The following is a 254,253-nucleotide window of genomic DNA, read 5'->3' as shown; positions in this document are numbered from 1 at the left end:
AAACACAGAGTCTGTGGTATTGTGGAGGCTCAGGAACAGAAATGTAATCCTCACTGACGGGAGACGTGCTCCAGTTCCCCAAAATTACATATGCAGTTGCATTTCTGTGTCTGAACAGGTGATGCTGAAGAGCCTGTGTTTACACTGTGGAAGTGCTCCAGCTGACAGTTTTCAAAGTAATTGCATTTTTGGATGTGCAAATTATGCAGTGTCAACCTGCAAAAGTATCAAATGACCAATTTTAGAGTGAAGAGAAGGGTGGGAGGATGGTCACCACATCCCCACATCCTGAAAAACCTTAGGCTCCTTGAAGGTGCCTGTAATAAAGTATTTGAAAACCAGGGCAACCAAAATCACTAGTCAGATCAAAACGAGTTGAGGACTTGTCTTCTGCTGGGATGCCCTAAAGCAGACAGGAAAAAACATCACTAGCTGCCTCATGAGACATGCACCTACTCACTTGCCTCTTCCACGTGCTCGAAGGTGGCTGTGATTCATACAAAGACAAGAAGGCTGGAGGAGGCACGCAGCCAGACCCCCAGGACAGAGAGGCTCCCCTTCGACCTGCCTCATCCATCATGTGTCTCAAGCATGAGAAGGAAACAAAACTTTGGCTTTCCCCACCAAGTGTGGACCCGTGTGGCCCAAGACACTGTTCTTTGTAGCTGTGGCAGTGCCCAAAGGGGAGAGAAGCACTGGGTCTCTTTCCAGCCTCCCTGTAAAATTGGGATGAACCTCAACCTCTGCCAGAGGTTCTGGGGGAGGGTTTCAAGCTGACCGTGCTGCTTGTGCTTAGTGGACCACGCGCCTAGCAAAGAGGCAGGGAAATGCAGGGGCCTTGTCTTCATTTCCTGCAGACACCAGACAGCCCACCTCCAAAAACAGGGTCCCCAAAAATAAATAAATATATAAATAAATGAAAGCATTCAGCTGGGACCTAACCATCTACGTGCATCACATGATCCACCTGCATAGTTAATGTTTACTGACTTTGTGGCTAATTAAGAGGAGCCAAACAATCCAGGTTTATAGCAGTGCAATTCTTCTCCTGGCAACACCTGAATGACTTATGAGGGCTTTCTGAGAAATGTGACATTTATTAACAAGCCCTGGGCACCCCAACCTGACGCAAGATGCTTCTGGCTGAGGGCAAGAGGGCTGGGCACTGCCACCAGGGTTCAGGTGACCTTCTCCAAGGTCTTGTGTCCTGGGATGGTGTCAGGGTTCCTGCAGGGGTTCACCTGAGTGATGCCTTGGACTGGTGAGCAGCTTTTCTGAGACCTAAGAAGCCCTGCATGGCCACGGACTGTGGAAGGTCCTGCCTGGATCCCAGCTGCTTTGAGATGTTCTTCAGGCCAACTGCACCTTGGGGTGCCTCAGGTCCAGCACTGCCACTGGTCGAGGGAAGTGACTGTCCTGCTCTGCTCTGGTGCAGCCTCACCTCAAGCACTGTGAGCAGTTTTGGGTGCCACAATATAAAAAAGACATAAAACTATTAGAGAGCTTCCTAAGGAGGGCTACAAAGATGGTGAAGGGTCTTGAAGGGAAGACGTATGAGGAACGGCTGAGGTCCCTGGGTTTGTTCAGCCCAGAGCAGAGCAGGCCGAGGGGAGGCCTCATGGCGGCCTGCAGCTCCCTCACGAGGGGAGCGGAGGGGCAGGCGCTGAGCTCTGCTCTCTGGGGACAGCGACAGGACCCGAGGGAACGGCATGGAGCTGGGACAGGGGAGGGTCAGGCTGGGTGTGAGGGAAAGGTTCTGCACCCAGAGGGTGGTCAGGCACTGGGACAAGCTCCCCAGGGCCGTGGACAAGGCACCGAGCTGCCAGAGTTCTGGAGGCATTTGGACAACGCTGTCAGAGATAGGGTCTGTGTTTTGGGTGGTCCTGTGTGGAGCTAGGAGTTGGACTCAAGGACCCTTGCATCTTGGCTTATTTTGACGTTCTATAACTCAGACTCATCCCAAAACCAAGGTGGAAATGTGGACCTAGTGGCAGAGGTCCTGGGGCCCACCTCCAGCGCTGTCTTTATGCTTTTCTCCTGGCATGGTCACATCCCTGCCTTCCTCCCATTTGCTGCAGGGCACAGGGATCCTGTAGGGCCAAAACAGGTGGAGATGCAAAAGGAGAGAAGAAAAAAATGCAGAAAGGAAATAACGAGAGCTGGTGATGCAACATAGAGAAAGGAAATTCTGAGTTTGAAAAAACATGCTCTGATTTCGACATTTCTGAGAGAGGCTACAACAACAGAGGAGAAGCAGCACCCAGACACTGTGCTGGTCTAGACAGGCAAATTAGTTCTTGAGTCCTTCAAGCTCTTAATGAAGTTAAGGGCTCTCTTGACTCACTGCTCCTTTCAGTGCTGGAATAAAGGCCCAGTTTCCATCAGCATTCTCAGACAGCAAGGATGCTTGTTGCTGTGGCAAGGTAGGTTATTTTTGGAAAAGGAAAGGAAAAGCATGGGACCGTAAGGAACTCCTCACTGGAGAGCCTGTCCCCTTTCTCTGGTTGCTCCCCAGCTTTGCTCACCACCTCCCAGCAAAAACTATTTCCGGCGCCATGGGACCACATGCTGGTTTCCACCAGTGTGGCTGCTGAGACACACGATGGTGCAGGGGCAGTGTTTGGGATGCTGGTTTTGGGCCACAGTTTGGCAGAGCATCAACACTCGCATGCCTTTGCAGATGCACCTTGCTTGCTGCTGTTGTGTTTTGTGATCCCTGAACCCAGAGACTTGCTCCTCTTAACAGCGAGGCCAGTGGGCAGCTAGCTGAGGGGTTCTGGGGAAATTTGGTAAAGGAGCTAAAATGGAGAGATCAAGGTGCTGAGGGCACCTGGCTCTGGGCTGTCCCCCATGGCATGGACTCAGCACAAAGCTGGTGGCTCCAGCAAGACCTCTGGCCTTCATCCACGCTGACTGGTCACCAGTATGGACAGGGCAGGAGGCAAACACTGTTGAGAAAAGAAGGGGAAAGCAGGTGTTTTGTAGTGGGTGTGTTAGTATTGCCTGCTTAAGTTGCTGTATGCTCTGTTACCACTAAGTGAAGGGGAAAACAATTGGCAAAAATATTACAGGTGCACGCTGAGAATCCCCTCTTATGTATATCCGTAACAGAAATAATCTCTGCCAAGTAGGACCTAAACCTCCAGGTTGGTGAAACAAGAACTGCATGAAATCCCCAGAACACATTTCCATCTGGAATGATTCGGGATATTCGGTGCTCAGTGCTCATCCCAATGTATCTGAGGTCTTGGTCTTACCACTATCAAACCCAGGAGCAACTTGACCCCTGCTTTGTTTTATTCTAGTCGCTGGAGGACAGACTTCAGGAAGGGGAAGGTGCCCATGGAAATCCCTCACTCTTCATCCCTCTCAAATCCACTTTATGCCCCAAGTTGTTAAATGTTACATGTAGAAATGAGTTTGCTTGTTGGCCTGGCCCTTGAAATGGCAGGCTCTTTGCAGCTGATGGGGCTGCTTTACTTGGGAGAGCTGGCGATATTTCACATTCCTGCAGTCTGGAGGGGGGGGTATTTTTTTTTTTTTCATGTTTGAGACCCAATTTTGTCCAACGTTATAAATAAAGATGACTCAGCCACTGTTTTCCTCCACTTAACCACTGCCAAACCGACTTTGGAATTGCAGGCCATTGCACCGCCCGGTCCTCCTGGAGTAAATGGAATAAATGGGTTTCCCGCAGCCAGCAGCAACAAGCTGGCACTTGTCAGCTCTCTGCCTGCCATGCAGGAGCCGCTCTCAGAGCTGTCTGAGCACTGTGTCCCCCCTCTGCAGCCCCACAGGCTCAGTGGGAATGTGTTGGAGGCAGTGGGTGTGCGTGGATGGGACGTTCTGCCCCAGGTCAGCCACTGCCCCTCCGAATCTGCTGCTCTGGGGCAAAGCCTGCCCACTGTGGGCTGCAAGCCCCTCTCCTGAGCCTTTTCCAGGGGTGGGAACTGCTGGTGGTCTTCCCAACACAAGGCAGGGTGGTGGGTGGTGAGAGGAAAAAGTATTTGCCCACTGAACTTCCTTCCCTGCTGCCCTTTGGTGAAGAGTAAAAGCACCAGTGGGTATTTTTCTGAAAATCATGCTCTCCCCCATCCCCTTTTCACCAAATTTAAAAGCCCTTTTTACATCCTTTGCTCTTTAAGCACAAACATGGTTTGGAACTGAGCCTCCCAGAGGGACGTGGCTCACATAAGACGTTTCCTCTCTGGGTACTGCTGTAAGAGCTCTGCTGAGAGTCCATTGCTATACTCTGGAGTGGGGGCAGAAGAACACCCATTAGTGACACTGAGCCATTAGAGACACATGTTTGCTTCAGTCTTTCTTCTTGGAGATCTTCAAAAGCCACTTGGACTTGATCCTGGGCAGCCTGCTCTGGGTGTCCCTGCCTGAGCAGGGGTTGGACCAGGCCATCTCCAGAGGTCCCTTCCAACCTCAGCCGTTCTGTGATCCTACGATTCTGTGATTTATTCTTTCTTAACGTCAGTTGTCTTTATTAGAGGCTGCAGCCTGGCGGTGAGGTGTGCAGGAGTTCACCCTGTGCCTGCGTACTGCGCAGGGCACATGACAAAGCAGGGGACGTGCGAACAAAGTGCATTACGAGGAAAGATCAGCACGGCTACTGAGGATTCTGCTCATTGAAGCCATTTTCTATCAGCAGAGTGAAGAGATAGTCAAGGTACATGATTTTATCAGGTGACTCAAAAGCCAGTGTTTGTTCCTCCCGAGCACCCTTGCATCATTCTGACTCAGCAAAACAAGCTCAGCGTTACGTTTTCTTCCTCTTTAGCAAATTTCCTGGGGACTTTCTCTTTAATGAGAAGCCATGCTGCAAACCTCCGTGCTCACGCTCAAGAAACTTCATCCAGGAGCAGCACCATGCAACGAAGTTTGGTTTTCTCAGCAGTCACAGCTTGTCGTTTAGCATCAGACAACGTTTCTCCTCTACAGTGAGATGTTTCTTTTTCCTTTAAAGCCGCCTCGATCACAATCTGTAAGTTATTTGCTTCCTCCCCTGCTGAGTCAATATTAAATTATTCAGAGCTTTCTGTGTTACGCTCCACCCAGCGAGGAGGTCACGGCCAGTAAATGTGGCACGGTGAGATACAAGAGGAGCCTGCATCCCCCACAGGAGAGTGCAGGCCTGTCGGGAGATAAGGCTGGCCTTTCTTTCCCACATCCTTGTTTTGGTTGCTTCGAAACCACCAAAGACTCCTTTGACTGGCAGCCCAGGAAGCCAACCTCATGTACCTGGGCATTAATAAAATGCTTTTCTTCCCTGAGTGCAGTCCTTGCGCCCCTCTGTCTGTTTGAAGTTTAGATGTCTCTGAAGCAAAACACAGTGTGCATAACGCACAGTGCTAGGCTCGCTTTCCCCTTTTGAGTCCTCTCCGAATACAGAGGTGAGACTGTCTGCAGAAAACAATCTGCTCTCCCGCTGGTGTCAGTGGGGGTGTGCACAGACCACGGGCGAGCAGGATGGGAACCACGAGGAGGACTCTTGAAGCGCAGCTACCCCAAAATGGGGAAGTTACGAGTGAAAGGAGATGAAGAATGGAGAAACTGCTAACTGACTCAGAAAAGGCCAGTGTTTTTGCTTGTTGTTGGCTCTTCAATGTGTTCTTCAGCAGGAATTTTCCATTCCATGGGGCACTAGGGGTGTTGAAAAGGGAATAGGGAGCAGGAGAGCTTGCTAGAAAGCTGTTTCTGGCTCCTCCGTCTCTGGGAGCTCCTAGGAAGATGCTGAAAAACTGGGAGAGGCTTCAAAAGGAAGCCGTAGGAGTGATGTGAAGCCGGCAGCAGCCCTGTACCCAAGGTGCAGGCACTGAAATGGCCAGGCTGGGCTAGCCAAGAGGCCCAGAGATCTCGATATCTTGATGCCAGCAGTGGCCAGGAGAGGCTGCAGACAGGGACGGGGGATTTCAGCTGGGTCCCCAAGTTACACCCCCAGTGGCGAGTATTTCTCACCTGCCTCCTGTTGTCCACGCTCATCTGTAGTTCTTGCTGTTTTGCTACCTAAAAAATAATTTAAAGAAAAGGCCAGCCCCTTCCTCTTTTGTACAAAGCTTGTTTTCTTCTAGCTCTAAAGAAACTTGATGGTGCAAGACAGGGCACCGTCACCCACAGCCACATCACCACTGTGTTTTCCTGCAGTTATCTGAATATTTCTGGCTGGTGCAGTAATACCACTTCAGCCCTCAGTGCCAAATTCCTTTGTAAGCCTGGGTCACCTTACCCTGCTTTGTAGGAGCACAAGACAACAAGGCAGTGCCTTTGTATGAGGAAAAACAACTTCTGTGAATCCCCGAGTCTGTTATTTTATAGCTGAGCAGGTTTTTATATAAGTGTGCGTGCTCCTTCTGTGCACACTCTGAGCAAGGCCTTCCTCTGGCAGAGGGGTTCACAAGAAGCCTGAGTCCTGCTGATGAGTTTCTGGGGAAACGGCCAGCCAGGGCTGTGCAGTCACTTATTAAATCCTCGTTGATGGGTTTAAACAAGACCAAGGGGTTTATCTGGGTGCTGGTCAGCGTCTGTCAAACGCTGTCCGGCTGGTGCCCACGGCAGGCTTCCCCTACCTATCCAGAGTCCTCTGCTGAGGCTTGCTGTGCACCGAGGGGGTTGCTGACTGTCAGTTAAAGCAGCCAGCTCCATACACGCTGCACGGCCTGGCTTTGGGAAGCCCCATCCTCATCGAGGATGCTCGCTCAGCGCCGCGGTGGCACTGCCAGCAGCCCCAGGCGCAGGCGAGCCGGCTGCCGAGAGCGGAGCCCCAGGTGGCGCAGGAGGTGAGTTGTGCCCCACGTTTCAAAACCATTTCCTCCCGAGGATGAATGGCTCGAAAAGAAATGCAGCTTGATGGGGGACAAAGGCTTTTCCAACCAGGTGCTGGGTTATTTTTCAGGTGCGTCACGCTTTGTCGCTACCAGCGGCCGGGCGCTCAGCTGAGAGCGTCAGGAGGAGCCTCGTCAGGCGACACGCGGAGCTATTTTGCAGCCCGCAAATTTCCTCTTGCCCTGACATGCTGCTCCTGCTTGCAGGGAGTGCCGGCAAACTTTTTCTCCTTGCAGGAGGGGCAAAGCCCTTCAAAAATGTGACCGGCCCTGCACAGGCGCAGCCCGGATGCACCGGCAGGGCATTCCTGCATGGGGCCGGGGCCTCTCCTCCATAGCAGCTTTTTGGTAGAGCGCCTTGCAGGGGTTGTTTTATTTTGCTGGTCTGTCCCCACGTGGTGCTCCTCTTGTTGACCTGGACATGGGACGGGGACAGGACCTCTGCAGGCAGTGCTGAGCGGGGAGGTGCTGCCCTGGAGCACAGGAGCAGGGCTGACAGCGAGCTCGGCAAACTGGAAGAGCCATCTGAAAAACAAAAGGGATTGGGCTGAAAAAGCGCAAGTGTGACCACCTTGTGCAAACCACCTTTTCCTGCCCCGGCAGCATGTCTGGGAAGCTCCAGTCCCTTCTCACAAGCTTCTTCTGGAGCAAAGAAAAAGGGAAAAGCACCTCCATCAGCAAAGGATGTGAAAAAAAGCCATCATCTCTCCTGTCCCAGGTGCCCGTGGGGTGCTCGGCCACCAGGAGAGGTGGTCCTGGGGCAGGTAGGGCGTAAGGGGGGTAGGCGAGCTCCCCACCTCACCTCGCTGCTCCCTCCCCGCCTTCCTGTGCAATCAAAGCAATCAGCAACAACAACACCCCCTGGGGACGGCCAGCAGGTGTGCTAATGAGGAGGAAGGCAGTGAAGGTGTGTTTTGTCCTCCCATTCCCCACCTGGCGCCAGCCTCCAGCTCGGGCACGAGGTGGCTTCTGCCCGGGCTTCGTTTGCAGCCACGGGGACTGGGAGGTGGTGGCACTGGGTGACGCGGGACAGCCCGTGTGTGTGCCACCAGGAGAGGATGCCATCTGCGTGCCCTGAGCCTGCCAGCCGGACATCATCACCACCTCCGTGGGAAATAATCAGACGGGAAGTGGGAAAGTGGTTTTGGCACTGCTTTTGGGGACAGGACAGTGTCTGGAGCAGGGCTGGGGTCATGGAGGTGGGGTGGGAAGGGGGTGCTGCAGCTGCTGTCGGGAATACCTCGGGCACAGCCTGGGTCTTACCAGGCAAGCCCAGCCAGTGGCAAACAGAGCTCTGACACAGCTGGCTGCCTTTGAAGGATTTTTCTATTTATTTATTTATTTATTTTCCCTTGTTCTACTAGGGGCCTTCTTCAGCAGCAAATACGCCTTTGCAATCCTTCCCCATCAGGCTGCAAAAAGGGCATGGTGAGCCTGGGAGCCAACACCCCGCACCCCCCCCCCCCCCCCCCCCAGCTTGAGACTCAGGTTTTTACCCACTGCCTCTTTTTTATTCCTCCCTGCTGATTTATGGTCCTGGTGACCCCCCTGTGTGATGTGTGATCGGCAGTGTGGTTCCCCAGGGGTTTCCCACACCCTTTGAGGCAGAGGCGAGGTGTGGGACACCCCCTCCTTCATCCCCAGAGGAGCTGCAACACCTCTGAGAGCCCAGCTGGGTGCGAGCCCTGCCCGGGGGCCATCGGCAGCACCGAGGGGCTGGGGTTGGTGCCGCAAAGCCCCAGCACAGGCTGGATCTCCCTGTCTCCACTGCACAGCAGGGCAGATCACTCAGTGCCTGTGCGTTACTCCCCCTGTCTTTGCAGATAGCATCGGTACTGCCAGCCTTGCTATGGAAATTAACTACGCGTGACTGCGCTCGGCAACCGAGCCATGCCGGAGCCCATCTGCTGAGGATCTGGGCTGCATCGCTTGGCCCAGCAGCCCGGCGCTGCACCAGCAGCAGCAGCAGAGCCAAGCCAGCCCTGCTGCAGCCGTGCTTTGCTCCTGCACGCAGCTTCGTGTGGACACGACTGGGAGACCAAAAGACGGAAGAGGAGAGCTCTCATGTAAGCCAGCACCTCCACCTCTGCCATCTGCTTCTCCCTCTGCTGACCAAAGGTGCAGTTACGGATGGCCCTGGAAATGTAGGTGGGAGGACAGGGCTCCTGCTTCTAATCCTCAATGTCTGTGTTTGATGCTTCCCAAAGTGTCGGTGCCAGTGCATCCCCGGGCAGGCTGTCTGCATTCCTCCCCTTCACTCCTTCTCCTCTTTCCATGAATACCCTGCAAGAACCCAGAAAACAGCAGGAGCCTCTTCAAAACAGAGGCCTGCCCTCACGCCTCCCTCCCCAGAGGCACATTCGCTTTATTATTATTTTTTTTTTTGCTCAGGAAGCACCGACTCGTCATTCCCAACTTTAATTTCACGTCATTTCCCCCTTTATATGATCATCGTCCCTTTATGTAATTTGTTCCCACAGTTGCTCGCAGCACCTCCCTGCTCATTACCAGCAGGATTAATTAATGAGCTGCTTATCCCTTACCCCAGATCGTTAACCCAGCTATTTAATAAAATCCAACCAGACACCCGGCCTCGCAATACCTGACTGGGCTCCTGCACCCCGCGCCAGGAGCCGGGCAGACATCTCTCCTGCATGGGCAGCAGGCACGGGTGCTCCTATTTCTTGTAATCCCGCAGTGACTCAGCCTGCTTGTAACTGCAGGGTGCACTAAGCACCCTTCATGTCTCCCTGGCGGGGCCCTACACTCGCAGCACAGCAGTTTTGTTGAGGTTTCTGTCCTTGCTGCGCTGTGCGGCCCCCCGTTTTGCCCTCCTTGCTCTTGGCCACGTGCCCAGATGCTGGGATGGATCTGAACTGGTGCTGGTCTGGGCTGGCCCATGCTGCCGTAGCGTCGTGGTTTTGGGAGACAAGGGACACCGGGACAGAAGTGAGGTACACACATAAGCTGCCCTGATTTTGCTGTGTCCCTTCATGTGGGTGTCCCCACCACCAAGAACAGTATCACAGAATGGCTCAGGTTGGGAGGGACCTCAAAGATCACCTTGTTCCAACCCCCTGCCATAGGCAGGGACGCCAAGCCACGAGGAGAGCAGTTGAGGTGGTAAGGTCGTGTTCCTTCCCGTGCTTTTATCCAGTCGCCAAAAAAGCAATCTCAAGTCTATAGCTGAGACCGTGGGCTCCCCCACAGGAAGACACTCCTTGTCTGAAGGCATTTACGCTCCCCTCAGGGCTCTGCAGGGAGGCCTGCCCTTTATAATGACGACAATCGTGCTTAAATCTCACCTGCTTTTATCTGCAGTGCTTTGGTGGAGAACAAAAGGGTTGTCTTTCCCATGAAAGGGGAAGATGAAGTGACCTGCTGGTGGTGTCACAGCATGATACTAGCAGGGAAGAACCAGGTGTCCCCTCCACCAGGCCACACGTGCAGGGTGAGGTGGTCACCCTGGTCCATCCCCAGCCTGTCTTGCACCCAAGATCCACGTCCATCACCCCGTGAAGAGCAGTGTCTTTTATACAGAGGTACAAGTGTCAGCAGCTCCCTCCAGCTTTTCAGCTTGTTTGACTTTCAGGGCAGGGCGAGAGCCCCGCTCCCACCGCTCTTCCTTTTAGTTAGGGCTGTGCTCTGTACTTCTACAGCTGGAAAGCCCACGTGCAAGGGCAGCCCAGCTGTTCCCACGCGGTATTATTAGCAGTATTTAGAGGATTAATGTTGTTTGTAGATTTGCCTCTTTCCTATCAGATGCACATCAACTTTTAGGGCTTCATTAGCAGCACTCTCTGTAACCTCGTGCCACCTTCTGGGCTGGTGGGTTACGGGAAGGCTTTGAAACTCTACTTTTGGCACTCTGAAATCTCCTCTTGCTACACCCATGTATCAGAGCACGGAAAGGCTTAGTAACGTTACCTGAAAAAAGCCCACACCCTAAATCTTTTCACTGCGATGTCATACACACTCCTTGTGTGGAGGTGTGGTATTGGAGTTACAGTTTTCTTTCTGTTATTGTACACTTTTTACCTCGATCGTCTCTGAGTATAGAGGTCTCCATGGCTTTAAAAATTCCACTGCCAGTGCAGAATGAAACAAGTTGAATCTCCATCTGGAGTCAGCAGTGAGTGGAGCAGGTTTTAAAGCATCTGTTTGTGCCAAGGATAAGCTCAGCCTCTACGGGTTTTGAAATGCACTCTAACAGCAGGGGGGATCTGAAAAATTACGTGCTAACTGCATTTTAATCTGAGGATCTGGGATAATACAGCACACATGTCTAAGATTACTGGCAATTATTTCATCTTTTCCTCCGAGCAGAGCTCTGTTTCCATAATACTCATGATCTTCCATCAGGTTCAAAAGGGTAGCTAGACATTGTTGTTGCTAGGTGCTATGAAAAAAATGCAATATTGCCTCTGTATGGGTACTAAACAGGGTGCAACTTTATTTACAGTGTAAAGTGCATCACACAGAAGTCGTTTAACACACACAACAAGCAGTGACATAAATGACAATACAGCACAGAACGGGGAAGGGAAAATGTTCCAGCAAGTATCAAAGCATCATCAACAGCACTAATATAACAGCCTCTAGTTTCAGCTACTCTGTCCTACCACCACATCAGCTTATGAAACGTATTGACTGAGTATATCCCCAAACTCCATGTACTAGTCACTAGTGTGAAGCTGCAGTGCTAAAAGCCAACCCTCAGCCCCAAAAGTCTCCAGCGATGTCCCGCCAGCTCTGAGCACCTTCCTAACCACAGCTGTCTTGCTCTGGAGATCACCAGGGCAGTGAGGGCACGTACCAGAGAAGCACACTGAAAACGGGACCATTTACTTTTTAAAACATGAGAGTGACATAAATAAAGATCTGCTTTTCTGGCTGATGCACTCTTTCCCTTGACGTATCCCACGTTGCTCACTGCAGCACACTCATCCACTGTTTACAGCAGCAAGGAGGTCAAGGAAAAAAAGCGCCTACACGTGGTGGCGACTATGTGATGAAGCATGGATATTACTTATTAAACACCACCTTGAACCAAAGTTGTAAACACTGATGGCTGTCAAGTTGGGAGCCAGAAGATTGTGGCTATGTGTTATCCATGACAAACAGAAGCTCACAGGAACTGAAACAACAACTCTTCAGCTGGTTGCAGCTCCTACCAGGAAGGAACCTGCAGTCAAATTTGGCTCGTCCCTTAACAACTCCTATTCCTTACCTATTTTCTTTTCTTCCAGCTGGCTGAAAGCTCTTCCTGGCTCACAACTTCACTTGTTTCTTCTGGGGTTTTTGCATGTTCACTTGTTTTGGTCTTGGGCTTGTTTGGTCATAACAGCCATCAGTTGTGTGTCAGTATTTTCTAGTGGCCTAGTCCCATAGCTATCAGGTCACTTTTGGGTCATATCACATTTCTCTCATGCATTCATAAAAGGAAGGTAAAGTTATAAAGGGGGAAAGGGTGGGGCAGGGTGTGCACACTCATAATCCAGAGGGTAACTAAGCAGTAATGTTGCAGAGAACAAAATTTATTCCTCCTTCTTTTGTAGTGTTGGCTGCCAGTCATGCTTTTTTATTATTACTGGGGAAAATGGAGCTTCTGATAAATGGTTCTCAGGTTCTCACTCTAACATCTTCTTTCATAGGTCAGACTTTTTGCTATCTGAAGATATAATTAGCAAAACATTTGACCTCATCACATGTATGTGATTTCCACCTTACAATTTCACCACACCGCTTAACCGTAGGTAAGCCTTGGCATCTCGGTTCATTAGAGCATGACTTAATGACGGCACTCAAGTATGCGTTGCTCTCACATGCAATGGGATCGGCAGTGTGCAAAAGAGAAATCTGACAGCACGTGAGCTCTCAGTATTTCTTTCCCTGCCAGGCATTTCTGCCCGTGTGTGTGTTCAAGAGAGGCCTTTTCCAGTTCTCTGAGGGTTCTGCGTAACGCAAATACCACCCTTCTGTAAGCAAATAGCAAAGTTTCGCCTGTAAACACTACTGTGCCTTCTCTCCCTACTCCAGGGCTAGTCAGGACTCAGAACCTGTGCATCAAAAGCCTTCACTTGGCAGGCAGCTGCTAGACATGTGCTGCGTAATTTACACAGGAAAGGGGTGCTGGTTGCAGGCAAGTGGTGGTGAGTCCCATGCCAAGTGGGAAGCATCGGTTTCAGCGGTCTGCCCACTGCCCACTGCTGCACCCTGGATTATCCAGCCCTAAGAATGAAACCTGAGCTGCCTGTAAATCAAAAAGCCTCAGAGGCTGTTGTTGCCTAGACAGTGTCTGTCTTTCTCCAAACGAAATGATGTTCTCTCATCTCTTTTACATTTTTGACCGTTTTACCAATAAATCTCAGGTAAAATCCATGTCAATGCCTTCCATTAAGTCACTTTCCAAGGACGCTAGTGTCACATAATGAACATTACAGAATGTTCTTATGTCTACCAGAAACTCTGGTTACAATATGGGCTTTATCAGATGTACTTCTAATTTACATCAGCGTGAGTTCAGAAACAGGCCCAGCGCGAAGTTCAGCTGCTTGGTTAGCCTTACATAACTATTCTTTACTATTGGATTGCTGGATTTCAATGTGCCTTGGCAGATGATAAGCAGAATTGCCACATTATTCTGTTTAATCATGGTTGGGAGTATAGTACGTTTTAACTAGCTTACTGTGTGTAAGAAATGGGAGGGACCATTCACCATACACAACTCCTTCCTCAGTGGACAGGAGGAATCTGTGCCTTTGTATATGTATGTGTGTATGGTGTGTGTGTAGCAGCATATATTTGATAATACTTTTGTAAATGGAAAATACAGAGGATTTCTTTTAAAATGGAGTGTATAGAAAAAATATATCACAAAAAAAAATACAAAACAAGGGAGCTGGGGGGAAGGGAAGCAATGGATGTGATTTACACTGCATTAGATTCCAAGCCCTGGTACCTAGGTTGAAGAAAGGTTTCTGAGTGTAAAACTGCAGCTCTGCTGTTAAAAGGGATAGAATCCAGCCTTCCGTTTCCTGTGTCAAAACAAACCAAACAAAATAAAATCAGTGCTGTGGTGAGCATACAGAGGAAGACCAACAGCGAGGCATGTGGTGAAGGTGTCTGAAACTGCACCAGGGATTAGAGGGCCATAGCTCAAGGCAGTACATAGAGAGGGAAAGGGAGGGAGATGATGTCTAATGTAAACCATGACTCATCATGGACTGGTTTGGAGCTCGTCTAGTCCTGGATGCTGATAAAAGCTTCTGGCCCTTTCAGCTTCCCCTTATAAATCACACCTAGTTAACCCGCAACAGTGAATCTTTGCTATCATGGCACTTACTCCTGTTCTGCCTGTATAGTTTTTGAGTCCTCAGCACAGTATCATACCCAGTAAAGAGCCACCAGGAGCGAGGCCAATGTTTAACAAAATACAGAACAGATCCGACTGCCTGTTTCTGTCATCTTCCCTCAGCCCCTCCAGTTCTGTGTGGGAAGTTTCCTCTTAAACAACCCTTGAAGGGATGAGCTATTGGACCACAAAACTACAGGGCCAATGGTCCACCTTCTGTCCGGTTTCACAATGCTGCTTGTAGCTGTGGACCTGCACAAAAAAACCAAAAAACCAAAAAAACCAAACCAAACCAAAAAAACCCAACCACCCCACAAAAAAAAAATAAATCAGAAAACAACAAAAAACCAAACCAAACCAAACCAAAACCAAACAAACAATACACACACACACAAAAAATAATAACAAGAGGAGTCCAGTTTGGTAACAGCCTGAAACTCTCAGAAGGTTATTCTCAGTGATAAACTCTAGAATTTTTGGCTGATAAATCCAGTGGATTTGGGCTCCCCTGCTTCATATTCTAAATGGAAATATGATCAGACTTTAGATCTGTAACTTTCAGCCTAAAGCCAAATACTGTTTGTTGGCAGGAAATTTAAGCTGCTTCACTTACATATATATATATATATATATATATATATATATAAGCACAAATGAAAATGATTCGTTTTGGAAAACATAATTTCTGAAGCAGGTACCTCTTCTGGAGCTTTAAGATGAATGGTACATGAGAGAGACAGGCTGTCATGGCTGGTGAAGAGTTGAGGTACAAATATTTTTGCCAGTATGTGTTTCATGGCCCTCATTAATCTTCCATGTGGGGAGCAGAACTCCTCACGCTGCATGTTGTGTTGTTGTATCTGATTCCTGACCACAACAACACCCTTACAATTGCACCTGCCTTCCATCTTCAGGGCTGTAAATGCCTCTTAACGGCAGTGTGGAACAAAGCAGCTTTCCAAAGGTAAGCTGGGTCCTGCTCAGACTCCCCTGGAAGCCAAATGCCCAAACTTCACTAATCATCTTTAAAAAACAAAGCTGCAATTAAGGCTTTTAAATGCTGCCTTGCATCGCGATGGCAATTGCTGATTTGAAAACCTCCGCTACTGGCCCTGTTATACATGAATCAGCAAACCAAAGCACAAGCACAGGTAAAATTCTGCAACAGAGAGCATACATGAACAAGATCTTAGCCCAGTCCTTGTGGCTCCTGGCACAGGGATGGCACTGGCAGGCAATCTGAACTGGGACTTGACTCAGAGTCACTGCGTTTTACTCTAAATAATGACACCACCCAACACTAAGTGTAAGAAGAATTATCATTTACAGCGCCTGTTGCATAGCCCTAGTCTGCAACTTGGACCCAGCTGAGGTATACAGAGTTCAAACTGAATGCTTGCTGAGAGTAGGCAACCCGACTTTCCTGAAGAACATCCTGTATTACATCAGAGCAAACAGCTCCACTTACAGCATCACAATAAAGCTAAACCTTGCAGGTTTGCCTGCTTGCTCACACATAAATGTACCATTTCCTGTGATTTCCATACGTTTGGCAACCACTTGGCAGAGCAGTCTCTAAGGTCTTTCCAGACTGCCCATAAACGGTGAGTTGTCCAGTTACCACTGATTTATAGGACCTAGAGATGCTCTTCTGCGAAATTAATTGCAGTTCTTCAAAATTACTGCTCAGTAGGAGCCAAACAGCATAGCCATGGGAGAGCACTCAGCAACACTTACCTAGAGCAATCATGTCCAGTCCATGATGAGGGGCAATAACATCGATTTGGTCGTATGCACTTCCCACCGTTTAAACAAGGCGACTGGCAAACGGCTGCGTACAAATGTACACACAGATTGTGTTAATGAGAATACCAAATCGAAGCTGTTAAGGAACGGCACACTGAAAATCCAGCCTGCATTGTTCTGTTACAAACAGACTGCTCTCAAAGCTACAACAGTAAATGTCAGCTTTGGGTTTCTTGTAAAAGATGATTTGCTTTGGAAAGGGCAGTCTTAGAGGCTCATCTCTGCTGAATGTGATTCGAACCTCTCTACTAATTCTGTTGTCTGCTGCACTGTATGAGCTGCATGGAAGAGCCAGTACATGTTTTTATGTTGCCTTAAAAATTCTGTTCTTTTTGCCCCAGATTGAGGCAGAAAAGGAATGCAAGTGGGAGCAGGAGGAGGGATTAGAAAAGAAAAGTCATAAGATCAACAGAAAAATAGGCCTCATTTCTAGGAAGAAAATGTAGATGTTTATTTGACAGGAATGTGATGGCTGAACAGCAGCCAGGACAAGCAGAAACCAGATGTGGTAAAAAGTCCAGAAAGAGGTAGAACAAACAGGGAGTTAAAGGTCAAAAAGCCATTTACACATCAACAGCAGGCAAGGAGTGAGAGTTCACACAATGGCACCTGTATGGAGACAAGGAAAGTAAGCAGAGAATGACAGCAAGTTCCTGGAAGGCACTGGATATCCCTAAGATGTGTGACTAGGGGGTATGGGGCATTTGAATTAGAGAACAAGCACAAGCCTTCCTCATATGATAGTGCCGGGTGAGCTGGGAAACAGCTGCACCTGCTTTTGTGTGGCAGCCAAACCTAAGGATATCAGGCAGCCAAACAGAGAAAGTGAAAGCTTCGAGTCTTCCTGTCAGTTTTGAGACTAGGAGATAAAGCACCACACAATTTACAGAACAGATTCAGAGGCTCACTTAATGAGCTCCTTCCTACACAAACATTTCTAACACCGGGTTGCTGAAAAGCATGAAGTCTTTTAAGCAGATAACACCATATTAAGAGGATAGACTTAAAGACACCAGGGAAGACAAACTTTGGGTAGTACTTTTGCCAGTAATATGCATCACTGGAAACACTGATTAGAATAGAATTACAGGAAATGGAAATGAGTAATCCCAGGAATGTGTAAAGGAGATGGAAATATTCTACTTGATTCCTCTGGGCCAAAACACAAACAAACAATGGCAGGAGGTTATAAAGAGAGACCATCCCTGTGCAATTAAGTGTGCCGGGCTTCTCATATTGAAAATGACTTCAGATTCTGGAATGAAGAATATGAATGAAACATCTTCACCTCTTACTTCATTTACCTAATTATTCCTGTGAGTCCAGCAGTTAATCCAGATATTTCCCATTTCACTTTGCTCTGTTATGGTAAAATGTCACAACCAGGAAGTGAAACAAGAATTGGTGTAGTAACTTCATAAATGGTGCTTGTGTACTTTGTTGAATGGATTTTGGCACAGATGGAGTTGTCCACCAGATTTTTTCCTTGAGCTACTGAGAAGCAAGTCAGCCTAAACAGATTTGAATTGCTGGCCCAGAACTAAAAAAGCCATCTGTTCTCCTCAAACACCTGTGTTGTTACAGCTGCAATGTTTCTAAAACACTTGAGGAAATACGGCATTACGTGCTAGGCTAGTGTCCCTTCAAAAAACAGCAGTTCTGAGTTAAATTGGTTACTCTGAAATTTTGAACATGAACATTCATTAACAACAGCATGCATTCTTCTTGGAGTTCACCCAATTAACCACTTGAAAGCCCAGCTTTCATGTTAAGGCCCTGTTAGCGCTCAGTTAAGGTGCACCTGAACAACAAAAATACAGTGAGCAAACTCTATAATAATTTAAAAAAGCAGTTAACATTTATTAATGATTGAGATTCAGTAATGATCGAAAGACATTTCAATGATCACTCTGCCACTATGAGTTTTATTGGCTATTTCTACAGGGACAAGTCTTTAAAAAGCTGCCTTTTGTTCAGACTTGTGGAGCCAAGTATGCCAAACCTTGGTTCAAATATTACTCGTAATTGCAAATCAGCTTCACCTAACACAAACTGACTTGCCAGGACACAGGTCTGGCACCTAGAATCGCTCCCCTGACTACCCTGCTGTGCTACATGCCATTGAAACTCAGTTAGGTGCAAGCAACAGATCCACTCTGCACATTATGTTTGTTCATAGAACTTAGGTGATACCTAAGCGATCCATGAAACCATTAAACTCAACCATCCTTAAATACATCCTTGCTTTGCTCTGCCATCTCTTATTATCTTTGCACTTAGGCACCAAGTGGGAATCCCCCACACCAGACAGCTGTGTGGTGAGAAACCTCAGCAAAACCTGCAACTTGCTTCTGAGTCCACTGGTGAAATACGTACAGTAATGAGTGAGTACATAAACAATGTCCTGGCTCTTTTGTGAAACTCATATACTATCCTCTCGCTACTGTACTTCTTTTTGCAGACAGCCCTCTTCTGAATGCTGTTTGTCCTTTCTGGGACTAAATTTCTCTGAGGATTGTTAAGATGCATCATGGACTACTCTGAAAATAGTCTGCAGCTGAGGACAGCAAATGCTCAGGGAATATTATTGTAGGACTGGGTTTTCCTGTGAGAAGTCTATGAGTTGCTACAGAGTCCTTAGTAAACTGTGCTACATATTGACAGCAGTCACAAAAAATGAGAAAAAAAATGCAGGTAAAAGGCGTTTTACCCGTATGGCACCGTGATCCAGTCCATCCAGCGGGGCAGTCACACTGGTAAGGAGCCACACAGCGACCTCCGTTGAGACATGGCAGAATGCATATTGCTAAGGAGAAGGGAAGAGAACCAGTGAGAATAATAATCTCTGCAAGTGCAGAGGAAGGTGTGTAAGAAAAGAACTTACGTTTATTTAGAAACTCTACTCTCGAGGTGTTTGTATGCAGCATCAGAGGAGTTAAGCACAATCAACCCACAAGGTATGAGCAGCAACTACCACTGGCTTGGTGGGCACAGAAGAGAAGGAATAGTGACAGACAACGCACAGACTGAAGCAATTTCTAGAGTCCTCGAGATGCCTGTAGGCTCTGTGCTCACTGGAAAGGACCCAGGCCTGTTTGCTTGTTTCTCACCTGTAATACCCATAGACAATGCCCACCTCTGCAATGGTGGTTAGCAAAAATCAGTTCACGCTTTAATCACAAGTAGCTGGAGTATTTCTGGATTCCCTAGGGTTCCACAGTGCAACATCCAAAACAAGGGAACTACACGCTGCTCATAGGAAAGCCCTGGTCTGGACCAGGGAAAACATGCTGGGACAGGTGACACCACAAGCCTCGCAGTGAGAGACAGCTCCGGCAGTACAAGGCATTTTGGGTGCAACGGGCTGACTGTGGCTGTAAGCTTTGGGGAACAAAGACACCAGAGCACTGCTGCGTCATACCAAGTAGTTGATGGCCCATGACCAATCAACCTATGCTGTGGCAATGAGGACATCTGCAAAATGTTGCAATGTGCAAACTGTTTGTGATTTATGTACTTTTGTACATAAAGGTGTATGTACATAAGAGATTTAAATACCTTTCAGTACTTGAAGGGGACTTACAAAAAAGATGGGGAGCAACTCTTTGCTCAATCAGATAATGACAGGATGAGGGAAAATGGTTTTAAACTAAAAGAGGAGAGATTTAGATTAGGGGTTAGGAGGAAATTCTTCAGTCAGAGAGTGGTAAGGCCCTGGCACAGGCTGCTCAGAGAGGTTGTGGGTGTCCCATCCCTGGAGGTGCTCAAGGCCAGGCTGGATGGGGCTTTGGGCAACCTGGTCTGGTGGGAGGTGTCCCTGCCCATGGCAGGGCAGTAGAACTGGGTGATCTTTGAGGTGCCTTCCAATCCAGGCCATTCTATGATTTCTATGATTCTATGATTTAAGAACCTTCATAAAATTACCATCTCTACTACCCTAACTGAATGGAGTACTTGTGTGAACATGCTCTCACAGGAGCAAGAGTTGAGCTGGGCCTCAAATTTGGACCCATGTGAGGCACTTCTAAGGGATTTTTATTCTGGGAGGATGGATGGGGGCTGCAGAGGACTGATGGACGCAGTTTCTTCCTCTTCTGCTGCATAGTAGAGATCAAGCTGAGCAGGTACAGTCAGCTTGGGTAAGAAAGGAATGGTGAAATTCTGGGAGTTCACGGGACTAATCTATATCACCAAGATTTACTCTTGTCTATATCATTAAATGAGTAGTGCTCTGCACGTTTTTCAAGGTGGTCAGGCCTTTCTCAGAAAGATGCACCTGTCTTATTATCTGTGAAATGTACAATGAGGTAGGAAGCGACTGAATTATATCAAAACTCTGTGGCCTCACCTGGGGCTTGGCCCTGACAGATCAGTGCTCACTGCTAGCACTCAAAAAGCCCTTTGACTTCCAGAACAGGCCCTCAGTACCAAAGACTAAACCTATCTTTTCTGTTCACTGTTGTACCTTGCTTGACAAGCAATACTGCAGAATTAAGGTGGCATTAACCAATTGTGGAAAGCCTTTTCTCCTCATTACCTATGTCAAAATAAAGAAAAAAAATAAAAGAGGGCTATTGCCTGTGTCTGCCTAAACTGTAATCTAACTAGTCAGCTGTCTGTTCATTTTCCCCATAAAGGAAAACAGGGTCAGAACTGGGATGACAGATCAAAATGTCTAGGGGCACAGAATTTGTCTTCTGGTTCTGAAGAATGCATTAGGTATTGTTACTAATGTTAAGGTAAGGAAATCAGTTGTGGCATTCCCAACACAATTCTGCCAGGCACAGGGCTCAACCCCCCTCCTACTGAAAACGTCCAACATACAGGGCCGAGTTTGAATGCTTGGCTACGGTGGTACTGCCAGCATAAGGGCATGACCTCACCAATCCTTTGTGTTAAGAGCACTGCCAAAGAAATGGGAAATATGGCAAAACCTGGCATCTCCAATGCCACCAAGAGAAGTTCTGACCAACCCAGAAGTCAGCTTTGGCTGTTCCCAACCAGAACAGATCCAGTTCTCTAATTACACAGCGGCCCAGGCCAGGAAAAGCCAGCCTAGCATTTGTGGGGCAGTGGAACACAGGTCACGAAGGACAGGATGGAAAAGGTGCCACAGCTATTATCTGAGCAGCTATTACTATCACAGCTGTATTATCTTTTTATTGGTGTTAGAGGATGGCCATTTGTCTAGAAACAATCAATTGCTTAGTCATTTCTAGTCTAATTTGTCAAGCAGAATGAAGTTACGATTTTTATGTTTTTGGCTCTTATGCCTTTAATTTTCCCACTAAGCAGTAAATTCACTTGTCTCACCTACAACATCCTTAAAAATTACACTTGTGGATGATACATACGCTCTTCACAGAGACGACCCATCCAGCCATCTGGACACGAGCAGGCATTTGGTCGCTCACAGACTCCACCATTCTGACACGGGAACCGACAGACAGCTGAAAACAGAACAATTTCATGATCATCTCAAGAAGGTTAATTAGAAAATCAGTAATTCAGAATCTTAGACAGATTTTTGCAGTTGTAAGGTTTCATGCAGGACAAACAGACACAATAAAGCTCAGAAGCTTAACTTGGTTTTGATTTCAAGGGCGACATCATTTTCTAGCTGTGTGCATGTGACTAGGTATGGTAAGCGAGAGCACGGAGGGAAGCATACATAATACTTTCCTCTTTATTTACAGTGCACCGTTAAAACAACCCATTAATGTCCTTGAACAATGGCAAGAATGAAAAATAATATGTTTTTAGAATGGTCTGGTAAATTATCTGGACAATGCTTCAAGGCTAATACTGTGCTTTACTTGTTTTTTCCCCCCCACAAAAACTATTACCCATTTTTTTTCCTCTTCTTGATAAAATCAAGCTTCCTTCTAACCTTGGTATGAAGCACCAAGATAATGCTGTCTGGCACAACACAGGGTTTGTCGAAAGTGAGATAAAACACTGTGGTTGCACATGGAATTTTTATTGCACTATCATCCAGAGTAATGAGGAGTGCCCTACAAAGGGTGCAACAGTGGCACAGCAAAGTGTTTACCTGTGGAACCAAAAGCATGATTATAAACCTCACTCAGCATTCATGCTGACTGCTTTTCTGTGGCTCACATACCTGCTAATAAATACTTGATCATACAAGTGACGAATTTGAAGCGGGCTCTAACACACCACCCCAGTAAGTTGCCTGAACTCAACAGGCTTTGGACTTCATCATCTTTTGTACAACATTGCACGGTATCTTGGCTAATATTTCCAGGAAAACCAGGACTACTTTACAAAACTGGGTGGCAAGCTAAGTACAAACACATTAGACTTAAAGATCATTGGAGCAAGTACAATCCCTCTCATGTTCATGTACATGCCATATACATAAGATCAAAAAATGTGGCTTCTAGATGGTACTACAGAACAAATAAGTAATCAGACAAACTTCTCATTAGTGGTAGTTATGAACACAGAGTAACCTCAGGAAACTCAGTCTGAACTGTTAATTGCATCCTATCTTCAATTAGTTACTAGCTGAGCAAAATAAGGCTGTTTAGCCTTTGAAAGTATTTCAGATCTTTTTCAATGTTAGTATTAACTACAAGCAGTGGTTTAGCACGCTGGTTCAGACCTGACTTCCACATTGGAAAGAATGCAAATCTTGCACTGACAGAGCAGAACTTGAGTCACTCTGCAACTAAACCATGCCAAGCTGCAAGTTACAGCTTGGAGTCCATTGAAAGCCTTAGCTGAAGCTTTAGCTTTTTTAAAAACTCAAGAACTTTCCCATCAAATGTCATCTGATAATGAGATTGGGAAGAGACCTTATGCCCTGACAGGTTCACAGAAGTTGCAATATTTTCAGAGGTATTTGGAACGATCTTTGTTGTAAAGATATCTAAGAATATACAGACAGCTTGTCTCTAGGTGTTGACTGAAGTGGAACAGTGTGCCAAATAGATTTCTTCTGTGCAATGAAAAATTATGAAAGTTGAATCAAAAAGTATTTGAAGTTTTGAAGGCGTCTGTGATCCAGACCACTGAAAAGATATTCCATGAAAGTATAACAGGATGTTAAGTAAAGGGCTGGTATATAAATTAAAAGCCAAGTTAAATTCAAGGCCGCCCCCCATGTGGTTTCTACAATTTATTCTCTTCATGCTGCTGATGGAGAAGATGTGGACATTTCATGAGTTGCAGAAGTTGCTTTGGATTCAGGATCTCAGTCAGAGGTATGCTTCTATTGGATTTTTGCCCAGGACCCCTGGTTGTGAAACTCTGAAGAATTAGTAAGTACCATGCCTAGGTGTGCTCTTGTTATACACCAGTTTACACAGGGAGAGGCTCTATGTGTCTGTAGCTGTAGGGATTATTATTCACTCCGCAGACAAAAGTAGAGGAAGGCTTGGAGCAAGAAATTAAGCTGGGATCTTGTTCTCTTTTTCTACTTCTGTGAAAGCAAGCAGGAGAAATGCAGTCCTGATCTACTGAAGAAGAAATGGGAATCATTAATTGCAACTCCAGTTTCTGGTAGCACATCTCACATCCACAGTATCGGTCTTAATCTTTGAGACTCCACACTTTATAAATCCATGCTGATAGTTATTTCCAACCATTACACTGCAGCAAGACCAATTTGGGTAAGAAGAGGTAAAAAAAAAAGATTTCATTTCTGCCAAAAAACTTTTATGTGGTAGCAAGTGAACAGTTTCCTGATGCCTCTGCTGCCCCTCAGAATGCTCATCTGCTAGCTGGGTACCAACCTTTTGGTTAGCTGCTCCATGCCAGAAGACCTCTCCCAGCCAACAAGACGTGGGCAGAAAGCAAATACCTGACACAGATTTTAGAGCATTTCAGAGAGGAGACAGAGGAGTTCAACAAGCTGTGTGAATCTGTGAAGTCTGATGAGTTCCACTGGTGTTTATGTTTGTCAGATCCAGCCTAATACTTCTCACCCCTGAAACTCAGATCGGAATCTGGCCTGCAATCACTAGCTAGTAGTGATTCAGCCAAGTGCAGCTGTGGTTACAGCTCTTCCATAGAAGCCAACAAAGTCTGCTTTTTAATTACAATATTTACGTTAACTAACCTGTTCAACCGGGCCAGTATGTTTCAAGCAGGCTTAGGACATATTAATAATCAGCTCACAGAGCCAAAGAGAAGAAATGCAGGATGAATCATTGCAAACAGTGCTTTCATGTTGCTTCTGATGTACACCACAAAGGCTTGGGTCCTGTAAGCCTTTTGTTAGGCAAATCCCCCAAATGAATTATAAAGCAGTTCTGAAAGAGTATTTTGACGTGTGTCATGAAAACACATCAGTCCCCTCAGAAGCATCTTTGGTCCTTTTTAGTTTCCCTTTTAGGTGAAAGGAGGAGGGAAATTGTTATTTTTCTCCCTTAATATACCAAAAGGCAGGTTTTTCCACTGCGTTTAGTTGCACTACCCTGATCATCTGTCCACCTCATCACTTTGTATTTCAAAATAATCCCAACACTTATTCCTCTGAATAGTCCCATGAATTCAGTGTATTGGAAACAGGATGTTTAGCAGTTTTTTGCATATCATCCCTTTCAGTTTGTTAGCCAACAATGGCAAGAACCTCTTTTAGCAGAAGACTACAGCCCTTGGCATAAGGTAGTGTTCTGTGTAACTAAAAACTAAAAAATAAGAATAAAAACTAAAACTGATGATATTAAGGAGGCAGCTGAAGAATGCACAGTGTTACAATCTGGAGATAACATAAAAAGAAATTGCTAACAAACACCTAGCTTAGGTAGAGTAGCTATTGTGCTGAGATCCCTTGAATTCTGTAGCCTCCACAGTTTAGAAGGAAATAATAAAATCCTCAGTAAGCTTTTCAGAAAGGACTTGATTGTTTGTGAGGGTAAGTTTCCAAAAGGACTTGTGGATAACTCCAGGCATCTGAAATAACTCAGGTGCTTTTACCACAAATCTCCTCTACTTGGCTGCTTGACAGCCCACTCTTCGGGGCAATGCCAAACCATGAGCACATTACTAGCAAAAACATGGTTTTCAGAAGTAGCTTCTCTATTCCTGAAAAGTTCAGGAGTTACAAATCCACTTTACTGGCTCTGTGCCTCCTCAAAACAACCTGCTGATCTGTGATTTTTAGGCAAGGCAATTTTAACTATTACATTTGGAATTTTAACAGAGAGCCTGCTTTCACAAAGGAGGGCAACTCGAATTATCTAGGTCTTAACATCCATGTTTTGGTGGCAGAATTCAACAACAATAAAAAAAAACACTACCAAAGGGACACTGATTACTCAGGCTAAGCACTGTATAGAAACCTCCAACAGCAAGGGGTTTCTGATCTAAACAGAAAGATGGCAGTGGAGGGAGGAAGTATTGCTGCTTCAACTTTAGACATGCGATGCTGAGACACTTGCAAGGGCAGAGGCAGACCTGACAACTTTGATTGCGATTTTGATGTTTCCAGATCAATGTTCTGGCACGTAGAATCATTAAGGTTGGAAAAGACCTTCGAGATCGTCTGGTCCAACCATCCCCCTACCACCAATGTCTCCCACTAAACCATGTCCCTAAGCACCACGTCCAACCTTTCCTTGAACATCCCCAGGGATGGTGACGCCACCACCTCCCTGGGCAACCCGTTCCAATGCCTGACCACTTGTTCTGAGAAGAAATGTCTCCTCATTTCCAACTTAAACCTCCCCTGGTGCAACTTGAGGCCATTCCCTCTCATCTTATTGCTTGTTACCTGTGAGAAGAGGCCAACCCCCAGCTCCCCACACCTTCCTTTCAGGTAGTTGTTGAGAGCAACAAGGTCTCCCTGAGCCTCCTCTTCTCCAGACTAAACAACCCCAGCTCCCTCAGCCGCTCCTTACAGGACTTGTGTTCCAGGCCCTTCACCTGCTTCATACTCCTTCTCTGGACATGCTCCAGGGCCTCGATGTCCTTTCTGTAGTGAGGGGCCCAAAGCCAAACACAGTACTCAAGGTTCGGCCTCACCAGAGCAGAGTACAGGGGGACAATTCTCTACTGCAGGAATTCTCGAGCTTTGGGAATGTGACTGCTTATGACTGCCACTGATGGGCCCTAAGGTTTTTACTTCTAATGCTCATGTTTCTGAACAGAACACCTAAGGCTCAGTTTGTACTCTAGTGGCTGTTACACCATCTGAGGTAAGATTTCAGGCTGCAGCTAACTCACACAGCTATACAGTGATCCGGCAGCAGGAGGGCTAGTCAAGCTTCTGGTAGGGAAATGGCAGATGGCAAGGTCTCTTCCGTAACAGCTGTGTGACCCTTTGTTTTCAGTTAGTGCTTGAATATTCTTATATCTGTTTTTAACTGTATAGTTTGTCGTCTATGTTTTGTGTTGGTTTCCCCCATTTTCTGCTTAAAATTGATCATTTCTACAAATCTTCGGTGTGAAAGAGTTAATTCTGTAATTTATAGAAGTCAAGGATGGGAAGGTAAGACTTTGTACTTGGTATTTTGTTAAAATCACAAATTTTCCGCAGTACTTCGTGTGCACTATTTAGTGAGCTGTACCAACCTATCCTTAAGTACTTTATTGCAAAAGAGTTTTCAGGAGCTGCCAAGCTCTAAACACAGCAAAAGGCCAACCACCCATTTGATCTCTTACTTGTGTTTTATGCAGTGCTTGAAAAAATGACCAGGAGTGCTTTGTTTGAAACAGCCTAGCATGTCAACAAGATGACTAGTTCTGTATCCTTCTTACAAAAGATGTGGGAAAGAGAATCTGAAGTGTGGGATACAACACTGTAGGAAGAGAAACCATAGGGTTAGTAAGGACTAGAGAGAAAAAATCAGGATGACCTCTCTTTCACTTGGAAATAAAGCAACACCCTGCACTTAACATGCCTGGGGTGAAATCACAGCTGCACTGAAACCAGCAAGAATTTGGCTTTTGTTTCTACTGCAGCTAGGATGACACCTCCATGCTTATGGCTAGTTAAGAAATACTTCTGTTCAAAAAAGTACTTGCCTTTGCAGGTAGGTGGTGTTGTCCATGTTCCATTTTCTAGGCAAATGCTTCGCAGAGGCCCCTCCAGCATGTAACCACTGTAGCAGGAATAGGTGATCATGTCTCCATACTGATAGAAGCTACCACGGATGAGAGCATTCTCTATGTGAGCTGGGGGCCCGCAAGATATCTCTAAACAAAAGAAATCACCCAGAGGCTGGTGAGCTACAAAGCCTGCATGACATGGTTTCCAACTCTTTTGTTTCCAACAGCTTTGCCCGCAGGACTCAGGAGATGCTGAGACATCTCTGATGAAAATGCAGCAAGCAGGACTTCTCCACAGAGCAGGTACCCACAGGGTGAACCTGTTTGCTCTCTCTCGTGAGCACCAGCAAGGATGGAGAAGACCAAAGCATGGAGAGGACGAGCAACAGCAATTTTAAGTAATGCAACAATGACTGAATCTACCAGACACAGCAGAAACTTTCAGATGGTCCTAGGAAATACATGAGACTTGGTTTGCAGAGTGAGGTGATGTCATTGTCTGCACTAACCAATACTGCTTGTAAGAAGCCAAAAAGCCTGAAAAAGGACTTCATGCCTTGTATCAGTGTCAATGAATACAATGAAAGAACACCTCTCCCTACAGCCCTTGTCTCAACATGATCTCACTGGAATCATTCTCAAGACATTCAGGGTATGCAACAATCAAACCCAGCTGCATTGCTTGCAAAAGGTAAATTGAAAAGAAAATTACAGCAGAGCCTAAAGGCCAGTAGCATGAGTGCACCTGGGGCATCAATTCATAGACCTATTCTGGATCTTTTTCCTGAAATAACTCCCTTAGAAAGAAGATATAGCTCTTTTATAGAGCTTCTTTGGTTGCTTTTATGAGACAGGGTCTCTAGAAGCAACCCAGCTCTCCATAAGACAATTGTAGATAAAAACGCTGTTCTTTACGGATAACTGCATCTAGACAGAGAGCTCTGCTAACATGTCTGTGCTGTTATGCTCCTGTGTGATACAGATGTGTCACCAGCCCTACAAAAACGGACCGTGTCCTTGCAGAACTGCAACACCTGTACTTACTTTCACACTTAGCCGTTGTCGGAGTCCAAGTCTCATCGGCATTACAGGTGATCACAGCCTGCCCTTTCAGCTGGTAGCCTTCCCTGCACCTGATGGAGACATTCTGCCCAACATAAAAATCCACCTCGGAGAGAAGGGCATTCTCTGGGATTATGAACGGCACGGGGCAAGGGTTTGCTGTTCAAAGAAAAGGTGTGAGGGAAGAGGAAAAGGAAGGAAGAAAGAGAGAACTTTATTTCTGCAAATTTCAAAATCAAATCATATGAAGAGCAATAGAAATGGATGCTACTCACAAGTCCCATGTGTAATTTGATGTAAAGTTATGAGATTTGGATTTTAAAATAAAGTTAAAAGGTTTGATTCTCTGCTGTCACATGACTTGCTACATACTCTGTTGAAGTCGGTGGAAGATATACTAAGGATGTAAGTGTAGAGTATCATGTATGTTACAATCATGCCATTCTCTCCTGTCCTTCCTGGTTACCATAACTTTGGTATAAAAAAGTAAGACCTACTCCACTTTTAAAAAAGTCAAACTTATTCCACTCCTTGTTCTGAGGGCCTGGATCAATAGAAAACAGCATAAAATCCAGGTGTTTGCATAGAGACATTAGAGCTTTGAATTTCTCTGATAACCTTATTTATTACTGCCTGTAAGCTTGCTGAGGTATTTTTGCATGGTTTATTGCTCTCACCAGGAATCTGGAGAAGGCTGGACCTTATTTACAGCACAGATTAATGCCAGATTCCTCAAACTAAAATCCTCTGAGTCAGTCCTCTGTTGTACAAAAACTAAAATGTCTCAATTACTACCCTGAGACAACAGTAGATCTTAGAAGTAGTTGCAAACAGATACAGCAACAACGATGGCTATTGTGGCTGTGCATGCACAGTATACATGTGTATAAGGTGCTATTTCATAGAATCACAGGATAATTTATATAGACATTTAGTTCAACCTTCTTTACAAAGCAGGGCCGACTAAGTCAGGTTGCTCTAGGCCTTGTACAGCTGACATCCAAGTACGTCTGAGGATGGACATTTCTCATCCTCTGCAGGACCCTGTTCCAGAATTCAACTGCTATCATAGTGAAAAGTTTCTGCATACACTCAACTGAATCTTCCTTTGTTGCAGCTTGGGTCCACTCCCTCACATCCTACCACTGTGCACCTCTGAAAGGAGTCTGGCTCTTTTTCATTTACACCCTGCCAGTAGTCATTTGCAGACAACAATAAGATCTCTCCTTGCCTTCTCTTCCAAAGGCTGAACAAACACCTTTCTCTCACCTGCTCCTCATATATCAAGTCGCTGAATCCAATTGACTCCATTTAATGTCAGCTTTCCAACTAAAGGGCGTTATGCAGAACACAGCTTGTTATTTTACTATCAGAAAAATACACTCAGACAAGATAATGCTTTAACATCTCTCAGCAACTGCTTCCTTTGTTCCTTTGTAAAAACAGGATGCACACCAACATATCTCCTAATGTGGGTCAAACCAATTTTTTAAACTATGAGTGACAAATTCTGCTCATGGCCACTCCAGAAGAAAATTACAGTGCATCTCCACAAATATCTGCAGAAGTTGCTCTCAGTTACTGTCAGTTTAAATGAAGAGCAACCTAGCCTTTAATGCTTAAAAGTTGAGACCTCTTTTTCATTACAAAGCAAACACACACGTTTACAGAGAGGCAAGGGATTGCTCCATCTTCCATCCCTTGTGCACTCTGCTGCAGGTTCTCCTTCCAAGCTGTATCCTCTCTCGCAGAAATATGCTATAGTACTGCCAACTGTATTGTTTTCATAAATCGCCTTCCCATTCAGCAAGGAAAGTGGAACTTTGCATCTGGTCTCTGCAAAGGAAGAGCTCTCATTAACTCAGCTTGATATCAGACCTGGACTTCCAACAGTTCCTGAGTTACTCACACAGTATGTTTAAAGTAGCAGCCACACACTAATAAATCATGAAGAGCATTGAGGGACAGTTCAGTAGCCCCAGTAAGGCAGTGCAGTCAAGTTAGGGAAGGAGCTCCTCCCAGTGATAAAGAAAAGCCACAGCCACACGTTTATCAGGTCAGCAAAATTTGGCAGAGATAGGGAAGGACACGTTTATGACCTTGTACTGGGGTAAGTGGGGCAGAACATGAAAATGGTTCCTTCTCACTGCTAAGAGATACCTCAGAAACTTGCAGCCCTTTGCAACTTCCTTTTTGACAGACAAGAAATACCAGATTAGATGCAGGATGGGTTTGATGTAAGGTGCTGAACACTTAAATTACTATTTGGTCCCCTCAAGATTCTCCGCTGTGTTTCTGAAGCCAGCAAGCAGACAGCCCAAGTCAGGTTACCACTCCTACACAAGACACTCTGTTCTACATCCTGTTTTCCATTCGATTTTCCTGGGTGGTCTGCATAATAGGACGCGTTAGGATTAAACTAGCACAGATGGACATAAGGGCATCAGGCAACAGGAAGAGAGAAGTTGGGAGAAGTGGCCATGCTCAACCTTGTTCAAGCAGTCTTTCCTGATATCTTGTTTATTTCAGCACTGCTCACGTGTGACTTCTCTTAGGTGCCTGTCTAGGTATTTGAAACCTCCTCTTCAATGTGGACAACCCCTACCAACTTTGCAGACTGCTACAAGATGGTCTGCAAAGCATTAAGAGTACTGTAGTGCACAGCGAGCTGTACACTGTGTGATTGCCGAACACAGCATCTGATGATCCCTAGGCCTCGTGCAGTTTTCATGGCTCTGGTGACAGGCACCTAACACCTGCCTTGAGTAGAAGATCCTTATCTGTCTTACTTTGGTGAAGCTGTCACAGCATGTCGGTCCCTTTTGAATCTGTGTGAGCAGCTGGCTGTAGAGACATCTGCAAGCGAGCTCCATGTGAGAATGCAAGGGGCAACTAAGGCAAGCAAGCAGAGTGCTGGATCTGGAGTCTAGCTTAGGAGGCCACAGTATGTGCGGCAGGACAAAAACAGCCGCAAAAACAACAGAAAGGAAGTGAGATGAGCAAAAAATGGACTAATGTGTTTCTGAACGGAAAGGAATAGTGTGAAGCCCAGACTTTGTCCTTTCATGGCTAAAAGGCCAGGAAAGGAGAATACTCATACTTAATGATATTGCAATTTACTATGCTTCTATACACTTTATATGTTGAACAGAGTCATCCAACAATGGTGGCTATCTGTTCATGTTTGGGATCTTAAATTTTTGTTCCATTTTTATGTTGACAGCCTTGTTTCCACCAACTACTGCCCACTCTGTATGATACAGACAATTCCTGCTTGACACTTATTCTGCTTGGCACAAGCAACAGGACCTACCAAGGGAGCATCTGAAAGCAGTTAAGTGCAAAACAGTATGTCATGCACTCACAGTATTTATTCAAGTGAGGAGTGGAGATAAAGGCTGAGCTGCTGATATTGTCCTTGAGACAATCCTGTTGCTGGGTTTGGGGCCCGAAATTCAGAGAAAGAATATCAACGTAACAACTGACTTCAGAAGGCTGCTGGGAGAAGTTCCATGTCCTCACAGTCCATCACCTTTAGTTAATGGTTCAATTTTCTCAGATGATAAGCAATGTCATCTCTCACTAAGACTGTACAATTGCAGATTAAGACCTAAGGAAAAATGATGTCTAAGCCTCCTTATGGTTTGGTAATAGGCACTGTTCCTTTTGAGACATTTCATTTTTCAGGCACAATTTTTAACAGACATTACAGAATTGTCTCCAGAAAGCAGCTTACTCCCTGGATTATGTGATACACATGCACATGGGGGGAGGTAGTGCTTATCCCAGATCAGAATGTGCCAGGCAATGACACCAAATGTTTACCTTCACACGATGGTAATGGTTTACTCCAGCTCCCATTGGTAAGACATGTGATGTTCTGGGGTCCAACAAGATGATACCCAGCGCTGCACACAAAGGTTACATTACTTCTGTATGTGCTTCCCGTAGAAATGGCCTCTGCTTTTTCTACTGAGGGGTGCAGCCCACAAGTAATTCCTGTAAGAGAAGAAAAAATTTTGGTTTTATACAAACAACAAAGCCCATTCTGTCTGGCTGGTATACACTGTCTGCAGTTCTATTCACAGACTGAATTAAAGGAAAGATGGGAAGAAAGAAAGAATCTGTGAAGTACTATATGAGAAAGGTTATATAATGCCTTGCTTGCCCTCTCTCCTGACATTCAGGCTGCAGACACCTGAGAGAGACCCTGCCTCAGTGTATCTGACAGTGTAGTAAGCAATCAGTGATCCAGAATGTTTCTTCTGATTAACCCAGAGGATGCATCTTCAGACTTCTCTGCTCCCTGTACAGTGAAAGACAGCCTCAGGATGTCCCCAGGAAAAATGACAGTAGTTAAAGAAGATCTTGTCCCCTGTCCCGTCCCTATTGCACAGACCATGCAAATTGGTCAAAGCTAAGAGAAAGGAATACAAGCAGTAGGACTATGACATCACCATGAAAAGATGGAAAATGATTTATTGGTAGAGATTATAAAATTTGGGCATTTTATTTATAACCTGTATGAAATAAATCATAAATCCTTCTTTCCATGCTTGCACAATTAATCACCTTCTGCTTCACAGGACCAAGATTTGATCCTAAGGAGCAGAGTCTTGATTTCCAGACATACCAGGGACCAAGATATATTAGCCTTGACATTGCAGAGACAAATCACCTCAGCACATGATGTTCAAGGCCCTGCAACCCACAGTGCAAACCAAATCAAATAGAGCAGGCCACACTTCTCCTCTAGTAACCTTAGCACAGCTCTATGGTTGTTCCATTTTCTTATGTCAAAAGGAGCTCCCTTCAGATCAGAGAGGAACTGCCAGTGAGAACTTCTCAGCTGTCTTTTCTGCTGGCTCCTCCTGTTACATCCCCAAATGGAGCAGGAGATCAGGTGGAAGCCAGCAAAAGTACCATGACAGTTTCCTGGCCCTCCTGGAAAACTGCCACCATGTTGCTGTGCTGGCTACTTACTCCTGCACGAAGGAACAGAGGGGCTCCACTTTTTGTCAACGTGGCAAATCCTTCGGCTTGGTCCCTGTAGTTCAAAACCAGGGTCGCAGCTGTAAAAAGCCTCACTGCCAAACAAGAACTCCTCTCCCTGAACAGATCCATTTTCTATCGCCTCTGGCGGCCCACATGATACTCCTGTAACATAAGAAATATACTCCAGACACAGTGCATATAGCCTGTCCTGCTCTCAGCTCCTCTACATTTTTACCCTGTGAAACAGGGAAAGAACCTGGTGTTTATATGGGCATTCCCAGATATTTGCTCCTGAGTAGCAGAACAGCAGCAGAACAATATTCAGTGCTCTCAGATACTGCTGAAAGACAAAATCCATTGTGGCTTTATTGGCAGGAAGCCTTGAAGCCAACAGCTGAACTGCACGTAAGTATTTATGTAGACAGCTTCTGTTTTGGCACTGCAGGCAGAGGGAATCAGACAGAACTAAGTACCTTTGAAAAAGAGTATCCATAGAGCTGCAGTTCAGGATGCTTAGTACCCACAGCTCTGGGTGACTGTGGTGGTCAAACGATCTTAGCAACCCGAGAAACCATGACCTCAAGTGGCAAAGCTGTTTAAATTTCAGATATTACTCTTCTGAGATGGACAATAATCTGTTAAAGTAATATGACAGTAATCTCTTGTATCAGGAACTTGATACAAGAAAACAGCTCTTCAAGTTGTCATTGCTACTCCTTATTTGTGTAGAGTTTCAGAGAAACTCTGATGTTTCTCTGAACTCCCTGTATCTCATCTTATTTAAACATGCAGTTAATAGAAAATGTTTTAACTTCTTCACATCATTAACAATTTCCACTAAACTTATCTAAAGATGCAAAAAGCTAAAACAGCAGAAGGAATGTGTCAAAGGCTCCTTTGTGCATGCAGCCCTATGTCTGAAGTAAAGAATATGTAAATGGGAGGATTCAACAACAACCCCTTTGCTACCTGTTTGCCCAGCTTTCTTAGAGGTACAGGGGCACAGCAGTGGAAAGCTGTATTGATTTCCTTAACACTGTTACCTGCACAAAACGGCAATTCTGCATGTCTCCCATTGTGTTATCAGTGGTACTCACTGACGATTTTTAGACATATGAAGACAGTATGAATTATAAATCAAGCAACACAACCACAAGTGTCTTCTGGTTAAAAACACCCTTGACCAAATTCATCAAGTGACAAACTCAGACGGAACATACTTCTGCATGCTGGCACTGTGCCACTCCAAAGCTTGTCTTCTTGGCAAGTCCGTTCTGTATCACCCTACGAAACAAGAGACAGTGCTCAAAGAACAGCTTCACTTAGCAATCCTTTTTTCTCCCAACAGCTCTGGAATCCAGCAATGCCAGTGTGTCTTCCCTCCATGTACAACCCATATGAAGACAGAGTTAAATGCTCACAGCTCAAGTTGACGAGGAGAGTTTAGGCTAGAACTCCTTCCTGCAAACTGCAGGGTACTGTTTACAAACCAAATGCTTGTGGGTCAGTTAGTCAGTTTCCTTGTCCTTCTCTCTGGAGTATCATTGTTTTTGTCAGTTTTGCCATTCTTGTTCCCAGAAATGTGTTATGATGGCACATTTTCTCCTTCCAGTACTCACTTAATGAAAATCTAACTTGCATTCTTTTCACCAATAGTATAAGCCTATGGTTTGTAAACATACTGTACTGACTGTGATCATGTCCCAAGCACTCATGCTTCAAATTCACTTATAAATGACGTTATTTATAGCTTACATGCACATTTTATGGTTAGTTAAAGATATACTTAATTTATACCTAAAGATTTATCTTGTATTTTATTCCAAGACATGAAGAACAACATTTAAATTTGTCCCTTGAAGTAATGTACTTTCATTACAATGCAAACCCACTGACAAGGGCAGCTGTTTGAAATGAGTGTTGTAAGGCATTACAGCCAATGTATTTTGCTTTCTGGAGAGAAAAACACAGGACCTCTAACAAGAGGGAAACACACCGACACTAGGTGGCGAAGCTGGCGTACAAAGGAGGGATCGATCTTTTACTATAAAAAAGCACTGGTTTATCACCGCCAAAAATACATTTAACAGCAATTCTACCTATCTGTCTTCTCTGTCTCTGTCTGGAAATTAGACTTGTTACCTGTGAATTCTCTAAACTCTCCTTTTTAAATATACTGAAAGACCAAGCGAATGCAATCCCATCTGGGTGTATGAAGTTTGTAGTTATTATCAGAGTTACCACCGTAACAAGGAAGCAATGCATTTTGTTTGGTACTCATGAAGTGCAGTGTTAAGAGACAGCACCTCTCGTTGCTATCTCATGCCTCTGGACAGGATAGTCCCATATTCTGCCATCAGCTGGGGATGGTGAAGACCATGCTGGACCTCAGCAATGAATTTTCATTTCTGAACTCACTGCAATTTTGAAAACACATGAAGCTGCTATGAATTGGCTAGCATGAATCCAGATAACTGGACATCAGTGGTGCTCCAGAGCTCAGAAAGGAACAATAGCCCAATGCTCATTAATAAAAACAGTAGACAGGAAGGGACTTTGTTCACATCTCCACCAGGGAATAAAGCTGCCATTAAACAAACTGCAATCTCTCTGTCTTATCAAAAAAGACAAATCACTTCCACATCATCTAGAAGTATCACAGAACTGAGGGCAGTGCCATTTATCAGGAGCTTTGAGTTTCGAAGGCAGAATGAAGAAGACATAGAGCTTGGAATGTTATGGGATTGGAAAAGGGAAGAAGATGATCTAACGGAGAACAGAGAGCTAGTTCAAGAGAGCACATGAGAGAAATTAACAATTCCATGATTTATGGTCACAAGTATGTATCATTTTGCACAGAAGTAACATAAAAGCTGTACTTTGAGGATTGAAATAATCTTCAGCTATAAAAAAAAGAAACAACACTGAAAGGTTTTTGCTGAATACATGCCTTTGAACAGGATGCTTATATTTGCTTCAGTTACACAGTTAACTAATTCATGTAATACCCCAGACATACCAGGAGCATTCTACAGACAACAACAAAAGCAGATATTGAACTTCTGTAGCAGCTAAGGAAATATATCTATATGGAGCAGGCATAATACATTCTCACAGTCATTACATAAGGACAGTGAAGAAAGGACAACTAAAGCTCTAGAATGCTAGAGACTGAGCTTGCTTACTTGTAATTCATAGCCAGGATCACATTTATAAAGAACCAAGTCTTTATAACTGAATTTGGTGCCAACCACAAATCCGTGCTCTGGAGATTCTGGGGTCCCACATGACACAGGAATGCAGATGTCATCAGAAAACATTGGCACCCAAACACCACTCTCCTGAAAAATAAGTGTGATAAAAAGCGTGAATGCATCATTCCATATGCTAAATTCATATCTAAATGAAAAAGTTAGGAAAATAGTAGCAGAAACATCCAATAGCTGTGGGCACACTGATGTAGTTAACGTAATCTGTGAAATCTTTAAAGAAACTCAGTAATATAAGTAGCACTTCTAAGACGTCAACAAAGACTGGAGCTCAGCTATGAAAGGAGTGCCCTGCCATGAAAGGAGTGCCCTGCCATGAAAGACAGAAGGAACAAAATATAAAAGGGGAAATAGAAACCTGAAAAGCAAGTTCACCTATACAAAGTCATCTAATAGCTCAGGGAATCCATCAAGAGAGGAATGAAACTACAGGTGCTCAGTTCCATGTTCTATACTTTTCTCTTAGCTGAAAGTCTCCTACTATGGCTGAATGCTTCAGCTGCCTGGCCCAGGTCCTAAAGGAGGTCTAATACCTGAACAGACAATCATCAAACACAATTACTCTTACTTCAACAGATCTTTTTAGGAGCAAACAGATCGTTTGCTTAGAAAAAGTACTAATCCTGCAAAAAGTACATGATTTACTCTCCTAAATGTGACAAAAGGAATGCTTTTCTAAAGGACAGCATTAGTTTTAACAGAAGAGAGCATTAATTTCCAGTTCTGAAAGTCTATTATGTGTTTACTGGCGAACAAGAAGGCATATATATTATATTTTACAGGACATGCTTTACATTTTTTGTTGTGTGCAATTAAGAGCCAAAAGCTAATGAGGGCAAGAGGAAGACTCTTGAATTCAACAGAGCCTGCAAAATAAAACAGTGCAGATAATACTTTACCTTGCATGTAGATATGCTCGCTCCCACCAGAGTATAGCCTTCTATACATGACAAAGTGATGTTTGCATTCACAGTGAAGTTGTCCCCAACTACTATTGCACGGGTGATATTTCCTGGGAGTGGACACTTTCTGGGACAACAGGAAATACTTTGAGGAGACCACTGTCCATCTTCCTGGCAAGTGCATGCATCCTCCTCTGTCACCATTGTGTAGCCTTCCAGGCATCTGCAACAGAGCATTAACACCTGACCACAGGGACATAGCTAGGGACAAACTGATCCGCAAGTTTCAAAGACATTTTTCAGCGTTACTTGTTCATAAGCACACCTGGTGACTTCTCTATTATTTCAAGGGAACCTTGCAAGAAGCATGCCTAGACTGAGTTTATCCTGTTGCAAGAGTTGGAAGTTTCAGACTTCATCTCCAGCTGCTTCACGTTGCTGAAGCACCACCAGGGAGAGTGAGTTGGTAGCTTTAGAGCTTAGAGAATAGTGAATACCTTGGTGCAGTCCCTGCCCTTCCCTTTGTGAGGAGGGCTTTTGGTTAAGTAAACTGTGAGAGTGCCAAATGCTACTGCAGGTTCTCGATTCCCAGTTGCTGAATATCCCATATGCAACCACCAATTCTAAAGATGATCTCACTTTCTTCCAAAAGTAAACCGAGCCTTATGCTGACCACAGATGGCTTGTTTAGAAGTTTCAGGCTGATTTGCTCTGTGCCATGCAGTGCTTGACCAAGATCAACTCAACTGGCTTGCAGGATCTGGCCAGCAGTGGGTTTAGTTGTAGGTTGGCAGACCCCCTTCATTTTGTTAAAGATGCACAGGAATGTCTGATTCTGTTAAACTCATCCACATGCAATCTCACAGTTCTGCCCCTTACTGTTTATTGCTTTTACTGCTAAAATCTCCCCTTCTGCCAAGGAATTCCTCACCTTGGAGAAAGAGATCTGCAGTGTGCACTTTCCAAGAAACCAACAGAAACACATTTTTCTCGTCTATGACAAAGGAATAACTGTACATCAACAACACTTGTTGACAGTGCAATGCTGCAGTACAGAAAATGGGACCAGGAGATCAGCCCTTCTGTGCTACATTAGGTAGCTGAAACAGGAAGAGGAGGTAAAAGGCATGCCAAAAGAGGAAAAAAAATCCATGCCCTACAGACCAGAGTGTCAGAGGAGGAGAGGAGGAAAGCAAAGAGGAACAGGAAACCAAGGTGGTGGAGGAGTGCAGCCCAACATGCTGAAATACCTTGCTGAAGTTTTATCAGTGGTCCAAACAATATTTTTTATGGGCATGGGAATGTGGGTTTTGTCTATCTACTTGTACGATAAGGCATAACTTTTCTTCCAGGTCTTCTAAAAACATGCACTAATTGAGGGTGCATAAATTTCCCATCTTCATTCCTTCAGAGACTCTATGGAAACAGAATGGCAGCAGTGTTCTTACCTGTACTGGACCTTGCTCCCATAGGTATGAGTGTTCCCAAGAACCTCTGCATTGGGGACAGAAGGTGGTGGGCCACAGCTTAGCAGCTCGCAGCTTGGGTATGGCTTCTTCCAGACACCCGTCTCCACACAAGTCAGTTCTGGACTCCCCCGCATGACAAAACCTGTCAAGCAGGTATATATGATGGTGTTCTCATCTGCAGAGCTGCTCCCATTGATAAACGTGTTGGGGATGATGGGTGGGGAGCCGCAGGAAATCTGCCCACACCGAGGAAACCCAGAACTCCACCTGCCAGCTGCCTCACAGGTGATTTCAGAAGGCCCTAGCAGTTTAAAGCCCTCCAGGCATTGAAACTGGGTGCTCTTCCCACAGCTGAAATCTTCACCAAGGACAACCCCGTTCTGGATCTGTGGTTCAGGACACTCACAGGGGAGGCAGGATGGAAGGCTTCCACTCCAGGAGCCATTGGACAAACACTGCCGTGAAGGATTACCATGCAGCTCATAGCCAGGGAAGCACACATACTGGGCAAATTCCCCATAGGTGAAGTCTGAGCCGTTCAGAAAGCCATGGGAGATGTCTTCAGGAGGTCCACAAATGACTGGCTCACAGTGTGGAGCTTCTGAATCCCAGGTACCATCACTCTGACAGGTGAGTGTGGACGCTCCTTGCAGATTGTATCCTTCGTTGCAGTGATACTGCACTTCTTTCCTAAAGCCAAAATCTGAGCCAATAATTCTCCCACTGGCAAGAGGCAGAGGCATGGGGCAGGTCACAGCTTTGCAAACTGGAGCAATTCCACTCCAGCTTCCATTTGCAAGGCAGACTCTACTCCTGTCCCCATCTAACAGGAAACCTTCATTGCAGCTATACTCTGTATGCCTCTGGAATGTGTACTCCCCTCCAGACACTTGACCATTCTCCAGAACTGGCGGTGGGCTGCAGGAAACAGGGATGCAAATCGGTTCACTGCCATCCCATTTCTGGTTCTCTTGGCACTTCCTCTCTGCGGGGCCATTTAACTGGTAGCCAGGATCACACTCATAGTAGACAACACTCCCATACGTGTAGTTTTCCCCTCTTATGCTCCCATTCATCAGCTGGGTAGGTGAGCTGCATGTTACCGCTTTGCAGTACGGAGCAGTGTTGCTCCACTGCCGATTTGGCAAACACAGCCGTGTGTCCGAGCCAACAAGTGTAAACCCTGGCTTACAGGTGTACTGCACCACGCTACCGAGCGTGTTCTCAGTGAAATATAAAATTCCATTCTCTGGAGGAGACAGCAATGTGCATTCTATTGAAACACAGGAGGGGGCAGTGCCATTCCAGACCCCATCTTCTTGGCAAGCTAGAACAGGGTTTCCCAAGAGCTCATAGCCAGAGTAACATGTGTATAAAATGATAGTTCCAAATAAGAAAGTGGTCAGCTGCATTGCACTGTTCTCTTTCAAAGAACTTTTGAAGCCCTTCAAATTGCCAGCCAGCAGCATGTGTGAAAGGGAGGGACTCTCTGTAACGCTCTCCTGGTCTGAGCGTCTTTCCCCGTGTCTCACCTGCACATACTCTCCAAAGTCAATGTGAGGAGGTAGGCCACAGTCTGTGGGGAGGCAAGATGGAGTGGAGCTAGACCAGCCTGATTCTTCACAGGTCTGCATGGCAAGGCCAGAGAGCTGGAAGCCAGGCACACAGCTGTAAATGACCATGGCCCCATAGCTGTAATCTGCACCCTCCACAAAGCCATTTTCGATAGGCTGAGGGGGCTGGCAACTTATGGCTTTGCAGGAGGGAACATTTGTACTCCACTCGCCTGTCTCCAGGCAGCTCAGCGTTTCCTCCCCTTGGAGCTGGAAACCTCTGTCACAGGAATATCTAACAGTCTGCCCATAATGGAAATTTGTGAATGAGTATTTGCCATTGAGGATCTTCTTAGGCCTTGGGCATTCAATGGGTTTGCAAGCTGGCCTTCCTCCAAGCCACTGTCCATCTTCTCCACAGAGGATAGTTGTGTTCCCCATCAGTTCAAAGCCTGGTTTACATGTATAGAGAGCTGTGCTGAGGAAGGTGAGACCCTGCACATCAACAATGCCATTTTGAATTTCTTCTGGCTGGGGGCACTCCACAGGAATACATTCTGGCAAAGGCAAGCTCCATGAGCCATCAGCCTGGCATCTGATAGTAGATTCACCCTTCAGTAAGAACCCATCCACACAGATGTACTTCACAGTGCTACCAAAAAGAAGGGATGAAGTCAAGGGGTCGCTGAAGGGGATGTATGGAGGTGCAGGACACTGTACAACCTTGCAGAAGGGAAAGGAATCATTCCACTGTTGAGAGGGCAAGCATTTCAGTACAGAGGAGCCATGCAAAACATAACCCTCTTTGCAGGAGAACTGTACAACACCAACTTGATTAGTCACTTCCCTCAAGACTAGCTGGTTTTCTGCCAAGGGTGGTTCTGGACATTTTGTTGGCACACACTTTGGGCTTTGCTTTTTGTTCCATTTCCCAGACTTCTGGCACGTCCAAGACACATCTCCAATCAGCTCGTAGCCTTCATCACAGAAAAACTCAACTTTGGAGCCCAAATCAAAGGTTTCTCCTTTGGAGTAGCCATGTTGGATGGGTGGTGGCTTTCCACAGCTGAGGGGAATGCAGCGAGGAGGTGATTCACTGTACCACTGCCGATTGGCTTGGCAGATAAACAGCGAGCTCCCAACCAGGTGGTAGCCAGACTTGCACTGATAATTGGCCTGATTCTCAAAGAAGCGTCCAGTTGTTTCCTGTAAAACAGATGAGACACGGACATATCTGAAATGAAGGTGCACGACAGGCACACAGGGAGAGTGATAGTGTTACTTCTGTTTTCTCAGTCTAGATTCTAGCTGAATCCCAGGCAGCGGTCAAGGCTGTCTGCAAAGAAACGAATGTAAGTAACAGACACAGCATGTCTTGCCTCAAATACTACACTGCTGTCAGGAAATCTGAACACAACATCAGAAGAAAAGAGAAAGCCCAAAGCCTAAAAGGCAAATCTAGAAAGTATTTCCTCCTGCTTTCTCCCTTCCTGACCTTTAAGGTCAAAAGTTATGTAGACAGGAAGACAGAAAAGAAACATATTGGGAGAAGCTGCTAGGAAACTATTAGCCTATTGCTGTTCTGGTTCTTTAGCTTACAGGTGTATTCAAGGCTGGAGCCTTCAGGTGTACTACCAGGAGACTTTTATAAGTGCCACATGTGCTGTTGGAGGGTCCTGAGCAGGCAGCTGAGAAGCTCCTCAAAGTTGCAGGCTGAGCTCTGATTGCAATATTAAAAAATATCTCTAACAGAAGGAGTATCTGGAGGAGTAACCCTGCTTAGGCGAGACAACACAGAGTGATATACATTATTTAGAAGACACATCTGTGTGGGAGTCTGAACAGAAATTGTCGCTATAGCTGATGAAAGCTTATGTAGGAATTGGGATGCCCAAAAAAACCACAGTTTTTAAAAAATGTAGATTACCTGGTGGCTAGATTTAAGGAAGGACGGGAAAAGTTCAGAAGAAAAATGCTTAAGAAATTCTAAACTGAATCTTTACAATAACGTTTTGATCTTCCTTGCCACAGTATTACCCTCATGCACCAAAGCACAACACAGATGGAGTAGTTTTTACAGCTTTGGGCTGCCACAAGGAGATCTTTAATTTTAGGCATTGTTGCAATGTAATTTGACAGAAAAAGGACAAGTTCTGACCTCAGTAAAGAAATGTTCTTGCATCCAAAGCAGAGAAATTATCCCAAAGTGATGTATCTATTTCAAATTAGGATATTTTTCACAGCAGTAAAAAGAGCAAGGCTTGTGAACTGGCAATAGTACTTCATACATCTCCAGATGGCTCTTGGAAAGCCACACATGGACTGAACAAGTGAAGAGTGAGGTATCAAGGAAATCAATTGATTGTAATACTACGCCCTGAGTTTCCTAACTGAAAACCCATTTTACGATAGGAAATACCATGGAAGTGTCTGTGTTTTTTAAACATGATTCTTCTACAAATCCCCCCATTTTTCCCTTTGCTTATTTGTTCCATCCAGTCACATCTTTCCACAATTTTAACAGCAAAGCAAAAAAGAAGAGAAAAAAACCCCACAGCATCAATTATGAAGACGTTCAGTTTGCTATGCTACCAGGCAGATGAGAAAACTCATTTTATACCTTAATAAAGCCATTCTCAAGCTGGGGTGGTTCTCCACAGGACACTGGGTGGCATGTGGGCAAATTGCCACTCCAGTTGCCGGTGGCCTCACAGGTCCGCTTCTTCTCCCCCTTGATGTAAAAGCCCTTGTTGCAGCTGTAAGCCACCACTGCTCCGAAGCTGTAGTTGGCCCCACTGGCATAGCCATTGGCAATGAGGGGAGGTTCTCCACAGCGAACTGGGATGCACTGGATGCTCAAAGGAGAAGGATTCCAGAGACCCCCTCGAAGGCACTCAATTTTGGCTGAAGTGTTCAGGACGAAGCCTTCCATGCACTTGAAACTCACGATGGAGCCAGCTGCGAACCTGGCTTTACTGACGGACTCCAGGATGCTGTATGAGACAGTGGATGGCTTTTCACAGAAATCAGCTATGCAGTGGGGCATCTTCTTGCCCTCTGGAGGCACCCACTTCCCTTCTGCATTGCAAAGCAGCTGAGAGTTATCGGCCAGGCTGTAGCCATCTGAGCAGAAGTAATAAGCTGTATCACCAAAGAGGCGGTGGGCTCTCTGCGGTGATGCGTTTTCCACATGGGGTGGTTCATCACAGGATACTGCCAGGCACTGCTGGTGGTTCACGCTCCACTCACCACTGGCTAAGCACTCTATGGTTGCAGGGCCATCTAATGTGTAACTGTGGATAAGGAAACCACACAGGGAGTCAAAAAAGCAAGTATTGTCAAATGTACAGTATCCTGAAGTCCCCACAGAACAAGTTAGCTAGCACCCTAGAAGACAGACAAATAGGTTGCTTTACAACAGCTGTTTCAAACATAAAATCTCAAAGCAAACATGTCCACAGGTGAGGTATCACAATAAGGGAGAACCCAGAAGACCTTGAGCGTAATGTTCTTCTCTGGTCTGTCCATCTGATTACCATTCCTGAACTTCCATTTTGATTAAAACTTTGACATTACAGCAAACCTAGTATTGTGCTGTGATAGTCTGTCCACCCCTCAAAGAAACTATCCCGCTCAGAAATTATTCCCCTCTAGCAGGACTGAAGGGAGGAGGAAGAGATGAAAAGCCCATAAAAGTCTTTTGGATTCCTGTATCAGCTGTATCAATCAAATTTCACACTTGAAAACAAAGAAGCTCCTCAGTGAGTTACCTAGAAATGCTGTTGCTAATAATGCACATAGTAATTTTGTAACAACTTCTTCCTAAAAAAACATCGTAGAAACTGACATAAAAGCAAATATTTTTAGTCCTGATTTAAAAAAAAAAAAAATAATATTTTATAACGAAGTTCTACTGTGTGATTACTCTAAATGCAGTTATGTTTCTTTACTCTATCTCCGGGATGCAGTGACAGGCATTATTCCCTGCTGCTCATCAACTAATTTAAATTCCTGCTGCTTAAACATGCAATATGTTATCTTTGACCATCTTTTTGCTAAGTTTTAAGTTTTCTGCAGTGTCTCATGAAAAACGAAGAAACAATATCTATTCCAAATGTCCCAATAACTCCAGCTGCAGGCTGGGAACAGGTTGTTCAGATTTTGACGGCAACTTCTGTAAAAGTGTTTTGTCTTGCCTGCAGGGTATGTTTTCAGAGCCCTGTGACTGGATTCCAGAGAAATAGCCTATTACGTGCCAATGCTTAATATTATCTACTCTATCAATTGTCACACAGACAGCAGTGACCCTCTTTAAATGCTGATATCCTATCCTATTTAAAATACTTGCACAGGAAAAAGAAGCAGCTTTTTGAATCTTAATACGGCCAAGAAAAAAGAATAAGGAGGATTTATTTCAATGATGTTTCAAATAATATTGTGAAACTAGTTTAAAAGAAAAAATGCTGTTGCACTAATCTACCTTTTTTCATCAAGAAGCACAAAATCCTCCAGTCACTTAAGGCCTGACCTTGCAAAAGCTCTTCATATGTACTCTGCCTTTTGGACAGAAAAGTTTCAAGAAATTCAATGCGACTGCTCACAGGCTGTAAAGATACACATGTGCTAAGGTTCTTCCAGGATCAGAGGCCAGCATTACACTCATGCTAGACCACCGAAGTGGAGCCATGTTTTTGATAAAATTGCATCTGAAAAGGTCACTACACTGCATAGATGGAAATCAAGAAAAATAATGCACCTCAATAAAGGAGCAGAGTTTTAAGTAAGCAGAGTTTAGAACACCAGAACACTTGTGTTAGTTCTCAAAAGGAAACAAATAGAATTCTTACAGTGTGACGAGACATGGGGAATTCTTTGTGATCACAGCCTTGAGTTTACCAGAGAAGGACTAGTCCAAGAGACTGATCTATCATGCCCTCTGAATCCTCTCCATTCTTCTCTTCTGGGGTGTATTCAGCTGATGTGGAGCTGACCACTTTAGGAAATGCCTTGGTGTCCCATGCTAACCTGCCAGCCCACAAAACGTCTCCTTCACATTTAATTTCCAGAAAGTCAAGACAGGAGAAGTGAAAATGAATTCATGTGCAGTTACGAAGTCATGAAGCAACAGAGCACACAGCTTTGCCAGTAAGCGTGCGTGGCCTGCACCAGTTTTACTTGTCCTGTGTATTAGTCCAGTAGTAAGAATATACATACCCTTCCTTACATGTGTAAGAGACCGTGCTTCCAAACGTAAAGTTATTTCCATTTATGATCGCATCTTTGATGGCAGGAGGGGATCCACAAGAGACAATGCTGCAAGCTGGCGGTGTGCTGTTCCAGTTCCCTGAAGATGCACAGACAAGTACGGAGGGTCCCTGAAGGCTGAGACACGAAGATCATTATTAAGACTGCTGTTTCAGGCTGTGTGAGAAACAGAGAGAGCAAGAGGTGCTTTGCTTCTCACTGATTTCCTGGCCTCAGTGAAGCCAAATGGAGTCTGACTTCAGCAGAGGCCAGAATCTCCAATTAATGAAAACACACTGCTGATGCTCTCAGAACAGCTGATTTTCAGGTATTTTGAGGAGAAAGCTGGTGGAATTCCCGTGGGGCCTCAATGCACTGTGCAGACACACATATTTACTTCTGCTGCAGCTTTGTCCATTCTTGAGCTACGAAAGGTTATGGGGTGCTTATATGTTTACTTAAGCTTAAAGATTCACTTGTATACCACCAACACCATGCCTATCTTGAGAGTTGCAACCAGGCCTAAGTCTGAGACCTGATTCACTCATGGACTTAAACACTTAATTGCAGCCTAATAAAAATGTGTTTTTGATATATTTGCTTACAAATGTAAAACAGAATAAAAGCCTAAAACAAGTAACTACTGCAGAGCTTTCAAGAAGTAAATGGGGAAATTCCAAAAGATTCTTTCACCAAAGGCATTGTAAAACAATACTAAACATAATACTGCATATGCTCCAAAGCTAATTAGGCGAATGATAATCTTTAAAGACAAAGGAGAGCTTCAAAAATAATGAGAACTGATTTCCAAATATTCAAAATATGTGTTAAGAGTTTAATGGTAAAAATGAAAATGTTGTTTATATATACATATATATGTGTGCATGGAAGATACTGAATGGCCTTCTTGAATTGCTCCTATTGAGTATGAAAAACAGGAATTACTTCCAATATATAAATATTTTTATTTTTTCTTTTAGTTCTCTATCTTTCTGAGCAATCATCCCAGCCTTGTCTATTCCAGATGTAAGTTAGATCTTTCAGAAAGTTTTTTAAATGCAAAAGCATGCTTCCTGCATTTGATTCAGGAATGTTTCTGCATTTACCTGTATCCATTATCACAGGTGTATGACACAGAGGAAAGGTAGGTTGTGCCAGTAAGTGTGTATTTTCCATTGCTGATATTCTGTGGGCTAGGACACGTCACCATTTCACAGGAGGGGGGAGGAAGATTCCAAACACCACTAGCAAGGCACAGAATTTCCTTTTCACCCACTAAGCTGTACCCATCATTGCATCTGTGTGAGAAGAAAATAAGCATTATCAAATGCAGAGCCTTTTATGCACAACTTCATGGGCCACCCTTTTCACACCCCTTCATCCACACCCTCACATGCTAGCTTTCTCTGTAGTGCAGAGAATTAGCACAGCAGTAAACATTCAGCTTTGCTAGTGAACAGCCACAGCTATAAACAAATGTCTTTCCATTACTTTAATATCATCTCCCTCCTCCCCATTTATTTCAACCACTCTCTGAATTTAGATAAACTCTCATTTGTTGCCAGATGCTCAGTCATTAATAAAGCACTTCAAATGTACTGAATTCATACCTGTATATCACCTTACTGCGGTATGTAAAATTTGAGCCCAAAATGACACCGTTCTCTGGAATAACTGGACCTCCACAGGATATAGCTTTAAAAAGACAGGATCACAAGAGAGGTTGATACAACACAAATCAAAAATAACGTCAGGATTTTCTTTGTTTTTACTAAATAGGCTTGAAGAGATCTAAAGCTCTTGAAAACAGTGTGTTCCTGGCTAAGCTATAACTGACATGTAGGGCTCTTTATTTGTCTTCACCTTGTGGAGAAATTTGACTAACTGGAAATTGGCAGTTGGAAATGTTCCAAAACCCACATGCTTTACTATCAAGAGGATTCCATCTCCATCTCTTCCTATGGAAAAAATCCTTTTGGTTTGTTTTTTGCCACCCCTTACTTTTACCCTGATGTTTCACCTCATTAGTTCTGTTTCTCTAAAACTATTTCCACAACTATGCCATGTATATGTACGTGCAGTAGCCTGTCCTCCCTGGATGCTTTTTATCCACTGAAATACTGTTAATGATCTTTAGGACATTAAGTTTCCACACGTTCCTTGAAAACAGGAGGCTGCTTGGAGTAGAAAGACAGTTTTAAAGCTTACATTAAGAGAAAGACATGAGTCTACACCTTTGTCACTTCGGAGAATCTGTGTAAGAGTGCTACTGTGAACATGACAACTGTCAGAAAAGCTTCAGCCAGTGCTTATATCTTTAAAGACAATAGAGACTTCAGCCTTGTGACCCAAGACTGTTGGGACAAGGTTGCATTAGCTGTCAAGGTCTCTGAAGTCTCTCAACTCTCTAGTCTCTTCCCCTTCCAACCCTACCACAATGCATGTTACAATCAGCATTCTCCCCAGTAACTACACCTTCACAATATGGTATTGGGTGGCTCCACTGTCCAGACTCCATGCATGTAAGTTTAGTCACTCCTGTCAGCTGAAATCCTTCTTCACAGGAAAACGTTACTTCACTGCCAACACTGTAAATGTCCCCGTACAAACGTCCATTCGCTGGATTTCCTGGATTACGGCACTTCACCGGTTCTGAGAAAGAAGAGAGAAAACTATTAATAACATCACTAAGTACCAGGTTTTATGAACAAGTTGCAGGAGATATCCTTGGGAATCTTCTGAAAGTAGGAAAGACAAACGTGTAACATACCCATAAGCAATTTACAGGCTTGCCAGCTTTTCCCTGTTCTGTATGTAAGTGACAGAAACTGAAGACTCATGCAAGTAAGCTAATCTTGATACAGCCCTCTGTAACTGAGTTTGCATTCACAGTATGAGCACTGTGGCTGCTTGCATTCATTGTCAGAAACAAATACATCTTACAGCCATTTTTCCCCCTCAAGAGAAAGCCCGGTCCAGCATGTCCAGCCCTCAACTTCAAATCAGCTCAGACACCTTTTATGCCAACTTATGCCAACGTCTTGCAGTCTTTACACAAAGCCACCTTGCTTAATGTTTCCAGAGGCAGCTAAAAACCCGACTCAAATGCCTGCATTTAAATATTTCTTCATCACACTTTATTGCAGCCTGATTCAGGCCAAATTGATTTGGACATGAGAACATGCTTGCTCTTGTACCTCCCTCCTATCAATTACTGGCAACAGTAATTTGAATAATTATAAATTATTCAATTATTGAAATAATTGAAGTCAGTCTTCTTCACAGCAGAAGACAGGATACTAGCCCATACAGACTCTTGGAAGGCTAGCCTGACGTTTTTCTTTCTCATACCTGCACATTTTTTACCATCTCCTTTGTAAGGAGGGATGCAAGTGCAAACATAGGATCCATTTGTGTTAAGACAAGATGCGTGCTCGTCACAGTCTGATCCAACAGCACATTCATCAACATCTACAAAAAAGAAACATAATGATGTCTCTAGGGTGGTAATTGTAATATGCATCTGCTTCAAACATGTCTCACTAATCTACAAGAGGAATCAGTTTAATTAGTATAATGGAAAATCACTCAACTCAATCACAGTTTTGATGTACTAGTAATAAGATTTAATCTTTAAATTAGTGTTTACATTTCCAGTTAATTTACTATAAAATACTGTAAAAGTGAGAAAATGAGAGAAAAATCCTCATTAACCTTCAGTCAATACTTCCACAAAAAGTACCTTATTTCCAGGTAGGGAACTCATGTGCAGACATTGTAACTCATGTTGCTATTGTCTACCAGTTTTGACAGACACTAACAGACAGTTTTTGACAGACACTAATTTAATGACTTTGCATTAAATACTTACTTGGGAAATCCTCTACACCTCAAACTTCCCAACTGCCTAGCCAATATGGGAAACATTTTGAACATAAAATACAAGCAAAGCCCCATCTTTGCTACAGAGAATTACACTAGATTAGGAAAGAGAAGAACCCGCAGTTGTCAGAAAAAGGTAAGATTAGCTCAAAGCATATCAGTTATTATAATTATCTATTTATAAGATAACAATGCCTAGAAATGTCAACCAATAATTTATGCTCCAAGTCACTTGGTACTGTACAGCTGAAAATATCCCTGGCTCCAGATTACTTCATATCAGCTTTCAAATCCTGACTGAGCAGAAGCGTTCTTGGTATGTAAACAATGAGTAATAAATTGCAAGGATCAATTTCAAAGTATCTCATTGAAAAATGCTGGCATGAGGGATTATTCCCCATATAAATCAGACCATTAAGAGAGAGAACAATTCTTCATTTCTAAGCCCTGCTACAGGACAGCTGTTGAACTAGGTACAGTATACAAACACATAGCTGGAGTTCTTTGCCTACTTCCAGGCAAAAAAAAGCAACTCAGTTAAAAAAGCAACAAGATCTTCTGAATTGGTGTGCTCATTCCTCACTGCTGAATGAGTCTGGCCAGCATGAAAGAACCTGACAATGCTCTGAAAAGAAAGGGAGTTTCTCTTTGACACGCAGGATAAAAACGGCTCCTTTAAATCAAAACAGTTGCCAATTATGCAAGTATCAAGAGAATGCAAAGTGCTACCACAGCAGAAATGGAATGACTGCTCCTCAGTAATGTCTTGTAAAGGCAAGGCAAGGCGGAGTGGAAGGACACTATGAATCAGATCTGTAACAGCAAAAGGAATGCCCTAGAGTTGTATCATGCTTTGTTAGCACCTGTCTGGAGTGTGAATAAAAAAGGTAAAGTATGGGCCAGGGTTTTCATTTCATTTATTTATTTTTTTCTTTTTTATTTTTTTTTCCATTTTCCATGTCTATTCCGCTTTATCAGAGAGAAGACAAGTTAGAAGGTGGGGCACAGGGCACTTCCTTCCCAAATTAGTCTCTATACTGCACAGATGCTGAACTACATGGACAGTCTTGCAGCATTTGCTTTGTGCCTGCTCATGTTTAGACCTTTGTATAAAGTGCAAAGGTGAATAACAAAGAGAGGAACGACAGTCTGGATGGTCTGTTCGGAGGTTCTGGAGGAGTCTTGATGAACAAGATTCTATAAAACAAGATGGATCCTACTCCAAAGTGAATTTTGGCAGAACTAAGAGGCTGTTCATTTTGCTTTTGCTCATCTTGACTGAAAGAAATAAATATTCTGTACCTACATGTTTAGGAAAAACAACCAGTCAAATCAAACATAAATGCCTTGCCAGGTTATTACCCCGCAATTCACATGTTAAGCATGACCAAGACAGAAGTAACCTGAGCACAGCTAGCTAGGAGATTCCAGCAGGGATCTGCTGGAGACATTGCCCTACCACCAGCCCTCTGTATGCAGTACCGTGCTGGTCTCTCACCTTTCAGTTCCTGTAGCTGCATCTGGTACAACAGATCCAGCTGACCAGAAAGTAAGTTATGGTGTGGCAATTATGTGAACTGTGTCCGTAACTGCACTCCCAACCTTCTTAATGCTGCAGCTGCTTGCTGACAGGCATGCTGAAGTGCAGGGAAATGCACACGTTAGTAGCAGAGAATGCAACAACTCCAGGGCTAAATGAACCTGGAAGGAGAGAGAGGCTGGGAGTGCAATGCAGGCTTATTAGGTAGGAAGCACAGGATTTGGGTCTTACAAGGGGACTGAGAAAGAAAGGTGCCAGACTGGAGTCCTGTTTTGACGTGCTGAGCACAGGATTTCAAAAATGTGAGTATTTTGGAGTGTAATTTCTGAGATTTGGGCTAGCTTTCACAATTTCAGTATGAAATCCCACCCAAACCCAAGGGCATAGAAGTGCAAGATTGCCAGCCCATGCAGCAATATGTATGGCATGTCTCACCAAGGCAAGATGGTGAAATGCTGCTCCAGCTCCCATTGTCCTTGCAGAACATCTCGAAGTCGCCCAGCAAATAGTAGCCATTGTTGCACTGATAGGTAATGGTACTGCCAGCAAAGAAGTCCTCAGCTGCATAACCCCCGTTTTCTAAAGGTGGAGGCACTCCACAGCTGATTCCTGCAATGTGAATGAAAAAAGGGCACAAGTCAACTTCAGAATAATTCCACATCAGAGCCACCACCAGAGAAATTTTCTATGCAACAACTGTGGAATCCCATCCACAAGCAGGCCCCAAATTTTTCTGAGGTAGCTAATTGATTCCAGGTCCAGTGGAGGGCCTTCATTTTTTCTCTGACAGAGACTGAGCAGGACTCTCCAGCTCCTGCTACTCTGCTAGTTCTGGAAAAGCCATCTGTGACTAGTATCTGAGCAGATGCCTTTCAGTCCCAAGACACTTCCCCTGATAATCAATGATCCCTGGTGAGTTTTAAGGAGAAAGGAAAAATAAGTTTGCATGGAGGTTCCTAGCGTTTCCCTTCACTGAAAAACAATCTCAGTGTTACTGTGTTTGAGCACCGCAAAACTAGCTATGATGGAGAGATGGGAACTGACCTCACAACCCTTGGCATCACTCTGACTTTGACTATAGTAAATAATCCCTGCTGATCCCAGCTGTGCCAGCAGAAGGTGTCACTGTACGTGGCTGCTGGAGGCTGCTACTTATTCCAGCAGAGCTGCTTGCATCTTCATTTCAATTAAGCTGACATGTACTTACTCCAGTGGTTACACAGCCCATTGTTGTAACCACAAGGACTGTAGCAATTCCTTGCTCCCCAGGTGTTTGTAAGGATCACACAGTACGACAGTGTGAGTGTTTAGAGCCCATGGGATTGGAAGCCAACTACTTCATGCAAAGGGATAGAATGGAAGAGCCTGTAACAAAGACAGGCTGTCAGTGGATGTGGACCTGTGGATTTGGGGGGGTGCGGTAGCAGAAGGAGGAACAGGATCCTGGTGGGTGAAGGCAATGATTACAATGAGCTGGCTACAATCAGTAGAACAATCTTTTCTGACTAGGCCTGTACCACACTGTCCACTATAGATTTTGTGGTTCTTTATGCAGGAAATAGCTATCTTCATTCCACTTTCATTAATCAGGTACTCAGGGAACAGGCTGAGAAAGGTGAGCTGGGCCGTCATTCACTCAACATACTTGTGGCAGGCCTGTTCTAAGCTCTGTGCTCAAAGGGGGAAAACTGCCTGGCCCATTACAGAGACTGGATGACAACACTAACAGGGTTCTGGTGCCTTGTCATTGGTAACACACCAAGAAAAAGCAAAGCTGTCTCTGCCAGAGAAATTATGCTTTAGTGAAAAGGGCTTGCTTTTGGGTATATCTCCAAATGCATGCTATTTTGGCAGAAGAGGAGACAGATCCTGTATTTGTGCTATGAACAGCTGAATGAAGGTGAAGACAAGAAAACCACATAAAACCTAGACCAATCTATTTTAAGGTGTTTTTGACAAATTTGATGATTTTTCATCAAATTGCTGAGTAGTTTTGGGATCATGCAATACCTACTTCTGCATTTAACTTACGGTTCCACTGAAATGAGAAATACAGTCAGCTCCACCGTTTGCAACTACAGTCACAGGTACAGTCATAGAAGAGGAGAACACAGAAAGGAGACAACAGGACTAGGAAAGCAGGAAACAAAGAAGCTTGGCAACCTAACTGTATGTGGCAGAAATCTTAGCAGAATTTCTTAGCAGAAATCTTGCAAGTGCTGGAGTACCTCTAAGTGCTGACAGAAATATCTGTTGCCTTTTAAGAAACTACTCTCTAACACACTAATGCAAAAGCTTTTATTTCAAACCAGACATTCTCAGTGACACTTAAAGTTCAGATACTCTAGCATTTCCTGTGTATCTTCCACATTCCTGGTGCCACAGGATAGGCAAACTCAGATAATCAGTTTGCTGATCCAAATGGACTGATTTCCGCCACAGGCATTAGAAACTGACAGAAAAGTTGGCAGAATCAGATGGCAGTATAGTTCCTGCTCAGTAAAAATTGAGTTTAGCTTTAAGCATGTATGATGATATCACATCATACGTATTGTATCATACATATGATATCAAACAGATATCATCTGTAACATGGATGGTTTCAACCATATCACAGCTGAAGGGATAAACAAGCCCTGAACAGTGATAGGGTCTAAACAGAAATTCATGTTTCCTAACCCTGCCAGCCCACTGAAACAACTCACTTTCACAGCGTGGAAAAGGCCGTGTCCACTGTCCCATGTTAAGGCAGTGTTGAACAGAGTTTCCCACTATCTGGAAGCCTGGGTCACAGGAAAGGCTTACTTTTGACCCTGGCTTTAAATCAGATGAAGAGGCACGCAGATGTGGTATGGATCCTTGCAAAGATGGACAGTCTGTGGACAAAATACAGGCATACAGTAAGAGATGCAGCTATGTGCTGAAAGGAATACATTTGTTAATTGACTGTTGATCTTGTATAAATTTATCCAGGAGGAAGTTTGGGGAAGTGTTATGCTAAGCTACATCCTACTTGGACGTAACCTTTCAAAAAGCTTTGGAATCATCAAAATACAACATCAGGAAAGAAATTGGTAGGAAAAAAGGTGAGGAGGCAGCAGGTACTTTAATACTGTCCAATTATTTTTATAAGAAAAGACAAGAAAAACTTCCTTCTGACCAAACAACATCTTCACTCTTCCCCTATCTCAATTCAGGAAATAATAAATCTCTGTCAGAGATTCCAATGAACTTTTGTTACAAAACTCTGGAATTTGAGGAATGAAGGACTGAATGTTCCAACTGTTAAGTTATCAAAATAATTTATTCAAGGTTAGTAGGGCAAAGGCTGCAAGCTAGCATATTTAACTTCAAGAAATAGTCTTACAGGATTGTTCAGATGAAAGGGGTTCTAGTAAATAAAGTTCTAACCAGCACAAAATATACTCTTGTAATCTATCTTCACTCTTCCAACAACTCCTGGAAGGAAATCTGGCCAGGCTAGTATATTTCCTTTTTGGAGATCTTCTGGACAGGACGTAGCTAGAGATTTTACCTATGGATTTAAAACAGATGGTTAGGCGCTGATTAAAGAACACGTAGGAAAAGACTATCAAAAAGAAATACCTTCCATGTCTGCATGCAACATGAGAACAAATTATTGCATGAGTGATGTTCTTCCCTCCTAGCACAAGAGGCCTTCGATTGAACTAATTGTAATTCTCTACTTATAAGCCAGCTAGCTGGGGACAGGAATGTATGGAGGTAATAACTAATGGAATACTTGTCATACAAGCCAAGTATAAAACATGATTCTTGAAATACAACTGAGATTGTTAGTGTGAAAAAAAAGAAATGTATTTATGTCACAGAAAAAGGTACATATAAGGATGCAACCTGAAGAGGAAACTTGATGTTTTAACAATTGTTAAAAAGGAGGCCATCTACTTTTATGTTCAGGGAGGCTTCTGCTATGTAGAAGCATTTTAAAACTTCTTATGAAAGTCCAGGGTTTTGAATTCACTGCATTACGTTTGCTCATTGTACCTCCAGGGGTAAAAAGGAAACATAGTCCCAGAGGGTAACCAGGATTAAGGTGTATTAGTGAGAAAGGAATATTTTCTTCAGCACCATGAAAAAAAGGAAGAGCAAAGAGGAACAACCCAGTGGCCTGGGTGCATCTCACTACAGCTTATCCATGAATACATGTAGTGTAGCTTCAGAGCACAGCTAGCTGGTTAAAACCCATGTGTGCCCAGTTCCTGGTGAACAACTGGGAAACTGCCTTTCTCAGTAGCCTAATTGGCTTCTGTCCAGTCTCCACTGCATGAAATGAACTACCAAAAGCAGTGTACTATACTGCCTTTGTGAGAAGGTAAGGTATACCATGAACCTCAGACTGAGTTATTCTCACATCACTCCTCTCCTGAACTCCAGTCAGGCTGATCAGGGTCTAAAGACAACTTAGCTGAAGAAGAGAGTGATGTGCTCTGTTTATACAGAGGCTATTTCAAGGATCTCACTTCAACAGTCTGTGGTGATAGAAACAGTTACAACCAGGAGCTGCAAACAATATGTGAGGAATTTGCAGGGAAAATTTTCCAGTGGGGGTCAGGCAGGTAAGGAAACTGTCCCTTCAAAGCTGTATAGAAGAGAACGTAGAGCTGGAAGGGACCTCACAGTTCATTAGGACAAGAGGGAATCGCCTCAAGTTGCACCAGGGGAGGTTCAGGTTGGAAATTAGGAGACATTTTTTCTCAGAAAGAGCAGTCAGGCATTGGAACAGGTTGCCCAGGGAGGTGGTGGAGTCATCATCCCTGGGGGTGTTTAAGGGAAGGCTGGATGTGGTGCTTAGAGACATGGTTTAGTGGGTGACTTTGGTGGTAGGGGGATGGTTGGACCAGATGGTCTTGGAGGTCTTTTCCAACCTAATGATTCTATGGTTTTATTCTAGGTTTCCATGATTAAAGACAATTCATATTTCTACTGCTGTCTACTCACCAATGAAACAACCAGTCTGTAGGTTTAGCTATAGAAAATAAATGGGCAAGTGGGTGAGCAACTAAAGCATACAAAGATCTTAATGAATGGACTTAGCCTTCCTGTTATTCACTGCACAACATATTCCGTCACCCACTTTCCTTTATGGCCAAGAACAGGAAGGTAAGACTTAATGAGTAGTTCTAGCTGGCTAGTACAAAACTGATAATAGCAGAGATAATTATAGTGATTTACTATCCCAAGTTTTAAAATGAATGAGGTAAAAACCTTACTGCAAGCTTACTTGGCTCAGTTCCCTGTCAGGTCATACACCTGTCTTTTCAGATAAACAAAAATACCACAAATGACAGGCAGGATTTTCTTCCTCACCATAGCTGTACTGCATTTTGAAGCAAATGGGAATTTTACCTACCCTGTCAATAGCATTAAACAGAGGTGAACACCAAGAAAGACTCAGAAAATCCCACTTAAACTCTTCACAAGTGTGTCCTGTAAAATCACATGTAAGTTCATTAGCTTCATAACTGCTGGTGCAAAAAACTCTAAAGATTTGGTTTGGCAATGCAACACGTGATGACATCAAAGGCTAAAAGTAGTAGTAGTTGATTGCTGGGCAGTTATGAACCTAGCAGAAAGACAAAGTAGTATATAAATGGACAAAGAAACAGAGAAGACATTTGGATGCTGTAAACAAAGATTTTGCTTTGCTTCTTTTCTATTTCCTGCTCTTCTCATTATTTATTATTGAGCCCCTTCCCCCATGAAATGCCCCTGACTTTGAACTTGGTCTTTGATATTCAAGTGTTACCAACAGATACATAACTTCTGACTTTTGGGACTGAAATACTAATGACCAGGAAGAGGTGATGGAGCACACTCTCATCAAGTTTGCAAAAATCAAACCAGAGGTAGTAGTCAGTATGCTCAAGGGCAGAGATGAATTCACAGGGACCTCTACAGGTTGGAGGTGTGGGCCAACATGGACCATGTGAAATTGAACAAGAACAAATTGGAAGGACAAAAACCCTCTGAATGATACAAGTTGGGAAAAGCCTGGACAGGGAGCAGCTCTGTGGAAAAGGTCCTAGGCAGTCTGGCAGGCAGTGAGCTAAGCGTGGAGCAGCTGTGTGCCCTGGCAATAATGAGAACCAACAGCATAGTTGGCTGTGTGAACAGGATCACAGCCAGGAAGCAAGGGAGGGATTACTCCCTCTCCTCAGCACTTCTTAGACAAGATCTGGAGTACTGAATCCCATTTTGGGCTCCACAGTACAAGGAAGACATTGACAAGCTGGTGCAAGTTCAGGGGAAGGCATCAAGAGTGTGATAAGCTGGAACATTTGAACTGGTGTGTGAAGAAGAGGCTGTGTGATGAAGGCTGCTTCAGCCTGGGACAGAGAAGGTTTTGGGGTACCTAACAGCAGCTCCTGGAGAAGTATGGGGAGGTAATCAAGGAGACAGAATCATAGAATCATTTAGGTTGGGAGAGTGAAATAGTAGTCGTAAATTGAAGTGTGACATCCCAGCTGGATTTAAAGAAAAAATATTCACTCTGTGGATGATTGAGCACTGAGACTTGTCTCTCAGAAAGGTTGTGGGATCACCGTCCTTGAAGACATCCTTTGTTCCACACTGTGTTTTTAATTCTGTGTAAGTTTAGTTCCAAACCTGTATTTTTGGTAGAAGCAGTCTAATATTCAGTTCTACTGATCATTTGGACTTTTCCTGGGACTATGTAGCTAACAGGTTTTTCACGGTGTCTAATGCATTGACTGAAATCCTGATGCCTCCCCTCTGTAGATTTACCGTGCCTTTACACACAGCAGGATGAGGGAACTGAAACCAGTAAAACAGGCCCTGAGCTCATTTCATTGGGTCTCTCCCTTCCTAGTTTTTGTGTATGTCTTTTGTGTATTTCTCTTTCAAAGCCACTTAACACAGAAAGGCTCAGTCAAAATAGTAGGTTACTTCAGTGTTGATCTTACCATACCTACTCTTAAAGCTACTCATTACACTAAGCACATTATACTAAGAGAGAGCTTCATCTGGTCCCCTCTGAATTCTGTGGGAACAGAGGTCTGTCCAGTAAGCTAACTCTGAATGCCTTTTCAAATGTCCATCCTATGCTTAAATTCCTCTGCTCAAACACTGAGGTAGGGACTTACCTGCTGTGGAGACAGGACATGGTCCCAAATATTGAGTTGGCTGATAGAACCCACAAAAGATTCAGCTGGATTGAATCCTTCTCCTTTCTGATCTTGCTCTTGTCCCAGTACAAGTGCACCACCACCTAGAATCAGAGAGAATTGTAACAGTGTTAGGAAACACCACTTTACGGCTGCAATCCCCACAGGAAGATGAAACAACCAAACAAAACTTTTGTTGCCCTATGTTAGTAAGACTTTTACAGTATTGGTCTAAGAGGGCTTCTAGCTCAGCATTCACTGTAACAAGTATTACAGGGCAACAGAAAATGCAATTTTGAGCAGGTGGGGCATATTTCACAGTGCTAGTTTGAACTTCCTGCTTTAAAGAAAGCTGAGGAAGTCAGGCAGAACAAATTTGATTCCAAACCCTCACACAGCTGATTAGAGTCAGCATTCTGACATCCACACAAATTAAATTTTTCTCTCCTTGACCAACAATACAGATTATGTGGATGTGTATTACATAAGTCACAGGAGTGTGTGGACCACGGGCAAAATGTAATTGAGCCTGCACACTTTTTTGGGTTATGTCTCTAAGATAACTCCAATGTGATTGGCAAGTATAGGGACAAGCACAATGTGCACAGACTAAAATGCCTTTTTTTTTTTTTTTTTCTTTTTTGATATGGGAGTTTTAAAAAACTCTAAGTTTTGAATGTGGTGGTATGAAAACACTATTGAAAACAGTCTAACATCAGGCCTTTCATAGCTCTTCGATCCTGAAGGTATTCCTTTTCATGTCTTCTGATATTACTGGGAAGACTGCTGACCACAATGAAAACAATGAAATAACAAAAACCACCCTGTTAGGAAGACGTACAAACATAACTTTAAAAAGATGTCTGAGAGTAATGGGAAAAGGTTAATCTGATCAACTTTGAGAACACATTTTAAAGAGAAATGTCAGTTAACCTTCTTGTGTGAGAAACATATTCTCACAAAGCCATTCCGAAAACAGCTCAACACAGGCTCCTTTGTGGACTAAACTCTGAAAACCCCAAAACAAGCTACCTACTACTTAACCCTAGAAATCCGTAGTTGGTCTTCAGTAAGGCTGAGGGAACTGTCCTCATGAGCAAGAACAGCAAACAAGATCCCTGCCTAAATGTTGAAAACATCCTAAAAACACAAGAATAAACATTTATTTGGAGGTACAGAAAATTCTGCGATAAAAACAGAATAAAAGCAACAGATCTGGTGCAATATAAATAAATCATACCAGGAATTTTTAAGCCGACAGAGAGTCCAGTGCCTCCATCAGACAGCTTTCCATCAATGTACACTCTCCATGCCCCATCCGTGCATGTCCATGTGACTGCAATGTGATGCCAGTTACCATCATTCACTGCAGGACAGTCTGTGATCTTCTCTTTCCCATTTACGTAAAGAACCCAGCTGCATGGAAGGAAGTTGAAAGCAGACTCAATTGCATGAAGCAAATTGAAGAGCATGGCTAGTCCCACATGACTCAAAGAAATGTTATTTGCTAAACAAGATGACTTTGTCTTCATCACACAAGCAATCTGTCTTGAAATAATTGTACTTTCTGAGAGAACTTGGAATTTACCACTATCACATGCACAATAAAATGAAATAAAGTAATGTGTTCCTGTTCCAAAATGTGAAGACTCAAGTCATGGCTGCATAGTGGATTCCTAAAGTTGTCTCTTGAGTCAATCTCTGCTTTTGGCATCACACCGCAAGTACCCTGAGTGCTAAGCTTCAATTTTATCCAATCATTGTTTCAATGTGTCATTTAAATATGATGTAAATGTAGTCCAGACAAAAATATTCTGCTTCTTAAACTTCACTGATTTCTTGCAATTACTCTTCTACTTGGCAACAAAGCAAGGAGAAATCAAAACAATAGGGAAACTCCAGTTACATCCAGATTTTGGATGCAGGTTTTCCTATGCCAAGACAGGCAAAGCTGACATTCAGACTTTTGGCCTGTTTTTTTTTTTCTTTGTTTTTTTTTAAATCAATTCAAGACATTTGTAAGCCACAGAAAAGCAGAATTGTGATTTACCCATTGTAGTCAGTCAGAAGAAATGCATTATCACTTCCGTTCTCCACTGCGTAAGAAATGGGAGTCCCATAGTTGGTGGTGTCAGTGGATTTCATCCAGAATGTACAGGTGATGTCACCAAGCGATGGGAAAACACCATCAAGAATGACATACCCGTAGATACCAGAGACTTCAAAATCAAGATTGAAGCCAGAGGACTGTTCTGCAACAAAGACAAACAGCTTTCAGAGCTCCATTCCTGAAAACACAGAGACAGTACTGAATTGATTCTAACCACATATAATAAAATGAACACATCTACAAAAATTATTCCCTTTAAATTGGTCAGAACTAGAAAGAATGTACAGCAGTTTAGCATCAGCCAGCATACTGAGTTTTCCAAGGCTAAAAAGAACAAAGGATTTGAAGAAACACAACAGAAAATGAAGCTGATAATCTAAAAAAGAACAAACATGAACCCTGCACAGCACTGGATATGCTTTTCAGCCATCTGCCAATGAACTGACATATCCATCTGCCATCCAACAACCCAAAGGGGTGATCAGCTGGTGCCACTTCACCCACAGGAGTCAATATAAATTAAAAAAACACAAGATTTCTGTTGTTCTGAACCGAAACACTGATATAGAACAATTCTGTGCTGCTCACAGTCAATGCAGAGTGGCATGTGTTATCAGAATACTACATGAAAATATACCATCTGGAGCTCTCCTGAAAGCTGGGTGGTATTTAAACTCAAACATAGGATGTCATCTATAAGACCTGTATTGTCCTCTACCGTCTCTGTAAAACCACCACAGTTCCTCAACTTCTGTTTAAAGAGTCACCAACTAGTGTAACAGTACAATTTTAATTGTTTGACTCAAAGACAAATGGAGTTGAGCCTTGTTGTTGTGTAGTGTAACTCCACCAATAACCAGGTGGAAATTGCACCAGGTGTTATCAATTTTGGCTGACTGTAGGGAACTTCTAAAACTGAGACTACCAGACCCTAATCTCTAGCTCTGTGATGCAAAGTCCTACATAAAATACAAGAAACAAAAAGAGCTAATTAACTAAAACACACAGAGCAAACACAAATTACATTTGACAGACCAACTGGGTTGCAAAATGGTAGACCTGGGCCTTAGGAAAGAGAAATTCATATAGATATGACTTAGCACACATGGTGTTACTTGTCTGCAATTACATTTATTAGCACTGCAGTCACACAGGTTCCACTCAGCCTTTCAGAGTCCCACCACCCTTTCTGCTATCTGCTTTCTGGGAAAGCTGTATGAAATCAGTTCAGTCAGTGCAAATCTTGCCCAGAGACTTAGTCAAGCCACCTTTTTCTGACACTTGGTCCTGTGTACCTGTTTCACACCTGCTGCCTGTAAAGCCAGGGGGACATTTACAAACGTACGAGTTCAAGGCATCCACACAGGTGGCTTGGTTTAAGCAGGGACTGGAGTCACAGTCATTGACGTTCACTTCACAGTTTGGTCCTGTGTACCCTGTCACACACAGACACCTGTGGAGGAGAAGAAAAGCACACTTCAAACGTGCCTGCTGTAATTACAAAAAAACCTGGCCGTGAGGCCAGGTCTGCCAATGGGAATGGCATATATTGAAAAATCAGCAGAAGAGATATTGCAGAATTAACAGAGTTTTGTTTTGGTTGTTCCCTTTAAGTATGTTAGTATGCTATAAGCAGATTAGACTGCACCAATTTAGCTCTTAATAGGGACAATACAATATTTAAATACAGTGTCTGCATTTCTTCATATGAAATTGGGAGATGCAGTCATTGAATTCCTATGAGTGAAGCATGCCTTCTAGAGTCTGTAGAATTACAGGTAAGAGGCATTTGACTTTGCAGGCACAGAACTATTTACACTGAGGGAAAACCAAGATATATGAAAGGCACCAGAACTTCTGGGACTTCAGGGAGGGAAAGACTTGTTAAACCCAGACAGCAACAGCTGTCTCTACAGTGATCCAGGATATGACATTCTTACTGGTATTCATAACTTCTGATCTAAGTTCAGATACCCTAAAGCATACAGAAGTATTTGGAAGATTCTATCAGCGTTAATGTGTTAATGTTTTCACCTTTTTATTCCCAGCATGTATATCTCTCCCTGTCATTCAGGCTCCAGAAAAGTAGTATTACCACCTAACATAACCTGTTGCTACCTATTCTAGTGGAAAGAAAGACAAGTGCTTGAGGTTTGGGAAAGTGGATTTTTTTTGGGAATAACAATATTCACACCTGTTCTGGTTTTGGCTGAAATAGAGTTAATTTTCTTCCTAGTAGCTGGTATTGTGCTGTGTTTTAGACTTAGGATGAGAACCATGCTGATAGCACACTGAGGTTTAGTAGTTGCAGAGCAGTGCAACTACAGTGCAACTACAGAGCCAAGAGCTTTCCAGCTTCTCGTGCTGTCCCACCAGTGAGGAGGCTGGGGGAGCACAAGGAGCCTGGACGGCACACATCCAGGACAGCTGGACCCAGGGATGTCCCTCAGCATGTCGCATCATGTGGGACAATAAAACTGGGGAGAAAGAAGGAGGAAGCACAGGATGTTCACAGTTAAGGTTTTTGTCTTCCCAAGAAACCTTCACGTGGGATGAAGCCCTCCTTTCCTGGAACTGGCTGAACATCTGCCTGCCAACGGGAAGCAGTGAATGGACTCCTTACATTGCTTTGTTTGCTCCTGCAGCTTTTGCTTTACCTATCAAATTGTCTTTATCTTAAGCCATGAGTTTCTGCACTTCTTCCTTTCTTATTTTCTTCTCTATCCCACTGAGGGGAAGTGAGCAAGCAGTTGCAGTGGGCTTAGCTGCTGCTCCGGGTTAAACCACAATGAACCTTTCACACTCTACCATATTACGATCCCAACATGCTTATACATTGAACCGCCTATTTTCTTTGCTGCCTTCCTTGGAATTAAAGGGTAGGGACACTAGGATTTGTTTTTTTCCCTTTTAAAATCTCCTTTTAGTTGATCAAACTGCCAAATCCCTTGCTGAAATCTAAGAAGTCCAAAACACCATGACAGATCTGACTTTCCACACTGATGATCATGTCAATCATCCAATCATCTATTTTTCACCTGAAGCTGTTGATACCATCTCTGCATGTAGCCCCATTCCTACAGGGTCTGCTGAGACACTCATCCATGTTTCTTTCACACAAGACACCAGTAAAACCTGGGAGGCACTTGCAGTAGAAACCGCCAACTCGATCTTCACAAATAGCTCTATTAAGACATGGGTTTGAAAGGCATTCATTGACCTCAGTTTCACAGTGAGCACCTGAGAAGAAAAGAACAAAGTAATAGCTCCACTTTGATTTAACCTGAAAAAGATCACTGACCCCTGCCTGGTTTCTAAGGACTGCTGTCTGTTTTCTGGGAAACAGCCGACACCACAGTATTTAAGCAGGACTGGGTTTTACTCCATTAACTGAGGTAAAGCAGGCATAGAAGGGTTACAGGAAGCATCTTTGCATTTGTACACATTAACATTAATGTTGGGAATATGAATGGATATTGCCCACTGTATGAGTAATTTGTGCTGAATAAGGAAATCATCATAGTAATTATTCTGATCAACTAATGAAAAACTACTACAAAAAACATTAAGCTGGAACCATAGCTCTCATGAGAGACATGAAAGCCTGACACACATGAATTACAGATTTCTAGAATAAAAAAGGCTTCATGTTGCAATCACATAAGAATGAAGAAACTGCATGTGATTTTATAGTGGAGTTCTTTGGCAACATGACAATCAACAGATATATCTGGTTGTTACAGAAATCTATGAAAGCAGTAGAACATGGGGATTAGAAGTAGTTTTAATATAGACCATTTAGTCCACTGTTACAATAAAATGAAAGTTTTTAAAAATTCAATTAAAATTAACAATTCATACACTTTTAACAACTCATTCGAGCCATATAAACTGCATAATTATTTCCTCAACACCATACGGTAACTTAATGGCAAAGTTTAGAACAGAAGACCAATCACCTAGTAGATCTTCTGAAACCACAGTGTTGCACTACAAGGACACTAAGAGATTACATAGACCTAGAGAAGCTAATACACCCAAATCAACAAACCGTATACATAACATACAGCAATAAGGTTGAAATACTTCGGCCAGGGTAGAAAGATATTTCTGGGGGTCAGAAAGAGTGAAATCTGGCTTTCACAAAAAATGGTGTACCTGTGAACCCTTTTGCACAAGTGCAGTGGTAACCGTTCTTGTCATCAACACAACGGGCTCCATTCAAGCATGGACTGGAGCTACATTCATTTATGTCTTCCTCACACAGGAGACCTTCAAACAGCAAGAGTGAAAAGGCATGATCAACACGTAGTCAAGGTCTGCATGGTGCGGTGACTGAGTATGAAAGGCAGAGCTGCACTGTAGCTCTTGCATAATAAAAGGCTGCTGAGATTGGGTGATAAACTCCATGTTTGACTGCACTGCTGCAAACATACGCAGAGATCATCTGCATTATATAGCTGCTGGGATGTGAAATATGGTAAGTCCGTGGTTTGTCTTTATGAAGTTTTAAGAACAATCAACAAGTGTCAATAAATGTATAGACATAAACATAATGGAGTCAATTTCTGATGGAAAACACCAGGCCTTTTTAAAAAATCTGCTCACAAAATGATGTCCTTAACAGCTTACTCCAACATTTAGAAATATGGTACTGTTTTGGCAAAGTACTTAAGCATGTCTGTTACCCCATATATTTCAACATCTACAACATGCATGCGTGTGACAGTTAAGAAGACTACTGAAAGAGGTAAGAGAAAAAACTGTTCACTAACTCATAGGGTTGCAGTATAGCAACTCCATAAATGCTCTGTCTGATCAGGTCATATTCAGTATCATAAGCATTTTTCCTGCAAGTATTTACTAGTTCTGTAATCTTCATTCCCTTTTTTTCCAGAAAAGTAATGTCACGGAACAGAAGCACACATGCACACATGCTCACAGAGACTGTCCTTTTATTAAAAAAACTATTCACATTCAGTGGAACTTTCCTCTAGCCTGTAGATCAGACGGCTTTCCTGTTAAAATTCCATGAATTTCAGTGAAATAAGTAACACAGCCCTTGTGTTTTGTTTTATCTACCTAGCACAAAAACAATGCCTTTCTGAAGAAGAAACAATAAAATTACCAGAATAGCCTGGTTTGCAATGGCAAACAAAGGTCCCAACGCCATCTTTACACAATCCATTGTTGTGACAAGGAGACGATTTACATTCATCCATTTCTGTTTCACATTTCAAGCCTAGAATGCAAAATAAAGGGCTGAGAACACAGAAACAAAACATGGAATTGTTCAGAAACACAGAAGTCATGACTGCTTAATGTAGCAAAACATGACTGATCAATTGAGTATGAAACCTAAAGAAAACTGGGATGTCTAGTAGTGTTTTAACGCAGACTTGAAACTAAATGCTGTTAAAAAGGTATGAAGCGTATCAGACAACAGTCTGATCAGTTCCAGATGGTAGCACTTAATATTCTGTTGCAAATAACACAGACCAGTGACTTTTTGATAATAAGTTGTCTGTTTGTTTTGGAGCAACTATGAAGCTGACAGGGAAGAGTACAGGAATATCTGGTGGAATTAGCTGTTTATAGTACAAATTTCAGGTTTTTGCTAATCATAAATATGACCAAGAAAAAGACTTTGAAATCCACAAAATGTTGTCCAATGCACTCTTGCGCAAGTCCATGGAACTTAACATAAACACCACTAAATAAAATCTCATGCAAAATCCCTTTTTTTCAAAAACTATATAATTCATCAAGAACACAAAGAGTTATTTCTTTTTTTTAGTGGTTACGTATGGTAAATCTGTGATGGATATTCCAATTAGTTATGCTATACTCTTGCACAGAAATATTCTGCTCCTTTATGTTTGATCATTTTAAAGGTTTGGAGCCATGTTAGCTCCTGCACCTGCTTCTCAGATTTTTTACCTGTATATCCAAGAGGGCATATGCAAATATATCCAGTTCCCAACTGTTTGCATGTCCCATTGTTGCGGCATGGTTCCAGGAAACACTCATGAAACACCTGCCACAAGCAAGAATAACACAATTACAGTAAATGTGGAAATATCCATGGAACAAAATATTCTCACTTTAAACTGCACACTCTATAGTCACTTTGGAAGACTGGGAACAAAAATATGGCTGGCATTAACTTCTAGAACTTCCTCTTTGTCTCCTCTGCACGCCAACCATTCTTATTTCTAGAGAAGAGCAGCAGCAGTATGAATTACTATTTTTAAATGACCTTTTAATTACCAACATATGATCGTTGCAGCTCTTCCCCTAGAGCTTTCTGAGCTATGATTGACAGGTAATGTTTTATACTATGTTGTGTTTTATATTAGAATTCTCTGCTTTGCATCCTTTTACACAGGCTAATCACTTCCTGCTGCTGGCCATTAGATGAACTGGTGGGGGACTTCACTGTATGGCATTATGCTTTCTCAGGTAGCAAACCCGAATTCAGTGAAGTCCTTGAGTAAATAGTCAACTACAGTCATGGGAGATCAGTCTGTCACCTGTCCATATGTTAAATAATGGTTCAGGTCAAACTTATTATCAACTTCGCTCCAGTAACATAGTATCTTAACTTTAGATTCGTACAAAGAAGCCTTGTCTCAGTTACAGATTGGGTGGGGGCAGATGATATCAGTAATGCAGCATCTATGGCAAATATTGTAACTAGAGAAGTTTCTACCATGTGAGGACTTGCCCATACTCCAAGTAGGTACTCAGAGCAGAAGGGAACTCTGCTTGCCTCTTGCCAAGTGTATCTATATTGTAATAAGCAAAACAAAGGTTTTACAACTGGAACTTGGATGCCTGGTGGCATCTTCTGGAATCCACCAAGTGGAAGCCATCAAATGACTGAGCATGGTCAACCTGCTTTTTACGGATTGGCTGAGCCTCCTCCATAGAATTTATATGTCTTTTATAAGCATGACAAATATTTCATACATCAGGTGAAGACTTCAAGTCCACAATTTAAGATCGTCAATAACTGATGCAGCCACTTTTACTCAACTAAACATCTATGATTATGAAGAGAGTTTGAGGGTTCTCTTCATGACTATCACAGTCATCTGTACAGGAAATATAGTCAGCATTACAATTACATTTTAAAAAACCTTAGTCATTTACTGCTGGCATAAGGCACTCATTTTCTTTCATTAGAGGTAATATTAGTAAACATATCTTGTCCTTGCCTGACTGCTGACTTTGTACTGCTTGCTGATATTTTCTGGAGAAACTGGTATCATCATCACACTCTCCTCAGCAGCTGAGAAAGTAGAGCCAAAACCTAAAGAGGAAAAATACGAAAATGTTGTCAATAATACTGTGTGGTGAGGTCCCTATTCTATGAGGGCATCACAATTACATTTTAACAACTCATCGAAAGAGATGCTGAAAAAAAGTGGATTTATGGGAATGAAAAACAGGATTTACAGTAACCACATAGGATTTTAAATATATATGTGTGTTTGTACCCATATTTTATGTGTATTTATACATGCATACACAGACAAATAAATACTTTTTTGTGTATATATATACACTGTACACATACATACATAGTGTGTATATATAACATATATATATATACATGTATGTATCCACGTGTATACATGGATATACATATATGTATACACGCACAACATACTCTCTATATCTATACACCGTTAATAAGCATTGGTACATATCAGAGTTACTTGTTCCATTTAGCACAGAGACAACACCAGCAGGCAAAAGTAATAGTGAATGTCACTGCTTGAAAGGAGAGTTCTACTTTTGTACTGAGAGCGAACAGGATGTTTTCTGTTAAGTTTAGTGCTGGCCACCCTTCAGAGGTTCCCTTTATTAACTTTCCTCAGGAGAGATAGTTCGGCTTACTTGAACAGTCTGTGATGGATCTGGCACCGATGATGGTTGTTGTTCCATAAAAGGGGCAAGACAAGCAGTAGGACTTTCCTGGGTCTGGCTGATAGTAGTCTCTGGGACAAGGGTAGCAAGGTGTCAAACCTGTACGAGAGAACTCTCCTGCGGGACATGGTACTGCAAGAGCAAAAGGACATTTTTTTAGAGTGATCGCTTCTCCCACATTTTCTTTCCTCCCCTCACAGTTCCTTCACAGGCTTCAAGGAGTAGGGTGAAACCTACTGGTAATTCAAAACCCTAAAAGAAACTTATTTACCTGTGCTGTTAAGGGAAATGTGGTTCTCAAAGGACTACGAAAGTATCTAGAAAGTATTTGTTTTTATTTTTTCTGCTGCTGTGGAGACAGCTTTCAAACGCAACTTCCTTTCTCTTTTCTCTCTCACACCTTGTTTGTTTTATTTTTCTTGAAGAAGGAATAAGGACAGGATAAGCCTTTTTTGTACCATTAATCCCTGCAGACTATTGCCTCTGTGGATCTTTCTGAAAAAAAAACTTTCCAAAGACAGCTGTGGACAATTTCTTCAAAAAATAAATGACACAAACTGCGTCAAAATATGGAAATTTTGTACAGAAACTGTGGAAACCATTCCTGAGGTAAGAGTGACATATATCCTGTCATCCCCATTCTGTTTTGTAAGGAAAAAGGTTTTATTTATTTTCATATAGTTAACTCTCACTGATTTCACTTTATTCATCTTTAGATAAGAATCCATCTTGGGAATTAGAAGGAGGGCAATTCAAACAAACAGGGTATCAGGAAACAGCCAGTGATTTTGCTGGGAAATGATGTTGATCGACATTTGAACAAAAGCTGACTTAAATCTCAGGCAGATGAGTTGGACTACATTAGCCCAAACAACTTTTTTTTTTGTCTGAACTCAATGTTCAAACAACTTTTTTTTTTTAATATATATTTTGTTTTAGAGATTTTACAGCCCCATTAATTACACACCTCCACAAGCTGAAACATCTACTGCGCCTCTTTTTACTGTTGTTGTATCTTCTGGGCAAGAGATGCAGTTCCTGGATCCAAATGCTGCCTGATATGTGCCAAGTGGACATGTTTCACAGGTCTCAAGACCATTAGATGAATATGTTCCCTGCTTGCACTGAGCTGTAAAGCAGAAGAAATCATAAAGACTAAGTGATGTCCAACAGAGAACATGGCTCGTAACCTCTGGAACTGATACTGAAATCACAATACACAACACAGACTTTTTATTTCTAGAGTTTCCTCTACTCTGAAGGGCTTCATGGGTACAAAAAACAAACAAACAGAAATTGTGGTAACTTACTCACTGTTAGTGTATTTGTGAATTACTAACCAACCACCTTCACACATGACTACAACTCAGTTACTCATTTTTAATGAGCAAAACTAACGTCAAAACAATAAATAGGTGACAAATCTCGTAACTTCTTTTTCAGAACAAGTTGGTTGCAAAGAGTTAGGAGTGCTGAGATGCTTAATACCAGAGCACTGTAGTGTGGGATGCAAAAATTTCATCTTCAGTCACTATAGGATGAGGGGGCAGGCAAAAACAAGAATGGCATCATCTTAAGTACACTAGTCTATGCAAAATGGGCTCATAATTTCACAGAAAGGAGACAAAAATGAAACAAAACCTTAGAGGCCAGCTCTTCTTACATTTAAAACACCTGCCAGGGCATTCTGCATACCACATATGCTTTTTTTCATTACACATGCATCAATGGGCTATTAGGACTGCTTCTCATTTCATAGATTAATTTAATCCCAGCACTCCTGTAATGAGGACCAGGCACTCAGAAGTGGCTGTCTGGAGAAGACAAAGTTCTCACCTTTGCATTCAGAGATGCTCCGGGAGTGCAGATACTCAGTATAGCTACCAGATGGACAACTTTTGCATTCCAATTGCCCTTCCTCATCTTGATAGGATCCAGTCCAGCAGCTTTCACAGGCATGATGCTCCAGGGAGTAATAGGTACCCAAAGGGCAGTTGACTGTAATGTAAACACAAGGTTCCCCTTAGAATGTACAATTATACATGTCTTGCCTCTGGAGTTCCCATTTAATCAAATCCTGTTTATATGAAATGTGATTCTGTTCCTCAATAGATAGGCTTGCATGGGGTGTCTGACTCGAGCGTCGTAATGACTTCACTGTGTAACAGTGAAGAACAGAAACAGGATCCAATTCCCTATCTGAGCTACTCCTCATCCACAAGAGTAACAAGTAGGGTTAAAAGACTGCATATGAAGCACTATTTTCCTGAGTATCACCAACTGTGTGGATATGCCTGATTTCCCCATGGGAGTGGAATCCTGGGTACAAAAGCATTCTTTTTCCACAAGTCTTGGTTAGAAACATAAACATCCTCTGGAAATCAAACTGCACAAAACATTTTTGCAGTTTATTGTTCTGGGAGATCACAAGCATTGGACTGTTTGCGAATTACTAACCAACCACCTTCACACATGATTCACACACACACACATGCAAACCATTACCTTCTCAAGTATCCTCTAAAACCTTGCTTTTGAAAAGGACTCTAAATATGTATAAGGAGCAAGTCCTCTGGCTTACCACACATTCTCCCCTTCAGCACAGAACCAGGCCGGCAGAAGAGAAAGGCCTTCTCCGTCTCCAGAGAGTTGCTGTCAGCTACAATGAGTTCGGATGCAAACTGAAAGGAATACATTGGTTCCTTATTGAGGGTCCTATTCAGCCTGTTTGTTATCGTCTCTAGAGTTTTAAGGAGACGTTGCTGGTTTTCCAGTTCCAGTGTATCATTCCTTTCATCAGGCAGTGGCACGCTAGCTGGGATTTAAACAGAGAACACAACAAGCACACAGATTTTACAGTCAGCACTTCCATTGTACTCTGAAGTGTATTAAGAGTGCAGCACTCAAGCTTGCCAGTTCAAAGTGGAAAGCAGGCATGTACAAAATGAGGCTCTGAATGTCACCAGAAAACTGTTGTCTGCATCTCCAGCAGGCTTTGTGAACTGAAGGTATAGTTTTACGGTGTGTATTAGAAATAAGAATTTTAAAAAAGAATGTACAAGAGAAGGAATATATTTTACTTCTCTCACCTGTGATGTTAAATATTAACTTGATTTTGTGGTCAGTCATTGGAACATTCAGTTTCTTATGTCTTTTGACTCGAGTAGGTGCTGCCTTTGCAGAAGCAGAGAGATGCTTGGATAGGTCTTCTTCCTGCACTGTGTCAACGAAATCATCATAGGAATAATCCAGCTGGTTTGCTGCTCCCCAACCAGCAGCCCCTGCCAGAAGAAAATGTAGAAAATAAGTGCCTGTCATATTTATACTTATTTCTAAAGTACATCCCCAATAGAATGGGGCCTGTCTGAACCTCTAGACAATGTATGCTATCTTTGCCTCTGCACAAGTGCCTAGTGTACCATGATTCTGACTAAAGAAAAAAGTTTAACTCTTGATACCACAGAGCTTCTGAAATCCATGTATTTAGCCAAAGTCTTATAGAAATTCTGCTATAAAAGTTATAAAAGAAATTACTGATAAAAACAGCAATTCTCTTCCCCTCAGTCTTTCACGGACCCTCACCTGCAAGCAACTTCTTAAACTATTCTTCATTGTTCTCTCTTACTGCTCAATTACAGCTAGCATGCCCTTATCACTATGTCTCCACTACCTCTCTTTCTCACAACTGCTGAAAAAGTTGTACCATTGTCTCACTTCTCAGAAAAGGCTTATAGCATCACCCTCTGTGTTCAGTCCCCTGAGACAGGCATTTCCTGTTACACACAATGGTTTAAGTTCACCCTCTGTATAATGTTCTTCATCTACAACATGATTTAAACTATCTTGATCTGTAAGTAATCTGCCTATTCATGACTAGAATTAGAGGTACACAGTCTATTTCATTAATCTAGCTCTTTCTGAAAACACACGAAGGCATAAAAACAGTTTGCCAGTTACCAGGTAAATCATCTAGATTATGCTTAATATGCAGTGAAAACTAAGGCAAGTTAAACCTGAAGCTTTGTGACTAATACTACGTGATTACTCAATAACAGATCTTCTAAACTGTTCTCTCTTATGACCAGAGAAGAGCTCTGATCTCCAGCCTCCCCAGTGTAGAATCACGAGAAACATCAGAAAAACAGTATCAAGGTTATTCTGAAAAGAGACTGACACGACCAGAAGAGAATAGGACCCTATACCTCATTTCCACAATACTGTTTCCACCAAGTGACTTTACAAATTAGTTCCAGCTGCCAACAACTTTTTCCCTGATGACAACTGCAAATTGAGCCCTGAGTCCCTTGTGTCTGATTACAAACAAATGTCCTCTCAAACTGAGTGAAGCATGTCTAAAAGGTGAGAGTAAGCAGGAAGCTGTACCAGAGTAGTCCCACTATGAACTTATAAAAGAGCCACAGTCCTGTAAAAGACTAAGTATTCTGACGTTGATCTGCCAAAATGCCTCATGCTAAGATGATGTAAGCTCACTATCTGCTTTTAGCCTTTCTGCTCTAAGTAGTCCCAAGGGACTCAGAAAAGCCAAGTGCAACATGGACACTAACCTGTCTGGGATTGGAATGAAAATGACAACTTACTTGGCGTAAAGTGAAGTGGGAGCAATCAGTAGGGCTGCTACAGCTTTCACACCAACATACCTACAGTTGTCCTGCAAAAAGCTACCCTTGCATATGGGAAGTTATTTCACAGCTAACTTGCAAATTTATGCTTTGCCTGTACACTCTGAGGGCTCTGTGTTGATTGGAACCAGCATCAAGGATGAAAAAGGTCCTTGTTCTCTTAACAATCTCTAGAATCACCTGCTGTGCTTTTTCACTATTTTGGTTTGAAACTGTTGTATGTTTTTAAAAAAGTTGCTTTCTTCCAGGCTAATCAAGCAAGGTTGTGGCAGTCTGCATGTGCATGCTTTTCTTCCTCCCTACCATGAGGCATCTCAGTGAACTCTTCCTTCCCATGTAGAATATATAGAAAGCAGTACTGCAAACAGAGAGCAAACAATTCCATAAGAAAATCTATTGCTTAATTGCTTAATAACTTGAATGCTACAATTATTTTCATTAAATATTCCACACAACACACTGCAGTATTTCAGAACAAAATAAATTATACTGAGTGAAGCCTGGATGGCTAACAATCTATGCAATCGGTAATTACCAATGGCAAATCCATTTTCGTAATCGTAATTGTATTCCAAGCAATGTTTCTGTGTCTGCTCTTCCAATCTGCAGTCAACATCATCAACATCATTACAGAACGATGGGACCTTCCAACATAAAGAAGAATAAAGTTAAAAAATAAAATCACATAGCTCATCCCAAACTTAAAGAAACTTTGTTACAATATAAAGCACTGGTCTTGCCCTTTCTCTGACACTACACATCTCCTTTCATGTCTCTTATAACACTGGCAAGGTCTGCTGAAAGACGTATGTTCTATTGATACAACCAGGAAATAAAAGGTAAACTGGAGGCATACAATTTTTTTTTTTTTGTAAAAGGTCTATTTTATATGTGAAATTGTTGGAGTTGATGATCCTTGTGGGTCCCTTCCAACATGGGATACTCTATGATTCTATGATTCTCTATGTCCATGGTGTTAACCACTCTTGCATACGTAATCCCAAAATCCAGTAGAAAGTTCAAGGTTGTTTCTTCTTCTCAAAAACAGCATGTGCTCACAGGTTTGAAAACACCTACAGGTTTTCCAGCTAATGTAATCTGTAATTCTGTCAGGTTTACAATAATGCCATCACTTTGTTTCTAGCTTTCAAACTTTATTTCTTCATATCCATCTCTCCTTGCCTGTGGGAAGGTACTCATGTATACCCCCAAGAGATCTCAGAAGACAGAGAAAATCATCTGAGGAGGACAGTCCTTCAAATAGGATATAGAAGTAGTTGCTCAGGAAAACTGATGCAAGCTCTGGATGCCTGCATGTGATTTACTTAATATCCTTTTCTTTCTTCCTGGTCTGGGAAACCAGCAGTTGCATACTGCACCACAAGTTGAAGGCTGTAACTCAAAAATGATTTCAAAACCTTGGAAAAGCTCATCCTGAAACATACCATAAAGTGAAGAAGCATTTTTGGTTAAGCAAACCATTCACTGGTGAGAAATAAGGCTGTCCATCACTGTTGAAGAGTTCTGCTGGTGGGAAGTTAGAGTAATTAAGGCCTACTCTTTCTTATTGCTGAGTTTTCACTGTGATATACCCGGAAATCACAGCACAGAAAATTCTCAATACCGGAAAGGTTTCTGTAGAGTTTCCTCTCTCCATAAAGGCAATGGACATAAAACAAGAACAGATGAATACATTGTTTTTGATAAAATCTCTATTTCTGGCTTTTTCCAGAATGATTTCAAGCAAGCTGGGCTCTAGTATGTGTTTTGGGATTGCTTTTTTTTTTTTTTCTGTATATTGTTTTCCATTGGAAAGATGGCTCCTGCTGATTTGTCCCCCTTTTTAAAACTTAACAAATTTTTCTACTGGAAGAGAACAAACCTGACGTAAGGCAAGAGAGTTACAGATATTCAGGTCCAAGTGTATAAGATTATCGGAAGTTTCATTTAAGCTTTGAGCCTTTCGACCAGGGCTACTGACAGGAATTCCAAAGTTGCAGGAGTCTGTCCATTAGCTGGATGTGCTAATAATGCTTTTTAGTTAGTAGTGGAGCTTTTAGCATACGGGTGGTGGCCTGCAAAAAACCTGTAACTGTCCAGTGTTGTCTTCTGGCACAATGCTATCACGCTAGGCCCAGACATCAGCTCCTTAGACCATAGCTCAAAAGCCTGCTGCTTCCGCTTTGCAGCTGAGGACAGACTGGTGGATTAAGAGGGAGAATTGTAACATCGAAGTGGAAAGCAAGAGACACTGTAGAGAAGAAACATGCTACCCCTTCAAATTCATCACTATGTAGTTCTTACTAATAAGAGTCAGAATCCAGAAACTAAAGTAAACCTGAGCAAATTATTTAAGTCGCTACCACTTAAGTGCCTAGACTTGGGCACCAAATGTGGATTCAGTCTATCTGTATACATTTATATTCATTTGTATTATCTAGGTTTTACACATATTATGTATAAAATGAGGATATTTTATCATCACTTTCACAAAGAACACTGAGGTTAGGGGACAATTTAGTGGGGTTTTCAAAACTGCACATGTTCTCTTTAGAATCCAACTGAAAATCTATTGTGTATGAGGTCCATAAGCTACACAGACACTTCTATAAAGCCTGTCCTAAGTAACTTCACATTGAAGACTGAACTGAATTACATTAAAATGGCCGTGCATCCTCTTTATTTTTAAAGGAGACTCATTGTCTTCTGAAAAAGCACAGATTTCATTTCCAAGTTGCCATTGTATTTTCCATGTTTGAAATTAGTTAGCTGGGAAAAGTAGTAAGAAATTGTATTTTCTAATAAAAGTATGTAAAAGGAAGTAGTATTTACTAACCTACCATTTTACCAAGTGCACTCTGGAAGGCATCAGAAAAGCCATTTAGAAGGCTGTTGTCATCACATCGTGTTGCTTTGTAGAGCATCTCAAAGGATTTGAACCCATGATTTGCAAAACGATTTACTGAAAAACGTTGGAGCACATTTTTTATTGGTCAACACAATAGTTTCAGAGGACTGGCTAAAACTGGAATATACTAAGCTAAGAAGCATTATGTTCAAATCAGCAACCCAAATTCACAGTATATATACATGAAACCACGGCTGTTTCCCTAAAACGTATCATACATATCTCAGCCAACGCAGACAAATATGAAAAGACACTAATTACCCCTTGACAGGCATCAAATTTCCACAACAGCTTAACGGGAAAGCCGTAAGATATTAGAGAAAAATGGCATACAGCTATTTCAGCATTTTCTTAATTGAAAAACTTGTGAGCTGTCAAAATCCTAAACTGCACTCTTACTTTCTATAGAGAGAGAAAAAAAATATTGAAAGCACTATTACTAATGCTGCAAGGCTAAATATGAAAAAAGGAGCAAAGCTCCTATGTCCACGTTACGCATCTCAGTTGATAAATAGCTATGAAACATCCATTTGCTCACAGCTGAAACACTGCTATTTGCTGGAACCAAAGAATCCATTCTGACTGAAGTGGATGCAACGTGATGCCAAGTCTAACTTCATATCTAGATCTCATATATTTATTTTTAGAATGTCACCAACACTGAGAAAGTCCACAACTAAAGTTTTGTATGTGTTCCTCTCAAAGGAAAGACACAAATGCTTCTGATTTGGTGGTAAGTATATATGTAATTACAGCATGCACTGATTTTACAGATACTTTTGCACTGCTAATTTGCAAATACTGTTGAAATTCCTGTTGAAAAGGCACTGTTAGTGTTTGCAGACAAACTAATGATAAACCTTGTCTGCTTTGCCATCTTTGTTATCTTGTGCTTTCCAGGATACAAATTGACTAGTTTTGTATTTTAGAAATCTTCTGAAGTAATACACTTAGGGACTTCCATGCATTCATTTGCAATGCTTGTAACAATTTGGAAGCAGAGAAGATTAGTTATCATCATACAGCAGTCGTAATTTCTAAAATATTTTCACTTACTTCCTCATTAAACACATTGCTTGATAAGATGCAGATTCATTTCACAAAACACAGGCTAAAAATAATAACAGTTAGACTTACAAGAGCAGTCAGGCCACTCTGGAGAATAAGGTGGCTTCCAGACACCATCCTCATACGCACAATAGTAGTTTTCATTTGATCCTTCTGAAAAGCTGTAACCCTCTGCACAGTGCAATGTGCAATTAACACCTTTTTCATCTGTTGTGCACGTAAAATCGCCATTCATTGGCTCAAAGGAGATTTCACAGGGAGAACCTACAAACAGTACAAAGAAAACAAAGAAGAAAAAATACAAAGATGCTTATTGATGAATTTGGTGAATTAAATAAACACACGGGAAAACAGCATTTCCAAAAGTTGCAGTTGAAGCCTGTGAAAGTATTATTCATTACTTCCAAAAAACCCGGATCAGGCTACTGCTAAAGTATTCTCAAACTCTACCATTGAATTTGAAACCAGAAATGTGAAAACTTAAAAAGAAAAAAAATATTGTGATACATATGTGAAATTAAAAAAAAAACACCTCCATAGTGCAAGACTCAAACTCATCTGTACTTCTTCAAATTTGCACACTCAAGTACACACCTACTAAAGTAATAAAAAAAATCTAAATTTTTACATGAACTGTCATATAACGAATTATAGTAAACTGTATTGCACCCTGAATTCTAAAACTAAGCACTGTCCATTCTCCACTGTTGCAACAACACGCAGACTTGTCAAAATCATCTTAGGATTGACTGACTACAAAACCTGCCATGGTTTTGGCTGGGACAGAGTTATTTTCTTCATAAAGGTTCACATGATGCTGTGGTTTGGATATTTGATGAAAATACTGGTGATAACACACTGATGTTTAGTTGTTGCAGAGCAGTGCTTACACAGAGTCAAGGCCTTTCCAGCTCCTCGTGCTGTACCACCAGGAGGAGGCTGGGGGTGCACAAGGAGCTGGGAGGGGACACAACTAGGATACTTCCTGCACTTTTACGTTTGCAATACTTTCCCCCATCCCACCTGGGGAGAGTGAGCGAGTGGCTGAGTGGCATTTAGCTGCCTGCTGGGTTCAACCAAACCAAATCTCAGTTCTAATCTATGGTCAGGCCAAATGTGAATGAGATTGTGAACATCTGAAAACGTTATGTTAGGAGCACAGAGACCACAAAAAGTCTGGGGTAGTGCAGACTTGAAATAATACCAGTTCTACAAACTGGCTTGTCCTTGCTAAGATTTACAAAAGCAAATCAGCAAGTAGCACAACAATTTGAAATTACCTTTTGTAAAGCTATAACCAAAAGTCCAGTCTGCATGATTTTGTATACTCTCTTCACTACCATTTGTTTATACAGATGTTCAACTGAGACATAAGCACCAGAGGGCAGAGATAGAGTACAATTTTCATTCTTTATCTGCCAAATTACTGATGTGTTCTAAGAAAGTAAACTGTGGGGAAAAGGTGTCTGTGCAAGCAACACAAACGTGTAAATATATGCATAGATAAAGACAGTTTCTAAAACCTAAAGCATGTTCTAGTATCTGCTACAGTATTTGTATGTGATTAGAAAAATATTTCCATATGTTTTTCCTTTTTAAGTACGGATTTCAAGTTAGGCTTCGGTAACACCTATTAATTCATTTCACACTATATTTGTCACTGAGAAAAAAATGGATCCACTTACAGAAGTTTTACTGCTTTAATTAATATTAATTTAATCGCTTTTACACCTAATTTGAATTTATAGGGCCAAATTCACTGCTGTGCTGCTTAGGTAATTTGTTCACTGGTACTAACTGATATCCTGACTGCCTTCAAGTTACTCCCACAGAAACTAGGAACACCTAAAAGAAAACTGGAGACTGAATGAAGAAGTGGAGTTGACTTGCATTGTTTATGATATTCAGTTACAACAAAGCCATACACTTTTGCTGGTCTGAGAATACTAAGCTGTAGTACCACATCATGACTAATGTGTTACTGAACTGTGCCAGCAGACAGAAGACAACAAACCTTTAATGACAATGTGAATCTCACATGTCCTGTTATTGCCAGAGGAATCCACGGCTGTGTACTGAACTGTTGTCTCTCCTTTTGGAAAGAGATCTCCAGGTGTGTGACTCCTAGCAATAGTCAGTGGAGCACCTAGAAGAGTTAAAAGACAACTTAGAACATCAGTGAGCTAAACATGGTTGCTCACACTCAACCTCAACAAATGGAGAAAGAAATGGTAGGTCCTCTCTTCCAAATGATGTGCTCTTAAAAATAAATAATAATAATAAAATCATAAACTCAAAGAGTGAGCAGATTGAAACTCTCTACAATTTCACGGTTGTGTGCATGTTTTGGGGTGTACTGTCTCACCTGAATTGTCTGAAAATTGTGGTTCTTCCCATGTTGCTGGGTACTCCTTCTCTACTGCCTGTATGGGTGGTGGTGATCTGCATCTGTCAATTACAGGAGGTTCTGCATCTACAGAATTTGAAGGGATGGCATGACATTAGCTCACTGAACTGCAGCCACACTCAAGTGAAATGTATAATCAGAAGAAGTCATGTAAAAAGCAGTTTTAAGTTTGCATCAGAAGATACAATAAAGTAAGGTGTGCACCTGTGAGTAACTGCTACATCTCATAGACACTACGGGAATGGCACAACAGTAATACAATACAATTTCTTTGGCTGAAGTCATGGTTTCTGCATTATGTTTGCTTTCTATACAGCAAACTTTGTTTAATAGGAGTGCAGAACAATAAAACTGTCTGGCAAAAATTCTTGAACAATGATTGGCACCAGCAACATGCAGGAACCTCAGAAATTCTTGCAGTCTTTCAAGAAGACAAAAAAAAGACATGTATGATAAAGGCAGTAAGCAGCAACACAAAAAAAGCATTTCATCTATCAGTATAAGGAGTAATCTTAACATTTACATGAACAACAGAACAAAGGAACAACCCAAACTGAACATGTGGGAGCAATGACTGCACACTATGCGAACTGTGGCCCAAGATCAGCAATGCATTTATGGAGATGGCATTATTTCTGGATTTATCCATGCACACAGAAAGGCCGTGGTGATCCACCGTCTCTTTCTGCACAAAATGAAAAGGTTTCAACTGTGACAGACTCTTCCCCAATGATTTTTAACAGCACTTACCAATAACCTTGACACTGAATGTACAGCTTGCCTCATTGCCTGACTTATCAACTGCTGTGTAAGTAATGGCAACTTCGCCAATCGGGAGAAGATACGGTGGTATGAAAGCTGGGGTAACGTGCACTGAGACCTTTTATAGGAAGACACTTGTTATTTAAAAAAAAACAAAACAAAAAACAGGCCAGTATTCATAACACTCATATGCTTCAAGAAATGGGCACAAAATAGTATCCTTTTGTGTTAACCCTGCTCATACTTAATGCTAATAGCCTCTTCAAGTAATGAGAGTGGACTTGGCAAGAGAGTGCCTTTCCTCCCTTCTCAAGACTACCTTCTTTATAGCAACAGGAATTTACTCAGTCAGGATTTGGACCCTGATCTGCTGAAGTTTACAGCACTGTGCATTAAAACAATCTGAGACAGGCTCCTGTCTGCCTCCTCATGCTGCACACAAACTGTGCCAGCTCAGAACCTGCTTTGTCTGCAGTTCACGTCTCCAGCCGCAAGGGCAGCAGACCTGGGAGATGTGTGGGGCAGACGGTTGTGTGCCGTGAGTACTTGCAGATCCAGCTTTAATCTACATATTTGTATGAGTTAATAGCCCACAGATGCTTCAATACATTCTAGTACTGCAAAAGAACACTGCATTTGGAGTGAATGGCACCTACTTGCTGACTACAGCTCTTTCATATAGGTTAAAACTGCGTTAAGGAACCTCTCTTGAAGGGAACTGGCTTCACCTGAGCAAAGCAGTTTGTCTGAGAACTGCAGCTTTGACAAACCAGCTACAACTGAGAGTGAAGGGACTTCATTTCTACAGCTCAGTGAATGACTCTGGGTTCGCACAGCTACATTATCTGATCATAGCTGTGCTGCAGCAAAACCTGTGTGAACTTAAACCTCTTTTACTGGGATTGCTCAGTTTCCAAATGCAAAAATCTCCTGTGTTTGCAGCAAATTCAGAGCATACATACATATAGCCACTCTTCCTCTGCTGACTCATGATAATGCATTCAGTTGCTGTAACGTGATCATGTCTGAGCCTGTAGGGAATGTTACTCTTTATGAAACAGCTCTGGAGCAAATTTTCCGTAACTCCATTCACAGACCTCTGATACCCATAGTAGCCAAAGGCCTGTGTCTGAACCTTGCATAGGATAAGAAAATGGGATTTTTCTCTCACTTGGGAAGCTGAAATGCGTTTTTACTTATCACAGTATGCTCTTGTTAGCCTTTTAGATTAATGAACTGGTTTACTTCCTTTTGAGAAGCATTTACTAAAGTCCTTCACATTCTAAGAGCTAATTTTTAAAGCAGCTGTCTCCTTTTTATAAACAAGGGCACATTCTTCCTTTGGACCACATAAATCAACCACGCAGAGTGTCCTGTGACTACATAATCCTAAATGGGACAGAAAATGCTGAATTCTCAATATACAAGGTTTTCAGCAGATTTCTCTTCTACTCCTGCTTGTCAGAAGAAAGAAATTCTAATGATTCAGAAAATTAATTTGAAATAACTAGCTAAAAAAGAATGCACCCAGTCAAATGTAAAGGTTTTAACTTGCCTCATCTCCAGAGTTATCCTCAGCTATTGGGATCTGCCAGCTGATATTAGCAGAGTTCTGATGTTCCAGGGTCTCAGTCTCAATGTTTTCTGGACAGCGGATCCGAGGAGCTTCAATATCTGACCCAGAAGACAAATATTTTATATGTGGTATTATAGAAATAAAATCTATGTAATTGTTAGACTTCAAGTTTTTATAACTACTGCTATTTTGTGTTGCCTGGAATATATACACATGTTTTTGCAAAGGTACTGTCTCTGCCTCTTTTTAATTCTTGCTTACTGGCTCATATATAAACAGTAAATTCTTCACGAGAAGTGACTGTTTTGTTTTATTTTTGAACATCACCTAACACAACGAGATTCTGGTTTCCGCATGCAACCATAAAACAAAGCATAAATAAGACAGAATTAATTGTTTTATTATTCATCTATTCATTACACTCATCTACTCATTAAGAAGGAACGGTTTCTCTATCCTTTCACTGCCCACACACATGACACATACAGATGTAAACACCTGTTTCTGATCATCAGTGACATAAAGAAAATTATTTCTGACATGACATGTACCATGAGCAAGACAGTAGTCACTCTCAAATGCCCTGTAACATGGTGTGGAACTGACTTGAAAGAAGCACTGACAAGATTTCTGTCAACAGTTACTGGAAATGTTCTTTAATAAATGCTTGCTACAAGCTACTACGTAGGACTAATGGGCTCTTCTTGTGACATATGTGACAATGCTGAATGATTTCAAAGTACTGGTGGTACAATACAGGTAATATCACCACCAACATTTAAGCTTTAAAGTTTCTCCGACAAAGTATTTCTTCATCTCCCTGGCACAGGGCCTCTCAAAACATTTGTGGTCAAGTTATTTTATTGCTGTAGTATTGTTTGATAAATGGTCTTGAGACTCATGAGACAAGGACAGCATTCAGCTCTGAACTCATCCATGCCCAGGAGGCTTTAAAACAACTCAGGACTGATACCACTTACACTTTTATTACTACGTAGTTCCAGTAAAGACATAAGTCAGACAATTAAACCCCTGTAATTAAGAGTGCAAAGCAATAAATACAAATGGTTTTGCCTTCCTCTGAACTCATTCTGATGAAAATTTTAGTAGAAGTGAACTCTTCTAATAACTACCAGTTATAATTCACACTCCCCTGACCACAGCCTTCAGGCTGGAGCAAATTCCATTTAAAAGTGAAATTTTGTAGAAAGGCTAATAAATAAGTCAGAAAGAAAATGGCTGTTTTGAACTGGGAAAATATTTTGGCAGCAAAATAGAGAGAGACAATAATAAGAATGAAAGCAACTGAGAGGCCACTGCTCATTTTTACTAGAGAAGAATAACTTTCGGAGATTCCTGGTGCCTCTTACTTTAGGGTTTTATGCACTGGTAATATCTAAAAGCTTGAACCCAAGCCACGCTGCTTTATCTTGATCCAAACACTTCAGCTCGTAGCCCTGTGCTGGGATCCCATCAAATATTAAAAACTGTGGTTTGGCACAGGTTTACACAAAGATTCAGAAAAACAATGTGGTACATCACAGAGTGGGAAACGATATGTTTACAGGGAAGGATAAAATCTCCTTGGCCACTACAGAGGAAAAAGTTCCCACCTTGGTTTCTGTAGTGACTTGGCAAGACGACTGCCATAACTGTTTTCTGTACTGTTCTTTCATGCAGTGGCTGGTGAAGGCCCCTGTTTGGGGTGGAAGCATTAGCTCTAGGAGCACAGTGGTTCACGAAGAGGTGAATAGCCTATTTCCAGACAAATTACACTTTCACTTGTGTCCTCCTGTAATCCAAAGCCAAATTCCTTCCAACTCAGTGTGCATGCATGTAAGAGAATAAATAACCTTACAATGCTAGAATTAGGCAAACGTGGCAGGACCCTTCAAATGCATGCAACGATTTCCTGCTCCTCTACAGACTCTGTGCACTTCTTTCCGTCAGTTTTGGCACTGACTCTTGTGTGCTATTACTGAGAACGCGTCTACAGCTGTAGTCAGGTCAGAGCCAACTGAAAAGAAGCATCTTTCCACACCCTGTGTATCAGCCAGGACTTACACAGCCAGTACAGGTCTGCTCAGACTACAGTGCTTACGTAAGTCTGTGCTAAACCACTGGTAGCATTAGTCTTACTGCTGTTTTAATAGGACTGTGGGTTCCACTTTGACTACCTTTAAGCTAAGATCTTTCACTTTTACTTTGAAATTTCAAATTTATCTCCACATCAGGCCTTTTAGCAGGCAGTGTCCCAACACCTCATGATTTCTCATCCAAGGAGTGACAGCCAACAGCGAACACTTTTAAGAATGCACTTAAGCACACTTCGAATTCCACATTAGTATTACTAACTACAAGTAAATTTGAGAACCAAGCTATAATGGTACGGCCAACGCTTCTTACACACTGCTTGAATCATGCTTTCCCAGTTCAAATCTGTCTTTTCTCAGCAATTTCTGTTTCCCTTCAATTCTGCACATGTGTACACAGAAGTATTTTGTGCTGGTCTCTACCTTTACAATGAGCCTCCTGGATGTTTGCACTCCATCTCCCAAATGAAATGCACCTTAGTTCTTCTCTAGCTCCAGACAAGAGGAATCCTTGGGGACATCTCAGTTGGCACACAGTCCCAGAAACAGCTGGTTCCAGCCCACATCTTGGAGGGAAAACTGTTATTCCTGCTGGTTTCTGGAAGGTGGGGCAACGCATTTCTACAAGAGACCAGTAAGACATATCTTTTAACTGACATGTGTAAAAAAGTACATTCCAACAAATCTGCAAATAAACTCATATGGCAACTCAGAGGGAACACAAAATGTACAGACCTTTAATTCAAGAGTCTGCATGCATTGTGAGTGTATAAAACAGTAGAAACTACTCAAATTCTGTATTCCAGTGCTGACTGAAGTAAACAGCATCCAGGACGTCAGGTCCTGTTAAAGCAGGTCCAGAGGAGGACCACGAAGACAATCAGAGGGCTGGAGAACCTCTCCTGTGAAGACAGGCTGAGAAAAATGGGGTCCAGCCTGGAGAAGAGAAGGCTCTGGGAGACCTTAGAGAGGCCTTCCAGTGCCTAAAGGTGGCCTACAGGAGAGCGGGGGAGGGACTCTTTGTCAGGGGGTGTAGGGATAGGACAAGAGGGAATGGCTTTCAACTAAAAGGGAAGAGATTTAGATTAGAAATAAGGACGGAATGCTTCACGATAAGGGTGGTAAGACACTGGGATGGGTTACCCCAAGAAGCTGTGGATGCCCCATCCCTGGAAGTGTTCAAGGCCAGGCTGGATGGGGCTTTGGGCAGCCTGATCTAGAAATGTCCCTGCCCATGGCAGGAGGGTTGGATGAGGTGAGGTTTAGGGTTCCTTCCAACCTAAACCATGATATGATTCTGTGAGTCTATGATTTTCCTACTTATGCTTTTCAGTGAGACAGAAATGTATTCTTCATGTGGCTCCACTATATTTTGCTCTCCCTCCCCCCAGCCACCTTTTTTTTTTAAACAACTTCACCTTTCATGATTACTTTGAAGTTGCATTCCCTTGCTTTCTATGGAAATCAGCTCTTCCGAGCAATGGTCTTGCATTTGTTGCCTTCTTGTAAAGCTTTTACATTATCTTATGAAATAAGAATGAGAGACAGAAAAAGACACTGTGCCATGAGCTCACCTGAGATCAGAGATATGGCATGTGATTTTGCCTACTGTATTCCAAACTGAGTCAAACTAGGCTTGGTCTTGACTGTGTTCAAACCCAGATGCAAAGACTGAGGGTGACAATGAAGGGCAGCTGATCATCCCTCCAATGTTAAGATGGGATGATGATTTTTTTGAGGCTTAAAATTGAGGTTTTGAGCTGTTTTGTAACTAGAATTTAATACAAATTCTGATGAATATTTGCATTGAAGTGTAAGCTTCCAAACAATGCAATGTATGTAAACATGTCCAATTCTCACAACCTTGTTCAATTTTGAGCTGTTGTTTTTACCATGTGAGACAAGGAATGTTTTTTTTACTTCAGACATGCAGTCATTAACAAACTGGACAAAAAGGTTTATCACATTAATTCAGATAAGCAGACTTTCAGAAGTGTTTCTTCCAACAGGTAATGAACAAACACACAAGAAAAATGCTTCATTGACTATAGCAAATGAGAAGAACTGTAACTCTTTAGCTAGTTGGTGAAGAAAACAGAAAAATCTCTACACAAAGGCACACACAAAGAACAACAGATACAGAAGGCAAAGCTCTGTTCATCTCTTAGCGATGGTTTAATGACACAGAAATGATTCAATTCAAAACAGTACATATCTCTTTTCTTTCCCAAAGAAAGGGTATATATTCTCCCAAAATACACAGCAGTCACTGAAAACTGGTTCTTCTGCATGAAACAAATCTTAAATACTCTAAGCATTTTAAGTATTTCCTGTCCTCTAAACTCGCAATACTGAAAATGTGTCTAAGTCTAAGCAATTAATAACTGCAACAGGCTGCAGCTTCAGAACAGATACTTAAACAGGCTGCAAAGATCGTAAATGTTAACACATTCACTGCAGGTAGATGCTGTTGGCTGTGAAATGCAGAACAACTCCATCAGAAAAAAAATATCTAACCTTTGGCTGGTCACCATGGAAGGATACTGACAAATAGAAGAAAGATCACGAACTGGAAAAAAACAACGCTTGAGAGGACAAGCTAAAAGCATTAAGATGTACAATACTTAGGGAACAAGTAGAAGAAAGGCCGTGAAAGGTGTAGGTATAAGAAAAAGAAAACTACAGCTCTTGGCTAAGTGGAAACAGTCCTCCTGATAAAGATGCTTCCAAGTATACTAGCAAAATCCTAGCAGAGCAGAATCTTGAAACATCAGATGAAGTTTCATGATAACCTTCGGCATATCTAGCCACAGGAAAAAAAAAAAAAAAGCTGTATTATTGTTGTTTGGCTTTTTTTTATTTGTGCTCAGTTACACAGTTTGATAAAGCTGACCAGGAAGACTGGACTCTGTGAGGAACAGAGTGATAGTAAGTTTCAGGGTCACTTCCAACCTGGGCTGGTGTATGATTCTAAGAGGAACTTCAATACCACAACTGAAAACAGACTACCAAGCAAATCATGCTTCCTTCCTCAACTCCTTTACAAACACATTTCGGGGAATGAATCAGCCAACTGCTATTAGACTTGTGGAGTACTAATTCTTTTAACACTAGATGGCATCAACACCCTGGATGCCATCCGGATTTTTACCTTTCTTCATGAACACTTGAACAAAGCAAGGAGAACAGTATCTTCCAAAGTTTATTAATTTTGACGTGCTTGATTTTAGTCCCTCATCAACGGGTGAAGAAACACAAGAACATGACTGAAGAAATTTATTTATTTTTTTATTTGGACAGAAGATAAAGCCTTTCTTTTTGGCAAGTATTTTGTTTTTAAGCAGTCTGTAATGTAATGTAACCTGCGCAAACTTAACTAATTACAGACAGCATGAAAAAAAATGATTTAAAAATACATGTAAATAGCCAAAGTTGCATTAACTTCCACTCTGTTGGAAAAAGACGTGTATGACAACAGACCTCACAGAAGTGCCTGTAAACAATCCAGATTATGTTATGACACTGTGGCAATTATGTTTACAGATGGTTGTAGTACAATCTTACAGAGCTAACTTTTAAATATGGTAAACTTTGCATTGATGTCCACTCAAACTGGAAAGCACTCAGAAAAACAGCTACAAGTGTACCCTGAGATCCAAGAAATCTGTTCCAAGGCAGGAGACCGAACCTAATCCCACTTCATTTTATCAACAGAAGGGTTGGAAATAGATAAATTATTAACTACATATGCATAAATACATAAGGATTTTTGTTTTCTTTCATCTAGCAGATGACAAACAATAGTTAGAAACTGTTCAGATTAAAAATAAATAGGGAACACTTCTATGATAATGATGGAACGTTTTGAAAATGAGTATGAAGGATACATTTTGATGGGGACATGCTATTAAGAGTCCTCTGGTTTGCATCTTTCTCTGAATGAAACTCCGCACACCACTACTGAGCAGAAATCTCAGGAAGCCGGATGGCAGAGGCTGTTTCTAGCTCACGTTTCCCTCTGGGACAACCAAAGCTAACTTTTACACTGGATTTTCAGATTCAGCAAAAATAAGCCATTGCCAAGGGTAATCTGGGCATGGAAGTAAAATTGCGTGGTGTGAAGAAATCTGATACAGGGTAGAGATGGATTTTAATAATCAAAATGCTAAGCTAGGAAGGATGAGTTCAACCGATGAATATAGTTAATCTTCCAATTATAATCTTCCAACAGGATTTCAGGGTCCCTTCCTTTTGAAGTTAATTGAAGTTTTTACACTGGCTTCAACAGAAGAGAGATTAGGATCTCTTAACGAACTTTCCTGATAAATTAATACTTTTTGATTTTAGAACACGTATCTACAGTTAGAAATTTATTCTTGTCTCAAGCAATGTCCACATCTTTAAGCCTGCGGTTCAAAAATAGTCACAGGTTCAACGCAAATTACCCTACCGGCATTACCTTAACTGGGCCCAGGTGACATGTACTTCAATCAAGCTTTAGTCAGCACCAGATCAGCTTCTGAAACACTGGACTTTTAAGCTTGTGCTGTTTTTCTTGCAGTCTGACCTCAGAAGTGTTTCAGCTGCTATTTCTTCTTCTTATGCTTCTAAGAGAATTCAGTTCATGCCAGTAGTCTTAAATGGGTACTTCTGAAATCTACAATCCTTTATTTCTCCATATAACTGGAAGCGTCTGGAACAGCAATATATGCCTACTTACTGCTGCACATTTGGTGTGACCTCTGAATCCTGCCTTAGTGTTTTGGTCCCTAATACTTCTCAACTTATTTCCTGCTGGGAGTTCAGCAGAAGTGTCAACAGCCACAACTCTGCTTGGCACTCACAATGCCTGGTTAACACACCCGAATCTTTAGCTTTAAGAGGGTAACTCAAACCTGTTTGTTCACAGTTAATCTGTGGTGTAAGTCTACAAGACGTGTGTTTCTTATAACTTATCACATCACAGTGACTCACCAGATTCAATAACCTTTTGGCTATTGGTTGTGCTGGATTTCAGTGTTAATCTGCCTGCTTACTGCATTCACAAATGGTTTCGCCCCTCCCAAACTTTAAAATCTGTATGAAACCTCCATAAATAAATTCTCACTCTCACCTTGGCTTCATCAGCTATTGAAATTGTTAGAGTTTCTCACTCATGACAGCACGTCAGGAAAGGCTGTGCTCTGACATGAACAGAGTGCAACCAGATACCTACCCACACACTTTGGCTCCTTTGAATCCCACTGTGAGGTTCCCAGGCACGTGAGTTTGGCACTTCCTTCTATTTCATAGCCTTCATTGCAGGTCAGTAAACATACTGTCTTATAGGAGACATCAGCTGTTGAACAATTAATTTGACCATTTTCAGGAGCCCGAAGTTTGGGACATGTCCGAACTGCAAAGGGAAAAAAAAAAATTCACTCTGCAGCACTGAGAACCTGGGGAGTAACTCTGGTCTTAAGGTTTTCAGGGACAGGAAAGGTACTGTTTTGTACACTAGTTACAGAAGTTGGAACAGAGTTAGGGAATAGGATAGGGCTGGAAGAGGGCTAACTTTTTCAAAGGATTGATGCCTTCCTTTTCTGGAGAGAGCCTTATGTAACACGTATGAGGTCAGGCACACAATTCCACATTGTCCTAAATTCTGATATGTTAGCAAATCAGTTATCCTCAGAGAAGTTCCCAGCCTTTGGAGACATTTGGCACCAGGTAACCTCTGCTAGTAAAGTCTGTCAGCCTTCAGGATTGTATACAAATGCAATCCTATGGAAAATTTTGGGCCTTTCTAATGTTTCCAATTCCCCAGCTGTGCCTGACAGTTTGGGAAAATCCAAACTGTCAGTTTGGTATGGACCGAGGGCATGCCAGAGAAGAGGCTAAGAGCTTAACAGGGCAGATGACTGTGTCGCAGTGCTTGGCAACATCCTTAGGCACTCCTCAGTTTATTGATGCAGGCGCTGGTAAGGCCTTGATTTATTTTCGTTGTCTCACTATCATAACCTTAAGCTCTTCTACTAGGACCTCTTTCCTTTGCAGTGCCTCCAGCCCTTCTCTTCAGCCAGTACCTTAAAATTTCCTTTCGTCCCCTTGCTACCCTCTGTACATACACACCTTTGGGTTCACCTGCGTTGAACAGCGGAGCCGTACACACCCATCGACTGGACATGACTATATGATGATGATGATATATATATGACAGGGTGACAGCAAGCCAAAATGAGTAGATAGATGCCTGCTGGGGTCCTACCATACCTTTCCCCTCAACAATTCATGCCTCTCTTCTCTAACTAGCTGCTGATTTTCCAAAGCCTATGGAAAACTTGTATCATTGAAAACTGTCCTCAGCCAAGGCTGGAGGGTACTGGTTCAAAAGTTATTAGCGGGAGAAAAGCATACATAAAGGCAAACAGCGTGGCTGATCAAAAATGTAATCAAGCAGACTGCAGCTCCCTAAACTATTCTTTTCTCAGGACTGTTTCCACAGCTTCTGTTGACCTTGCAGGCAGGGGGTAAACTCTGACAATGTATGGCTTCAGAGCTGTGGACGGCTTCTCTGCTGCGGTAGGAATGCCAATTTTACCAAATAAACCATCCTAGCTGCTGCTTGGTAGGAGGCAGACCACAAGCTCCTCTCCAAAGACACTTGAAAGAAAGCCAACTTGGCAACTTTCTCTCGTCTTCCCAGTAGTTGTTCACTGTGCATACTGATGAGACAAGACATGCTGGCAGTTGGACGTGTGGACTGAACTGAGCATGATACTCCCTAGAACGAATAAAAGGGGAAATATCCTGACCTCTCCTTAAAATGAAATCATCTGTACAAATGGCAATAACCACAAGCCCCTCAAAGCTGCAGAAAACATTCATTAAATAATGTCTTATGTGAAAGTAGCTATAAGGAAATCCTGAGAGAAAGAAAAATCTGCAGCAAAACCTAGGTACATTGGATACAAAAGAAGGAAAAAAAAGCCACTCAGATGCATCTGATACATCTCTGTATTACCACTGTCTCATCTTCACTCTTTGAAAATACTGTTCCTCTCATGCACACATACACACAGGCACTCACTAGAGAGTGCATTAAAGAGTACAAAAAAGACCTTGAAATTTCCATCTTGCTAGTGACACTTAACACTTCGGGGCAGCTTTCTAATAAGCTGTATCTTAACTGCAGTGCAGTGAATAGGAAAGACATTCTGCAGCTGAATCACATATGCTTCATGCAGAAGAGAATAGGCTTTCTCTTTTATTGTTTCTACGGAAGCCTTTAGTAACCAACCTGTGGTAAAAGAAAGCAAATACTATCAAGCTCTGTGGTTATTATTGAGGAAGGCTGAATGAATTATGAGCACTGAGGAGGAGCACCTCAGCAACGTAATGTCTATGGAGAACGCACTCCCTTCCACCACTTGGTAAGTCTAGTCATCTCTTCTGACCATGCTAGCCGTACTCCTCAGTGCTCCTGCCTCCTCAATGTTTCTGTGTTCACTTTCCTTCAGAGTTTCAGTATGCCTCGGCTGGAAACTGGGAATTGAGCCCACGTTATCCTGGTTATGTTTTCACGTCTTAAAACACAAATACATCCTCTTGTCAATTAGGCACTTTCCACGACCAATAAATATTTCCGTAAAGTCAGTGAAAACAACAACAAAGGTATATTCTGCTTGTGCTGTGTTTTCTCCTAATACATTTATCAGGATTACATACACACTTCATAGGGCTTTTTTCATGGGTCACAGTTAATTGCAAGACATAACTGCATTAATTGCTTTCCCACAGCACAGCAGATTTTAGTTAGCAGAGCAATTGAGGAGTGTTTAATGTCAAAATCCAAAGCAGTGCAAAGGGATTTTCCTTTAAGGTCCCGTCCTAATTTATGTGATAAAATACCCCTGGGATTAACAAGACAGCTATAAACCGTGTCTTTGATCTTGCTCGCTTCCACAGTTTGAATGAATAGAGAGGAGCAGATCCAGCATGTGTAAAGGTAGGATTTTTAAATATTTTTTATTTAATTGGAAGTCTTCAGTGTGATGGAGGGGCATGAGAAAGGCAAAAATATACCATATCAAGGCTTCAAAGGAAATTGACTCAATATCAAGACAATACCTCAAAGCAGATTTTTCCCTCACTTTTCCAAACAAAACCCCAGCTAAAGGAAGATCATGCACCTACACCCAGCAGGTGAAGATTTGTAGTTGCTCTAGAAGCTTTTCCAAGTACTAGAGAGTTCCACTTGTGTACAGACAGTGAAGATAAAGGATCCTTTCTTTGTCATTGGTTGCAGCTTTCTCCACTTTTTTGCACTTGAAACTAGTGTGCAACAAAAGCTTTGAGTGGCAGAAGCTATTCCCCAGTACCCAAGTCTACCTAAAGTGGTATGTATCTTCAACCCGTGTTTTGATCTCTTTGTTTTTGCCTTCTTAAGGCACCCTCGAGGCACATGACAGCAATTTATTTTTTATTTCAAGCTTCTCCTTTCTGTCTTCTGTTACTGGAAGCTATATAAGAAGACAGTTTTCCCAGATTATCTGAAGAACAGCCCTGCAATGTAAGCAAAAGTGATCTGCTATATAAGAGTGTCCTGAGGAACTGATCTGTACCTCAGATCCCTGCTTTCAAAATCATCAGTTGCTATTTCCTTAAGGGCTGCAGTGTTTGTAGTAGCATGAAGTCCTAAAGCCTCCAAGAACCTACCCCTCCTCCTCCCCACAACTCATGGCCAGGGCAAGAGTTATAGAAGGAGGTGATTGCTTCTTATTTACTACATTCTGGTGTGCAGACCAATATCAAGTCTATGCAACTCAAGCTAAACATGTTAAACTACAAGCTGTGGCTGTTGAGGACATGAGGGCTGTTACTTGCTTTTTCAGGCCATCCTTGGAAGAAATACCATGCAGGACGGCATAAGGATGCACCCCCACTTCTAAACCACCAAGACCCAAGTCTCAGGCAAAAGCAAGTGATAAAAAACTCAAACTGTGTTCCTAAGTACTCGTAAGAGCTATAGAAATCAAGAATGCTTTTCAGGATTCTCTTTCCCATGTCTTCTCCCTTTCAATCCTTCTGTTTATTACTTTTCCAGCAGATGCTCCCTTACAGCAAACTCCTCAGATACTGTCAGTTGTTCCCCTGTGAAACTCCACTCAAAAATCTTCAGAGGACTACACTCAAGGCCTTCCTACTTTAATTCTTCATAAGAAGGAACTGTAAGCCAATGTCTGTCTATGTGAGAAGACTGACGCGCATTGTAAGACACCCGTGTGGCAAGGTCTTGTTATATGTTTGACTAACTACCTAGCAAATACTGTTCTACGTTTTCTTTTGTAGACATCTTCTTATTAGGAAGGAGCGAAACAGAATGACCAAGGTTGCCTTTGGAATGTTCTTTCCTTTAAGAGGGTCGGCCCTGCACACTTAACCATGCAATGATCAGAGTAAACCACTACGGACAACAAACTATCCCAGAAGAAAAAGACTTTTCAAACACACATCCATACCTCTGCAAGTAGCCTCTGATCCAGACCACTGGCCATTTGTCTGACAAAGCCTGATGCTGCTTCCCACGAGATCAAATCCTGCTTTGCACCGGATCCCACAGGCCGCATTAAAGTAATTGTTGCAGACATTCTGGACAAAGTAACCATTTTCAGGGGGCTTCAGTTCAGGGCAGTGAACAACTAAATAATTAAACAACCACAACAGAGTTATCACACCAGCTGGAATGTAGCAGGCTACTGAAGGAAAACAATTTTTTTCCATTTCCAATTCTAGTTGCACCTTGGTACTTTTGCTGTTTTGGAGAGACACAGAAAATCTTGCATGTGATTTGACTTGTCTTTCAAAGATAAATAATGAAGCTGTCCCAGAACTGCACTGTGCATTACAGGACTGTTTAGTTTCTGGCTAGAAACGCTTACCTTCACAGGTTTGTCCTACAACGCGATATCCCTCCCGGCACGTACAGTCCTCAATGGAGGTACTTCCTGGCGGGGAAGTATGATTCTCGTCGGGACAGGAGATGCAAGTGCTGATTCCACCTGGTGAACCTTCAGGCTTGTATGTTCCTGGGGGACAAGCTGTTGAGCAAAACAAAAGAAGAAGAAAAGAGGTTCAGGATACCACATTTCACAGCTAGTATCGCTTTTCCAGTGTGTTGCTTTACATTTTTTACATTCCTCCATTCTTCCTCATATAGCCAGAGTCACTTAGGGAAGGAACGTTCTCAACTTAAAGCCTGTAGAGTTGTACAAAGATGAACTAAAGCCCACTGAACCCCCTGAAGGTCTCGTCAATGTCTGCTTGAGGACTGAGGTTAAGTCCATGAATTATCCTCTTCAAAAGATGCAGTCCCAGAAGACACCAGATTTCCACCGATAAAACCTGCACTGACCTCACGAAGACATTCCTGATTTACAGCTGTACAAAGTTAACTCAGACAAAATCCTAGCCTACAGAAGAACTACACCAAAATTTAATGCACACAAATTCTTAGCACTAAACTAGCAAAAGAAGCTCACAAATACGCCTGCCCTTGATTTACACATTATGATTTATAGATGATCTACACCCTACGCTTTCTGTAACGTATGAACCACAAACAATGAACCAATTAATCAAAGTAACTGCTCCCAGATGCTTTTCTAGCCATTTATATCCCATTTAACATTTGGAACTCTATGTTACTCTAATGTACAAGTCTTAAAGAGATCCACAGATATCTTCAGAGACAGGGAAAATGCATACAGAGAAGTGACCTCTCACAGGAGAACTTCAGATCGGTGGGATAAGTCTCTCTTTGCTCTGAATTCTGTTCTTCAGGAAATTACAATAACTATCTTTATTTATTTTACAAAGCTGATGTGAGAACAGGAGAGTGACTGTTTACCAGGTGCTGATAAAATGAAGTACTGACTGGTCAGATTGCCATTTGACAAAGAACTCAAAGGTACTTGAGCTGAAAACCGTATCTCCCGATGTAAAGTTCAGCAAATATTTACAGGTTACTTAATAGTGAACCTCTCACTTCATTAATTTCATTGTTTATAAATTTTTCTAATGGCCATACGTTCACTTGCAGACTGCAGGTAAGTCAGTCTCTCATTTCCTGCCCTAAGTACAGCCACTTTTCACCGCCTGATGAACCTCTGCATGGTACAGACAACTGGCAATGAACAGCTCAGCTCCATAGCCATCAGGTGACTGAGCCTGACCATAAATGCCTTCAAGTGTCTTCTACCTTATGTGGTAAAATGTAATCTGTCTCTAAAGTTAGTTTCTCCTGTTGAAGTTCATTTCCTCAGTCTTGTATTTTGGTAGATATTGGACCAGCTATGTTTGTTTAGTAAACTACGTGCTAAAATAATCTGACATTTGTCTTATTAATGAAAACAGCATTCTGCTTTCTTGGCAACTGAAAAGGAAAAACAAAACAAAACAAAAAAAACAACAACCCCCCAAAACCAAAACCAACAGAAACTCTAGCCTCCTTTTCCTCAACCCATCATGGGAGATTCGACTTTAATAAGTCACATTTTCTGAATGATGTCCTAAAAGATCAACCTGTATGAACAGTTTGCACTTCTTTCCAAGAAAAGCATGGTGTTTTGCATGGCTTCCAGAGATAATATTTTTATTTCACTTTCAGAAAAATTTGCAGTTTTATTTTGAAGAAAGCAGTCATAGTGGTTACGAGTTAAGGGGTGACTATGAGCATTATAAATTGGCTTCAACGTTACAGATATGTATTCTAAATACACTTTAAAAAGACTACGAAAATGCCCCAAAAGTAAAGGGTAGAAATATAAACGAAAGCTTTTCAGGAGAAAAAAAAAAGAAAAGTATCCAATCAGAATCAGAGCTGGGAATTCTTAAATTTTCTTCTGGGACTTTCAGTAAAGCATTTGCAAAAAAATCCCCTTCATACAGTTCACCTGTTCTTCCCATGAAAGACATTCCTCTTGGACAGTTACTACTTCTCTACTTCTCTCCTCTCTTCTGTGCAGGCATCTTCTCCTTGCGTATTAGGTCTCTTGTAAACATTTTCGTTCTAAAAGTACACTTACAATTAGTTTTTCCAGTGAAGCTGCAGGAGACAATTCATAATGATGAAGTTGTTGTTAAGGTCTCTAGTGGGAAAGGCAAGTTTTTCCAAATGTCTTGATTCGTTTTGCTTCTCTATGCTTCAAGTACTTGCCACTGCCTTTCTAAAAAGCTGAACTACATGTTACCTGGACTTTGTATGTAGAGTTTTCTCCAAGCCTCTGTTCCTGAACTGTGCATTGATCTCACATTACTCCTTGGCATATTCAGCTACCAAACTCCATGTGAGCCACAATGAAAATTTGCACAACTTAATACTTGCTTATAGAGCTATTTCCATGAGTGTGAGATCGCAGTCTGTTCTGTGATGCCAAGAGATGGTTTAAGAATGGAGCATAAGCACCCTAACCTTTGTGCATTTCCATCACACGCACAGAGGTTAGCCTGGCCACAGCTTAAGTTACAACCATCCATAATCAGCTATGGATGGAAAAGCAGTGCTTCAGCCGCCACTTGCTGTAGACTTGTCCATGCCTGATCCAGCTAGACTGATGACCCATGCCCTCCTTCTTCAGACACCACGAGAGCATGGCTCAAGTCCATATACAATGATGCATTCATCAGCAAGAGAAAGAACTTGTGGGGGAATCTCATCTGGAGAATACAAGTGGTCCCATCTGTGACTGATTGCACAGGCACTTCTCTGGGGTCTCTCCTGAGAATGAAGTGGTGCCAAATTTTCACAGAATTCTAACTGCCAGTCTGCGCTCACCAACATGCCCTCTATACCCACAAAATCTGCCTGCACATCACCTTCTCCAGTGCTAATCTGTAAAAACAATTTAGGTTTTTTTTTCAAAGCTTGCTTTCCCTTGCCAACAATATGATGGTGGAAAAAGGCTCAAAATAGCGTGTGGATGAACCCCAGTGTAAGTACAAATTGATTTGGCACTTTCAAGAATGACAAAAAGGTAGGAATTTTAGAAATGTGGAAACAATTTAAATGGTATCAGCCTTTAAAGGGAGAGGACACTCATGAAATGTGCAAATGTGCACATGTACATGCATGATATTCTCAACAAAAGATTTAACTACTGCCTACATAGGAACCATGTTGTTCTTTGTCCAGAAGCATGGGGAGGAACAAGAAATTGCCTTCTGTTTAATGTAATTCCCTCTTCAGACCAGAACAATGAATACTGAGTAACAGCAGAGGATTACGTTTTTGTGACAGGAATGAAAGGCTATCTGGTAGCAGGGATTAGTGTGATAACTCAAATAGGCACGCATCTTAAACTCCCCAAGCACACAAAGATGGCTCACATTGAAGTTGCCATCAACAACAACCTGCTTTCATAATATGGTGGACATTTGCCAATGATATGCATTTTCTACTGTGGTAATGTCAGTGCATTCGTCTTCTCATAGGAAATGAGAACAAAATAATAAATGCTTACTTCAGCATGCCTCCTGCATTATCCTCCTCAGTTATGCTCTCCTGGGGTACACAACTAACTAAAAAAAAAAGTAAGAAAATCCAGTACGTCTGTTCTCTTTTGGAATACTATAGGGCATGATGGCTTAGGCTACCAATACAACACACTTTATCTCTTTATCTATCAAAAAATATATCCAGTTGCATGTAGAAGAGAATCAGTAGAAAGCAAGTATGACATAGGCTTGCTAGAAACAAAAACCTACAGGGTAGGCATAAAAATATTTCAGTCAATGGAGGTGCATGGACAGTACAAATATATGTGAAGGCATTGTGTGAAGCTGAACAATGGATGTGAAAGGTTTGGGAAGTCCTCAAAAAGTCAAAAGACAGACTTTCAAATTCAGTAGGAATTCTGCACTGCCTGCATACAATAATGACTAACTTGATGTTTTAATCTTTAAGCAGGAATTTAACACTCTAAAAGTGACTACATAGAACAAGGTACGTTTCAGACCTTCACCAATCACTTAACATGAATTATCCAGTTTAGCTTCTTTTAAACAGCAAATACTAAAACCAGAGGCAAACTTAAGCCAACTGATATTGAACCCACAGAGTGCCAAGAAGACTCCAGCCAGGATCTAAGCAGGTAGAGATCATATATTGAAGGGTTACAGTCTATGACATGGGGTCACAATTCTTCCTCTGAATGTATGAGTACAAATTTGAAGGGCAAATAATTTTGCCTTAAAAATGTAAATCTTTTAAAATCCTGGGAGAGCAGGCAAGCTCAATTTATTCTCCAATTATGCTAGTATGTCTAAGTCACTGAAATGGAATTATTCTTGATTTATCCCAGTGTAAGAGAGAGGAGAGTCGAACTCCAGGTATTTCAAAGATTAATTTGAGGGATTTCATATTTTCTTCAATGCATAATTTCTCCCACTAACTACATTTAGTAAGTAATCTCTGGCTTGAGCTGTTCTTTCCACACTTCATGCTAACGAAGGATCCGATTAAGGATTTATCTTCAGCAGGATACAACAGGAATCAGCTAGGCGATATCCTGCTCTCTCCCACATCAACCTGAGCTCTATTTGTATATACTATTGCTGTATTTTCTATATACTGTACTGACTGTAGTCTGTAGTTCTCATTTTTCCCTGCATGTGCAAAGCTTAAATGAAATGATACTCTGATGCAAATCACAAATACAAAAATGGCTTTAGCTTAATCCCCAAACTTCCTAAATGAAGAAAGCAAACCTAGTTTTCCAGTTACATTGGTTGTATGCCACTGTAATTACTTTTATGACACTGATTATATGCATAAGTATTAAGCGTAGCCAAGTGGGGAATCTGTCCCAGAATCAGAGTATACTATGAACATCTATTTTGATTTTGTTCTGCTGCTGTCTGTTAAAAATAATGCGATCATATGTCACAGAATCTCTCAACAATGATCACTGGATGTTTATACGATTCTTTTGCTGTTTCCCCCGTTTTTATTACTGAACATACCTAGACAGGAGATTTTTGGTTATGTGGATCTTTGACCTGGCATACAAGATCTTGCATTTTTATTCATTCATTGGAAGCTATAGGGAAAATCCACTGTGTGCCTAGAATTACTTTGAATTACAGTACACAACACCAGGACAACCTAGAAGTCAAATTAACTCATGTTTATGTCTTTGGAGGAGAAGAACTTCAGCCTGAGGGTGTGGATTATCTCTCACTGCTTTACTTAATCTAAGATTCTCGTGCCGTGGCAATATCAAAATAAACATGAAAATTAGAAAAGTTGCCACCTTGACTTTTGCTTATGAAATAAGTACTGTGGTAGCAATATTTGCCATCATTCATGCTGTAAACTGGGCAGCATGAAAGGGCTTCACTATAAAGCTTAGTTATTTTACTAAATGAAAGTCAAAACTTTCATGAAGATGAAAATATAAAGAATTTACAGTATATTATCATGTGCTGAATCTTTCTACACTGGTATCTTCATCTCTCATCATGACTAAGTCCTGTAAGACCCAGGCACGCTTTCTATTAGAAGAAACAATGGGAATGAAGGGCTGTATGTCCCTTGACAATGGCCTGCCAAATAAAATATGCTTTACAAGGATAATGCATGGGGTCAGCTTAAGCTGGAAAACGAAGGAAGGACATGCCTAGGGCTGCAATTCAACCTGCATGGAGGGAACGGAGACCCCTGTTTCACACCAAACAGAATTCCTGATGCTTTCCCACCTGCTGCTGCAGCAGAGCAAGTGTGGGATGTCTCACTGGACCAACATGCAGTGCTACCCAGCCCTCCATCCGTCCTCCAAAAACCATCCTACTGCTGCTGCATTTTTGAGTGGCCTCTGCAAAGGGAGGCACATAATGGGAGTTCTGACTGCACAAAACTCCCCAGTCCCCTGCCTTTTCCATATGTTTTGCAGTAACCTTTCTTGACTGCTCTTGTAATCAAAGTATTCTGCAAACTCAGGGCACCAATGGCCAGAGATGTTGTAATTTTCAGGTCCATTCTACTAAACCAAACAATAGACTAGGGTTGTGGATTTCTTTCCTTGTATTCGAAAGTCAAAAAATGTTTAGTTGGGCAAGTATAAAAACAGACTTCTCTGGACATTGAAATGTACCTCTCTGAATCTGTACACTAAGATCTTTAAGCCTGCTTCTCAAAGACTTAACATATACTGCATCCCTGTCTGAGAGACTGTTTCTAGAAGTTGCAGTTTTTGTTGTTACATTTCAGTTATCTGGAAAGTTTTTTTTTTTAATCTTCTCTAAGAAAGGTATGTCAGATCAGGCACTTCGTGCCCATGAAATGCATTTGGAAAGCTAGTGAGAAAAAAAAATTGAAACCTTTGGCAGATACTGTAATCCACCCTTCTGCAGTTTGCAACATGTATGGTGCCATAAAAAAGGAAAGAAAAAAAAAGAGCCAGTAGCATGCTAGTATTACAAGAAATATGCAAGGAAGTGGCTTTAGTTAAACATTTGACATGTATGACATGTACAAAGACTGCAAAAGAAATCCTTGCGCTTACCTTTAAGTGTAGGGATCAGAAAAGGATTTCTACTAAGTCTCAGTGTGTTCTCCAGCTCTAATACCTCCTTTTATCCCCAGCATGTGCTCTGCATTAATTTCAGACAGCTCTGAACCTGCTCATCCATCTGCTCTTTGTCAGTATTCCTTACACATCTCTTCTCATAGCAATGTGATCAGCAATTTAACAAGCTAGATGTCTTCTCTGTTCTCATTTGATGTATTTTGCTCCATCTCTTTATTAGATTTACAAATTTCCTCTCACTGAGGGAAGCAGGCTAAATCAAGTCCAAAGTTCAGCTACTTTTACACATCATACATAGCGAGGGGACAAGTTCAGCCAAACCTTTTAATTGAGTTTAAAGAGACATCAGAAATGCAATACTGCACTACCAAGTAGGCTGCAGCATCTGGAATGAAACTTTGCGATGCTCTAGCTCGAGATCTTCAAGCACTTCAATCAGCCCTAACAAAGTTTCAGCAGAAATAACTTGTTCACAATAAAAATGAGAATCTTGGATCCTCTCCCATAGGGCAAGAGAACTGGAAAGTTGCCTGAAAGAAAATGTAGTCCCTTGGGTTAGCATCCCATCTCAGCACCCCGAGCATACAGAGCATGGGGGAATAATCTCCCTGCTGAAGAATACAAGCTCAAGAGTGATAGCACCTTGTAAAAGTTATGATGCCTACAAGGATCTTCTTCCACAGGGAAGTCTGGCCCTGGGCCACAACAGTGCTGAGCATCCCTGCGTAGGCTCAGGGCCAGGGTATTTAGATAGGATTACCTCAAAGCAATGTTTCTAACAGCAAAATATCCTACTGTAATAGTAGCAGTACTGAGAATATCTAGAAAATCCATTCTCATCCAGTTTAAAGACATTTTTAGATCAGAACAATTATCATAAGTCAAAAGCACAGTGAGTGTCTTAAGTAGATTCATACTTGAAGAATACATGTGCATTGCAAGAACACAGAGCTATTAAAAGTGTTTTAAAATGTTTTACGATCTTAAAAATAAAACTGATTCCCTCCAAAGTCAAAAATAAAGACTACCATATATACTTTCACAGACAGTAACGTCATTGTCTCAAAGCATGTGGCTTAGGAATATAAAAGAAAACCTTGATTCTGTCTTGCAACTTATCTTCAGAAAGAAGCCTACTCATGCTTCATTCAGGCTACAAGTTCTCAAGATACACGAGACAACTTGTGCGATCTATGTAATTTTGCAACAAAATCCATTTCACGCACTTTCACAACAGATATGTCCATTTCAGCTTTTTGGGAAATGCTACAACAGCTAGAACACTAGTGCATTGATACACAGCTGTGGTTTCTACAAACCCATTCAGCAATGCAGGGTGCATTAACAGTCACTAATTAGCATGTGACATAACCTGTACTGAGGCAGCTCTGTGTTAGCTGTGGTGGAAGACAGTCTGCATTTAGTGAAGGGCCAAACCACAACAATCTACAGAAGCAGAACTGTGAGCTTAAGCTTACAAAGGCAAAGTAAAGCTAATGGTGAAGCTTAGGAACTTTGTTGGTTAACTACAAACAGAAATGGCATTCATGTACTAAAATGAAGCTCTTTTGGTCGATATCTCAGTGGCATTTTAGACAGTTGTCACAGGTTTGCCATTTGTATAGACATCAAAGAAGCAGTCTTGGTGATGCATTTGCAGAGCATACACAAAGCCAAGTATGAACGTGCCTACGAGGTACGGGTATCAGACCATGCCAGCTTCTGACTTTTAGAACTTGGACACTGATCTATGTCCTCATGCCCCTGCACATTTCTAACACGTATCATGTTAAAAGCAAACAACAAACCCCAGAAGTACTAAAAGGTTGCTGGCAAACTGAATCAGCTGATTGTGTAAAGTTTACCATGCAAATTACTTATGAAATCATTTATGTGCAAGTGGTAATTTTGTGTCCAAAACTCTGCACACAATCAAACTTAAAAAGGGAGATAATAGCAGGTCTGAAAATGATTCACTCAGAACAGAGGCCTCTCTGGACATGGTCTTCACATAATCACAGACACACATTCCTCAGTAAAACTTTATCACTGCTGATGTGAGAGCACAGGCTACTGTAAGTGCCTGTTCTAAGTGCCCTGGTCTCTGGATAGCTTCCTACTATTTAAATTAATAAACATTGAAAAGGAACATTATCCTCCTGTCCTAGGTGCACTTATTTGCCATTTTAATGCATGTGCTGTGAAGTTGCGTGTTTGCTTTTCCAAGCTGTAAAGAACTACAAACAGGCTGAAGTAAAGCAGGTTCTGTTAAAAGAAGAAGAAGAAAAAACAAACAAACAAAAAAAAATCACCGCCACCACCACCAATAAAAACACACACACAAACAAACAAACAAAAAAAAACACATTTTATTTAATTTGTGCAACAAACAGATGAGCAAATAACTGTTTTAGAGATGTAATAAATGTCTGGTTTGAAGGCACTGGAAGCCCAGTTTTTCCTAGGCTTGGTCTACCCGTTATACAATATATCAAATAAATCCTCTTCGCTTTTTTGACAGAAAGGGTTTTGGGCCAGAAAGGAAAAGGGATGACCAAGATACACTTGCAGATGGGGATTCAAATCAGATGTGGAGAGAAAAGTCACTCCATATTCTTTGTTACCTTTCCATTAATCATCATTGTACCAATAAATTCGTCAATCTATCACTTCCCTAATAAGGATTAATAAACAGGTATTAGGTGCCCAAAGGACCAAAATTAGGCTTAGACCAAACCCCGAGTGATACTGGAAATATCAGAACAGTGAAAAAGCTCTGCCTGGGATGCGTTACATTCTGCTCAGTTAACTTCTGCACGAGCTAGAGGAACACGCTGGAAAGCAAGAAATAGTCCTCCTTTATGCACAACTGGGAAGACGGAGTACTTGGAAACGGAGAAGCCTGACCTGGGGATGGGGAAAAAAAATGTTTCCTTAACAACTCCTGATGTGCTATACCCAGAAGAAGCTGAACCAAGCGTCTACTCCAGTGCCTGTGGCTCGTGGGACACACTGAACTCATCACAACTCAGCCAGCACTTACGTGCTCAGCACAGCCTACGCTTTCTTCCAGAAGCAGAGAGCAAGAGTCTCATGTTACACGTTACAGGGCTAAACCAACAGATCACCTTCTCCCGGGATTTCTGAAAGGTAATTTTAACTAAAATAAGGGCTTGGGATTTAGAAGCTGACAAAACATGCACCCCGGGCTTCCCAGCGCTGGTGTGTTTCTGTAGTGAAGAACATCCCTCGTGGTTAAAGATCCACTTCCACTGTGTTCATCTACTGACAGTTTTGTGTTCAGTTATTCATCAGACTTAAGAGTATAATTAAAATATGACTGCTCAAACTGAACAAGCGAACTGGCTTTCCTGAGAGCTGCAAGCTCCAGGAGGAGCCAGAGACACCAAGTCCTCAGCTTTTCTCCTCATACAGGCAGAAATTGCAAATTTGCTCCCTGGTAAAATATATTAACAGAATCCTGCATAGTCCTGAATTGTTTTACTCGTCCAGTGCAAAACGCTCCCCTGTTGCTGTTGTTTCCAACACCCACTCCCAGCAGTTGTTGCTGCGTGTGATCATGAAGGAAAAAAAAAAAAAGACACCTATTTCTGTCTCCTTTCTCTGCAGATCAGAGTAGCTCCAGCTGCTGAATCACAGATGGGGAATGTAGCAAGTAAAAGCTATTATAAACAGGAAAGTAAAGCCATTTCTGCCCAGACCTTCAATAAACTGTCACTACTGCATTAGGTGCCAAATTTGGCTTGTTTTCTACATCCCTTATTTTTATCATTTAAATATACTTTTCAACAACAGCGATTATACTCCTATTAAGTAACATTTCTGAGCAGAGAAGATACAGCACGTGACCCTGCAGATGGAGAACATATGTCACTATTTCCATGTTTATTTACTTAGCAGCCCAGGGTGAGAGTCAGACAGTTTTTGGTTAACTCACGAGAACTGAAGCACATGCAATGGCTCAGGCCAATAATCAGACAATAAAAAGTGATGTTTTTGCCAATTTTTTTCCCCACATATTGTGAAACAAACCCAGCTATTCCTGTGTAGAGTTCAGAAAAGTGCCGTACTCTTAATGTTGGAGTTTCTACTTAATTCCTGGAATCGTTACTGGTACCCATGATTTACTGTTAAAAATACTATAAATTCCATTGACCAATTTTTGTGCAAAATGCTTATGGAGGCTGACAGGACCCCCTGAATTCTTTCAAAACGATCTGAACTATGAAGATCAAAACAGAGTCTTGTTTATGGAACATGACGGTGCTAAGAGAACAACTACATAACTCTGTATTAACTGCTGCTTCCTCAGAAAATATTCAGAGAAAAAAAAGTCTTTTCATCTCATTTTGCCCATTTTTCCTTGTCCCTCTCCACTCTTATTTTTATATGGAATAGAAAGGAAGGAAGTTCTTCCTTAAGGATGGATCTGACTCTTGCCGAAACGGTCAGCTGCAAGCAAAAGGGTCACCCCAGATTTGAACTGAAGAATTGTGTTTTAAGTACTTGGTCGCGTGCCCCGCCAACAAACTACACTTTACTACCACAAAAGCTATGGTAAAAAAAATACTGTTGCATTATGTTGCACAACCGCATACACAGCCTCATTACTCAGTCTTAACAAAGCTTTGTTCTGCTTCACGAAGCCACTTCTGACCACCAACTTTGCTCCCCCCCAACTAATCAGCACTCGCCTCGTCTCTGTCCCTTAGCCCCTCCAGAAGAACTTAACCCTCTGCAATGCAGGAGTTCTCCCATAAAGCAGAAATCCCTGGACAGTGAGTTTATGTGTTTGCAAGATCCCTTCTTGCTATCAGTGCTAACCAAACACGTGCTGAAGTAGCAACCTGTAACATCTGGAGGCTTTGCTGAAGTCCAGTTGTTTAAAAGAGCCTGACACAGCCTGCTGCTGCTGCCAGAAGAGGAGCAGCCAACAGTGAGATTCTTTCAAGAGCTGCCTGGTACTCAGTCTCTCTGTGCCTGAAACTGAAACTGTGCTCTGTATCCTACTTCTCCAGCCTCTTCACAGTTTCAAGTGTTTTTACCACCTTGAGGAAGTAGAATCACTGGTTCTCTTTCTAAAGGACAGCAAGGTCCATTGTACATTCTGGGAGGAAAAAGGTCCGCCACGCTTCTGGTCATACCTTCTTTTCTAAATGTATGCCCTTTTTTGAGATTCTTCGCCACAAACAAGGCTATCTACACTCGTAGAGATGGAGAACAAAAATTCTTAACTGCAATCTGAAGCAAAAAGAGAAAAAAAAGGCATAAGCATGATTACATTGCTGCTTACTGGATCTAATAAGACTTACGGTTATTAGACCACTGATTGTTAGCTCTAAGATCTACTTCTAAACAGCATTTGATTTTAATTAGACAAGTTCACATAATAATTAATGCTATCTAAAAATATCCTGTTGTTTTTTGTGAGTTGGAGCCCAGTATTCTGCACTAACGTCTTGCACTTCTGCACATGAATGACTGAGGGATGCAAGTGACAGACGGCAAACTTCTTTTATGGCCTAGGGATGCATAAGGCACTGCACTTTCTATTTCAACATGGGAAGCTTCCCTAAAGAGACTCTAAAAGTAATGAGAATAAATCAATTCCTAACATCCCTGGAGGCGAATTTTAAGACCTTACAGACAGCTTTGTGAATGAAGTATCACATTTACAGACTGGACTCGTTACCTTTATTACTTGCCTGTATTTCAGTCTCGGGCAAAAAACAGACAAGTAACTGCTGTAATCCATCACCTACATCTTGAGTTATAGGTAGTAAAGAGAAGTAGGGGGACAAGAAGACAATAAGGGGATCTACACAAACCTTCTGGCACCTAGGCTAGGACTGCCATTACAATGCACAAGTATAGAAAGGAGCATCCCTGCCATGTACTAGAAGAGACAGGAATAGAAGTAACCCCCAGCTACCTAATATACCTCAGTTTCACTGAAGAGATGTTGGCAGAGGATGCCTCACGGTCTGCGGCTGGTATGCTATCTCCCAGTCAAACTTCTTGTGGTCACTTCACTTCTGTTCTCATGGGCTTGTGCTGTGAACATGAGGAGGGCTACTTGCTTAAGACATTTGTTATGTGAACAGGAATGTAGCTGCTGACACTGCCAAAATGAATGGAAGTCACTAACAAATACCAAGAGTCCTTGCCTTTGTGCACCTCTGTGCCACGACATAGCCAACACCCCTGCAACCCTAGTGGGGGAACTCTGTCAAGTGTTTTTGGCCAACCAGGAAGAATACGGATGCTCCCAGAAGCGCTGTGTTTTTAATATGCTCCTGCATTTTGCAAGGCTGTGTATCTTGAATTCCCACTCAGCAATAAAAGAGAGCAACATTGTACATGTGTGTTTTTCTCCTCTACCACTCACAACATAAAAAAATATGAGAAAGGGCTTGTAAGGGATTGTATAATTTGATCCTCGCTATACTGAGGCAATGGCTTGGGCTCTAAAAAGAGCTAAAATATCTGCATTTCAGAACGCGGTATTTTTTGCCAGAGTGACAACAGAAATAGGACTAGAGGGCCAGAGCATTTTTAGGTGTAAAAGTCAATGACTCCATGACATAATAATGGAAGACCAAAAGAAACACCAACTCAACTATACGTAGCTCTTCTGATACATAACCATGCGGTACAGCAAATTCTCCTTAGGTTCTGTGCTGACACCAAGACAGGATACGGCTACCCAGCCTACCACACTCCTTCTTGTACTTAAAAAATCCCATCCTGTGAGCTGAGTTACTCGAAAGTGCAATATCTGAAGCACCTTACGTTCTTGCAGGCAAATCCTTCTTTCACATCCTCTCTCTCGAGGGCTAAGGCACCTCTGTACCAAAGAGGTAAAAAAGATGCAGAAGATTCAAACTAGTTAGCTACCGGTTTTAATGTTACCAGAGCTCGTCTAGAGTGGCTGGGCTCCCCAGAACAAGCCCAAATACATGCTCTGGGCTTGTCTTCTATGGTGTTAAAGTACTGCAGCAGACCGAAGTTCCCAGGCCTATGCAGGCTTCACAGGATGTTCTGCAGGCAGCAGATGGGCAAAGCGTGAAATGAGGGTCAGGAAGAAAAAACACAGTAAGAGGCCAACACTTTCATCCAGAGCTCCACGGGTTTTTATGCGGACATTAAACTCAGAATATAAATATATGTCTTTAAATTAATGTGACTTAGGGTGTTCCCAGTCCACAAAGGCGTAGATGTTTCTATGTTCCAGTTGAATGCTGATGTTTCCCGTCTCTCCCTAGGCAGTTTTTAATACCACCTGTGTGTATTTCCAGATAAGAGTTTTTCTGGGGGAGCACAGTAAGAACGTCGTAATCACTCTTTTGACAGAAAACCATAAAAAACGTCGTTGAAGGGAAGCCTGAATTCAGGAACAGGAACATTATACTGTGCACTGTTCTGTGGAGCACTCACCAGCCAACAGACTGGAACTAATAGCAATAATCGCTGTGAAAAACAAGAACATGTGGAATTAACAGCCACAACGTAGGAAAGTTCTCATACTTTATCTTCTGGTATTCTTGTTTGAGTAACAAACTGTAACCCACAAGGAGATGGAAGCTTTGCATGGGTGTTTACTATGGCATTTACAAGGGAACATCCTTTGTTTGAACTTCATGGGCCTAAGATCCACTTATTTTTTAGCTATCCTCAGAATGTTTCTTTTGCTCTCATTGAAAAAAAAAAGAAAGAAAACACACACACACACACAAAAAAAGGTAGATTTGCCTCATGGCCAGGAGAAGGAGCTGGATCTTAGTTATTACAATAGAGTGAAGCTTTGCACAGAATCAGTACAGCTGCACACACCTACACAGATGGAGATTTTGTCAATCTCATACACTTTACACTAATGAGTAACTGTAACGTAGTGCTTAATGATTTTTTTTCTTCAAACCTGTCAGTTTCAGACTCTAAATAAATCACATAACTACAATCAGATTATATAGTTAACTAAACTTCTATAAAAATAATCTTCCTCAACTTCACACCCCATACACACTAAAAAATCTCTTCATTCTTCTCATTCTTATGAAGGTAAATAACAGAGGAAAACGCTTCCTAATTTTAAAAAATTCAGACTGGGGGGAAAAAAAAATCAAGTGTTCAAACTACCTTCAGATGTGGTCCCTACTAAAACATCTGCATTGGAAGTGCGAGCTGCTGGTCTGGCTTTGTTTTGCGTGGTAACAAATTAAACCCAAGGGTTTTGGCCTGAAGAGGTTCCCATTTCTGTGGAGAGTCCTGATCTTTGTTTTTATCAAAACACCAACAAAACCAGGAGAAACCAATTTCCTGTTTGATGAAACTGATCTGTGTTGCTGCTTTCGCATTCCCAAGAGGTCCTGTCACACACTCCTCCATGCAGTCAGCACTGCTTCTGGGTGGGAAGGTTGGGTCATCTGCAGTAGATTTTGGGGTGACAGAAGAAAACAAGGCAGCTTACAAGAGAGCAGACCAAACTCTTCCCATCCGTTATTGGCTGCTGATTTTCTGACAGACAAATTAAGCCTATGAAGTGTCTGCAACCTATTTGCCCTAATTCTGCTCCAAGTTAAGTGGGTTTTTACCCCTTTTTATCATGGATTTTTTTGCAGCACACTCTTCTTGCTGCCAGCTGCCTTTGTTGGAGTGGAACCAGAGTGTGGCTGAAGAAAGAGACAATGTGCGCAATGGGAAGAAGGCAGAAGCACAGCTGTAGAAGACACAGACAGAGGATTTCTTTCCTGGAAGGGGTTGTGAAATGAGTTGAGGAACCAGCCAGATAACTTTCCACGGAGACATGGAGCCATCTGGGCAGACCTGAACGGGAGAGGCAACAGAAAAGCCATCCCACCTCTTCTTTCCACCAACTTTCTTCTCTTATGATGGTGGTACTCAGATGCAGAGAAGACAGTGGGAGGAACATCTCTATCACTTTTTGGGTAAATATCGCTCGAAAGACTTTGTTTATGTCAAAATCTGCAAAAAAATGATTTATTTAGCTGTACGTTATCACTTGATGAGCTTTGTGCAGCTTTGCTTTTGTATTTAATTTTTCCTGTTAGCTGCATCTGGGTAACTCCAGAGCAATTATCAGAAGACCATCTCTGAACACTTGCACAATGATTTGAACTATGTTTTAGACAAAATACAAGCTTAATACTGCAAGAGAAGTAGAAAATATTGCTTAAAATGCTACAAGGAATGGTGCTTGTTCTTACAGAATACTTTGCAATATTCACTGGCCTAGGTACAGTGAACATCAATCACAGTATAAGTCAAGACAAGGATTTAAAAATAAAATGAAAATATTCCCACACTCCATGTTCTATTGGAAACTCATTCTGAGAGCTAAAAGTCAAATTCATTTGACCAAGTAACAAACACACCATGTGCAATTCAACCAACTTCAGATCCAGAGACACAGAGACTGCCTGATTTTGTCACAATAACAGTTCTATGTTCCAGTCTGGTTAAATGAATCAGTTTTGATAAGGTTTATCCAGAGCAACTTAAAGATGCTAGGAATCCTGACACCTTGTCACAACCTCACAGGTACAAAGACTAAGGCTAAATCTCGAGTAACTTGTAGCACAATTAAGTCCTGGTAATGTTCCAAGTACTTAAAAGGTGATACTTCAGAGCCTGTTTAACCTAGGATGTTTTCCCACCATAAAATCTCCAACAGTGAACAGTATAAAATCAGACTGGAGGTAAGACACCCTGCTTTTTACACTGTCTAGGGACTCATGGCCGTGCCTAGGCTTAACACTAAAGCTTTTACAGTCTTTCAACTAAAGGATACAGCTACCTGTGCTGTATTTATACTTGGAGCCTTCATTGTGACAGCCACCTGTAATGGTCATACTGTGGCTAGAGGACAGCTCGGGCACTCCAGAAGCAGCCTAAGCTGGGTCAGCACAGAAAGCTGGAGTCTATTTCTATATTGTGCCTATTCAGAGCATGGCTTCTGCTCCTCTCAAGCCCTCCATATGGTAGCTTTTTCTCCTCTAATTGCACGTAAAACTTTGGCCAGAGATTTTATTTGCATGACATTCTGAGGTGACCAGGACAAGCCACTTCCAAGATAAGAAAAAGAAGGGAAAATTGTGCATTGCTTCCCAATTTTCTGCCACATGTATTTCAGAAATATCTCCATACTCAATACAAAAGTCTGTTTTGAATTTGAAACTTTTTTTCTAATGCCTCAGATGACAACTAGTTGGAAAGGCTGATACATTCTAATATTGCACGCAGACTTAGAAATTACCTCTGCTTTTCTGGTCTGTACAAGCCAAAATTCAATTGGGGTTTTCACCTTTACCCTACAACTTCATGTTTAAAGAATTCCCTCAGAAACTGTGCAGGTATACAAAGAAAACTTTAAAGTTGGTGGGTTTTTCTTAGTTTTAGGGTTGCGTTTCTTCCCTACTGTTCAGTCAGAAGTGCAAAGGAAACAAGCTACATGGTGCAGAATTAGAAAAATTATGTACCAATTAATTGCCATTATCCACACTAGTTATCGTGTTACTTAAAATTTTTACTTTTGCAAAACAAGATTTATTTAAGTTGGTACCTAAGGCCTGGGAATGAAGAAAAAAATATGTCACCCACTTCTAAGGACTCAATCCCAAACTCATTAACATTACTAGAAATACTCCTAATTCATTTCGATAAGCTTATTGAAACTGAACATGGCTAAAACCCACCAGTAGCTGCACAGGTTACTTGTTTCACTCAGAAAGATTGTATCAAATTGATCAAGGAAAGCTCCCTTTTTACACAGTCATTGGTTAGATGTTAAAATTTTCCCATTTCTACAGTGGTTTGGAAAGCTCACTGTCTAACTTAAGGGTTTGTTAAAGAGTTTTTCTGGTGGACTGAATCTGGATTAAAATTCCAAATTTTTGCTACTGTTTGCCTTCAAAGACATGGGGAAAGCAGATCAAAAGTTTTTTACTACTATAAGAATTTCATAATTGACAATAATAATTGGCCTTAATAATTGACAAAACCTGTTACCACTTCATACCTACTGTGGTTTATGAACGTTTTCTGTATCACTCTGCACAAGGACTGAATTCAACAAAAGAAGCTCCCACTGCCCTACGTTCATGAAGCAGTTTGTACAGGTCACAAATAAACTAGTTTGCTGCTGAAATCCACTTAAAATGCAAACCTACTCTACCATCATACAAGACACTATTCATCTTTGTTGGAGTCATTCCTACAAAAGAAGCCCCTCCTGACAAGAAGAATTTACTGTCATAATGCTTTTAAATTACCTAACCAAAGTACTGTATCTCCACTGTGTGCTCCATTCTGAGAAACCTTAGAACATTTCAATCCTTTTATCCTCAGCCTTTGCTTTGCACCATACCAAGCAGGAGAATCTGTATTTGAATTTCCAAAAGCAAAGCAAGAAATACTGGACTTCAGGGGGAAGAAGGAGAAAGAAGATTTCTCTTTTCAGGAGAAAGAAGATTTCAATGTTAAAAATTTTGAAGAGCATGACTGCATGCTTCCAGATTTATCTTCCAAATAAATTATCTATAAAAGCTGTTTCTTTTAGTCTTTATGTAAACAATAACTATGAATGTTTTTACATTATATTCTGGTCTGAAACATTTTTTAAAGAAAATTAACTTAAACTTTCATATCTTTGCCTATAGCACTTGTTGTTTCCTAAATCCACCCTTCTCATCCACTTGTACTTCAGCACATGTGAAAAACAGATCCATTTACATTTCTCTTGTAGTTACCCATCACGATGTTATGATACCTTCAATAGAACACCATGCTCATTTACTTTTCTTCTGTATTTATCCATGGTGATGTTATGCTCAAATTGTTACCCATAAAGAGCCAAAAAAGGTTCATAAGAAAAAGAAAAAAATATACAGAATGCCAGCGAGGAATGGTTTTGCCAGTATTTATTAAACATCAATTCACTGTCACTTAGTCATTGGTATTTTGCAACTTTCCCTTGTTTTAGATCCCTGCTTTCTTGTTTTCTCCTTTCATGACAGCCAGTGATTTTAACACAATATAATCACAGTGGAAACTCTGCATATTATCAAAGGCAAAAGAGGCTGCAACAAAAGGCTCCACCTGGGAGAAGTATTTTTTAAAGAATAAATTACAAGTTAAAGAGTAACATACACGAAGGTATCTCATCCCCCATGGGTGACAGAAAGGGGATCATGACTGCAAGGTAATAATTACAGGAGCATATCCCTGACAGCCGTTACACTTGGAGAAAGGATTCTCCAGGCAAGCTGTTCCATCTCTACAGCAGATGAGTCTAACTCCAAGTCTCTCCAAACTGTCCAGGTTTTGTAAACATTAATTAATGCTTTATTAAGCATGTATATCTCAACTTCTTTACCCAGCTCTAATCTCAGTTCTTTCAGCTCATCTAGTTTAAAATGTTTACTTGCTTCTTTTTGCTTATGCAGATTTGCAGGTTTATACGGCACAAGGAAGCACAACAGCAGCCATATAACATTTCCCTTGATGAGATGCTCCTTCTTCAATTTGTCAGTTTTCATTGGGTGCAGGCCTCAGCAGAAGCTTTCAGTGAGAGCTATGCTAGAAGAGTATTTTTCTGATTCAGAAATTAAAAACAAAGGAGAGTAAAGGAACCAAAACAAAATCCTATCTGTTTTAAGACAAAGATTCAATGGATGACAGAATGAAATGGCACTGCCACGTGAGACAGCAAGAAACTAAGTTCTAAGATGCAGAAAATCTGCAGTTCTGTCAACTTTTAAAGAGAATTTCCACACAGAGTATGACAAATTCAAGATGGCTGACAAAGATTCATTAACCCAGAACACCTGCAGGATAGCTAATGAAACACTTCAAAAAAATGAAAGTGGAGAAAGGGTGACCTGGCTTCCAGGCAGGGAGACGCTCCTAACAGAAGGGAGGTAAGAAAAACACATCATGGCAGAACAGATGTTTTGCTTTCTTTGAATGGACCATTCCAATCACTACTGGAATTATAGTTCTTCCTATCTCACTAAAAAAAGAACTGCTAGTAATATATTACGCACAACTTGTGTTTTTTTTTTTTTTTTCTAACTAGAGAGCTGTCCAACTCATGAACATCAGGTTTTGCTTTTCATTCTCAAAAGGAACATTCTGGAAATCTCATAAAAAAAAAAAAAGCTCAAACGAAAATAGGGTCCAAAATCCAAGAAATCATAAAAGGCAAAATGTAGACCCCCCTGCCTTGCTGGACCTCCTGCATTTTCCTTGAGATTCTTCTCAGTCTTTTCAGTGAATGTGTTCTGAGTTAAAATTTGAAAAAAAAAAAAAAAAAAACAAAAAAACGAGAGAATGAGAAGAGAAGAAAAAGGTCACAGTGCACATGATTTCACATTTCCCTGGAAAAGTGTTTTACAGATCTAACTGAACTGCTGTTTTGTAGGCAAAACTGCTGGCCTGGTGGCCGTGCAGATGATAACCAACAACGCTACATACTCATAAAAACTGCAAAGCCTAGGTAACCTACTGAATATTTATATACATGATGAAATTCTACATTTCAATAATTATACACATATAGTGGGCCAAAATTAAACAAAATAAGGAATAACTAGCATACCATGTAAGTACTACATTTACTAATTCCGCCCTGCCAACTGTAAGTCATCTTCATGAACACATTGTGCTATAAAAAATGTGGTCCACGTGTACAATAAAATAAATGACTGGCTGTAAGACAGCAGTTCCCTGCCCTCCCTGATACCTGTGGTTCTGCTCAGGAGGTAACCAATGAGATAAATGTGACAGGTGTCATCCTTTAGTTTCCCCACCATGAATCTATAAGGTCATTAGATCCATCAGACCACTTGCCAAAAAAGAACCTCGTTCTCTGGAGAGTCTCACTGAAAAAAAATGTGGAAAAAGGCTGTGTAAAAATGTATTACCTAGCTTCCTAAGACAGAGAAGATACAAATGGACAGAAGATACATCTGGACATTTTAGCTTTCCATGGAACAAGCAGTTACCTTTAATAGCTCATCTTTTTATTGATGGAATGGAAGACCATGAAGGTCACAGATATATTTTTGCTGACATCCGTATTTTTGTTTGGTTGCATTTACTTTGAAACTTAACATTTGTAATCAAGGAAAGGAAGGAGAAAAAAAAGTGAAGACTTATTGAAGAAAAGGCGTTTAGGTACTATACAATAATTGGGACTGATTATGATATGGTCTCTGTTCTTCCTCTTTCTCCCTTCTTTTCTGATAATTGTCACAGATGTCCCTGGCTGCATAAGGCTCATAATGTGGGCCAAGAGGCTTTTGTTTGATTTGTTTTCTAAAGTAGAGAACAGTCAGTCTGTTCTTCTTTCTGTGGCACATCATCAACAACATTGCAAAGAACAGGAGGTGGTCACTGAAGCCAATTTCTGCTCTCCAGCACAAAGCATGTGGCTCCTATTTTATTTTATGGAAGCTTTCTAGGGTGTTTTTTTCAGGTAATGAGGAAATTAAAGTCCTGTTATGATTTGTACATAGTTATTTTGGTGCTTCACATTTAAAACCATAAACATCAATAAAGTGGCATAATGCAAAAGCACAAGGCCATACAGAAAATAACGACAGAAAATAACCAACAGAGCAAAAGTAACAGATACACTATAGAAGAACAGTTTCCCACCTTAATTAAAAATCATTTAAAAATACTTTACTTCATTAAGTAAACACAGGCTAGTATGGTATCTGCATGTTTAATCAATCAAATATAAGTTCTGTCAATGTAAACTTGATAGAAGTCCTCCTGCTCATTATACATTGAAGAAAAGTTAAGAGGCATTCTTAAGATTCCTTGTCCTTTACAAATCCACAGCTATCCTCAGCTGGGAAATGTTAAAAAAATGGTTTGGAATCCTTTTCAGAAAAGAAGATTTCAAAATGTCTTTTTCATTCAAAGAACACATGTTGCCTTTTGTTTCCGTCTGTCTTAAGGAAGAATATAATAGTTGAATTGATCAGACATATTTAAAAGAACAAGCTTGAGTTACTCTGGTCAAATTCTCCACAAAATATACGTACACACCTTTTATCTTCACACACAAAGCAAATGGCTGCAATCATAGTTTTATTTCAGTGTATCTAATACCAATCCCTTTAAAAAACTTACTTTACAAACACCTGCTCATTGTAACAAAATGAAACTTTTCTTCTGCAGTTGTCAAATATCCATAAACATAAGTCAGACTTTTACCATTTCTAACGGCACTCAAAAGGTAAGCTCACCCCATCAAAAGTTCCTTTCTTACAGAAAGGGTAACATTAACTCTAAAATTATAGTCCCTCTGTCTTCAGAAATAGTTCAGAACAGTATTTAATGACACAGGCTATTGATAGAAGCAGAAATGCTGAGTTTATTTTGTTCAGTAGGTTACTAGGACATTCAGCTGAGGTGAACAAAATGGACTAGAATTCCAGAAGAAACTAAAAATGAAAATTTGACTTTATAAAAAAATAGAATTACCTCTGAAAATAAGCAGAATGTAATAGCTTATCTTTGTTTGGAGTTAAGTGAACACACTGGTAAACTCTATCACTTACATAAAATGAGATTCTGATCCAATGTGTCAGTGACTCTACTACATTCCTCTGCTCATTTTGCAATCAAAACCCTACCGATTCCTGAATACTTACCTCCTTCACTTTTAATCAGATAAAAGTAAAGATGCCCCAGAGGCACAAGGAAGATTAACATTTACCTTGTGATAATCCGCAAAGAACATCATAAAACTGATAAAACTTCCCAAAGCAAACACTGTAATATCTCAGTCCTTTCTTGCACTGGTGGCAGGCAATACCTTTCCCCCATTGCATGCTCAGGTGTAATCTTTTACTACTCCAGTGCAGGAATATAGCCATAACAGCCTCCATTAAAACATTTCTTGAAGGCATTCTTCAGCTTCTAGTCACAAGCCTGCCTGTGTCTGGTGTCTGAGCAGAGCTATCAACTCTTGCAAGTTACATCAAGAAGCCCTCTGCATGTGATGAAAATCACATTCAATGTAGGCAGCACAGCACTCAAACACAGCTATACAACCACAATCCATAGATTATGTGATTAGGCATGAAGAGCGTAAGTGAGAATATGAGGATGTAAAATCAATGTTAACACTGTATTTTGTTTCTAGCTGAGAAATATTTGATTATAAGTACTCCTTTTATCCAGCTCACAAAACAAATATAACAGAGTTCAGATATGCTGACAGTTTTGGCATTTTTTTGTCCCATATGCATCCATTGTCCAATGGAGTTGGACAAAACCTGCTTATTTTTTCCTACAAGCACAGCTTGCCTTCACTTCTTATAATCACTGCAGTATGTGAACAACTATTTCATCAGATTATCTTGACTGCATGAAGGCTTTCAACTGAACTCAAATGTCTGTAAAAAGAAACTTCATACTGAAACCTGCTATTTATCTGTTTATCTATGTTCTTATTAAACAAAGGCATCTGGTATCCCCCAGAGCTGAAACACAACTCCACTGAAGACCAGTGGCTCAACTTTCCCTGCTACTTCCCTAGGAAATTCTATCTATTAATAAAAAAAATAAATAAGCTTGAAGTCCTCTGCCTAGTAATACAGCCTTGCTTTCATCTTTGCTTATGAACAACTTTACAGGGAACTCAGAGAGCCAGAATTTTGCCTCCATGTTTTTATCCTGACATGCAATAAAGAGCTGTAAACTGTTGTTATTTCAACTGTACACTTTAAATGAATATTATTAAAAGCAGTACTGTTCCAAAAGCAGTAACAAGAACAATCTCAGCGAAATGTGATGACAACTTTCTGTTTAGTGACCGAAATGCCTTCCTCCTCTTTAGTTACTGAAAGTCAACATGAGAGAATTAAAGGACATTTAATTGACTGTAATATTCACCAAGTATTTATCCTGCAAAGATCCACATAGACAGCACTTCTCCAAACAAGGAAGTTTATGCAATTTCAAAATGTGATCAGTAAAATTCATGATGGAAAAAATCACCAGGAGCTCTCAAATGCAGAAGATATTCAGACTCAGTAAATCTGCAGTCAAAATATTTTGGTGATTACCATTTTAGGGATGTTTTAATGTGTCTGCACATTTGACCTACTCTTACCTTTCCTGGACATCTCTTTTGTCTGCTGCTGGAGGGAGATACAGAGTGAGTTTGACTGCTACAACTCTTATACGTCTTTAGCCAGAAAGTTTTCCAAAAGCCAGAAATCCATTCTGATTCAGGTTCATAATCATAATCACCAAAAGAGCTGACCTCCCTAGACTGAATTAGCTACACACATTCAGTGCACACAGAGAAGAAACACAAGCACTGAGACATGAGACTCACCTGTGCATTCATGCTGTAGTCCTTTCCCATAGTATCCTTTTTCACAGATGCACTCAAACTGGCCAGTGTGAGTGCCACATTTACAGCTTGCCATGATGTCACAGCAGTTTTCATTTGCCTCACAGAGATAGGAACAATGTGATATATCTTCTTGGATATAACTGCCAGAGGGCAGGTCTGAAATTATATCAATTTATTAACAAAAAATCCAACCCCAATTACCCCCACAGTGTCACATTATGTCATTAGTGACATTATTAAAAAAAACACATAGGTTCCAGGTCCAGTTCTAAACTGTAGTGATGGCAGCATGAAGTAGAACATTTATTGACATAAAATGTAAAAAAAAAAAATAAATAAAATAAATGGTGTTCTTATTCTGGAAAAATGTTCACTGAAACCAGTGATGCAAAGATCCCCAAGTTTTCTCACCTGGCTTTGCTTGATTCTAACATTGCCAGAAAGCAGTCTCACCCCCTACTGAAGCTGCTGAGACAGCCTACCGTTGCTTTGCTGGGTGCTGTCACTGGCATCAGGAGAGCATTTCATCATGGGATGTACAACCAGTTGGTGATATTAAAAAAAAATCTTTTCTTTCATGCATTTACACAAAACAGTTAAACCTTAACTGGAATAAACACAACAGCAGTAAAGCATACTACTTACATAAAAGTAGCCTGCTTTTAAAAATTAAATACAGCATATAAATGCTAGTTAGTAGTCTGATGCATGTGCTATGTCTCAGTCAAGCAGGACTGGCTTACATATGAAGGTCTACTCATGTGTTCTCACTTGGTAAAATTCTTTTGCTTTTCATGAAGAACTTTAAAAGTAGAACCTTTATTCTACTTTGCAATACAGTAGACTGAAAAAGGATAAAAGTAGAGTTCAAACTCTCTTTCTATCCCTTGCTTGTTTCAGTACTATTGAATATGTAAGACCGTAAAAATAAACTGTATTTACCTTTATACATAGGGATCTAAATTATTTGTGAATAGGCTAGCTTTTGTTGGTGTGTAAAATACACACTAGTTAGTAAGGCTAGTCCTAAGATGTGTATTGGGGGCCTCTTTCAGACAACAAGGTTCATCTATTCAAACAAAAGTTGCACTGTGCCAAGACCATAGTATGTTCTCCTTGGACAAAATGTAGAGTAGAATGGAAGTATGGATAAACCAAGGAAGAGAATTTAGGTTACATTTGCTGATGGTGAGTTAGTCTAACAGTTTATTCTTTTACCTGAGGAATGAACACCTCTGCTAGAAAGTAGGAGGAAATATAAAAAAAAAAAGGAATCTGCGCTACACGAAACGCAGTTGCAAGACAGTGCTTTATATTCAGCCCTGTGCTGCCTGTAGGACTTCTTAGGTTAATACCTTCATGAAGAGCCCTGCGTGCCAGCGCTTCAAACTCAGTAAAACTGTGAAGAAGGTAACAGTGATCTTCTTTTGGATGGGAAGCCATGTCATTCAGTTCTCGAGTATTCCCCTGCCATATCCCGAAGGTGAAGATCTCCACTCCAAATTCACGCAAGGATGCTGCAATGGGTCTTGGGTCTCCACCATTGGAATATCCATCAGTAATGAGAAATATCACCTTTGTGGAATTGCCACGCGCATGCCGCAATATTTGCTGGAAGAGAAAATGAAATGGCACACCTCAGAAAAGCGTTAGTTAATCTGCTTTCCTCCAGGATTTGGCTCCTTTTATTTGGTTACACAGCTAGACTAAGTCTTTGCAATACTACTCACCATAGCAAAGACCAACCACCTGCAAGCAGAGATTATGGTTAGACAACACCAAACACTGACTCACACTTCAGATGGTCAATGTCTGCCCAATCACAGCTGTGAAATAATGACATGATCTGCAATAAGACAATTTCACACTGACTGATAAAAGTCATCCATGTGTTAGACAGCAATGATACTGATCAGTGTTTCAGCAACTATGTTCAGACTGCCGTTTGACAGATAATACAATGAAAATCTAGCCCAAGACCAAGTCCAAGGACAGAAGTTCAGATGCTACCAGCTGTCTCAGCACCACGGAAGTGATGTAGACACAAACCAGCTGCAGTGTGACCAATGTTGTCTTTCTGTTCAGCATATGAATGCCACTTGGTTCCCAACTTGCTTATTTTCACAGATACACGAACCTCTCACCAAGCCACACCATGAAAATGTCCTGCATACCATGGCACACCCGCACTCATTACCATGACTTTCAGTATGTGATATATGGAGAAATCTTCTGCAGTTTGTAAGAGATAACTAAGAAAAACAAATGTTTTACTAAGTGTTATTTCGCTCAAACATGCCCCCCCAGTGGATCTACTAGAAATCCTGTACGGATAAGCATATCAATGAAAGTTGAAGAATCCGTCAAAACCAGATATAAATCTTGAAAAGAGCTCTCAAACACAACAACAAATTTTCATGTGAATAATCTACGAATGGTTAAAGCTTCCACGAAATTTTGTCTTCCCACACATTCCTTTCCGCCCTTCCTCTACCATTTCATTGTCTAAAAAGTGAAATCCACTGAGTGTCTGGAAAGCAAAACAGTGACTATGTTGTTCTCTTCTTATCTAAGGCAGATGAGAAAGACTGATTTACACAGTAAGCCCAAAAGCAATTTAACACTGTATGCATCAATGGAGAACATGCCATAGAGCATGTACATACACAGGTGTGGGTACGAAGGAAAAGGTAGTGAGACCAAAGAGATACTGTCAGAAACAATAGTCTTGAATACAAATCGTCTTGGATACCTCATGTGCAATGTGAAAATACAGCTATACCTGATGAGACTTCATGAGTCTCCCTCTACGGAGGAGAGTTTCAGATACAGACAAAAACATGGGACTGGTCAGAAACAAGTTCTTAGTCATTGCCAGGCTAGTAATTAACAAATGAAAAGGAAAGAATACGGGTATAGCTGCTGCTAAAAAAAGCTTCAAAAGAGTAAACATACACAGGGTGGCTTGCTTTTCTAAATGCACCCTCAGCGTGCCCCCGCACTCAGGTACAGAATCCTCACTACCAGCACAACTGCACCAGGAAACTTGAACCTGGAGAAATAAGCAGTCCTTGAAACTGTAATTTTATCAACGGAAAGCAAAAGCCCAGAAGTGACAATAATCACTACACCATCATACATCTAGGAGTTGAATGCCAAGTCAAAGACAACAAAAAACTATGTAGCTTAAAACAAACAAACAAAAAACAACAACAAAACAAAACAAAAACCACACCAGTATTCTTTATTCTATGCAGACTGCTTGCTCCTAAAAGATCAAAACCCTCCCACATTGTGAGTACTTCTCACAATGGTAACTGCTTTCCTGTTGGTGGTCATTTTTGCTTTGTTTTCAAGCGTGGGGTAACAAATGTGATCTGACATATTTTAATGCCATCTTGTTATGTTCTGATCCATTAAATTCTAAAGCCCACTTCTGATTTATTGCTAGTCTTTCCCTAACAAGCATTTGGAACGCTGGTTATTTCCACCCTAGTGGTGGAAATTTGTCCCATTTGTCCACATTTGTCCCTGTTGAGTTGTCTTTTTCTTTCTTACTGGTTTGCCAGCAACACTTTAGCTCATCTCTCATGGCCTCAAAAACTGCATGTAGCCCCTCCCACCATGCTGCAATCTACAAATTGAAGGATCATTCCCTAATACTTCATACATCACTCACAACAATACTCAAAAGTGCCTGAGTGAAAACATGCCCCACAGGCTCCTGCCCATTTCATCCTTCCAGTCTGGCTGTGCACTAATGGTAACTTCTACCCACCCTACGCTTGTTCTTGGACAACAGGCAGAGCATCTCCAAAAATGCTGTGCTAATGCACTATGGACCAGAAGCCACCCTATGGAGTTACCAGTCTTGTACTCAGCCACAGCCTGTCAGAGAGTAAGTATATACGTGACCACCACTAGTTTCTCCTGGTGGCTCTCTGAGGCCCTAAAGCAGGTGATTCTGAAGGTGTATTCTCTCCTTTCTCTGTGAACTTAGGTAAAAGTAGGGATAAGTGATTTTCAACTTGTTAGCATGCAAATTGCCAGTTCATTTCAATAACTTTGTACCATGCTATGATCGATACAACATACCACATATGGTAGACCTTCCAATGGTATCAACAGTACGTTCCAAAAACCATGTCATCCTACGATGAGCAATAAGTGTATTTAAGCCACTCTTGCATACACAAATTCTGAAAAGGGGGATGAACTGAGATGACAGGACAAGGAGAAATAGTTTTAAACTAAAAGAGAATATATTTAGATTAGATATTAGGAGGAAATTCTTCACTCAAGGGGTGGTGAAGCCCTGGCACAGGCTGCCCAGAGAAGCTGTGGATGCCCCATCCCTGGAGGTGCTCAAGGCCAGGCTGGATGGGGCTTTGGGCAACCTGGTCTGGTGGGAGGTGTCCCTGCCCATGGCAGGGGGGCTGGAACTGGATGGGCATTGAGGTCCCTTCCAACCCAAACCATTCTATAGTTCTAAAATTTTACGAAGTTTTATAACAAAATCTTAAAGTAAGACTTACAAAATGAAACTTGTCTAGATTCCAGTTCACAAGTTAGGCCAGTCCAAAGAACCTGCAGAGATTTTACAACCTTCTCACTAAGCCAGGCCAAATTTCAGAACAATTTGATTTTGCAGTCCGTTGATTTCAGGTAGATTTTTAAAGCAAACCCAACCACATGCACGGTAAATCAAAGCACAGACCATTGGCACTGTGGTCTGAAATGCTGGTGGGTGAAGTGTTGCTGTTGGGCTTGACTTTATTACTAACTGTATGCAAAACCCAAAGGGAGTGAAACCAAATTCTCTTGCAGACACAACCCTCTGCAAACCAAACCCATTGTTCTTCATTTTCCTGCGTTATAAGTGGAAAACAAGAATGAAGTGGAAAACTAGAATGAAAAGAATCAGGAAGATAAAGACAAGTCAAACAACAATATGAAGACCAACATTAGGAAAAAAATACAAATGCCTTGTTTCAGAATGTGTTCTGAAAGAGCTGCTCTAAAACAAGCAGCATTGCAAGCAGAGAATGATGCAGTGATACTTATAACTAACACTTTTAATTAACATGTTTAGTATAAACTGTGCTATTTTAAAATAGAACTTAAGCAACTTAAACTTCTATCAACCTTTTAACTATTCAGGCTGAAATTTTCCTCCCAGGATGTTTGTCTTAAGCTGTTTCAGTAGAAATGTCTCTTATTTCTGAAAACAAGATGAGGAAAAACATATGCTCCAACCATATTTACTTGTTTTTTTGCAACAGTAGCATCTCTAGGCAGCATGGATTTTCAATCTGCTAATTGCGTTTATAAAAATGATGGGCCTCTATCACCCCTATGGAAAAAAAAATGACCCCAAGCTTGTACAAACTGTGGAACGTGTGTAACTGGGGAAGAAACCACAACTTACATAGCGTTAAGAGACATTCTGGAGGCTGCCAGTGCAATTCTCGGAAGATCCCACCTGCATGCAGCTTGGTCTAGCAGAATACCATTTCAACCCACGATTATGTCGTAACATGCACAGAAGGGGGAACAAAGCTCAGTCTTGGCAGGACCTGCCTTTGTAATTTCAGTAATATCCTTTCAGCACCGTTTCCCTCTGTGCAAAGCACAAAGCTGCACAAACTCTGCACACGAAGGTAGCGGATGGCATTATACACAGCATCACTTTTCAGCAAGTCCTGCTCATAAGAGGTAGCAATCAAACCTCCGAATTTTCCCCAAATTGAGGGACATGTCTGCAAGGCCAATAAACATGCTAGCTTGACTCCCAGTAGTCTAGCCAGGACAACAGGTATCTTAGAAAGGACTATGTAACTAAATTAGCAAGGATCTCTGCTCCACAAAACTACACAGCCACCAGTACCCTCCGAAAACGTTGAGTACACAAATCCTCTGTGTGTTTTCTGTGAGATCAAAAAAGGTTCACGGGCTGTAAGTCCCATGAACAATAGCTTATCAAGCCCTCTTTAAAAGTGAACGTCGTGGGTTATAGTAACTGGGAAGCGTCAGGAAAAGACCATTTACTAAGGGTCAAATGTCCCTTAGCTGTATGAGCCTGAGATATGGCAAGCAGCCAGTAGCTCTTCTGTCCCCTGCATCTGAAAGGGCAACCTCTTCTCTGGGGCAGCACTTCTGTCACACGCTGAGCTGGTGGGTAAGGGAGCATGAAGCTGCGCTGGTGCTACCTGAGGTACTAAAACATTCAGGCACCAACAGATTTGAGCAGAGGAACTGAGCACAGGAACTGACAGAGAGGATTGCTACATATTGACCCCAGAAATCAAAACAAATCAAAGCCACTGAATAGCTTGGCCCACAAGTCTTGCAGCTGTAACTTTAGATACATATTCCCTGCTGTATAACAGCAGAGGAAAAGAACAAGAGAAAGAAACATTCAACATTTGAGGAAACAGAAAAAAAAAAGAGACGTCTTTTTTTTACATTGTTTGTATATATCTGGTGGCCCAGATGGTGTCTAGTATCTTTCTGAGAAAGTACAGTGACATAAAGAGCAGGCCACCATCCAGAGCAGCTAACAATCCAAGTAAAAGTTTGTTGTCATGTCTTCTGAAAAGCCTTCGCATTATGCACAGTCACTACAAAGATGCATCACTCGCCCCCTCTCTCCAATATCTGCGTGGCACTCCACATCATTTTTGCTTCTTTTAACCCTGACTTTAACACCTTCCTCTACTCCAAAACACCTCTACCCTTTCCTCTCCAGAAAGTCCCTTTGAAACACATATTTTTCATACAGAAATTTAATCTGGTTTTAGATTTCTGTTCACTTAACCCCTCAACTTGCAAGCACGCATGCAGTGGCTCCATGAATTTAGCCAGTCCCCATCAACTTCATGGACTGTATCGATGCAATGATGCTTTTCTTGCATGACCAGGCTCTGCGGTCCTTTCATACATTGTCAGGTTTTTCAATAAATAAAACTTAAGAGCCCACTGAACAGTACTGGGAAGTTAAAAGGATCCTGGAAACCTGCTTCTTTGGTATGAAGATCCACATCTGCTTCTGATTTTAACAACAAAACTGAGCACCAGCCATAACTGAAAATAAAGTGCTGAATGACCTTCATAATTGAGAACACGGCCAATTTGATCACTACTACAAATTAGTACTAAGGGATAAGTACAAACAAAAGAAAACAATTAATAATCTTGATGATTGCAAAATAATGCATGGGGCCACTAGAAACATCTCCTCTTTGACTGTTTTAGTACCCATTTTCCTGTCTACACTTCCTTCAGAGGACAGATCAGTCAGTTTCAGCAGTTCTTCCAGATCTTAAATAAAACATTCTTTTCACATTAGCAAAAAGTTATTACCATCTGTATTGTATTCAATCTGTGCTTAGTGTGTACAAATATCTGGCAGACTCACCATTTCCTTTGTGCCAATAGCAGCCCTTAGAATTAAAAAATGAAGTCTTGTGCAATAAAAAGTTATCGTACGAAATCCTGCTGTAGAAAGTCACTACTCCAAGGCAAAATGAAACTCGAAAACTACAGTCACAAACACCTCTAAACCTCCAATTTCTGTGCTTCTAATGCTAAGTTTGTAAAAGAAAATCAAAACCAAAGACTTCTTCAGCCATCTAACTGCCACAGCAATGACAATCAATGTTGAGGCTCTTTGTTACTGCCTCAATTACACGTTCTGCATCTAATCCATAAACATTTGATCCTGGGCCTAATCCCCGTCCTTATTCAGTATTTGGCTTTTAAAGAGGATTTTAACCATACAGAATTTGCCATTAATACATCTGTCTACAGGGAAACAAACTGAAATGGGTTAATCTGTCTCACTTTACAAAACTAAGCCGTTACTAACTGATAACATCAGTCAGACCCAGGATCCTTGCCAGGAGGAGCTTGCCTTAAAAGGTTTAAGTTGGAACCTAGCTTTCACAATCACATTATCCAAGATTAATCACAAAAACTACGCTGCTCCTTGTACACCGTGCAGGGAATAACCTACGTCAGGTCTACAAAGGGAATGTTATCTGTTGTAGGGCAGGAAGAACCATCGCTGTGCCTCAGATATGAAACAGAAAGCCCTTTATCACAAAGCCATTTATCTCTGCTGTACCAATAGACTACTTACATTGTATTTATTTTCACCCTAGGAATTACAGAGAAGCTACAAACCAAGGGATGAGTGTTCCATAGGACTAGATGATTATTTTTCCCAGAGGATCATTTATTCACTCTAAAATAAATAATTCCCATTTAAAAATATTACTAACTATATATAATACAACATAATCACCATTAAATTTATACTAAAATAAGAAAAGTATTCTTTACTAGAAAAAAAAAGTATAGATTTGACCTATAATTCCAAATACAAAAACGTCTTAATTTCTTATGGATGGGTTCAGAAAGGGAGCTGTGTATCATTCACAAAGGGAAATGGCAAAGCTAAATCCTTCTGTGAATCTCACCATGTTTCAAGCTTCCTCTGCTTTCATTCTTCCTGAAAGCAGAAAGTCCAAGCCTGGAGGGAAATTTTATCTAAATGAATATTCTGAAAGGAAAAAAAAATCCCTACTGTGATCAACCCTAGCTTTTGATGGAGTTGAGGCATCTCATCACAGAATCCTAAGCAATCCCAAGTTGGTCATGTCACAGGAGTAATGCAGACCTAGGTGGCAACACAAATATTGTCCCCTAAATCATGATGCAGATATTGCTCCTCTACACCTCCTTGCCCCCCTCTCTAAAACAGCAAACATCTCATTTCACCAGCATCTCTTTAGGTCACCAGACACTGCTACTTCCATTGCTCCGCTCAATCAAATCTTATACTGTCTTTCGCTTTTGCTGCTTCTTTCAGGAGAGGAACTAAAAATATCCTACAGTTAGAGATTTTGCTTCCCAATTGTACCTTTTGCCACTTTCTTCTGCACTGCTACACAAGCTCTAGAGAATGAGCTGTTACTTCCATATAAGAAATTATCAGAAAAGCTTTCCTGGAATGTTTGCCTAGCATGAACTGTTTAGGGAAACAGTTTAGGGAAAATGTATATCTAAATGGTGAATCTGGATATTTAAATAGTGCTAAAACTAATAGGTTGTTAAGAAAACTACCACCAACAACAACCATAAAAAAGTTATTTTAAATGCAGTGATTTTTGTGCTGGTCTAGTCTTGCACTTCGACGATTTTTACTTCAGTGGAACAATATACTGGCATTATCAATTTTCTCACAATTCTTTTATGTAATAATCAATGGGTGATCAAAATCATGTGTGTAATCTATGCATACATTTTTTTTTGTCTTTCCTATCCATTTTCATCCTATCTTCAACTTTCGTCTTTTCTTTATGCAGTGTGTCACTCTCATGGCATGCAGTCATCTTTCCTTCATCCTTTAAACTTCTCCAACTTAAAAGTGTTTTTTGACTACCTGAGAATTCTAATCTCTTGTCAATAACTTACTTTATTCATTAAGATTCTTGCAGTAAGTGGTGTTCTTAAATGTATCTTTGTAGAAAAATGCTAGTATTTCATTTTTTGCTTACCCACAGCACTGAACTCCACAGCATCTCTAAGTAACTGGTAAGTACAAACTCAGCAAGTCTCACAATAGTTCTTCTCAGAAGTAGCATGAGGTGCAAACAAGAGTCAATGGACACAAAATAAAATACAGAAAATTCCACTTAAACAGTGGAAAATGGTATTTTTACTACAAAGGTGATCACACAGGTTTCTCAGAAGCATTGTAAGCTCTCCATCCTTGGACATACTCAAAACCTAAATGGACACAGTCCTGAGTATCCTGATTTTGTCTTTGTATAAAGACTACTTCTTCCCCCTACCATCCAAACAAAAACCAAAAACACAACCCACAAACCACCACTGCTTTTGCAATCACAGGAGCCACCACATACAATTTTGACCTAGGTTCAGTTCTACACAAGTGCTGGGACTGTTAGGTCTGATGACTTGGACATTTGGGTGGCTTGCAGCTTTGAGCTCCAAACTGTAGCAAACAGAATACACCTATTCTCCAAGAGACAATAACACATCATCCTTTAGACTTCTAAACTGGACATTAAAAGACAAGGCATCTTATATACATAGCCACTTCCTCAGCTCCTGGCGCTGTATAACCTTTTAACAAGTTACTCAGGAATTTGAAAAGCTGCTGCAGTCTTCATATATTGCTGCGCTCGGTGCTATATTCATAATACCACCTTGCTAATAGATCCGAGTTTCATTTGAAAAATGTAGATTTTCCCAATTTCCTTTGTCTTTGAGCAATTGTCATCATTAATATAATCAAGATGTCACTTGATTTCTCTGGTATGCTCCAGTCTTTGGCTAGTAATTAAAAAAAGGGACTCCAAAATATTTTACTGAATACATAATTAATCTTCATGTATTTTCAGACAAGTATTCACACCACTATTGACTGGTGCATCTGCCAAATACTTTTTTGAGTTTGTTTTAAACATTCATTTCTCTAAAAACACAGGGAAGAAGCTGAACAGAATAACTAATACCCAAAGGACAAACACACTTCATGACCTGTCCTATCTACTGCCAGCTGTCACTGCTCAATTATCTTCTGAATTTTTGCTCCAGGACTGCTGGAATCAAGCAACATGCACACAGTTATCACTGGTAAGAGCTGTCTCAGCCCAATGGGGTGTGTGGGAGTATTTGATAGAGAAACAAGACAGACAGCTAGACATCCTGCTTCACTGTTTATACTGTGTATGTTCAGCAAATCACCACAGACCCGCCTGTTAAAGCTTTTTATAGGCTGCCTGTCAGATTCAAGGAGTTTCTTCATCCTCCCAGTTGAAGTTACCAGGTGAGACTGGGAAACAGTGTAATATTAACATGAGCTTTTGTTTTGAATTGCGTTCACTTCATAGAGAAGTAGCTCAAAAACTTGGATAGGGTCCTAGTCCCATAAAGAGCCTATGCTTGAGAATGTTGGCACTCCAGTCTTGGTGTTCTGTGTCTTACCCCTGGTCCTTCTAGCAAGACAACCACTGGGAAGCAGGAAGACAGACAATAACAGTGGCAAATAGTAATTTTGACAAACCTCAACTCTCTGTTAACGGAACATCTTTCAGATTTTGTCAAGGACATGCTTCATGTGAGCAAAAGGTTGCTATTGCTATTAAAGAGCAACGCTGCTTTTAATTTCTGCAGCTAGGACAGTCAGAAAATTCTGAGCCACAAGCATTCTTCTGTCCTGCTTGTGAAATCTAACTTTCAAATTCCACTAACAAGTGGAACTAGAGGAGAGAGGCTAAAAAAGTGCCACAGAACATGCAAAATGTATTACAAACAGAATATTAATGCGGAGGTTCATGTCAGGAAGTACTGCTAAAAATGATGTATTTTGCTAGAAAGACCTCTCGTAAGGCTGGGAAATGTATTATAAATAAAACAACTTTTTTCCCCTTGACCTCTTCAAAATTATAAATGTCTTTCCTATTCCAGGAACAAATCACCTAGTAATGTTTCTGGTTTGGCTTCGTGTCTCTGGAGAAAAGCACATGGTAAAACTAATTTCTCTGTGAAGGTGCTAACTCTAAAGGAGTGGGGATCAAAGGGTACTGAGTGTCAGGCCACTCCAGCAAAGTCTCTGAGAGAAAAGGAGAGAAAATGGTTTTCTCAGGAAAAGTAATCTACTCTTAAAACATTTATGAAAAGATAATCCAGATGCTATAGCAATGAAAGGTTTATTTCATTGTCCTGTTACTTCTGCTATTGTATCAATGAGACTCATGCCAATTCCTGCAGCAATATCTCATGTTTCCTACCTTTCTTCCACCTGTTTTATGTTGTTGCACCAGGAAATGGCTGGAGGCTTTGTGGTACTAGGCTGTAAATAATGAGTCTGCCTTTTAAGGGAGGCTTGTCTTAGCAGACAAGCAACACAGTGGGTGTTGGCACACCTCTCTTTGCATTCCCAAACCTCCTCTCCTCCTCACCTACCTAGCTGGTTGACACAACACAGTTCAGGAAAACTGCTGTACACTGTGCCAGGCAGGTCCTTCCAGGCAGGAACATCCACCTCAATTCTTAGAAGTTAAAGTTACGAAAAATGTTAAATGTGTTCTGATCACGAGACATTGTAAAGGTTGGAGTTAGACCAGCTTCTGCAGCCCAGGGAAACCAACTGAAGTAGGTCCCCGATCACAGGACAGGGAACAAATACCCAGTAATGTGGGTTTCTGCATTGGTAGCGCCCAACTCCCTGGTGGTACCAACCCAGCAACAAGAGAGAACACCCTTCTTTGGGCTGAGATGAGAACATTCTCCTACGGTTGCCCACTTTTTAAAGAAAGCGGTACTTCTTTGTTTTTTTTTTTTATGCTTTGCACATACCAACTCAAGAGCATCAACAAGACTAGAACAGACCAACACTGGTGGAATAGGTAAAAATGAAAGGGTCTCCCACAGAAACGAAAAGCAGACTTCAGATGACTAATATACACCACCTCAGCAAAATCCATGCCATTACTAAAATTGGCTATTTGCACCGTTCCCTAGGACCTCTCTTAAACACTGTAACAGTTTCTTTGCTTCTGAAAGGCTCCAAGTGCAGGCAATCTCCTAGTCAAAGCAGATGAGAAAGAAAGCATCAGCTCATCATTCAACTCTACCCTATGCAGCATCACCAAGAGGTACTCTTCAGAAATGGAAGTCACAAAGCACTATGCAGTTAAAGGAGGGATGAAGTGATATACCCATAAGGGTTTTTTCAGCCTTACAACTCTATGAAGAACACTCAGGAAACACAGTCAGTCAACTGGAAACTAGTAAAAACTGATGTGCTTTCTATAGATTTTCATGAAGACTATGACTTAGACCAAATCTCACTCGGCGTCAAAGTTTTTCTTTCTGCTATCTATAACCACAAACATCTGAGTACCACTGCCCAAACTCGTAGCAGTGCACGAGGCAATAAACAAACAATATGCCACAATGAGCATCTCAAAATCGAAGAAAAAAGGGGACTTCAAGTTCTTCTGTGGACTGGTGTGCCATTCTCAGATAAAGTTGTGTAAGAAAATTTCTAGGCCAAGAGCTGTGCAGAAGTGTAAGGGTAGATGGTAACTTTCACACTTTCAGGCCAGGTTTTAGTAAGCCATAGACACTGCATGAAAGTACTGCAAACCACTCCGTTTGATAACAATTCATTTATATGTAACATTTTGCATTGCTGTTACTTACCCCCTAATACTTGCATTAACATACTCTTGGAGTGTATTCAAAGACAAACTGCAATTTGGAAGGGCATGAGGTTCATAGTGTTAAAGAGAAGAGGTAAGTGACTTTTTCACGCCACGAAATACAATTCTTTGAAAAGCAACGAAGAACAGAAGAATGCTCACTAGTATTTTTTGTTTTGGATCAGAACTAACAAGTTTATTGCTTTTAGGGATACTGGAGAGGGAAAATCATGGAGAATAAGGGAGAGGAAGTAGGTGTTTACATCAGTTCAGAGTCTGGAGTTACATGCTCTATCTACGCACCTGCAGCTGCCTGTATACCCAACGGAGAGGGAGATGGTGGAATAGAGCTTCAGCTAGAAATGCCGTACGGAGGTGCTGCTGGTGGGAATGGCCCTGAGGGAGGTCTCTGTAGGGATGTCAAACTCCCAGGCTGAGGTGCTTGAGTCTGTGCTGGAAATCATGCTGCCCCTCTCTTCTGAACCTCACATTGATCAACTCACTCCACCTTGTTGAACTGACGAGGCAAAAGGGTAGGTAGCAGTATCCTTCAGTGCTTCTTTGAAACACGTTATTTTAACATTTTAAAAACAAATTACACTTAACTTAAAGGGAAGATAATAAATGTCCAGTCTGCTAAATACCAAACTTCCAAACCACACGCTTCTGGTTACACAGAAGCAAAACACAATTCTGGGAGCAGAAACAGACCAATTTCCAACAAGTAGGTTTCTACCAGGTAACTCCACTTAGCTTCATAAATGATGTTAAACCTAGAACTTTTCACCAGTCCTGGCCAATAAGGCAGAGAAAAATGTAATTATTTCATAAATCTCTAAGGTGGGCCCATTTCAGACTAGGCCCAAAGACAATAATGAACAGTGTGCAGATGTGTGTCCTGACTCTGACCCTGCTGTATTAATCTTGTGAGCAAAACCTACGCAAAACTGCAGTATGCAGGGACAAGTACTTTTCACAAACACCACAATGATTAAAAGTGGTAATTTAGAGCTGACTGTAATGCTGGCTGACAGGAACTCCACTCCCAGTTTGCTCAGTGATTGTTAACAACCAGCTAAGCAATTTCAAAGGTGACCACAGAGGTAAAACAGGTTGACTTCTATATTTTTCACCGTAACCTTTAACTCCAAGGCTGTTTCAGGACTCACAGAAGCCCACTGCTGTCAAATACTCTGTCAGCTCCATCTGACCAAAGCCACCATCTTATATTTAGAGATAGGAACAGAAATCCATAAACACATTTTTGGTAAACTGACAACATACACAACTCTAAATGCAAATCTTTTCAATGAGATGATATTACTTTTTTTTTTTTTTCAAAAAAAAAACCCAAAAACACAAGGTAAGATTTTTTTTCAACTCCTTTTGATTCAACAATTTTTAATTTCAAAATGAGATACTGAACCTGAAAATGCATTGAAGTTATAGGCCAACTGTTCTTAGTGGGTAACAACGCTGCATCTTGTGCTTTCATGCTTCTGATGTATAGAAGAAACAAACCAACCACTGCATATTTAAACAAGCATTAAATAAGCATTAAATTTGTTTATCCTAAATTGATATGTGCTTACATTCTTTTGAGGGTCATTTTTTTCATGTTTGTTAATTGGATGATAACAGAACACCAAATCTGTCATACTGGCTGGCTGTTTGTCATGCTCCCTCACGATCAGGTTAGATACAAAAGCCAGATTTTATTTTTAAAGACCAGATGCAGTCAGAAATAGAAAGTGTGTCACTTGAGTCTGTAGGTGTTGTGGCAGACCTTCCACTTACATATACGACTGACTTCAGTGGAGCATAGCTGAACTACAAAAGCAAAATGCCCAGCTTTTTAACGTAACAATTGTCACAACACAGAGCAACAACCACAGCCTTTCTCAGCTACTATTGCCCAGTTGCTTAGAACAATTAACTTGGCTATTTAGGGATTGGCTATGGGTAAGTAAACTCTGACTTCAGCTCAAGAGCACTGCAGCCTACGACTTCCAAGTCCAGTTTTGAAGAATTGCCATTTTACTTACATTGGAAGACAGAACATGGCCTGTCTTCTGAGAAGCAGCTATTACTATTTTGTCAAAAGGCTGCTACATGGAGTAGTTTAAATCATTTTTATTTTAATCTTTTTTAGCCCCTAACAATCAGGGCAGCTTCAGGCCATATAAATTGTCCAGCGATAAAGACAGAGCCCTCTTTTTTCTGCTAGCAAGCATGTAACTGTGACTACAGTTAGTATCTTGGGCACTGAGGACATACCATTGAATTCCTGCTCTGGTATGAGATGGTCCCATTACTATTTCTTGATCAATCTGGGAAGAAACACAGAACGCTCCCCCAAGGTGCCGTGGGTGCTGATGGCACTGGTTACCTCTCAGGATCAGAAGCTCCAAACGAAACACTCTTTCATGTACTCCAGCAGCATGCTGAGGTTTTGGAATAGGGAGTGTCGGGTACCTACATCTGGGAAATTCAGCACTTCACACTAAAGGGAGGTCTTTGGGCTTTAGGCGCATCCCTTCAATAGCGGCAGCACCGCTTCCTCAGGCCTGCCTGTACTTTCTTCATTTCTGCTTCAGCTATTTCCTCACTGTCGCAACAGCCCTGCAGCGTTCCAGAATGCAGAAAGCAATCTGCTTAACATCTGCTGCAAGCGGTTTGTGCTGTCCCATCAACTCACGACGAGAAAAACTGAAGCCAAAAGAGTTTTGAATGAGTGAGCTTAGTTTCTTCCCCTTCCTTACACTATTTCTGGTTACATACACATTACAGGAAGGACTGCCTCTAAGTTCATACCTCTAAATAACTGCTTTAACAGATATTTTGTTATGCTAAGTATGTTTTATAACTCAACATCTGTTCTTCTTAAGATGCACAGTCTATACAAATAAGAAAATGAGTCTTAAGCCACATGTATGGATGTCCTTTGAAGGAAGTTTTGTTGATCTTAAAACTGAATTCTGAATGACTTCATGCCAAAACTCTCTCTCCATTTTTATATTAACTACTCTAGATATCATACAAGACATATACATAGGGCAAGCCACATTTTATCTGATTGCATAGATGCTATTGTTGAATAAATTTTCAGTCTTACTCAAGCTACAGCTTTCAGCCATAAGGTGAGGACTGCAGCATCTTAAATTTCAGTCAGTGCTAACATCTTGGGAATCCAAGACACAGAAAAAAGTACCTCCAACAAAGCTGTTATTTACTCCAACTGCTTGAAACAGACCCTGTGTTATGTCAAAGTAGATGCCATCTCGCCATCTAGTTTTAGAAGCAGCATACAGGGGTTTTGACTGATACTTGCCAAAGGTCCAGATTCAGTACCCAGTTCCCTACTGTTCTTTCTTCTCCTGCCTTATATGCTAACAAACAAAGTTAAAATCACAAACCTCCTATGACCTGTAAATATGAAGTCAGTAGTCAAATAACAAGAAAAAACTACAGCATCTGGAAGGTTGGCCTGGAGGCCACCACACTTTATGAGCTAGCAGGAAGGTGTAAGTAGTGCTTCTTACAGACGTAAGAAACTAAATTTTAAGAGTAAAATTATATTCAAAAACATTCTAGCGTGTGTGCAGATGAACACAACACTGATAATGGCTAAGCAAAACTCACCTTGAAATGTTATTAAACCACTCAGAATCCAAACCTGAAAAACTTCCCTTCACTGGGGAACTTTAACTAGCCAGCACAACAAACACACCATCAAATTCCTGCAATCTGAAGCTAACGTAAGATGTCTGTGGTGCATGTAATTGCAATGGATCAACCTCTTGGATGAACTAAAGATAGGACAAAGTGGATTGTTTTTCCCAAACCTGCAATTAAGTCCTGTCTCTGGAGCTCTGGAAAAAAAGACCATGGCAACAGAAACTCTGACACCTGGATCACTGAGAAAAGTAACACAAATACCAGGCTTTCTTACATCAGTAGACGTATCTAATGATTGCTAGCTCAAGTGTGCCATGAAATCCCAAACAGGGTCACAAAACTAAACACTGATAGTAGCTGCTGTCTTTTGTGGTACAAAGACACATATTTCTACGTACCTTATACGAGGTGTCTTTAATCTGCTGGGTAGGAATTTTGTCGAAGATTGGTCCACACGTACGCATGGACAGCTCTGACAAAATGCAGAAGCTCTGCAATAAACTTCTCTGAAAAGCACCTCTAAAGAGGGTACAAAACTGCAGAGCCAAGGAGAACCAACCCCGCTTTTTTTTTGGGAGAAGATGGACACTGAATGAACTTGCAACATTTGGTGAAACTGAGTAGCTCTGCATTCAGGGGATGTTCAGTGAAGAGTGTTGCTGCCACGGGTTCTGTTACAGTAAATATTAAGTATATCGTGCTCCTGTTCATTTACTACATCCCACTCCCAGGTACGCCACCGACCGGCCTGATGACCTTACAGAATTCATTTATCCCTGTCTGTGCCTCATTCTTCCATAGAACTGTCACGGACTTGAGCGACTCACTTTGAGACATGGAGAGTAAGTGCCAGGATTATAGTAGTGATGCACTTTCCTTAGTTTTCTGTTACTACGACACTTAACTATTTGTTAGAGTTTGCCATGCTTTGCAGATGCTTTTGGTTTTGGAAAACAAGCAGAGAATTCTGGTTAGAAGCAGAAGAAACACCACATTAAAGTATAAGAATAAAAATGCGACATTTTAGGAAAGTGAAAGAAAAAAATAGTATCAATTTTAGCAAAAGACAGTTAGAAACAAAGGACAGCAATATAAGAGTCCATAGGGAACACCAACTTTGTAATACTTAAAATACTTCTCTAAATTTGTTCCAGCAGTGGTATTTCAAACATAGAACAGTCGTTCTCTGAAGAGTCCTAGAAAGGACAGTATTCCCCGAAGCTGCAATTTGTCTCACATGAAGAAGACACACTGAACAAAACCACAGGACAGCATCTTCAACCAAAAGTCAGCAAACCGTGCAAAATTTAACTGTGTTACTCTATCTCAATTCTCTCTGCCACCATGTGAATGTTCTTCTTCCCATGTTCTCCTGGGACCACAGTGTAAAATGACAACGACGCTGTGGTATCCACAAGGCTTAGCTGTGCTCATAAAAATAAATTGTAGGTTTCTGAACTTTTGTTTATTTCATTTCAAAGGTATGATTAGTTAAGTCTACACTTCCAAGAAAGCAGCATTTCTTTAAGTTACGTTTTGTTTGTAACAATATTTTAAACTTGTATCATTAACTTTTTCCACATAACATCTCTGAGATGGATCCGCATCAAATCTTGATTCCAGAATGGAAGATCTAACACAGGAATGTGTTTTCCTAAAGCACGTTTTCCACGTGTAACTCAGGGCACACTGGAAAATGGTTTGCCTGTCTCCTGCCAAACGTGAAGAAGAGAATAATCATTTCCAGCTTCATAAGCCTAACACTGATGGACATCTTGCAGCCTCGCTCACCAGCTACAAACGAGCACCTAAGATGTTTCAAGAAAAATACAATCGATGATCAGCTACAGCTCACTACCAGAAATTAGACATAAAAATACCAAAAAATTGGACTTGCTTGGGAATGCTCTTGCACACAGAGGCCAAATGGCCAGGAACAGCACAGTCTACCCTCATAAGAAAGCTTCCAGAGCAGACTGGCTGTCCACCAGTGTCTACTGGGAATCCTCCCTAGCATGCACAAGTGCCAGCATATGCCCAGGATCTGCCCTGACCACACTTGTGCCATGGGACTGAGTAACAACTTAACACCACAGACGGTGCCATTCCAGCGCCTGGAAATGTTCCTGGGCATGCTTCTATTTATTGGTACGTGACACACAGCCTGAGGGCACCTATGTCAGTCATTAGCGAGTGAAATAGTCACCTGGCAACAGTATGTAGACATCCCTGACTGCTGACAGCTACCGGGGAACTGGGTCCCACTGCCAAGAAGCGAGGCAGATGCCAGACTTGTCTCGTATGTATCTCTGTCACTTCTGAAACTGCGTCCACCCTCCTTCAACGAGCACATTTCATGCATTTATTTGCAACTGCTGCAGAGAACAGAGGGGCTGCAAGCGCAGGCAGTATGGAATGACGGTGACAAGTCGCCCTGACCAGACTACGCCATGTCCCACACCACCGTGTAGCTCCGTGCACCTTGACACCACCGCATGCAGGATCACACACCCCACCACCACGTGGAGGACCACACTCCACACCACCACCACCAAGAGAATCATCACTACCACCAAGAGGATCATACCCTACATCACCACCACCAGCAGAACCACCTCTACCACACACTGGACCACACTCCACACCACCAATACATGGAGGATCACACGCCACCGTCACTGCACACAGGATCACACTCCACACCACTGCCACACGGAGGGCCACACACCACCACAGCATGGAGGATCACACACTACCACCACCTCAAGGAGGACCATATTCCACAGCACCAACAACCACATGGAGCACCATGACCACCACAGCCTGGACCACATACCACCATCATGTGTAGGAACAGATGCTACACCACCACCACCACCACCACATGCAGGACCATCCCCCCCCCCGGGCCCCACGGATCATAACCCACACCATCACCACATGGAAGACCACACTCCACAGTACTACCACAGAGGATCACACTCCACACCACCACCACAAGCATCACCAGCACCACACGCAGGACACATGCCACCAGGACATGCAGGACATCACCCACGCCCACAGGGAGGCTCATACCCCACACCTCCACCACATGGAAGACCTTACACCACTCCATCACCACCACAGGCAAGACCACACTCCACAGCACTGCCACAAGCAGGACCACTCTCAACAGCACCACCACCACTACATGCACACCATATGCCCCCAACAGAAAGAGGATCCTACACCACACCACCACCACATGGAAGACCCCACGCCACTCCACCACCACCACATGCAGGACCACTCTCCACAGCACCACCACCAGAAGGAGGACCCTACCCCACACCACCACCACCACATGGAAGACCACACTTCGGAGCACCACCACCACACGCAGGACCACACTCACACCACAGGGACGTTCACACCACCACACGTTAGCCCACACCACCCCACCCCCCCACCACGGGCAGAACCCCACTCCGGACCCCCACCACGGGCAGACCCCGACTTCCCGCCCCCCCCCCCCCAACACCACCCCGCGTGCCTCCCCCGGGCGCTCACCGCCGCCTGCTGGAAGGCGCCCTTGGTGTAGGTGCCGCCGCCGCGGTAGGCGATGGCGGGGATCTCGCGTCCCAGCAGGGCGCACTTGTGCTGCTGCGGCCGCCGCCGCGAGATGTAGTCCACGCGGGGCGCCACGTTGCTGCGCGAGGAGAAGGTGACGATGGCGACGCGCGTGGCCGCGGGCACGACGGGGAAGTCGGAGAGCAGCTTCTTGACGAAGCGCAGCTCGCTGGCGAAGTTGGCCGGCCCCACGCTCGACGACTCGTCCACCAGGAAGACCAGCTCCAGCCGCCCGCTGCGCGCCCGCAGGCGCCGCACCTGGCGCTTGAAGGCGCGGCCCAGCCGCTCCACGCGGCTCCCCGTCGTGTCGGGCAGCGATGCCGCCGCCGCCGCCGCCGCCGCCGCCGCCGGAGGGGCGGCCAGGGCCGGCGAGGCGAATGTGGGCGCCCGGGGGCTCTGCGGCAGCGCCAGCGACAGCCCCCCCAGGCAGCACAGGGCCACCAGCGGCCACATGGCGGGCGCGGGCGGACGCCGGCGGCTCGGGCGGAGGGCGGCCGGTCGCCCCCTTGTCGCCACACCTCCTCGCAGGGCGGCCCCCAGCAGGTACCCGCGCCCCTTTAATCCCCCCCGCCCCTGTGTCCTCCCTCCCCGGACCGCCCCGGACCGCCCCGATGGGTGCCGGGGGTGGGGGGACACGGGACGGGGCGGTGTGCTGGGTGTGTGTGGGGGGGTCCCCGCGGCGCCCCGCTGCATGGAGCTCCCAAAGAGACCCCCCTGCACAGCCCCGGGACCCCCCGACCGAGCCCCGGGAGGGGGGGGCACGGTTTTTCTGAGAAAATGTCCTTCTCTGGGCTGCTGCGAGGTGCGCTGGGACTTGTGAGCTGCGGTTCCCTTCAGCCGCTGGTTCAGTGTCAGCCTGCTCTGTCCCGAGCAGTAACTCGGTGTCCGAAAATTTCCCTCGGAGTGCGCTGACTCGCCGTGTGAGACATTTCAGCTCTTTTCCTTCCTCGGTGTTTTTCCTTCCCTTACTCACTTTCCTGTCGTTCCCTCTGCTTTTACGTACTTCTGTTGCCGCTTAACGGTGTCGTGGATCCCACAGGAACAGCGGTACATTTGCAAGTCAAACCCCACATTTAAATTTAATTGAATTGTTTAGCCTCTCTTCTGCCGACGGAATATCCAATATTGCTCCTTTGACTTTCCCCAACACTCAAATTCCACTGCAAATGGCAAGAGACTACGTGAGAGAAGATACCGTTTAATTAGGGAAACGATGCATTTGATACACGGTTCCAGCAGGGTGTTAGATGTGTGCGGTGGTCTGACTGCCTCACAAAAACGTGTTTCTTAGGTACACTTTTGCCACATAGTGCTCGAAGAGGAGATAGCAATCAGACACTGCTAGAGAAGTGTGTGAAGAGGAGTTTTGGTTCCGAACGGTGTGCAGCTGATGGAGTGGATCAGTAAACGTGTCTTTTTTTTTTTTTTTTTTTTTTTTGTGACAGTGAAACGAGGCTGCAGCATCGTGCCTGGGCTGCTCTGCGTTGCCCCTGCAGTAACAGGCAACCTTCTTGTCTTCAAGGGGGCAGATGGAAGTTGCTACAACCACTGAAACCCGCAGCAAATTGCTTTACTCCGTTGCTCTTCGGAGGATGAAAGAGATCTCGTCCCAATTGCATTCAGTGTCGTCTGAGTAGCACCACTAGCACGCCTTAAAACACTCTTCAACTAAATTATACCGGGCTAGAGACCATGTCAGTCTCTGCAGAGCCCGGAATGGAGGATGGAAAAGTATAGCCAAGAGGAGGTGAAAGCGGAGGAGAAGTGTGGTTTCTACAAGGTGCTCCTAACTAAAGTGGATGATTGCAGTTGTGACGTGTTCCTGTTACTCATGAGTGTTCAGGTCATAATCAACAAGTAATTTTCTCTAGGCCAATTTAGTTTGTTGGCAAGGTAACTGTCAGTTCCCTTGTTTTCCCCATGTTTTTGTAACACTAATCAGATTCAGATTTATAATGCACTGTGGGACTCAAAAGCAAAGGAAAGGAGGATGAATTGGAAACATGATTAGCAAAGCAAGAACGATTCATGTTGATGGTCAGTTTTCATATGCAGCTCCTGTACTGCCAGCATGAGAGACCACAGTCGGGAATGACTGAGTGTGAAAACAACAGCAGTTCATTTCAATCTCATCAGTCTCATCAGAACTGACACTTCCCTCCCCCAAATAACAGGGCAATTATAAATCAGCCCTTGATACACACACAGTTTGTGAAAATGCATATTCTCCTTGGTCACAGGGGTCCTGCAATCACTCTGCACAGAAGCCCTTACTGGTTCACCTGAAAGCTGTACTTGCTGTATAAGATGCCCTTATGAATAAGGGTAGCAAAGTGAAGTCATCAGTTCAGGATGTAAGCTCTGATGGGGTGCAAGTCTAAGACCCTCTTATGGTACTGATATGAAGCAAAATCCAGGAAAATTTCCATTAGGTACATGGATAATTAGCTTGCCAAAGACCTTGAAAAGAATCATTGACCTGTAACCTGTGAAAAACTTTCCTTGTGTGTTCTCTCTTTGTTTATGGCACAGGTAACTCCCTTTAAAATCATTGGGATTCAACCTTGCTATGCAGAGAGGAGACACTAAATAAATATGTGATACTGTGAAACACCAGCATCTGTAATAAACATGATCTAACTGTATGGGGGAAAGAGTGAGGACACAGCATCCAAAGTACTCCAGTGCATTCCTGTCGTGATTTGAACTGAGAGAACGAGAGACTAATTTCTGGAATAAACTGAATTTTGAAAAGCTTGGATTCCACCTCCGATATCGTCAAGAAAGTATTTTGTCCAAGGGGTTGTGCTTGTAAGAGAAAAGGTCATCTTACAGATGATGAGGAGGTTGTGTGTGTGTAAGCAGTAAGAATTCTGTTCACTCTATGTTCACTAAGCTTTTCTGAAAAGCACCATTTCCAGTGGAAATCTCTGTTGTAATGAAATTGCTTTCTCCAAGCCTGCCTGCCAGTTCTTTACAAATCCTTTCCATGTTGATACGCTTAAGCTCTCTGCTTTTGATGGTCTTTTCCCTGTTGTATTCATGCATATTATTTGTGCTTTGGTTCATGCTGATCTGTAGCAGATGGGGAAGTGGAGAGCAGAAGGAGTTTTTCCCACTTCGAGCGTCCCTGAAGGTCAGAATATCTGTCTTGGGCTTCTCTGCCTGAACAGATAACGCAGGTTTCGTGTTGCTTCTGCTGACAACGTGCGCGAGAAGGCGGTGTTGGGCTGTGACTCTATTCCATTACAAAACAGCAGGTAACAAGAAAAATGCTAGATCTTGTTATTAAAGGGCCCTTGTCATGTGACAAAGGAAGGCTGACTGTTCCTGACAAGGCAAGTTTAAGAGCTGAACTTCAACTACTTTTACAATCGCATTCCTGTATCTCTTTAATTGTCTTAATAAAATCCACAGACTTCACGAATTCCAGTAATTCTTTGCTGTCTCCCCACAAGATCATATGGTCATTTAACACCACCCTGCTTACTAAACAAAAGGGAAGTCTTTACCCCCAGTTAAAAGCCCTTCTGCAAACAAACAGTCTGAGGACTGCTGTCCTTTAGCCAAATAGCTTTTTGGTTGAATTACTCAATGAAACATGGCCAAGCATCTTTCCAAATATGGAGAAAGAAAGCATTATATTCCTCCCCCTTCACGTTCCCCCAAATACAGCTGGACGGAATACATCCCTGTGTTCAACCCACACAGAATTCGTGCCTGCAGAGGCAACGCCACAGTATCACATACCCTACAATTTTTGGAGGAATGCAGGTCACTTTTGTTTTTACTGCAATGATGTTCTGTTAGTGAGTGACTTCATGCCACAGTGGAAACACAGCCGCAACTGAAACATTAAGTCCTCTGCAGGGAACTCACAGCATTCTAAAATTTATCTAAGCTAGAGATAAAATGACAGTTTTAGAACAGAAATAAGAACCTGATGTTACTTAAGCTTATTCAGAGTCTCCCTTTGTGCTCACCAGAGCATCCATCTGGGGAAACATCACACGGTATGGAGCCAGCAGAGCCAGACGCCCTTCCATTTCAGCCATAGGCAAGGTTATGGGATTAACCTGTACTGTCCACTTCCCTCGCAGATGCCAGGCAGTGCTTCAACTTGGAGGTGTTTAAGACTGTGTGGGAGGAGTAAAGCTAGAAGGAATAGTGCTTATGGAATGGGAAATACTTGCGTTCTTAGAAAATGTCCTCTGAAATCTGCCTCCTGGGGCACCATTAACTCAGTAACAGGAGAAGTGTCCTGTAGGCAGTCACTGGTAGGTGGTGTGCAGCATCTTCCTGGTGTGTATGAGAGCAGCAGAGCCATTCTGGGAAAGGAGGAGGAAGATGAAGAAGGGGCTTTGGGAAGTTGCTTCTTCCTCCTTCCTCTTGTACCTTTGGGAGGAAGGGAAGAGAAATCAGGTCCAGCTCCTGAGTGCAGGGAGGTGAATTCTCTCCTCACCCCTGAAACCTACCCCTCCCAGAACCACTGCTGCCAGTGGCTTACTACCTACAGCCCTAGTTATGGTTTTCATTTGCTGTCCCCAAACTATGACAAAGAGCAGGCAGGAATGTGGTCTTGCAGAGCAGAGTCTGCCCTTTAGCTCCCTGCAGTAGGATGTGTTGCTGGCACATGCTGCCTCAGCACTTCCTGACCATCAGATTTTTTTTAGTGGTAGTGCTAAAAGGAGTATGGAGGAGAGATCAGGATGTATTTTACATTCAGTATTGAAGTACCAAAGCTAGGAAATAACAACTGAGTGATTTTTTTGACATTTTAGGCCTCAGCCTTTGGCTCAAACAGAATATGAATAAACACACATGGAGGAAATGAACGATTTTCTGTGAAAATAATAGTGCCCTCAAAAAAGTAAAAGGAGAAAAGAAATTCATCTTTTAAATTATCTCTTGTCTTATCATTAAAAAGCTAGGATAGATACTTTGGAATTCTTTCAAATAGCAAAAATTCATTGGCTTAAATTATTTTAGGATACATTGTTCAGGGCTAGAAACTTGAAGTTCAGACTTCCCACATAAATTGTTTAAACACACACAAATTGAGGGTAGTCAGTTTTGATTTATGCATGCAAATCCCATTGACACCTCTGGGAGTTCTGACACAGACTGAAGAGAGTACAAGGCCCTTAAATGAGGGCAAAGTGTCTGTCCACATGACTTCGGAAAAAGATTATTTCGTAGGCGGAGAAGAGTCAGTCTGCCAAAAGTTTCTACTTTCAGGCAGAGGTCTGTAACGGAGATGGGTGTTTTAGTCTTCAGCAGAGCAAACAAGCATTTGAACGATCCAAGCTATGGGTTATGAGTTCAAGCTACAAAAAAAGAAAAACAAGATTCGTATTGCTTTGCAGTATTCAGACAACGACAAAGTTTAGTCATAGGAATTTCATATTCACTTGTGGACAAGCCCAGTGCACACTAAGAATATCACATGGCTAGCTTCCAAGATTAAAAAAAAAAAAAAAAAAAAAAAAAGGTACGCAAAATCAAAACATCTGCTGGTCTTCGTCTGCGCAGCAGATGTTGAGTACACTTCTAAGCTAAGCTCATGGGAGTTCGTGAAACATGCTTTGCCTGAAGTGACTGAATTTTAGCATATTCTATACCCCAAAGTATGCACATGATTTTTGTAGAGGTCTAGGCAGACATTAAATTTAAGGAACTTGTGAAAGACTTCTTTGATCATAAAAGGCAGGTTCAAACAGAGGGAAAATGGAGGCTTTGAAAGCTCTGGTGTGACAGGACAGAAGATACAAGTAAAGTCTGTAGGGCAATGGCTGCTTAGGACTTTCTTTTTTTTTTCTTTTTTTTTTTCTTTTTTTCCTAAATAGGTTAATACCATTAAAAATAGTTTTGGTAGACAGACTTTTACAGGTTACTATTTCAAAACTCACTGTGTATTATAACCTTGAAACACAAAATCACTGGCAGTCTTTAACTCTGCTTACTTACAGTGCACAGTTATGGCTCAGCTACCTCACAGGGTATTCTGCGCTAACCCCGCAATGTAGGACCTTGCTCTAGAAGGATCAGAGTAAATTTCAAAACTCTCTTCCCTGCATCAAAAAGGGCCCAAAGAGCTTCAGAAATGGTCTTGAAAATGGTCCATGTTTGAAAAGTGGTTTTCTGAAGGGGTATTTAAGCTCTGTCATTTCCAGATGTGCCAAAGATTCAAGGAGAAAAGGTTTGGGCTGTGTGGAGCAGTTTTTCCCTGCCAAAACTGAGTCTCACAAGTGGACAAGTGTAAATTTCTGTCGATAAGGAAGGGCTGCAGTCTCCAGGGCTATAGCTTCCTCATTAGAATTCACATAATGTTTATCATCGCCTGTGAAGATCAAATATGTTAGAGGTGCGTTTATGGTACTGTGATAATCATGAAAATACCACTCTCAGACAAGAAAAGATCTTTAGCCTGGAAAAGAGATAGCTGAAAAGAGATGTGATAGGCTAAAGAATTTGACAGATAGTAGTAACTCCTGAGAAAAACAGAGGTGATGAATAGGGAGTGACTCCACTGTTGCTTCCAGTGCAAAGATTAAGTGGCATCATGTGAACACGTCAAGGATGTGTTTTAGAAGGAGATGATTTGCACAACGGTGTGTACCTAAGCAGCTGAAGTCCAACTCACATAATGCAATGGATACCATAATTTTATTTGTAGAAAAACAGTAATAAATATATCTAATTTATTTAAAAATACAATTTAAATAATTCAAAGTATACATTTTTAAGCAATTAAAATTTAATGCATGGAATAAAAATAAATCCAAAGCTTTAAAAATGTAAAAAAGTATGACTTCCGTCTCTGAAAACTTGGAGTTACATATCCCAGATTTTAAGAGAGTATTAACAACACTTGTCTGTATTTAAACTGTTCCCTAAAATGTGTCAGATGGAGAGAGGGTTCAAATGTAGACAGAGCATTAGTCTAGTCAGGCATGGCTCATATTGCATTCATACATCACTCTCCCTCAGTATGAGAGCTTGTGTGCATGTTACTCAAAATATTATTCTGAAATGAAGCCAGACCAGGACTGAAGAAATGAGAAGTAGAAATATTTTCAGAATTACTGTGATACACATCTAGGACAAAGAGCCCTCATAACCACAGCACCAAGGGGAGGAAAATAAACGAGGCCGGAGAGAGAGCGTGTGCCTACAGAAAAACGCGTGACTTCAAGGACAGCAGCAGTAATCAACACTGAGCACAGTGTGCTGAAAGGGGAGCAAGAAAAAAATGAAGTCAGAGCAAGAGCAGTGGGAAGGTCCAGCTACCTTTTCCTTTCTGTGACAGCACTGGGACATCCCAGCCAGAAGTCGTGTCACGACACTGGGACACCTGGGAGAGCATCAGGCTCCCTCCTCTCCTCTTCCAGAGATCTGGTGCATCCTTTCTGTCCTGGCAGCAGGTACTCAGTGCCTCCAGAGCCTGCAAACCCTTGCTTGGACTTACACACACAGCCCTCCCATGTCCACTTTGGCAGCCTGTCAGGAGCACAGACAAACAGAAAGGAGGACACGTTGTGTTTTAGGTTTGGATCCCTCACCCATTTGAAATCACACTAAAGATATACGCGTTTGCAGCAGTTAAACCAGAAAGGTGTTTGAAGTAAGCTTAGTACTTCTTTTAGCAGTCTGACCCATTTGGCTCATGTGAATTAGTTTCTCGCTGAAGTGACATTTAGGGTATGTCCTCTAACTTTAACCATCCAAAGTGTCTGTCTCCTTTCCTGTATGATTAACAAAAGCTAAATAATATTAAAATTTCAGCAAAAAAGAAATAAACATCAGGAAATTCAAACGGAGGTTGATTGTTCTGGGCTTAATCCTTCCACGCATATTCAGGCATAATTCCCATCCATTATTGATGGGAATTTTGCCAAAGTAAGCGCTGAGTAAGAAAGAGAGACCCCCCAGATTTGAATTTATTCTGGAAATCAGTGAAATCAGTGAAACCAATGAAGCCGTGGCAGCTGACACCATCTCAGAATTTCAAATATGAATCTGAATGAAATCATCTAAATGTTACACCTATTTTCTGTTGCGTAGAGTGAATAATTGTCTTTCTGTCCTCACACAGACATGCCCATGTATGTGATGGCCCTAAGGTGCATGAAGACACATCTGCACTGTGACTAACCATATGCTTTGCACGCTGCCTTGCTCTTTGTCTGGACTCTGTAAGTAATCATGCCTCCCTCTATATCTTGCTGTTTACCTTTTCTGTGGTCTTGTATTTTGTCTACTTGTCAAAAAGATTTGCTTGAGCTTCTGTGAGCAAATCAGTATTGTGCAACCACAAAGGAGGCAGAAGTTGGGTAGACCTAGTTCAGTTTACACATGCTATCATTGCTTTTGTTTTAGATTTTTGCTATTGGATGAACTTTCTCAAGAGGTAAAGCAAGATCCTCAGCTGAAACTGATCAATATTTTTGTTTTATGTATGTTTTTATTCTGTTGAAAATACATATATATTTTACATTTTATTACCAACTGTTTTTCCTTGAACTCTTGTATAATTTGGAAATGAATTTGTAATAAGAGTTCTACTTTTACAGTTTCATAAAAAAGATAAAAGAAAAGGCCTCCTCCATTACTCATAATTTTCATTAAGGGACATTCAGGTCTTTCTTTTTCTACATGACTCCAACTTTTGCTAATCCAAAACCTAGACTTCATCCTTTCCTGCTATAGGGAATGAAATTAGGTTAATTGTGACTGGAAAAAGCAGACAGTTAAGTTAATTACTACATTTTTACAGAGTATATGTTACAAGATAAACATTGCAGCTTTGGCCAATGGACAACTTGCACTAAAAGCTGAGGTACTATGAAAAAAATGTAATTACAGTGCTATCATTACTCGTAGACAAATCTTGGGGAAAAAGACATCAAATAAATATGGAGGGTATACTCTACGGTATCTTGTACAAAACCTATTTTTTTATTGTTGGGAGTAGATCAGCTTTTTTTTTTTTTTTCCCCTGAAATTAATTAAGGCATGCAAATATTAAGTCATGTTGGAGAGTCATGTCTAGCCAACTCAATGCTCGTACTCTTCCATTTTGTAAAGGTGTTCTACTTATGTGTACGTGGTGTTCTGTTCTTGTTGGAGAACTGAAACCGTGGTTTTAAGAAATTGTGATTTCATTTTGGCCTTCAGTTCTGTGTTCACTGAAATTTATTTGACTTCAGACCCTGATTTGCTTTGCATTAGACACCAGGCTTTGGGATAGGTTTCATCTAAGGTTTTCCACTCTCTTGTTGTGATGTGGTCATTGGTGAAGACAAAGGTCATCTCTGTACCAAGCACTGCGGAGAAGGAAAGAGGCTTGAAAAAGGAAGAGCTTTGGGTGAGGGTGGCCAGTAGAGAAAGCCTGCATTCTGCTTCAACAGTCTTTTACTCTTGGCCATACCAGATTACAGAACTTTTGTCGGGTCTATGTGCTAAATACTGCTGCATGACCAAACTCAGCTATAAGAACCTACTGCTGCTTGCAGCTTTGTAATCTTCATCATCAGTTTCAGCCCCAATTTCTAGATGACTTATAACAGCCTGCTGGATCCTGATAAAAGTCCCACTGGCTTCTAAAAGAACCTATCAGATTCAAGTCACCTCAGATCAAGCCCTTTAATATCATCGGAGTGAAGTTTTAAGCACCTGTTTTTACTAGAAACATACGATGGAATCACTCAGTGCAGCGTGGAGAGGCTTTTTATATCCAGCAAGATATAAATATAGTTTGTAAATACCTTTTCAAACACTGGGGAGGGAGAAATGCCAGGGCTGATTAGTAGTCATGAGGTAGGGACAGAAGGCCTGGATCATGCACTGTGTGGAAAGAGGTACTTTGGATCTCTTTTGCTATTTTCTTTCCCACCCATTTGTGGTTTCAATTTCCCTTCCAAATGTAATGTTTATATTTTCCATCCTCATAATTTGTATGTACACATAAAACACACGCTCTTAATTTTGCCCTTTCTTTTAAGCATATCAGTGTAATATGCTGATATCAGTACTCAATAACCAGATTTCAGTCAGCACTTTCAAAGAGCTCCTTCAGGTCCCCAAACACCAGGAGGCATCTCTACAGACCTCTACCCATATTGGCCCTAAGCTACACTTGTATTTACACCAAACAAATGGGAACACTTTCTGGATATATCTTTAATACACCAGGATTCACAGAAAGAGACAACAAAGTAATAGTAGAATCCCTAGTTAGATATAGTCTTTCTCGACATCTCGACATCTCGACATCTTTCTTGACATTAGCAGAAGTGTCAGAAGAGAACATAATTGGTTTGTAACCTCTCTTCATGAATGAAAACAGCAGCTCCTTTCACCTCAACTTAAATGATCTTTTACACCAAAAACTTCTTGCTTACCCTCTTTGCCTATTTTTATACAATTGCAGTTAATTGCAAAATTATTCCATGAGAGATACATTCTCTAGTCCAGAAGGCCAAGAATTGCTTCTTTTTTTTTTTTTTCCTACATTATTTTGGTTGTGCATAAGCCCATGAGCCACTCTTGATCAACACAGCTGGTTAAGGTGTTTACAGTGTGTATCACATCCTAATGTTTCAACAGGAAAGAGTGGTATTTTCAGAAATAATGATTTTATTACTTAATTGTTAGTCTATGGGAGTATACACAGTTTTCAATGTCTTTACCTTCAAGAATGGGCAGATTTCCATCAGTGACAGTCCCTGCCCTTCCAAATCAGCATATTATATGTAAACTCTTTACAGGTAATTGACTGATTTGGTATGCATAGCACCTAGCCATGTATGTAAACCAATTACCTTTGAGCACATCAGGTTCACCAGGATGTAGCCACAAAATGGTGCTTTTTGCTGAGGATAAATCCACTTTTTTTCTCAGCTTCCTGGGATAGAGCCATGCTAGCAGCAGTTTACCTTCCCTCTCTCTTCCTTCCCTTCTCTCTACGTTGTTGATGAGAATGAATGAGACATGGGGATATGGATTAACAAAGAAATGACAATTAAGTGCCAAACTGTTTTCAGATCTCTTACACAGTCCTAGAAAAAAAATCTTTCCCTAGAGATTTCTTCTCATGAGGTGTTAAGCCCTTCAAGAACTAGAAAGAGTCAAAGTCTTTTGTTCCCTCGAAGAGTTTTCCAGTTTCAATGACTGGGAACTTTTGCAGGTTTCCCTGCTCCACTTGCAGATATAAACTGATTAGCTGTATACCACTTCTGTGTTTAGATAAATACAAGAAAAAGGAATACAACGTATCACAAATGTACATCGTTTACTACAGCTTGAGAAATTTTAATGGTAAAAACAGAAGTGCAAAGTACATTCACATGCTCTTTAAAGTATTGTCTGAGCTTGTAAAATATTGAAGAAAAAATTTGTAGACAGGAGGGAAGAGGAAAAGAAAGTCAACTGCTCCATGAGCTCTAAAAGTGAGTTTTACTATTGTGAAGTCCTTAAAAAATGAATAAGTTATGGTACTGCATGTGTTTCTTAAACTCCTGTAGATTTATGAATACCAAATTTATCAGTTTGTCTTCTTTCCTTTGTTCTGTCCTATGCAATCTTGAGTTGGCAGCTGAGGGAGTTGCCAACATGCCTACAAAAGTAATGAGGAATTGATATGCATACCCTCATTTAATGCTCCAGTTCAGATATGTAACCCTGGTCAGGAAAGACATGCATGACAAAAAAGCTCTTTTGAATGAAAGCCAAGTTCAGTGACAGCTCAAATTCTCACTGAAGTCAATAAAAGGTTGGATTTAGAAAAAGAGTGGAAAGTTCCAACTCCATAAGTAAAGTTTGCAGAACTAGAGGGGAGATAATGATGGAAACTGCTTTTTGTCCTTCATGAAAGGGTGATTACAAAAGTGTTCCTTTCCACAAAAATAGTAGTTTGAGGTTTAAAACTTTCTCATTTCAAATACTAATATTTATGAATTTATTACCAGCTGCATATGTCACAGACCAGCAAGCAAGAGCTTTCAAAATAACAAATGTAGTTAACGTCCATATTTAGAATTAGTATTCTTTTCTTTCTCCATTAAATAGAAAGAAGAAAATGTCACTTCTTGTTTCATCCATCCCTTCCCTTTTATTATTTATTTCTTCTTCTTTCTCCTGCAAGCACATTTACAAATTTACAATAAAGGTATAGGTTCTGGAGTTACAACATTTTGGGTGAAAACCCCAAATTGAGCAGCTCAGAAAAAAAAAACAAAAACACAGAGTAGAACAAGGATGATGAACTCCTGGAAAGCTGTGAAGAGGTAAAGAAAACAGCTCCCTATAGGGGTAGAGGCTAGTTTTGTTTACTCATGATGATAGGAAAGAAGGGAGGCTGCTTTTCTTGTTTTAAAGGCTAGGGTCAACCATCCTCTTTGGTGTTGAATATACAATTATGTGTAGATATAAATAATGAATACTGCTCATGAACTATCCTATAAAAAGCAGCAGGGCTGGAGGTACTTTCTAATCTAAATACAGGGAAGGAAGAAAATGAACTGAAGTATCTGTTACAAAAACAAATACTGGTGCATTTCAAATCACGTTCGTCCTCTTCCTGTCTCTTTGGCACAACTCCACCTGCACAACTGGAGTGAAATGGGCTGTCCACTGCTGTACATATGAGAAAAGTGTGGTGTTTCTCTGCCATCTTACCATTGCCACACCTTATCAATTCGGTGTGAAGAAGGACCTGTTGGTGGCTCGTCAGATTTTAATTCTTAGTGAGGCCACCAAGCTTAGTAACAACAGTTAAGATAGAGCTTGAAGAAAGCTGGGAAACAGAAAGGCCTAAGGATTCCTCTTTTCAACCATGTAAACCTAACTGTGGAGGCTACAGAGGTGGAAAAATAATAATAATAATAATAATAATAAAATAGAAACCACTACACTAAGCTTAAGCGAAGCCAGATCAATTGCAAATAAAGACAGATGAACTTTATCTGAACAAAACAAGAAGGGATTTGAAGCTTATCTAGATAAATGGTATTTTGATGATAGAGCATGGCTTTTCTCATGGGCATCATTTATTTTAATTACCCTACACAGGGAAAAGAGGATGCTTTGGACAGAAGGAATTTTGCTCAGACATCTTGACCTAATTAAGAGTACATTGACATTTTATATTTGAATTCTGTCACTAACACACACATGACCTTGGAAAATCTTATTGGTTATTGTTTCATGAAGCAATCTTAAACAGTCACACAAAACATAACGGGAAAGCACATTTATTTTCCTGGACTTTGAACATGGACGGATTTGACCACTTACACATTAAAATGCTAAAATCACTGCAAAAACATGCCTAGAAAATTCAGCTTCCTGGGCCTGTGTTGTTAAATAGTCTGCATAGTTGTGGCAAAAGGTTAAATGGCAAGGCACTTATTTCACCAGCAGAGGTTCTGGCACAGAACATACGAACATGCAGAACATGCAAAATGCACTGCGCTCCTGCACTTCAACAACAGATAAGGGCAGCACGAACAGCATATGTCTTTCTGTAAAGTTTATGGCTCTGCTCTTCTGACATGAGTTTTCTACATGCTGTACTCAGCACAGGATTTGTTTGTTTGTTTGTTTTGGGCAGGCAAGGGGAGCAGGGAGAATTGTATTCAGGCTATAAATGTAGGGCTAGAAATGTAATGTAAGAAAAAAATTCTTTAATTAATAATGGGTGTTGCTATTGCCATCCTGGACTTTGGGTCAGGGCTTGTGTGGTGGAGCATTCCACACCTCGCTGTGGTGCAGCAAGGTGACACTGGCATTAGAGCTGAGAGATCCACTAGGTTTACCCAAGGGCTTTCAAAGTAAGAGAAATTCCATCCTCGGTTAATAAAACACAATTTTTTGATTAAGTCTTTCACAAAATTCAAGAGGATTCTAGAACCAAACATGAAAAATTTGCTGCTGAGAGGTGGAGAGTGCCCACCCTGGGCTTCTGTGTCTGGGGAGGGCCATTTTGTCATGATTCCACTTCCTGAAAGCATTGGAAGAGCTTTGTTTTTCCTCTAGCACACATCGAAAACAAGTTTTGAAACCTTGTGAGCTGTTGTGAAACAGTCATCCTCTGGCAAGCTCCACTACTTTTGCCTTCCAAGTATTTTTAAATTTATATTGTGTCTAGCACACCATTTTTCCAGGGAGTCATGGGAAATATGCAGTCTGGGTCTGCTACCTTAATCCCATATTTAAGAGTGCTTGAAAAGTTTGAGGGATCTATTCAGGTTGCAAAAGGTCTGTGGCTAGGAAATAACACAGCTAAGTTTTCTTTTTGACCCTGTAGACCCAACAACTCTCACTGAGCAAGGGAGCAGTATCATGAATAAGGTGTGCTGACATTAATTGTCTTGTTCCATACGAGCACACACCCATGTGAATCCAAATGAAAGGCTGTACCTCTCACATGGCCAGTTACTCCATCCAAATATTACTGGAGACTTTAAATGGACCAACAACTATTCTTAGTAGTTTAGCAAACACTTATCAAGTGTATCTGTTGATAGAAACAGGATCAAGGAGCTTACAGCACTATTGGCTTCATGCTGTTCTTCTGACTTTGTTTATAAACTTCTCTTTGTGAGGATGCAGCTTCATGTGGATGTCCAGAATCCTTTAAAGTAACCTCAGGCTGAGAATCAGGTTTACTCTCTTATAGGCAAATGCCAAACCCACTGTAGTAAGTGAACGTTTACTATAGAATTAAAAAGCCATCAGATTTCAGCTCCAAATTAGGAAAGGGATCAGCATTTTTTGCAATGTTACTGTTTTGAAAAGAAAATCCAACAGGAATAAAAGAGGCATAAGAGAGGTAGCATCTCATTGCCATTCCACAAATCAATTAATTTTTCAATAATTACTGCAGACAGTTGTATATATAATGCTATGTGTTACTCAGATAAGCTCCGAAAGATGTATACATCTCGGACAGTAATACACCCATCCGTGCAGCTTTCTGTGCCTGCAGTAGAAAGAGGACAGTGTCCAACCTCAGAGAGCATGGCCCTTGCTTCTGTGTGTTCATGCCAAATGCAATTCTGGTGCACACCAAAAAAAGCAAATTTTCATAATGTATTGCCTGCAATTTATTTACAGTAGAAATGCTGATACTGGAGTCAAAGTAGAACTGCTACTTCTGAGCATGGTCTGACACTCACATACATCAAACTTCTTGGGCATGGTCTGACACCCACATACAACAAACTTCCTGGACCACTATTTTTTTCTGGTATTCTCAATTTTCATCATAGGTTGAAAAGGTGAAGTAACACCCACTGCATCTGACATGGGTCTTGCAGAGTGTGTTTTATGGCAGTACCTCTGGTTTTGTCTGAGCTGGTTGTCTTTTTCCTGCTTGCTCAGGAGCCTCATGAGCCCACTGACTCCAAAGAAACAATACAGGAAATCGTGTGGATCAGTTTATTACTCTGAGGTGTTTGTTTACATATGTGGGGCTTTCGCTGTCTCTGGCATGCCAGAGCAGCCTTACTTTAAGGACCATGCTGATGTCAGTTAGCAAATAGGTGAATTGAGTTGTTCTGCTCTCTCTTTTGTTTGAAATGCATCTGAAAGAACCAAGACAAGATGAAGCAGGTGCAATCCAGGTCAGAGGTCCAGCAGTTACTCATTAAAGCTGAGTTTCAAAAGCCAGCAAATCTGTGACAGCTTTGCTAACAGGGTGCAGTCAGTTTAGTAGGGTTTAGAACTGGACTGGTTGCAGCGTATACTGCAGGCAGCATTCCTGGATGGGTGAGTGAAGAACTGAGCCTGAGCTGTACAAGAAATGAAAATCCAGACAACTACCAGATTTGTATCTTGATATCAAGTGTAATTTCCACCTGTCTTCCACTGTTGTGGTCCAGATGAAGATCCAGTCTAAATGAAGAAATATCATAGCACACTATATGCTGTGACAGTATTCTTATACTTCTTGAATTTCAAGTCCCTGTATATGTTTAAAAAAAAAATCACTAAAAAGGCATCATAGATTCATTCAGGTTGGAAAGTACCTCTAAGATCATCTAGTCCAACCTTTAACCTGGTACTAAAATCCTTTCAGCTTCCTCTTATAGTTACAGATAGAGAACAGAATAAAAAGTGTTACATCCCTGTATAAACCTGTCATGTAGACACATCAGTGTTATCAAATGTCCATCCTCCTGTCTCATCTCAAAGCCAAACTAAACAAAAGAATAGAAAAATCATTAAATATATGACGTAACTCTTGCTTTGGTGAAAGTGATGACTGATAATGTAACTATACAAAGCGTAAGTGCAGAGCATGGAGAATTTACTATTGTTAATACTTCAAGTGCTAAAGGCAACAGGCATGAAATGTTAGGCAGCCAATTTAAACCAACAGAAATAAGCTGTCTTCTTTTTTGACGCTTTCCCCACTACACACACCGCAGAAGTTAAACTTCGGAACTCACCTAGCATGGGATATTTTAGAGGAAAATATATAAATGGTTAAAATAGGTTCAGCAGATCCAGTGGAGAGAGCTATGTATAGCTATTAAAGTCTGCTGAGCTCAGTACTTCAGGTTAAATTTCAGTAGTGGCTATGACAAAAAGTTCTTGTCTTGTTGGGTGCTGGAAGCTGAGACATTTTACAAGAAGATATTTTAACTTGTCCAGTGGCACAGTTTTCTGAAGCTGTCAGTAGTGGCCAGTGCTGGAAACGAGCTGCTGCTCAAAGCAGTGTTTGGCCTCACCCAGCATGGTAGTTTTACATCCTTTGAAATGCATTTTCAAACTGGTCATGGGAAGTCTTCCCAAAGTATTTTGATGGCTTTTACAAGAATGCAGTGAAACCCCCCAGTTCAGTGGCTGACAGCTGGTGACTGTAAAGGAATCAGTTTGCGTGTTTGGAGGCAATAATGGGAACATCACACACAGAAGTTAAGTTATGGACTAAGTTAAAGCCAGCTTATTCTAGGAATGCTGGAGAAAAAAATAAATATTTCCCATCTGTTTACATAACTGGAATGTTTCCCCCACTTGTCAGCAGGTCAATACTTTTACAATGGCTGTTCAGCAGTGCCAGGATGGAAAATCTTGCTTCCTTCAGGTGCCTCAAAGTACAACAAACACGTGATAGAGCAGCTTTACAGTTTATCAAAGAGCAAGGCACTTGCTAATTCAGCGGGACATGTTCTGCTGTAAGCCCTATCTAGCTTGTCATTGTGGGAGCTGTGTTCTTGAGTGTGTTTGTGCATCAGGCTAACCTGGACAGAATCAGCAAGAACAGAGCGCTGTGCATATCTGAGAGCTGGAAGTCTGTTTCCCACCCATCTTAAAGACAGACAGAGAAGGAAAACTCACTCCCAGAGGCATTGTCTAAACATAACAATTGTTAGGTCAGAGCCTTGGAACATCAGACAGACCTAGAGATACCACCCAAGAGATGGGATAGCCCGAGAGCCCTGCACAGAGTGGAAAAGAAATTTGGAAATGTCTGACAGAAGAGGAACCCCACCCAGCTTCCAAAAATAATGCAGAACAAACACCACTATGCAAACTTATGAAAGGTTTGTGCAGACTGTATGCAAGTTCACAGTAACCTGAAACTGGCATTGTTTGTATTTGCAGGGGCATTTCTTGATCTTTGCTCCCAGGTCATTGATTTGAAAAAAAAATCCTAGAGAAGCTTCCTATTAAAGATGAGCAACAATGAAAAGTACACGCAAAGAGGATGTTCAACATCTTTTTTGAAGAGATGAATTCTTATATATGCAATGCAGACTATTTCTGCTATGATAGCTCTTAATTATGCAAATGCTTGCATCTGATAAGACAATGCATATGCTTAGAGTGCACATTCATACTAAATGCTTGACTGGATCACAGCCACGAGACCTGACTTAGAGATTTTGAGGTGCCAGAGAACAAACAGATTTTCACCATGCTAGTGTCAGTTAAATCATAAAGTATCTTTGCGTAGATTTAGCTCTTTCTGTCAAACTGACAAGGATTTTGTAGAGAAAGCATTAGCAGCGCTAAGGCAGAGGATGGCTGTGCAAAATCCTGTAGATTTCTAAACCGTGTTACAGTTAATACCCAAGATGAAAACCAAGGGCTACCATGCTGCAATGTATTCATCCCCCTTCATTTGCAACCCAAGCGAGGCAGCTGATAGGCCCGTTGCTTTCTTTGGCTGTAAAAAAAATCTACAGTCTATTGTGAACCTCTCCATGAATCACACTTATTTTTATCAACTTCAGATGGTGAAATTTCAGGTGTAGTGGGTGTGCCAACTTAAAATCAGGGCCTTATGTTAAAAAAATTCACCAATACTCAGGTGATTTCCATTCTCCACATGTACCTATGTAGCTCCCATGTCCCACCTCAGGCTACAATAGCTACAGCCAGCTCTCCTGACTAAACTTGTGTTATCAGAAGCCGGCTTGAAGTCCATCCAGCCACAGACTTCTGTCTGCCAGAAAGTGCATGGGGGAAATTAATGGATGGTGGTTGTCTGGGGCATACATAACCTGCTGGGGAAGCCAAGGGCCTCCTGCGCATCACTTTGGTTGCTCATACAGAGGCATCCAAGATCATCTAAAAATGCTAAACTTCTCCTGTTATATCTATAGTTTTAAAATAATGTTTTTCCTTCCTTTTTGTCAATAGTTTATCCAGGAATGGTTAGCTCAAAGAAGATATTTCACTTTCACTTGAGTTCTTCAATTTTTGTGGCTGTGTGAATTGGAGTATGAAGAATTCTCCTATTTTGGTCACAATCAGAAGGAGTTTGTACTTTATCAAGGATGGTGAGCTGAAGTATTCACTGTTATAACCACTACTGCTTCAACAACCACCGCCCTCAAGGTTATAGTACTGAACATGCGACTTGGTCAAATACGGATCTGACTGCTCCCTCTGAAGTCCCTGGGAGGCTAAGAACAAATCAGACATCCTCACTTAATATCAGATGCCTTGAGAAAAAAAAAAAAAAAAAAAAGAAAAAAAGAGCCAGAGCCTGTTTTTCAGAGGGCAATTATATTTTGTGAAGTAAGTATGTGTGTTAACATGTATTCCTTAATTTATCTACGAAGGCAGAATAAATACCACCAATACACACTGATCAGATTGCTGTATAAAAGGGAGGTTATCACAGGTTGAGAGACTAAGGACTGCTTTTCCAAGAGCCCAGCTAGCCCATAAACACTCTGCATTAAAATCTTTAACACATTTCATGATGCTGGAAGTGAGCACATTTAATTTAATCTGGTGTACCATTCCTTCGTATTTTTCCAGTCCATCAATATACTGTCTACCTTCATGTGTCCCCCACATATTCGTATCTACTGCCATCCAGGCTTGATTTCCCTCAGTCCTAAACTGGGTGTGGCCAGTGTGGTCTGAAGTAAGATTTTTGCCTTATTTCTCTCTTGAACACACTGCCAGCGCAAGATCTGCTCCACAGATGGGAAGTCTATAGAGCAAAGCTTTCTCCATGCCACGGCCATGTTACTGCATCGATGGGAGGGCAGTAGGAGAGATCATGGGATAAGATGGAGTCTTGGCAAGGTACCATTTAGTCTTCAGAAGTTGTACTGAAGCGGGCTGCCTGATGGAGGCATTGGCAGGCTGTTTCTTTCACTTGGTCTGTGTGTCACTCAGCAAGCAGAGGAGAACAAGTCTCACTTTTAAGTCGAGTTGCTTGTGATTAATTCAGTCAGATCTGACAGCAGAAAGTAAACAGCGTTTGGCAGAAGCCACTCTTAATTACAGTGTCATTAAGAAATTCACTCCACAGAGGATGTGCACATAGCTTCCCTTTCTCTCTCTCTCTCTCTCTCTTTTTTTTTTTTTTTTTTCCTGAACCACTGCAAAATAAATGGTCACAATTTGGGTTTGTTTTCCTAAAATTATGATCCTCATTGCTATCACATCACAGATTTACCAGAAAAGTCATTTCTGCTTCCAGCTAAATGAAGCAGGGTTTTTGGACACCTGCCCTGCTTGGCTGCTGCGGACATGTGTTGGAAATAGACCACCAAGGTCTGATCTTAGGATACCAGAGATAATGTCCGTTGCAGAAAAAAGGAGGAGACAGATAGAAGAGAACTGGAAATACAGGCTAGCTCTGGAAGTCTGCTACCACCCAGGCTTGATTACCCTCAGTGTTAAGTAGCTGGGTGGTCATCTCGGCTGATCATACATGGAAAAATACCTTGTTGAGAGTAACCTGAGTACAAGATTGAACAGTAAGGCTAGGGTGTGAATTGATGAGCAGAAACAATGCTTCAGTTAAATATGCAGTTAAAACTAAGGAAGTATTTTTCCCCCTTGTAAGTTACAGCCTCTAATCCTTGAAATGGCTACAGCATCATCTAGTGGAAATTTACCCAAACCACTCATCTCATGGTTCTGTGAGCCAGCTGCCAAACACCAGTTCATGTCCATACCGATTTTTATATGGGGCACAAACTATTGTCTCCTTTCCCCCCCTGAGCAAAGGTTACCGAGGAAGAACAGCAGGACCAAGAACTTGGTTCAGCAAAGCCGGACACAGCCCAGTGCAGTAGCTGCTAAACCAGCTGTGTATCTCAACCCAGGACAGCCCTTTCTTTTCACACAGAGGGGATACTCTGTAGGATGCTCCCAGAACACCCCCAAATTAAGCTCACAAAGGCAGCAGCAAAGAAACCCATGCCACTGCACCTATGAACATTGCTATTCTTTATTAGTGTGCCAATGAGTGGAAAGTGTTTTCAGTGCACCTGGGGGACATATATGACTCTGTTTTGCTCACTTGCTTACTCTCTTGAATAGAAGTACTTTGGGGAAGCCCCCAAAGATCATCAGTGCCTAGAAGAAAACAAATCTTACTGATGCATAGCAGTATGCACTTTGGGGCCTGAATGAAGTCATGTCCAAGCAGCAACTATACAAAGCAGTGGCAAACCGCATCCTGGAAACTAACATTTTAGTAACTGCTTTCCATGGAAGCAAGAATGAAATGTGTAGAAGATAGGTTCCTATTTCAGCAGATTTGCTCTTGAAGCTGGAATATCGGAGGCCAGTAACTGCTATTGCTAGATGATAAGAGCGAGTCCAGTCTTCCTGCTAAATCTAAATCTGAGCTGTGTTGCACAGCTCCTACACAAGAGAAAGCTCTAATGGTCTTCTGATGAGGTTTTAAGTCCCATGTTGTCTTTCAAAAGAATAAGGACAGAAAATTAGTATCCCTTGTGGATCAAATGCAGGGCAAGACAGTCTATATGAAAGCTGCTGCAATCTCCAGGAGCACCAGCTGCAAAAAGCTTCCTGCTACCCTCTGGTGATGCTCTGGTGAAACTGCACGCAGCTCACAAGCAACTTAGAGAGTCACAAATACAGCTGCTCTCTTAAAACACGATCACAACTTAAGAAAGACCAATTTATGTGATTGCCAGCAGACATCTGGTTCGATTGAACAGGACATGCATAAAACTAGTGCTGAAGATTGGTTAAGGAGTAAGTCAGAGCTTACAGAGCCTTGCAGTATACCTGAAAAAAAGGGCATTTTTCCAGACATTTGTACATGTTGTGTGATCTTTCTGCATATCCAGGAGTCAAGGTGTGGAGGGGGATCAAAGAAAGTCATCGAAAAAACTATGCAGACTACAAATATTTGCATACTCTATGTTCTCTGACATTTGAAAATGCTCTAGTGCCCAAAGATGCTGATCAGAAACCGAGTAGCTAGAAGTCCTGGAGGTGCTCAAAGAATTTGTATTCTACCCAGAAGTGATTTGGAATAAGCAATACACACACACACAAAAGAGGGAAGTCAATAAGCCAAGCAGCCAGTCACTTCTGCCTGCAAGCATAATCTCAGTTCTTGCCGTCATTTGGGAGGTGGGAAAAAGCCCTGCACTGATGAGTAGGCAATGAGAAGTGGCGGTTTTCTGATGAAGTCTTTTCCAGAAAGGATAGTCTGTTTTGAGACTGCAAGGAAATGGATGGTTTAGAGCAACTTTCTTGGAAATGCCTGCTATTAGAAATTTCAAACTGTTCTGTTTTAACGCTTTTAAAATTATGTTTATCTGCATGGACTCTGACTCCATAAATACACACTTCTGTTTACAGATCAATGAGATCTTGTTTCTGTTTCAACCAAATATTGCTGTTTTTCAGAAGTTCTTTTCCTCTCTGTTTCAGGATGTCAGGAAAACCAGTTCGTCATCTGAGGAGGCAAGAACGTAATATTTCATCCATCTCTTTTTCCTTCTTCCTTTCTGTCTGGCTGGTTCCAGTGTCTGTGATCACTTCTGTCACAACTGAGCCATGAGGGCCACAGCTCAGGATGTGGCCCTGCAGTCGAGGCCCTGGTAGATGCACAGGCAGAGACATCAATCAGAAATGCTGGCGTCACAACATTTTGGGTGAAGGGACAGAGAGCCATGCTGAAAATCATGAGGACAAGATCTAGTTATGAAGGGCAGATCCAAAATCTGGTTGAGGTAGATGAGAACTTCTCCCAGTCCTAACTGTGTGCATCTTCTATTTCCTGCTCTTATTTTCCCCTTGTCAGGTCAGTGACTTACAGGTTGACAGGGCCTTACAAGTTGAAACAACAATTTACTGCGTTTTTATTTTGATCCCTTCCCTCACAGGCCTTTGAGGTCACCTAGGGAAGGACAGCAGAGTACATTACAGAGGTGAGGAGAACACCTGAGAGACCTGAGGGAAGCAAAACTTGTGGGTCAGCCCCCTCACCCAGCTGCATACCAGCTCCCCACAAGGCTTCTTTCTGGCCAGAGCTGACAGCTTGACATTTGCTTTTTGCTCCCTCTGTCACAAAATCTGCCCGTCATACAGATCAAAGGAGCCCACACACGGCCACCTTTGCTGTGGGTGGCCATGCGTCCTTCCAGGGCCTCTCCTGTGTGGACGCCATTAACGTTCAGCCAGACATGGAGGAAGGCCAGGAGGAGGGGCTGAGGTGGATTTTATGACATGTTATAAATGCAGATTGTAAACAGCGAATTCTCACACGTTTTTGACAGAAACCTCCCTGTCCTCTGAAGGCTGCTCACATCTTCTCTCCAAGCCTGTGAGTTCTTGTGCTCTCATGAAAACCCATCACAAAATACTTAAAATTCAGCAGGGCTGGTGTGATCTGTGGAATTGCAAAGACCTTTCTGAGGTCTACAGCATGGGTCTTCCCTGGAGTAAAGCACTCTTTACAACTTCTGAAAGGCTGGAGTAGGGAGAAATACACCCTACACATTATCAGGAAAGACCAGAGGTACATTATCCAGCCTTTCCCTCTTGAATAAGCATGTTTTACTTTACAACCATGAAAAGTTAAATTTAATCCTGCTCTGGCTCATGTTGTTTGCCTCCTGCACCATGTCTGCTAAATTGGCAAAATAATCTGTGTCATAATAGGCAGGGATCTGGATGACAATTACAACCTGAGCCCCAAATCTGTCCTCACATGTAACTGTCCACAAAGGGTAGCTTGGCTTTAGACAAGGAATTACTGTATGTTTTGATGAACAGGAATGAATACACCATTCAATACCAGTTTTGAGCTGATAAACCAACATATTGTTCACAGGGGGCTCAAAACATATTGCAGACAAAGAAAAAAAAATTCATGTTGCGTTTTTAAAATATAAGCACTGCAGTGTCTCCTGGGCCAGCTCCCTAGCATAGTAAAATAGTACCAGTACCTCCAGTTACCTTCTTCCTGTCTCAGGCAGACAGATAATTTAGAAATATCTTCTTGTTCCTAGATGAGCACTTTCTGGCCTTATGTGTTTCAAATACCATTTTTCTGGGATGCCAGTAATGAAAGGGCCAGGGAAGGGTCAGGTAGCTGTTTGTATGGCACCCTGACCCACGATGGCAGCACTGTGCCCCATGGGGAGCAGCCACAGGCTCCTGGTCTTGGACTTTGCCAGGCACATCTATTCAGTCACACAGGCACACCAAATGTCCAAACACACCAACTGTAGTAATAGGATCACAGAACAACAGATCCACAGAACAGCCCAGGTTGGAAGGGACCTCAAAAGACCATTAGGTCTAATCTTTTGTGGGAAAAGGGAGCCTAGATGAGATTATTTAGGATCCTGTCCAAAAGAATCCCATAATAGAATCCTGGACTGGAAGGGACCTAAAAGATCACCTAGTTCCAACCCCCCTGCCATAGGCAGAGATGTCACCCACTAGATAAAAGCACCTTGAAAACCCCCAGAAATGGGGACTCGACCATGTTCATGCAGAGGTTGTATGAGTAATGGATTGTTCTCACTAAAAAATGTATTTCTTTTATCAAAATGAACCCCCCTCACACTGCAGCTTTTACTGACTATCCCTGTCTTCTCCATGTGCCTCCTTCTAAAGAGAGAGCCTCCATCCTCTTTGTAGCCAGCCTTTAGGTACTGGAACACTGTGATGAGGTCCCCCTCCAAGCCTTCTCTTCTCCAGGGTGAGAAGTCCTAACTCCTGCACTCCTTCCTCATAGGACAGGTTCTTCAGCCTTTTGACTTTCTTTGTAGCCCTCCTTTGGCCCTTCTCAGGTCCAAAGCATGCTGTTGACTCATGTTCAGCTTGTTGTCCACAAGGACCCCCAGGTCCCTTTCAGCAACACTGCTCCCCAGCCACTTAGATCCTAGCCTGTACTTGGCTCTTTGGTTATGTTGTCCCAGGTGCAGAACCTTGCATTTGTCTGTTAAACCTCATGCAGTTCTTGCTTGCTCACTTTTCCAGCTTGTCAAGGTCTCTGCGTAAGGTGACTCTCCTTTCTGTTGTGTCCACCTTACTTAGTGAAGACCCAGCTTAGTGTCATCAGCGGACTTGTTCAGGGTGTCTTCAATCCCATCAACCAGATCATTTATGAAGATGTTGAAGAGCATGGGGCCCAGTATCAATCTCTGAGGGACCCCAATTGTGACAGGCTGCCAGCCTGAGAAAAAAACATAGATCACTACCCTCTGAGGGTGGCCCATTACCCAATTTCCTACCCATTTCACATAACACCCACCCACCCAATCTGAATCTTCTCAGTCTGTTCAGGAGAAGGCTGTGGAAAAGTGTCAAACACTTTGCTCAAGTCCGGGTAAGCATTATCCACTGCTCTTCCCACGTTCACAGAAAATGGTACTTTGTTACTGAAGGTGATTTGGGTAGTCAGTCGGGATTTACCTTTGGTAAATCTGTGTTGCCTTCTTCCAGTCACCTGCCTCATTTGGTTTGTAGTAGTTTCTAGGACTTGTTCCATTACTTTCTCAGGGGCTGAAATATGATGAATGAGCCTGGAGTTTCCTGAGTCCTTTTTTTGGCTGTTCTTGTAGATGGGTGTGACATTTGCCCCTTCAGTTATGAGGGATATCTCCTGAACTCCATGGCTTTTCGAAAACTGTAGACAGGGACCTTGCAGAAATGTCAGCCACTTGTCTCAGCATCCTGTGGTGGATCCTGGCTGGGCCTGTAGATTGATATAGGATCAGCTCTTGCAAGATACCACAGACCAGCCCTTCCTCCAGTACTGAGGGCTGACATACGCATTGTCATAGCTATGTGATCCTATGATCTGGGTTCTGGCTACTCCTGTGAAGACAGAGGTGAGGAAGGTATTGAGAAACTCTGCCTTGTCAGCATTCTTGATTATTAAATAGTAATAGAACATTAATAGTAATATAAACTATTACTAATCTGCAATAGTCTCCTTGCCCTGTTCAACAAGGGGGCCTATGTCTTCCTTGTGCTTTTGCTTTCATATCTGAAGAACCCGTTCTTGTTCTTGACGTTGTTGGCCAATTTCAAGTCTAGCTGAGACTTAGCCTTTCTGTCTCTATCTCTGCATGCCCTAGCAAGGTTCTTGTAGTCCTCAATGGGTATTTGGCCACCTTTCCATAGCTGGTACACTTCTGCTTTGCTTTTAAGCAATCCCCCCAAATTATTGTTAAGATAGGCTCTTGTGTTTCCAGGAGGTTTTTTTTTTTTTTTTTTGGAGTAACTGTTGTGCTTAATTTATAACTATGATATCTGATCCACCTCTCACTGCTTGATAGAGCTAGAAATTGGGCACATAATCATTGCTTCTGTTAAGAGAATCCCTGGTCCCCTCTTTCCCCGCAGGGCACCCATCTGCAGGGGAGTTTAAAACTTGTCTCCTGTGTAGGGCACAAAACACTTTCCTCTGCCTGCTTCAATCCCTTTCCTGATAGCAACACCTTGGAGATATTCTCACTCCATGTGAGACATTTTAAATAAAATATATGAAATAGGAGTATGACTGAAAGCAAACAGGGAAGCTTATGCACCTCTGCTGTTCATTCTCCCCCAAAAACTGACATATCCTGTACAGCACAGTCTCATGGGCTTTCTCTGCTAGACTTTCTTCCCAGACTGGTGTTTATCACATAGTCTTCTTTCTTTGTCACCAGATGTCCTTGATTCAAACAATTTGGATGTTCTACAAAATCCTATAATTTCGCTTGCTTTCATGCTTTTTGCCCCCTCCTGCTCCCTGTGAATACCACCGTCATGGGGCAAAAGAACACTTCCCATGAAGCCAGCAAGTGAGAGCTTACTTGGTTGAGTTGGAGTAGCTCCATGTTAAATCAGTAGTGTGTGAATGACCCCCCACAGGTAAGCGCAGTATCTGCAGTGCCTTTTAGCCAGGCATTCATCCATTCTTAGGTCTTCGTTGAAAAAGCCCACACCAAATTGCCTACAGCACAGCCTCAAAATCACTTCAACTCCCCTCTTCATCCCTCATCAATGTCCTGGGTCTGCTGACCTCTGGCTTCATGGAGGAAGCAGATATGGCATTGGTGGTCTTCCTCATTTACCATGAGCCTAAAACACCCCTGTGACCCCTAAGAAGGAGAACACACTCCCCACAAACATACATGAGATGACCAAGGACCAGCACCCAGGGTTAAATTTGCTCGAAACAGACTAATTAACTGAAGTTATATGCAAGAAGATTTTCCACAGTGCCCTTCACCAGACAACATTTAACACACCTAAGTAGAGTTCAGAATCAGACACCATTCTAGGCTTTTTATGTCTTACACAGAATTGCTTGGAAATAACTATGTAAAGCTGACTTAAGCCTATATGTGGAGAGGTATTTTTTTTTAAAGTGACATTTCTTACTTCCTTCTCATTTCCAGTATAATAACAACATTTCATTGACTAGAATTGCAGAAAACTCAACCAAGTTAGGCATAGGTTTAGCACTGGGCTATGCTTTACTAAAAAGCTGAGTATATTTGCTGGGCATATATGTAATAGAGCTGTTGAAAAATCTGAACATTTTTCCTTACCAGACAAACAGTTAAAGTTCAAAAAGAACCCTGCTTTGGGCAATGCAGAAAGTAAATACAGGACAAAAAGCCAAACCATCTTCTTTCAGGGATGCAAAATGTATTTCAGGTATGCAGAAATAACAACAACAAAATACCAACAACACAGCAGGAATTGCCTCCTAAAGGCAAAACCAAAATAAAACTTTAAACACCAAGAATAAACTTTATTAAAAGCTCCTTTTCTGGAGAAGATGAGATTTTTAGTTGTAGCTTGCATTTCACATGTGACTCAGTTAGTTGTCTTTTGTCTTGATTTAGAAACGCATTCTGGCATGAACAAAACTGATCTTCTAAGCATGTGTGTTCACACGAGTGGTCTTGGCCAATGCACGTGTAAGTATATATGTAGGGATCTGTGGAGAAGGACAAGCCTGGGTCACAACGAGTCAGCATCATTACCCAAAGACTTAGAGTATCTTTTGCAGAAGCTCATCTTTTGTACATGAACTCTTCCTTGAAGCAGCGTTTCAGATGCAACCAGAAGGTGTCAGTATGTTCACAAAGAACAGCATCAGAGGGTTTCAGGCAGAACAGAGCACACTAAGGAAAAGATGCTTAGCCTTCCATGAGAGGTCAATATTTGGGTGAGATCTTTAATATATGTCGTGGCTTAGGAGAAGGATTATTCTTGGAGAATTAAAATTGTTCAATATTATCGTGGGGAAACAACTAGCACACCGGCACCTGTGTGTTACTCATGGACAAGGTCAGGCAGCGGCCATCCTACTTCCAATATACAACTGTTTCTTTATAGCTCATGCTTAGCAAAAGGGCTGCCTGTAAAGGTAAACCAGAGGGCTGAAAATTAGAACTGGTCTTTACTGAAAATGCTCATGACCTCTAGGTAACTGGTTCACAAGTGTCTCAGATTTTATTGGTGGGATGTAATTAGCATTCAACAAGTGTTTGGTAGCCTTTGAGCTGATGATCCTCATGCAATTGCTCATGAACAGGCACCCCCCATCTCATAAATCAGTGCTGCTAACAACGTCCAAAGCAAGTGTTTCAAAGAAACCATGAAGTGATGGTCACAAAGAACAAGCTGCTTGGTTACAGGCAACTTAAAGAAGCAATAGAGACAGTCTCAGAACTTATTCATGCCTTAGTCAGCCCTTCCATTCTTTATCACTCAGGAGAACCTTTTCTAAGGTAATAGGTTCAAAGGTGACAAACAGGACTAAGTTGTGTTTCAAGAACTTTAGGGACTGTCTTGGGCTCAAGTCCTCAGCTCTACTGTTTGGGCCTATAAGAGTGAATAAACCTCCCTATATTCAAAGGAAGCAACATGATGCATTACTGAAAAAATCTATTAGGAGCCAAATCGTCTTTGTCTTAAAGCTCTTGTTGCAGTCCCGGCCAAGTCAACTGAAATCCTCTGTGATCTATGGGAAGGATCCAGGTTTTCTCATTTAGCTTAGTTAAGCAAATATTCATGTGTTCATGGAGGCACACTGTCAGCCTCCATCACCACAGTAACATAGCATGTGACCTGTGATGTGTCCAGATGCTAAAATTCAACATCTACTGAAATAAATTCACAGCTTTTCTCCACTTCTGCAATGCACTCTTTTGCCAGATATCGAGATCCATTCATTTAGGAAATGATACGTGGGTGTATGCTGTGAAAACCATGGGTCAAGAGGCCAAAGGACTTAAGGATGGAGGAAGAGATACAAAACAGCCAGGAGATGACCCCTGTTCAGATTTTCTACCAACTGCATGTCATCTTGTTTAAAGTAAGAAAATCCCTTTCCAGTCTTAATTTGTGCGTGCTGGGAAAGCCATGGATATTATCCTGACATTGTGGTCACACTTCTCTCAGGCAATGGTTAGAGAGATTTTGTGCAGTTTTGGAAACAACCCCCCAGATATAAATGTCTTCTGACAGAACTGCATTTAATGAAACTGCTACTGTGGCAGAACATCAAGGCAACCTCTCTCAGTCTCATAGGTGAGCAGTGGATTTGGCGTGCTCCAGTCTGTGCTCCCCTCTTCCAGTCCTTCTCTGATAAATTTATCCTGTCTGGTGCAAGAGAGAGCCTTGTTGTCTACAAATATACCATGCTGGCAATCAGTGTTCTGTGTTTTTTTCAGGTCTTAAATATGTGTCTGTATTGCTGCAGTGCTAAAAAACAGACACCCATGGTGCAGTGAGGAGAATGGTGTAGTTTACTTACGTTATGAGGGGGATATTATATTGTTTCATGGCTTATGGAATATGCATCAGGCTCACAGGAAGCCCTGTGGAAGGAGTTTCACAACAGGATCTGGTTTCAAGAGCTGAAATTTCACCTGAAAAAATGGAGTTTTCAGAGTTGGAAAGCCTACTGTTACTTCCTCTGTGCATTGTCAGGGCACATCCTGGGATAATGAAACATTTATGCGTTAAGCTGTATGTTCGAAGCAATGAAAAGAAGTCTGATGTTTCCAATGTCCACAGGCCCTTTCGGGGGAGATGCACATGCCATGTGTGCAAGCAGCAGGGAGAGTACGGCCAGTGCTGAAAGTGAGCCATCCCCTTCCAAAGCTGCTCTGGCCATGGAGCGGTGAAGGGATCCTGGGTGAAGGGAGCAGAGGGAGGTGTGCTGTGGGCTGAGGTCTTGCCCCTGCAGCATAGGGCAGGACTGGTATTGGTTATGGTTCTTCGCTGGTCACAGAAAGCAGACATACTTTCCCAGGGACAAAGCTAGATTCCTACACATGTGGATGAGAGCCTCAGGCTTCCTCAGACCTCACTGCTGGAGTCTGTTTTCAAAAAAAAAAAAGTCATTTTTCATCATAAGTCTAATTTCTTCCAGCTTTTCTGACTGCGTCACTTTCAGACATTAAAAACATCACAAAAATCTCCAAAGTAGGCTCCCCCAACCTACAACATATTCAAGTTTCAGTAAAGGCTAAATTTAATATATAAAATAAAATCATTTAGCAACAGAGAAAGGCTTCTTTGAGCTCTGAAAATGAGAAACAGCTCGTCAGTAGAAACTGTCTAGCTCTAGCACTCTACTTATTCACCTTTAGAAAGAGAGCTTGGAAGGAGATCTGGAGAGTGCCAGATGAAGTCAGCTAAGTTTGCAGCTGGCTCAGAAATTATCCACACTGGGAAATGTAGGTTGTGCCACTGGCTGGGGACTGTACAGGCTGCTGAAGTTTGGGTGTACTGCAGAAAGGGCTGAACATATCCTGAGTAACAGCAAAATGGATGCACAAATAGAACAAATTTCCTGTTCAACAGGCAAAGGAAAAGTGAAGAGGCATTTTCACTTTTATTTTATTTTATTTTATTTTATTTTATTTTATTTTATTTTATTTTATTATTTTATTTTATATGGAGGGCTGGTCTGAGACTTTGAAACACTGTGAGTTTGCTAAATCCAAGGTAGAGCATGTGAACAGGGATAAGAATCCTGTTCTTCAGAGAAACAAACTATAACTAACAAACCAACCTTCCAAAGAATTAATTAACTTTTGGAGTAACTGGAGAGGGAAGGAACTTCTTGCTGTCCAACCCCCTGCATGAAGCTGGTCCTGTTAGAACAGGTTGCTCCATGCCTCGAACAGTCAAACTTGTAATATTTCCAAGGTTGGAGATCCTGAAGTCTCTCCAAGCCCCTCTTCCAGTGAGACTAACCACCCTCTTGGTGAAAAACTTGTCTTAAGAGGTAAACCAGAATGTCCCTTCTTGTGAATCATATCCTCTCGCTTCCTGTGCACCATGGTCTGACTTCCCTTTCCTCTTCAAACCTCAGGCTGAAGCAGCCCAGCACCTTCTGTCTTCCTTCATATTCCCTGTGCTCCAGCACCAACCATTGCAAGGACCTCCTGCCATCACCAGGTAGAATATATCCCCTGCTTTTTGCTTACTCTTTATATAGTTCTGCTGTATTCAGTTTTTGATCAAGAACCCATTGAATCACAAGAAGGCATCCCAGAAAGGATGTATCCACAAAGTCCCCAGAAGCAAAGTTCTTTGCAAAGACTGTAAAAATATACCTTTTCTAAGCTTGAAGGAGTCCAGAGCCTTTCTGTGAATTTCAGAGGTGCCTTCACCAGGGCCTCAGTTTTCACACAACTGTTCCATTACCTAAGCTAAATGACATTCAAAATGCCTTGGCCACGGAGTCAGCAGCACGTACGAGGATGTTCAAGCATGTTTTTGGTTTATTAGTTCTGTTGCAGACACTCGAGCAGATGAATGTAAGAGGAGAAACTGGCTTTATAGTAAAGAGAAAAGAGACCTACAGCAGTGACAAATTAATTTCCATCCTGTCATGACTCATGAGACAGCGCTACAGTAACATTAACAAAACGTCAGTTAAAGCGGTAGTAATTATTTCCATTGCTAATACTGACTCTGGCTTAACAACATTTACAGGCTTTGTTACACTGTCATAAAATAAACACCAATATAGAAACAAACCAGATTATCCGCTTTTGAAAGAAGGGACTTTTTTCCTGCCTGTGCCCATGACAGAATCGCGCCTTGTGAGGGAAGTCAGGGAGGGAGGCAGGCTTTGAAAGCAGCTCATGAAAAGCTCCAGTGAGGACTTTCAGCAGCAGTATTGTGCTCAGCATTGGAAAGGCCATGTTCTCACTTTGCCAAGCAAGACTGCAGGCAGAGATGGCAGGAGTAGGACCCCAGCAAGTCCCATCCACTCCAAGTCAACCCAGTGACTTTCCTCAGATGGTCACGTGTGCCTTTATGTGGCAGATTGGCAGGAACTGATGGACCAGCAGTTGAGATTCTTGTTCTCCTGTTGCACATGTTGAGTTGCCTTCATTTCTCACTGTTTTATGTGCTACCAGTGTGTCCTGTTTCTTCAGCCACTAGGAAGAGCATCATCCGCAGCATCCTGAGAACCTGGGATCATGTGGCAAGACGTTAAACAGAATGTGCCCTGACAAAGAAGTTGTCATAGGAAGACATATTTTTCCTTAGGAAACTTTACACTAATGACCAATTCTGACACCAAAAATACTCACACCGACATTTTAATAGTTCTGATTTAATTTGCGTATCCCAAGACACCCAATAGTATCCAGTTTCCAGGAGGTGGTTTCTAGGCAGTGCTTTTGGGCAGAGAGCTGGATGTTCAGTGTGGGACTACTGTAGGGTATTAAGACAGTTTGTTCAAAACCTAGATTTATAACACCCACCAGACTGTGTAATTTCACATCATGGAACAATATTTCTTAAGGGCTGTGATCCTCAACAGAGGGCAAAAATATGACCAAGCCTCAGCATTCCCCATGAAACATCTTGAAGAAGCTCAGGCTTGACTCATTTGGAAAAGGGTGTCTTGTTCTCCAGGAGTACAATGAATGCTGAATATTAATCAATGACTAATCCTACAATTTTAATGAAGGGTATGTTCAAACAAAGTGGTTTATTCTGCATCTATGTCTGTAGTCCACACAGGAGCACAGACAGGAACTCAAGCAGTAATGACTCTTTTGGGTGAAGACGGAATTTTCCTTCTAAAATGACCCTATTGCACAATTTAACTGCTCACATAACTTTGACTTGGTGACAACCCCCAAAACCAATCCTCAGCCTTTCTTAAAATGGCACTTAGGTCAGTGACTTGGGCTTTCATGGGTTGCTTTTGCCTGCGTCCCTAGAAAATGCAGATACCATGAACCACAAAAATGTCTTGCTGAAAGAGGTAGGATGCACTATTTCAGATGTGTGCCTGAAATGCTGCCTTGTTGTGGTGCGCAGACTGAGTCACTTCAGTGCTGAACTTCAGTTCACACTTGCCACTGCCAGGGATTAAATTTTAGAACCAAACCGCAAGGCATGCTGCATTTTGTACCAAGCAAGGGTATTATTCATATCAGCAAATGGACACTGTGCCACAGAATCCCATTCTTGTTGCATTTCCTCAAACCTGAAACCCCGATGCAGATGTCTGAGCAGTCCAAACGCAGCCAGAGTTGAACTACCATGACTCAAGCTGTAATTAAATCAAAGGAAGATTATCTGTGGACTATGCCTATGAATTATCACTAAGTTGAATCTGACAGAGTTTTTGTGTGCCAAAAATCTCCTGGGAATTAGTCCCAGACTGCATTTTTCTTTTTAAGGCCTTACTTATTTTTCCTAGTGTTAAGGAGAGTTTAACTTGGCAATGCTTAATGATCCTTATTATCTGACTTAGAAGAAGTAATAGCTTTTAGATCAGATCAGACACTTCACACAGTATTAAGGAAAGACTCTCTGAAGCCTGGACAAGAATCCAACTGAAAATCAGGAGACTTTCCTTATATCTTCATTGACTGCCAATTCCCTGTGTGAAGATCTACGGGACCAATATTCAGTGCACAGAAATACTTCTGTAGGAAAAGCTTCTCTAAATGACTTTCAGTGGTAATTCAAAGCCTCTTGATGTTAATGCATATCTCTGAAAAAGAAGTGGAGCAGATCTGCATAATTCACTTTTAAACAACTTATCATTTTTTTTATAACATTTATTACTTAACTTTTTGAATATGCTTATAATGAATGACTTCATCAGAATCAAGGTACTTCTCCAGAACAAGAATTTTGGTGTCTTGGCAGCTCCTTTAGGTCTATCCAGAAATTCATCCCTTTGTCCAAGTGCCAGGGTTTGCTCACTATGAGTACTACTTTGTATGCAGTACAGCTCCTGCCATCCTGGGGAGCACCGCAGGGGCTTCATACCCCTATGGCCACACTGCTGGTGGGAAGCGTGGCCCCTGGAAAACCCCACAGGAGGAACAAGCCATCCATGCTGGCTCCCAGGTCACTGGATAGCTCCAACAGGGTTCAAATCTGCCAGACCTGCTCAGTCCTGCTCTATCCTCTTGTTTGGCATCACTGTGAGGGTTTTATGGCTGGGTTTCTACTTCCCTGCCTTCTGTCCAGCACTAAAACGGCTGCTTGCAACGTGACTTACACGACTGCAGCTGACAAATGGGGAAGCTGTTAGTCCGGCAAGATTTAGTCACTGCCTCTTTGACTGGCTGCATAGTCACTTGTCTGCTGCCAGTGCTGAGTGGTGGATATAGATGCATATAGATGAATGATTCCATATCTGAGCAAGGGTTTGTAGAGCATTACTGCACTTCTCAGCTGCAGGAGAAGGGGACCGTCACACTGCTGGCACAAGCAAGGTGAGAAAGGCACAACAGTTATTGTAGTTTCTGCTATAGTTGACTTTCCATCGATTTCAGATGCCCCTGATTAGCCCCTTCTTTCTCAGCCTGACATGCCTGTGTTATGCTTTTCAACTTGGGGGAAGCAAACAAAAGAAGTCTCTTCACAACCTTCTGGACCTTTGCTGAGAAGAGATTAAACCACTATATTTGCACAGTAGTGTTCAGCATGAATTTCTTATCTTTCCCTGTGCAGGCAGCACTGGAAATGTGAGGTTTGAAACCACCTGGTGGTTTTTGTAGCACAGCAGGCAGGTAACATGCCCTGGTGTGGCCAGATAACAGGACCACTTGCGCAGCCAGACATCACCAAGCACTGACCCCCTCCATTAGCATGATCCTCCTTGATCCATGAGACCTATTTCCAACCTGCTAAGTGCCTTCATGTATCAATTCTGACTTCCGCTTCTCCCCAAACTCCTGGCTGATTGCAGGTCTTTTAGAACTCATCACTCTCATCTCTATCTCCTACAGCTAAGCTTCTTGTTCCATTGTTTTATTTACCGCTGCATGTGCCAACCCCTCCCTTGCCACGTATGACTTGTAAACTATGCCACTGGAGGTAGAGATGGGGTGCTATCACGCCCAGCTTAATGTCTAGTTATAAGGTCCTGCTCCTGTCCCCCAACACCGATGCTGGGGTCAAGCAGTTACAGGACAGCTAAAGAGTGTTTCCTGCCCTGAACGGCTTTCACTGAAGTCTGTGCATTGCCACAGACAGCTACTACAGCTACAGAAAACATCAGGATCATTGCCACAATAATGCATGTGAGAGCCTAAGTCCTGCTATGTCAGAGGACAGGGCTGATGGACATAAGGTCTTGGCTGGCACACAAGAAGAGCCAGAAATCTTTTATCAGGCCTCCCAGGAACTCGGACTGGGACAAAGCTTGTGTCCTTTGAGCTCACACGAGAATGAGGTAAGTCTAGACATTACCACGGTTGCTCAAATATCAGCTGCACAGAAGAGATTGTGTAATTTTGTGCTTTTGACAAACAGGGAGCAGCAGAGTGGGACAGCTTCAGCACAGAGCGCTGTACTGGCAGCACCTTTGCTTTTAAGGGCAAAGTCTGATGGTGAAGAACTGCATCCCTTTTCTTAGAAAATGGATATGTTGCTCCATCTTTTGTAACAGAGTTGTGGCCAGACATGGCATCGCTTGGCGAAGGAATGAAGTACACTTTCTGGAAATGTCGATGCACACATTCTGAAAAACATTCTGTAAGTTTTTTAGGGAAAAAAAAAAGTGACAAATGGTAATTAACTGAGAGTGGGTGGATCTGAGGGGGTGAATGAAAGGTCTGGCAGAAGATCACAGCTACCTGTGTTCCAGAAAAGAGACGTGGGTGAACATGATGTTCAGGGTAAGTCAGTATTTCTCAAATACGGAATTGTTGTCAAATACAGAATTGTACCCAGACAGATATGGGAATTGTTTCTCCCCATGCAAAATGCACAGTGACATCCTCAAAGACTAGGAACTTGTCCCAGGTCCATCATCAGTGTCATGGTGAAGAACCAGGGCTCCCACGTTGTCTCCCATGCCCAGGGGCTAGTTGGTGGGGAGAGCCCTGATCTGTGCTAGGGGAGGCTGGGCAGCTGCAAGGGTGAGTGGAAGTGTCAGAAGCAGAGACTATTTTTTGCTTTTGAACTACATTTTTTTAAGAGGTAAAGTCGTTAGTAAATAAATAAATGCCAAACGTTATCTTACACATAAAGGTTACAACTGTGTGATACATAGGGGACAAGATTTAGAGGAACTGGGTGCATCTACTTAAATACAGTGGGACTCACCCTCCTCATGTAAAGCTCCTAAAACCTCAGAAGGTCCTCTGAAACTACTCACTTCGTTGTGCTCGTTAATTTGTCACTGCAGAAGTCTGCCCCACAGGGGCTTTTTTCTTCTCTTATTCAGAGAGACTTTTTCCATTGACTGGAACAGGGCTGTCGTGCCAGCCCATTTCTGACAGCCACCATCTGAAAACTGCAGTCTGGAACAATTATGGCTGTGAATCACTCCACCGAAGCGGGCTGCTCCTGGACGTGGGTTCTTGAACCAGGTCCCAAACCTGATATTGCTCGATATTGCCAGGATGACACAAGTTAGATTTTGCTCCAGCGTTTCCAACTGTTGGGATTTTATCGCATTATCTGAAATTCTGCTTAATGCCTCAGCCCCTAGGGCTATAAGATTATGTAAGAATCTCTGCTTTTATTACAAAATAAAGTTCATTTTCTAGTTTTTCCAGAACTTATAAATGTGACCCTTAATAGTGCAGTAAACGTAAGGTTACTAGCACCTCCCCCCAAACTATTATATTTAAGCCAACGATTTTTTATTTTTTAAGACCTGACTCATGATTTTTCAGTGCCTGAGGGACACTGTAGTGTACTTTCAAAAATATGGCTATTGTTCAGCTTTCGAGCCTGATCTTTTATTTCCCTATCCTGACAGCATTGCCTAATTCAGGGATTTTTGTTTCCCTGAATGTTTTGAATGCTGCAGCTCTGTCATGCATTTCTGACATTCCAGAAGCGAGCCCCCGGGAGCTCTGTCATGCATCTGCTGTTGGAGGTGCTGTAACAAATGTCCTACAGCACGTTTACAGTTTCAAAATCATGCTTGTCTGAAACAACAACAAAAAAATGTGGCTAGATATATCCCTTCTGGCACCATTTCCTCAATGAAACTTTGTTTAGGATGCAAATTCCATTAGTGCCAGGGGGGATCTTTCTTCTTCCAGCACCTGAAAGCACAGACACACGGGCTGTGAAGCACCCATGTGTGCATCTTTACTCTGTGTGCAGCCATCCCCTGTGCTTTTTTACGGGCACAGTCAATCCATCTTTTTGCTGGCACAGTATATGGGGAGAGAAAATTCTCTTACTGCCCAGGGAGCATGTCCTGCTTGCTCTGTGGTGGCTCCTGGAATAAAAAATGTGCCCCCTTGTCTGACCCCTGGTGATATTGGTGGGTGGCGTTTCCACTTGTAGTCACTGATGGCCTGTGCAATGGTTCTGAAAGGCACGCTGATGTGAATGAACGAGGTCTGAGGGGACTTGGCTGGATGCTACATCCCTGTAGATTGCAGAGCAGCTGGAAATGCTCCTCGCACCAGAAGATCCATACTGAACAGTGGTTTACAAGCTCTTTGGCATTGTTTTCGGTCACATTATATGAATTTTCAGGGGTGGTTTCATGTTTAGTATGGGTTCTCTGCCTTGGTCAGGAAGCTGACCAGCTCACCTCAGCAGTGGCAAAGTGGGCTGGTGCTTACTTTTTGACTACAGTGATGTTTGCTGTTATAGACAGAGCCTTCTCACTTCTTTGGGGCTGCTGTGTCCTGGTGAAGAGAAATGGCATTTGCCTCACAGGTGGGATTATCATGGCATAACAGATTCAGACTTTTACCAGAAAGTTCACATTCAAAGTGCAGAGTCTGGCTTCCCAGTATGGTCTAAAACACTTCTTCTTCAGCTGGAGATAAGGCATGGGAGAGTAGAGCGGTATACAGACCATAACAGCTGCACAGGGAGCCTCCGATGTGTGGGTGAGACAAGCAGATGAAGTCTCAATGATGTTCATCAAGTCTTAAGCACAGACCCAATTCTCGACTGAGGGCAAACTGGCACAGATCCACTATTGCCAAGGGAATCATAACAATTTACATCAGCTGGAAGTCTGCAGATGTTTTGTGGAAATGTGAGTCCATCCTGCTTTTTCTGTCTTGCATCCTCAACAAGCTGACTGACACCAGTAGGGATTTGTCTCCAACTATCAGCAAAAGTGGGGAATGGGAAATCTAGCCCCAGTGTATGTCTGCTGCAGCCAGAGGAGACATCTCAGGGATGGTTTTGGTCCAGTGCATTTTTATTCATCCAAACACTCCGGAGCTGTAGCTGGTACGGAAAAAAAGCAAGTATTATGAAAACACTCTAGCCAAACCTTTCTGTGGAAGCTGACATTTACAAACAACTGATCTCAAGCTGTTTTGGGGACTGGAGTTCAGTGGTGCTCGCCAAGTGTGATGGCTGGGACAGGGTGGAGCCTCAGCTGCTGCTGCAGAGATGCTCAGCATCTTACCACTCATTGGGAACGTCTGCTTTGCTAAAGCAATGTGGGTTTCTATCACTCTCCTGGAGACTACCCACCTGCAGCAAATCTGCCGCTGGTAGGGAAAGGAGGTCCAGGCTAGAAACGTGCTGAAGTGGTGGCCAGAGAGCCCCTCTCCAACTGGGAGGGATGGAGGAGGTGGCATGGAGGAAGAACCCTCGTCCATGCGATGTCCTCAGGGGACAGCACGTCAGGGATGCACCAGGGCAGCTGTCGTGGCTCTCAGAACAGGCTCTAAGCCATCTTATGGGTCTCAGCCTCTCGTGATGCTATCTAGGGTGGCTTCTGCACTGCATGGTTTTTGAACAAAAGTATTTTGTTTTATGACCATCCTTTCAGGGCATGAAGAAAACTCTCTCCTTTGCCACCCCCTCACCAACAGATGGGTGTTGCATTGTGAAACAGGCACAAAACAATTTCGGTTTAGGTTTTGCTACAACTCCTTGCCCCCATTTGTGTCATCTCCTGACGAGCTCTACTGCTGCTCCACCATTCATAAGTCATTCACAGTACATTAATCACCAGAAGAACACCATTGTGACCAAGCTCTTGGGCTGCAGTGCCAGGCCCGCAGACCATGGACGTTGCCCTTGCTTCAAACAGAGTTAACAGTGTTATGTCAACAGGCACTGATGGGAGCCTCAGGCCAAATTCATGCAAGTTGAAAGGACTAATCCTATGTGTTTTCCAGAGTTTTTGATCAGATCTTATGTGCCCTAGGTCTTTTTCAGGAACAAACCAACTCCTGTGGAAAAACACTGGGCAGTGCTTATAAATGCAGGGCAGGAGAGCATAACATATCATGGATGGTCATAAATGTCACCAGCAACACGCAGCCTGCAGAAATTTCCTCTCAGCATCTAGTCTTCCCCAGGCTCGTCAGGCATGTGCCAAATCACATGCCTGTCCCTCTTGCGTAGCTCCCCAAGGGCTCCAGGTCTCCTCCTTCCCTGAGCACCCTCTGTGCCCCACAGGTCTATTGCAGGGTTGCAAAAGCTGCAGGTGGCTGCACAACCACATCTCTGCTGCTGGGGCACAGAAATTCCCTTTTGGTTCCTGCAGAAAACATTGTCCACTGGGGGCTGCACATTGTTAAGGACATTTTCCTGGGGCTTGGGTCTTTGGTTCTGCTTCTGTTCCCTGTTCACGCCAGTCGTCCTGGTGCCTATCGCTATGGCAGTGGTTGCTGTTCAATGGGCTGAATGTGTTGGATGTGTCTTTCAGCTGAAGACCTGCCATATGACCAAGGGAACGTATCCACACATACAGCTGTGTTCAGAGTGGTGCTTCCAAATGATAAATACCAGCATTTAAATGACAGCCAGTGAGACACTGGTAGCAGTTAGATATTGGTCTGGTCCAAAACACTACAGCCAAGCATTGGGTGAAGTTCAAACCGGGACCTGATCTTTGCAGTTCAAGCCTCTTTCCCATAGAAATGACTGGGATGTCACCAAGGATTATGGCTTCAAACGAGCAGCAGGTGAACTCCTAAGAAATGAAGATCACAGGCAACCTTCTGCTCTCAGTTACACTCCATTGACGTCAGTGGGGTTGCCTGGGGTTAACTCGGAGCAGAATTTAGTGGCTTGTATTCAATGCATACAGCGGAAGCCCCCCAGAATGCTTTTCAGCAATGCCGCAGTATGGTACACCACCAGCTTCTGCTGGAAAAGCTCTCTTCCTATCCAAGTAACAGAAAAGGGCAGCTTGTCCAGAGAAAGCGTGAGGCTGACAGGACACAGCAGCTCCATCGCAGGGCTCCTGTTCCTCTGACAGAGAAGCTGCTGCATGGGTGCAGGTCTGTCCGAAACCTACGTGCTTCCTCTCATCACGCCTGTGTGCCATAATACCTCCCTGATCTCGCATGGCTGTGGAGAGATGCTGTGGTGTTTCAGAGATGCTGTAGTGATGGGTGAGAGATGTACCTGCAGGTCACTTGGGTAAAATAAATTCTGTGCTGTGTCCCTCAGTCTTCCACTCAAAGCGAGTTCTGCTAGAGGCTGTATGTTTGAAACCATATGGACTTTTTCTTGTGACTCACTTATATATATTCCTGCTTCTTAGGTTTGGCTCCTCTGCACTCCAAAATAGCAAGCAATACCAACAAATGGTAACAGAAAAAAAGTGAAAAATATTTTTCAATTTGACATGAGGCATCATTGTACGTACATTTTTTTTTTTCATTGTGCTTTTCCTTGGTTTTAGTTTTGGTTGTTTTAAAGAGGTGCTGAAGATACCTAAAATTTTACTTGCAGGAGTTCTGGTTAGGGCCAGGCAAACTACTTCATGCAGCAGCTTCTGTATTACCCTTGGCAATGCTCTGGGACCAAGGTCAACATGAGAAGTTATAATCCCGGTGCATCCCTTTCCTGAAGTGCCTCCTCATTTCTGCAAAGGGATCATGCCCTGACCTTCCTTCAGTCCCACTGGATTGTAAGCAGGCCATGAGCACAGGCCTGCACTCTTCTGATGGTGGCCGGGGCCTGCACGACTGACACTACCAGCTGGGGAACGGGTGGTGCGTTCACTGAACACTTGGTGTCATGATGGCGAGTGAGAGCACTGCGGTGTCCAACTCAACGAGTGTTTTAGGTGTTAGGACAGGTTTCCCATGCCAGTTCATGCCACCTCTGTGCATGGTGGGGAGAAGTAAGGGGAGTGACATGGCAGGAGATGTGCTGCCAGGTGAGGCCTGTGAGGCTGGAGGCAGAGCCCCACTGGAGAGGGGTGGCAGAGGCTGTGACCACAGCACTGGATGAAATGTGTGGGTTGTTCTGCACCACGAACGGTCCAAGGATAATGAGCTAATTTATCTCTTTTACCTTGTCATGGAACTGAAGAATATGGAAATGCCTGAATCAGTTGATGAAATGTGATTTCCTGACACAGGCCTCATGGCATTAAGGTGTCACAGGCGGCTGTGGAGGAAGTCTTTTCCTCTCCGCAGAGTCTGATCATGACCTCAGCCCTGCAAGAGGTCATCATGACGGGTGACAACATTACTACAAGAGCGATATTGCAGTCCACATGACATATATGTTGGACAGTGATGGAATAATCTTACATTCATTATAATCAATTCAAAATGTCATTGTTTCACTCTGTGCACCAATTGCAATGACAAATTGCAATTGCAAGGAAGAATTTCCTCATGCTCTGTGCCATACACACTAGCTAGCAGAGTTAGCTAGCTGCATCACAATGGGTCTTACCCTTTCATAACAGTATTTAAACTATTTCAGTGCAGTAATTACACTTCATTATGCTACATAATTTTGCCCCTCTGCAAGATGGGAGACCAGGTGAGATTCGTCTTTGTCAGTACCGGCAGATCCTCTGAGCTGAAAAAATTCCAGAAAAAAATACAGCACAACTATTGCAAGAAATTAATGCAAATCTCAGATTTCCTAATTCCCCAACATTTCAAGAGAAGAAAGGAAGAATATTTTAGATACAGGCATCAGAGCTCAGTAAGTGTTGAAATATTAGGAGGATCAGAGAACTGTCCAGATGTCAGAGGAGAGGCCAAGTCAAATGCTCCTGAAATCCTGCAACTGAAATATGAGAAGTTAGCATGGGGCTGTGTTTCTTAAAGAACTTTAAAGAAAAGTCATTCATTTGGACAATTTAGGGGAAAACGGTGCAGGAGTGGAAAACTGAGCGGAGTAGCTTACTTGCAGGCTGCAGTACTACACGTGGCAGAAGTACACCCTGTTTATTTCGTTCCATATCAGGCTTTGCTGGATGCTGCAAAATCTGTAAATGGCCAGAGAGGCCTCCAGTCACCACCCAGCCTGTAAACCCAACTTAAAGTGAGGTGTCTTCAAAGAACTGGGAATTTTGCTCAGCTCTATGAAGAACACCTCCACAGCACAGAAAAATCACCTGTGTCAGACTTCACCCCCAAGCCACTCAGTGCCTCCCAGCAGTCGTTTTCCATTTCCATTGAAGGTAGCATTGCCCATGCCAACCTCTGTTATTTTATTTTCTGGTTTTCCAGTGAGACCAAGGTTCTGGCTTTCCTCGTGGTGACATGCAGCAATACTTTGCTCTGCTGGTCACAGCAGCAGCTTTTACTCAATGAACTGCCAGAGCAGCAGAGGGAAAAACAGAATCCACAGTGGAGGAGCTTGCTTCCATATACAGATATAGCCAGTTATTCATGTTAGGAATGAATCTGTTACACATCTGGTGTCCCAGTCTCAACCAAAAGAGAACGTCTGCTTTCAGGTGTTTTCCTCTGCATAATACTGCTCATTGCTTATATATCAGACCATACAAGAGTTACCTATTTTTTCATCACACGCTTTCAGTCTGTAGTTTCTGGACATCCTCATGCTGTGACTACTTAAAGGGCCTAAAAATAAGACAAAGAAAAGTAAGGCCATTTGATTTTGCATCAAAATGCAGACTGGATAAACTCGATTAGTGCTGACAGTGTGTTTGCTAAAAATTACTTTGCAAACAACTTGCAAAGGCAGAAAAAGGTAACTAGATGAACAAATACTACAACACACCTGGTCTTTGTGCATTGAACTTCATGCGTGTACTTCCTGGGGAGCCCTCTGCAGTGCAGAGAGCTCAGCTGATGGGTCTTCGTGGGAATAAGGCTTGGACTGAAATATCTTCAAACCAGGGACTGGTTTTGAGCTGTGCAGAACCTCATCTCAGCAGAGGCTTATGGGCATGGCTGCAGACAACAATAATTTGCTGTACGCTGCATGCATCTCAGTTTTGTTACGGGGGAAAAAAAAACACAAAACACAACAAAAACAAGACAAAGCAAAACAAAACATCACGCTAATAACTACTTTGAGTAAAAATTTAAGGAACATTTTACTTTGATAAGCTAAGCCTGAAAAAATTCTTGGATGCAAAGGAAGTTTGATGTCCCCAGTGTTTCAGTTCCACTGATTTCACTCTGTACAGTCTCATCTCCCCTTGCATGGAAAGAAGAAACTTCTTTCCATGATGGACACAGATGAAAAACAGCTTGCAGTATGTATTATCCACTAGCCATCCAGCTTGTGCAGCTGGAGGACAAAATAACTCCACCCTGCACAAGTGTATCCTCTCTGCTCACATTTACAATGTAAATGCACACCCTTTCAGTTTAGAGCAGCTCAGCTCTCTGGAGTCCTTTATAACAAATTAAAAAGCAGAGGAAATGAGAGGTTAGCAGCAATTTGTATTGATATGTAACAGCCACTGCTGCCAATGTCATTTCTAAATGCTGTAATTAGCCAGTAAAAGGCAAAGACTAATTCTTGGACTTGTAGAGATTGGTGCAGTTTCAAAGTTCTTGTAACACAGCCCAGCAGGAATTGGTGATATAGAGGTCCTTGGTCAATTCCCTCCATGGAGAAAACTTTACCAAAAAAAAAAAAAAAAAAAAAAAAAGGTTGCATTTCTATGGAGCAGATGAATTGGATGTGACTGGACTTAAAGAAAGTGAAAGAAATGTTTGTAAGTTCAGCCATAAGTCAAGATTTCTCTGTTTTCTGTGTAGGATTGTTGTTTCATTGCTGTCTTGTTGTTTTGCTTCGTTGTTGTTGCTAGCTCCAGAATTCCTGGAAGATCTGTAACACATGTTCATCAACTGCTTCTGCTGTTATTCAAGCTCAGAGGTGCACTTGTCTGGGGATCCTTGTTCTTAATCATCCACTGCATGCCCCCAGATTAACATTGCCATTATCACGCGATATTGAACCGCTGGGATTCACACACCTTCATCTCTTGCCAGCCTTATTCATTTGCTCTACAGAGGGGACACCTCTGAGCTGTGCATGCTCTTTGCAGAAATGACTGCTAGTAGGTGGTTGAAACAGAGGGGTTCAGCAAGTAAAGGAAATTCCACAGATCTCAAAGCACCTTTTACTGTGATATATTATGACTGCACATTCCCTTTCCTCAAATGAGGCCTTTTAGTGCTTTGCAGAGCCAAACTCACATCCGCTCTGCTGATAACATGATGAAAAGTATCTGGAGTCATGTTCCCAGGGCATCATCATCAATTAGATTCTCCCTAGCTAATTATTCATCCTTTTTCTCTTCTCCTCATGCAGATGTTGCCCCCACATCAGCCTTTCTACATGGATAAGACTGGTTGCAAATGCTATTCTTATAAATATTTACAGAGGAAAAAGAGGGACCACAAAAGACTTGACATTTTAAAAAACGATCATATGATGTATGCCGGTGGGATAGGAACAGGCAAGACTGAGTTAGTGAGGAGATCTCCTCAAGACTAATGCTCCTCTGAACCCTCCTAGAAAAAAAGCTCTGACTCTCAGTCTTTCACTTAAAACAGAGATGGATGCAAAGGTATTTCTGAGGGATTAACAACACCAGGGGCCAACTTGTGTATTTTCTTCCAGCAATGCCTCTGCCTGTGCCCAAATCCCTTGGGCAGTTGCTGATGTTGAAGTCGAGTACTCCTTTCCCCTCAGGGTACAAATGCCACTCCTTCTGTGGCTATTCCCTTGTTTTAATCTGTTTCAGGACAAGGATCTGCTTTCCCAGTGCTCTGCAGCAGCTCCCAAACGCGGACAACTGCCTTGGCAAAGGAGGGCTCTTCCAGCTTCCTGATGCCAACCTCTCCCGCTGCAGCAAAGATATCTGTTAAGAAAAGAAATGCCATCAGCAGGGCAACAGGTGGTATATTGCAGCGAATCATGAAAGGGTTATAATAAGACAGAGGGAGCACGTGTGAGAGAGAGAGAGGAGGTAAAAGTGAAAAAGAGGGGGCAAAGCCGAAGGAAGACCCCATGGCAAGCAATTTTTCTGCCACTGCATTTGCATGGCACTGAATGAAAGGCTTGCTGATTTTACAGCGCTGGGGTTGTGTATGGCCCTGGAAATGTGCTTGCCCATTGTACTCCTCACTGTTTGCTTAGAAGGAATTCAGGAGGGATTTGCTTTCTCTTGTTTCACGAGCCCCACGTTTCCACGCTGCCCAAAGTGGATACGCACCATCTGGCCACGTCCATCACCGCTGCCGGGACGGAGAATTCCTGATTATACTTAGAGTCACAGACTCCGCTCCGTCATTAGCGGGGGAGCGCGGCTCACGCACCGCTGTCCGAAATGCTGCCGGGAAGCTCTGCTCGCCTGGCCTGACAGCGCCGGGCACTCTCCGGACCAAGGATGAAAGACCTGCTGGTGGTGCCCCTTGGGCACGTCCTCACCCTGGCAGCCCTCAGCCTGGCCGAGACGCTTCAGAAAGGTTTGCTGGGAGGGTTTGTACCCTGCTCTGCTCCTGCTGAAGGAGGTTTTGCAAAGGGGAAGGCATCTCTGGCAACGGTGGGGTGGGTGGTGTTCCCCCATATGGGCAAAAATATGCTGTTTTTGGCTTTTTCTGTCTGGTGGTCACTTGGATGCTTTTTGGATAGCGGGGAGAATAATTTGTGTCTCGCACTGACTGCTGAGGAATAGCAGCGAGACCTGTTGCAATAGACAGTGGAGAGCTTTGGGCTCAGTGTGGGTGGGATGGACGTGTCCTGTGTTGGCTCACAGGTTTCCACTGCTGGGGGGACGCAGTGCTGCTGAGACCAAGGCTGGTGCTGTCCCGCCTGCCTGTGTCTGCCTGTGGGGGTACACAGCTTGAAGATGATGCTTTAAGGTCTGTATAGGGTATGCATATACATACAAATAAGCAACTTGTCTGTTGCATGCAGCAGGGCATTACTACACCTAGTTTCTCTCCTGCACAGACATGCACAGACATACCTTTAGCCAATGCATGAACTGAAAAATAATCTGCTCAGAAAAGTCCCTGAGGTACAAATGGGAACACTGGTTTTCTGGATTTGCCGTCTGGTAACCCTGTGGACAAAGGGATTGATTGCACATTGATTGTCAGGAGACATTCAGAGCATGCCAGAAAATGTCCAGCTTCAGGAAAAAAATAAAAAAAAAAAAACAACCTCATGGAAGACACTGTTAGTTACCAGTTAGGCCCACGTTGCTGCTCTCACCCAGGTGTATTCTTAGAGCTGGAAGTCAGGTTGGCCTTTCAAAAATGGGGGAAAAATACTTCTTTTTAATAAAAGCTTTTGAAATTAAAATGTCAGCTTTTTGCTAAGGCAGTAATGTACGTTGGTGTACCCTGCCCTTTTTCAAAGTGCTGATAGCATGGGACCGGAGGGACAAGAAAACCAAACAGGGAGGTGATTGCTTCCTACCCTGGTGGCACAGTGCAGTGAGGAGATAGGCATCTGTTCCTAAAACATCACGGGCAGCTGCATTGCCACGTCCCTGGAGAGAGGGTGCGTGTCTGAGTGCAGCCCAGAGGTACCCTACAGAGGCCCTGCAGTACGTCTGAGCTGGAAGCACCTCTGAGAGTGGTTGTAGGCCGGAGGAGCCTGTGACGCTGCAGGGGAGGCTCTGTTTTCTGTTCCACTTTGTTGGCTCAGCGTCTCTTGTTTTTAAAAGTGTGAATTCAAACACCAAACCAAATAACCTGGTAGCTTCTGGTGGGTGGGAGGCAATGTGGGATTTGGCTTTCCCACAGGCCCTGTGACTGCCCTTTGGTTCATTTTGCTATCTTGGGTAACTACAGCTGACATCCAGAAAAATGGCACCTGAACGGCTTTGCAGATGTATAGCTTAATTGATTTTCAGTGTTATCTAATCCCACATGGCTACCTAAAAATGTCAGAGAGCCCCAACGCATGCATGCGGAAAGGTCAGGGGCCATTTCTATATACCGATAAATATATATTGTACTGTTTTTATTTTATTTCCCTGCATTAAAATCTGGTTATAAAGGCGTCATAAAATTTGACTGCTCTCCTGAGAAAACTCAGAGCGATACCAGTACCTGAGCTTTTCTGATGCCTCTTGTAAGGAGGCACCACCTCGGCCATTTTGGGGCTCTCTTGCCGCTTGTTGACAAAATGGCGGTGCGCTCCACCGCTTACTATGCCCTGAAGATACACCACACGACTTTTGGGTTTCTGTCCCACTTTCATCTCACAAAGTGAAGGGAGTGCTGCCTTCACCTTCCCTGCTGGCCCCACATTTTAATTTTAGTATAGGAAATGAAAAGATCAAATGAGAAGATTGCACACTGCTGTTGTTATCATGGTCTTTCTTCGAGGCCATAGAGTTTAGGGTGGTAGGTGTAAAACAATGTTCCTTTTCTGTTTTTTACTACAGGTGTTAAAGGATTGTGAACAGTGCATATCCAACTTTTTTATTCATCAAGTGGCCATTCTCATTGTGACAATGCAATTATAAAACTGGATGCGTTGAATTTTAGTTAATGTAAGAACTTACATTTCTCAGGGTTAAAAAAACATCATTCCTGAGATCAAGGCATGTGGACAACAGCAATAAAAACATACAATATAAAATTAGATCATAAAACTCCATTTCTGTCAGGCTTAATTCCACCAAAACCTCATAAACTGTGTCATGAAATAACAACATCTCCTTTGAAGTAGATAGGATAACCATCGGTGGAAGCTATTCTCCTAAAACAGCTGCCAGTAACAGGAAAATTTAGGCTTTCTGAAAATTTTCCACTTGGTTTCGCTAGAGTGGGATTCAGCTGGGACGCTATATAGATACTACTTCTATCTAGAATGACCTAAAATGACCCAATAAATTGCAGCCTGTTACAATTTGAGGCAGTGATCTCAAACAGTGAATCTGACAGGGATGAATTTTAATTAACATTTAGATAGTATAATCTTTAGTGCTACGTTAACTGTAGCTTTAAGGTCTTTCTGTATATGTACAGCAATTACCAGCTACGCAATCTGAAGTCATATAATCCAGAAATGTTATTGAGACAGGTTTGTTCTAATGACAGTTCAAAAGTGTCAGAACTTTTGCATAAACCTGTTAGTGGAAGTCCATCCTTTCTTGCCCTAGCTTCATTCCAGATGAACACCAAAGACATTCTAATTTTACCCCCACGTAAAGTAAAAAAGAATTAAGGTAAATACTTTCTATTATTATTCACTTATACTGGAGTGCCTTTTTTATAACCATTTTTTTAGGAGGAAGGTTAATTTTTTTTTTATTTTATTTTTTTTTCTGTACCTAAATCTTGTTATACTGAGGAGAGTCAGCAGATACAGTACGGGAAGGATTTTCCTGTGAAAAAAACAGACTGTTACTGCTACAGGAAGAAAGGAACAGGAAGATTCTTGCATCCGCTGAGCATTTGCAAGGTGGTGTTTCAGGAATATGGTATGAAACTAGTTCATGTCAGCACAGCTGTCAATGAAATCCAGCCCAACAAATATTGGATGTATGTCCCTTGCAGCCATACATTAGAAGTCATTCATGTGTCCTGGGATGCAAAGGCTGCAATGCATACCATGCGCAGGGAGAGTGATTCACTAGGCATACCCTTTGATCCTTTCCAGTCCTGCTTAGGGACTTTTACCAGGGTGATGGCAAATGTTTCTAAAGATACATTCAAATAATGCATGATGAGAGATCTGCAATAATAAGTGTCAGACACAGCTATTGCACTTTTAACCCTGGTGCTACTTGGTTAGAAAAGGTGAGAAAAAGGCAGGATGTGCAGTAGTCAGGCCATATATCTGGAAGAGCTGATGGGCCTTTAGGAGTCTGGTTTTGGAAAAACTCCCATCTTGTATACCAGGCTGTTCTGTCTTGTGCCCTGTGGAGAAAGCAGAGGGGAAAATGCAAAGCCTGCAGTCAATGACAGCAGACTGCAGGTAACAAACGCAGGGGACCTCAGTTACAGCAAGTATGTGGAGGGTGCATGAAGCAAGGAGCCATCTGGCAACCTGCAGGGACACCTCTGCCTTGGCCACCTCCCTCTGGGGTCGCTGGGAGGTTTTCATATTTTCTTCTCCTTTGTGCAGCCCCCTTTATCAGCACTCCTCTGGAAACTGTGGACGCGCTGGTGGAGGATGTCGCCAAGTTCGTGTGTGTGGTGGAGTCGTACCCAGAACCAGAGATCACGTGGACGCGCAACAGCATTCCCATCAGGTAGGGAGCCGCCTGGCCTGCCCCAGGGTCTCCTTCCAAAACATGTGGTGCTTTTTTTCATTTTTTTCATGCTTTTTTTCATTTGGAGGTGGGTCTGCAGTGGGGAAGAGGTCTGTAATTATTAGTGAATCTTTGTTTCTTAAGGAGTGATAAGAGCACTCTGGGGACTGCTCAGACGTGGTTGGCAATAACAGAATGAGAAATCTGCTGTCAGTACTCAGGGCAGGGAGCCCAAGCTCTTGCTGTGCTATGTGCTTTCTTAAAGTGAATGTGAAAAGCCATTTTCTTGGCCACGTGGGCTTGTTGTCAGTGTATCTGCATCGATAACAGTACTATGCAGCCTTGAATTTTCTCTGAATCTCAGCTCTGGTTATGTTTGAAGTATCTGTCCTTTGCAGTTTCACAATTTGAGTTGGAGACGGTTTCTGCTGTGAGCAATGCAAGGAATTTTTTCTTCAGCTTCTCATGGTGCAATTCTCTCTCTGTTCCTCAGTTTGCTCCTTTACAAAGGATGCTGTATAATATTTAAATGGAGCATCATTGCCAGACTTGCTGCCTGAGTGTCTGCAGTGCACTTGGAAACTGCACAAAAGGGGTTGTATCATGCCATTCTTTGCTTCTGCATCTCTGTGTTGTGAACTGCCAGATGTTAATGTCCAGGCATTGAAGTGCCTCTGAAAAAGGCAGCCTTGGAAACATGTTATGGAAGTTACTACCATTGCTATAGCCCCGTTGCTGAAGACAGGCCCATGCAAAGCAAACTGCACCCAGTCTTCCAACTCTGAAACCAATTCATATCTGCCAGATGGCTCCACATCAGTTTCTCCTTCTTGACTGCTGTTAGTGACTGTCTCTGTAATGGAAAATTACAGAACGATCTCTACATAACACAGTTCTGTTCTCCAAGGCTGATCTCCATGTTATGCAGATAGTCACCTTCAGTATGGTTCCTGCTGTTGGGGTTGCAGATCAAAAGCACCCTTCAGCTATTGGTTCAGGAGACTCCAAACAAGCCATCAGCAGGAAGAGGTTTTACTGCTAGGAAGCCCATTTTAGAATAAGAAAAAAACAAACAGATTTCTACATGTATTGCTTTCAGAAATCTGATTTATTGCCTGCAACAGAACCTCATCAAAACCCTGTTCCTAACACTTTTGATGTAGGGTGGAGGTCCAAGTTTCCACGGATGTTATTTCCACATTAGGTCACGTTCCTCCAAATTCCTTTCCCATTCATGACACCGTGCCTGAAAATCCGAACTGGCAGAGGAAGCTATTCATGCAGGACCATGGAGATGACATGCCTTTTTAACCCCATGGTCTTTAAAATCTCACTCTCCTGTTGTAGGATCATATGAAAAAATGATAATTTTTGCCCCAGTCTGCACTTCCAGAAGCCCAACACACCTTTCTAAATCCATCCCGTTTTCTCTGAGACACCATGACTGAATAGGAAAATACCAATCAAAAAAGCTCTCCTGGAGAGCTCGGCTGCTTCATTGCTTTCCCACATTTGAGACACCATTCTGAAGCAACATGAATAGCAACAACTACATCACTTTCCCAAATCTCTGCTGGCATTAATAGTTGGTGCTAGTGAATACACAAGCTAGGGCCAAAGACAAGGAAATATCTGAGCTAAGACTATCTCTCTTATTTTCCAAAAACGTGGATGAAAGTACTTCACAATAGAAAAAGATCAGATCAGTGGACTTTTTTTTTTTTTTTTTCCTCTGGAAAAAAGTATAAATATATTTATGTGTGTGTATATGTCAGACTTCAAAGGGGCCAACTACAGCAAGCAATAAATAACTGATAGTTATTTTACTTATGAAATTTTCTTCTGTTGCCAAGGTCCAAGCACCCTGGACAGACAGCTCAGCTAACCTTCAAAACAATGCAGTGTGTAAACATTCAGCTTCAATGCGAGTAGTGCCAGGACAGGGGCTATTGTCAGCACTATTTTTCTGGAAGCTCCTTTACATGTTGCTTTTGGTGTCAAAACTTGTGCAAGTAGACTGGTGTGTCCTGGGCTGACCTCAGCCTGTAACATGGCAAGTGACACATTCAGACTACGCAGTAGCTGGTGTATTTTTTTCAGCAGTGAAAGATGAAAGGGGACATACTTAGGCTTCAGGAATTTTATTTGTGATAGCTTGGGAGACAGTCCTCTAGTGATTTTGCTACTACTTGTTGGAGTGAATTGCATGAAAGTCTTTCCAAAAAACAACGATGGTGTGAAAGTCAAACATGGAGGAACTTATGAAATATTATGCAAATTTTATTCCTCTAAGGTTTTACTGTATTTTTCCAGTTTTGCAATGAAAATCAGAGAGCAGTCCTCTGCTTTCTCATCGTCTGTGCTTCTCTTTCTCTCTAACATGCACATGCACACACAGCATACTCTCATTTAGAATTTGTCTTTGATCTGTAGATTTCTCTGCAAAATCCCGTACCTTTGTTGATCAGACTTCAAGGCTTTTCTGGACTTCTCAGAAGTCCCCAGGTTAAATCCTGCTGTCATTAAATTATAGCTATCTTTACATCCTCTAATCTTTAGATGGATTTTTTTCTTCAGTACATTTCTTTCTTTCTTTCTTTCTTTTTTCTTTTTTTTTTTTCCCATAAAAACAACACTTTTATAGTTCCAAACAAATAAGCAAAAATGCTCCCAGATACAAAATAGACAGAGACAAAAATGCTTGGGTTTTGGTTGCTGTCTTTCTTTTTTCACATACAATAAAGATATTGCCAGAAAATCATACCTTTTGTGGAAAAAACAAAACAAAACAAAACAAAAAACTCTGAAGAAAGTTTCTGTAAAAAGCTTCAGCCAGAGCCATTTCCTACATATGCAGTCCTTCCTTGGGTGATTATACCTAAAACAGGACCCACCTGGATTAAGGTTATTCTTGTTCCAGACAGGATTCCAGACAGTGAGCCCTCCTCACCTTCCCAGCATCTTCTGGAGGCAGCATTGCCACCATGCTGGTGTCCATCAGGAGCTGCATGGTTGAGCGAGGATCAAACCAAATATTAAGCCCCATCTTGATGTTTCCAGTGCTTTTATTTGTCTTTAGATGTTGTAAATGGGAGGTCCAACCAACTGCGCTTTGTGGTGGCACCACAGGTCTGTGGACACAGGTGCAGTGCCCTCTCCCCACCACCCGTGCTCTGCCCCGCAGGCTGTTCGACACCCGGTACAGCATACAGAGGAATGGGCAGCTCCTGACCATCCTGAGCGTGGAGGACAGCGATGATGGGGTGTATTGCTGCACGGCAGACAACGGGGTTGGCGTGGCCGCCCAGAGCTGTGGGGCTCTGCAAGTGAAGATGCGTAAGTGAGAAGGCAGCGAAGCTGACAGTGGTATCTCCTCCCCAGGATCATCTGACTGCGGTGCTCGGCCTATGGTTTGGGGGAAAAATCACAAGTCTTGTGCCTTAAAATATAAATTCACCTAAAGATGAGGATGAGATAGCTGGCGGCAGGGGAAGGCACAGTGTGAGGGTGCAGCTGAGAGCCTGAGCAGAGCTCAGGGAGACCCACCTTCCACGTAGGGCTGTGTGTGGGCCTGGCTGGCTGCAGGCCGCTGGGGAGAGACATGGCATGTCACACCATGTCTTTGGGACATGCCATCCATGATGCTTTGAATGGCACAAGAACTGTTTGTGTAGCAGAAGATAAAAAAAAATGCTTTGATCAACACTCGTTGAACAAAACTTCATAAAAGCAACACAGCTTGATAGATTGGCCCTTTGAAGCAACGCTGCTTAAATCCCCTGTGAATTTTAGACATCAGATGTCACTAATCAGATTTATGGCTAAGGATGGTAAAAGCGAGTGCACACTGTTCAGATGTTCTTAAGTGAAGTCTTGAAAGGTCTGGAGCATCATGGTGTAAATCTCATCATCCCCTTTGGAGAGCAGGGGCCTGGTTATTGCAAAAGGCCGTGCATGCTCTGGGCCTGGTCAAGCTGAACTCATGTGACTGCGCTCATGTACACAAATGCTGAGCCATCCACAAAGGAGGGCTAAAACATCTGTTTGTATAAAAGGGCTTGTTTGTCCTTGTGAGCCTGATGCTCCAGACTGGGCAGTCCTGAGGCCCTCAGCCCCCCGTTCACCTGCAGGCAGGTGATGCTCTCTGAAATATGATTTTCTGCTGCTATGGTAGTGCTCCAGGGAAGGAAAACTCAAATCTCCCAAAGTGTGGAGATGGAAGTCTTTTTTCTGCCAGCACAGTCTCCTTGGGGAAAAGAAATTTAAATTTGCCCCATATTAACTTTAAGGGAGTTTTATTTTTTTTCTTTCTAAGGATCCTTTCCGCTTTTTACTGGCATGGTCATTAATTCTTCAGTTAGGGACATTAACTGAGTTTACATGCCCTTCTTGTTGACCTAGAGACAATGTCAAATTAAAACCATTTCAAAACCAATTCACTCCATATCTGAGCGTTCACACAAGGCATTGTTTACGCTGAAAAAATGTCAAAACCTGGAATGCAAACATTCTTCAATATTGGAAATACTTTTATCTGGATCTGGATTTCAGCCCAGATCCTAATTCAAATGACTGTCAAACTCCACTCCTGAAAACAAATGACCCATGCAAGATAGGTGCTTTTGAGTCCATATACTGAAACTCTGAATGCTGCATGTAAGAAAGCTTTTACTTCTCAACGTAGCTCATGCCCTACCAAGGCCTGTCTGTCTTTCAGCTACAGCAATATACAGAGAAAGCAATAAGAGATTTTGTTGACATTTCTGAATTTGACCTATTCTTGTATCTCTTACCTTCAGTTCAAGTTTAATTTTTGCCTTTTCAAATTTTAGGACCAAAAATAACCCGGCCACCTCTAAATGTGGAAATCATAGAAGGATTAAAGGCTGTTCTTCCATGCACAACAATGGGAAATCCAAAACCTTCTGTTTCATGGATCAAAGGAGAAACCGTTGTAAAGGTGAATAGAGAATGAAATTTCAGTGTTGCTGGCTATTTCCTAAAGGTACGGGGATAAAATATTATCATAACTTGCAGCGTTTCCAAATTCTACTTGCTGGGAAGAAAGCATTTGGAAAATCCTTGGCTCATCTCATAAATGCCTGCGTTCACAATAATTCTGCCTATAAACAAAACATTTTCTGTGTCTATATTTTACATTACTTTTATTACTACTAAGCATGGCCAAATGCTGCAAAATACATTTGTGAGTAATTTCATAAATAAGATCTAGGGAGCAGCTTGGCTAAGATTGAGGGCCCCATGAATGCTGTAATTTACTGGTCTGCAAAAATAAGCGTGGGCCAGTGTATTGTGACAATGCTGAGCAGGAAGAGCTGTCCCCAGATTCTTCAGTTGCAGGGCAGCACAAATAATTTTTATGCATGTAAGCCTGATCTTTGCAAGTGGACATTTGGTGCTGTTTGTGGACAGGATGTACATAAAGCTCTCACCCCGGTCCTTTCTTCCTCTGGCAGGAGAATGCTCGCATTGCTGTTCTCGATTCAGGGAATTTAAGGATCCACAATGTTCAGAGAGAAGACGCGGGGCAGTACCGGTGCGTAGCCAAAAACAGCCTGGGCACAGCCTATTCGAAACCTGCAACGGTGGTTGTGGAAGGTGAGTAGTGCTTGCGCCAGGATCCAGCTCTTTGCACTGACCTTGCAAGCATACACAGTTAACTTGTATTAAGCTGAAGTACCAGCTTGATGTTGACAAAAACATCGTAGGGTGACTCAAGAGGCAGAAGAAGGGAAAGGAAAGGAAAGAAGAGTGAGAAACAGGAAGTTTGTCCATTGCTGGTTGACGGTGAAAGAGTCATTGCCCATGGCTGCTGTGGCTCTGGTGGGAAATTTGTCTGAGTAGGGACTCCAAAATCTGTCTACTGATCTTCCCTTTGGACTGAAGTTTTCCAAGAGGCCAGCTTGTTTCTTGTTCGGAAGGTCTCACCAGAACTGTCATGGGTTATATACTATGGCTTGTGGATTGGACTCATACGAAGCTGATGGCTCTGGAAACTGGCTGCAAGAAACCTGGTTGGAGACAGCTGCAGCTCCAAACGGTGCAGCTTTATGTGTGTGTCCCTTCCATTTCCCTCTGATTTTCCATCTGAATTGGTTGATTCTTCAGCTAAACAGAGCTGTTCTCTTCGAGGACTTGCACATTTTCTGCCCACTAAACTGAACACCAGATTGATTTTTCAGTTTCTGGTCTTTATGTGCTCAGTATCCTTATTTTATTTACAGAAGGTGTTTGCTCTCTGGTATAAATCATAGCCAGTTTCATAGTGCTGAGACCAGTGGACTGCTGGGGCAACCAAATGTAGGCAATGAAGCATCCAAGGTTCCTGGATTCTGAAAGAGAAGTTGGGTTAAACAAAGTTTTGCAGAGTGGGAAGAGGAATGACCGAGTCAGTAGATGAACTCTTTTTTGTTTCATTTTCAGAATGAAATAATCTGTACTGCAAAAAGTGAAGAGAAGGGTCTGTTTGCCTAACAAGCTTCAAAAGATTGTTACGGTTACATTTGGCCTGAGACTATCAGAGGTTATTCAGGGCACAATCCTGTTTCTAAAAGCACCATTGACATTCTTCTGGGAGGAGGGTCAGGTGTATTAGATCTGACTACAAATTACTGTAGACTTGCTGTTTTCCTAAAGAATATATTCATTTTCCTTTCTTTTTCTAATATTTGCATATACAGACTTCAAGTATGTTAGAAATTCCTTAAATAGCTTAATACAGGAAGGTAGCTGTTCCTAATCTAGATTCAGAACTGTGTTTCTTCTCGACTCAGAGAGATGAGGCAGGCTGATGGTACTCAGATGTGGCTCAATAAAGCCTTGGACCTAGGTTCTGCTTTGGCTCCACTGCTGAGGGAGTGGCCAAAGACTAATCAAGAAGTGACTGAGGCAATTGCTCATTGCCATGCTTGTAGACCCCTCCAGTCCATGCAGAAGAGCCACAGGCACTAGGGCTTTATTGCTTGGATCTACTAGACTGGGTAAGGGAATCTAAAAGTGGGCTGGAACTGCACCAAAATATGGGGTGTGAAGGTTGATACCTTGTTTTGTCCCTGTCTCCAGAATTGTACAGCCGAATGTTAATTCAAGGAAAGGCAAATTAATCTCCAAATATCCTACTTGCAAAGGAGAGTCTGTGTGTGCTCTTTTTAAAAGGAGAAAGATTAGTTCTTAATTAATCAATGGCAGCTCAGTGCTCCCATACAACCTATCCCTTCATGTTCCCTTCATGTGTTGTGTTAACAAAGCAATGCTGTTCTCTGGGCTCGCCTTGGTTTTTCTGGTAGGGCACCCATATAATACACCTTGTTTCAGGCTACCACCCAAACTAGACTGATGCATGTTTGTTTTACTTTTTTGGCTCCCAAAATCCGAAGGTAATAATCCTGACTACAGCTTACTGTGTACACAGATCTCTTCCCCTCCTGGTATTTTAGATCAACTCTCATGAATATTTAAAATACAGACTTACTCACATACCCGTGTATGCATGCATGTGCACACACACATGCTCAACCCGTTGCACACGTCTTTTATAGCCTGGCTCACCCAGGTTATCATTATTTTTAGTATTCCTCCCTTTATACCCCCTTAGCATCAGCATGTGAAAATAGATCCAAGTCAATAATAATTTAAAATGACTCAATGTAGGAAAATCACACTTTAGTCGGCCTTCTCTGAGCATTCATTAGAACCCTGTTTTCATAAAACTTAGGAAAACACGCTGTTTTCTGCTTCTCTGTAATAGCGCTACAATATTTTTCCTTAAAACTTGCTGTTTCCACTCACTGGAGTTACCATCCTGCATAGTGTGGCTTAATTTTAAAATTAAATAACTAACGTGGCTTGTTAACTATGATTATTTAATCCCGAAGCAAATGCCCATTCAAAGAACTGTGCAAATATTTATGCCTAGCTAAATCAAGATCAGGTGGGCCCTGATTTCTGAAAGAAGTTTCTAATTTTCTGTTGTGAGCTTCCATTTTAATGAGTTCAGCGTTAGTCCTGCAATTAGTTCAAAGTGCGGAGGCATCCAGCTTTGGCAAGACACACTCTGTGAACACAGGTACGGTCCGACACACTTTTAAAGGACTTGATGAAGCAGTGCCTGGAAACAACAGCGAGTCTCACATATAGGACGTCCTCTGCGCTGGGTCCACCAGCTCAAACAACTGATGACAGCCTTGGCCCCCATGTTTGCACTGGTGAGGTGCCTTGCAGTCCTGCTTCTTGGCTGGTTTCTGCAGCCCAGGGCAAAACAGCATGAAAAATGCTGCTATTTTGATTTCCCAGATTGTTCTTCTCTCCATGTGGTCTTTCCTCAACCTTTACAATACTGGCCTCTATTTATTACTTTTAAAGCAAAGTGGAAATACTTTGAAGGCTTTGTTATTTTCAAAGCAAAGTGTAAATAATTTGAGCAATGATTTTAGGGGAAATTTCTGGTGTGGCTCTTGTCACAAAACGGAAGGCAGTGAACAGCTTTCTTAGTGGAACTGATCCCTTGTTTTTTTCTGATGTCAGCCAGGGAGTGGGAGAGAGGCGAGGGTCCTCTGCACCCTGCCCAAGCCCAGCAGCCTGCTCCCTCTCCTGGGGTGGGTTTCAGGCCCCTACATTCACGTGATGAACTAGTGAACTCTCATCAGTTAATGAGCCTTCATACCCAGAACTGGGTCAGGATTTTAATTGAAAGGGTTGAAAAAGCCTGTCCATTCAGACTGTTTTTTTTTTCCCCCTCCCTTTGCTCCAAGTTCAGGGCAAACCCATGTGCATTTGGACAAGTGATGGTGAAATGTTTTCTCTCCTTAAAAGGCAAAATCCATTAGGGGCAGAAACATGATGACAACGGAGGTGGCTGCTGACAGCAGTGAGTGGGCAGGGGAGGAGGGGACCAGGGAAGCCTTCTTCCACAGCACTCTGCAAAGCAAAAGAAGTGAACAATGGGCTGTTTGCTGGCCCTGTTAAAATTGGCATGTGAGGATGAATTCCTGTTGCTCACGTACATTTGGTGGTGGCTACAAGAGGTAACATGTCTACTGAGATAGAGGAGTGATATTATCATCTTGGCCACTTGCCAAGAAATGTGTTTTTAATTTCCTGGAGACAGCATTTCTGGCCAGCAGTTTTGTATTCATTTTCTAACTTAATCATTTTTCTAACTAGCAGTTTAATCGCTGCATTATCTGTTTTGATAACGAGCACTTCTGCTAACCCTAGAGTAGAAGAGCAATTATATACTGCAGTATATAAATGAAGTAGTAGCTTGCCAAACGACTGGTCAATATTTATACAAATTTCCTGTTGATTGCCGTACCAATGAATAAAATGATTCTGTGGCTGAAAGGTTGCTGGATGAATTCAGGATCCAGGGCTGTGGTAGAACAGAAGTTTTCACTTGCTTATGTGACTTGTAGTTCCTTCGCATATTCTAAGGATGAACCTTATTGACAAGATGTTGGCTGAAATAGCTAAGGAGTTGCATCCAGATTTACCTAACAATCACTGCTGTGGAAATAAATAGGAGAGCAGCTATTGCCTTCAGTAATGTTGAGAGTTGTCCTCAAGTGCAGAAATTCCCTCTGATGTCAATGAAAGCTGAAGGCAGGGTACAGACTCCCAGGCTGTGCCAAGAATGTATTTCTTGGCCCTCGTCTGAGCATTTGACATCTGTGGGGTCTGCATGGTAGGCAACATTAGTGAGACGTCCATGGTTTTTCCCTTCATGTACTGCACAGCTGTAACACACGCTGCAGAACAAGAGGAATTTTCAGTTTTCATTGGTATTTGCTGTGACATTGATCCAGGCCATAAATAGGACCAGTCCAACAAAAGCTATGCAAGGGCTCATCAGGTTCAGCTTCTGGGCTTACTGCCTAAAACTGCACACCCTCTGCAGTCCACATGGCTTGCCATGTGTAACAATGATATTCTCCATACCCATTGTGGATAAAGTGTATGTCACTGAAAAGATAAATTTAAAGCTACAAGCTCTTGACCAGTGAGAGGCATGAGATTATTTCCATTTGGGCACACTTGTCAAACAGAGAGGGAAGCTGTCCATTATTTTTATTTTTATTTTATTTTATTTTATTATAATATATTATTAACACATGGAATAAATTCCTCCGAATGGCTTTGCTTTACTGTCTTGCAATCTTTTTCAGATGTGGTGCTTATAACCATTATTCAAAGTATATATAATTCCTGCATCAATTAAGAAGCCTGTATTGCAAAACAGCAGGGAAACTATACGTTTTGTGATGACTTACAGGCCTGTTGATCTGGCTCTGTGTTCTGGCAGTTTTTTGCTCTGTTTAGGAGAATGCTTACTGTTTCTCTTGGGAGAAGCAAAGTGTCACTTCATGAATAGGTAGAGAGGACTTCTGTCCTGCATGGTCTCCATTCTTAAAAGCAAAAGTTTCAAAACAAAATTGAAAAGTTGACCATGAATGATTGGCAGTTTAGAAGGAACAGCTGTTTATAGAAAAGGTGTAAGAATATAAACCATATGCTTCTGTAACTGACTAATTTATTTCTATAGCACCAACTGTGGAAAGAGCATCTTCTAGAAATGAATGGTGTCACTGACTTCAAAATGTGCAAAGGGTTGTGGTGGATTATATACTAACTGAATTCAAGGTTGAGTGCTCTTTGGAGAGGTGTCCATCCATTCCAACAGCAGCATGCATCTGGAACTCAGGTCTTGCAGGAAGGTGATATTGGTTCAGTTAGTTTTTTAGCTTTGCATAGTGGTGTTTTTTTTTTTTTTTTTTTTTTTTTTTGTGTGTGTGTGTATGTGTGCACAATTTCTGAAAAAAAAAAAAGAAAAAGAAAAAGAAAAATGTTTTAAGCTTTTTCTTCTCCTGAAGGTGAACAACCTTCCTTACCTTCCTGTGGTGACTTTCTAGGTGTTGTACCCAGCTAGTGAAACCTCCATTATTCCCAGTTTGCTCAGTGATGCCTTTTTAGTTTGATACCCTGAATAGCAAAGAAAAAGCTCATAAATTCTTGGACTGTCATGTAAAAGGAAAGATCACATGGGTGGCTCTGGTGGTTGTATACTGACTTAGATGCACCTCCATCTTCTGATTTGTGTGAAGTTGATGTTGATCTCCAGCCTGTGGCACCAGAGAGTTGTGGAATTTTGGAGTTTTGGAGTATACTGTGTGACGAGGTTTAGTTTTTGAAGTCATCACTGCACAAAGGCAAGTCTAGAAATCAACAATCTTAAATCCGTCAGGAGAGAAAGGAAGAAAGAAACAAAAAAATTAGCTATAACAAGTGCAAGAATATCCAATGTGCTTGTCAGGAAACTAATTGGATCCTCCAGAGATTTCACGATATTTTTGGATATAATCTTCTTTCCAGTTTCCAGTTGGCATTGAGGGCTACTGATCCTTTATCCAGGCAGTCTCCTTCATCCCTCTTTTGAAATGTTCCTACTTGACTTCCTCCTGTGCCAATATGTGACAGCACAAAAATGAAACAAATCAAGAGCAGAAGCAATGCTCCTCAGGCTACCCTGACTTAGATATTTGTTTTTGTGTTCCAGCTCTGGTAGATAGAAGTCTTTTCCTGTCCGCAGTTTATTGCTTATTACTAGCTACTAAAATAATACTCTGCCACAGGCCACAAAAATGTTCCCCTATAAGCCACTTGTGAGAGCTGCCTGAGCCTTAAAAATAGGAAGGTCTTCCTTGGAGAATCATCCCTTCAAAGAGAAGGATCTACCAGAGCATGGTTAGACTCAGTCTAAATTTTTTTTTTTATTGTTTAATTATTGGACACAGTGAGGGGACAGCAGTGTGAGTGGCAGTAGAAAGCAGTTCCTTGGATATATATTTAACAGGCTGCCCTCAGTAAGTGTAACACACTAGGTTCTTTTAGCTGTTTTGTGTATCTTGTCTGTAGTCTTGGGACAAATTTGCATCACAGATAAATCAGAAGACAAGAAAGTCACATCGTATTTCAGGTCACAAGAATGAAAACATGCATTTAGTCTAAAGAACCTCTCTATTCAGAAGGACCACAGTCTGGAGATGGGTCCAATTTCAAATGAGAACTGCCTCTGGATGTGCCATCCAGAAAGTTTTCTACACTTTTGTGCCGACACTTCTGTATTTGGAGCAGATGAGATAGAAAAGGGAGGTACCAAGGTATGACTGCAGCAGCCGGTCAGGACATTTCAGGTGAGGTGGAAGTCAACCCATCGCCAAGAAACAGACTGACAGCACAAACATGACATTTTGTACTTAAACACTGGGCTTGGTTTCCCCAGGGAAGCTCTGACACTGACAGAGAGAAGGAGCAGGCAGGGTCCTGCAGCAGTAAACGGGGAATACTGCAGGTCATTGTTAGCACTGCAAAGGGTCTGGGGGGAGGGAGCACTGCAGGGAAAGAAAACAGAACCCAGCTGGCCTCTAATTACACCAGAGTAATTGTCTGGCCTCAGCGGGGTAGCGTGGGTGTAACTGAAAGCCCAGAATATCCCATTAAACCTCCTCCTGCCTACTGCAGTCACCGTCGTCATCCTGAGGTTCTCAGATGCTGCAGATACGACCATAGCGCTAATTACAGGGTAACGGGGCAAGCCACAGGAGAAGGAAAACAGCCGCAGACCTTCTGGAAAGGAACACACAAGCACGAGCTATTCGGCCTGTTCCTACTCTGGTGTGGCGCGGGCACAAGGTGTCTCCCACCTGCCTCCCAGTACCTCCCAGTGCCTCCCAGTGACTGTCGGTGGCCTCCTGTGTGGAGGAGATGCAAGGCAGGCTTCCTACGAGCATAAGGTTTTAACAAGTAATATACCAGCAATCCATCTTTAATTGGCTGTTTCCTTCTGCAAAAACCTCTCTCTCCTAACACAGACCTCAGAAAGACACTTTAAAGATATGTCAGTTCCTCATATAATGGCATGAATTGCATTTTTATGAAAAAAATAGATCCTGTAGACAAAATCCCTCTGGTCTGCAGACTGTGTTGGGTAGCTGGGAAGCATGTGCTTCCTGCACAACAAGGAGAGTCAAGGACAGAGAATATCCATAGCTGTCAGGTAAAGGGGGGCAGAGCAAACAGAGACTGTTGTCCTCCAGTGACTGTCTTTTCAAAATGAGATAACAAAACAGAGATGAAGATACAGAAGGGAGGGTTTTCCAGGCAATATGGAAATTTTATAGGATCTAGTTAAATATCTACTTTTGGTAAGGTGTCTGTGGGCCAATACCCCTTTTACTCAAGGCTGTTGCCCCCTGTCTCCCAAGGACCACTCCCACCTTTCTCATCCAGGGAGCCTTGTGGGAGATGAACGCACCACTTATTTTTTCCACTATAACTGACTCTTCCAAGTGGTACAGCACTAGATTTTGGTTCTAGCCAGTTCTAGAGTGTTCTAGTTTTATTTTTAGGGTGCCTACACTATTAAACAGAGTGTGCTGGCTGTTGTGCCACTGTGCAGTAATGGTCCCCGCATATCCCCCAAACTGAATGCAGTCCTTCCTGGAAAGGACACCTCAGATTCAAAGTTGAGGATAGGGAACAAAGATAGATATCTGTATTCGGAGGATCAATTAGAGTTTTTGGCACTGAAACCCAAACAGACATGAGAGGGAGAGTGCTAAGATCATAAACACCACGGATGAGGTGAGCAGGGAACAGGCCATTTGCTGTTACCCTCAAACAAGAAGCATCCTAGCAGCCACCACGAGCAGCACTTTAAAACAAAGGGAAGTACTTTTCACGTGGCATGCAATTAAATTTATGGCACTGCTTTTACCTGCTGGTGGAGACCAGATGTCAGGACGCTGCAGGGCTTATCTCAGTTTTGGGTATCCCAGCAGTGCCTGTCATTGCCTGCTGCAGGAAGACTTTTTTGTTTTGCCATGGAACTGCACAAGGTGATCCCACTAGTTGTTGCTGAAAAGCAACCCAGGTGCGGCTTTTCACTGGTCTCTTTCCCTCTCTGGATTGGTTTCTAACACAAAGGGAATGGACAGAAGAGCTGCTCTTTGATTCAGGAGACCAGCAACTTCTGTTCCAGTCTTGCAGGCAGCAGCAGGTAACGGCAGAGTTAAACAGCACGTGGTGTGTCTCGATATGGTCAAAAGCCAGATCGTGGAGAGATCTGGAAGGGTCTTTCCTTCAGAGAAACCAAACACATCTATAAGACAAGTACTGACATGAAAAGAATTTCCTTATTCATTTCCTTGGGAAGTAATTTGAACACGTTATCCCTGCTTGTCCTTGAATCTGGTGTTTGCTCTGTATATAGAAAAGAACGCTTGTACAGAACAGGTTTTATATAGTTACACAGGACATAAGCTATCTATTTACATTTTACTCCTCGTTATTATAGCTTTGCATATTTGCATGGTCTGCTTCTAGGATTCCAGGGACATCCACATGCGATGCAAAGTCTTTCAAAGATGAGAAGTTCCTGTGCTGGCCAGTGCATTTAACATTCAGTGAGTCCTTCTGCTGATGCAAATTGTCCCACTATCCATAAATCTTGGCGCTCACCCTAGAATAAGGTTACCTTGGAAAGCTGCTATTGCCTTGCTAAGAAAAACTTGCTTTGATATTAGATACCAGAGCTGAGAGTCTGAAGGCATATGCTTCAGGATGGAGATGTTGTGGTTTCCTCCACCTCCCTTCCATGCACATCTCAAATTGTCCTGGCTGTCCACCTCATGGGGTTGTTGTATAGCCTCAGGCCTGAGGTTGCATGTCTGTATATTGCTGTGCTGTCTGGCCTGTGTTGCACGAGGTCTTAGAGCTACTGCAATCCCCAAACCTCCCAAATCACACATCAGGAGCCAGAACTGCTCGGAGATTTTGAGATTTGGTAGAAAATGTTGAAATTTCAAATGCATTGGTGTTCATGTCCCAGATTAGCATGGTAACCAGCTGAAGGGCAGCAGTACAAATGGGGCAGGCTGATGAAGCACGGCTTGCTTATGGCTATATGCAGGCTCTTGTCTAGGGCCAACGCTTAATAGTGCTGTTGCCTTAGAAATAATATAAGGGTTGTATGCATTTCCTACGGCATTTGTTCTTTTTTTTTTTTTCCCTTGGATTATCTCTATGCACATGGTTCTCTGGCAATAAGCATGTTTGGATGAGGATTAAATAGAAGAAGGTAAGAAATTTGATAGAGATAAGTGGAAGTGTCTCATATCAGCTTTGCCTGTGGTGATTTGTTCCTCTTTGTAATTACTTGGTATGCTTGCAAAAAGATAAACTTTGCAAGTTTTGATGAGAATTACTCAGAGATCAAAGCAAAACTGACCTCACAGTTATCTTGGGGTTTAATCATCAACCCAACACCTTCAGTAGGGGGTGGAAGGGTGGCAGCAGGCTGTGAGCAGCAGCCAAGGTACACTGTGAGCTGTTCCCATACAGAGGTGCGTGGTGAGCCGTGCATGGAGCCTGCCCCTGGAGCTGCTGCTGCTGCTTGCTGAAAAATTTGTTTGTTCTCTGAGCCAGTGTGACTGTGCCTGGCTTGTTCAGCCTGGGGCTTGGCGTGCCGCAGGCTGCAGCACACAGAGTTCATCAATAAATGCAACGTGCAGTGGGTTTTCAGGCCCGATATCTCAGGAATTATTAGGATTTTACAGGGACTAATTTGAAATGTCAGAAAATACAAATGCTGCAGCTTTCTATGCATTTATAAATATATTTTCAGACATCCCCTTATCTCTCACTGGTGGGAAGGAAACTGCAGCCCCTCTACTTGGTACTGCTCTGGCTTAGGTTTGTCAGGAGGAGTGAATGGATATGAAAGGAATGAATCTGGATGGAGATTTAGACAACCAAATTTCTTACTGGCAAAGGCGCCAATCACGTTGGCACAAGTTTACGGTCCTGCAGAGCACATAGGTGGCAAGCATGAATGACTTCATGCAGATTAGTAAGCAAAGTTCCAGCCTGGAGAGCCCCTCTGTAGAGAAGGAGCCGTTTCAATCTGTCATGCTTCAGGTGTGAATGAACTACAGGAACATTGGCAAACAGAAATGAAAAAGTGCTTACAGACTAGTTACTGAGTGTTTACATGTGAAGAGTGCAGAGGACAAAGGATTTGCCAGGGTATTTGTATGAGGGAAGTTCCCAAGGTGATGTATACCATGCCAGTTATCCCAGCAGCACAGGCCATCAGTTCCCAGCACCAGAGGAGAATACCTTTAGCTCATGGGAGCTGCCTTTACCCACGGCATTGTGCAGCGTAGCTGGCAAAATTTTTCAGCATGTAACTTTCATAACCAGCCCAAAGGCCCTTTTCCATGATAAAAGCAGAACACTCAGGCGAGGTGGGCAGGCTGGGTTGTCAGATCTTGCAGTGTGTAGAAGGCAGGCCTTGCTTACGTGTCCAGCCAGGCCAAGACAGGGAGGGAGCGAGCACCCGCTGTCTCTCCATGGTTGCTGGCACAGCGGAGTTCTCCGTGGCCTTAGCTCAGTTTGGACTACCAGGTATGCTTCACAGTATGCCAGAACTAGCAGCAAGCTCCTGAAGAGTGAATTCGTGCCCATATTTACAGACTGGGTTAATTCACGTACATTGGCAAACATTGGTTTTTTTCTCTTGGAAGCCAAGGGTCAACCAACGCTGGTGGAGACATGAAGAAAGCACCACCACCTCCAACCCCTGTGCTTGGCAGGGCCTGGTGCATCAGAGCCAGCGTTAGGGCCTGTAAAACCCACCCACAGCAGGTGTCCTCCCTCAGTGGGCCTGGGGGTTAGGGTTTTGGTGGGCTGGGGGCTCTGGGCATGGCTTGGCCCTTTCCCAAAGGCATCTGCCAGGCCCCAGCCCACCCATGCTGCTGCTGGGGTGCCAGTGGCCCAATCCAGCCTGCTTTAATGGAAAAACAGGCCTGACCCAGGCAGGCGGCGGCATCTGCCAGGACTGCTGGATCGGGCTGAAATCCCCTGGAAATGAAAGACAGCTCAGCCAAAGGCAGAGGGAGGGCGAAGACACCTGGAAAGATTTAGCTGCCCAAAGCGGGGGGACCCTGCTTTAATCTTTTTATAGCACAAAAAATTTCGTGACTGGGTTAAAGCCCTACTGTTTGGACTGGATGTTGTTACCTAATTCTCAGAAACGAGAGCAGCTGGCCATGGTACAGATACCTCCTAGCAAGCCCCATAGCATACAGCACATCATTTAGCAGGGCTGTAAAAGAAAGGACATTTATTAGGGGGCTTGGGAGTGAAACTGAGCATGCTGGCTGGGCTTTTAGCTGGCCGTGTTTCATTTCCAGCTCCTCTGAGTGAGGCGCTCTGTTTCATTTTCTACTAAAATAAATAAGTAAATAAATGGAGCACTCTCCTCCTGTCCTTCCCACCCCTGTTTTGGCATACCCTTGTGTAAATCCCATGCCCAGACCCTGGGAGTCTCCACATGGATGCTGTTAACCTTGTGGTGATGCTGCTCAATGGGTGAAGGTCCTGGCAAAACCCACATTCAGGAGGATCTGAACAAGGCAGGCTTGTAGCCAACATGTAAGAAATCATCTGATTGCTGGGGATTTTCACTCTGAGGCACAGTGAAAACAAAATGGTGTCCTGAGCGCAGCAAATAATGTGAATTTTACACTTATTGCCATTTTCTGTTTCTTCCTCTTCCCGCCTTTCATCCACCTATGCCTCCTTAGGTTGCTTAGGTTGGCACCGTCAGGGTCCTCACTTCTTCCTCTCCTTCTCCTCTTTTCTTGCTTGTGTAATAACCCCCACCCCCCCAAAAAAAAAAAAAAAAAAAAAAAGTGATAGTTTTGGGGGCTGGCTTCTTCCATTTATCTACAGGACAGATTTTGTCACTCGTACAGTTGCCACAACAGACCTCGAGCTTGTTCTGGTGGCCTTGCTCCATTCCTGGCGGAGAGTGACACTTGCTGCTCACACTCAGCCCACCCTGGTTTTCCCATGACGCCTGTGATGGGGCTGAGAGATGCTCCCAGAGGTCCTACCACATCCCCTGGATGTCAGCGCAAAGCAGCGGGCACAGAGGGAAGGAGGGAAATGCTCAAGGCTTTTAATTTTTTCTCGGTGGTTTCCCAAAGGTAGAGCCCTTTAGAAAATGTGTCCTTGTGTGTGCCTGTCAGTGGTGCTGGAAAGGCCATTGGGACCTGACGAGCACAGCCCTTGCCCTGGAGAATCTCTCATGAATAAAATAATGTAAAAAAAAAAATTACAGTACTTCAGTTAAATATCTAAACCTTAAGTAAAACACTTTAAAAAAGCAAGTAAATATAAATACTTTAAGTGCTAAAGTATGGAATTTGTAAGTTGTTGTAACTGCAGAAATTCACATGGCAGCACTGAGAGAGCTTCCAGCCTTTCACACTATGGAGATCAGCCTGTTCCTCTGTTGGCCCACCTGCAGTCAGCCCAAAAGCCATCCTCCCCATGCTGGGCAAGACACCTGTGGTGCTTGTATGTACCACAACTGAGACAAAGGGCGAGAGGTCCTTTCCAAGCCTGCTGACCAAGGTGCCCGACAGTGGCATTGGGGAAAACACATCTTTAACAATACGTTTGCCTGATGTGCCTTAGCAGAAGTGAAGCTGACACTAGAAACACATCAATATATATCTTCTGTTGCGATTTTTTCCCCCATATTTGGTCCTTTAGGTTGGAATGGCGTCAGGCTTTGCCTTCCCTATGCTCAAGCCAACAGTGCCTTGGCTGCTGAGACAAGTACTGTCCTCAGTGTGTGTCTGGGAACCAGAGGAGCAGGATCCAGACTTTTGCCCCCCACTCCGCCTCCGATGGGGACCACATTTGATCTTGCTGTGGCTTTGCTCCCCATCCATAAACCTGCCATGTCTGTTGAAAGGTGCCTATTTTTTCTCCTGTCTGACAACTCCATGCAGGTTTTGGGAGAGCAGCTGGTACAGGGGATAGCACACGTGCCAGTATCAGATAATGGCTAATGGAGTGCTGGTAACTTTGGCATTAACAAGGCTGGATCAGAGCAGCAGGATCAGAGCAGGCAGGGTCCTGGTGACACGCTGTTCAAGTAACAGCAGCATGAGAAAAGCATGCAGGGCCATATTCTGGCTTTGGGATTTGATGTGCTGGCTTCAGCAGGAGACATGTGCATGTAGCCGCTGCCAGATGACTGGCCCAAAAGTTTAGTGTTTCTCCAAATGAAGTATAAAAGTAATTATGAGCTTGGCCCACAGTGCTGGGGGTGGAATTCACAACCATCTGGTGCTAATGGTCTGGAGCGAAACCTTGGGAAAAGGCTTCATTTTGCTTGTTATTCTTCAGAGGAGTCCCTGGCCAGGCAATTGCGCTGCCCCAGTAAGCAGCACCTGTGGGGCAATGCGCAGGGGGAATCAGGGAGCTGAGATCAACACGTGTCCTCCTACCCTGTCACTACTGAATTCAATCTTCCCAAAAAACCCTGCCGAGGAGCCCACTGAATGGCTGTACTTCCACAGAGGCAAAGTTTCCAGGCTGAAACGTATTCCTGGTGTTGCCTATCCACTAAAAAAATGGCCTTAGGTGCTCTGTTAACACAAAGCTCAGCTTTGTGCAGGCCAGGACGGGATGGAAGGAGTATGTGGAAAGTAAATGCTTTTTTCATTCCAACTGACATTTTGCAGAAGAAGCCTTCCCTGCTGTTGATAGAAGACATCCCAAAGGCAGGGACAGACATTCAGTCTGCCAGGGGACCCTCACTTGTCCCCTCACTGCTCTGGTTTGGAGGTCTCATCTGGAAATGGGGCCAACCTGTGGCCAATGCCAAGAGGTGCAGTAGTAGATTGGGCAAACAGAGACACAAAAGATTGTGATGTGGTCAGATATTTTGGTGAGAGGAGCCATACAGGTCACAGAAGTAGCAAACAGAATATAATGCTTGCCTCAGAACTCCAGGAGAATCTCCCTTACTAAAATTTCTGATGGAGATTTTTAGTCATTGCTGTGCTTCCCAGAAGGTAGGGAGAGATCATTACTCACTAAGCATGAGAAACTGGAGTAAGAAATGGCACAGAGCTATTCAGCCTTCTTCTATACAGACATTATATAATATATATACAGACAGTATTAAAATTTTTGGGTCAAAACTCAGATGTTCCACATGGGAAATGCCTCTCTTCTCTGCTTTCCTCTTTGTGGTCCAAATAGTGCATCTGAAATACAGCTTGTGGAGGCCATAAGAGCAGTGTTTCTGGATTAAAACACATTTGCAGCAAAAATACTTAAGTTCTTCATCTCAGAAAAAAAAAAAAAAAGAAGAAATTATCTTTTCTGGGGAGGGGAAAGCCTTGTCTTCAGACTGTCCAGTAACCTTATTGCCACAAAAGAAGCAGTGGAGGTGCAAAGTGACTTTAAAAGCCTTATTCCTCCCTGCAGCCTCAGCTTCCCAAAGCCTTTGCTAGTTGTGCCCCCATATGATGGATGCTCTCCCCCCAGGGCAGGCACTCATGGCATGGAAAATGCCAGGGTTTGTGGGTATCCACAGTCAGTCCTAATTGCCACGACCATACGGAGGAGCTTGTCTGACCCCCAACCTTCACATTAAGTGGCCACCCTGGTGGTCCCCTGGGTGGTTTTGAATCGTAACTCACCTCATATTCACTGCAAGCTCTCCCCGTGGTTTTTGCACAATGGGGCTGTGTATAGATTTCCAGAGGTAAAATTTTGTCTGTAATATGTGGAATACAGCCACATCGCCCTCTTTCTTTCTCTTCCTCATCCCCCTCCCAAGACTGTCGTTTGCTGGGAAGCCTGTGCTCTGCTCCACTTTTATTGGCAGGGACGTGGCCTATTTCGAGAGTTGCTGGGGACGAAACACCCCCACATCAGACCACCCTCAGCTGTTCAACTTGGTGCCTTTGTCTTCTCCTGCAGTTTTTGCCAGAATACTGAAAGCTCCCGAATCCCAAAATGTCACCTTTGGCTCCGTGGTGATGCTGCGGTGCACGGCGGCAGGCGCTCCGGTCCCCACTGTCACCTGGCTGGAAAACGGGAAAGCCGTAAGTCCTTCTTTTTTGGCCCCAGTTTCTGCTCCTGCTTTCTCAGTGCTTGCTGTGTGATCAGGCCAAGGCTGCCTTGTCTGCCCTCTGCAGTGTTCTTGTCTGTGAAATGCTCTCCCTCATACCCAAATGTTGCACAGGTTGATTCGCTGGGATCTGGAAAGCCAGAGATGAAGGATGCTTGAGATGCTTGCAAGCTCCTCCTGGGCTGGGTATCTCAGAGGACTTCATAGCCGGTTTAAGTTTTTCTGCAGCCACCTTTCCTGGTCTTTCTCCTAATGTGCTAACAGTAGCATGACAAAATGACTTATTTGACGAAATAACATAAACTGAGGCACATAAGTAGAGCTGACTTCTCTTGAGCATACTACCCTTGGCCTGTATGTGCCCACTGCTTCTCACAGGGAATTGACCCACAGATTAATTACCCTGACCATTTAACATGGGTGATCCATGGATTAATCATCCTGACCATTTAATATGGGTGCCTGCTTTGAATTTGGCTGGCTTTAATGTCCATGTGTAGGCCACTTGGCACCCAGTGTTGCACCCCCAGGAGTGCAGCTGCCCACCACCATCACAGCAGCTCTCCAGCAGGAGGACACTTGACTCCTTCCAAGCCCCTCTTTGCTGTGGATTTCCTCCAGTCCTCACATGGTTATGGTGGTCGTGCTTTATATTCTCCATGTTCCTCCAGCAGCTTTTTAAAAGATGTGTGGCCCTGAGGCACAGTGCTGCAGAGGCACCTGTGTGCAGACCAGTGATTCGCCTCTGCTCTTTCTCACTGCTCTCCCCACAGCCCTGGATCCTTCTGGCCACTGGCTGTCCATGGCCATTCCTGTTGGCTTGCTTGTCCAACAGGACCAATGAATCCTCTCATGGAAGTTCCTTCCTGAGGAAGAAACCATCCTGCCCTGTCTCTCCATGTATTAAGATATGTTATTAAGGAGCCTGGCTTACTATGCAGGCTGTCTCACCTTTTTTATCTCCACTAAGCCTTATTGTATCCTCCAGTCTTATTAGGCCCCATTTTCTGTATTTTAGCTATTATAATATAGCTATATAATATTCTGTACTATATTCTGTGCTCAGTCTTGCAGGCAGGTCCCTTCCCCTGCATCCATCCAGATTTCCTTACTGGCCACTGCCATAGTCCTCTGAATGGACTACACATATCCTTGAGACCCTTTTTAGCCACCATTGCCAATGACTACGCCAAAGGCCATGTTCCTGTCTGTAGTCTTCACAGTAGCTGAGAGAACAAGAAAGTTGAAGAATTCAATGGTCTCTTTTTGGAAGGCTGGTTAAGGTCTTCCACCATTTCTCTGAAAAGGCCTCAGTGCATTGAGGATCTGTGTTTTTGGACAACCTGTTCTCCTGGGGTTCTGGTGAGATCTGGAGAAGAAGAGCATGTTGGATGAAGGGGGTGGAATTGTTTCCACCACATACATGGGATCACAGCATACACTGCTCAGTGCTGGCTAGGTTCTGGGCAGAAAAAAAATGTAAAAATAAATCTGAACAATACTACAATTAAAAAAAAAAAGCCTGTGAAAAATTATCCAGAGTTCTCATCCACCTGAATTGACTTGATAGCATAATGCCAAAAAATATCCCTGGTCCCTGCATTTGCATGGTGACCAGCATACCACACATCTCTGATGCAATATTTACAATAATGATGTTGGTCTGTTGATTAAGGGATTTCTTCCCATGCATGTTCCCTCACCCCACATCTTTGAGCAAAGCTTGAGAGAGGCAGAACAAATGCATTACTTTACGTATTTATATATATTTTTTTGAGACAAACCAACGTGCTTCCTAAAGACATGAAACAACACTGATACATCTTTTCTTGCTTTTCAATTATCACCACTAATATCTTTGGAAGCAGATAGAGATCCCACTGAAATAATTTCTGCTGTCTTCCAGGAAGGTCAGGTTAATCTGTCTCATCTCTCAGCTAGTTGTGTCAGTAGAGCGCTTTGCTCATATGGATCCAGTGATACAACTCTCACTGTCCTTAGTTTCAAGTTGCACCAGCAGGACCCATGGACGACCACATCTCCTTTCAGTTTTTCCTGCTGCTTCCTAATGGTGTGAAGAATAGAGCAGGCAACAAAGGTTGGTGCTACAGCCTTTGCAAGGCAGAGTCTTTGTGTGCCCTGTCCTCTGATTTAATTAGTGACAAATGAGCACAAAGGACTTGAGGATAATACCAAGTCTGACTAGCCAAAGTCAGCAGGCTCCAAGCTCATTCACCTAGGAAAAGAGCTGGCCAATGTCACCACATCTGCAGCCCATTCCGCATTTCCAGGTGCGAGATCAGAAAATCTATTGGGTATCTGCTGGAGTGTGGGAGACAGATCGTTTGCTTGGCACACCACTGCTCTTTATGTGTGGCAGTGGTTGTGTTAATCCAGAATTAATGTCTTCAAGACTATTTTCTTCTCTCCATCCGTATAGCCAGGCATGAGCCCACAAAGCCATGTTGTGCCCTTCCTTGCTAAGGCATGAGTAGGCAAACAATCTGCTAGCAGAGATCCTGCAGTAACTAGCCACAAAAATCTGAGACCTTCAGAACTGAAAATTAATTGCAAAAGTATTGTTGAAGCGTGGACTAGGTGAGGTCTTTAACATTTGCTTTTGTCTGCAAAAGCTATGAAAGCAGCAAAATAGTGCCTTCTGGTTCAGCCCTCTGCCACTTTCATCTGCTTGCTGCATCTTCTTCAGTCAACCTCAGTGCTTGGGGGTGGGTCTCTTGGGTTTTCGTTTGGTTTGTTTGTTTGCCTTTGTGGGAAACACCACCGCAGTGGGCTTTTTACTCTCTTAGGTTTCTGCAGGGTCTATAGTGGAAAGCATCAAGGACAGAGTGGTTGACTCCAGGCTGCAGGTGTACGTCACCCGACCTGGCCTTTTCACTTGCCTCGCCACCAACAAACACAGCAAAACCTTCGGTGCTGCGAAAGCTGCCGCAACCATCAGCATTTCAGGTATGCTGGGAGGGTGGGGATCCTTCACAACTTTTCCATAGCCCTGGCTCTCCTGCTGGGGGCAAGCAGCAGGGTGGGAGGTGGAGGCAGAGGGTACGACTTGGTGAGCTAATGGCTCGCAGGGGGCTAAATTTGAGTACCAGTGCCTCCCCCACCGGGCTATTTCCTCATATATTCTTACACCCGGGAGACTGGCACAGCTGTCGCTTCCTGAGTGCTTGGTGCTGTCTCGTACGCTGTGTCCCAGAAGCACTCGGTAAGCCCATCCATGTGGAGGAAGCCGTGGCTGCGGCCCAACATCGGTGTCGCCTAACAGCAAGGTGAAAATAGCTTTCCCAAGAGGTCGTTAGCTCCTTGGGGGGTTGCATCCCTCCTGCTGCCCCGTGGTCCCATGTGGCCCACACAGCTGCCGTGCCCAGGTAACCTCTGCTGGTGGGACATCTCCTGATGGGGATGGGCAGGGGGAGAAGCCCCAGCCACCCGGCCCCATGTGGGTTCCCACTAAACACAGGACGTGGCCTGCCAGTTATGTAGGGCCCAAGGGATAAGGTGAAGGTATGGGCTTAGGGTTCAGGAACCTGCCTCAGCAAGGTCTGCAGTCAGTGGCGCACCTCCTCACCTCATTTCCCCACTGCCCTTCTCATCTTCCCTACAAGAAGAGGCAAAACAAGTGAGCTGCACCCTTTCCAGACAGCTTACAGCTCTCAGACAGATTTTCTGTCATGGAAATCTTAGTTACCACAGAGGATGCAATGACGTGTTGCTGATGTCTTTGCCATTTCTTCTTTCTCCTGGCTCGTCACCATTGCTGGACCCGGTGCCTCCCTGGCAGAGTGGAGGTAAGGATGGTTTGTGTGGATCCCTGGGGATTTTCTGTGGGCCGGGGAAGGGAATGATGATGAACCAAGGGTATTTGGTGGATTTTGCTCAAATAAAGGGAGTGGGTTTCTGGATGCCAGGTGTGAGGCTCACCTGAAGGCAATACTCAGCTCTTTATACAGCATGCACAGAGCCCAGGCCTGTGAGGTAAGGATGCCTTGGTATCAAGCCAGTAGTGGATCACATATCAGTAGATTGCTTAAAATATGGCATTGGGCAGAATACTCTGGGGTAAATTCTGTTCACAGTCAGGCTTCATCAACCTTATAAATTTACAGGAGCAAGTTAAGCTCCTGTCTGCACAGAGCCAATAAATGTGTTTTGGTACAGTGATCACAACATTAGGGCAAGAGAGGTTTAGATATTTCTTCGAAGCAAAGTTGTGGATGGGTAAAGCTACTTGTCCGTGATCAGAGGTGCACTTTTGCCAAATATTTTCTGGAGTGATGAACGATTAGGCTGGCTTTCTATTTTTGGAGCCCTAGCGTATTTCTACATGTGGCATGGGCAGATCAGTCTGGGAGGAAAATGCGAGGGCTCGCCTGAATCTGGCGGTGCTCAGAGCAAAGAGCAGAGCTTAAGGAAATCTGAGCAAATGGCTCTGCTGTGCTGCTGGCAAGGGCTGCCTGTGAGGGCTCGCCTCCTTCAGAGGGGCGTGCGAGATCAGCGCAGGGTGTTAGCAAGGGATTTTGTGACTCCGGTGCTGACTGCAGACCTAGGCGTTGCGCCGTCACCCGTGTCCATGTGGCGGGCGTGGGTGCAGTGCTCTGATGCTCCTCTCTTGCAGTTGTTCTCGACAGCTGTTACACAAAATCCCCTTTCTGTGGCCAGGCCTTGTGAGAAACACCTTAGTGCTGCTTCTCCCACCCGTGTCACTCCGAGGATTGTAAAAAAGCGAGGAAGCACGATGCCAGCGCTGGTGTGCTGGTAACACCGGCATCCTGCCAGGCTGCTCCCGCAGCCCACCGAAGCCAGCAGCACAGCTGTCCCACGTGTGCCTGTGCCCTTTTGTGGCTCTCGGGGCATGGCAAGGACGCACCTTGCACAGGAGGCACAACGGGCAGTGTGCAGGATGCGACCTCTGCTGAGGTGGGCACCACAGGCAGCGTGGGACCAGCGGGGAAGCTGCCCAGTGCCAAAATGGTGAACAGCTAAGGAAAGGAATAAAAAAAATCAATTGACCCTAAAGCAGTGCAGCTAAATTGGTGTCAGAGAGTGTCACCTACTGAGTGCAGCATCTGAAAAGCAGAAATTTGGGCATCCTCTGTATTCCCTTGCCCATGTAAGTCCAGCTTTCCTAAGAAAAACAGTGAGAACCCCCCAGGGCATTGACAATGGGGGATTATTTGGTCACAGCAGTAAAAGGCAAGGATACAAATAGCTCTGCTGGCTGCTCCAAATGGTTGGCACGTTGAGAATTGAACTCCCTGACCCCAGTTATGCTGGTGGCTGAGCAATGGGGACAGCTGCACCCCCAGCTCCTCCCACATGCTTTGGGGCAGGAGGGGCGTTTTTCCCAGGTGTGCCCCAGGGGCAGTGCCCACCCGGGCTGGGGCACATCCTTTGACCCCGTGCTGGGAGCTGACCTCCTTCTGGTGGAGGAGGGATGACAGCCACACCATGCTGCATGCAAAAAGCACAGGAAGGGTAAATGAACAGCCCCAGAAGGAGCCGAGCCTGCTGTGCTCTGAGCTACTCAGGACTGTGCCTGCTCCTGCCCCTGCCCCTGCCGTGGCTCTCTGCAGCAGCCCCGTGCTGGGATGGCGTTAGCTCTTCTCAGCTCCTGTATCTGCACACTCACTTCTCCTCACCTTTAGTCTTACAGCTGAGTACCTGGTGCCTGTTCCTGCAGCTGTGCAAGGCTGCAGGTTTACCTGGTTTGTTTGCTCTTGTTCCCAACAGCAAGCTGTACAAGGGCGATACAGGCTACTGCAGCACATACAGAGGTGAGGTGTGCAGTGCCATCCTGGCGAGCAATGCTCTTGTATTCTTCAACTCCTCCTACGCTGACCCTGAGGAGACCCAAGAGCTGCTCATGCACACTGCCTGGACTGAGCTGAAAATGGTGAGTTCCTTCTGCCGACCAGCCGCTGAGTCCCTGCTGTGTAACTACATCTTCCAGGAGTGCAAGCCCTCGGGAGCTGGGCCAGCCCCTAAGCCCGTGTGCAGGTAAGTAACAAGAAATGTTCGTCTTTCACTTTTGTTTTGCGGGGATGGATGCATAGGAGGCTGGAAATGGCGAGAGTTTACGTGGCTTTGCAGTAGCACTGAGCGGAAATGGTCTCCCTGGGCTTATATGAGTTTTTCCTTTTCTTTCCACTCTGTACGCACCCCTTGGACCTGACATAGCTCTCCTTGTGCTCATTGGTGGGGTTCAGAGTGGCTTTCAGGCCCAGGGGTCTGTGTTATATCAGGCTTTCGGTGGCAGGTGCTGAAAAGAAATATCCCTTCGAATGACATGAACGATATAAGTAATTAACACATTGTTATCAGTTAAATCTTGCTAGGCCAGTGTGTACTCATTGCTGCTATCAGAAAGTCATTGCTAGTTCGGAATTTTGACTAAATATGGGCACAGAATGTGGAGCTGATGTGGCCAAGGTAGGACACTAATCATTCAGCACTTCCCACCACCGCAATGATGGAACAGAAAAAGACTGCTCTGGAGACACTGCCAGTGTAACTGCACCTGCAAACCAAACCTCCCCGCTGGCACACATGTCCTCGCATAGCCAGAGCAATGTGCAGTCAAACAGGGCTGGCAGGGAGCAAAGCATCCCGTGCTGTAGCTAATCCCCTGCTGACAGGTGCCTGTGCGGCACGTCCCAGGCACAGGGGCCGTGCAACCCACCGGGCAGCCCTCCCTCATCGCACCCTGTCCTCCCCCGTGGCTGCCGAGAAGAGCTTCATCACTCCTCTCTTCACAGCAAGATTTTACGAAGCCTTCCCCAGCTTCTCAGACTGGAATAAGCCAGCTTTCTCCACGCTCTCCCCATAGGTCTTGCTTTTCAGCACTGAAACTCCCGCTGCTCATCTTCCTGTGAGCGCTAAATATACATAGCCACATTGCACCCTGCCTCTGGCTGAGGATCTGCTGGAGCTCCCTGCGATGGAACGAGGACTGCCTGGTGCTCCCTGCAGAAGACAGCCCCCTGTAGACCTTCTGGGGTGATGCTTTCTTTTTCTGAAACCATAATCCTGAAACAGATTGTTCAGATCAGGGTTTACTGGGAGAGAGGCCCCAGTTCTGATGCTTCCACTGAAATGATTGTTCTGTCTGCAGACATGGCAAGAACATAGGCAGCGCTACACCAGCTGGACGTGGGCCAGATGTAGTCTACTGGAAATTATTTTTCCAGTTATGCAGGGGCTTTTTAGGACAGTCAACAGCATGTTGTCTTCACAATCAGGGCCTTTCTGATCACTCCTCCTTCCATAGCTCCAAAACAAAGGCACAGAGGAAAACCCCAGTGCAAAGCCTGACAGTGAGTTGGGTTCTCCATTTGGAGCCTGTGCTGTTCAGTATTGCTCACAGCACAGCCGTGGCATATATCCTGAGAAAGGTGTGTGTGCAAATACCCACAAGTAATCCTGCAAACAAGTGCTGAAATTTGCCTTTTGTTGGCAGGTTCCTCCCCACTGCCTTGATGTGCTGCTCTTTGTCATTGTGCCCTTTAGTGCACGGTCTCTCTGCCTATTTTCAAGATGTGTGACAGTATTTATATCTCAGCCACACATGCACGGCCCATTTATCAGAGAAAGACTTTGCACAGTGCTCCACAAGACATATCAGTGAGGGCTGGGTATGGCGCTGGCTTCATTTTCCCCCTGCTCGCAAGTGGACCTGCAGGACCGTAACTGGATTTGTGAATGGAGATCTGCTCTCCCTGGGCACTTCTGAGTGGTATAAATCGTCGTGCTCTCTGCGCTCACACAGGACATTTAGCTAGCAGGCAAAGCCTTTGCGAATATGCCTAAATCCTTAATGGACCAGTCTGGCACCATCCTTCAAACCCATGAGCCAATCTGCAGATACATCCATTTTCTTTTTCCTTTAACGATTTTTCCCAGTGATTTTACCATGGATTTAAATGTGTCTTTTTTCACAAGATCCCTGGGATGGCGTCCCTCCAGTTTCCTGTCCCCAGAACTCATCATCCCAAAGCCTAGCCCCATGCTCCGTTTGATAACTCAGGCATCTAGTACGTCCTTCTGAACAGTTGAGACCCCAGGGGGCTCTTGAACACATTTTGCACAGTCTTGGATGCTTTCCAATTATCTTATCTGCTTTCTACTGACAGTTTTATACCTCTCTGCTGAAACTGGCTAGACAACACCAGTTTTCAGCTGAAATGCTTCATGAGTAAGAATTTAATTATCCCAGAGGTTGTAGAAATCTGTTTTTTCAGGGACAGACTTCCCGTGTTATGTTTCCATGTGTTTTTATTTTTTTTACTTATTCACTGCAACATTTCTTCTTTCCCGTGAAATTTTGGTTTGAAAGCTAATTAGCTGGAACAAAAACTGAAAAACAAGCTGTGCAGAACTTTTATAAAAATAATAAGTGGGCAAAACAAGATAAAGTGGAATGGAAGAGAAGAACATGGTAAAAACTTCACATAAGTTAAGATGCAATTTGATTAGAATTGGAATTTTCCTGTTTAAGGGAAAGTGATGTCTCATCTCATAATTCTTGATTGCTTCTGGCTTTTGACACAGACTGCTTTTGTGATAGCAGGGGACAATCCTTCTGTTTCTCTTCTGACCGCTACTGATATGAAGTGTCCAGCTCCAGGGAAGAGTCTTGTTTTGGAAAGCTCTTCCCCTTGGTCTGCGTGCCCCCACCTCCTCTTCAACAGTGCTCTGTGGGCTGTGGTCCCACCTGTCCTCCTCGGCTGCTCCTGATCTTTGTCTCCCTGTCACTTACATTACATAAAATTTCTAATAATACTCTGAAGTAATCTTTGCATATGACCTCACCAAGCTCTTGCTGCTGGGGATTAAGTGCTATAACAATGGCATGACCTCAGCTGCAGGAGACCGACTGTCCCTCCCTCCGGCAGCCTCGCCATGCTCCCCTACCAGCAGCGGTGGCTGGCGGGTGAAGACAACCTGCCTTTAATGCAGTAGCTTGCTGAGGAATGTTTTTCGGCTTTTTGCAGTTGCACGCTGATTACGGGGCATGTTCAAGGATGTCCAGGCTCTGGGAGTGAAGGCAGCTAATGCAATCCAGGTCTCCCAAGTGTTGGGCAGTGCCCCGGAGGCAAGGTTTTTCCATTTCCCTAGCTAAGCATTTCTTACTTCAGAAAGTCATTCCTATTCCACATGTTGTTTAACATAAAATTAAAATATTACGCCATCTGGATACATTCTGGCTGTCATGGAAGTGAGGAAGGAGCAAACCAGCATGGGCTAAAACCACAAGCAGGGCAGCTGAACCTTCAATGGCTTCAGCCTGCTGCTATGGAGAGCATTCATTGCCATTGCAAAGAGCTGCTGCCCTGGTAAAATTCCTGGTGGCCTCCATCCTTCAGGTGCTGCAGAAGGTTTTCAGTGTTGGTAGTCATCACTGAAGCTCGTGGCTATCTGTTCTTGCCAAAGCTGTTGGTAGACAACAAGAAAAGAGATTGCAGCAGCCCACCAGGTGGTGAAATTGGCTAAAGCCTTCACCACGGATGCCAGGAGTGTTTTCCTGCATTACTGTGTTGTTCTGTGGTAGTCAGGAAGGACATGCATCCTCAAAGGACTTCAGCCGAGTTCAGCAAAAATCATCTCTGCACATGACCTCAAAGCTGGTTTTGCAACTCAGGCTCTCAAAAATGAATAATTGAAAAAATAAATGAATCACTGACAAATTAATAATACAGCAAACAATCGAAGTTACCAATATGGTACAGCTTCATTTTTTATTTTTCATTTTCCAGAGCAGATATTTCTGTCTTGGCCTTCTTCACAAAACAGCTTCAGATCTAAAGAACATTTAAACATCCACAGCACCTCTTGACAGTGAATGTTTCACATCGTTAGGGAGGCAATACATTAGGTAGGAGGCAGTTTGGTTTCTTATTTCATCAGGCACTGTAAAGGTTTTGCTGCAGACAGCAGATGAAAAAAAAAAAAAGAAGAGAAAGGTGTCTATGGAGAAAAGAAGAAAATTTCATGGCTGATTCTGTGAGTTTAAAGATGTAGGCAAATATTTAGCTTAGAAAAGATTAAGTTTTTTGCTCACCTGCTTGAATAGATGGTAGATTTAAGTAATATTTATGGAAGACAGGTAAGATTTTTAGAATGTACCAAAAATGCTAAGATAACTCCCAGACATGTTATTATTAGAAGATGGCAGTGAATGTGTAGGAAAAGATGGGGGTGAACTCACAGACAGCGATGTGTGTTGTGTCTTGAGCATAAACCTGCTTCATTAAAAATGTAGCTTTGTGGGTTTCCTAGAGGAAGCTGTTACATTTTATGGAGAGTTTCCTTTATGGTTTATGAGCCAGACAGACTGGCTTAAAGAAGTGTAGCCCCGTTAATGGTTTTCTGTCAGCCTGCATAACCCCTGCACATCACTGCTAAGTGCAGCAGCTGTTATCAAGCCATTGACCCCTGTATTTCACTGTTTTTTGCAAAATGATGTAGAGAGAATTGCCTTGCTGTAAAGGATCTCTACTGCTTTAAGGAATGGCTCTCAATGGAGGAAAACTCTCAGAGGGGGATCTACAAGCCGGGGCTGATGCTGCTCGCTCTTCCCGAGTGCAACAGGCTCCCCAGCCTGCACCAGGACCCCAGTGCCTGCACCCGCATCCCTTTCTTCGGTAAGAGGCTGCGTGCTGCCCGTCGTTTGCAGAGCTGCTTTCTTGGCGAGGGAGGGGGGCAGGATGCCACCCACGACCTGCAGCAGAAGCAAAGGCTGCGAAGTGGGCACCGTCCTGCCTGCGCCCGTGCGCTGGCGCGTTCCCACGGCCACGCTCCCAGATTGGCACCCAGCTGTATGACTACCCTTCCTCATGTCTTGTCTTGTCTTTTTACAGATTTTAAGATGGAGAATATAACCAGTAAGTAGACTTCTCCAGGCTCTGTGGTTCCAGAGGCTCGGCGTGGTATTTTTGCTGAGGATGCAGCTTGCACAGCGCTTTTGCGTTTTGCTCTGGTCCTTGCTGGCTGTATTTGGGTTGTTAACAGAGGATGTACGAGCTTTCACATCCAAGGCATGGGGAAACACATTTACACCTGTACAGAATTTAGGGAGAGGGAGAATATGGACTGGTAATTTTTGAAAGTGGTTAGATAGGGAAGGTGTTTTTTAGGTGGTACCATACCCTCCAGCTCTCCCCTCATCTTTCTACCCATTCCTTCTTCTTTTGCTGTACCTGTATTTGGTATTTCTGATACTGATAGCAAGGCTGTCCCACCCTTACATGCTGTTACTGATATGGTTACCCACATCCAGCTGCCCTTGTGAGACCTTGTTCCCCAAATGGCCCCAGCACTCCCCTTCAGCTGTCCTTGAAGCCTTGACATTTCTCATGTGACCCCCCCGAACCACCCATGAGACCCAGCTGTCCCTCACTGTGACTTCTGGGAGCCCCTTACCCTCCCTTAGGGACAGAGCATGAGCAAGGGGTGCCAGCAGTGTGGTGCATTCATGAGGTGGTTTAAGCCTCCCCTTGGATGCTTGCTAGTCCTCAAAGCCTGGTGTAAATGTGCCACCTTTTTGTTCAGCTTCCACAGGATGTCTCCAGATGTGTACTGTACAGTCATGAACTGGGGAGACATAATGGTAACAATTTACTGAGATTGTCCCCTTTTTGCCTTCAGAGGCCCTGCTAGATGCACAAAGCTTTGAGGAGAATGAACCAAACTGTTTTCTATCTTGCCAGCTGAGTTACAAGAACATTATGAGAGCATCTGCATTTTCCAGCCCCTCAGGGGCACATGGATGCTTCCCTAGGGTTGCCTTTGTCCCTAAAACTCTCCACATCTCTTCTCAAAGGTGTCACACTGATATTCGTTTCAGACCATGCAAAAGTTTTTTTCTTTTTTTTTTCCTGTTGGTTTCTAGCTCAGTCACAAGACAGGTATTGCTTTCCTTACCTTTGAACGTGAGGTATTTAAAATGTTGCACTCAGACACACACAACTGTCTTTTAAGGCAGCTTAACAGATTTTCTACTTCTGCAGTGCTGCTGGCCAGATATACTGTGAGCTTGTTGCTGGTGTAAGTGATAATATCAGCCAAAGAAGTTCAAGTTAGAGCATTTTACCCTGCACTTGTGATGGGCCAAGTGTGATCATGGAGTTCATGATCATTCCTAAGCTGAGGGGCTTCCGCACCTCAGGCTACAAGGGGCTTGATCCATGTTTGAGCTCACCCACCTCATGGCTGTTTTTCTGCCTACCCATGGGTACAGTTTGGCACCTGGTGAATGTGCAGAAAGCACGTTAAGGGTCTGTAAAAGACACATAACAGCAAAAATGTGTGGAGTGGGTGATGCAAGAAGAAAAGAGCAGGCAAGCATCATGATGTGTTTTGATTTGTTCTAAAATTGCTCTTTACACTGGTCCTTACCAGAGTGCTCAGGTGCTCTAAGTGAATATCTCATTAAAACTACATCCCTGCAAAAAAATTATCATCTATGTTTCTCCTACAGCAGAAATAGAACAATCTGCTTGGATAAATTAAAATGCATAATTTTTGCCTCAAACTTGGGTCAAACCTTATACAAATCTTTTCTGAAGTGGAAAAACATTTGCTTAAAAAATACTTTGTTTTAGAAGAAGTCGGGTTTCCTCCTCCTTCTTCTTTTTTTTTTTTCCCTGAGCTGTGAGTTTAATGCAATAGAAGAAAAGTTACGACAACAGTGTTTGCTGACTTACTGATTTATCTAATAAGGTTAATAATGCAGCACCTAATAAGTGAACCCTAATGCATGCCATCACCAGAATGCTCGTCCATGGTCAGCAGAGCTTCCATATGAGTAGCTAGCACATGTGATGTGTGTAAGGCTGCATCTCCTCTGTTGTCCCTCCTGCTTCCTGGGCTATGCCAGCACACATTAAATTCTCCTGTGAGGAGAGGTGGTGTCTACATTTATGTCTTGGGAACTTATTCTGGGAGTGAAAATCTTCTCAAGATTTCCTGCTTGCTTTTTTTTCTGCAGCCAGAGTAGGCCCTGTGTATGTAAAGTGAACTGCACATTCTCCGTTATGAATAACAGTATTTTATGCTGATCTGCTGCTTCAGTTCTTCAGTTCCCTTCAGCGTGTGGTTTCCACATGTGCTGGGACCTGCAGTCTCTGTCTGAGCACCCAGTGTGAGGTGACGGGCCCTGTGTAGGCCCCTCACAGGGCCTTGCTGGCCCCAGCCCACTGCTGACACCCCCGCGGTGTGGGTAGCTTCACTAGATGTAATCCTATGTACTGAGCTCAAAATTCATTTTGGTGTTAACAGAAGGCTAAGCTGTTCCCTGACTGTCATCTGGTTATTTTGCGTGCCTCAGATCTGCTGCTAATTGTCTTGGCTCTTTTCTAAAGACATGACCTTTACTCTTGTCAGTCCCTGCTGCAGGGCATGGTTGGAGATGCCTTGTCCCCACCTTTTTTTTTTTTCTTTTTCTTTTAACTCCCCAGGGACTTGCTACAGTGGCAATGGCCAGTTTTACCAGGGCTGGGTCAACGTCACGGCCTCTGGCATCCCCTGCCAGAAGTGGAGCGAGCAGGTGCGCAGCAGTGTGAGACCCCGCAAACAGGGAGCTGTTCTCGAGGTCTGTTTCTCCGGTGGGCTTCCCAGAGCCAGGCAGCTCTGTCCCATTGAAGGGGGTGACAGCCTGCCTTTATTCTTGAGTCCACTGGTGTTTCACAGCCTCTTCATATTTCAATCTGCAAGTTCCCCTTCCCACTGCCATATGCGTTCTGATTGTGGCAAGTTACCGCAAGGCTGTTTTACCTCTTCCTTTTCTTTTTTCTTTTCTTTTCTTTTCTTTTCTTTTCTTTTCTTTTCTTTTCTTTTCTTTTCTTTTCTTTTCTTTTCTTTTCTTTCCTTTCCTTTCCTTTCCTTTCCTTTCCTTTCCTTTCCTTTCCTTTCCTTTCCTTTCCTTTCCTTTCCTTTCCTTTCCTTTCCTTTCCTTTCCTTTCCTTTCCTTTCCTTTCCTTTCCTTTCCTTTCCTTTCCTTTCCTTTTCTTTTCTTTTCTTTTCTTTTCTTTTCTTTTCTTTTCTTTTCTTTTCTTTTCTTTTTTCTCTTCTCTTCTCTTCTCTTCTCTTCTCTTCTCTTCTCTTCTCTTCTCTTCTCTTCTCTTCTCTTCTCTTCCTCTTCTCCCCTTTCTTTCTTTCTTTTTCTTTCTTTCTTTCTTTCTTTCTTTCTTTCTTTCTTTCTTTCTTTCTTTCTTTCTTTCTTTCTTTCTCTTTCTCTTCCTTCCTTCCTTCCTTCCTTCCTTCCTTCCATTTTTTTTTCCTTTGTTTTGCTTCATTTTGTTAATACCACCAGCAAAAATTCTACTCAAGCACTAATCCAATCTGTTTCCTGCTCCAAGGCTCCCCACTTGCACAGAAGGACTCCTCAGGTCTTCCCTGAGCTGTCTGATGCTGAGAACTACTGCCGCAACCCAGGAGGTGAAAACGAGCGTCCCTGGTGCTACACTAAAGACCCATCTGTGACTTGGGAATACTGCAGCGTATCTCCCTGTGGAGATGGTAGGTGACTGCAATTTATGATTTCTGCCACTGTGTTTGTTTTGGGACCATGCAAGGTGTTTGCATCCTGAGCATCATACTGTGGCTCTCACAGCTCCACTGATCCATTTTGTCTTCTGGATTCAGCCAGCACTGGTTCTTCTCATAGTGCGTTCAGCATCTTTAATCTGAACGTGCAATAAACACTTTAATGATGGGAAAATGTGGACAGGCATATTGAGCACCTTGCTCCAGATTATAGTAACACCAAAAGATGAAATCAAATTTCCTGTGGTATTATGAGGAATGAGTTGGCTACACTGTGGTCTGAGGAGAAAGTAGGTCTTATGGTATATTTTCTGAAGTTGTTTTGCTTCTGGTGATATTTTTTTCAATAATAAAGAACAGTTCTATCTAAAATCAAATCTGAAAAAGATGGAAACATTTTTGCTTTGTGGAGTTGAAACTAAGCCTTGCTGTTATTATTTTTTTTTTCAAAGAGTGTGTTGAAAAATATTTCATCAAAGCTACAAATTTTTAGTATTTCATCAATTTTTAGGATCTCAGGGCTTGGAAACAAGACAATTTCACTTGCACAGAGAATAAAGGCACTGTGGGCATAGAGGAATACAAGTCAGTACCAGTTTCACTGGCCTTAAAAAGAAAAGTTTAAATTTCTTTCTGTTCTCAATCATTATATATATGCACATACAGATTAACATTTTCTAGAATGGCTCAAAAAGTACTTGGCAAGAGGCTACTTGATTCCCCCCCCCTCCCCTAAAAATAGAGCTAAATGTGCTTTACACTACTTTACCGTATTTGACCCATAAAGACACCGAGATGCAAGTTGTTGGAGGCAAGGTATCCAGGAAATATCAATGTATACTTGCCTTGGTTTTACACTCCTTTCTGCAGATTCGTTCTAGGACATGTGATGTATTGTGGCTCACGTTGTGGACCTTTGCTCCTTCCTAATATAGACTTCAGCTTATTTGAATGCTTTGAGACCACCAGTGTATCTCCCACCTGTAATTCTTTCTAACTGTCTGATTCCTTATCAAAATTGGGTTCCCAGCTCTATGGCAACTGTATCTAGGTCTTTATTAGGTCCTGGACTTTAACATCTGGTAAGCAGAAGTGTGTTTTGCTTCCTGTAAACCAAAGTTCCCTAGTATGATCCTCTCATACAGTCATACAGTTGTATCCATAATGTCAGTAGGACTCCACCAGTACCTCTTGAGGGAAAGCCCCAACCCTATAAAAGTGTCATAATCTTCTGATTTTGTTTACATTACAGCATCCTTATCACTAGGAACAAGAAAACCAAATGGAGAGTTTCCAAACCTCCCCCCTCCTCCATCCTTTTCCGCTACATACTCCATGACTGTTATCATCTCGATCATCTCCAGCTTTGCCCTTATCGTGATCCTCGGCATTGTCATGCTCGTTTGCTGCCGTCGACGAAAGCAATGGAAAAACAAAAAAAGGTAAAACTCAGGACTTAACTCAAGGCAACAAATGCTGCTTTGAAACATGGCTTGCCTGCTTCTGAGAGCACAGTCCTGCAAATGCCTGCTGGAGGGAGAAGCCCTCCCTATGTCTGTGGCTGCACCAGTGCAGGCTCTGAGGAGTGCCTGTGTCAGAGCAGAAGGTGGCCTGGTGGCTATTTTGGGGAAATGACGTGAGACCCTGCTGCAAGGCTCTTTCAGCAGCCCTGCCGTACCTCCTTTTTCCATCCTGGAAGAAGCCAGCCCCAGAGGTGCAGATGTTGATCACCTGGTCAGGGGCCATGCACACTCTGACAAACAACTGCTCCGTTGTTTCAGAGAGTCAGAAACACCGACGCTCACCACTCTGCCCTCCGAACTCCTCCTGGACCGGCTGCACCCCAACCCCATGTACCAGCGGATGCCACTTCTCCTTAATCCGAAACTACTCAGCCTGGAGTATCCCAGGAACAATATTGAATACGTGAGAGATATTGGGGAAGGAGCATTTGGGAGAGTCTTCCAAGCAAGGTAAGCAGTCCATGTGTGAGTCTTCTCTATCTGGAGGTATCTGGGAAAAATCAGCAGTTGGGCATCCATTTGCGTGGACACCAGAAATCCTTTGTTCTTTTACTCAAACCGAAATTGGTAGAAGGGCCCAACAGTTAAACTGAGGCTTGAATAATTGTTTGGCTTGTCCACTGCTTTCCACTCATATCTGTTAAACTTTTGTCAAGAATGAGTCTCCTGTTCTCTCTAGTACATACTGTGTCAAACTCACATACCAAAGTCTGGTGTGACAGCTTAGCTAAATTTATCATCCCTATTTTTTTTTCAAAGAGTATTGCATGTGACATGTGACTTATTGTGAAATGCTTGCATTTCCCCGTATGTGCAAATCGTCAGTGTGTGGTGTCCTCCATTACAAACTCAGCACTGGCCAGTAGTTACCACAGAGGGCAATGTGTCACGCTGCAGTTAGGTCCTCACCCAGTTTACGTTTGATTTAGTGGCAAAACCAAACCAAACCAAACCAAAAATCCCCTAAAAATCCAACCTACTTAAGCCAACATCCTTTGTGTGTGTGTGTGTGTGTCCCCTTTGCTTATTCAGACTTTATTCTTGGAAATCACAACCATTGTTGCCTGTTTAAATTTAAGGCATTAGATGAGCCATAGATTCTGTTGAATTTCCTGGGAGGTGAGGTCATGCTCTTCTTCACATGTGAAAAACATTTCATTGAGAACCCAGGGATGAACCCAAACTTACTTAGAATGGGTGGATGGAAGGCATCTCGTTACCCTTGACAGTCTGCAATGCCTGCAGGTCAGCATTTGGCCAGTCTGCTCTTCTTGGAAAATCCCAGCCCAAACTCCTGAAAGAAGGTGGACAGAGTGTTCCATTTTGCTCGGGATGGGTTTTCTTAGTCCTTTACAGTTAATGAGTCTGGGACGTAGCTCATTTTGTCACTGTATCTGGAGTAGTGTGTGATGACAAAAAATGCCAGGGACTATTAGAGTCCTGATGTGCACCATGGCCTGCCCGGCGAATTGCTCCCAGTGACTTCAAAACCAAAGGACTCTCCATGCAAAAAGCAGCCACAAGTGCAGATACTTTCAACGTTTATAGTTATGCTGTGGATGTATCCACTGGGAAATTACTTATGGGCTGGTTAAAATGCTGATAGAATAGCGAAACCATTTCAATAGATGTGACGGATTTTTTTCCTAATGAAGGGATGTGGAAGAAATGCAGGCGTACTTTTATTTAATATAGAGGGAGCTAAAAATAACAAAGTTTAAAGGGCGCACAGTGGGAAAATCACAGATGCTTAGCCTGTGATTGATTGTTAGCCTGGATGGCTGAGCCAAATGCATCCGAACTTGAGTCGAGAGCAAAGTTGCGGTGACTGAGTCACAGCTGGTGCAGGCAAGCCAGTGCAGGTGTGCAATGCCTGGTGCTCAGGGCATCCCACTGAGTGCAGCCTTCCCGTAGTGCATCGCCTGCACCAGCACCTCCAGATAGCCTCAGCGCTACCCAGAGCCTCCTCAGCTGGAGGTGGCTCTCCCTGACCTTGAGCAGGACCTCTCGAAGGGAATTAAAGTGTCACTGAAGCGCCAGGTTAAGCAAGTGTTAAAGTGGTGTAGAGAGCTTCCATGTGGATTTCGTCCACCCCAGTGCTGTAATTCCTTTTAGTTAAACCTTTTTTGCTATTGTCAGTGGAAAACGGGAGAAAAAGGAAAAACAGAAAAAAAAAAGCAAGCAACAAAATCGTATCCAGCTTTTGCAACATGCAGAGTACCATACCCTCTGAAACACCTGGTTTTTGGGGCTCAGGGAAGGAGCCCCAGAAATACTGTTTCTGAGTGGCTTATTTATTTTTATTAAAATCTCTATCAGAAACCACTCTGAAGCATTATATTCTTGGGGAAAATTCTATCCCCTGACATTCCTGTGCACCACTGGCAGACCATCAGCGACTGCTGTGCTGACATCCAGAAGCACCAGCCGCGCATCCCTCCAGGTGACGGACACCACCCCAGCTCAAATCTTTGCCTTCCCGTCGCAGATGGATAAAATGTACTTGTCTACATGTGTTAAATGGACATCTCAGGCTAAGTTTAGCAACCCTTTTACTTCTCGTGGTCTCATGTTTCTCCCTCTCCTGTAAACACAGCTCTGCGCATGGTGCCAGTGATGCCTTTGCCAGTTGGCTTGCTGCGAGTCCTGATTCAGTGTTTACTCACTCCTGGGTCAAGCAACATGTTAGGACAGGAAGTGTCTGGCTATCATTTACCAGCTCCTCCTGAAAGGCTGCCATGTCCGCTTAGGGCTCGTTCACACTGGAAAGGTTGAGGAAGTAGCCAGTTGCCTCAACAGATGTCTTTAAAACGAGATATGGGACCTGGCTCAGGTCTGTCCTAACCAGGTCGTGGTGGCCAGTTCAGGATCTCCAGCTCCTGGGAGGAGCATGTTGAATTTTCTGCACACCTCCAGAGCAGCAGTCCTCTGCAGGACAATGTAGATGAGCATGCAGATTGCTCCCAGAGGTGGAGCTGCGTGCCCCAAACTAAGCTTGAAGGCCAGGGTTGCCCAGTGCCCTGGATGTGGGGTCTTTACCAGCACCAAAGGCTCGTGGACCCCCACTGCAAAGGCTTTGGGGTCAGCTTGTCATCTCTGTGGGAGACAAGGCTGCCCCAAGGGCCAGGGTAGAGCTGTGGGCAGGAGATCAGAGATCGAGGTGGCAGGAGTTTCCCCATCACAGGTATCCTCACATTCTTTCAAGTGCAAAGAATGTTTCTTTGACCTGCTGTTTCAAATGTATCTGAAAAGCTTTTTGGATGTTAAAGAAACCAAATGAAACAATCCCCTCCCTGTTCTGAACACTGTGCTGCCCCCCCCAACATTTCCCTCCAAAGGAGAGGGTAAAGGTAGTTCTCCACCTGCCTCATTAGATGTTAATGGCACCAATTAACGGCCTAACCAGCTGCCCAGCTGTGATGCTGAGGAAGATGTGGGACAGGATGCAATCTCAAATACAGATTCAATCTGCTCCTCATTTTTTTTTTTTTCACAGTTACTGTTCTGGAAAGAAGGTCTGTCTGGAAACCTAAAATCAGACATCCTCTTTAGGTAGATTGGGGGCAAAATCTCTGTTTGCCCTGCTTTTTAAACAGCAGGTACCTAAAATGCTGCCGGTACTGCACAGATCCACTGATGGTGAAGAAACTGAGGACAGCTGCTGTCCATCCTGTGCACAAACTGGGGTATCTCACCTAAGCATTTGGGGAGTCACTAGAGAGGAAACCCAAGGTAATTTCTGTTGATGCTTCCTATTTCTAGAAGAAAATTACCAGTTTTCTATTAAACACTCCCCATTCTGTCCTGGAGCCTGAACTGTCCTCTTTAATTACAGAAGCCACAGCTTCCCAGTGATCACGTGTGCCCATCCCATTCTGCTAACAGTGTCTTTTGGGCACCAAGGAGTTCAGCTTCAGCAGCTCTCAGCCAAGACTGCACACAGAGCCTCTCTCTCTTCCCACTCAGCGCGATGTCCCCAGATCTGTCAGGACTGGGCTGAAGGAGTTAACTTGAGTTATTAACATGAGTCTCTGAGGGTGGAGTTACGTGCTGTAGCCTGAATGCCCAGCAAAAGGCTCCGTGCAACTTAATCTCACTTGAGTCCCATTTAGGTTAGTTTACACTACAGGATTTCAGCAGAGAGCGGATAGATGGGTCTACTTCAGGCTTTGGCCCGGGGTGAATTTCTCTCTCCAAAGCGTGCAATATGAAGCTGTTGGCACTGTGCTAGGTCTGCTAGCCAGTCATGAGTGGGAATCTGCAGTGAGGCTGCTTGGATGAGATACATGCCCTCCTCTTTTTACTTTTAATTGCTCCGCTGGTTTCTTCGGGGTATTGCTGCTGACTTGCTCAGGCCGGGAGGCTAGGCAGCAGTGGGTGCGTGAGAAGACATCTCCTCTCCTACTAGACTGGAACCTTGCTGCCAGCACAGGGTGAAAAAAGGAGGACATTTTGCTGTAGCGGAGGCAGTAGCAGACAAATGTGGGGCCGGCTCCTCCACCCCGGCATGCTGGACCTCCTCACCCAAGCCCTTCAGCTGCGATCTGGCTGCCTGTGAAATTCTTCTCTAGATGGGCATCCTGCCACCATCTGACATTTGACATTTATAGCACCCGAGCGCATCTGTTGCAAGTGCCATATGTCTGGAGTAGATGACAAGGAAACTGGAAGTTTGCTTTGGAAATTGGAACCTCCTCTTGGGGCTACTGAGCAGTAAAGTAACCTGGCATTTGAGCAGCAGGAGGGCAGTCAGGCAGGAGCACGGAACATGACTGGGTGCCACTCTCCACGGGCTCTGTCTGCTTTTAAGGCGTGCATCTCAACTGCAGGACCCCTGGGCAGAGTAGGCGTGGGCAACGAAATGTGTGTCCCAGGTTTGACCTGTGTCTGAAGCGCAGAACGTTGCTGTGCTTTGGGAACAGCTACCCCTGCATCTTTGGCAAGCCTGCCTAATCAAACTCGCTGAGGGCAGAGTAACCTGCGGATAAGAAAATAAAATGAGTCTGTGCTTGTTCCAAGTCAGGAAGCTCTGTTTCCGGATTTGTGTCTCTTAAGCTGAAGATTCACCAGTGTCCAGCATGTATTGGTGCATGAGCTTGTTCTTCAGACACGACACGTATATGCTTTCTCCCTTCTGTCTCATCACCTGTTTCCACAAAACTTGCAGGAGCATAACTATGTGCTAGATATCAGCTCCACCCTGTTAAATTCAGCTGAAATTAGCTAATGGGTTCAAAACTTGCTAAATTACAGGTGTACTCCACCCACCCTGCTCCTCCTGAACAGTGGCAAAAGGCTATTTTCCTTACAAAACCTGGGGAATGTACTGTAATTACTATTCATTCTCTGATAGTAGCTAGATATGCCAATGCCACCACCATGCTGTGTGTGGGAAAGGAGGCTCCTTCAACATTTTCATATAAAATATGCTTATTTTTCACTCCTGGTAAGGTCAATCCTTCGGTCAGTGCCGAATGCTTCCACCTTGTTTTTTGTCTCCATCATTTTGCACCAGAAACAGAGCCTGTGGTGTACATGCACCTTTCACCTTTGCTTTCCTCTCTCCCAGGGCCCCGGGCCTGCTGCCGTACGAGCCTTTCACCATGGTGGCAGTGAAAATGCTGAAGGAGGAAGCATCCGCGGACATGCAGGCCGACTTCCAGAGGGAGGCAGCCCTCATGGCCGAATTTGACAACCCGAACATTGTCAAGCTTTTAGGTATCTGAACGAGGTCCCTATGTATGGGGTAACCCATCCTGCAAATATGCTGGGGTTTTGCTAGGGGCACAAGGGCAAACACATGTGCATGACCAGTCCTGAATGCAAGTGGTCTCTTCTGCAAGAGGAAATGCCTCTTGCAAAAGGGGTGAGCTTTTCGGTGAGCCGCTGCATGCTCTGCTAAATTCTCCACCAGAACAAGTCTCAAAAAGTAGGTCTGACACTGCTGCTTTTTCAGGACGGTGCGTTGTAACAAACCCTCTTCATCCTGTGCTAAAGCATGCTGCTGACCATCTTGCTGCATAGCTCTGCTTCTAGCTTCATAACATCAGGGCAGATGTCTTACAAGGAAGACATGAGCTTCCTGGAGCTGTGATTTATTTTGTGGGTATTTAAAAACAAAAAAAACAAACACAAAAAAACAGGCACAAGTCTTGTTAGTTTTATGGGTCCCACTTACTATTGTCATGTCTGAACACTCACCAGCATTAAAAAAACAAAGTGAAGCAAACAAAACAGAAAAGCCAACCACAAAAACAGTCCCTTCCTTCCCCTCCCTTCCCAGCTAAAAGGAAACCCTGGTTTATTGGGCTTTTTAGAAAGCCTTGGTGCCACAGCTTGGCTAATACTTCATTCCTCTGTAAAGAAAGCTGCCAACCAGATTTTATTTCAGTAAATTTTCAGTTTCTGAATGAAATGGATGTTGCCATCCACCTTCACCTGGCAGTCCTACTTGGGGTTCAAAGGGTTGATCCCTGTCAACAAGCAGCTGAGATCTTAATTTATTCCAATAGGAAGGTCCACAAAATTTGGAAATGTAAAAACCCCAGGTTTAGGAAAGCTGGGTTGATATAAGTACTTTGGCAACAGAAAAGAACATCAGGAAATGCCCCAAATGCAAATAAACGTTGTGTTTATTGTCAACACACTGTAGGTCAGGAAAGGGCAAAGGTACAGGAGCGAACTGGTCTCACATTGAGCGGGCGTGGGGAAAAGAGCCGCATTGTTGAGCACAGCTTAGACGATAAAGCTCTCACATACACTCCTCACGCTTGTCAGATCCCGATTTTATCATGCTGGGAACAGATATCTGTTTTTTCTCAAAGATTCAAGTGTTAGGTCATCCACAAGAACTTCGGATTTCGCAATAAGTTGGATCACCAATTACTAAACGAATGGCCCAAAGGAAGCAAAACACATACACTTCAAATGCTGGCTTTTGCTAGTTGGCGAGTTACTAGCAGGCACACAAATAATTTTGCCTACCTCTAAAACTGACTTTACGTCAGTAAAACTGGTTAAAAAGTTGGGTTTGGAAATTTGTATACTAAGCTGGTGATCTTTGCACACACCAATGATATTAATGCAGTAGAGAGGGGCTCTGATTTCAAATTTTTCATATAAAACATATATATTAGGTGCATCTAATTGGTGGACCTGATCTGAAAAACATGAGTAGGTCATCAGAAAACTTTGGAAAAGGCAAGGCAAACACCTTCTACAGACTAGCATGCTGCAGCTGAGTCACATCAATCCTGGTGCATGGTGGGAGTGGGGTTCGTCTGATTATGGCCCTTAGTAAAGCTGGTGTAGGACCAAGCACATGTCCACCAGTGGAACTAGGTTCTGCATCTGTTAGATGTGGCAGATCTCTCCTTTCTGATATCTGCCTTTTCTTTGACTTTTTTTTTTTTTTTCCATATATGAGAGTCAGTCATGCCGTAAATAATTTCTGCAAACAACATTTTTTGCATGTGCAGTTTTCAAACAAACAAACAAAAACCAACAACTGAAGAATATGGAGCAGGAGTGTCTTTTATTCAGGTATCCCAATGTACTCTTGAACACGTCCCTGAAAATGTTGTTTTGTGATTACATCTGAAGCCTAACTATATACGTGTAGCCTTTACCCACATACTAGTATAAATGCAATAACTAAAACAAACAAAAAAACCCTGTAATTGGAACTATTAAATTTCTTCTTGAAAGTATGTCCTTCCAGTTGCAACTGGGAAGAGACAATGCTCCTGTTAGTGCCAGTTTAACCAGGTTTAGGCTCTTAATTAAACATAGCTCCAAATATGTATCCTCCTCCTTGGATGCCCAGACAAAGCAAGCAGCTGCATGACTTGTTAGCGTCCCGCACAGAGTTCAACATTACATCCCTGGTGAAGGAGCTTCAAAGACACAAAGGGACCTGATGCAACTTGACGGTATTTGCATGCTTCACCTTTCCCTCTGCCCCCACACACATTCTTGAAAATACTTACTTTGCGTAAGTATTTTTGGATTTTTTTTTTTTTTTGGGTCTTGCCACAGCAGAACCTTTCTTTGCTCCCCAAATGACCCATGCGGTGCGTCTTTCTTCTTGCAGGTGTGTGCGCTGTTGGGAAACCCATGTGCCTGCTGTTCGAGTACATGGCCTACGGGGATCTCAACGAGTACCTGCGCGACCGCTCGCCCCGCAACCTCTGCAGCCTGGCTCAGCAGGGCGGCCTGGAGGCGCGGGTCTGCCTCCCCAGCCCCCTGGCGCTGTGCTGCACCAGCCAGCTCTGCATTGCCAAGCAGGTGGCCGCGGGCATGGCCTACCTCTCCGAGCGCAAGTTTGTCCACCGGGACTTGGCCACCAGGAACTGCCTGGTGGGGGAGAACATGGTGGTCAAAATCGCCGACTTCGGCCTCTCGAGGAACATGTATTCGGCCGACTACTACAAAGCCAACGAGAACGATGCCATCCCCATCCGCTGGATGCCCCCCGAGTCCATCTTCTACAACCGGTACACCACAGAGTCTGACGTGTGGGCCTACGGGGTGGTGCTGTGGGAGATCTTCTCCTACGGCATGCAGCCCTACTACGGGATGGCTCATGAGGAGGTCATCTACTACGTGAGGGACGGGAACGTCCTCTCCTGCCCAGACAATTGCCCTCTGGAGCTCTACAACCTGATGCGCCTCTGCTGGAGCAAGCTGCCCTCCGACCGGCCGAGCTTTGCCAGCATCCACCGCATCCTGGAGCGCATGTACGAGAGGGCTGTGGCCTCCCTGCAGGTCTGAGGGGTGTGCCCAGGGTGTCCCCCACGTCCACCCACCTGGATGGATGTGGACAGGCCTGAAAGCTCCTGAGTGGCAGCACCACTCGAAGCTGTGTTGTAAAGGGAGGAGAAACACCTTGTTCCTCTGCCATGCAAGAACCATGTACTGCACCCCCCTGGGGTGGGCTATACCTCCCTGAGGTGGACTATGTGTCACGAAGTATGGGGATATCTCCCAGCCTCAAGGCTGGGGCTCTTTGGGTTGGTGGCCGTGCTGGCCGTGCTAGCTCAGGACCTGCATTAGGCATTTCCAGGAGCACGGGGCTCCACAGGCAAAGCAAACGAACCTCTCGCTGGCAGCACTTCCCTTCCTAACAGTTCCCTCCATGTTCTCCTGCGTTTGTGCTCTTTGCTGTTACCTTTTGCTTCCCTTCTGTAAATGTTTTCAACTACTACCTGAAAAAAATATATATATTGCAGAAATCAATTCTATTTTGGATTCTGTTTGCATTTTATTTTTGCATATTCACTTCCTTTTGTAGAAAAAGGACATTTCTGAAACCACAGTCCACTTGCTTTTAACTTCCACCTTCCCTTTGACACTTGCAAACACAGCACAGACAGAGTGAAACCAGGAGCCTGCAGGACCACCAGCAGGAACCAGTATGTCATGTTACACAGACGAGCAATCTCCTAAGCAGCTCAAAAGCTCCTCTTCTCCAAAAGAGGGAAGTCTGTAGTGAGGGTCGTTTGATTTTTCCTAAGATCTCACCCCAAAGTCTGTCTCAGGCATAGCAGCCAGTCTTCCCACCTTCTCCTACAATAAAGCTATTGGGTACTAGCGGACAAATTAATCCTGAAGGTCCAGCCTGGCACCTGGCTGGTCTCTCAGGTGTGTTTATTTCCCTCTGCTGTGCAGCATCCCCTGTGCTGAGAGCAGGGAGAAATGCAGCCCCTGTGCTCAAAACCTCACCTGGTGTCATGCTGGCTGTCACACCTGTACCTCTGGGTGAGAAAACATCCTCCCCTGCAGAAACATGGCACAGAATTAATTCGGGGTGATGTATGCCATCCGTGGCCTTCAGAGACATCGTGCCAGCTAGGGGAACATGTCAGAAAGGGGAGCTCACCCTCTAACACAAAAAGTATTGCGGACTGCCCATCCACAGGTCAGAAATGAGACTGCCTTGGTTACACAAGGTCCTCAGCCTACTTGTAAACACCAAAGATAATTTGTCTTCTAAAAGTTGTCTCAGTCATACTGCATACATCACTGCCAGAGAAAAACAAACTCCTGCCCAGGGGGAGCAGGTAAGTTTAAAAGGTTATGCCAACCATCACGACGACCAAAACTGGAAAGTATGTGCCTTCATCTCCTTTCCTGTAATGTCAGTTAATCTCTGTTACAGCACAACCTTCTATTCTTTTCATTTATTTATTTATTTTTAAATAACCATAGTGCATTCTGGCTGTGGCCGTGGGTGCACATTTCAGTATTTTCATTCCACTCGTGTGTGTTTCACTCAAGCAAAAGAGCTCACATTTAAACAAGACGGTGGGAAGAAAGAAAAGGAGCACTCCTGGGGCTGCAAAATGTTGAAAATACTGCTAGGATAATGCTTGGATACCTGCAGAGAGAGGAGAAAACGACCAGTGCTGTCTTACCCATTTAGCAGTCCTGCCATCATGCTACTTTGTCAGAGGTTTACCGAGGTCTGCATGCTAAGACACAAAAAGAAAAGCAAAACAAGAACTCCTGGCCCCTCTTTCCAAATGCAATAATTACCGGAGATCCTTGCGTAGCTCCTGTTGCCACTTCACGACCACCTCACAGCCCGCAGCACTGAGTTGTGCTAGCCTTTGTCACCTGGCAGAGATGCTCTGTCTGCCCTGCACATCACATCAGGGCGAGGAGGTGATGCCTGGGGATGGGGGTGAGCAGCAGAGTGCAAATTCAGGCAGTGCTCCGGGCAGCACGGGTTTGGCCGTGCTCTTTAGGGAGGGCAGGATCAGGCCTTGGATGTGGGTAGCTGTGTAGGTCCTGCACAAGTATGGGAAGGAAAACATCACCTCCTCCTAACGTGAAAGGTGTCTTACACCAAACAAAGGTTGTAAGAACAGGTTGGTGTGAAATCTGTGCCAACTGCTAGTCTGAGCAGATGCACCCTCTGACAGACCAGAGGGCAGCCCTTTTCCCTGCCCTTCCCTAGCCAAACCTCTCTTTCCGTGACACCAGTTCTGGCCCCACGCAGTCTGAATGGGCCCTGCTGTCATAAAAGTGGAAAATCTGGTTTTCCCTGCCCAGCATTCCACCTTTTGCATTGCAAGCCTGTGTTGAAAGTGAGGTAGCTAGCGACTGTAGGTCAGGATGGAAAATGCTTCCTCTGTTGTAAGGGGAAAGATCTTTTCAAGATCGTCTTGTTGAGAAGCTCTCTGCAGCATGCACTCCAAACATGATAATCGCTTCTGCATCATGATCCAGCAGGAGGGCTTAGCGCCTAAACGGCGATGTCCTTTGAGGATTACGTGGTAGACAGACCTTCTGCTGCCTTGGCATATGGCTGGATTTTACCCTGAGAGTTTCCTCCTGTTGTACATTTTTCAGCTTGCTGAAAGCTGGAAGCTGAATTGCTTTCAGGATTTGCTTTCTTACACAGCTTTTTTTTTTTTTTTCCTTTTTTTTTTTCCTCCCTTTGTTTGAGAGTTTTTCTTTCTTCAATGGATGTTATACAGTGTGCTACTCCAGAGATTTGTAGGTTGTTTTTTATAGCTATCACAAAACTCAAATTATTTTGAATGGGAGTAAGCAGTGGGCTTGTGAGAGAGTAGAAGAGAAAGAAAATATATTAATCAAAACATTGTTTGGAAGCAAAAATATTTTGCAGTCTCTAGTTTGGATTTACATGTTCATGCAGAGGAAGAAGTTGAACCAAAACCAATTAATTTAGGTGCTCAAGTTCCCATTCCCACTGGTGGCAGAGGGAGCCTTGCAGTCAGTGGCATGGGACAATAACCCTACAGAGAAGAGGATTTGCAGCATGCTTGGTGTACCCACTACCTCCGAGTGTCCTGACAGCATATGCAGCACATATGCAGCTTCATCCAGGGTGACATCCCAAGACAGCAATACTCTCCTGTTCTTTAAAAGGTGTACTTGAAATGCATTGTAAAGCATAAATTCCACAATTGGTCGGACACTACCTGCAACATGATTAAATTTGTTTTAGAGAAGCTGCTCTCAATCACGCTGCGTACTGAACCCATCTCTCTGGTCTCGGCTCTCCAAGGGTACACAATAATTATCTGTTCTCTGTTACACATTACAGAAATTATGGCTTTGAATGACATCCCAAACAGAGATTTACATTTCTCACTATCCTTACCCGTGTAGCTCCTGTGCGTAATATTTTAAAAAATAAAGAGACATCAGAAATGAATTCTGTTCTCTCTGTTCTCTTCATTCTCCAGCACCAGGTTTATTACTGGAAACGGGTGCATTTTGTCTTATTAGTACAGTTTTACTACAGCTTTAATATCACTATGGTTATACCGTAGGCAATTATAGAAGAAGTTTGCACAGGCTTTTCAGATCAAGGTATGCAGCAAAATTAGCCTATTATGTGTGCTCAAAGGCATGTTTTTTTTCTACGTTGATGGCTTAAATTGCATGGTTTAAAGACAAAGTAAGGCACTATGGGTGGAACAAGGCACTTGAGAAGAAGAAGCCGTTCAGGTTGCTCTGCAGGAGGCTGTTTTACAGGATGGCATTCAGGTGGGAGCAGGAGAGCACTGGGCTTTCAGCATGACAGGTCCTTGTCCTGAGACTAATGGCGTGAGGAGGACAGGAAGGAGGATGTCACCACAGCAGTGTGGGATGGAGTCCCTTAAACACTTTCCCTTGACACAGCAATGTCCAGGATGCCTCGTGTGGATGGAAATGACATCTGCTTCCTCCATGATTTCTGCTGGTATTTGTGCCTGGACTCTGACCCCACACCAAGACAAGTTGGGAATAAAAGTGCTGTTCAAAATCAAAAGGGAATTGAGTTTGCTGGCTGTAGAAGACAGCCGAGAAAATAGCTTGTCACTGATGGGTTTATCTAAAAAAAGTCACAGCTCCTTTTTCTGCGTGTGATTCTTGAATATGAACTTGTTCAGTAAGTCCTCCACAAAGTCCACTGGCATTTTAACTATTTTAAAACTCATAAAACACTTAACGATCAGAACTGGAAAGTAAAACTGAACTTCCTGACTACAACTAGCCAGGGAAGAAATTCTTTCTTTCAACTTTCTTTCCTTTTCTTTCACCCTCTTTGTGCAAATTCCTCATTGCGTCTGTCAAAACCTTCACTTTGCTCACTTCAGCCCTGTTTAAAGCTTCTAATCTTCAGCCAAGAGTTAGCAACTTGCTTTATTGCAGAGCCTTGCTGTATGTGGCAAAGAGGCATTTCCTAGAGGCACCTCTCTGTTGGCAGAGTCCAGCAGTAACTGTGCAAAGCGCAGGCTCTGAGGAGCTCGAAGCTGCCCATCTAACCACTGCCTACAGCTTTCTGTGCTGCAGGAAGTGCTCGCCTGAAGGGCAGGTGATGCTTCGTACCATGACATATCTCTGTGCTAACATGGTATCTTCCACTGTCCTGCAAATTCAGGATTAAGTACATAAAAGTTTAATCGGTGACAGATAGGGTGTTATCCAACGGGTTTGGACTAACAGGAAGTCAATTAATTGAAAAAAAATTACTGTATATTAATTGAAAAATAAATTATTGAAAATTTATTTTTTTCTGGCCAGTGGGATGCTTTAAATCTCATGCCATTTATAGGCCCCTGTGTTGACTTTGCCTCTGAGATATTACGACACATCTCTGCTGGGCAGCCACGAACATGTTGGGGCACTTGCATGCTTACTGCCCTACCCCACGGCCATTATGTAAAAGAGATGTTACAGCTCGGGAGCTTATATGGGCGAGCACACGTTCACGTAAGCAAACAGCTTAATGGACAAGGGGGGGCTGTGCCGAAACGCGAGGCGCTGGGTGAATGAATGGGGGTTATTCACTCTCCTGCCTGCTGAGCTCACGCCGTGCTAAATTTAACTTCTTATTTAAAGCAGCATTAACTCCGTGGCAGTGACAGGGGAGAACAGGTATGGTTTGGTGGCGGTGGGGACGGGGACTTCTTGTGCCTCGTGGCACGATGTGGAGACACTCGTGGTCTGGGTGTCACTGTTCAGCCCAATGAGGCTGCCCAGAAGGATCTGCGAGCCGCGAGGCCGCTGCTGGGCTCCACGTCAAGAGAGACTGGCCTGATTTACAGCTTGACGCCAGCCATACCTGGCAGTCCCACAGGGCTGGCAGAAGAACTGGCGAGATGACTTGGTATCAGTATGTCTTGTATGCGAGATCTTCAGGGCAATAGCGAGGCATGCTAATGGTCTGTCCTCTCATTAATCTAGGGCGTGAAAAATTGCGAAATACTCCCTGGCACCCGGTGGCACCTCTCGAGACAGGACCATAAAGGTTTTGGCCAACCTACTTTACTGTGTGACACACCATGTGTGGACATGATATTATAAAGCTTACACACCGTGCTGAACAAAGAAACCGAGCTTTTGCCTCTTTAGCAGACCAGGTGCACTCTCCCTGAGTGTGCAGGGCAACAGAGTATTGCATTCGGCTTGCGTGAAATAAATCCTGTCAATGAAAAGGACACGTTGCTATTAGGAAACTTATACTGACTCAGCAAGACTTGTACAAATATTTTCCTTGGACAGCTACCATACAGTCAAGTAGCTGCTACTACACATTTGCCCTTTTATGCCACTCCAGACAAAGGATTATCTGTTAGCAAGAAGATTTTAAGAATAACTCAAGGAAAATGTTAGATTAAAATCTTACACACAAGATAAAAGTATCTCTGTCTTTGTGAAAAAAAAAAATACGCACAGTTCATCCTGGGGAGTCTGAGATTCTCTCTGGCTTTGTTGGCAATCCTTCTAATTTTATTCAGAGGTTATTGGGGTTGATAATCATTCACTGCTTCGCCCTACGCAGGGATGAAGTGACCTCCAAGGATGTCAGCAGCAAACAAGGAAGAATTTTACACAGGGCAAAATTATATGCACAGGAGGCTGCAGAAACAATAGCATGAACAAATTTAAAGGAAAAAAGATCAGAAAAATAATGTGAGGCCTGCCTATTGCTATTAAACTTGATGTTTTGAATGCCTTACAGTGTTGTTCTCTAGAAGCATGAGAAACACAGGGAAAAAAAACCAAACAATCAGCAACAAAAAAAATACCCTTTATAGCATAGGTATGACTTATTCTGGCTCTTTTCTTAAAATACCTGCTGGCTGCTGTTGGAGTGAGGATATAAAATGTCTGACCTTTGGATGCCTTATTTACTACTTACCTTGTGAGACTTGTCTGCAAAAGGCCTGGGTTGTAAAACTGAGGATCAGATCAGAGACGTCTCCAACCTGAAGGACATTTGGTTGGTCTGAGGCTGCCTTAGGGCATGTAACTAAGTGTTACATGTCTCTTGGATAAAGCTTTGATACCTTTAGAGCCTGCACTCCTGTGGGTACTTGCCCTGCATGGGTCTGCAGGCCCACGAGACCGGTGGGAGGAGCAGTCGCTGCTCACCTGCACCCTCCCAGGATGAGGTGAGACGAATCACCAGTGACCAAAAACTCTTCCTGATGTATCTTGAAATGTGTCTTGAACCCACGGATTTGTGTTGATGACTTTTGAAGCCTTCGCCATGTTTTCAGCTGTCAAAGACGCAACGGTGCTAAAAACTAGGGCCTGATCTGGTAGCAGCAGACTGGTCCCTGCAGTCCTTTAGTGCCAGCTGGGATTGCACACCACTGCTTTCCATGTCAAAATCCCCATTTGGAGCCCTCGCCTCTGGTCCTCCAACAAGAAAACCTGTGCTCAAAGCTGACTGCACAGCCCCAAACAGCTTCTGGAATCTGGTCCCTCTGTGAGGCGACCTCCTGCACAGACACGTTGGGATGAGGCCATTTTCTCCCTGCAGTTTTGGCAGTGCTGCTATTTGTAAAGCTCCAGCAATGGCATCTCTTAGCAAGTGCTTTTTCCACTCAGCCACTCTCAGCTATCAGTCCCCCCACTTCCAATGTTGGTGGCCAAACAGGATCCTTTCGCTTCCAGGCCCTGAAACCGTCCATCTCAGCAGCTGGCTGCCTCCTCTCCCTGGGGCAGGCCTTCTTCCAAGGAACGGCATGATTCATCTGCAGATGGCTCCCTGGATTCGAAGGCATCTCCACCCACAGCCAGGAAAACCAGTGATCCCAGTGCGCCCAGAACACAAACCCAGTGCCCACAGCGTCCTCGCGCTGGTGGACTTGTGTCTCACATTTACCCTGGTCTCGGTGGTGGGAAGGACATTCGGCCTTGTGGACATGTCAGGGGATGAGGGATCAGGTCACTGGGAGTGATGGCTCCACACTACATCTCTGCTTCCTGTGCTGGCTCGAGATGAAACCATGCCACCAAGAAATACTGTGATACTACACGAGTATGTCCACCGGGCATCCCAGGGTGTGTGTGACTGCTTTGGGATGGCCTTTCTATCTGTCCCAGAAAGACACCTCACCCTGGCTGAACAGCAGCCCACATGTGGGTGCTATTACCATGTAACAGATGTCGTGGGATACAGCAGGGATCACATCCTGATCCGCTCCGTTTTCGGGGAAGGAGAAGTAGGGTGGAAGTGTGTGGATGCAGTGTCCCTCGTCCTTCCCCTGTGCAGCCAGCACTGCTTGCCCGCCCTCCAAGCCGATCTTGAAGCCGGCAGAAGCTGGCTTGCTCAGAGCACGTTTGAAAATGCCACCCTCACCGTCAGCAGCGAGGTTTCTGTAACGTCAGTGGTTATGCAAGGCAAAGATTTACAGCGTCCATGCCGACACGAATCCCGACGGTTCTGATCATGTACAGCGGCTTTTGGAGTTACTGCATTTTCATGCTGCAGTTATATAAGCGTGACCCAGCCCTGACCTTCCCTGGCAACTTCCCCCACGTAATTAGAGATCTCCTGGCGACAAATTCGTGCTGGGATCCAAACGGTTTGGCAAATTCCAGATACTCATTTTTGGCAAGCTGGGACTCCCAGCAGCCCGACGCTGCCTCTGGAGTGTCTTCCCTGGGGAGGCACGAGCTCTGGGTGGCAGGGGGAGAAGGAAGATTTCCCATCCCCATCTCTCCCTTTCCCCTAGAGGTACTTCCATAAGGATTATGCTCCCAGCATCCAGTGCCTAGCTGAAATAATAGGTTGTTGTGAGCTCTGGGGAAGCACCCCTCCTGTGAGGTTGGTCTTCTTTAAAATTAAATGTATGTTTTGCTGTGGTCAAACCACTGCTCTCTGCCACCTATAGCATGGCAAGCTCACACTGGGAGGCTCCCAAGTCAAAACAGCAAGAGGACATTGGGTGACCCTTGCCTCCCTAATGCTTGAGACGCAGCATTCATTGCTGCAGCAGAAGGAAAGCAAGTGGGAACAGATGAGGAGGTGCATTGCTGGCCCCACGGCAGACAAGGCAGACAAAGGGTGCTGAGATACTGTGCCCTTAGTTTTACCTAGCACAACCCTAGGCTGAATGAGCAAGCAAATGGGTGGCCTTAGGTCCTTGGTGAGTTGCCCAGCAGCGTTCAGTGATGCATAGATCTATCTAAAAACCACTCTCCTTGTTCTGTCCAAACAGATGCATCAAAGATACACCCACAGTAGCATAATGGAAATTTTGCTAGACCCACCACAGCCAGCTCATTATTTGGGACTCACACAAAATGGGATAGTCTGTCTGATGGTGAGCAAAGAGAAGCTCTCACTGCTGCAGTGAATGGGTCAGGATCAGGCTAGTAATTAATCCCTGTTGTGTATTTTGTATGAGCTGCTGAGAGGTGAGAATGCTCAACAGTGCTTTCCACAGGGGTGTGAGCAGTTTATCCCTTTCTGAGCACAAAAGATCACTGTTTGACACAGGCACTTGCCCATAAACAGCTGACTAGGAACCAAAAACCTATTACCAAACAAATAGGATACATCTCTGAGATATGCTCAACTTTGTTCCTCACCCCTTTCCTGCATTTTTTTTTTCAATCTTGGGTAAAATGCAAACTAAAATAGGTACACATCATTAAAACCATCCATTATATGCAGCATAATGAGGTCTGATCCTGCTTCCATTCAAGTCAGTTGAACAATTCCCATTGACCTCACTTGGGAAATAGCTGCAATCCACGGCGAGTTGTAGCTAAGTTAAACACAAACCCAGGCATTCATAAAGCAATGAGGAGCATACGATGGCTGTTTTTCCCCGGAGTTGGCATTCTCAGGAGCCCAAGACAATGCGTGTGCCTGGACCTTTGTGGGAGAAGTTCTTTCACAGGGAAACAGGCCCTTTCATGGCCTTCTTCTAGCACTGAACCGACTTCTTCCACAGAGGTACTACACTAAATCAATTAGACTAAACAGTGCTAGGACGGTGTTTGGGAACATCTCCTGGAGACAGAGGGTGAGGCTGTTTTGTTGAGCATCTCTGCTGCTTTCTTTCATTCCTAAGTGCATCACTTTACTGGCTGTTGGCACTGGCTGCCCCCCGGCTTTCTCTGGCACAGCCGTGATGAATTTCTGTAGGTGTCCTGGGGCACAAAGCATGGCTGTTTGATGAATAATGAACAAAATTATTACTGCTGTAGGGCTGGAAGAGGTTTGGACCACACAGGTTGCATCACCACTAGCAGAGAGTGCTGCTCGCTGGGCACCTCCGTGCGCTCTCTGGTTCAGTTTTATTTACTTGAAGGGAAGAGAAGAGGGCTGGGGAATCAGCTCGTCACCTCTCACACTGATTGCCCAAAATCTTCATGGTCCTGACTAATGGAGATCTCCTCTCCTCCCTTTGGATCCTGAGAAAGCCAGGCAATAGCTCTCAGGACTCGACACCTCTCCTAATCAGGCTCTGATCCGGCTTTCCTCCCTCCTCTCATCGCAACAGGGCATTGGGGAAAAGATAAGGCGAAGCTCTGCACTGCACTTTGCAGTTTGCGGTTTGTGCAGGCAGAGCCACAGGCAGAGCCATGAGCTCTCGGCTGCACATAAAGCTACAGGTTGGATCTTCACCAGTGGGAAACACGGAAAGCTGGAAACTCCAAGAGAAAAAAAAAAGGAAAAAAAAAAAAAACAACCCAAAGAGAAAACACCTGTGGCCTTCCACATGGGATTAAGAAGTGCCAGGAAGAGAGAAATTTTCCCCATGAAAAACAAAACGAAGCAAAAACAAAGCACCATAAATCAAAGCACGAGGGGCTGTGGCTGCTGAGCTACCCTGAAACTCGGGGAACTGACAACAGGTTTGTGGGCGTCCGATGTTTCGGCAAGGGTGTGCCTGTTCTTCAGGGGACGCCGGCCTGCCAAAATATGATGTGCACTCAAATCACAGCCACAGGCTGTGCTGCCACAGGGGAAAAGACAGCACAGCATATTTTTTTCTGGGAGGGGAATGAAATCAGAAGAGCCAGAAAAGCCACGAGGTGGGAGCTCGCAGAAGGCCCTTTACCAGTTCTGTCGGCTCAGTTCCCCTCGCACGCCCTGTGAAGGTGACAGACCTGTACCAGTACCCCTGCCAGGAGGGGGACTGCACGGGTTTGTACTGCTTCCATTTTGTGCTTCGGTGCTAGACCATAGCTTTCTTTGCCAGCACGTTCCTTTTGTGTGTGTGTGCGCTTGCAAGCAAGAAGCAAAGTCTGCCAACGTGAGAAGGCTCAGGCCACATGCAGCATCTGTGGGCTCTCAGAAATAACTGCTGCTGCCTTTTGGGGGAGGGAACTAGCTCATAAATATTTACAGCGCTGCTAGTTACTGCGATGCAAGATGGTTCTGATCAAAATATGGGAGGCAGGGGTTCAGCACGCCTGACTAATCTAGCCTGGTAATTGCCCAGCAAAATCATTTATGAGCACAAGGAAAGCTGCTTCACCCCTCTGCTTCACGAATAAAGCAAGAGTGCACGTTGGAGGAGGGCTGCAAAACCCAGCACTGCTCAAAACGTGACCCTTGAGACTGCATTTTTCAGCTGATATTTAAGCATGACTCTGTTTTAGAGAGGCTAAATAGCTTTCCTCCCTTCCCTTATAGTTTTTAGGAAACCGAGCCTGAATACATCAACTTAATTGTCACCCAGAGCCCTGAGTCACACAGTCTGGGGCAGCACGAGCAGGCGAGGCCTGAAGGGCACCCTGGTGTCCTGAGGCAATGTCCCAAGGCCTGTCTCAGTCGTCCTGCCCCTAATGAGATGTAGCCTCATCAGGCATCTCCTACAGGGACAAATGCTGCTCTTGCCCTTCTCTTGGGAGAGCGGTGCAGGGCTGTAACAGCAAGGCACTCATGCCTCCAGGTGAGGACTTGCTCCCTGTCTCTCTTGGAGCTCTCCGTGGCTGGTTCAAGTCTGCAGGCAATAAGTCAAGTCTCTGAAGGCTACACCGGCCTTCAAAGAACCAGAAACTCACTGCTGCAAGCTTGATGCTGCCCTTGGCTGAAGTTGTACACCTGGCCAACTTGTACACCTGGAGGACAGACCCTCGGGAAAAGTAATGCCTGCCTCAAAATTTTGTTTTTAAGAGGTCATGGATTTTCTTTTAGTAAAAGTTTATTGTTAAATATTAGGAAGTTTTTTTTTATTCTTCCTTCTTTTTTAATGGCCATATGGTAAATGATCTCAAGGCTTAGTGCAGTATTTTGAGCAATAGTACTCCACATCATTAATCCAATAATAAATGGATATAAGATATAGGAAAATATATGGATATAGGGATATAAAGGATATAGGGATATAGGATAGAATGGAAAATAAAAGATGGGCCATGGTGGTTAGGTGAGAGACTCAAGCATCTGAGGAAATTAGAGGGTTGACACGGATCATCTTATGTTCCCCACCCCAAGCCACATTAGAGATGAGCAGAACCCAGCCTTCTGGATCCAACTCCACGGTCAAACAGACAAGAGACTCTGGGCTGGATGGGTCTACAGGAAGCTCAGCAACACAGGAAGCCTGGCACCGGCAGCTCTGCTGCCCTGCCAGAGGCTGCAGACATGTGCATCTGCAGGGCCATGCTCTAGCACATCTGGAGCTGCTTCTAGCACATCTGGCCACTGAAATCTTCCTTTCAAAGGTTAAGATATTTTTAAAGAAAAGCTGGAAATGTGTTATAGAAATCAATGCTATGGCATGCAAGGACTCACTAGAGCGTTATTCTGTCTTTGCTGGGGAGCAGATTAAAAAAAAACAGAAACACACACACACAAAAACAACACAATTTTTGGTGGGAACTCAGTCTTTTGAACTGCAGAGCAGCAGGTCTCATTGTTCATGTCTTCTACAGTGTTTTTGCAGAAGCAGAGAAAGATAATATCAGATCTTTGAAAGATAAAACTAGATATCTGAGAAAAGTTTTGAAGAGCTATGGTGAATGCAGCTGATATTTTGCAAAAAGAAGAAATACCTGTAAGCGAGATATGCACATTTTGAAGGGACACAGACTAACATCAGTATGGTGTCAGGCCCTACAACAAAATAAGCAGGGCAAAACTAGATATATCAAACCACTCTGGGACCGGAAGCTTTTGAAATGCATGTTCATGTTTGTCTGAATCACAAATAAAAGTGCTATTCTGAAAGGAAGAAAATGCAGCATTACTCAATGACTTAACCAAACCTTTATGTTATACATCAAAGTACCATTTTTATTTATTATTTTATTTTATTTTATTTTATTTTATTTTATTTATTTTATTTTTTCCCTCATCTCTGGCCTCAGTTCTGCAGCCCTTCCCTGCTCAGCAGCACACTGAAATGGCTATTTGATATCAAGCACTTCAGGGCTTTGCTGTAGGGGTACAGAGCCTTTACTGCCTGGCTGATGCTGCCCTTGCAGGGACTGCTGTGACACCTGGACATCAGGGTGCCTCCAGGATCATCCCCACCATGGAACGGCTGTGGAAGTCCCACAGGAGCTGCTCAGTGTGCAAAGAGCCAAACTCCACTCTTTGATGAACAGGAGCTGAAATGTGGCCCTGTGCCCCTCTGGTTCCCAGGTGGGCCCAGGAAGCTGCTGTGATATCTTCGGCCAGATCTCCTCTGCTGCCCCACCATGGAGCTGCAGGGCTATTGGCCTCCTAGCAATATCATGTCCCCAGAGTCAGCTATGTGAAGGAGTAGTGCCTTCTATGAGTGAATTTAAAACCTTTACAGGATGGAGTAAGTGCAGGAAGTGGAATACATATGCTAATTAAAGCTGTATTTCATTGCAGGTTACTTTTATGGCAGGTCTTAAGAAGGGCAGGATCGAGGTAACAGCCCTTAGGGGACAACTTGGCATCAATGTTGTCCTGTTTCCCCCTGCTTTCTGCACCACTAATTTGTACCAGCTTCCCAAAACAGACAAAAAACAGAACCTAGCCAGGCTTCAGCCATTGCTTTTCCCCTAATTAAATCATACGTATAGAGGCAGAGAGTATAGAGGCAGTGCAGGATTTGTTTAAGACGTATGATTTCCTAAGGTCTGTCCTGTGTTTCTGAAGCAAGTTCTTAATACCAGTCATGGGTGTGCATGTAACATATACAGTATCCCACTGTCAACAGGCACAAGCCAGTACAAGTCCCCACAGCTTGGTAAAATATACGTGTCCCCTGTTCTACCCTTCCATTCATTCACATGTACCTGGTCAAGTTCATCCTAGCTCCTTTTTTCACTGAAGGTGCTACAGAAATTTCACAGCTCAGCTGTGGGGATAAATCCAACCCCGAAAGTGAAGACAAGATCTCCTAGTATTGTACAGTGCAAAAAAAGAAGTGACTGCATCCCCTCCTTGCTTCCTTTTCTGCTCTGCTCAGCACTGGGATTGATTAAAATAAGCCAATGAGCACTGGAAAAGGGCTGCAATACAATCTGCATTATGCAGAAAGCGAACAAACCCAAAATCATATCAGGAGTGTTTTTAATGAACGTGAGACCCCATGCAAGGCAGCACCGGAGGTCTGACACCCAGCCTGCTGCTGTGGTTACCGTACCCACACAAGTAAGGTAGGCCCAAGGACCAGGTCCTGAAAACTGGGGGCAAATAAGAAGTATGAGGCACATGTAAGCTCCTTGTGCCTCTCCCTGTCTGGTTCACGAAACTTGGGAGCTCCTGCAGACACCTCCTGGAGAAGCACAAGGGCCTGCAGGGCCTGCTTGGCAGGTCCAAGTGGTGGCCATGATGCAGGGGGAGGTCACAGCCTTTGTGACATGGCGGGCCCCAAACAATGGGGACAATGCCTTTTGTGTGGAGGAAGAACACCTCCCGGGGAGGGGAGCATGCATTGTGTCTCACGACACAGAAGATGGGAGCTGTTACAAAGCTTTGGCTGCGGAGTTGCTCGCGTTGTCGGCCCTGGAAGCCTTCGGTTCCTCAGCTCCCTGACTGCTGTCCAAGAGAGGCTTGCGAATAAACAATTAAACAATATTGTCAGTGGGAAATGTGCCAGGAGTTCTGTAAAACATTGTGGTCAGCTGAAAATAAAATAAGGCCCGATCCCTGGCAGGAGATGTTGAGGACATCGGAGGATTGAGCCTGGGCTGAGCCAAAACAAATCGCAAGGATCAGCAATAAGTCAGCAGCCTCCATGCTAAACACCAGTTTCCTTCAGTTTATCCACTTCTGTGGCGTTGCTGCTTCAGTGTCCAGGTTCTGAGGAAAACAGTTTCTCAGAGATCAGAGGTCAGAAAAGATTCTTCAAAAGTGATAGACACCTCTTCACCTCTGACAGCGCTCAGGACCACACACAACCGCCTCCGCTGCTAGCTGTGGGCCTGCCTCCAAAGGCAGGAGAGGACAGCTTTGGCAACACAGCTAACTGCAAAGCTAAAAGTTTTTCTGCTGTTACCTTAAGAAAATAGTAATAAATGATCTATCTCTCCAGGCGCAGAATGACGTTGCCCCAGGCCAGCATTTTATGAGAGCCCTCCTTGCTGCTCAATGGCAACCTCTAGCAATGCAAGGGCAAAGCTATTCTGTCCATAAACAAGCCTTTGAAGGTGTGAATTGGGCTAGATCTTTGTGCTTGACTTTCCAGACCACCACACAGGTGCTGTTGACACAGGACAGTGCAATGAACCCAGATTCAAAATGTAGATTGGGATTTTTCTGGCAGCTTGCAAAACCCAACCATGACAGCAGGGGATCTGAGTGAGCAAGGGTTCCTTGGGGTACAGCACGAAGCAGGGGAAGCTCGCCCTCTCCTTTCTGCTGGAAAAAGGGAAAGCTTCCCTTTCCTGTCCCTGGAGCAAGTGAGAAGTGCTTCCTCTCCCCAGGTATGCTCCCCATCTCATTTCAGTCCATCCAATTTTTACATTTTTTTTTCTTTTCTTTTTCTTGAAGCCTGCATCCCAGGTGTCCCCTGGATAGATGAAAATTTGATGAGTTTGTCTGAGGCCAGAGTCAAGCTCTGTACCTTCCTGTAGCTGATATAAAAATGTTTGAAACGTGTTGTAAGACCTGAAGGAGTGCTAACCAGCAGTCAGGGGTGCCCTAAAGGTATTATGTTCAGCCATTCATGGTTTTTAAGGTAGTGCCATGACTTGTGGATGTTTGGGTCTGGAATTACTGCTAAGAGTGGATACCCAAGGAGCACACTGAGCCCTGGTTCCTGCAGAAATGCTGTGTAAAACAAGTATGGTCTTTGTTGCTCAGACCTCCTGCATTTAATCACAGATGCAGTTTCACACAGCAGATTTTTTAATGTCTCCATGTATTCCCTGACTCAGTTCTTAAATATCTCATGATATGCATATACTATTACACAACCATTCATTACACACAAACAGCCATGTCAAAGCAATCATCAATATGAAATCATGAAACGCTGGGGAAGCAGGTTGCCCAGGATCCCAATTGCAAGGTGACATAACTACTTTGGGACAGAACAAGAATGTGCATTTATTTTCCTGTCAGAGGATTAAGTGAATCAGAAATAATAAAAACATTAAGTTTACTTCAAATTTTAATACGGTAAATGATTTTACAACATGTAACAAGGTCACATGCTAAAAACTTAAATTGCTGGGTTTATACTGAGCAGTTTTGTTAAAGAAAATGTAAAAAGCAGCAGGCACGAAAGAAGTCGGTATAACTACTGCATAAAACCTTGAAGAGTTGAAACTTCGTTCTTCCCTGAAATGTGTAGAAAGAACTGTGTTTTAACAGTGTGGGGGATTTCTGGCTTCTTGTGAGTGAGGAATATCCCAGGAAGCTGCTCTCTCTCATTATTTCATTCCCTCCTCCATTTCTAACCTTAGCCATAAACCAGCCTGGAAAATTAAGGGGGGGAGGGAAGAAGAATAAGAAAAAACTAACTATTTCTGATCCCCAGTGTCATGCATATCAGCAGAAGCTAAAAATATTGGTGCTGTGCTGGTGGGTCCTTCAGCAAAAGCATTTGGTCCAGCCTTGCCTTTAAGGGCATTGGGCCCAGGGTCCTGTTGCCACTGAAAATGAGACGTGCCTTATCTTTGCCAAGTGTGAACAGGCACAAATCCATGGCAGCAGCGCTGAGATGGGTGAAAAATAGCAGGATATGCTCCCGGTGAAAATGGGAAACGGTTGAAAGTCTGTGTACACACTCAAAGTAATATCTTTTTCCCTTCTCTTGCCTACAGCCAAAATAACACAATGACCCAACTAACAAATGGATCCCTGCTCTGTCTTTCAGTGGCAAAAAACACAGACATCCATTATCCAGGAGGTCTGACTGAAAGGGTAGGGGAGTCAGCAGAGACAGCCAGGGACAGTTTTTGAAGACTGCATTACAAAATAATAAGATGAATGTATTAAGCAGCTTGGGAAACTTCACAATTGGCAAACTCCACACAGGAACTCACCATGTGTTTTCCAAGAAAAAAAAAAGAAAAGAACACAAAGTATATCTCCCCCCCAAAAAAAAGCCAGCAGCTTTACAGGCGTCTGGCTGCGCTGCACCAGCTCTGCGTGGGAATCCTCTGCAGCCGTCGCTGCACAGCATCGCGTCGTCTTGCTCTGCTCTTTCCCATACACACAAAAATGAAATGGGAGATGGAAAGTGAAATCCAGAGATAAAAGTGAGGAGAGGGAAGATATGGAAAATTAATGAAGCGGAGAGATGTTGAAAGGCCAAATGGCAGGGCTGTGCTGTTCCACTGGGCCTTGGCACATGGCAAATGGTTCAGGCTCTTACTTTATTACAAGCAGATCACATGCAGGGGCTGGAACATCCCTCCTGGGCAGCCCTGTGCTTCACACTCCTTGGCTGTGTCTGTAAATAGATTTTTTTCTCTCTTTGCATATCCTCCTCTTGCTTTTGCTGTTGTAGTTTAATATTTGACAGCAAAATATATTGTGCTAGCGCATGGCATTTAACCATGGTGACATCTAGATCCCCACCCAAAAGGTTTAGAAAGTGGCTTGTTTGCCAGATCCCAGCTTGCACGAAGCACACAATCACCTTTGGCTGCATCCTTTGCCTCCTGGTTTGGACGCTTTGAGATGGAGCAGCCTGTGCAGGGAAAATGGAGAGGAGGAACTGACACTCCAAGTTCTCTGTTGCCCTAAGCAACTTCACTGAGAAAAATCCACCAGAAAGAAGAAACACCCTTAAAACCCAAAGCAGGGAAGCAAATGGTCTCATGCATCCCTGTGATGACAAATTTGTCACTTGTGCACCCCTGGAGGGGTTAGTGATGGGGAAGTAGGCAGGGCAGCGTGAAGCCAGAGATGTTATTCATGGCTGGACACCAGACTGTGGGTCACAGACCACGTGGAGAAGAGAGGTCTCTGAGCAGGGAGGGTACAAATGACAGAGTGCAGCTGAAAAAAGGGCATCCTGCCTCACACTGAGTGTAAAAATCTCACACTGGGCATAAAAATCCCACACTGGGCATTTGTGGGAACCTGTTCTCAGCAAAGCCCCAGACTGGTGGTGCTGGGTTTCAGGCACGAGCCTGACAATGCCTCCCTTGACACTGTGAGTCCCTGAAAGTCCTCCTGCCAGCAGCACCCTGGGCACTCTGCTGCCGCACTTTGTGCTGCTCTGTCTTTGGCAGGCTGCCCTGAGACTGGCTTTGGGTACAGAGTGCTGGAGACTAGCTCACCCCCAAACATCTCCTTATGAGCTTGCCACAGAGAGCTTGCTAATCGACTTAACCAAAACGCAGAAAATGTGATTTCCTAATTGTGTGCTGTTTTTTTTTTTTTTTTCCTAGGTTTGCTAGCCAATCTGTTAGAACTACCTTGCTGCCTTCTTTTACGCTCTTTCCTTCTGTGAAGATGGGCAAGCTGCTTTATGGCCGAGGAGTAACAACGAGGCAGGATTGGTTTAATGAGTCAGTCGGAGTGCAGATGCCTTTTCCAGCAGCAGGGCAGGTGGTTTTGACATCTGGGGAAGCGTGTATCTGCTCCTGTCTGGCAGTCACAGAGCCTCGCCCACCCTGGTTCTGTCTTCTGCATTGCTAGAAGCTGAAAACATCTCCTGTGCTGTCTCCCTGTGAACTTGCAGCCAATTTTATCCTCCCTTATAGAAAAAAAGACTGATTGTAGAGTAACAGAGGTAGTGAAAAAGACTTTGCCTTCCTCAGTCGGTCTAAGTGGTACTTTCCTTGGTGAATAGGTGCTTGGAAATGGGTGAATCATGCCATGGGCTCCGAGTGAGTAAAGGCAGCAGTTGATGACAAAACACAGTTTTGTAGATGAAGAATGTTTAGAAATAGAACATAGGTCATGGTTTTCACACAGGTTCACACACAAATTGTTTAAAAAAGGTTGTTAATGGATGCTTAGTAAATTGCCTTAGTGACTAGCAATCAATTTTTAAGGAGTCCAAAGGGCAACAAGTTGCCTCCAGCCATCAATTATTTCAAACTTGAAATCCACTGTGACACACACTAGGCATGAATCATTTACAATCGTGCACTAGCCTATAATAAATCTTTTCCCACATAACTTTCATGCAAGGTAGGACTGAGGCCATTCTGCAGTGCATTATGGCTCTTCCTGTCTGTTTAAATTTTTAGAGTATCCTGCGAAATGGGCCTGTGCCATGAGGATGACATAGGGTAAAATGACTGCCTTTCCTGTAATCTTCCCCAGGATAGTAACCTAGGTTTGGGAAACTGAGTAATGACACTGTACTGGTTTATAGAAGTTGTGGTTATAGCAGTTTTTCATTATAGGTAATGGGGAACATTACTAAACCTGCTAATGATTTCCTAAAGCTTCAATTACAAGGCATGTGGCTGTAAGGACTGGCTTGGTATGGGGTCATTCTGTTTTATTTTCCTTTCTTTAGAGTCACTTTGGGAAACATTTTTCATCTTGCATATGGTTGTACCACTACAAAGTGATAAAATTCCCATACCAGTTCTTAGCTCAGAAAACTTACTTTTGACTAAAGGGCCTCTGTGACTAGCCAAAAATCCCTCCCAGAACAGTTCTGTGGAAAACAGTTGCCAGCTCAGAGAGATTTGGTTCATTAACCAGACTGCTGATAGGAAGTGGGCTGGGAATAGGCTTGAATGAAGTGAATGAAGTAACCCCCAGACTTCCCATACTGTTGGGGCAGTCCCTGTGCACCCTGTCGTGCTGCCTGGGACTGCAGGAGTGACTCCGTGCCTGCAGCAGGAACAAAGCTGGACTTCCCACCTGGGTCACACTTACCTGCTCCCTCAGTCCCACTAAAACCAGTACAATGGGCTGCCACAGGGTGCCAGGTTAGGTGAGGCTGGTACGTGGGAAGGCATTTGTATCACTGTTTGCACAGGTATTTCTTCTTCCTTTTTGTTGATGGCATACAGCTCAAGAAGAGGGAAGTGTGAGAAATAGAAAAGGGAAAACTCTGATGTGCATGGGCAAAATGAACAGAACACTGGAAATAAAGAAGAATAAAAAGTCAGGAAATACACATCTGCCAGGTATCTTCTCAAACTCACGTTAACTGCTCCCCAGTCCTGACTTTGTTTTTTTTTTTCCATCAAGATTATTTCAAGTTGTGGAATCCAGAGAGCATCAGAAAACATCTTGTCTGATTCATATATTCACTGATCCAATAGACAGTTTTATAACTGAATCAGTGTCCTTGGAGGAGTAAGTTCGTATTTGTCCAAAATCATTTTAAAGGGCTTAGCAACAGACTGAGACAGAACTTCATCCACGACACCCCACACCATCACGTATGCAGCTCATGAGTTTAGCATGCCATTTCTCTGAAGCAGTCTGTCTTCCTTTGCTTTAGCATGCAGGGATGGGCAGGATAGAGCCTCCCAGATATTTCTAGAGCCTCCTAGATATTTCTTTGTGTAGGGTGGGCTCATTTAGAAGAAAATCTGATTTTGCTGTAATCATTACTCACGTGCAAAACTCCAAGCTTTTATCTCTTCATGCCAGAGAAAACCCTCATGACCCCTTAATCCTCAGCCAACGTGTCTAAATTTGGTGCAAAATTCTCAGCAGTGACGAGGGGCTTCCTGTAAAGCTAGGACTTTATGGCACTAGGTGCTGCACAAACAAGCAAGGAAAAGGATATTTTTGTCCCACGTCAATGACAACATGCATCAGGGGATGAAACAAGAGGGCAGGAACAGAGAGGAAGACAGAAATAAAA

General features: G+C 43.2%; 2 protein-coding genes and 2 long non-coding RNA genes across 7 annotated transcripts; 3 read left to right on the top strand and 1 right to left on the bottom strand.

Moving 5' to 3' along the window:
- The first annotated feature begins 2,301 nt into the window (after positions 1-2,301).
- On the top strand, positions 2,302-5,274 carry LOC118257014 (uncharacterized). The gene is made up of 3 exons (XR_004781435.1): positions 2,302-2,423; positions 4,500-4,678; positions 4,790-5,274. It is a non-coding gene; the product is annotated as an uncharacterized LOC118257014 (long non-coding RNA).
- Positions 5,275-11,259: 5,985 nt separating this feature from the next.
- SVEP1 (sushi, von Willebrand factor type A, EGF and pentraxin domain containing 1) lies at positions 11,260-138,640 on the bottom strand. The gene is made up of 50 exons (XM_035564545.2): positions 138,046-138,640; positions 118,933-119,188; positions 117,557-117,733; positions 93,511-93,669; positions 93,091-93,270; positions 88,806-88,985; positions 84,014-84,211; positions 81,477-81,595; positions 79,910-80,039; positions 79,118-79,225; positions 78,767-78,898; positions 76,822-77,016; positions 75,617-75,738; positions 73,312-73,420; positions 71,226-71,417; positions 70,718-70,951; positions 69,973-70,134; positions 69,104-69,265; positions 68,107-68,268; positions 67,422-67,516; positions 66,142-66,238; positions 65,330-65,443; positions 64,360-64,473; positions 63,240-63,441; positions 61,497-61,654; positions 60,142-60,343; positions 59,332-59,507; positions 58,071-58,195; positions 54,337-54,460; positions 53,631-53,801; positions 51,361-51,534; positions 48,855-48,974; positions 47,979-48,155; positions 47,114-47,198; positions 46,610-46,801; positions 45,474-45,641; positions 42,880-43,552; positions 38,686-41,465; positions 37,235-37,460; positions 36,252-36,407; positions 34,287-34,350; positions 33,055-33,228; positions 31,897-32,070; positions 29,734-29,907; positions 28,054-28,230; positions 26,986-27,156; positions 21,345-21,440; positions 18,701-18,796; positions 15,922-16,015; positions 11,260-13,867 (listed from the first exon to the last, which is right to left on the bottom strand). The coding sequence occupies exons 1-50, from the start codon at positions 138,556-138,558 to the stop codon at positions 13,837-13,839; spliced, it is 11,070 nt and encodes a 3,689-aa protein (XP_035420438.2). The 5' UTR covers positions 138,559-138,640; the 3' UTR covers positions 11,260-13,836.
- A 34,091-nt stretch (positions 138,641-172,731) lies between these two features.
- Positions 172,732-174,869, top strand: LOC118257019 (uncharacterized). 4 transcript variants are annotated; one of them, XR_004781440.2, is made up of 3 exons: positions 172,732-173,545; positions 173,762-173,847; positions 174,518-174,869. It is a non-coding gene; the product is annotated as an uncharacterized LOC118257019 (long non-coding RNA). The 4 variants fall into 4 exon arrangements; XR_007709270.1 differs by having other exon boundaries at positions 173,626-173,847; XR_004781439.2 differs by having other exon boundaries at positions 172,732-173,847.
- Positions 174,870-183,387: 8,518 nt separating this feature from the next.
- MUSK (muscle associated receptor tyrosine kinase) lies at positions 183,388-233,912 on the top strand. Its single transcript, XM_035564551.2, has 17 exons — positions 183,388-183,968; positions 187,591-187,717; positions 190,902-191,053; positions 192,550-192,677; positions 193,195-193,336; positions 208,586-208,710; positions 211,544-211,703; positions 212,536-212,542; positions 214,485-214,751; positions 219,219-219,394; positions 219,611-219,634; positions 222,209-222,297; positions 223,109-223,268; positions 224,548-224,737; positions 225,077-225,268; positions 230,388-230,536; positions 232,911-233,912. Exons 1-17 carry the CDS (start codon positions 183,890-183,892, stop codon positions 233,588-233,590), a joined length of 2,847 nt encoding a protein of 948 aa, XP_035420444.1. The 5' UTR covers positions 183,388-183,889; the 3' UTR covers positions 233,591-233,912.
- Positions 233,913-254,253: the final 20,341 nt, after the last annotated feature.

The sequence above is a fragment of the Cygnus atratus genome, chromosome Z, assembly GCF_013377495.2.
Source record: "Cygnus atratus isolate AKBS03 ecotype Queensland, Australia chromosome Z, CAtr_DNAZoo_HiC_assembly, whole genome shotgun sequence".
Classification (NCBI taxonomy): domain Eukaryota; kingdom Metazoa; phylum Chordata; class Aves; order Anseriformes; family Anatidae; genus Cygnus; species Cygnus atratus.
The sequence above is the reverse complement of the archived record's forward strand: the minus strand, read 5'-3'. Positions and strand labels throughout refer to the sequence as shown.

Coding starts and splice junctions, on each gene's coding strand:
- SVEP1 (XM_035564545.2), bottom strand. CDS start 138,558: ATGTGGCCGCTGGTGGCCCTGTGCTGCCTGGGGGGGCTGTCGCTGGCG. Junction 81,596..84,013: donor CCAGGAGGCTCATTGTAAAG/GTAGAGACCAGC, acceptor CTTCTGGGTCAG/ATATTGAAGCTCCTCGGATC. Junction 66,239..67,421: donor AGTACAAAGTCAGCAGTCAG/GCAAGGACAAGA, acceptor TGCTTGTGGCAG/GTGTTTCATGAGTGTTTCCT.
- MUSK (XM_035564551.2), top strand. CDS start 183,890: ATGAAAGACCTGCTGGTGGTGCCCCTTGGGCACGTCCTCACCCTGGCA. Junction 193,337..208,585: donor TGCAACGGTGGTTGTGGAAG/GTGAGTAGTGCT, acceptor CTTCTCCTGCAG/TTTTTGCCAGAATACTGAAA. Junction 230,537..232,910: donor GAACATTGTCAAGCTTTTAG/GTATCTGAACGA, acceptor TTCTTCTTGCAG/GTGTGTGCGCTGTTGGGAAA.